The following is a 286,912-nucleotide window of genomic DNA, read 5'->3' as shown; positions in this document are numbered from 1 at the left end:
GTCAGGGAAGGTTTGGGTGGGACACCCAGTACACTCTAGGTCACTATTTTTTCAACTCATAGCCCTTCACAGGGCACTGATCTATGCCAGGCCCTGTGCTTAGTGTGGGGAATACTGATGCGTAAGCTGCTGCCTGCCCTGGGCAAGCTGCCATCCAGGCCCTGAGCCCAAGATTCTTGACTGTTAAACATACCTAGTGGGATCCATGCTAAGCAGTCCCATGGGAAGACAGTAGAGAGCCAGGGCCACACCAGAGGAGAGGAGAAGGCTGACACTGCAAAGGGGAGAAGTCCTGATTTGGCCTGCATCATGAAATCATTTTATCGCCTACAAGTTTCAATATTCAGATTATTTTCTGAGTAGCCAGAGAGGGGCTGAATGGGACAAAGAATTAATGAAAATGATGCCAGCCCAGAGTTCTGGTAAAGACAGACCTTCCCCAAACCTTGGTCAAAACCACCCTGCCACCCAGAGTATAGAACACAGGGTCCCGGGCTATGATGACAATGGTAACAATGGACTTTTTTTGTTTTGTTTTTTTGTTTTCTTGAGATGGAGTCTTGCCCTTTCGCCCAGGCCGGAGTGCAACAGCACGATCTTGGCTCACTGCAACCTCCACCTCCCAGGTTCAAGCAATTCTCCTGCCTCAGCCTCTCAAGTAGCTAGGACTACAGGTGTCTGCCACCACACCTGGCTAATTTTTGTATCTTTAGTAGAGAGGCAGGGGATTTCACCATGTTGGCCAGGCTGGTCTCGAACTCCTGACCTACATGGTCTGCCCACCTCGGACTCCCAAAGTGCTGGGATTACAGGCATGAACCACCACGCCCGGGCTGTTTTTTGTTTTTATGAGACAGGGTCTCACGTTGTCACCGGCGTGATCATGACTCACTGCAGCCTCCAGCCCCCAGATTCAAGTGATCCTCCTGCCTCAGCTTTCCAAGTAGCTGTAACTGCAGGCATACACCACCATACCAGGCTAACATTAAAATTTTTTTTTTCCTAGAGAGGGAATATTGCTATGTTGCTTAGGTAGCTCTTGAATTTGTAGCCTCAAGTGATTCTCCCACCTTGGCCTCCCAAAGCACTGGGATTACAGGCATGAGCCGTCTCATAATGGCTGGTTTTTTAGCACCTACTGTGTGTCAGGGACGGTGCTAGGTATTTTACAGACATCATTTTATTTAATTCTCACAACAACTCTGCAAAGGAGAGGAAACCAAGGTCAGATATTGACACCCAAGGTCATACAGGTGGCTAGAGGCCTGGCATGGCACCAGGGAGCTTTCAGAATGCCAAGTTGAACCTTAAAAGTATCTCTAGTCGATCCTCATCCTTTGCAGATTCCATATTTGTGCATTTGGCTGCTTGCTAAAATATACCTGTGACTCCAAAATCAGTATTCAAAGGGCTTTCACTGTCATTCACATACCTGCATGGAGCAGCAAAAACTCTGGGTCACCTGATGCTACATTCCCAACTGAGGCCGAACAAATGAGGCCATGCCCTCTTCTTTCATTCAGCTCTCACACAAAACAAAAATGTCCCGTCGTGCTCTCTTTAATTCTGCACTTTTCACTTTCTGTGCTTTTTGTTGGTGATTTTGCTGTTTAAAATGGCCCCCAAGGCTGAGTGTGGTGGCTCGAGCCAGTAACTTCCATACCTTGGGAGGCCAAGGTGAGAGGATCGCTTGAGATCAGGAGCTGGAAACCACCCTGGGCTACATAGTGAGACCCTGTCTTTACAAAAATGAAAAAAAATAGCCAGACATGGTGGCACATGCCTGTAGCTCCAGCTACTCAGGAGGCTGAGGCGGGAGGATCACTTAGGCCTGGGAGGTCAAGGCTGCCGTGAGCTGTGATCACACCACTGCACTCCAGCCTGGGCAACACAGACCCTGTCTCAAAATAAATAAATAAATAATAAAGTAGCCCTCAAATGTAGGACTGAAGTGTTGTCTAGTGTTCCTTTGCTGTGATGTACCTTATAGAGAGAAAATACATGTTAGATAAGCTTCATTCACGCATGAGTTATAGTGTGGTCCATGTTAACGAAGCAACTAACAGAATCACACATAAAACAGGGTTACGTATGGCTTGGTTGATGAAGATGTTGTGATCAGTGGCTCACAGGACCTTAACCTTAAATTTCTCCTAGGAGCAATGGTTCTGTATTTGGGGAGTCAGTGTTTGTGGTGACTTTATAGGAGGGGAACTGCTATAAGTAATGAATGTCAACTGTATGGAAAAACACAGAAACTCTTCGATGTACTTCTCTCTCTTACACATGCACAGGCATACATACATACACATTTATACTTTTTTTTTTTTTTTGAGACAGGTTCTCACTCTGGTTTCCAGGCCGAAATGCGGTGGTGTTATCTCTACCCACCTGGCTCAGCCTCCTGAGTAGCTGGGACTACAGGCGTGCACCAGTACACCCGGCTAGGTTGGTTGGTTGGTTGGTTTTTTGAGATGGAGTCTCACTCTCTCATCCAGGCTGGAGTACAGTGGCGTGATCTTGGCTCACTGCAACTTCTGCCTCCTGGGTTCAAGCGATTCTCCTGCCTCAGCCTCTCAAGTAGCTGGGATTACAAGAGTGCACCACCACACCCACCTGGCCCAGCTAATATATATATATATTTTTTCAAGATGGGGTTTCACCATGTTGGCCACGCTGGTCTTGAATTCCCATCTCAAGTGATCCACCTGCCTCAGCCTCCCAAAGTACTGGGATTACAGGCATGCACCACTGCACCTGGCCGGTTTTTAAAAAAAAAAATTTTGTAGAGATGGGGTCTTCCTATGTTGCCCAGGCTGGTCTCAAATTCCTGAGCTCAAACACTCCACCTGCCTCAGCCTCCCAAAGTGCTGGGATGACCGGTGTCTCCACACACACACACACAAATTGGCCAGCTGTGGTGGCATGCACCTGTAGTCTTGGCCACTTGGGAGGCTGAGGTGAGAGGATCACTGGAGCTGGAAAGTTCAAGATTGCCATGAGCTGAGATCGCACCACTGCACTCCAGCCTGGGCAACAGAGTAAGACCCTCTCAAAAAATTATTAAATAAATAAAATAAAATAAAGAAATCTAAATGGGATCCTACCGTGTATATTCTTTTGCAGTTTTCTTTTTTCGCTTCACAGCAGGCTGTGTGTGCTTTCTGTCGTGCTGTGCCCACAGACCAGCCTCACTCTTTCTAAACGTCTGTGTGATATGAATGTTTGTTCTCTCATGTGTTTAACCATTTGCCCCTTTGATTGACATTTAGGTTGTTTCCATTTTTTATTATGACAAACATTTCTTGTTCCTGACAATAGGGATCCATAATGGGCCCTTCCTTTCCTTCATAGACGGTGTTCACTGGGAGACACTGGGGCCAAGATCTCTGGGCAGAGTTAGAGCCAGAGGACCTGGAATCCCAGCAGAGCTCCAGTTACCTGTGAGAGAAACAGGTGCCTTCGAGGGCAGGGAGGGTGGGCGGAGGGTGGTGGGCACGGAGCCCCCACTCCCTGGCAGTGTGTGTGGTCCCATTCCTCAGGCCCTTGTGCAAACACCACTTTGTCCCTGGCTGAATAGGAAAGTCAGCCCCAAATTAGCACTAATGTGAGGGAGTTTAACCCTCTTGTGAGGCCCTTTGAGAAAGCACAAAAGAACTTTTTCAGGGGCTGGGCTGTGCAGCCCAAACAGGTCTGACTTGGAGACACATGCCTGGCAGGAATACCAGCCCTAGGGAGACTCCGCAGCTGTCCTCTCTGGCCACTAACCCAGAAGATGGAATCTGAACACAGCCCCCGGTCCTGGAAGGCCTGCACCCCAAGGGCTATGGCAAGCAGGGGCAGGCCACGGTGCCAGGAGGCAGCATCTCATGGCTGGTTAATTAATGCTTCACATCAAGGAGATCTGGGTTCAAATCCTAGCTCCACTGTTCACAGACTGAAGCCCTCTGAGCATGTCTGTTCCCTGTCTGAGCCTCAGTTCTCTCAGTCATAACATGGAGATGATAATATTGATGACCAGAGGAACTTATTAAGAAGGTGACCTGAGATGATATAGTGCCTCCGGGAGCCTGATCAGGCTGTTTCAAACCACAACATTAGGTGGAGAACATTGGCTCATGCCTATAATTCCAGTACTTTGGGAGGCCAAGGTGAGAGGATCTCTTGAGGTCAGGAGTTTGAGAGCAGTCTGGGCAACATGGTGAAACCCTGTCTTTACAGAAAATACGACAACAAGAAAGAAAGACAGAGAGGGAAAGAAGGAAGGGAGGGAGGGAGGGAGGGAGGGGAGAAAAATAAGAAAGAAAAAAGAAAGAAAGAAAGAGAAAGTAAGAGAGAAAGAAAAAGAAAGAAAGAAAAGAACAGAGAAGAGAAAGCTAGCCAGGCATGGTGATGCATGACTGTAGCTGCAGCTTCTTGGGAAGCTGAGAGGGTGGCTTGAGCCTGGGAGGTCGAGGTTGCAATGAGAGCAGTGATCACACTGCTGTATTTCAGCCTGAGCAACAGAGCAAGACCCAGTCTCAAAATTAAAAACAACAACAAAATAAAACCACGGCATGCCCCGGCCCAACTCCACTTTTCTCTCCTCCTTTCCTACCCGCTTCTAACCTGCTATGTAAGTTATTGATTTGCTTCACTTATGATCTGCTTTCCCAACCATAAGCTACATGAGGGCACAGCCTCCTTTGTTCATCGCTGTATCTCAAGAGCCTTACACCCGGAGCACAGTAGGCCTTGAGCCTGGAGCACAGTAGGCCCTTGATAAATACTGGTCATGTACAGAGGGCTTAGTGCAGAGCCTGGCACATAGAAGTCTTTGATTTTAAAAGGCAGCTTTGGCAGCTGCCGCTATTGGCATTGTTCTTATTCTCAATGTAATTCCCCAGGGCACACAGACAAACAGGTCCCTGTGCCACTGGTCTGTGCCAATCGGGATTCTCACCCTCTTTGACTCATAAACCAAGAGAGAGAAATATTTGGGCCCATGCAAAACCACAGCAGCGGGCTGGGCCTTGCCCAGAAGTTGTCTCCGAGTGGAGTCTGTGTGTGCGTGCGCGAACGTGTATTCGTTGGCCTGCCTGTGTGTTTTCCCATCAGTACGGGTGCCTGCTAGGGCCACACTCTCTGCCACAGCCCCTCTTCTCTCTCAAGATGGAGGTCGGGGTGTAGCTGCTTTTGGGGAGCAGCCGCTGCATTTCCCCAGGCGTGTAGCAGCCTGTGTGTGTGCCAGGGACGGAGTAGCGTGGGTGAGGCTCAGGGTTTGCCTGCTCCAGCGGCCTCTGCTCCAGAATAGGCTTGTCTGGGCCTGCCCACCCCTAATCTGACCACAGAATTAGGAAACCAACTGAACCCCAAGTTCTAAAGGGACACAGCCTGAAAGCCAAAGCTTCTGCCACTGTCTCCATGGCCTTGGGCCAAACCTTTTCCTCAAGAGGCCAAGTTGAGGGGCCTCACATGGGTGCTGGGGGTCCCAGATCCACAGCCCATCTCCTGGGTTCTGAAAAGGTCACTCATGTTTCCCAAGTGTCCACTAAGTGTCAGACCTGCATGAGGAGTGGGATGGAGGGATGAGCAACAGAGACCCGGCGCTCCTCCTTGGAGCTCCCGGGCTGGCCAAGGAGGCTGATGTTAAACAAAGCGTTACTTAAATTACAGCTGTGATGAGGCCGAGAAGGAAAAGTTCAAGGGACTGTGGGTGCTTTGAATTGGGCACCTGAGTTGGGCTGAGGTGCTCTCTGAAGAAATGACATTTATTTATTTATTTATTTAGAGACAGGGTCTTGCTCTGTCACCCATACTGGAGTTCAACGGCATGGTTACAGCTCACAGTAGCCTCAACCTCCCAGGCTCAAGCAATCTTCCCACCTCAGCCTCCTGAGTAGCTGGGACCACAGGCACATGCCACCACACCAGGCTAAGTTTGTTTACTTTTGTAGAGACAGGGTCTATGTTGTCCAGGCTGGTCTCGAACTCCTGGACTCAAGCAATCTGCCCACCTTGGCCTCCAAAAGTGCTGGGATTACAGGCGTGAGCCAGGGCACCCGGCCAGAAATGATATTTAAACCGTGGCTGGAAGGATTGTTGGTGCTAATCAAGTTGATGGGAAGAGAAGAATTATGTCTCAGAAAGAGGGAACGGCATGTGCTATTGAGCACATGCAGGGTTGAGAATGTTGAGGAACCTGGAGATATTTGAAAAATAACTCCAGAAACAAATGAAGCAATTTTTGAAAACAGGGCACAGTGAAGTGAATTAACTTGCCCCAGGTCACACACAGGCCCCAAAGTGAGCCTGATACACGGTGTGATTGTACTGAAACCCACAACGCCCTAAGTGGGAACTTTTAATTTTGCTGATAAGCAGATGAGGCTTGAGGAGGTTGGGCCACTGGTCTGGGACTCTGCGGCTTGCATCCTGAGCCCCTGGCCTTTTCCTGAGGACTCAGCCTGAGTCACCCAGAACTCAGCTGAGTCCAAAAGACCAGCCTCCTTTACCTGTATAAAATACTAAAAAAGTTTCAGGGTTAATGAGGTTTCTTGGGAGGAAACTCATTGTGAAAGAGAAAGCATTAAAAAAAAGAGAGAAGAATCCTGATTCTGAGGTGACTGGGAAGGCAATTCCGGGATTCAAGCATCCTCTCCCAGCCCGGTTCCCCTTGGATGTGGTCCCATCTGATACACCTCTCCCAGAATGAATCACAATGCAAAACTGTCCAGATGCATGTAGATAGGTAAATAAATAAACCCAACAAGTGGCCCAATTCCCTCTTCCTGGAGGAAGTAGCTCAGTAGAGTCTACAGATACAAAACCAAGTGCGTCTTGAGATTTTAATTAATCATATTGGCAATTTTCCCTGGGTTATTGAGTAAGGTCCACTCGGAAATGAAAACACCTGTATGCCTGGGCTCCTGGGTGAGTAAAGAGGAGGCAGCATTTGGCAATGCCTGGTGAAGGCCTAAGTGAGGTGTGGGTCATTCACTGCGATTTACTTCACATTTGTTTACAAACCCAGCAAGCTGTCCCTGCTGTCCCAAGGTGAGCAACCACAGCTTGACTTCCTGGGCTGGAGCAGGTGGTGTCTTTTTTGAGGAGGCCCCAAATGGCATCCCCCATACTCCCAGTGGGGCCTCCAAGTAGTAGGTGAGGCTTGGGCACCCACCTGTCCCCAGGTAACCACACCTACCTGGGTAAGCATTGGATAACTAGGCATGAGGCACCCATCTGAATGTGCAATTTCCCCATGTGCCCAGGTGAATTCACCTTCCCTTGATGCAAAACTGGATGGGAGGAATGTCTGGTCCAAAGGGCTAAGGCATCCCTGGCTCAGTTCCAAGTACAGACTCCAGCAGACTCTCCTGTATCCATTCAGGGTCAAGAATGCTGAGGAACCTGGAGATACTTGAAAATAACTCCAGAAACAAATGAAGAGATTTTTGAAAACGGCACAGTGAGATGAATTAACTTGCCCCAGGTCACACAGTGAATACATGGCAGAAGCAGGACTTGAACCAGGCGCGGGCAGACTCCAGTATCCCCTTCCACTCTTGGGTTAGTATACTTACATCTATTGTTACATATGTATGGAATAGAAGGTCTGGAAGCATGTGCATCAAAGTGATTTTTCTTCAGTGAGATTACTGGGGAGGGAGAGGGGCTTTCATGTTCTATTTTTCACATTCATGTATTATTTCTTCTTTTCACAACTTGCATTAATTTTATATTTAGGAAAAAGTGAAAAGATGTGTTTTCGACCTGGTGCTCCAAATTGATAATGTTTATCAAAGGCTTTAAAAATATCCTATGAGAATAATCACATGTAATCAAGAGGATACAAGGCTATTTCTGAAATCACTGATCTTCAGCCCACTGCTTTATCACCTTACGCAGGTATGACACCTTCCTAATGTGCAGCACCTGTTGCTAGAACATTCCACAGCCTTTAGGAGTAGAACATACAATGACATGAGAAAATGTTAATGACATAGAGTTAAATATAGAAAAGAGAATATGAAATTGTATACAGAGGATGATGCCATTGGTGGTTTAAAACATTCTAGTCTGGGTGCAGTAGCTCACGCCTGTAATCCCAACACTTTGGGAGGCCAAGGTGAGAGGATAGCTTGAGCCCAGGAGTTTCAGACCAGCCTGGGCAACAAACTAAGAACCCATATTCACAAAAAAATCAAAAAATTAGCTGGGCACAGTGGTTTGTGTCTGTGGTCTCAGCTACTCAGGAGTCTGAAGTAGGAGGATTGCTTGAACTCAAGAGATTGAGGCTGCAGTGAGCTGAGATCATGCCACTGCACTCCTGCCTGGGCAACAGAGTGAGACCGTGTCAAAAAAAAATTTTTAATTAAAAAAAATTATATATAGAAATACTATAAAAATGCACCAAATATTAATAACAGTTATCTTTGGGTGTCAGGGTTATGGTAACTTTAAGCTTCTTTTTACTTTTCTTCATTTTCTATAATAATTATGTATAACTTTTCTACTCACATAATAACAATGACAACACAACTAATGGTTACTAGTGTTTTCTGTGCCAGGCACTGTGCTAGGCATGTTACATGTTCCATCTCATTTAATCTTCACCACAAACTTATGAGTAGATGTGAGGGAATGAAGACTTAGAAATAGGAAGTAATGTGTCCACTGTCACATAGCTGGTATGTGGTGAGGCCGGGGTCTGAACCCAGACAGTCTAATGGCAGAGGCCACTCTCAACCACTATAAATGCTATTTTTCTTTAAAATAAAGATAGAACTTCAAGAGCTGGCTCCTGTTCATTGTGCCCAGTAGGCAGGAAGACCTGAAGCACAGCCACGATGGATTCTTGGGCAGGCTGTGCTCTGCATGAGAGAGAATGTACTCTGCTTGCTAAGCTCAAGCCTTGGCAAGGAGCTGTATCTATCCGGAGAAAGAGGTGCCTTTTCATAAAAATGTGAATTAAAACCACAGTGAGATGCTATTACATACCTACCAGAAACATTAAAAAGATGGACAATACCAGCCAGGCATGGTAGCTCATGTCTGTAGTCCCAGCACTTTGGGAGGCCAAGGTGGGGTGGATCATTTGAGCTCAGAAGTTCAAGACCAGCCTGGGCAACATAGTGATACCCTGTCTCTACAAGAAATACAAAAATTTAGCCCAGCATGGCCACACATGCCTGTAGACCCATCTACTTGGGAGGCTGAGGTGGGAGGAGCACTTGAACCTGGGAGGTGGAGGTTGCAGTGAGCTGAGATCATGTCACTGCACTCCAGCCTGGGTGACAAAGTGAGACTCTGTCTCAAAAAAAAAAAAAAAGAAAAGAAAGAAAAGAAAATTAGACAATACCAAATGTTGATGAGGCTGGGGAGCAACTGAAACTCTCATTCATTGTTGGTGGTAAAGTGATACAGTGTTGATGGTGCAACCACCTTGGAAAAAGATCTGGCAGTTTTTTAAAAATAAAACATACACCTACCCTGTGACTCAGCCATTACATTCCTAAGTATTTACTCAAAAGAAATAAAAGCACATGTTCACAAAAAGCCTTGTACAAGAGTGCTCGTAGTACCTTTCTCATAATGGCCCCAAATAGTGAACAGCCCAGGTGTCCGTCAATAGGAAAATGGATAAACAAACTGCAGCATATTTCTACAAAAGAATACTTCCCATTAATAAAAAAGAATGAATTAATGATATGCAGCAACAACATGGATGAATCTCAAAATACTACATTGAATGAAAAAAGCCTTACATGAGAGAGTATACAAGGTATGATTCCATTTATATGAATTTTCAGAACAGGCAAAACCAATCTACTATGGAAAAATATCAGAACAGTGGGTTGCCCAGGGTGCGGGAGGGCAGAGTATTGACTGGGAAAGGGCATAAGGGAACTTCCTGGAGTGATGGGAATGTTCTTTATTTTGTTCTTTATCTTGATATCTTGGCTGGGGTCACAGTTTGGGGTCACAGGTATATGCATTTATCAAAACTCAATAAAAAGCACTTGTGCATTTCATCATACATAAATTTTACATCAAAAGGATAAAAATTGTGAGCAAATAGTTGTGCATGCTGAAGTATTTAAGGAAATTCTATTGATGCCTGCAGTTTACTTTGAAATCCATAATAAAATCAATGCATTAGTAAATGGCTAGAGGGATGACTTTACATGAAAGAGAAGCATGTGCAGTACAACATTCACAGTAGAATTTAAACGGTGAGTTTAAGGGTCTTCACTATTAAATGCTTTCAACTTTTGCTGTGATGTGTGAAAAGTTTCACAATAAAACATTGAAAAACATACTCGCTGTACGCAAACATAATGTACAAAAGAAGCCAGGCACAAAAGGACCCGTGATGTGCGATTTCATTTAGCTAAAGGACAAAATGAACCGATGAGATCAGAAGTTAGGATAATGACCAGGATGGGGATGAGGCTGTGTGTGTGTTACGGGGAAAGTTCTGCTTCTGCACCTAGGTGCCGATGGTGGCATTCCGGCGGTGTTCAGGTTGTGAAAATTCATGACTGGTGCACTTTTCTATAACGTATATTACACTTTTCTGTGCATATGTGTATTGTACTTAATAAAACCGGGTTTTAAGAGACTTGCCATGTTACCAACTCCTTCAATCAATATGTGGCAATAATTCACCATCTGTCCTACTCACAGAGAAATGTGGGTTCAAATTCTAGTTCTGTCACTTACCATCTGTGGGGATTAGGGACAAGTAACCTCCATGGTTCTCAGTTTTCTCCTCTGTTAAAAGGAATAATGGCACCTCTCTCAGAGGAGGTGATGGTGAGATGGAAGGAGACAACACGCACTTGTTGCTTGGCCCTGCGCCTGCCACGTGATATTAGGATGGTGCTAAAGTTATTGGAGTTTTGCCACTAAAAATAATGGCAAGAACCGCAATTACTTTTGCACTAACTTAATAACTGCTTTCAATGAGATGAAATGGTGGCTTTGCTACCCTCAGGCTCCCCTGTTTTCAATACCACAAGGGGTGTCCTGACTGGGCAGCAAGAAAGGCTTTTGGGTTGGCTGGGGACCCTTGGGCCACTTGCTTGACTTCAACCTCTCTGAGTCTCAGTTTCCTCATCTACAAAGTACACGTGATAATTCCTGCTGGGTAGGGTTGCCGTTAGCACTAGAAAAACTTTAGATCCATTAGCTTGAAGACGTCCAGGGTTTTCTGAGGACCTTCTTGTTTTGGGGTTTTCTTTTTTTTTTTTTTTTGACAGGGTCTCACTCTGTTACCCAGATTGGAGTGTAGTGGCGTGATCTCGGCCCACTGCAAGCCCCACCTCCCAGGCTCAAGCAATTCTGCCTCAGCCTCCCAAGTACCTGGGATTACAGGCGAACGCCACTACCGCCAGGCTAATTTTTGTATTTTTTAGTGGAGACAGGGTTTCACCATGTTGGCCAGGCTGGTCTTGAACTCCTGACCTCAAATGATCCACCTGCCTTGGCCTCCCAGAGTGCTGGGATTACAGGCGTGAGCCACCGTGTCCAGCCCCTTCTTGAAGTTTCCAAACCCCACTGTGGGGATAATGGATGTAGCTTGGACATCTTGGAATGGAGGCCCTGAGGTCCTCCCCACGGTACAGTGACAGCCATTGTGGCACCTGCCCCTGGAGGCCAACCTGGTAGCCCCACTGGTGCAGCCCAGCCTCCAGTTATTAAATTAGGGATTGCACTTGGGTGAGTAACCTGCTGCCCGGGAGCAGTTATCCACTGCTGCCACCACACAAAGGACGCTCCATTCAGGCACAAAGCAACTGCTTGGGGTGCTGCGAGACCAGAGCTTCCCTGGCCCTCAGGCCAGGACTCGGGCTGGGCGCCTGGCCCTGAAGGTGGGTCTCAGCTTCCCAAAGATGCCTGCCAAGCTCAGAAGCATCAGGATGTGCTCATTCCTGAGCTTCAAGACAGCTTGTCTTCCACCCACCCACTCTGCCAGAACCCAGGCTGGCTTTCCTGGGGGCAGCTGGTCATTCTAGTGTAGTGTGTATGCCAGTCATGGATCAGATAGTCTACAAGCCTAGGATCCTCAAATAGAGACCCTTGACCCCAGCCCAGGACTCCTCAGATGGAGAATCAGCCCACTCCTGCCCAAGAGGGACAGGTGCTTAGGACAAGTGGCCAGTCAGTAAACATACATCAGAGAGAATAGTAGCTAAGGGCTTAATTGCCAGGCAGCATGCCAAAGCATTACACACATTGTTACATTTGGGCTATTATTATCCCATTTCTCAGATAAGGAAACTAAGGTTTAGAGAGATGATGTAACTTGCCCCAGAATCCATGGTTTGAGCCTAGGCTGGGTGACTTTGAAGAGTCCCGCTTCTTTTTTTTTTTTTTCTGAGACAATGTCTCACTCTCATCACCCAGGCTGAAGTGCAGTGGCCCGATCACAGCTCGCTGCTGCCTCTAACTCCTGGGCTCAATCGATTCCACTGTCTCAGCCCCCTGAATAGTTGGGACTACAGGCACATGCCACCACGTCCAGCTAGATTTTTATACTTTTACAAAATACAAAAAAGATGGGGTCTCATCATGTTGCCCAGGTTGGTCTCAAACTCCTGGATCCACCCATCTCGGCCTCTCAAAGTGCTGGGATTAAAGCATGAGCCACGGTACCTGGCCAAGCCCCCACTTTTCTCCACTTTGTTATACTAGCAGCAAGTGATGACAATGATACCTGACTTTTAAGCACAGATGGTACCTATGCTAAGCACTGTACATTCATTATTGCATTAAATCACTCAAACGACCCTACAAAGTAAGTATGATTATTCCCCATTTTATGGAAGAGGAAATTGAATAAATGAATGACTGGTGGGCTTGGCCTCTCAAGAACTAATTTTTATCACATACCTTCTCAACAGGATTGGGTATTGGGTCAGGCACATTCATACTGATGATCACCTTTCATCTCCACAATCCCCATAAGATGTCAGCGTTAGTTCTTTCGTTTTCTAGATGATATAACAGGCTTGGAGCAGGCTAAAAGTGCTGGAGCTGTGATTCAAACCCTAGTCAGTCTACCCCAAAAATGCACACTCCTACCATTCTATCCTACTGTGCCAAGCCTACAAGCCAGTTGCCTTTAGCTGTGCTTAATTAAAGAATGGTACCTGTTTTCTCATAGAACCAAAAAAAAAAAAACAAAAAGAAAAAAGGAAAAAGAATGGTGCCACATGGAATATGCCTGGCTGGGCTGATTATACCAATCAAGTGTCAAAATATCTGGGTGGGCAGGAAGACAAGTCAGTGTAAGTCAAAAGGAATGTGTAACTGCCCCAGGCCCCTGGTTTTTTGGGGGCAGTATTGCTTACTGGTAAGGAGCCCAGAGTGCTAGAGCCAGCCTGAGTGGGTTCAGATCTCAGCTTTACCATTGACTAGCTGTAGGACCTTGGGCATTTTGCTTAACTTTTCTGTACCTAGTTGACTCATCTGTAAAATGAGTATGATGATAGCAATATAACAGTGCCCATCTCCTAGGGTTAATATGAGAATTAAACCAGTTAATATATATAAAGTACTTAGAACGCAGCCTGGCATGCTGTCAGCATTATATAAGTGCCTGTGATTCCATCCACGAGTTAGGCAATGTATGTAAGCACTTGAGTTTTGCTACATGCAAAAATGTCTTTGCTGAGTCGTGATTTGATGTTATACCCTAGTTTTTATAGAGGGTGGATGTGACAAATAGTTATTGAAGAATGTGTCAGTGTCATTGGCGAAGCTGAGGACATTGTTCACCACGTTGCACAACGCCCTTTATCTCAACATTCCTATGCTCTGTTCCCAGAGCCGAACACCAGGAAAGAACATGTCTCCCCAGACCAGCACGCGTCATGTCTGGGAGCAGCACAAGCCCCCTTTGGCTGTCAGGAATTTGGAAATAAAATAAAATGTGATGTTCATTGGCTTAAGCTCAGGTCCTAGGGCATTCTCCTTTCCCCGTTGGTTGTTTTATCAAAAACATTGTTTTCACTTTGATTGTTTTGAAATGGAAATTGTTTTATAGATTATTTATGATGTTAAAACATATGTATCTTGACTGTAAAGAAAAAAATTAATATTTTGATGTATCCCCTTACAGATGCTTGTATATAAATTTGGGTACGTACAATGTATGTGTGTGTGTTATATATATTATATATATGAGTATGTGTATACATGGATACGTGTGTGCATATGATTTTGGAAACAAAATTTTAGAAAAGGGAAAATGATGTCATACTGTTTTGAAACCCCCCATTTTCTTTTAGCTTACTTCGGACTTTTTTTATTTTTTCTTTTTGAGATGGAGTCTCACTCTGTAGCCCAAGCTAGGGTACGGTGGTGTGATCTTGGCTCACTGCAACCTCTGCCTCTGGGGCTCAAGCAATTCCTGTGCCTCAGCCTCCCGAGTAGCTAGGACTACAGGTACCCACCACCACACCTGGCTACTTTTTTATATTTTTAGTAGAGATGGGGTTTCACCAACCCCCCACCATGCCCAGCTGATTTTTGTATTTTTAGTAGAGATGGGGTTTCACTAACCCCCCACCATGCCCAGCTGATTTTTGTATTTTAGTAGAGATGGGACTTCACCATGTTGCCCAGGGTAGTCTTGAACTCCTGAGCTCAGGCAATCCACCCGCTGCAGCCTCCCAAAGTGCTGGGATTACAGGTGTGAGCCACCACGCCAGGTCACTTACGGCAGACATTTTAAGAAGTTACAATATCTCAGAGTATGCTTGCTGAAAAAGAAAAGAAACTACAATAACCACAGACATAACTTTATTCATTCATTTAGCAAAATATTTATGATACTATAAATATTTTCTAGCACTCTCCCTAGGCCCTGAGAACATAAAACTGAACAAAATAGATAAGTTCTGGCCCTCATGGGAGCTAACAAACCATAAACCACTAAAAACAATCATTTCAAATGTGACTGTGAAGAAAGTGAATGTTGAAGGCAACATTAAAAGGGTAGTCATAAAAGCCTGCTTAGGCTGGGCATGGTGGCTCATGTCTGTAATCCCAGAACTTTGGGAGGCTGAGGAGGGTGGATTACCTGAGGTCAAGAGCTCAAGACCAGCCTGGCCAACTTGGTGAAACACAGTCTTTACTAAAAATACAAAAAGTAGCCAGGCACGGTGGTGGGTGCCTGTAGTCCCAGCTACTCAGGAGGCTGAAGTGAGAGGATCACTTGAACTTGGGAGGAGGAGGTTGCAGTGAGCTGAGACCACACCACTGTACTCCAGCCTAGGTGACAAAGCAGCAGACTCCATCTCAAAAAATAAATATAATAAATAAATAAACATTTTTAGGCCGGGTACAGTGGCTCACACCTGTAATACCAGCACCTTGGGAGGCCGAAGCAGGCAGATCATTCGAGACCAGCCTGACCAACACGGAGAAACCCCATCTCTACTAAAAATACAAAAATCATCTGGGCATGGTGGGGCATGCCTGTAATTCCAGCTACTGCCTCGGGAGGCTGAGGCAGGAGAATCGCTTGAACCCACAGGCGGAGGTTGCGGTGAGCTGAGTGCATGCCATTGCACTCCAGCCTGAGCGATAAGAGCCAAACTCCGTCTCAAAAAATAAATTAATTAATTTAAAAAAATAAAGCCGGCTTTGAGGAAAGGATGTGTGAGCGGAAGTATGAGTCATGAGAATGGGACAGCCCTGACTGCATCCTGGCAGAGGAAATGGTGAGTGTGCAGGCCCTGTAGTGAGAGCAAGCGAGATCTGTTCTAGGTACAGCAAGAAGGCTACTGTGGCTGGAGCTGAGCAACACACAGGTGGAGAGAGCAGAAGGGGCCAGTTCTTGCAGATCCTGGGGAAGGGTTTGGGTTTTGTTCTCAGCGTCATGCTCTGATGTAGCCATCTGAAGAACAAGATCACTGTGGCTGCTTGGTGGGGAAAGCAGGGACCAAGAGTAGAAGCAAGGAGAACAGCTCCAGGAATCTGGGTGGCATGCACTGGAGTTGCAGCAATAGATGTGCCAAGCCCTGGCTGGATTTAGACTTAATTTTGAAGAAAGTCAAAAGAGGTACTTGCAGCGGTAAGGAACAGGGGGTTCAAGGACAGCTCTGAGACTGTGGATAACAGCAATAGTTATTATAGTCAGCCCTCTGTATTCAAGGATTCAGCCAACTGTGGATGGAAAATATTTCTTAAAAATACATTAACAAGTGGGTGGCTGGCAAGATGGCTGAATAGGAACAGCTCCAGTCTGCAGCTCCCGGTGAGATCAATGCAGAAGGCAGGTGATTTCTGCATTTCCAACTGAGGTACCCGGCTCATCTCATTGGCACTGGTTAGACAGTGGGTGCAGCCCACGGAGGGCGAGCCAAAGCAGGATGGGTTGTCTCCTCATCTGGGAAGTGCAAGGGGCCGGGGAGCTCCTTCTCCTAGCCAAGGGAAGCCGTGAGGGACTGTGCATGACGAATGGTGCATTCTGGCCCAGATACTACACTTTTCCCACTGTCTTCACCACCCGCAGACCAGGAGATTCCTTCGGGTGCCTACACCTCCAGGGCCCTGGGTTTCAAGTACAAAACTGGGCAGCTGTTTGTGCAGACACTGAGCCATGGAGCCCAGGAAGCTAAGAACAACTGGCTTGAAATTCTCACTGACAGCACAGCAGTTTGAATCGACCTGAGATGATTGAGCTTGGTAGAGGGAGGGGCGTTCACCATTACTGAGGTTTAAGTAGGTGGTTTTCCCCTCACAGTGTAAACAAAGCAGCAGGGAAGTTTGAACTGGGTGGAGCCCACCGCAGCTCTGCAAAGCTGTTGTAGCCAGACTGCCTCTCTAGATTCCTCCTCTCTGGGCAGGGCATCTCTGAAAGAAAGGCAGCAGCCCCAGTCAGGGGCTTATAGATAAAACTCCCATCTCCCTGGGACAGAGCACCTGGGGGAAGGGGTGGCACAGCTTCAGCAGACTTAAACATTCCTGCCTGTTGGCTCTGAAGAGAGCAGCAGATCTCCCAGCACAGTGCTAGAGCTCTGCTAAGGGACAGACTACCTCCTCAAGTGGGTCCTGGACCCTCATGCCTCCTGATGCGGAGACACCGTCCAGCAGGGGTCAACAGACACTTCATACAGGAGAGCTCTGGCTAGCATCTGGTGGGTACCCCTCTGGGACAAAGCTTCCAGAGGAAGGAACAGGCAGATTCTTTGCTGTTCTGCAGCCTCTGCTGGTGATACTCGGGCAAATAGGGTCTGGAGTGGACCTCTAGCAAACTCCAGCAGAGCTGCAGCAGAGGGGCTTGACTGTTAGAAGGAAAACTAACGAACAGAAAGGAATAGCATCAATATCAACCAAAGGGACATCCACACAAAAACCAAAGGTAGATAAATCCATGAAGATGAGGAAAAACCAGCACAAAAAGGCCAAAAATTCCAAAAATCAGAATGCCTCTTCCCCTCCAAAGGATCACAACTCCTCACCAGCAGGGAACAAAACTGAATGGAGAATGAATTTGATGAATTGACAGAAGTAGGCTTCAAAAGGTGGGTAATAGCAAACTCCTCTGAGCTAAAGGAGCATGTTCTAACCCAATGCCAAGAAAGCTAAGAACCTTGAAAAGTGGTTGGAGGAATTGCTAACTAGAATAACCAGTTTAGAGAAGGACATAAATGACCTGATGGAGCCGAAAAACTTAGCACGAGAACTTCTTGAAGCATACACAAGTATCAACAGCCAAATCAATCAAGCAAAAGAAAGGATATCATAGATTGAAGATCAACTTAATGAAATAAAGCATGAAGACAAGATTAGAGAAAAAACAATGAAAAGGAGTGAACAAAGCCTCTAAGAAGTACGGGACTATGTAAAAAGACCAAACCTACATTTGATTGGCGTACCTGAAAGTGATGGGGAGAATGGAACCAAGTTGGAAAACTCTCTTCAGGATATTATGCAGGAGAACTTCCCCAATCTAGCAAGACAGACCTACATTCAAATTCAGGAAACACAGAGAACACCACAAAGATACTCCTCGAGAAAGCAACCCCAAGACACATAATCATCAGACTCACCAAGGTTGAAATGAAGGAAAATATGTTAAGGGCAGGCAGAGAGAAAGGTCAGGTTACCCACAAAGGGAAGACCATCAGACTCACAGCGGATCTCTCTGTAGAAACCCTACAAGCCAGAAGAGAGTGGGAACCAACATTCTTTTTTTTTTTTTTTCTTTTGAGATGGAGTTTAGCTCTTGTTACCCAGGCTGGAGTGCAATGGCGCGATCTTGGCTCACCGCAACCTCCGCCTCCTGGGTTCAGGCAATTCTCCTGCCTCAGCCTCCTGAGTAGCTGGGATTACAGGCATGTGGATTTTCAACCCAGAATTTCATATCTAGCCAAACTAAGCTTCATAAACAAAGGAGAAATAAAATCCTTACAGGCAAGCAAATGCTAAGAGATTTTGTCACCACCAGGCCTGCTTTACAAGAGCTCCTGAAGGAAGCACTAAATATGGAAAGGAAAAACTGGTACCAGCCACTGCAAAAATACACCAAATTATAAAGACCATCAACACTATGAAGAAACTGCATCAACTAACGGGCAAAATATCAGCCAGCGTCATAATGACGGGATCAAATTCACATATAATAATATTAACTTTTAATGTAAATGGGCTAAATGCCCTAATTAAAAGCCACAGACTGGCAAATTGGTTAAAGAATCAAGACCCATTGGTGTGCTGTATTCGGGAGACCCATCTCATGTGCAAAGACACACGTAGGCTCAAAATAAAGGGATGGAGGATTATTTACCAAGAGAATGGAAAGAAAAAAAAAGCAGGGGTTGCAATCCTAGTCTCTGATAAAACAGATTTTAAATCAACAAAGATCAGAAAAGACAAAGAAGGGCATTACATAATGGTAAAGGAATCAATGCAACAAAAAAGAGCTATCCTAAATATATATGCACCCAATACAGAAACACCCAGGTTCATAAAGCAAGTTCTTAGAGATCTACAAAAAGACCTAGACTCCCACACAATAATAGTGGGAGACCATAATACACCACTGTCAATATTAGACAGATCAACAAACAGAAAATTAACAAGGATATTCAGGACTTGAACTCACCTCTGGACCAAGCAGACCTAATAGACATCTACAGAACTCTCCACCCCAAATCAACAGAATATACATTCTTCTCAGTCCCATTTCTAACTTATTCTAAAATTCACCACATAATGGAAGTAAAATACTCCTCAGCAAATGCAAATTATAACAAACAGTCTCTCAGACCACAGTGCAATCAAATTAGAACTCAAGAAACTCACTCAAAACCTCACAACTACATAGAAACTGAACAACCTGCTCCTGAATGACTACTGGGTAAATAATGAAATAGGAGCAGAAATAAATAAATTATTCGAAACCAATGAGAACAAAGATACAACATACTAGAATCTCTGGGACACAGCTAAAGCAGTGTTTACAGGGAAATTTGTAGAACTAAATGACCACAGAAGAAAGCAGGAAAGATCTAAAATCAGCATCCTACTATCACAATTAAACAAACTAGAGAAGGAAGAGCAAACAAATTCGAAAGCTAGCAGAGGAAAAGAAATAACTAAGAACAGAACTAAAGGAGATAGAGACACAAAAACCCTTCCAAAAAAATCAATGAATCCAGGAGCTAGTTTTTTGAAAAGATTAACAAAACAGACTGCTAGCTGGACTAATAAAGAATAAAAGAGAGAAGAATCAAATAGACACAATAAAGAATGATAAAGGAGATATCACCACTGATCCCACAGAAATACAAACTCACCATCAGAGAATAGTATAAACATCTCTACGCAAATAAACTAGAAAATCTAGAAAAAAAAAAACGGATAAATTCCTGGACGCATACACCCTCCCAAGACTAAACCAGGAAGAAGTCGAATCCCTGAATAGACCAATAACAAGCTCTGAAATTGAGGCAGTAGTTAACAGCCTACCAACCAAAAAATAACCCAGGACCAGACAAATTCACAGCCAAATTCTACCAGAGGTACAAAGAGGAGCTGGTACCATTCCTTCTGAAACTATTCCAAACAGTAGAAAAAGAGAGACTCCTCCCTAACTAATTTTATGAGTCCATCATCATCCTGATACTAAAACCTGACAGAGACACAACAAAAAAGAAAATTTCAGGCCAATATCCCTGATGAGCATCATTGTGAAAATCCTAAATACAATACTAGCAAATAGAATCCAGTAGCACATCAAAAAGCTTATCCACCATGATCAAGTAGGCCTCATCCCTGGGTTGCAAGGCTAGTTCAACATATGCAAATCAATTAACATAATCCATCACATAAACAGAACCAACGACAAAAACCACGATTATCTCAAAAGATGCAAAAAATTCATCACCCCTTTATGCTGAAAACTCTCGATAAACTAGGTATTGATGGAATGTATCTCAAAATAACAAGAGCTATTTATGACAAACCAACAGCCAATATCATACTGAATGGGTAAAAGCTGGAAGCATTTTCTTTGAAAACTGGCACAAGAGAAGGATGCCCTCTCTCACCACTCCTATTCAACATAGTATTGGAAGTTCTGACCAGGGCAATCAGGCAAGAGAAAGAAATAAAGGTATTCATATAGGAAGAGAGGAAGTCAAATTGTCTCTGTATGCAGATGACATGATTGTATATTTAGAAAACCCCCTTGTCTCAGCCCAAAATCTCCTTAAGCTGATATGTAACTTTAGCAAAGTCTCAGGACACAAAATCAATGTGCAAAAATCACAAGCATTCCTATACACCAATAACAGAGAGCTAAATCATGAGTGAACTCCCATTCACAATTGCTACAAAGAGAATAAAATACCTAGGAATACAACTTACAAAGGATGTGAAGGACCTCTTCAAGGAGAACTACAAACCACTGCTCAAAGAAATAAGAAAGGACACAAACAAATGGAAAAACATTCCATGTTCATGGATCAAAAGAATTAATATTGTGAAAATGGCCATACTGCCCAAAGTAATTTAAAGATTCAGTGCTATCCCCATCAAGCTACCATTGACTTTCTTCACAGAAGTAGAAAAAACTACTTTAAATTTCATGTGGAACCAAAAAAGAGCCCACATAGCCAAGACAATCCTAAGCAAAAAGGACAAAGCTGGAAGCATCATGCTATCTGACTTCAAACTATATTACAAGGCTACAGTAACCAAAACAGCATGGTACTGGTACCAAAACAGATATATTGACCAATGGAACAGAACAGAGGCATCAGAAATAATGCCACACATCTACAACCATCTGATCTTTGACAAACCTGACAAAAACAAGCAATGGGGAAAGGATTTTCTAGTTAATAAATGGTGATGGGAAAACTGGCCAGCCTTATGCAGAAAACTGAAACTGGACCCTTTCCTTACACCTTATACAAAAATTAACTCGAGATGGATTAAAGACTTAAATGTAAAACCTAAAACTATAAAAACCCTAGAAGAAAACCTAGGCAATCCCATTCAGGACATAGGAATGGGCAAAGACTTCATGACTAAAATGCCAAAAGCACTGGCAACAAAAGCCAAAATAGACAAATGGGATCTAATTAAACTAAAGAGCCTCTGCACAGCAAAAGAAACTATCATCAGAGTGAACTAGCAACCTATAGAATGGGAGAAAAATTTTGCAATCTCTCCATCTGACAAAGGACTAATATCTAGAATCCATAAGGAACTTAAACAAATTTACAAGAAAAAAACAAACAACCCTATCAAAAAGTGGGGGAAGAATATGAACAGACACTTCTCAAAAGAAGACATCTATGTGACCAACAAACATACAGGCAACAAACAAAATCATCATCACTGGTCATTAGAGAAATGCAAATCAAAACCGCAATGAGATACCATCTCACACCAGTTAGAATGGTGATCGTTAAAAGGTCAGGAAATGGCCGGATGTGGTGGCTCACACCTGTAATCCCAGTACTTTGGGAGGCCCAGGTGGGCCGATCACGAGGTCAGGAGATCAAGAGCATCCTGGACAACATGATGAAACCCCGTCTCTACTAAAATACAAAAAATATCCAGGCCTGGTGGTGAGCGCCTGTAGTCCTAGCTACTTGGGAGGCTGAGGCAGGGGAATTGCCTGGTGAAAGAGTGAGACTCCATCTCAAAAAAAAAAAAAAAGTCAGGAAACAACAGATGTTGGAGAGTATGTGGAGAAATAGGAATGCTTTTTTTTTTTTTTTTTTTTTGAGAAAGAGTCATGCTCTGTTCCCAGACTGGAGTACAGTGGCACGATCTCGGCTCACTGCAACCTCCACCTCCCAGATTCAAGCAATTCTCCTCTCTCAGCCTCCCCAGTAGCTGGGACTACAGGTGTGTGCCACCATGCCCAGTTAATTTTTGTATTTTTAGTAGAGACGGAGTTTTATCATGTTGGCCAAAATGGTCTTGATCTCTTGACCTCGTGATCCACCCGCCTCAGCCTCCCAAAGTGCTGGGATTACAGGTGTGAGCCACTGTGTCTGGACAGAAATGCTTTTACACTGTTGGTGGGAGTGTAAATTAGTTCAACCATTGTGGAAGACAGTGTGGTGAATCTTCAAGGATCTAGAACCAGAAATGCCAAATTGACCCAGCAATCCCATTACTGGGTATACACCCAAAGGATCATAAATCATTCTACTATAAAGACATATGCACACGTATGTTTATTGCAGCACTGTTCACAATAGCAAAGACTTGGAACCAACCCAAATGCCCATCAATGATTGACTGGATTTTAAAAATATGGCACATATACACCATGGATACTATGCAGCCATGAAAAAGGATGAGTTCATGTCTTCTGCAGGGACATGAACGAAGCTGGAAATCATAATCTTAGCAAACTAACACAGGAACAGAAAACCAAACACTGCAGGTTCTCACTTATAAGTGGAGTTGAACAATGAGAACACATGGACACGGGTAAGGGAACATCACATACCGAGGACTGTTGGGTGGTGGGGGGCTCGGGGAGGGATAGCATTAGTAGAAATACCTAATGTAGATGATGGGTTGATGGGTGCAGCAAACCACCATGGCATGTGTATCCTACGTAACAAACCGCACATCCCATACATGTATTCCAGACCTTAAAGTATAATTTTAAAAAACAATAACAAATAACATTACAACAATAAAAACAATACAAATAAAAACCAATACAGTAGAACATCTATTTACACAGTGTTTACAATCAATATTAGGTATCAGTAATCTAAAGATGATTTGAAGTATACAGGAGGGGGCTGGGCACAGTAGCTCATGCCTGTAACCCTAGCACTTTGAGAGGCAGAGGCAGACAGATCACTTGAAGTCAGGAGTTCCAGACTAGCCTGGATAACATGGCAAAACCCCATCTCTACTAAAAATACAAAAAATTAGCCAGGCATGTTGGCACATGCCTATAATCCCAGCTACTCAGGAGGCTGAAGCACAAGAATCACCTGAACCCAAGGCGGAGGTTTCAGTGAGCTGAGATTGTGCCACTCTGGGCAACAGAGTGAGACTCTGTCTTTAAAAAAATAGAGTATACTGGAGGGGACTGAGCACAGTAGCTCATGCCTGAAATCCCAACACTTTGGGAGGCCTAGCGCGGGATGGATGGATTGAGCTCAGGAGTTTGAGACCAGCCTGGCCAACACAGTGAAACCCTGTCTCTACAAAAAATACAAAAAAATTAGCTGGGCATGGTGGCACACACCTATGGTCCTGGCTACTCAGGAGGCCAAGGTGGGAGGATTGCTTTTGCCCAGGAGGTCAAGCGTGCAGTGAGCTGTGATGGCACCACTGTGCTCCAGCCTGGGCAACAGAGCAAGACCCTGTCCCCCGACCCAAAAAGGTATATGGGAGGATGTGCACAGGTTATATGCAAATACTACATCATTTTATATCAGGGACCTGAGCATCCTCAGATTTGGGTATCTCTGAGAAGTCCTGGAACCAATCCTCCTCAGACAGTGAGGAACGACTACATTTACTGAGAGGTTACTAATAGCAAAGACTGCGCTAAGCGCATGTATAGATTGACTCCACAGTTCCCCAAAGTAGGTCTGTGGTCTAAGGTATTAGACCTGCCTGCTGTGGTCCTGAAGACACAGGGATTTGTATTCATATCATTATCCCAGGATCTCATTTGTGGCCAAGCTTGGGGATATCAGTGCTCATTTAATCATTCAACAAGTTCACAGGTAGGACTTTGTATATTAGTTTTACAGAGTGAGAAACTGAGGCTCTGGAAGCATAAGTGACCAGCACTAAGTTGACAGACCCTCTGACTTCACAGCTGGACACTCAGGCACTGCAGTGCAGATACTGGTAATAACTATGGCACCATCCAGAGAGTAAACAGCCATCCGGTTTCTACTTTATGGATTACCTGGCACTAAGTAAACACAGTCTTTCCTTTTTACCTTTTATTTTCATTGCTTTGGGGTGTGACGTGGGCTTGGGTTCCAAACCATGGGCTGAAAATCCTTTCTAGATGTAGCCAGAGTGAAGCACCACTTCAGTGGCAGTTAATTACCTTTAATGATAATTGGTAACACTAATAATTGCAGCTGCCATTTATTGAGCTCTTACTACAGGCCAGGCCCTGCGCAAGGGCTTTGAACACATCATCTCCTTCATCCCGCCCAAGTGAGTGTGGGCTGGGGCTATTCACATCGCCCTTGGCTCCCTCCCTCCCTCCCGGGTATGTGGGGAGACAGTGATACCATCAGTTCAGCCTGGTGATTAAGCATCTCAGGCCTTTGCTACTATTTCGATAATGAGGCTGTGGCTTTTGACCTACTTCCTGGGCCAAAACCCTCTCCGGGGATTTGGTGGCTCTGTGGCAAAATCTATCTCCTGTGGTCAAGAATCAGGTTGGGGCAGTGAGTACTGGTGGAGGGAAAAGGGGAGGAAAGACTGCAGTGGGAATCAGGCCCTGGCCCCACACTTAATGGTCACCAAGAAGTCTGCCCCACCATGGCGGCATTCCAGAGGCCAGAGGCCGGCATGACTACTGCAGCTGGAATCTGACCACTGTGGCGTCCACCATAATGACACCTTGAGAGAGGCTTGGTGGTCACGTGGGGTGTGTTTTCTTCCCTACTCTTCTCCCACAGTTTTTTCCACTCTCAGCCCGGCCCTTGGGCTGTCTGTCCCTGGGGAAGGGAGCAGAGAGCTATTCGAGAAGAATGCTTGCTAGGCAAGCACTTCCTCTGGGGACTCTTGTATTTATGCACTCATTGGTTCCTCTGCGCATCCATCCATCCATCCTTCCATCCATCCATCCTTCCATTTATCCATCCACCCATCCATCCACCCGTCCTTCCATCTGTCCATCCACCCGCCCATTTGTTTAACCATCCAGCAAATGCCTGTGTCTAAGGCACACTTGTGGATACTTGGGGCTATGGAAAATACAGAGGAGTAAGACACAGATCCTGCTTTCAAGGAGCTTGCAGTCTCATGGGAAACAGAAGTAAACCAAGCATGCCATAGACTTTGGGAGTAGTTTCTAGGAGACTTATTAAGCTGTGCTGAACAAGTTCAGTTGACTTACTCAAAGCCAGTTTGGCCTCTGGAGGAACACATCCCTGCTCAGATCTCAGCTCCACCAATTATCATCTGCATGGCCTTGGGTAAGGCACTTCACTTCTCGGAGCCTCAATTCCCTCATCTGTAAAATGGGAGTAATTATAATACCTACTTCATTGAGTTGTTGTGAGAATTAAAAGGAATATGCATGTACAGAACAATGCCTGGCATGTAGTACATGTGTAATCATTGGTTATTTCATTTCTCTTCTCTTCTTTAGGATCTCTGGGGTGTACAGAAATGGATAGGCTCTCCTTCCCATCACAAAGGGACTTAGAATGTAGTAGGGGAGAACGACCATGGGTTTAGCCCTTGCTGTTTGCCAGCTACAGTGAAATGCTTCCTGTTTATTTTCACATTTAGTTTGAACAACACAGTGAAGGCTTTATAATCCCCATTTCACAGATAAGGTAATGGAAGCTCAGAGAGTTCAAAGACTTGCCAAGTTTGCACAGCTAATAAGTGGCAAAGCTGGGATCTGAACCCTGGTTTACTTCACTGCAGAGTCCACATTCAAACACTAGGTTATAGTGTCTGCACACAGCTATGCATGGTAGAAGGTAATAAGCATCCTAATAAAGTGTCAAGCATATTGCCCTGAAAACATGGAGAATGAATTTCTCTGGATTTCTTGGAGGAGATGGTATTTGGGCTTCATTGTGAAGGAGACAAATCGACAATATCAGTCTCATAGAAATCGCAGGTGGCAGCTGTGGTCTTCCAGGCAGAGAGCAGAGCTTGGGTAAAAGCATGAAGGAGGAAGGCGTGCAGTGCTTTGGGGGAGGAATCCTAGGATTACAACAGTTATAAAGCCTGAACATCATGTTAGTCCAATCCCATCATCTCACAGGTGACGAAACTGAGGTCCTGGCCCAGGCCCCATGGTAGCAAGTGGCAATGCTGGGGTCAGCCCAGCATTGTTGGGGTGCAGAGTGTGTGACAGATAAGACTCACCAGAAAAGTAGGGGTCAGATTACAGAAGACCTTGACTCTGGTGTGAGGCGTTTGGAAATGGAGAGCTGCTGAAGGTACCTGAACAAGGTGAGTCCTGATCTATTGATGGCGGAACTGGAGGGACCACAATGTCACGTGATGGGAATCCTGGGTGGGGTCCCGCAAACCCTTGGTCTCCTGGGATTTGAGTCACTTCAACTTGTCTGGAGCTCTCCATCATGGGGACATTCATTTGGTTATCAAAAAAATAAGTTTGCTTGAGGACTGGCAGTTCTAACAAGGTGGTTCAGTTTTTAGATTTAGAGGCCTCCCCTGTTAAAGAAATGCCCTCATAGAAATCTGTATTTTCTCCTTTGAAGCACTTATCACACTGTATCATTAAAGTTAATTGTGTGAAATTAGTGAATGTCCGGTTCCACGGTTGGATCAAAGCTCTGGGGTGGAAGGGACTGCTGTCTGTTTTAATCAACACCATATACCTAGCATCTAGCAAGGGCCTGGCATAGGAGGGCTTAATCAACATTTTTGAATTAATCGAGAACCAAGCAATCAATAAAAACTAAGTTCAGCCCAATCAATTACCAGATAAGAAAACTAAGATCCAGAGAGAAGCAATTCCTTCATTCGACTTGACACGTTTCCTGACCTACTATGCACCAGGCAATATCGTAAATATAGTGAACAAGACAGATGAGGTCCCTATCCTTGTAGGGATTGCAAGTGAATAAACAATACATGAGTAAAGATGAATTGAAAAGGCAGTTCTGTTAGGTGCGTGTCTTGAGAACAAGGTTTCCCTTGGAAACAGGATGGACTGGCCAGAGATGACTCTTCATTTCCCTATCATACACTTCATCCCCTACCTCCTCCAAACGGTTTGAAGGTGTTTGGTTTAAATCGACATGTGGGATTAACTCTCAGGCATTTTCTCCCAAACCAGATTGAACATTTGGAGTTCTGGGGTGATGGGTTTGAAGCCACCAACGGCATTTGTGGAGCACACCATCTGCTTCTAGAAATGTAGGCAGATGGGGCACAGTGACTCACACCTGTAATCCCATCACTTTGGGAGGCTGAGACAGGCAGATCGCTTGAGCTCAGGGGTTCAAGACCAGCATGGGCAACATAGGGAGACCCAGTCTCTACAAAAAAAAAAAAAAAAATTAGCTGAGCTTGGTGGTGTGTACCTGTAGTCCCAGCTACTTGAGAGGCTGAGGTGGGAGGATCTTTTGAGCCCAGGAGGTGGAGGCTGCAGTGAGCCATGATTATGCCACTACATTTCAGTGACAGAATGAGACCCTTTCTCAAAAAAAAAAAAAGAAAAGAAATGTAGGGCAGGGCAGACCAAGAGACAGAGCCCACAGCATGCATCAACCCAAAGGTCAGATTCCACTTGATGAGGCAAAGAGAACCTGGAGGCTCTCATTGTTGTTTGAGTTTGCATTTCCTTGATTATGAGTGAGGTGAAGCACCTTTTCACACACTTCCTGTCCATTTGAGTTTCCTCCTCTGTGAAGTGGTTGTTCGTGGCCTTCTTTTTTTCTATGACCTCCACCTCCTTTTGCACAGGAGGAAACTAAGGTTGACAGTCACGTGACTTGCCTAAAATCAGATAACTCTTTCACAGAAAACTACAGAAAACTGTGTTATCTCTTGTGTGGTGCCTTGCTCAAGGTAGGTACCAGCTTAAAACCTGCGTGTTGAACTGAATTCAAATGAATAGAGAACAACCCTGAATGTGCGACACCATCCTTGGGTGGTGGAAGGAACGCAGGATCTGGAGTCAACCAGCCCTGGAGGACTCTCCACCTGACTGTGCTGTGTGGCCTTGGACAAGTACCAAGCCTCTATTTACTTGTGGAAATGTAAGAATCTCTATCCCCAGGTGGATCAGGGCACCTACCACAGGCTTGCTCAGCGACCATTTATTTTCCCTCTCGCCCCTTCCTGGAGGATGCAGAACAGCCAAGTGCACAGGGTTGTGGAGGCCAGATCAAGTAGGCACAAATAGGAAGGCAGGCTGGATGATGGCCCCCAAAACGTGCGGTCTTAATCTCCAGAGTGTGTAAATATGTTACCTTATCTGCTCAAAGGGACTCTGCAGATGTAATTAAGTTTAGGATTCTGACATGAGAGATGATCTGGGTGGGCCCAATGTAATCACCAGGTTTTATGGTCAGAAAGGTCAGAGATACAGAGAGAGAAGTGAAGACAGAAGGCAGAGGTTAGAGTGATGTTCTCTGAAGATGGAGGAAGGGGCCACAAGCCAAGGGATGGAGGCAATCTCTAGAAATTGATAAAGAGAAGAAAACAGATTCTCTCCTGAAGTCTTGAAGGGAGCATGTCTTCTAACCTGATGACATCTGGATTTGATCCAGCAAAACCCACTTCAGACTTATTTATTTTTATTTATTTTTGTCTCTTTGAGACAAGGTCATGCTCTGGCACCCAGGCTAGAGTGCAGTGGTTCACTACAGCCTCAATCTCCTAGGCTTAAGCAATCCTTCTACTTTAGCCTCCCGACAAGCTGGGACTTCAGGCATGCACCATCACACTTGGTTAATTTTTTTTATTTTTTTGTAGAGATGGGGTCTCACTATGTTGCCCAGGCTAGTCTCAAACTCCTGGCCTCAAATGATCCTCCTCGGAGGTTGCGGTGAGCCGAGATCGCGCCATTGCACTCCAGCCTGGGTAACAAGAGCGAAACTCCGTCTCAAAAAAAAAAAGGGAAAAAAAAAATGATCCTCCCAACACGGCCTCCCAAAGAGCTGGGATTACAGGCAGCAGCCACTTGCACCCAGCCCCATTTCAGACTTCTACTATGTAGAGCTGTTAGAGGATACATCTGTGTTGTTTTAAGCCACTAAGTTTGGGGTAATTCATCACAGTGGCAGTAGGAAACCGATAAAGATGACATCTTGGAAAAACCAAGTTTTCTGAAGGAGGGGAGAGACATGAATGGTGGTGAAGAAACAGTAACAGCGCCTGTGTTGTTGTGTGTTTTTTTAGTGTTTATTTTATACCAAGAAGTGTTCAAAACCCTTGTTTCAAATTATTTCATTTAATCCTCACATCACTAAGTCAGGTAAAAGCTATTATCCCATTTACCAACCAAGAGAACAAAGGCTCAGCAAGGGCAAAGAATTTAGTCCCATTAAATCAGTGGAGGAGCTGGGATTGGAACCCAAGTCCACCCATCACCAAAACACCAGGCTTTTCCCGAAGTGGAAGTCTATGGCATGGCCAGAGGCCAGAGGAAGTCTAGGCTTTAGTTTTAGAGCTGGCAGGTTTCTGCCAAGTTCACTTGTTTGTGCATTTTCTATGTGCCTAGCATTGCACTAGTGCTGGGGAGACCCACATTCCCTGGAGAAGGATGTGGTGGAACAGAGACCCAACATAAATATATAACCACGTTCTAAAATGCCTAATTGTGCTTACATGAAGCGGAGAGGGAAAGAAAAATAGAGATTGAGGCTAGCAGGGTGGGCTTTTGAGAGAAGGTGGAGCCTTAATTGGGCCTTGAAGAATGTACAGGAATTAGGGAGATGGGGAGAGGCCCCCCGGGATGGTGCGTGTGTCATCCCAGGCTGCAACATAGCAGAAACTCAGTCCCGGGAAAACTTATACAATTCCACGAGAAAAACCTTGAAGACGCTGAAAGCTAAGTGGATGAAGGCAAGAAAAGGTTGGAAGACAGGAATAAGCAATTCACAAACACATGGAAAGATGTTCCATCTCGAAGGAATGAAAATTAAAACGAGTTTCAAATGCTTGCTTACCAAATCAGCCCAGATTTGAGAAAGTGACAGTAGCCAGGGTTGCTAAGGGTGTGGTGAACGAGGCGCTCTCATTCATGGCTGGTGGGAGTAGAAATTGGTACAACTGCTTTGGAAAACAATTTGGCGATGTGTCTTCAAAGCCCCGGTGTGTCGATATCCTTTGGTCCTGTACCTCCTCTTCAGGGAAGCTTGCTCAGCTTATCGTGAATGGAGAAACCCTTTGTATGTGACATTCTTGCTGCATCCTTACTTATACAGAGCGATAATAACCACCGTGTCCCAAATGCGACTGTGAAGTAAATGACGGTATCTAAATAATGGCAGTAAAGATCTGGATTTGCTTTAATATTTAACATTAAGTGAATACAGCAGCACACAAAATTTCACATCTAGTAGAGCAGCCACAATACAAAGTATTTTTTGTAATTGTGGTAAAAAACAAACAAACAAACAAACAAAAAACCCACAACACAAATTTACCCCCTTAACTATTTTCAGGCGGATAGTGGTGTTACGTATATGCATGTTGTCACATAACAGAGCTCTACCACTTTTTCATCTTGCCGGACCGAAACTCTGTACCCACCGAACAATTCCTCGTTCCCCTCCGTTGAGTCCTAGGCAACTATCACTCTACTTCCTGTGTCTATGAGTTTGAATTACTTTAGACACCTCATAGAAGTGGAATCGTGCATTACTTGCCTTTTGGCAACTGTAACTTAGCATACAATCAAAGTATTTTTAAAAGGATTCAAATCAAAGATGACAAAACTTGTGGCTGGCTTTGAGTGGTGGGTGTAAATACGGTTTTAAAAATTCTATCTACATTTCCCTTTTTCCAAGTGGTTTAGGCGTGTAGTATCCTTTTAGTAATAAAATAAGACTTTTTTTTTTTTAAGGAAAAAAGACAAAAAAGTGGGTCCCAGAGGCCTAGGAAGCAGTACATTCTTAAATTTGTCACATGCTATGGAGGTGATATCCTGGGACAAAGAAGACCCGAGGCTCAAGAAAAGGCTCCAATACGAGGCTCGAAGCGTCCAAGCTTCCCCCGTCATCTTTTCAGAAAGGCAGTTGCCTTCTGGGTACGGCCTGAGAGCCAGGGACGTGGAGAACACCCTGCCCGAGTCCTCATCTTCAAGAGTCTACCATTCCTGGGCCCAGTATTGATTAGCGACAGGGCCAGTTGACACTCACCGCCCAAGACAACTGTGATTCATTCTTCCCTCGCCCAGGGAATGTTAAATAGCTGTCTGCTCTTGGCTCTCTCTAAACCCACCCAGCCAAGCAGCCCTCAGTGACATAAACCGAGCTCCACCCGCTACGTGCAGAGTTAAAAGGAAGGACTGATGCTGAGTGGGTATAAACTGGGAAGGAGGTGGAGGAGACAGAAATACATCCACCCAGTACTGTTTTCTGGGTCCACTGCTGTGTTGGAAAATCCTCGCGGGCCCAGATCTTTTGTTGTCCAGCATCTCCGCCCTGCAGCCCTGATTACAGGGTTGTAGACCTTGTAGAGACTTCATAAATATTCATTCATTGGATGAACCAAGAGCATCCTATCATTTGGGCAAACAGCTCATTTGAGGTGTGGTGCATTCATCTTGGGAAATCACCAAGACACTGGAAAGTTACAGCAACAGGCAGAGGACAGGTAGGGAGGAGACCTCAGGCAGGGAGCCGGAAAGGACACCAGGCACAGCAGAGGGGCTCCCAGTGACCTTCCATCCCGCCCTGCTTCCATGCTGCTACCTCTGAGTGCTAGACTCCGCCCCCATCTGATGTCTACTCCTATGCCTAAGAAGCATGATATGAACACAGGCAAGCACGCTTCTCCCATCCTATTCAGGTCAGCTGGAATACAATAAGCACTGACTGCTACCATCCCTGAACCGGACCAGGAGAACCGAGTGTGAGTCCCAGCTCTGCTGCTTACGAGCTGAGTGACCTTGGGCAAGTCATGTATCCAAGGGGCAGCAGACTAGATCATAACTATGTAAGGCATACCTATTTTTTTTAATTCATTTTTTGAGTTCTTAGAAACTTTACAAATAGCACCTACGTCCCGCAATGCCCTGTGACAGAGGGACTATTCTTACCTCCATTTTACAGAGAAAGAAAGCCCAGATTCAGAGAGGTTCAGGAAATTTCCTAAAGTCATCAGGCTATGAAGTGGTAGAGCTGAGATCTGGACCAGGTCTGATGACTTTACAACCTGGGCTCTGCCACCAGGTCATGCTGCTTCCCATCCACACCTACCTACAAAGCATTGCTGTAAGGCTCAAAAATCGGGTCATGTATGTGAAAGCATGTTGTGAACTCCAATGTATGATATGATTATTAGGCTGACTGTGGAGACATTCATAGGACAGGAAGAGGGGAAGGGACGGGAAAATCTCCGGACCGACCACCGCACCTGCATCTGTCCCTACATGCTTCTCAATTCTCACGAGGGTTCTCGGGCAGCCCTCCCTCCTAAGGTGGGCAGGAAGAACTTCTCCTTGCTCTGGAACTAAGAGCAGTTTCACAACAAGGGCTGTGTCCCATGAGCTCTCTGCATCACCCAATCGATCCTTCTATCAGCTGACAAGGTGGCCAGAGTGCCTAACATGCATTCAGCACCACGCCAAGCCCTCTGCCTCCGCTGGGAGGCCAGATCAGGCTTCAGGAGGCAGGTTTTTGCCCCAAGAGAGCTGCCTAACTCCAGGGCTCTGGGGAAAGAGAGCCTGACTAGAGAAAGGCCTCTTTCAGGTGTCACTGGAGGTAAGAACACACAGATGACAAAATCACACCCTGTGTAGGTCTAGCTGCCTGCACTGGCTGGTGATTGACTCACTTGTACAATTCATCACCCATTTATCATGGTTACTGAACAACTTCTCAGAAAACCTGGGTGGCACAGTGATTAACCACGTGGGCTCCAGAATCAGAGAGACCTGGGTTGGAACTTGGCACTGTTAATAAAACCACTTCAACTTTCTGATGCTCAGTTGCCACATCTGCAAGATGGGGCTAATATGATCTATTCACAGGATTTCTGTGGGGAGTGGAAGAGATGATGCATGTGGAGGCTTCAGCACAGTGCCTGGCACATAGCAGGTGCTCAGCAAATGTACCTGTGTGTGGCCATAGCTATTCAGTTAAATGGGTAACTAAGAGGAACAAGAAAAAGGCTTGCCTTCAAGGACTATGCATTCAGTAGCAGGGTCAGAAAGCTACAGATCTATACTATAATCATGACTGCACTTAATATTTATATTTAGTTATTTCATGCAATCCTTGCCCAACCAAGATCAGACAACAAAAAAGTTGTAGAGCCACGATTTGAACCCAGGGATGGCTTACTAAAAGTGAGATATTAATTTGGAGAAAAGGGTCAGAGCCAGAGTTAGGAGACCCAGGAATGAGTCCTCTTTTTGGATCAATTTCCCCAGCTGTCATACATATATTTGGACATTTGGAAATGAATGTGTTACGCACTTGTCAAGTTGATGATTATTACACACAGTGGTAGAAACTGTAACCAGACATGGCCCTACAGATAGTAAATTAGAGGCAAGGTCTGAGATCCTTTCTGAGCCTGTGCTCTTTCGCATGTGCTATGTCAATCTGCTAGCCTCAAAGGTCTGATAAGAAATTCACCACAGGTCTGCCAGTGAAGCAATAGGCTTACCAAGCATTCATTGTGCGACTCTCAATCACTAGTTCTGAGGAACTGATGGATTTGTACTAAGGTCTCCTTAGTACAAATTGTGTCTCCTGGGTGACCTAATCATGACACCGGGCAATGAAGCAAGGAGACAAGAGAGTATACTTTCATGGAGGCTGCATGTATCCATGATCTACTGTGTGCTCAGCCCTATGCCAAACCCCAGCCTACAGATGTCACGCCCTCCCTATGCTTCTAGGCTTGTGGTGAGCCAAGCCAAACACCCAGGAAGTATCCAGCCACACAAGACTCTAACCAGAAGTGCAGTTTTACTTTGAACTGTAATTATGAAGACCTTGGAGTCATACAGACCTGGGTGCAAAACTGGGTTCTGATACTCAGTGCCCGTGCAGTTTTGAGCAAGTCACTTCACTTCTCTGAGCCTGTGAAATGGAGATGAGAGGGATCTACTCAGGAATGTTGGCTGAAAAGACTGGATTGGGTTGTGCAAGACACGGTGGCTTCCAAGACCACCTAGGGGAACACTACAGCCTTGTGGTTGCCAACTAAGGAAAATATCCAGCTTTTAAAGAATTATTTTTTATTTTTTGAGATGGAGTCTCTCTCTGTTGCCCAGGCTGGAGTACAGTGGCACGATCTTGGCTCACTGCAACCACTGTCTCCCGGGTTCAAGCAATTCTCCAGCCTCAGCCTCCTGAGTAGCTGGGATTACAGGCATGTGCCACCATGCCCAGCTAATTTTTGTATTTTTAGTAGAAACAGGGTTTCACCATGTTGCCCAGACTGGTCTCAAACTCCTGACCTCAGGTGATCTGCCCACCTTGGGCTCCCCAAGTGCTGGGATTACAAGCGTGAGCCACTGTGTTCGGCCTAAGAATTAGTTTTATTAAAAGGATTGCAACCTGGTAGTCTGTTTCAGAGAGTTTATGTTAGACTGCTCCAAAGCAGTATTTAAGTCCAGTTTATATGAAGGTGGGATGGTTCCACATGTGCTCAGAAGTTACATCAAACCTTCTTAGAAGTTACATTAGAGCAAAGTCTTATGAAAGTTTGGGTGTGAGGGTACATGTGTTTGTAGATTACAGAGGCACAATCATTATTAGTCCTGTCAGTATCTTATGCACTGAAGAGGCAAGGGCCAGGATCACTGAACTTACCATTTCTAAAAATGCTGTGTTTCAGGCAAGAGATGTGGGAACCTATCCTGCTCATCATCTTAAGGGCAGGAGGGCTGCACTGTCACAGAGTCAGGGGCTTTGCGAAATTATTCCTCATCTCTGCTGCATTGTCTTATGTGGTTCAGAGTGGACTTTGTTAACAGACAGACCAGGGACAGAATACTAACTGCTCCATCATTGACTGGGCAATTTATTCAACTTCCCAGGTCTCTGTTTCTTATAGGAACAGAATGCAGTGACAGCAAGCTTTCTGGAGGAGACAGAGACCACATAACAGAAGAGGAACAGCAAAACTCCAGGGGCAAGGCCCCCAAAGAGTGCGCCAATGATATTTGGCTGGACTTAAAAAAGAGAGAGAGAGAGAGTCTACGGGATGCCACCAGCCCTGCAGCAACCCTGCAAGGGCCTCATGTAGCCGACTGTAGGTGCCACTGCCTTTTCCTCCACAGGCAAAGACCGTAGCCCAGAAAACCACTTTTGGCTTAAAGGCCGCCTGTAAATTTCCAGTTCCAGGTTGCACCACGCGGCCGAGCTCCTAGTGGAAGGCCCTGATTGGGTCTGCTTGCCACCGTCCAACGTTGGGATCTCCTATTGGACAGAGCCTCTGCACCAGCATGCCTCTTTGTATCACCATGAGCCAATCAGCTGAGGCAAGGCTGTGAGGTCACCCAGGGGACAGGCCTGGCTCTGGCCATAGCCAGGAAGGTGCCGTTTCCCATAACGTTCAAGACTCCTCTGCAGTTCACAGCTTGACCTGGCTTTCTTCCTTGTGTGCCAGCTCCTCATGGTCATTGATCTGCAGATGGACTTGAGTCTGTCCTTCACGCACACGTTTATGAAGCACTGGTCAGAGTGGTGTCGTCTGTGGCCCTGGGACAGAATTTGTGTGCCTAGCCGCATGGCCTATCCAAGACTAAGATGGTGGAAATTACCCACTCGTTACTTGAAAGCCTGAACAGGACTCGACTGATGGCTGCCGTGATCTAAGCACCAGCAGGAACATCAAGATGATGCAGATGTGTCCGTGTCCACAAAGAGCATCTGCGTCCTTGCAGAAAGAGAAAGGCAGTTGCAGAAATGTAATACAAAGTAGAAAATATCTGTGCCTCAAAAGAGGTGAAGATAGTGTGCAAAAGAGATGAAGATGTGCTCTGGGAAGACTGCTGGAGCTCTGGGGCAAGAGGGATGAGAGCAGATGGCTTTGTAGGTCAATGATACTCTGGCCATCACTGAGTGCTGGCGAGGAACTCACAGTCCTCACAAGATCTCTCTTAGTGGGAGACAGAGGAGCACAGTGGTAAGAAGCACGGGCCTTGGAGTTGGCCTGCTGGTTGCAAATTCCTCTTCTATTTTCTAGCTCTCTGAACTTACCAGTTTTAAATGAGATGAAAGTAGCTCAGTGCCTGGCATATAGATGAATGGTTGTTACCAGTTCTCAAATGAACTATCACATACCCTCAGTTAACACATCACAAACTCCAGGATCCACAACGACAGGACTAGAACTGTGGACTCTTCTGGTTCCCCAGTGATCTGTAATTCATGTTGAATGGTGAGAAGAGAGGATGGAGCAGAGAGACCCACACAAGCCTGTACTCAACTCCACACCTCCTCTCTGGTGGCCTTAGTGAGGCAGAGAAGGCTCACCAGAATCCCTGAGGCCAGCCCTCTATCTCGCCCTGATATCTGCCTGGTCCGTGATGCTGTCCTGGCCTTCCTGCAAGCCTTGGTCTGGGGCTAACCTTTCACCAGAGGAAATGGACCCCTTCAATGATTGAGGAAGAGAGAGGCTGACTCCTGCCTTCTGTGGCCTGTCGTTAGGGGCCAGTCAACAGCCTAGGGACATGCAAAGTTTTACAGCCCTTTAACTCTTGATTCTCCTTCCTTCACCAGCTCTCCCCCAGGTATCTTACGAGCAGGGGAGGCTTCTAGTGTGAAGCTAGCTCCTCCACAACTTAAGACAAAGTTTCATCACTGGTTGGCACTCTCCTTCCAGCGGTTTGCTACCATATTCTCATCTGTAAGAGGTATATTTTAAAGCTCCAGCAAGGAAAGAATTGTTGGGCCTTGCTCTGTGTTTTGCAGTTGCCTTTATTTTAGCACTAATCTCAAAGTAATTATCTGTGGCTGAGGCTGCTTCCGCTGGAGTCCTCAAGGGCTAGATCTATGTCTGATTCATCTCTGTGCTCCCAAAATTGAGTACAAGGCCTGGTATGGGGGGAGGGGGTGCCCCATGAATATTTTGAGGGGTGGATGGATGGATGGCATAGCTCATCCATTTGGGCCTAGACACTTGAGAACTCACATCACAACAGGAAACTGTCCCAATTTCTCATCCTCTGACCTGATCTACGTTATTGCCTAACATTCCCCCATCTGACAGTTCATCTCTTCGAATTTATGATTTATCTTCCTGGCCTCCTGGAATTTGGATTCTCTTTTAAAATCAGCTTGTCAGGGGTTCATGAGTTCCACGAAAGTGTTTGCAGGATTTTCAGAATGTGTGGGTACAGTTTCCTGGTGGTGAGGGTTACCACTAGCTTTCATCAGATTTCCAAAGGGGCTGTGATGAGGAGAGGTGAAGAAATACTGTCAGGATAGAGGGCTGGATGCAGAGACTTTCCGAAGACCCTGGGTCATCAGTCCTCTCATTTGTAGAGAGGAGAGAACAGCACTCAGCGCTGTCAGAATTTGGTGGGTTTTGGAGCTTCTTCAAATTATATTGGGTCTTGTACATCCACCCCTGAGCGCACACTGGAACTTCCTGGAAGGATTTCCATTGCTCTTGAAGCCTTCCCATGGCCCACGTGGCCCTCCATGCCCACTCACAGCTCACTCTCCTGTCTCTCCCCTGGAGCCACAGCTCTTTTTACTTCCTTGAGTGACCTTTGCTTCTTCCTATCATGAGATCTTTGCACTTTCTGCTCCCTCTTCCTGGAATGCTTTCTCAGAGGCGCTGCCCTCATTCCCTCTTTGCCTGAATAACTTGCTTTTCCTTCAGATCTCTGCACACTCACCTCTTCTTCAAGGATGACTTCCCTGACCATCCTGACTAGACCAAAAGCCCCCTTCACAGGCCCTTAGAGCCCTGGAAACGGCTTCAGCACACTACTGAAGTAGTTTTATAATTTTATATTGACTTTTGTGATTCCTTATTTGGTGTCCAGCACCACCACTGCACTGTGGCTCCAGGAAGGCAGGAACCACATCGGGTTTTCCTCTGCATTCTATTTCCAGGACCTGGCACAATATGTATACGTAATAGGTGCTAAATAAACGGGTGTTAGGAGCAACAAAACTCTTATTTTCGTGTACTAGAGCAGCCCTAGCTGGAATAGTTTCTCTAATGCTTTTTTTGTTGTTTCTGCAGAGTTCATGAGGAGGGCTTGTTCTCATGAATAGTGCGTGATGGTCATTCTGGGTGGGGACTCTAGAACCAGACTGCCTGAGTTCAAATTCTGATTGTGCCTCTTACTAACGCAGTAACCCTGAGCAGATTATTTAATCTCTCTGTGCCTTGGTTTTCCTTATCTATAACATAGATATGATGATAGTACCTGTTTCATAGGGTATTTGCGAAGATTTGATGAATTCACACACATAAAGCCCAGAACAGTGCCCAGCATGTAGCTGTCATTATTAGCCTCCTCCTACCTTTGGCATTGACTACTTGAATGCATCTAAACCTTAGGAACCAGCACTTTTTTAGACTTCTTCATTCTCTTTTCATTTGCTTAGCTAGCACAAGTAGGTAACGGCAAAGCCGCTGCTGAGATGCAGATCCTGGGGGCTTTGTTAGGTTCATGAGCCGAATAAACCGTTATCTTTCAAACTCCAGCCTGCCTTGTGAAATTTGAACCTTAGTTTCAGCAAAATGACACCTGACCACATGTCAGGTCTTGGAGTTTGTCTACTAAGAGATGAAACTCCAAATATTATATTAGTATATGCAAGCCAGGATCTTGAAGACAGAATTCACTGATGCCCCTGAATCTTCAGCATGACTAAGGTCCCAGACTTTTCCTTTGAGCCTGGGAAGGAGCTAACACTTGCTGAGCATCTACTATATCCCTGGCACTCTACAGACATTATTTTCTAATTTCATCCTTATGTCAATCTTACATTTTGGAAATTACAAAAGTAACACTCAGAGAGGTTAAACTATGTACCCAAGATCACACAGTGGAAAAAACTAGGATTTGAAAATAATAGGACTGACTCCAAAAAGCTATGCTGTTTTCATTCTAATACTGGGCATTTTTGTTAGAAATAGCTCTGAAAGTTTCTTTGGGGTGATAGAACAATTCTGTATCCTGATTGTGGTGACGGTTATACAAGCCTGTACATGTGATAAAATTTCAGAGAAATACACATGCACACGAGCACACGCACAGAGTGCGTGTAATGTAGAAACTTGTAAAATCCAAAGAAGGTCTATTTTTGAGTTAACAGCATTGTACCTATGTCAGTTTCCTGGTTTTGACAGTGTATTTTGGTTGTGTAAGATGTTATCATTGTGGGAAGCTGGGTGAAGGGTACCCAAGAAGTCTCTAAACTATTTATGCAACTTATTACGAGTCTGAAACTATTTGAAAATAAAGAGTATTATTTGTTAAATGAATTCTGACAGTTAATAAAGGGGGAGCTGAGAGTGGCTAATAAATAATGGACATCACTTTAGTTCTCTTGGGCTGGGGTTCAGGAGACTTGCAGAGACTGAGGAAGAGGTCACCCTGCCCCTGTGCCTACCCACACCCACAGTGCCCACAGCATGTTCAGTGGACACCCCTGGAGTGATGTGATTGACAGTCATGCTCATTGGTAAGACAGATTCTGATTGGTCTGTTCCAGCGTATGCTGAAGCCAGCTTGAACCAGCTCTCCAGAACCATTATGTACAGCTCTTCCCACCTCTGCATGTAGTAAAGTCAGAGCAATAGCTTAAAACTAGCCATGGTGGGAGTCTCTACAGCGTAGAAATCAGCAAACTCAACAGCTCAGAGTTGGTTTTTTTCCTGGACAGCACACCACTCCCCCAATCCACATCATATGCCCACACCAGAAAGATTTATCCTGTGCTTCCCCAAGGATGACAGGGTACCTATTATAGGGGCTGGCTGTAGCACCAGTCCAGTGTCCAGCTGTCTTTAGCAAGCCACAGAGATCTGCCAGCCACACACACGTAAGGCCTTGTGACCGTTTTGGTTACCCTGAGCTATGGCACTAGTTAGTGTCTCAAAATCCACAGATGACAAATCACATGAAGTCTTCACAGCTGTGTTCTGAATCGCCAGAGAGATTGCAATGGGCAGTGCGGCACAATAGACATAATCCTGGACTAGAAGGTCTAGGCTTGGTTCTATGGCACCTGGGGAAAGTCAGTTCTCTCTGGGTCAGTTTCCTGAGGAAGGGAAGGAAGGAACGTTGAGCTAGATGAAGACCTTCTGTAAGAACCATTCACTTTCAAAATGAGAGCTCAGCCCTGATCTGCCATCTACTCCCTGTGGGGCCTCAGACAAGTCCCTTCACCTCTCCAAGGCCTCAGTTTCTGCATCTGCAAAAGAGGATAAGAATCTCTTATTCAAAGAATTGTTTCAAGGCATAAATGAGTTTTAGAAGATGTGTTCTCTGCCCTCAAGGGGTCCCAGTCCTGTTGGAAACATAAAACAAACCCACCCAGATCAGTGAGTGCTGAGTTTCCTGAAGCGTGATCCAGGAGATGATTTCAGTTCGTGTTCAAACTCATGTTTTCTGTTAATACTTGCATATTTATGTATTTGTTTTAAGGTACCTCCGGAAAAAATAATATTAGTGATTCACACCTAAGAGTGCATGGACGTTATTGCTAAGAATAATATTTTTTAACTGAATTGTTTAAAATCCAACTTAGAAATGTTCAATAGCCAGGTGCAGTGGCTTACAGCTGTAATCCAGCACTTTGGGAGACTAAAGTGGGCAGATTGCTTGAGCCCAGGAGTTCGAGACCAGCCTGGACAACATGGAGAGACCCCATAGCTACAAAAACTACAGAAATTAGCCAGGTCTGGTGGCATGCACCTGTAGTTCCAGCTACTTAGGAGGCTGAGATGGGAGGATTGCTTGAGCCTGGGAGGCGGAGGTTGCAGTAAGCTGAGATCACGCCACTGCACCTAGCCTGGGCCACAGAGCAAAACCTTGTCTCAAAACAAAACAAAACAAAATAAGTTTTATAAGGGAAATCTCAAAAGTGAAGCTTTGTAGATGCTGAAATGAAAAGTCCTTTTCAAAATGGAGGCTCCTGGCTCCTCAGTTCTGGGCTAACAGGTGGGAGATGTGGAGAGGCAAACTCAAGAGTCATACATGAAAAACCTTGACAGTGACTCTACCTGTTAACCAGGGAAGGAGGCTGGGCTCTGAGGGGTTCCTGGCCATGGACAAGGTTGTTCTAGAGGCCATCAGATCAGTGAGGGTGCTCTGGCTGGGAGTAACAGAAACTGTGACTCAAAGTGGCCTCAACAAGGAGGGCTCTTACTGGCCTCAGAACTGGAAGTCCAGAGGCTGGGCAGGCCCACAGTGTCTCTTCCTATCTCTCTGCTCTGCAGAGCACAGTGCTGGCCCAGCCTAAAGCAGGCTCCTTCTGCAACCGTTGAAGGATGGCCACCTTCTGGTTTTAATGTTTCATCTGGCCACATGCTTCCTTCTTCACAACTAGAGGAAGAGAGAGTGCCTCTTCCTTAACCGTCAAACAAAAGTTCTTTTCAATCTGACTGGGACAGCTTGGGTCCCCTGCCCATCCCTGAGCCAATAACTGTTGCCCGGGGAATGCCATTCTGTGCTTGGCTTCAGCCTGGCCTGAACCAACCACTAGAGAGGGAATCACTGTGAATGGCTTGGACTAAGCTGGGCTGAGGAGGACTCCTCTACTGGATGAAACAGCAGAGACAACCAGGATGCTCATCATCATCATGATTGCCAGATGGTCACCAAGATCACTTCCTCTTCTTCCTGGGCACATAGCTAGACTACATTTCCCAGACTCCCTTGCAGTCAGGCATGGCCACGTGACAGTTCCAGGCAATGGAATATGGATGGAGGTGATGTGGACCACTCAGCGCCTAGAATAGAAATATTACTGAAGCAGGGGCCAACAAATGTTTTCTGTAAAGAGTCTGATGCTAAATATTTCAGCTTTGCAGGCCACATACAGTCTCCATCATATCTTCTTCTCTTTCTCCTTCCTCTTCCCTTTCCCCTCTCCTATCTCCATCCTCTCTCTCCTCTTCTCTTTCTGTGCCTTAGTCACAACACTTTAACAATGTAAAACCATTCTCAGGTCTAGGGCTATACAAAAACAGGCTGCTGGCTGGATTTGGCCCAGAGGGGATAGTTCGCAACCCCTGCTCTAGGCTGGCACTGGGAGCCACACATTGAAGATGGCAGAGGCATAAGATGCAAAAAAAGTGGGTCCCTAAGTTCCTGCATGGAAGAGAGTCTCCAAACAGAGCACTTCATTTGACTATAACCATTATAAAGAATAAACTGTTTTTTAATCTTCTTTTTTTTGTGGTAATACATAACATAAAATTTATCATTTTAACCATTTTAAGTGTACAATTCATGGTATTCACATTGTTGTGCAACCATCACCATCATCGGTCAGCAAAACTCTTTCTTTGGTAAAGCTGACACTCTGTACCCATTAAATAATCACTCCGATCTCCTCCCACCACAGTCCCTGACATTACCATTCTACTTTTTGTCTCTATGAATTTGATACTCTAAGTACTTCATGTAAATGGAATTATATAATATTTGCCTTTTTAAAATTGGCTTAATTCTGTTAGTATAAAGTCTTCAAGATTCATCCATGTTGTGCTAATTTTCTTTTTTTTTTCCTGAGGTGGAATTTTGTTCTTGTTGCCCAGGCTGGAGTGTAGTGGCGTCATCTCACTCACTGCAACCTCCATCTCCTGGGTTCAAGCGATTTTCCTGTCTCGGCCTCTTGAGTAGCTGGGCTTACAGGGGCCCACCACCAAATCTGGTTAATTTTTTGTGTGTTTTTAGTAGAGATGGGGTTTCATCATGTTGGCCAGGCTGGTCTCAAACTCCTGACCTCAGGTCATCTGCCTGCCTCACCTCCTTTTTTCTTTTGTTTTTTTTTTTGAGACAGAGCCTTGCTCTGTCGTCCAAGCTGGAATGTAGTGGCACGATCTCAGCTCACTGCAACCTCTGCCTCCTGAGTTCAAGAATCTGCCTCCTGGATCAAGTGATTCTCATGCCTCAGGCTCCTGAGTAGCTGGGATTACAGGCTACTTTTTATATTTTCAGTAAGAAGGGATTTTACCATGTTGGCCGGGCTGGTCTTGAACTTCTCACCTCAGGTGATTCACCAGGCTTGGCCTCCCAAAGTGCTTGGGTTACAAGCATGAGCCACCATGCGTGGCCAATTTCCTTCCTTTTTAAGGCTGAATAATATTGCATTGTATGGATAGACCACATTTTGTTTATCCATCTGTCTGTCAATGGACATTTGAGTTGCTCCCACCTTTTGCCTATTGTGAATAATGCTCCTATAAACATTGACTTACAGGTATGTGTTCCTGCTTTTAATTCTTTTGGGCACGTACCCATAAGTGGAATGACATTTATTATTTTAAGCCTCGGTCTTTTATAGCTTATTTGTTACAGCAGCAAGTGTTGAAAGATACAATTGCCATTATCATCATCATCATCATCATCATCATTTTAAACCATTTCTTGAGCACTTATTGTGTGCCAAGGACTAAATCAAGGCCTGTATATGAATTTCCTGGATTATCTCATTTCGTCTATGAAACAACCCCAGTCAGGGAAATGCTTTTTTATCCCCACTTTAGAGGTGTGTAAACTGAGGCTCAGAGAAGTTAAATGGATTATCCAAAATTACACAGGATCTCTGCGCTTGAGTAGCTCACAGGCTACAGAGGAAGACAGACAAGAAACGGACAATTCGAAGGCAGCATGGTGAGTGGTGTGCTAAACAGAAAAAATGTTTTGCAAATCTTTGGCTCGGGGGAAACTGGGTGGGTAGTGGACAGAGAAGGCTCCATAGAGAAAGTGAAGTATAAGCTGAGCCTTAAGAATGGAGGTGTTACTTGACAAGGAGTTGGGGGAGAGGGCTCAGGTGGGCAGGTCAGCAGGTGCAAAGATCCAGAGATGATTCATGTGGACAACTGCCAGGATAGGCAGATTCAAAAACAGGTCTGAGGGCTCTGAAGCCTGTGTTCAGTCACAGTGTTGTCCTGACTCCCCTGAAAGGGGGAGAGGGAAGGGAGTGAGAAAGAGGAGCAATGACCCCTGAGATTCCCTCCAGACCTGAAGCTCTAGTTCTGTGATTGCCTGAACCAAGCTCTGTGCAAATATCAATGCAGGATCCTTCATCATCGTTCTTAGGGAACACAGGCAAGTGGGAATCTGGTCCTTCTGCTGTAAGTGTTCTGTGAGTGCATCTTCAAACACATGAGACCACAAGTGAAATTTAGATTATTCTCCCCAAGTCTTGGGGGATTTGGCCTGCATGAGAGCGACCCACCAGGCCTACTACATTGGTTCGTCAATATTCAACACAGAAAACCTGCCTGGGCTCAGGCTCAGGCCCAGGGAGCGTGTCTGAGTCCGTCATTTTTTCTCACCCTCCAAAGGTCGCAAGGGGCTGGGCGTGGTGGCTCAGGCCTGTAATCCCAACACTTTGGGAGGCAGAGGCGGGCGCATCATTTGAGGTTAGGAGTTCGAGACCAGCCTAGCCAAGATGGCAAAATCTCATCTCTACTAAACATACAAAAATTAGCCGGGTGTGGTAGTGCACACCTGTAATCTCAGCTACTCTGGAGGCTGAGGCAGGAGAATCACTTAAACTCCAGAGGCGGAGGTTGCAGTGAGCCAAGATTGTGCCACTGCATTCCAGTCTAGGCAACAGAGTGAGACTCTGTCTCAAAAACAAACAAACAAACAAAAAAACAAAAAAAAAAACCCATAAAGATCACAAGGAAAGGTCCCCAGGAGGGACAAAGGGTCAGGCCAGGGCTTTATCCTTCTCTGTGGAGTCTGCAGACAGGTGGAGAGCCTCCTGCCTCTTGGCTTCGTTACCCTTCCCCAGGCCCACCTCAGCCCAGTGCTTGGGCTTCTCTGCCTTTCTATGGGCAGGTGTGCAGGGGCAGCCTCCAGAGTGTCCTAGTGTTCTTGTTCCCAAGGAACAACCACTAATACTCACTGAGGACTACTGTGTTCTGCCACTGTTCCGAGGGCATTTCCACATTGGCTTTTAAAATCTCATCACAAGCTGGGTCTGGTGGCTCACACCTGTAATCCCAACATATTCAGAGACTGAGGTGGGCAGATTATTTGAGGTCAGGAGTTCGAGACCAGCCTGACCAACATGGTGAAATCCCATCTCTACTAAAGATACAAAAAATAAATAAAAATTAGGCATGGTGGCACATGCCTGCAGTCTCAGGTACTTGGAAAGCTGAGGCAGGAGTATCACTCAAATCTGGGAGGTGGAGGTTGCGGTGAGCTGAGATTGTGCTGCTGCACTCAAGCCTGGGCCACAGAGCAAGACTCGGTCTCAAAAATAAAAATAAAAAATAAAAAAACCACTCTCATAACAGCCCTATATGTTAGGGATAATTAATATCACTGTTCCCATTTTAGAGATGAGAAGGACTGAGGTGCATAAAGGATGGGCGACTTGCCCAAAGTGAGGTTCGAACCAGGCTGTCTTGCTCCAGAATTCAAGCAGTGACCCACCATGCCATCCTGCCTCTGCAGGGTCCCGACAGATAAGAGCAGGGGCCAGAGAAGAAATATTTGAGACAAAAAGAAGATTTGGGGTTTGACAGCCCTGAATCCGAGCCCCAGCTCCTCCATTGTGCCTGTGCCACTTCTGACAAGTTGCTTAACCTCTCTGGCCCTCTAGGCCTCAGTTTTCTGATCTGCAAAGTGGGCAGCATAATGAATATCCCCTCTCTGCCAGGATTCTTGTGAGCATTAAATGCGATGACAGATACAAAGTGCCTGGCACACAGCAGGCACTCATTAAGTGGTAGCTCTTATGAAGGATTGTGCAGTTCATTGGATCAGGACTTTCACAAGATGGCATTGCAGATCTAGGCCTGTTTCTAGTAATCAGCCTCAGGGACCGGAGCCAGCGTAGTCTTACAGAAAGTGCTCTGGACCAAGAATTGAGAGTCCTGGGATTAAGTTCCAGAGTGCTGCTCAGCCCTAAGCTGAAGAATCTCCCCTTTTAAATGGGGGAAAGGGAGTCAGCCTAGATATTTTTAAGATTAGACCCAGCTCTGGCATTCTGGGATTCCTTGAGGTAGGACAGACACGTTCGGTCATTCAACAAACACCAAGTGCCCAAGTGGGCAAGGCATTGCAGAAAATAAAGCATTTAAAGTAGGACTTGTCTTGAAGAACAGGGAAAAAATTTTGCTGGAAAATGGTTATTTTCACCACTAAAAATGACGTGCAAGTAGATATTCATATGCAAACAAACAAACATAAAATACTTTGATCCATGCCTCACACCGTATCACCATATATACATTATATATATATTACATATATATACATTCAAAATGGATCATAGATCTAAATATAAAATCTGATACCATAAAACTTTTTTTTGAGACAGAGTCTTGCTCTGTCACCCAGGATGGAGTGCAGTGGCACCATCTTGGCTCACTGCAACTTTCTCCGCCTCCCAGTTCAAGCAATTCTCCTGCCTCAGCCTCCCAAGTAGCTGAGATTACAAGTAATTTTTGTATTTTTACAAAATTTACAAAATCCAACTAATTTTTGTATTTTTAGTAGAAATAGGGTTTTGCCATGTTGGCCAGGCTGGTCTCAAACTCCTGACCTCGGGTAATCCACCTGCCTCTGCCTCCCAAAATGCTGAGATTACAGGTGGGAGCCACCACACCTGGCCATGAAACCATAAAACTTCTTGAAGAAAACATTGGCGAAAACCTTTGTGGCCATGGATTAGTGAGAGTTCTTAGGTACAATAAATAAAAGAAAAATTGTTAGGTCAGTTGTCATCAAAATTAAAAACTTCTGCTTTTCGAAAGACACTATTAAAAGAAAGAAAAGACATGCTACACAATTAGATAAAATGTTTCCAAATAACTAACAAAATAGAGGCCAGGCACGGTGGCTCACACCTGTAATCCCAGCACTTTGGGAAGCCGAAGTGAGTGGATCATTTGAGGTCAAGAGTTCGAGACCAGCCTAGCCAACATGGCAGAACCCTGTCTCTACTAAAAATACAAAAATTGGCTGGGTGTGGTGGTGTGTGCGTGTAATGACAGCTACTCAGGAGGCTGAGACAGGAGAATTACTTGAACCCGGGAGACAGACATTGCAGTCAGCTGAGATCGCAGCCTGTGCAACAGAGCAAGACTTCATCTAAAAAAAAAAAAGTAAGATACACAAACATAAAAATAATAAAATAAATACAAAGTAAAACAAAACAAAAATGATAAAATGCAAAAGTAAAATCCAAACAAAATGTTTGCAAATCATATATCTGATAAGGGACTTCCATCTAGAACATATAAGGAACTCTCAAAACTGAATGGTAAGAAAACAGACATCTCAATTAAAAACTGGGCAAAAGATTTGAAGAGACACTTCACCAAATACAATGCTAAGATGGCAAACATATAAAAGATGCTCAACATACAGTTATGAAAAGTAAAAAGACTACAGCTTTTTGTTTGTTTGTTTGTTTGTTTGTTTTGAGACAGGGTCTCGCTCTGTCACCCAGGCTGGAGGGCAGTGGCATGAACACAGCTCACTGCAGCCTCAACCTTCTGGGCTCAAGCCATCTTCCCAGCTCAGCCTGGCTTGAGTAGTAACTGCACCACTACACCCAGTTAATTTTTTAATTATTTTGTAGAAACAGGGTCCCACTATGTTGCCCAAGCTGGTCTTAAACTCCTGGGCTCAAGCAGTCCTCCCACCTCAGCCTCCCAAAGTGCTGGGATTATAGAGGTGAACCACTGCACTCAGCCAGAAAGACTGTATCAAATGTTGGTGAGGATGTGGATCAACCAGAATTCATATACATTGTTTGTAGCAATGTAAAATAGTACAACCACTCTGCAAACCAGTTGGGATTTTCTTAAAAAGCTGAATGTACACCAGTTATATGATCCAGCCATTGCACTCCTGGGATTTACCCAAGAGAAATGAAAGCTTATGTCCATTCAAAGATTTGTACATGAATATTCAGAGCAAATCTGAATAAGAGGATATTATTTGTCATTGCCCTAGATTGGAAACAACCTAAATGTTCATCAACTGGTGAGTTGAATTACAGATGTGAATATACAACAGATTGTGGTATATTCAGACAATGGTGAATATATGGTGAGTTGGATTACAATCTAAATATATAACAGATTGTGGTATATTCAGACAATGATGAATATATGGTGAGTTCAATTACAATCTAAATATATAACAGATTGTGGTATATTCAGACAATGGTGAATATATGGTGAGTTGGATTACAATCTAAATATATAACAGATTGTGGTATATTCAGACAATGATGAATATATGGTGAGTTCAATTACAATCTAAATATATAACAGATTGTGGTATATTCAGACAATGGTGAATATATGGTGAGTTGGATTACAATCTAAATATACGACAGATTGTGGTATATTCAGACAATGAAATACTATTCAGCAATAAAAATTAGTGAGCTATTTATACATGCAACAACATGGGTAAATCTCAAAATAATTATGCTGAGTGAAAGAAACCAGATTAAAAAACGTACATACTGTATGATTCTACTTATACGGAATTCTAGGAAATATGACCAGTTAAACTATTGTGACAGAAAGCAGATGAGTAGTTGCCTAAGGATGGAGAGAGAGGGCCAGTGAGGGAAGGCGAGGTTCTCAGGCGGCCTTTGGTGGCAATGAATATGTTCATTTCTTGATTCTGGTGATGGTTTGTTTCACAATGTATACATATGTCAAAATTTATGAAATTGCACTGTTCAAATAGGTACAGTTTATCATACGCCAATTATACCCCAAAAGCTATTCAGAAAAATCACTGTAAAAAAATCAAATTGGTAGTAACAGGAAAGACAGTCCAAATATGTTAGGATTGAAATACACTTAAAAAGCACCTTCCAAGATAGCAAATATGATAATTTTATAAATACACACACAACTGTAGCAGAATATTTTATGATTAAAAATACACACAGGGCTAGGCGCGGTGGCTCACGCCTGTAATCCCAGTACTTTGGGAGGCCGAGACAGGTGGATCACCTGAGGTCGTTGAGACCAGCCTGGCCAACATGGTAAAACCCTGTCTCTACTAAAAATACAAAAATCAGTTGGGCATAGTGGAGTATGCCTGTAATCCCAGCTACATGGGAGACTGAGGCAGGTGAATCATTTGAACCCAGGAGGCAGAGGTTGCAGTGAGCCAAGATCGCACCACTACACTCCGGCCTGGGCAACAGAGGGAGACTCTGTCCCGCAGACCCTTCATCCTGGCAGTCTAACTTGTGGGTATCCATCCTACAGGGGGAGAGAGAAACAGAGTGTGAAAGGTGAGACTACTGTAAGAGGATGTACAGGTTGTTCACTGCACAAGGAAGGACACCAGACTGATGGGGCATGTAGGGCTGGGATCCAGTCTACACTCTACTTGCCAAGCTGTGTACTTTGTTACAGGCTGGTGTCTATGGGGAGGGGCATTTTTTTTTCTAATTGGTACAAAGCTACTACATAGGTGATACGGTTTGGCTGTGTCCCCAACCAAATCTCATCTTGAATTGTAGTTCCCATAATCCCCATGTGTCATGGGAGGGACTTGGCAGGAGGTAATTTAATCATGGGGGCAGTTGCCCTCGTGCTGCTCTGTTCTCATGATAGTGAGTGAGTTCTCACAAGATCTGATGATTTTTTTCAGGGACTTTCCCCCTTTTTGCTCGGCACGTCTCCTTGCTGCTGCCGTGTGAAAAAGGACATGTTTGCTTCCCCTTCTGCCATGATGGTAAGTTTCCTGAGGCCTCCCAGCCATGCTGAACTGTGAGTCAATTAAACCTCTTTCCCTTATAAATTACCCAGTCTTGGGCATGTCTTTATTAGCAGCGTGAGAACAGACTAGTACAATGGGCTAGCACAGCCCAGTCTTTAGAGACATGTATCTCGGGATGATTACTGCAACATTGTCTGCAATAATCACTGCAGCAAATCAGAAACCACCTGGATGCTCTCAGTAGAAGAAGGGGTGAATCAAGTCACCCAGCCATGTAATGAAAAAGTATGAAATGACTAACAAGAAAGAGGCAGAGTCACAAGTTGACCTAGAGAGAGGTCCAGAGAAAATGTTAAATGAAGGAAGCATACTGTGAGGTGCTGTGCACTGGTGGACGCAAGGTCCCCACACATGCTCCTCGGAAGTCACACAATAATCCCCTTGATTCTCTGCCTGTGTTTTTCTTTTCCCTGGTGTTTCTCTGACCATCTTCCTTGTTGATGGTTGGAGGTAATTAAACCAGCCTTGACAGGAGGCTGAGGCAGGAGAATTGCCTGAACCCAGGAGGCGGAGGTTGCGGTGAGCCGAGATAGCGCCATCGCGCTCCAGCCTGGGTATCAAGAGCGAAACTCCGTCTCAAAAAAAAAAAAAAAAAAAAAAAAAAACCAGCCTTGAATGGCTGTATTAAGCCTTTCAATCAAGAGAAGACATAAATCTTATACATAGAGACTATTCTGTATATATAAAATAAGATTTTGGGGCTCACACCTGTAATGTCAAAACTTTGGGAGGCCAAGATGGGAGGATTTCTTGAGCCCAGAAGTTTGAGACAAGCCTGGGAAACAAAGCAAGACCCCATCTCTACAAAAAAAATTTAAAATTAGCCAGGTGTGGTGGCACCTGCTTGTAGTCCCAGCTACTTGGGAGGCTGAGGCAGGAGGATTGCTTGAGCCCAGGAGTTCGAGGCTGCAGTGACCTGTGATTGAGTCACTGTACTTGGCCTGAGCCACAGAGCAAGACCCTGTCTCAAAAAAAAATTTTTTTAATGGCAAAAGGAACATATTTGTACAAATATATGTTATGTATATATATATATATATGAAGAGACTTAGAGAAGGCTGGCAGTGTGTTGAAAGGTTTACCAAAGTGTATTACTTGTACTTTTGCATTTTATTATGGGAGACTGTTAACTTTGTCCTCACACACTTCAGGATCATTTGATATGTTATAATGGGCACGTATTATAATCATCATTATTAATATTATTTTATAATTAACAAAACAGGGAATACAGGAGTTCCTTGTGCTATTCATGTTACTTTCCTGTAAGTTTAGAATTACATAAAATTAAAAACTTAAACATTTAAAAACAATACAAAATAAAAATAAAGTTTGTTTTTTCAAGAAATTAAATACGAAACCAGTACAGATCCCTTCTTCAACTGCCAGTGAAGCTGAAATGACCCACACAAAAATATTCAGATGAAAAAGGAAGGTCGGGCTTTGGATGTGACCCTCCTCTTCTCCTTGGGGAATCCAAGGCCCCTCTTCACCTGATCATTCACAGAGCATGGAGAGTTTTAAACCATGGTTATGACTCTTATGCAGAGGTTAGAGAGAGTCTGTGGCTCCCTGACATTTTAGGAAGCTGTTTCTCTGTGCATCTTTTGCATGTCTTCAGGTCTTATATGATTCTCAGAGGGTCTCTGACCTAAAATAGGCTGAAGTCCAGAACTTTGCTTTATCTTTAAATTCTGTCACTTGCAGATAAGATTTCAGCAAGTCAGCCTACATCCTGAAAACATTAACAGGCAGGACAAACACAAATTAATATATTTGTTATAGTAAAATCACTATAAAAATGAGAAAATCCTAGAAAGTCATAATATCTGCAATTATAAATTTTTACTTTCTTCTTTTGTTCATTTCTACTTTCTAAATATACTACAGTGAATACATATTATTTTGGCAATAATAAAGTTCTATGAATACATTTATTAGTATAAATATAAACATGATATTGAACAATGCATAGACAAAAGCCTGGAAGAAATCACACCCAAGATACTAACAGTGTTTATGCAAGAGTGACAGGGTTGTGGGTTTTAAACTTTCTTCCTTGGGCTTACTAGAAGTTCCTCAATTTTCTTTCTTGCTTTTGGAATAGGGGAGAAATTATTTTGAAGCAATAAGAAATGACTTCCCTCGGCCAGGCGTGGTTGTTCACCCCCATAATCCCAGCACTTTGGGAGGCCAAGGTGGGCAGATTACTTGAGGTCGGGAGTTTGAGACCAGCCTGGCCAACATGGTGAAACCCCATCTCTACTAAAAATACAAAAAATTAGCTGGACATGGTGGTTGGTGCCTGGAATCCCATCTACTTGGGAGGCTGAGACAGGAGAATTGCTTGAACTTGGGAAGTGGAGGTTGCAGTGAGCCAAGATTGTGCCATTGCACTCCAGCTTGGGCAACAAGAGCAAAATTATGTCTAAAAAAAAAGAAAGAAAAAGAAATCACTTCTCTCCTCTTGATCATTTAAGATCTCTTTGTTCTACCCCTGACAACTGGCACCCCCTCCTGCAACCCCTCTCACTCCACATTCGTAGCCTTGTTTGGGGAAAGCAGGGACAAAGAAGGCTCGCCCAGACATGCTGGGGATGACTTTCTTTGGGGGCTCAGCCCCTGAGTCACATGAGAAACCCTTAAGCACACACTCCTGACATGTCAGTCTCTCTCTCACCGCTGCGTTCTCATGGGAGAGTTAAAAGGTTGAAAGGGCAATCTAGAAGTTGGGGTAGCTGAGGCTCAGATGGGCTGAAGGAAAGAGGCTATCTCAGATTCAGAGATTTTTCTAGACTCAGGGATTTTTCTAGCGCAAGAGAAGCAGGGTAGAAATTGGGAGGTTGGGCCCTGACATCAGGCTGCCTGAGTTCCAATTCCAATTCTACAGGGCTATTGGAGTTCTAATACCAGCTGTGTGACCTCAGCCTCATTCCTTAAATCTCTCTGAGCCTCAGTTTCCTCATCTGCAAAATGGGATAGTAAAAGTACCAAGAAAGAGGTTGTGTGACAGGAAGACACATCAATTAAAACATCCCACAAAATGTGAAATTATGAACATTCTCCCTCCGTAAATAAATAATTTACTGACACCAGCATAATTTCATAGCAGGCAGACCAAGAAAATGGTAACCTCTTCACACCATAGCCATTTGGCAGGTGAACAAACACGTGAGCCACCTTTGTAGATAGTAGGCTCAAAGTATGTGAGCTTGAAATGATGAAAGGTCTTTAGTGAAAGGGCGTTCATATTTTAAGAAATTCATCCTCCCAGGATTGTAAAATTCCAATGACACACTTATGTCCAGTGCCTGGGTTAGCGCCCAGCAAACGTGCTTCACGTGCAAATACATACTCAAAAAGACAGCTTGGCCTCCTGCCCCCTGGGCCTGGCAGCCACCCTGAGACCCCATCCACCACCGCTGGCCTCACCTTCCTTACAGGGGAAGGGGCTGCTGGTATTCTCTCAGTGACAGTTCCATCTGATTCTCGCCCCAGAAACAGAAGGTAAATGAGGGCTTGTAACAGTAATCTTGAACTCCTCCTGGTCTAGGAATTAGTGTTCCAGCAACAAATCAAAAGTGGGAGCAGGGGCATGGGTATGTGACCCCAAGAGGCTATTCCTCCAGCCCAAGATGATCCTCTTCCCCCTTGCTTGGGGGGTCCACTAGCTTATACATCACCTAGCCACTAGCTTATACATCACCTCCTCCAGGAAGCCACCCTTGCTTCCCTCTCTCCATCCTGCATCCAGAGCCACCTCTGGCTTCCTTACATTCTGCTTACCCCATCACAGCACTCGGCACAATCAATTCCAATAGGCTGTCCATTTGCTCAATGCTACATTCCCCACGCCTCCCACCTGGTAGACCGAGAGCTTTGAGGAGGACAGGGAGTGTGTTTCATTGTCTGTATCTCTGGCATCTAGCACAGGGCTCAGAGTGGGCCCTCCATAATCAGGTATGTGAGTAAGCACCTGAGTACATGAGTACATGAGTAATTGGCACAACTTGTAAGGTAGAGGTTAAGAATCTGGGCTTCAGAGCCAGACAAACTTTGATTAAATCCCAGTTCTGCATCTCCCTGACATGGGACATTTGGGGACAGTGTAGGGTTGGGGGAAGCTGGTGGACTTCCTGACCTGGATATACTGCTCCTTTCAGAGACAAAGGTTGAGATCTGGCCTCAGCATGGCTCACCCTTCCTGGGCCTCACAGGCTGGGGCTCCCTCTCTCTTTGTCAAAATTAGCCTATCACATCCTGTGAAACTCAGGTGGGTGACTCAGAGACAGGCGGGCCACCTCGATTGCTGTTCCCAGGGCTGGGCTCATGGGCAAGGCGAGGCGTGGGCCCTCCACACACACCCACACCCCACAGGGACCCTGGGGCAGCAGCAAGCACCCCTTCTTCCTTCTCAGAAGCAGCCAGGGGAGCCCACCTCCCCCAACTTTTCCTCCTCTTTTCTTTTCTTCCCACTCCTCCAGCCTCTTGTTTTCTGCCCCCGAGGTGAAATGTGAGATCTGTCCTTAGAAATTACCATGACTGACTGTCTAGCAGCTGACAGCATTGAAGAGAAGGGAGGGGTGGGGTCTGCGGGGTTGGGTTTTTTTTTCCCCCCAACCCCTCCCCCCACTGCCCTCCCAGGACGGCAGAGCCAGATGTGTTCACACTGAAAACACACTCGTGTTCCTGGAAATCACCTGGGAAGATCTTCCTACAGCTGCAGTTCTCAAAAGGTCATCTGTGGACCCTTGGGCATCCTGAAGTCCCTTTGAATTATTCGCATTTTACCAAAGACACTTAGAGCGGGGCCACAAGATCAAAACCATTATAATTGTCCTGAGATGGTGTCTTTATCACTCTCATTCACTCACAAGTATTTAATGGAGTTTTCTGGGAGTTCTGTGACATGTGACATTGGAACAGATTGAATGCAGAAGTAGATATAGTAATCCAGCACAGTGGCTCACACTTGTAATCCAGGCACGTTGGGAGGCTGAGGCAGCGGATCACTTGAGGCCAGGAGTTCGAGACCAGCCTGGTCAACATGGCGAAACTCCATCTCTACTAAAAATACAAAAACTTAGCCAGGTATCACAGCACACGCCTGTAATCCCGACTACGAAGGAGGCTGAGGCACTAATGGCTTGAACCCAGGAGGCAGAGGTTGCAGTAAGCTGAGATTGTGTCACTGCACTCCAGCCTGGGCAACAGAGTGAGACTCTGTTTCAAAAAAAGAAAAAAGAAAAAAGAATCCAGCTGTCTCCTGTGAAGCCAGTCATTAAAGAGACCTGCAAAAATACAAAATTAATGCCACTCCTTTAATTGGTTTTAATTTGGAAACTTGTGTTATTTCTTATAAAACAATGTTTTGTGTTACCATGTGATGAATTGATTACTCTCACTTTAAATCAGAGTTTCTCAACCTTGGTACTATTGACATTTCAACCAGATAATTGTGTTTATGGAGGCACACCTGTGCGTGGTAGGATGCATCTCGGATACTTAGCAGCAGCTATGGCCTCGCTACACGCTAGATGCCAGTAGCATGCCCCATCCCCAGCTGTGACAAACAAAAATGTCTTCCAGCCTCGTCAAGTGTCCCCTGGAAGATAAAACTGCCTCTGGTTGAGAATTACTACTTTAAATTAATTAATTACCTAGTTAATTAATTAAAATTTCTCAGTTTCACTTTCTAGTATGACAATTAGCAATAAATATAACAAAACTCTCAATGACTTTTCTTTCTTTTTTTTGTTTTTGAGGTAGGATCTCACTCTGTTGCCCAGGCTGGAGTGCTGAGGCACGATCACAGTTCACAGCAGCCTCAACTTCCTGGGCTCAAGCAATCCCTCCTCCTCAGCCTCCTGAGTAGCTAGAGTCCCCCAGCTACTTGCCACCATGCCTGGCTAATTTTTTAATTTTTTGTAGAGATGAGGTCTCACTATGTTGCCCAGACTGATCTCAAACTCTTGGGCTCAAGTGATCCTCTTGCTTCAGCTTCCCAAATTGCTGGGATTGCAGGTTTGAGTCACTATGCCTGGTCACTCAGTGAATGACTTTTAAGAGTGTAAAGTGGTCCAGAGACTAAGAAGTTTGGAAACCTCTGCCTTAAACCACACAGAAGGCAACGTGGGCTTGCAAAGGACTGGCAGCGGTGACATTTTTCACTGGCCTGTTCCTGCAGAGGAGGGCGCACCTTACCATGTGACTGTGGGAGGTGTGAGTCAGCCTCCCACAGAGGCTTTTTTTTTCCTTCTTTTTCTCTTTTTGTCCTTTTAAGTCACATTTATTTTGCTTTTTCAAAGAACAAAACAAAATCAGCACATACTCAGGGTGGCAAACCTACAGAAACACATGGGGGTGAGAAAGAATCTCCAACGATTCTACCCAAGCAATAACTACACTTCACAGTTTAGTGTTTTGGCTTAATAGTTAAGGAACTGAGCAACATGGTTTGGATCTGGTCCGGATTCACACGCGAATTGTAATTCCCAGTGTTGGAGGTGGGGCCTGGTGGGAGGTGATCGCTCACGGGCGTGATTTCTCATGAATGCTTTAGCACCATCCCTCGGTGCTATTCTCGCAGAAGTGTTATCACAAGATCTGGTTGTTTGAAAGTGTGTAGCCCCTCTCCCCCTTGCTCTGTGGTTCCTGCTCTGTCCGTCTGATGTGTGTGCTCCCCGCCACATTCCACCATGATTGTAGGTTTCCTGAGGCCTCCTCAGAAGCCAAGCAGATGCCAGCATTATGCTTCCCGGACAGCCTGGGAAACCTCCTTTCCTTATAAATTATCCAGTCTCAGGAATTTCTTTATAGCAATGCAATAATGGCCTCATACACCGAATCTCTATCAGATTGTGGCACCAACATGGTCACACTGGGCGCTGTGTGACGGCTTTCTCCCCAGCTCAGCTGCGGAAGCTCTTCAGATTTTCTGAGGTGACTTAAGCTGCTCTCTGCTGCATTGGGTGATGGCGGGGATGGACTGAGGACATGGTGAGACTCCCTGAACTGCACAAAGCCAGCTGTGTCTGCAATTCACACCTGCCCCAAGGCCTCCTTGGCCACTGGGTGGTGCCTGAAAGCTCACTATTTCCAGGGTATTTCTTTAACTTGAGATTTTACTCCCTAGTAGGCCTTCTAGGGGTATTTACAATCTCCCTTGAAACCTTCTGGGTGCCCCGTTACCTGCAAGCTGAAGTCCCGACGTGTTTGCACAAGTGAGTAGTTAACAGTTCCCAGTAACTGTGTTTCCTGTGTTCCCGGCCCTGTGCTGAGTGAATCTCCTATTACACTGCGTGTCGTCACATGACCTACCGTAAGGTGAGCATCACAACCTCACTTTTCAGATGAAGACAAGGCATAGACAGGTTAAATGACTTGTCCAAGGTCACACAGCCAATGAGTGGCAGGTCGAACCCAGTTCTGATGGCAGGGAAGCTTGTGTTCCTAGACGCCACACGTTACACACACACGTCCCTTACTGATCCCACCTGCTCCTGCAGCTTCTCCCAGGAATGTCAACAGTAAGGGCTTTGGACATAAATGAATTCCAGCTTTGACTTCATCTGTTTTTTTTTTTTTTTTTTTTTTTTTTTGAGACAGAGTCTCACTCTGTCTCCTGGGCTGGAATACAGTGGTGCAATCCCGGCTCGCTGCAACCTCCATCTCCCAGGTTCAAGCGATTCTCATATCTCAGCTTCCCAAGTAGCTGGGATTACAGGCATGTGCCACCATGCCCGGCTAATTTTTGTACGTTTTAATATACATGGGGTTTTGCCATGTTGGACAGGCTGGTTTCGAATTCCTGGTACCAAGTGATCTGCCCTCCTCTGCCTCCCAAAGTGCTGGAATTACAGGCATGAGCCACCATGCCTGGCTTGACTTCATCTTAAAAAATTACTGTAGGCTGGGTGCGGTGGCTCACGCCTGTAATCCCAGCACTTTTAGAGGCGAGGCGGGTAGATCACCTGAGGTCAAGAGTTTGAGACCAGCCTGGACAACGTAGCAAAACCCCATCTCTATTAAAAATACGAAAATTAGCCAGCCGTTATGGCATACACCCATAGTCTCAGCTACTCAGGAGGCTGAGGCAGGAGAATAACTCGGACCCAGGAGTCGGAGATTGCAGTGAGCCAGGATCATGCCACTGCATTCCACCCTGGGTGACAGAGTGAGATTGTGTCTCCAAACAAAAACAAAAAACAAAAAAAATCCAAAAAACTGTGTAACCTGGAGGAAGTCACTCAGCCTCTCTGAGCCTCAGTTGCCTCATCTGCAAAGTGGAGTGATAATGATACCGCCTTCATAGGGCCATGGAGAGGACTCAGTGATGCAAGCATGCTAGGCCCTTTGTGCTGAACCTGGCCACTAGCAAATGTTCAGTTAGAGAAAAACAATCCTCCAACCAATGACACAGATCCCTCTGCATCCTTGAACCAGCCTGCTTTGCAGGCAGGACTGCCACCACCTGGAATGTCCGCTCCTTCACTTTCAGCTCCTATTCATCTTGCTTCAACTCTTCTTCAAAGTCTTTCTTGCCTTCTTTCCCCAATGTAGTCCCAAACCTACCTGGGTCTCAGAACCGCAGGCTTAATGTTAAACCTCTGTACCGCCACCCTACCAGCTGAATCAGAACATCCAGGGTGGGGCCTGGAGCCCGCCCGTATTGTGACGTGCTTCCCTGCTAATGAGGACGCACAGCTAGTGTATACCCTCTAGGCCTGCAGCACGCCTTCCTATGAGGATTTGTTTCCCAGGATGCTCCACATGGTCTTCCATAGAGGGTGGAGGATGGAGAGGGCCTGGGGAGCAAGAAGGGGTCTCCTTGTTTTTGAATCTCCCATGAACTCTCAACATTTGCTGAGCACTTACTTGCTTTGTGCCGGGCGCTGTTCTAGTGCTATGCTCGTATTATCTCATTTAATCCTCAAATTACCCTAGGAAACAGGCATTGCTATCAGGATGGGTGCCGCGGATTGATTTGCTCAAACTCCGTTCCACCCTTGAGAACCTAGAGGGGCAGCCGTGGGCACTGCCTCGTAAACTTCCTATTACAGCAAGTGGAACTGCCCAGAGTTTCAACGACTGTGCTTTGAAATCTATCCCCAAGGTATGGTCCCATCCATGACTGAGTATACAGGGATACTTAACTAACCAGACCTGTTTCTTGTGGGTGTGGGACTTGCTTTGTGACCAACTTTGGTTCAAGGACTCCCAGATGGCTTTGCAGAATCTTTCCAAGTTTGCACAGCCTAGTGTTTCTTCTACCTAACCCTCACATCTCTCCTTCACTTAGAGTCAGACTTGCTTTGCAATCTGAGGGCTCTCCGGGCCTTACCCGGCTCTCTCCTGTTTTCTGCCCAGGCATTTCCCCTAGTAAAATCCTTGCATGTTGAATTCTTTCTTGGCCTCTGCTTCTCACAGGGCCCAGACTGCGTCACCTTTTATTGACAAGATTGGAAACTAAAAACTGCTTTTCCTAGATTCCCCTGTACCTGGGATTTTGGATATGATTTAGGTTCTGCCAATTAGATGCTCTAGTGTGATTTTTGTAGGTGGAAGAGAGGAAAAGCCTCTTTTCCCTGTCTTTTTTTTTTTAGTTGTTTCTTCTGGCCAGCAAGAAATATGAGATTTTTCTCCAGTAGACTTCAGTGGCCCTTATGCATAGGTGCCAAGGTGCGGTGGCTCATGCCTGTAATCCCAGCACTTTGGGAGGCTGAGGCGGGCGGATAGCTTAAGCCCAGGAATTTGAGACCAACCTGAGCAACATGGTTTGACCTCGTTTCTACAAAACATAAAAAAGAAATAAATAATAGTTGCAAAGGTGGCTTCTAAATCTGCCTTCCCATCTCCTGACTAGCAGTTAAGGGTGTTTGTCTTGAGCAGGGCTCAGAGGTAATAGCTCCCCTGAAGGTCAATTCTAAACGTGGTTTCTGAAGGCCTGACGTAGAGCTTGCTCCTTCAGCCCTTCGAATCATTGTGTAAGCCCCTCATTCCATGTGTTAAATCTTCTTGCTTAACACGCCCTGAATGGCTTCTGCGTCCTGTACTGACACAGTTCTTCTCTTTTTATAGGCGAGAAAATTGAGCCTCAGGTGGTTAAGAAACTTCCCCATGGTGATTGGTGGTCAAGTGGGACCGCAGAACCTGGCTGTCAGGCTTTGGAGCCATGTCCCCAGCCACTGCCCCACTCTCTGAAGCACCCAGCACAGGGCTCAGCAGCTTGTACACTCTGGAAACTTCTACAGTAATTAGATGGGAGGAAAACACACTTTACAAACAAATTCTACCTTGTATTTTTTTTTTTTTTTGAGATGGAGTCTCACCTGTCACCCAGGCTGGAGTGCAGTGGTGCGATCTTGGCTCACTGCAACCTCCACCTCCCAGGTTCAAGCAATTCTCCTGCCTCAGCCTCCTGAGTAGCTGGGATTACAGGTGCCCGCCACCACATGTCCAGTCGATTTTTGTATTTCTAATAGAGAGCGGTTTTGCCCTGTTGGCCTCGAACACCTGGCCTCAAGTGTCTGTCTGCTTTAGCCTCCCCAAGTGCTGGGATTGCAGGCTTGAGCCACTACGCCTGATTTCTACCTTGTATTTTTAATAAGATCATTTTTCACCCTTCACCTCATTTCATAAGACTTCAGGTGGGTTTCACTTACGCAAAAAAAAAAACCTTCTAAAATACAAATCAAATCACATGTTGTGATGTGTTAAAGAATTACTTTAAAATACAGGGCAAAAATGCAAAACTCAGAAAAAATATACACATCTTTCAAATTAAGATGTTTGGTTGTTTTCTAATTCTCAAGGCAATATACATTCACCCCTCAGTATCTGTGGGGGGCTGGTTGCAGGACCCCCTGAAGATACCAAAATCCATGGAAGCTCAGGTTCCTAATTTGCATATAACCTATGCGCCTCCTCCCATATTCAGGCAATTTTATCACATTTTACAGATAGTGTTTTTCACAAATGGAAGGTCTGCGGTAACTCTGTGTCAGGCAAGTCTCCTGGCACCATTTTCCCAACAGCATGATCCCACTTCATGTCTCTCTATCACACTGTGGCAATTCTTGCAGTATTTCAAACTTTTTCATGATCATATATGTTGCGGTGATCTGTGATCAGTGATGTTACTCTTGTAATTGCTTTGAGGTGCCGTGAACCATGCCCATATAATATGGCAAGCTTAATCCATAAGTGTTGTGTGGGTTCTGACTGCTCCACAGACTGGCTGTTCCTCATCTCTCTCTCTCTCCTCAGGCCTCCCTATTCCCTGAGACACAACAATATTGAAATTAGGCTAATGAATAACTCTCCAATGGCCTCGAAATGTTCAAGTCAAAGGAAGAGCTGCATGTCTCTCACTCTAACCCAAAAGCTGGAAACCATTCAGCTTAGTGAGAAGGGCATATGCTGGAAGCTGATATAAGCCAAAAGCTGGGCGTCTTGTGTCAGTTAGCCAAGTTGTGAACCCAAAGGAAAAGTTATTGAAGGAAATTGAAAGTGCTACTCCCGTGAACACACAAATGATAAGAAGGTGAGACAGTCTTATTGCTGATATGGAGAAAGTTTGAGTGGTCTGGATAGAAGATGAAACCAGCCACAACATTCTCTAAAGCCAAAGCCTCATCCAGAGCAAGACCGTAACTTGTTTCAATTCCATGAAGGCTGAGAGAGGTAAACAAGCTGCAGAAGAAGAGTGTGACGCTAGCACAGGCTGGTTATGAGTTTAAGGAAAGACGCTCTCTCCATAACATACGGGTGCAAGGTGAAGCAAGTGCCGACGTGGAGGCTGCAGCACGTTCTCCAGCAGATCCAGCTAAGGTCATTCAGGAAGGCAGCTACACTCAGCAAGAGACTTTCAACATAGACGAAACAGTCTTCTATTGGAAGAAGATGCCATCTAAGATTTTCATAGCTGGAGAGAAGTCAGTGCCTGGCTTCCAAGCTTACAAGAACAGGCTGACTTTCTTACCAGGGACTAATGCATCTGGTGACTTTAGGTTGAAGCCAGTGCTCACCCACCATTCCAAAATTCATGAGGCTCTTTAGAATTCATGGGGCTACATATCTTCTGCCTGTGCTCTATGAATGGAACAAGAAAGCCTGATGACAGCGCATCTGTTTACAGCATGGTCGACTAAGTATTTCGAGTCCATTGTTGAGGCCTATTGCTCAGAAATAAAGATTCCTTTCAAAATATTAATGCTCATTGACAATGCACCTGGTCACCCAAGAGCTCTGATGGAGAGATACCAGATTACTGTTGTTTCCATGCCTGCTAACACAACACCCATTCTGCCACTCACTGATCAAGGAGTAGTTTTGACTTTCAAGTTGAAGAAATATAGCTTGCAAGGCTATAGCTGCTACACACAGTGATTCCTCTCATGGACCTGGGCAAAGTAAATTGAAAACTTATTGGAAAGGAGTCACCATTCTATTAAGAGCATTTGTGATTCATGGGAGGAGGTCAACATATCAACATTAACAGGTGTTTTGAAGAAACTGATTCCAATACTTATGGATAACCTTGAGGGGTTCAAGACTTCAGTAGGGGAATTCACTGCCATTGTGGTAGAAACAGCAAGAGAACTAGAATTAGAAGTGGAGTCTGAAGATGCGACTGAATTGCCACCATCTCATAATGAAGCCTGAATCGATGAGAGGTTGCTTCTTAATAATGGGCAAAGAAAGCGGTTTCTTGAGATGGAATCTATGCCTGGTGTGGATACTGTCAACATGGTTGACATGACAGCGAAGGATTTTGAATATTCCGTAAACTTAGTTGACAGAGCAGCAGTGGGGTTTAAGAAGATGGACCCCAATGTTGAAAGAAGTCCTACCATGGATAAAATGGTAAACAGCATCGCATGCTACAGAGAAATGTTTCACAAAAGGAAAAGTCCATTGATGGAGCAAACTTCATTGTCGTCTTATTTTAAGAAACTGCCACAGTCACCCCAGCCTTCAGCAACCCCCACCCTGATCGGTCAGCAGCCATCAACTTCAAGGCAAGACCCTCCAACAGCAGAAAGATTATGACTCCCTAAAAGCTCAGATGATTGTTAGCATGTTTTAGCCATAAAGTATTACTTGATTGAGATGTGTACATTGTTTTTTAGACATACTGCTATTGCACACTTCATAGACTACAATATAGGCTGGGTGCAGTGGCTCATGCCTCTAATCTCAGCACTTTGGGAGGCCGAGGCAGGCGGATCACCTGAGGTTGGGAGTTCAAGAACAGCCTGATCAACATGGAGAAACTCATCTCTACTAAAAATACAAAATTAGCCAGACGTGGTGGCACATGCTTATAATCCCAGCTACTCCGAGGCTGAGGCAGGAGAATCACTTGAACCTGGGAGGCAGAGGTTGGGGTGAGCCGAGATCACACCATTGCACTCCAGCCTGGGCAACAAGAGCGAAAACTCCATCTCAAAAAAAAAAAAAAAAAAAAAAGACTACAGTACAGAGTGCACATCACTGGGAAGCCAAAAAGTGTGTGTGACTCAAGTGTACTGCGCTATTCCCTTTATTGCGGTGGTCTGGAACTGAATCTGCAGTATCTCCGACGTATGCCTGTACTTTAAGTCATCTCTAGATTACTTATAATACCTAACACAGTATGAATGCCATGTAATTAGTTGCTATTGTGTATTGTTTAGGGAATAATGACAAGGAAAAAAGTCTGCACATGTTCAGTACAGAAGCAACCACCCATCTTTTTTCTGAATATTTCGGCCCATGGCTGGTTGAAGCCACAGATGCAGCACCCATGGATATGGAAGACTGACTCTCCGTTTATTCTATTAGCAGGCAAGTACACACACAACGAAAAAGTAGAGACAAGTTATGCCAAATTCTATTCCCCAGGGAAAACCACTGTTAACAGTGTACGGTGGCCTGGCATGGTGGCTCACACCTGTAATCCCAGCACTTTGGGAGGCCAAGGCGGGCGGACACTTGAGGCCAGGTGTTCGAGGCCTGCCTGGCCAACATGGCAAAGCCTGTCTCTATTAAAAATATAAAAATTAGCCAGGAGTGGTGGCACACACCTGTAATCCCAGCTACTCCGGAGGCTGAGGCATGAGAATCACTTGAACCCGGAGGCAGAGGTTGCAGTGAGCTGAGATGGTGCCACTGCACTCTAGCCTGAGCAACAGAGTGAGATCCTGTCTTAAAAAAAATACAAACTTTCCCAATAGGCTGTTGCATGTGTGTGAAGCCATCCTTCTAGATAATGGTGAAATTGTTTCGGGTGCTTCAATCCCTCCAGGTCAAGATCTGAACCTGCTGCTCACCCTGGGGAGGGTGGTCTCTGTAAGGAATCTTTTGGCCAAAGTCTTCCAGTTCCACGGTTGTCAACACTGGGAGACAGCTCCAAGTCCTGTCCTTAGAGAGTCCGCCTCTTTTTGGGGGCCTCTCACTAATCCCTGCTGTCTTAGGAGGGGAGCACAGAGCTCCCTTTGGTGGTCTGCTTAAAGCACGGTCTTGGAGCTCTTGCCTTCATTCCCCATAGTGCAGCTGAGCTCCTCTAAGAAGAGGTTGTCCAGGAGTGGGGGCTCACACCTGTAATCCCAACACTTTGGGAGGCTGAGGCGAGAGGATCGCTTGAGCCCAGGAGTTTAAGACCAGCCTGGGCAACACAGCAAGGCTCCATCTCTACCACAAATACAAAAACTGTAGCCAGTGTGGTGGTAAGCACTTGTAGTCTTGTCTACTGGGAGGCTGAGGTGGGAAGATCACTTGAACCCAGGAGATCGAGGTTGCAGTGAGCTACAATCATGGCCCTGCACTCCAGCCTGAGTGACAGAGTGAAACTCCGTCTCAATAAAATAAAAACAAACAAGAGGCCGGGCGCAGTGGCTCACGTCTGTAATCCCAGCACTTTGGGAGGCTGAGGCAGGTGGATCACAATGTCAAGAGATCGAGACCATCTTGGCCAACCTGGTGAAACCCCATCTCCACTGAAAATACAAAAAATTAGCTGGTGGTGCGTGCCCTGTAATCCCAGCTACTCAGGAGGCTGGGGAAGGAAGATCACTTGAACCCAGGAGGTGGAAGTTGCAGTGTGCTGAGATCGTGCCACTGCACTCCAGCCTGGCAATAGAGCAAGACTTTGTCTCAAAAAACAAAACAAAACAAAAAAACAAGAGATCACTAAGTCCCTGAGTGGGGAAAGGGAGCAAGGAAGGAAATAAGCCCAGAGGGCAGCATGAGGTGAAGTGACCTGTGTCACCTGCCCCACCTCTCAGCCTCGGTTCAGCAGCCTCAGTAAGCGCCCAGCTCCCCGTCTACCTCCGTGTGCAGGAGGCCCCTCTCCAACCCCGAAAGCGCCCCCCACCAGAACACCCAAGCTTCCCAGGCCCAGATCACAGTGAGTGAGACCCAGAAGGAGGCAGAGACCCCTTCCTCTGCCAAAGCCCTGTCTTCCTCACCCAGGACCTGCCAGAGGATCAACTCCCTCTAACCCCAAGGCAGGGATGGAAACGACCTGCCACTCTCCTCCTCTCACACCCAGGCAGGTGGCCCAGCTCATCACTGAGCCCACATACAGCCTGGGAATCCTCAACACGGACCCCACTGAATTCACTGGGGTCCTTGGATTCCATTCACCCTGTCATCCTTGACTATGGCCTCAGTAGGACAGCCAGCTCAGATGGTAACCCCATAAACCCAGATAGGGGTATTTCTTCCCAAAATTCACCCTTTAAAGGCACCAGTTGCCTAACAAAAATGAGATACCAAGGACCCAGATATGGCCCTTTATTGTTGCTTCCACACTGTGGGAAGGAAACTGGGAGGAACCCTCTGTGGAAATGCAGGAGAGAGTCAGTGAGACCAAGGGTACAGTTCAGGGGAATCTGTCCCCAAGTGCAAAGGTCATCCCCAATGAACCTAGGTTAGCCACTGATGCCTTCATAACAGCCACTTATGACTTCTATTCTGGGATATGGTCCCATTGGAGCCTTCCCATAATCTCTGTGGAGTAACTTAGGCACAACCTTTAGGGCGTCAGAGCTTGTGCTCTGGCACCTGTGGACCTGGGTGTAACCCCAGCCCAGCCACTTGCAAGCTGTGTGACCCTGGACAACTCTTACTCTCTCTCAGCCACAGTTCCCACATTTCTAACATTTTCTCAGCTGGGGCCAATTCTGTGCCAGGGAGATCTGGCAATTTTGGTTGTCATGACTGGGAGGTGGCAGATGCTACTGGCATCTGGTGGGCAAAGGTCAGGGAAGCTGCTGAATTTCCGACAACACACGGGACAGCCCCTCAAACAAGTCAACAGTGCAAAGGATGAGAAGCCATGCCCGATATTAAGAGGGTAATAGTATAATCTCACAGGTTGATTGTAAGATTAAGTGAGGAAGTGTACATAAAACATCTGGAATACACGAAGCCCTCAATAAATGAGAAATAGTGCCATAGTAGAAACCCCACCAGAACACTGAAAATGGGGCCCACGCACTCCAATCATTTCAAATGCGATCTTGCATTATCTTACGTGTGGCACCTGCGTAGCTAGCTAGCCTTGACTTCTGGAGACCTGGAGCCAGTTACCGATGAGTTTACCAGGATTCAGATTATCACGGGGTTTTCTTGAATTTTTGTTATTCCTATTTTATGGATACGAAGCCCAACTTCCTGCTGGAACTGTTTTTTGTCTTTTTTGTTGTTGCTGTTGTTTGAGACAAGGCCATGCTCTGTTGCCCAGACTGAAGTACAGTGGTGCAGTCATGGCTCACCGCATCCCTGACCTCCCGAGCCCAAGCCATCCTCTCACCTCGGCCTCCTGAGTAGTTGGGACTACAGGTTATGCCACCACGCCCAGCTAATTTTTGTATTTTTTTGTGGAGACAGGGTTTCGCCATGTTTCCCAGGCTGGTCTCGAACTTCTAGGCTCAAGCAGTCCTCCCACCTCAGCCTCTCAAAGTGCCGGGATTCCAGGCATGAGCACAGCGCCCAACTTGGAATTGTTTCTGTCCAAGTACTTCTCCATCTCCCAGGATTTCTTCCTCTCTAACTTGCTTCTTCCACTCTAAGATGGGCTAGAAAACCTTAACGGAAGTTGTTTGTAAGCCAAGAGTAACCAGGTTACAAATGAGAATCAGAGCGTATTTCTAGGAAAAAAGTCATCGTATCGGTGCATGAACTTTATACTTTCCTGTGTTCAGAGGTCTTTTCTGCTTGCTTCCTGGTTCACAGATGAGGCTTCCTGATACTAGGTTTAAAGATTTGAGGCATTATCATCACCTGAACAAATTCTATCTACTTTGGAATGCATTGTATGATTCTTGTGTGTGTGTGCCTGAAAACTTCCTTAAGTTGGACTTAGAAGAATTTTTTCAGCAAATACATATTAGGTGACTATTCTGTTCCAGGCATAGTGGGTGCAGAGAGCCAGCCAAACCAGCATGGAATTCAGATCTGCGTATAAAGCTCAGCACATTCAACAGTTATCCACTTGTTCATTCATTCATTCATCAAGAAAGGTTTAATAAGCACCAATGTGTGCTAAGCACTGTTCCAGGAACTTCACTTAATTAAATCCTCTATCTTAAAAATTACCAAGCAAGGGGCCAAGCGTGGTGGCTCACACTTGTAATCCAAGCACTTTGGAGGCCAAAGTGGGTGGATCACCTGAGATCGGGAGTTCAAGACCAGCCTGACCAACATGGTGAAAACTCGTCTTAAAAAAAAAAAAAGAAAGAAAGAAAAAATTACCAAGCAAGGTAGGTCTGATTATCCCCACTTGAATTAGATGAAAAGGCTGAGGGTAAGCACAGTGAAATCACTTATTCAAGATCACATCTCCAGGAAGGGGTAAGCTGGGCCTGAGCTGTCAACGCTGCTCTTCCCTCTTGCCACTCCCTGCCACCCCCACCCCCACCACAAAGCTTGCAACTCCCCCAGGAAAGGTTTTCGTTAATTGCTCTCTAAGAACCCTGCACAGAGCGCTTAGCTTTGCCTGGCTCTGAGAGCTGTGAAACGGGTATTTTGTTAAGCTCTTTACAAACTCACCTGGTTCCACCCTTGAGAGATAGATACCTAAGCTCCAGCCTCCCATGACAGAGGGGAAACCCAGCAGTTCAGGGGTGCTGGTGACGCTGGCCTGCTGCCAGCTGTCGCAGTCCCTGAGTAAAGCCAGACCTGATCACAAGGACTGAGGACTGGTAATGATGGAAGGCATGGGGAGGGATCTGCGATCAGTCAGGAGAGAGGGAGTCTGTGAACCTGCCATAGAGGACAGTTTTGCCTCTGGGAACATCTGTGTTCTTGCCTGGTTTCACAGGAAAAGTATGGATTCTGGGGCCACAGACCCTACTCTGCCTGCCTTTAGCTGAGAGACCTTTTAGCTGGGATGTGCTACATAATCTCTGTGTTCCTTGCTCTCTTCATTTATAAAATGAAGATGATAAGTCCTACCCATGAAGATTAAATAAAATCAGCCAGGCGTATTGGCTCACTTCTGTAATCCCAGCACTTTGGGAGGCCAAGGCGGGTGGATCACTTGAGGTCAGAAGTTCGAGACCAGCCTGGCCAACGTGGTGAAACCCATCTCTACTAAAAATACAAAAATTAGCCAGGTGTGGTGGCGTGCACCTGTAATCCCAGCTACTTGGGAAGCTGAAGCACAAGCGTCACTTGAACCTGGGAGGCGGAGGTTGCAATGAGCTGAGATTGTGCCACCGCACTCCAGCCTGGGTGACAAAGCAAGACTCTGTCTTAAAAAAAAAATTAAATTAAATTCTGCCCTACTGTACTCGACATACAATTTTCCAGGAATATGAAATGTGCAGCACAGCTAACTCCCCATCTCCCGCCCTGTGCTTGGGGCAGACATCCCTAACAGATCACAGAACACTTCTCCACCAAAACAAATCCATCTTAGCTTCAGATGCCCGCTCAAGGGAGCGTCCCAGGCAGCCACCTCCCATAGATCAGAGTTGACATGTGTCCCAATAACCTATTACAAAGTTGGTGGTTTAAGACAGCATTTTATTATATCTTGTGATTTTTCTGGGTTAGGAATTCAAGCAATTCTTTAGCTTCATGTAGCGTTGGCTGAGGTTACTTGGAAATACTCAACTGAGCTCATCTGAAGGGTTCACCAGCTTTTCTCACACCGCTGACAGCTCGGTGGGGGCTGCTGTGAGGCTGGGCTCACCTGGGCCCCTCTTCATCTGCAGCAAGGTGGTCAGCCTTCTCACCTGGCCACTCAAGGCTCCAAATGACAGGCAGTAGATCCACAGTCTCTCAGGGCCTGAGCCAGCACCTGGCCCAGCATCACTTCGGCTGTTTTCTGTTGGTCAAAGCAGCTACAGGCCCCCTAGGTCCACGGGAGGTGTGTCAGAGAACTTGCAGCCGTCTTTAATCTCTGCAGCGTGGGAGACAAAGTGTGTCTGCAGCAAATGCTGGGGCTCTTTGCACTTCTTCCTGGGCACCCGCTGCCCCATCTGTATTTATTCAGAGGCTTCTCCATGGGTATGAGCATGTGCCATGCTCGCTGGGATACAGGAATCAGTGGCCCTGCCCTCCAGGAGCTGACTGTGAGTCTGAGAAAATGCACCATGTTCCATAAAGAACTTACAACAGGGCCACAGGGTTTAGCCTGGGGAGAGAGAGAAAGAGAGACAGAGGCTTTGGTGACCTCTGGGGAAAGGATGGGGGCCGGTGATTGTGCCACTGCACTCCAGCCTAGGTGATAGAGCAAGACTCTGTCTTTAAAAAAAAAGTAATTAAATTCTGCCCTACTGTACTTGACATACAATTTGCCAGGAATATGAAATGTGCAGCACAGCTAACTCCCCATCTCCCCTCCTATGCTCATAGCAGACATCACTAACAGATCACTGAACCCTTCTCCACTAAAGCAAACCTATCTCAGCTTCAGATGCCTGCTCAAGGGAGCATCCCACACAATCACAAGAACTGACAACAGGGCCACAGGGCTTAGCCTAGGGAGAGAGACACAGAGGCTCTGGTGGCTTCCCTCTGGGGAAAGGATGGGGGCAGGTGACATCTGAGCTGCATTTCCAAGATGGGCAACACTCTACAGCTTGAGTCTTGCATTCCACTGAGCACTTATGAGGTGCCTACTGTGTGTGTGCCCGGTAGAGTTCTTGGCTCTGAGGAAGCGGCAGTAGACAGGACAGAGTCCCCTGCATGAGAAGCTGACCGTTCCGGTTGGGGAAGACTATGAAGAGGCAAGGAAGTGAGTAAACAGAGAGCATAGTTTCCCATCACGATAAAGGCTGTGAGAAAATCAAGTGGGACGAAGGATCAGAGCAACTTGCTGGAGGAGAAGGTCGTTGGTGGGGAGTCTGGGGAGGCCCTGAGGAGGTGGTATGGGAGCAGGGACATGATAGGCATGAAGACCCTAGCTAGGTGGCACTGAGACTCCGTGTGCCAGGCAGGTGGCCCCAAGTGCCCAGGCCATTGAGGCAGTGGTTGCAATTTTTTTTTTTTTTTGGACACAGGGTCTCACTCTGTCACCCATGCGGAAGTGCTGTGGTGCAATCGTGGCTCTCTGCAGCCTTGACCTCCCGGGCTCAAGTGATCCTCCAACCTCATCTTTTTAATTTTTTTTAGAGACGGGGTCTTACTATGTTGCCTAGGCTGGTCTTGAATTCCTGGGCTCAAGGGATCCTCCCACCTTAGCCTCCCAAAGTGCTGGGATTACAGGAAATTCTGTCTTAGGAACAGGGTCAGTGAGGATGATGCCCACGGGCCAGCAGAGGAAAGGCAAGCAGGGCTGGATAAGTGAAGACCACCGTAAGGTCTGTGCATTCAACTCCAGTCACATCTGAAAAAGACCCTCCGGCTGCCTGTGGAGAGTGGATTGGAGGGGTGGAGTGGAATCAGGCTTATGTGGAGCTGCTACAGTGTCTGTGGGAGAGAGAGATTTGTGGGGAACAGCTGGATTTTGGATGGTTTTGGAGGCAGTGCCAGAGCTTCTGCTGATGACAGCTGTGGCATATAGAAATCAAAGAAGATAACCGGGCATGATGACTCATGCCTGTAATCCCAACACATTGGGAGGCCAAGGCAGGCAGGTCACTTGAATTCAGGAGTTTAAGACCAGCCTGGGCAACATGGCAAGACCCCATCTCTACAAAAAATACAAAAATTAGCCAGGCATGGTGGCACACACCTGTGGTCCGAGTTACTCAGGAGGCTAAAGTGAGAGGATCGCCTGAACCCCAGGAAGTCAAGGCTGCTGTGAGCTGTGATCACACCACTGCACTCCAGCCGTGGCAACAGAGTGAGATCCTGTCTCACTCTGAAAGAAAGAAATCAAGGAAGATTCCGGGGTGTGGGGCCTGGCTGAACCAGGCTGGGGAGTGGGTGCCATTTCCTGCAATGAGGAAAACTGGGGAAGAAGAATTTAGCCCAAGTCAGATTGCATTGCTGCCATTCGAATTTTAGCTTCAATTTTTCAAGCACCTATTAAAAGTGAGATACGGTACTTTATGACAATCATCCTTTGTCAATGCTACGGTGAGACAGGCTTTCTTATGCCCACTTTGCCGCTGAGGAAGTCGAGGCTCACAGAGCCCCTGTGCAAGTCCCACAGCTGGCAGAAGCAGGGCCAGGTGTGACCCCAGTTCCCCCAGTCCCTTCACCATATACCATACACCAGTGAGTGGTTCTCAGCCAGGGGCCACTGTGACCGCCACCCTCTGGGGACATTTTTGGTTGTCAATCTGGAGAGATGCAGGTGGCTTTTAGTGGGTAGAGGCCAGAGACATGCTAAATACCCTACAATGAGCAGAATGGTCCCCACAATCAAGTATTATCCCGGGCTGGGCGCAGATACCTACTGTGTGCCCGGTAGAGTTCTTGGCTCTGAGGAAGCGGCAGTAGACAGGACAGAGTCCCCTGCATAAGAAGCTGACCGTTCCGGTTGGGGAAGACTATGAAGAGGCAAGGAAGTGAGTAAACAGCGAGCATAGTTTCCCATCACGATAAAGGCTGTGAGAAAATCAAGTGGGACGAAGGATCAGAGCAACTTGCTGGAGGAGAAGGTCGTTGGTGGGGAGTCTGGAGAGGCCCTGACGAGGTGGTGCCTGTAATCCCAGCACTTTGGGAGAACGACAAGGGCAGATCACCTGAGGTCAGGAGTTCGAGACCAGCCCAGTCAACATGGTAAAACCCCATCTCTACTAAAAGTACAAAAATTAGCTGGGTGTGGTGGTGTGTGCCCGTAATCCCAGCTACTCGGGAGGCTGAGGCAAGAGAATTGCTTGAACCCTGGAGGCAGAGGTTGCAGTGAGCTGAGATGGAACCACTGCACTCCCTGGGTGACTGAGAAAGACTCCCTCTCAAAAAAAAAAAATTATCCCCCCCCGCAAATGTTAGGAGTGCCACCGAGACTGAGAGGCCTTGACATAATGCATCCAAGAGAGGCAAAGAACCGCGTAGTGGAGCAGGGGGATGGGATGGAATTTTGATGGCAGGGCTTGAATGACCAAAGGCACCAGGGCCAGAAAGCCTAAGTGAGTGGGAAGGAGAAATCCAGGCTGGCCATGGGAGCATGTGTGCCTGCTGAGAATGTGTACAAGACGTACGTGGTGACCAGACCCCACATGGCTGCAGGCCAGGCTGGGGAGCCTGGACTTCCCTCAGCAGGCAGCAGAAGTCCTGAGGGTCTAAGCAGAGGAGGGGAGGGACTGGAGGGACGGCATGCTTGCCCTTCCCATACCTGCTCTGAGAAAAACAGCTAACAAACTCCTCGACACTAGGGATAAATGACAGAAGACTGGATGGGTGACTCTTTCTTGGGCTCTCTGTATTTTAACCAGGGCAAAGTCCTAAGCCAAAGAAGTGAAGCAATAATGGTGGAATTTCAGGCATCATCATGATGAGTGTGGGTGAAGCCTGACAGTCACTCTCAGGCTGGGCTGAGGTCGGAGACCTGGACTGGATTTAGGGAGCCCAGGTTTTTCTGGGCTGTTTTTCCATCAGTCAACATCCATTGTACACTCCGGCCTCCGTTCCAGGCACAGACCCTGCAGGCCCGGCAAACCTGGGATGGGGATTCCACTAGAGAGGACCTCCCCAAGGCACTTGAGGATTGAGTGGTACGGGGTGGAGCTGGTCCTAGAACTCAGGCGGCATCCCTCTGGGGCTGTGTTACCTTGTCCAAGCCCAGGGCAACCCGAACAACTGTGATAATTTATGGAGCCCTCACTACTTCCCAGGCATCATTTTAAGCCTTGCATTTATCAGCTCATTCATTCGTCAGGCAAACCTATCAGGTAGAACCACTATATCCCCATTTTACAGGGTAGGAAACTGAGGCACAGAGAAGGAAGTAACTCGCCTGAGGTCACATGGCTAGCAGGTGCAGGAGGCAGCTGAGCCAGGACTCCGACAGAGCAAGGCAGTCCCACTCAAGAGCCACCCTCCTCGCCCTCCTGAGCAGCTGGAAGCCCTGGGCTTTGTGGGAGGGAAGAGGAGGACCTGGCATTCCGGGATTTCCCAGCTCAGCCGCTCCGCTCTCACGCTGGCAGATGAGAAGCCCTGGAGATCTCAGACACCAGCGATGTGGTGGGCGCTGGGGAGGGACCAAGGAAGAAAATACAGGACACATTCTTGGCTTGAGGCCAGTGCTGAAAGTTAAAGAAAAGACCAAGAAAATTCTCCTGTGGGGGCCTGGCGCTGTTTTGCGAGGTGTTGCCTTTCTCCTCGACTGTGTTTACTTTGCCAAACTGGAACACTTTTCTGAAATATAGCAGCTCAGGAGGTTCGGGGCTATTTGCCAAGGGAACAGAGCCAGGGCAGGAGTGGAAAGCGGAAGGCAGGACCCTGCATCTCCTCGGGGCCCACCTGGCTGCCTGCTCCTGGAGGATCTGCCTGGAGGGCTGTGGGAGCGAGAGAGAGGGAAGGAGCACTGGGCGGGGGTCAGGAGGCCAATGACCTCCCTGTCCCATTTCTACGCCAATGTAGAAAGGGTGTACCTCTCTGGACCTCTGCCCCAGCCGAGATTTACAGATCCACCTGTCCACTCTACTGGGACACTTGGATGTCCCATTAACATCTCAAACTTAACAAGTCCCCAATCAAAATGTGAGCCCCACCCCCTCGTACCTGCTCACCACCCGCCCCTCAGCCATCGCCTTCCTCTGGAAGCTCAGCTCAAAACCCCAGCAGGCACCCTGGGTTCCTCTTCTTTCCCTCATGCCCCACATCCTGTCCATCAGCAATTCTGATGGGTCCACTGTTTAAGTATTTATTTTGAGACAGAGTTTCGCTCTTGTTGCCCAGGCTGGCGTGCAGTGGCATGATCTCAGCTCACTGCAGCCTCCACCTCCTGGGTTCAATCACACCTGGCTAATTTTGTATTTTTAGCAGAGATGGGGTTTCTCCATGTTGGTCAGGCTTGTCTCGAACTCCTGACCTTAAGTGACCCACCAGCCTCGACCTTCCAAAGTGTCAGGATTACAGGCATGAGCCACCGTGCCAGCCGGGTCCCCTGTTAAAATATGTCCCGAATCGATCTCATTACCTCTACCACCTCCGCCAGCCTGGTCCGTGCCACCAACCACTTCTAACTTGCCTCTTGTTCACCCTTGCCCCTGTACGGTCCTTCTGCACACAGAAGCCAGAGTGGTATTTTAAGAATGCAAATCAGATTGCATGACTCCCCTGCTCAGAACTGTCTACTGACTTCACGTGACACTAGAGGAAAAGCCACTTCTCACCATGACATCCAGATCTTGTCTGCTCTGCCCCCTGCCCTCCTCTCCTTCTGCTTCAGCCCGCACTGTCAACTTTGTTCACTCCGCACGAGGCACCTGGGCCTTCTGGCCGTGCCTCCTGCATTACAGTCTCCTCTCCCTGGAATGCTCTTCCTCTAGAACTTCCCATGGCTCCCTCCTTCCCATCATTCATGTCTCATCTCAAACATCAGCTCCTCAGAGAAGCCCCTTTGACCACTGTGGTCAGTCACTTTCTGTCCCTTTTTCCTTTAAAAAAAAATACATGTACCCCAAAATCTAAAATGCAATAAAATAATAATAATAATAATAATAATAATTCTCCACAGCACACATTATATTCTGAAATTACTGAGTCTCTGTATTGTCTTTCCCCTGTAGAATGTCAGCTCCTTGAGATCAGGGACTGAGTGTCTCTTGTTTGCTGCTGTGTCCTCAGCACTGAGAGCAGAGACCAGCACACAGTAGGTGCACAGCATATTTTGTTCACTAGGTGCATGAACATGCTTTGCGGGGGTCCCCATGAGCTGGTGATGAGCTGCACCCCGGTTCTGTCGTGTGTAAGATGAGGCACGTGAGCCTCACCTGCAAGGGGCCGGCCACCTCTAACATCTCTGTGAGGCTCTTGTTGTTCAGAACCATAAAAGGCCGGATCGAAGATGCAGTAATGGAGGCAAAAGAAAAACTGAAAGAGATGGTGTTTTCTGAAGATGGTAAAGGAAGGAATCGGAGCTCAGGTGAGCTCAGGTGTGAAAGGGTCGGTGGAAGATCTGGAAGCAGGAGAGTTCTGTTTCAGTCCTGTGCCCTGGCCATTTACATGCTGAGTCATCTCAGACGAAGAAGTTTGCCTCTTAATGCCTCAGTTTCCCCCTCTTTAAAATGGCAATGTTACTCCAAGCCCTGCTTCCTTCTCAAGATTGCAGAGAGGGCCAAAAAACAAAAACCTATTTCATGGGTCAAAATGTTATGAATAATTATATGACAAAAAAAATTTTTGGAGAAATCTTTACTGAGTATCTGGAAGCCAGACACTGCTTTGGGGCCTGGGGGTACTGTGGGGAGTGACCCTTTACTTCAAAGAGGAGGACAATCACACAGACAAACGTGTGCTCACCTATAGTGAAAGGTGTGTTGAAGGAGGGGTGGCATCCCCTGAGGGACTAGTCTGGGTAGATCAGGGAGGGCTTCCCTGAGGAGGTGCCCTTGGGGCTGAGAGGTGAAGGATAAGCAGGAGTTAAATAGGCAAAGGGCAGGATGAGGGCTGGAAAGCTGTTCCAGGCAGCAGATACAGCTCAGGCAAAGGAACTGAGGTGGGAAGGAACACAGAGCGCAGGAGACTCGATAACTGGTGTGGCTGCAGAGGTGGAGAGGGAGCCTGCATGAGAGGAGCTGGCCAGGTGAGCAGGGGCCAGGTCCCACGGGGCCTCACAGGGCATGGGAAAGCTCCATGGTCATAAAGGCAGTGTGGCCCCAAAGGCTTGGGTGGGGGAAGTGGGAGGTAATGATGTAATCAGGTTTGGATTTCAGAAAAGCAACTCTGGCGTTGTAAGGACAGAAGCTGGAGGGGAGCGAGGCGCATGGGAGAAGACTCAGGCTCCTGCTCCTGTCCCAGCAAAACTGGATGAAGCCGAAGTAGGATGAAGTATGAACTCGCACATAGCATGTTCAAGAGGGCCATGTCTGAGGGACCAATGTGCAATCTGAGGCAAAATTGCAAATGTGCAGATACTTTAGCCAAGCAATTCTGCTTCTACAACTCAATCCTACAGAAATGCTGGCACAAAAGTCCAAAGACCTCTGTGCAAGATGTTCATTATATCACTGGTTAAAATAGTAAAAACTAGGAATGACTTCAGTGGGCATCAATTGGGGGCTTATCAAATGACTTGACAGAATTATGCAGGGGAATACTATGCAGCTGGTAAAAAGAACAAAACAAATCCATGTATGCTGATGAGGAAAGTAGAAGACATGACGCGTTGCCAGGTAAGAAAACAGGTTACAGAACTGCAGAAATATTGTTAAACCATTTTTTTAAAGTATATATCTTCCTCATGTTTCTGTATACATAAAAAGGCTGGAAGGCCAGATGCGGTGGCTCACACCTGTAATCCCAACATTTTGAGAGGCTGAGGCGGGTGGATTACTTGAGGTTAGGGGTTCAAGACCAGCCTGGCCAATATGGTGAAACTCCACCTCTACTAAAAACACAGAATTAGTCAGGCATGGTGGCAGGCACCTGTAATCCCAGCTACTCTGAGGCTGAGGCAGGAGAATAGCTTGAACCCAGGAGGCGGAGGCTGCGATGTGCCGAGATAGCACCATTGCACTCCAGCCTGGGTAACAAGAGCAAAACTCCATCTCAAAAAAAAAAAAAAAAGACTCTGTCTTTTAAAAAAAATGCTGGAACCCTGCACTGCCTTGTAACTAGTGGCACGGCAATGTCTGAAGTAAAAGAATAAAAGAATACAGGAAAACTTTCACTTTCTCTGTATTGTTTGCATTTTTTTTACAATGGACATGTATTTTTCAGCAAAACATATTTCTTTTAAAATATTAGCTGCTATAATGAGATGTTTTAGTCTGTTGAGGCTGCTATTACAAAATGCCAATAAACTGAGTGGCTTATGAACAACAGGAATATGTACTTGATAGTTCTGGAAGTAGAAGTCCAAGACCAAGGTGCCAGCAGATTCGGCATCTGCTGAGGCCCTGTTTTCTGGTTCATAGATGATGGCTTCTCATAGCATCCCCACCTGGTGGAAAGGGCAAGGGAGTTCTCTGGGGCCTCTTTTATAAGGGCACTAATTCCATTCATGAGGGCTGTGCCTTCATAATCTAATCACCCCCAAATGCCCTCCTCCTAATATCCTCACACTGGTGTTCATGTTTCAACATATAAATTTGGTGGGCAGACAAACATTCAGACCATAGCAACACGGCTTCATCCATCATCCACCTCACTGCCACTAACATCCCACCAACCTCACCATCATCACCACCTCTACCATCTCCTCCATAATCACCTCCATCACTATCACCACCTCTATCACTATCACCACCTCCATCATCATCACCAACTCCAGCACACACCATCGACAGCTCCGTCACCACCTCCATCACCCTCACTACCTCCATCACCACCTCCATCATCATCACCACCTCCATCACTCTCACCATCTCCATAACCACCTCCATCATACTCACCACCTCCATTACTACCTCTCTCACCACCTCCATCACCTCTTCCATCACCCCCTCCATCACCACCTCCATCACCCCCTCCATCACCACCTCCATCATCCCTCCATCACCACACCCATCACCCCCTCCATTACCCCTCCATCACCACCTCCATTACCCCTCCATCACCACCTCCATCACCCCCTCCATCACCACCTCCATCACCCTTCCACCACCACACCCATCACCCCCTCCATCACCCCCTCCATCACCACCTCCATCACCCCCTCCATCACCCCCTCCATCACCCTCTATCACCCCTCCACCACCACACCCATCACCCCCTCCATCACCCTCTATCACCCCTCCATCACCATCTCCATCACCACCTCTATCACCCCTCCACCACCAAGCCCATCGTCCCCTCCATCACCCCCTCCATCACCCTCTATCACCCCTCTACCACCATGCCCATCACCCCTCCACCATAACAAATAAATAATATTTGTTATGATGGAAGGGGTGAGGGAGGTGGTGATGGAGGTAGTGATGGAGGGGTGGTGGAGGTGGTGAGGGAGGTGGTGATGGAGGGGGTGATAGAGAAGGTGAGTGGAGAGGGCTTTGTGGAGGAAGGGAGGGGAGAGGATCAGGAGGATGCCTGTCTGGTTAAGAAAGAGGGTGTTGGTTGAGGAGCTGAGGGAGGATTGGGCATGGCCAGACCAGGGGGATGAGGCCTGAAAGCAAGGACTGAAGGACCCTTGAAATCACGTCCTCCAGCATCCCCATCTGACACATGGGAACACCGAGGCCAGGTAGGGAAAGCTACTTGCCCAAAGAGCCGGCCACACATGCTGCCTCTTGCTTGCTGACCAAACACCCCGTCCGTCGGCACCCCGTCTCTGAAGCCGGATCATGCTGCAAGCCAGCTGAGCTGGGCAGGCATGCTTCTCTGCTGCACAGAAGAAACTCTGTGGCTCCCGAGGCCCCGTACCAGGGTCTAGACACCCCTGGAGAATTTAAGTCTTCCTTGAATTGAACACAAATCCTTCTTGCTGTGGTTGATGGTGAATGCACCTCTTTGCAGGGTGGGCAAAGAAACTGGCCCACAGGCTACAAGGACCCCTGGAACGTTTACAGGCAGGAGCTTATGCCAAGGATTCAGTCGCCGCTGTTCTCTGGTCAGTAATTAACCAGGCCTCATCTGGGCAGTGATAAGAATGCTGGGCTGTTAGCTGGGAGTAGACTGTGTGTACATCTCCTCTGGGGATTACCCCCAACTGTTTGCTCCAGGAAGCAGGTGGCAAGTCTGCACAACCTGGCCCCCATCTCCAGGTGACAGGCCTTGAGGTAGGTGCCGTCCTGGGCAGGGGACCCAAGCCACCCATGGACTGACCTATAGGCAATGGGCAGGCAGCTCATTCACAAATAGCCAAGGCCGTTTCCACTGGGAAGGTCCTGGTTGAGGCCACCCAGGGGTCAGAGGAAGTTGCTGGCGGTAAGGCCCTCTGAAAAGGTCATCCATGAGGACTGTGGGCTGCTTTTGTCATTTGGAATAAACTGTTGCCAATTTTCTCTCCAGTGCGTGTCCTTTCCAGAGACCTTCTCACAATGGACATGGGTCATTTTTAAAAGTGTTTTTGTCAATTAAATAATAAAACAAGACCAGTCACAGTGGCTCACGCTTGTAATCCCAGCACTTTGGGAGGCTGAGGCGGGTGGATCACGAGGTCAGGAGTTTGAGACCAGCCTGGCCAATATGGTGAAACCCCGTCTCTACTAAAAAAAAAAAAATATATACAAAACTCAGCCAGACGTGGTGGCGCACGCTTATAGTCCCAGCTACTCAGGAAACTGAGGTAGAAGAATTGCTTGAACCAGAGAGTCAAAGGTTGCAGTGAACCGAGATTGTGCCACTCCACTCCCGCCCGGGTGACAGAGCAAGATTCCATCTCAAAAATAAATAAATAAAAGTAAATAAATAAATAAATAATATTTGTTATGAACAACACGAGTGATTGTATTATTAAGAATTAATATATTAATTTTTTTTTTAAAGACAGGGTCTCACTGTTGCCCAGGCTGAGTATAGTGGTGCAATCACAGCTCACTGCAGCCTGGAATTCTAGGCTCAAGAGATCTCCCACCTCAGCCTCCCGAGTAGCTGGTACTACAGGTGTGTCCCACCATCCTCAGCTAACTTTTTTATTTTTTGTAGAGACAGGAGTCTCATGTTGCCCAGGCTAGTTTTGAACTCCTGGCCTCAAGCTGTCCTCCTGCTTTGGCCTCCCAAAATGCTGGAATTACAGGTGTGAGCCACCGAGCCCGGCCTTAAAGAGCTTTCTTAATTCATGATAAAAACTCAGCTGTGGCAGAGATCAAACCAGCAGCTCTGTATGTGTGACTGGCCAGCACACAACAGATCCAAGTTCTTAGCCGGCAGCCTGCACAGGATCAGAACATTGCCGAATTCTAATTGGATAAACAGCCAGAGCATCGTTGTACTTTAATTGGATGACCTGTACAGGAACACTTCATTGCTAAATTCGGATTGGCTAAATACTTCTGTCCAAGTTCATGAGGTAGCCTATTGCAGAAGCCAATCTAACAACAACTCTAGGCTATTCAAGGCATATTGCTCATGATATCTTCCAGTTCCATTGCTCTAACTACAATCTAACAATGTCTAGAAAGAAGGATTTGGCGGTTGAAAAGTCCCAAACTTATGCTGTCTTCCTTAAAGAAAGGCTGAGCTGGGCGTGGTGACTCATGCCTGTAATCTCAGCCCTTCGTGAGGCTGAGGAGGGTGGATCACTTAAGGTCAGGAGTTCAAGACTAGAGACCAGTCTGGCCATCATGGTGAAACCCTGTCTCTACTAAAAATAAAAAAAAATTAGTGGGGCATGGTGGTGGGCACCTGTAATCCCAGCAAGTCGGGAGGTTGAGGCAAGAGAATCATTTGAACCCAGGAGGCAGAGGTTGCAGTGAGCTGAGATTTCACCACAGACTGGGTGACAGAGGGAGACTCCATCTCAAAAACACAAAACAACTACAACAACAACAAAAGGCTGAAACAGCTCATAGTTTTGTTGACAATTAATGTCAACAGTCCCTATTGGTGAGAGCTCTCATTTGCAGGGCAATTAACATATGGCAGGTGCTGGGCTTCACACGCAACACCTCATTTAATCCGCACAGCAACCCAATGAGGTGAGAAACATGTTTCCCCATTTTACAGATAAGGAAACTGGGATTCAGAAAGGGCCAGAAGTTGTCCAATGCCAAGCCATGTGCCTAGAAAGAATCTGAGTTGGGATTCACATGCATATCTGCCTCATCTTTACCCTGGGCTGTTTCTCAGTTTGCAAATGAAACCAAACTGTGCTCCTGGACACGAGCCAGCACTCCGCTTCCTCCCAGTGGGCAGGAAGCGTGTTTATGGTGGTCCAGTCCGCGCCTACACTCAGCACCAGTACGTCCACAAAGTTGGCAAAATATTGAAACACTCCCAAACTGGTTGGTAAACAGCTGCTGTCCTGAGTCCCCAAGGGCTCTCTCAGCCTCCTTGATTCTCCAGGGATACCATCCCCTACCCTCAAGCCTTCCAGACCTCCCCACAACCCAGTGACTGAAGGGCTAATGCCCAGCCCACCCGGGGATCTTGGTACATTCCAATCTCCAATACATTGGTCAGTGCCTGTGCTATATGGGTCAATAAATATTTGAAATATCACTCAGGTAATGCAAGATCCATAGCTTAGCAGCTTCTGGTAAATTACCTCACCCAAATGACCTAGATATGCTTCCCTCCTTTCAGAATAATGTTCGTCTCACCAACTGTTTTGAGAATGGCCTGATATCTAGCACATGAAGTCTGACATAGAGTAGGCCCCCAGTCCATGGAAGTATGTTGTGATATTATAACTCATTGCTAAGGTGGGTTTGCACTTTCTGGAATACTCTGTACCCTAGCATTTCTCAAAAGTGCTCAACAGCACTCTAGACCCAAGAGATGCTCTAGTATTTTAAAAAAAAAAAAAAAAAAAAAAACAGGCTGAGCATGGTGGCTCATGCCTATAATCCTAGCACTTTGGGAGGCTGAGGTGGGTGGATCACCTGAGGTCGGGAGTTCCAGACCAGGTGACGTAATCCCAGCACTTGGGAGGCCAAGGTGGGTGGATAACCCGAGGTCGGGAGTTCAAGACCTGGCCGACACGGCGAAACCCCGTTTCTACTAAAAATACAAAATTAGCCAGGCATGGTGGTGCATGCCTGTAATCCCAGCTACTCGGGAGGCTGAGGCAGGAGAATTGCTTGAACCCGGAAGCAGAGGTTGCAGTGAGCCAACATTGTGCCACTGCACTCCAGCCTGGGCAACAAGAGTGAAACTTCTTCTCAAAAAAAAAAAAAAAATTCTGAGGTCAAGTAAATTTGAGAAACTGCAGATACCCAGAGATTTACAATGTGCATTAACTATAAAGGATCTGAGAAGGTCTGCATTAGATAAATTAGATTTCTATCGTTTAATCCTTAAATCCTGTGGTCCCAAATCTATCTGACTGCAGGACTCCCTTGTTCAGGTACAACAGTTCGGTGGGTGAGTAAAAATTGACGGGCATCCTCCACAATTTACTTTGAGTAAATTTACTCCCAAGTAATGACAGGGGCGTGTGTGTGTGTGTGTGTGTGTGTGTGTGTGTGTGTGTGTATTTCATCTGCAAACTGAGGCCGTTTCCAAAGAGGGATCCAGCATTTTGAGCCTGGGTTGGAAGAAGGCGTCTCCAATGCGTAGGCTCACACCTGTGAGTTATCACTGGGTTTGGTCTCAGTCTCACCTCCTTCCTTCCCAGGGGATGCAAAGTGATGCCAGGCAGCGTGGGGTGGGGTCCAACTGAGAAGGCTTCCTGCAGGGAGGGAGTGTGAGCCAGCTAACGAGGAGGGGTGGGGCCCAGATGGGCAGAGAGGAGGGTGGAGGTGAAAACGCCACTTCCTTAGGACACTTGGCACCTTCCAAACCACACAATGCCCTGTCCAAGCCAGCTGTTGGCTTCCTGCCCTGGCCTCTAGCTCTCCTCCTTCCTTCCCCGCCTCCCCTCCCAGGTCTAGAACCATCTCCTGAGTCAGTTCTGGGCTTCCTGCTAGGGGCTCAGACCCCTTCCTGCTCAGGGAAGGTAGGGCTAGTGGAGAGAATCTACTGGAGACTCCCCGAGAGTGCACAGCCCAAAAGGAACAGAGAGTGCAAGGTCAAGTCTGTTTGCTCAGCCCCAGGGTCAACCCTCTCAACCACAACCACTTCCCTTATGGGGAAGGGGTAGGAATCTTTCTGTGTATGGGGCTGGGGAAGGGAGAGGGAGCCCCGGGGATGGGAATCAAACTCAGGCTGGAGGTAGGATTGGCCTTTCTCTGGCCCCCCTCACTGGGAGACCCAGAGCCAGCCTGGGAGTGAGAGGTGAGCCAGGAGCAGCAGGGGGGTGGGAGAGGCTGGGTGAGCCAGGCGCCACTGGGCGGGTTCCTCCGCCCCAGCCCAGGGGAGCGGTCTAGATCCCTCCCTCCCTCTCAGCTGACAGGGCAGGGCCAGGCAAGCATGCAGGGACCTGGAACCGAAACTCAGCAAACAGTGTCACTCCAGGGACCCTCGCCCAGCAAGCCTCAACCACCCTGGAGCCTCTGGAGCCTGCCCTGCCCCAGGGCCGGGCCTCCCAGAAAGGGGGCTAGTGGGAACCGCAGAGCCACGGTAGAAGGAGAAGCCTTTGGGGTCAGACAGACAGACATGTTTCCTGAGCACCTGTTATGTTGCAGGGCCTGAGCTTGATTCTAGAAACACAGAGGGCACCAAAACCAGACGTGGCTTCCTGCAGCCTGTGCGGCCTTGGCTGGGTCACTCCACCTCTCTGAGCCTCGGCTGCCATAACCTAACTCTCTGTCGCCTGGGTTGCTTTGAGGATTAACTGACCTAAGCCTCGTGTGTGACACCCTGCAAAGGGCAGGTGCTCAATAAGGGGTAATTACCAAAACGACAGGGCCTGTTTTGAACAAAGCTCCCTGCGCAGAAGGCCGGCTGTGCCCAGGTTTGCCCTCAGCCTGTTTCTAGATCTTAATTCCAGTGCTCTCTGGGTGACCTCGGCTAGGACCTGCCCTACCCTTCTCTGGGCCTCATTCCCTCCCCTCTGGAATGGAGTCACAGCCCCTAGGCCAGCTACTTCCTAGTCTGTCACTTCTGGGCCCAATAAAGAGGGCCCCCCTAGGGCAGAGAGGGACCCCCAATAAAGAGGGCCCCCCTAGGGCAGAGAGGGACCCCCAATAAAGAGGGCCCCCCTAGGGCAGAGAGGGACCGGCTTAGCACTGATTTTCAAACTACAGGTCACGACCCATTACGAGTCTTGCAAGACATGTAGTAACTGTCGCCAGAGGTTTTTTTTAATTGATTAGAGAGCATCTTGCATAGTAAGGATATGTTTTTACTTTGGGAAGTTTTTATTTCAGGTAAATATCAATATACGTGTTTCCTAAGTCATAACATAAAATGTTTTTCTTCCTGGATGAGAGGAACGCTGCAAAGCAACTGGTAATGGTTAAGAACATCAGCTCTGGGGGCCGAAGCATTTATGTTTGGGACCTCACTATGCCCCTTACTAATGGAGTGATGCTGGGCAAGTTACTTTAGCTCTCTGTGCCTCAGTTTCCTCTTGTGTACAAAGGGGATAGAAATAGCACCTACCAGCCAGGCACAGTGGCTCATGCCTGTAATCCCAGTGCTTTGGGAGGCCAAGGTGAGAGAATCGCTTGAGGCCAGGAGTTTAAGACCAACCTGGGCAACATAGCAAGACTCCATTTCCACAAAAATTTTAAAAACAACGTAGCTGGGGCCGGGCATGGTGGCTCACATCTGTAATCCCAGCACTTTGGGAGGCCAAGGTAGGAAGATTATTTGAGATCAAGAGTTCAAGACCAGCCTGGCCAACATGGTGAAACTCTGCCTCTACTAAAAATACAACAAGTAGCCAGATGTGAGGTGCATGCCTGTAATCTCAGCTACTTGGGAGGCAGGAGAATCCCTTGAACTGGGAGGTGGAGGCTGCAGTGAGCAGAGTTCATGCCACTGCACTCCAGCCTGGGTGACAGAGCAAGACTCTGCCTCAAAAAAAAAAAAAAGCTTAGCCGGGCATGGTGGAGCATGCACATATTTTGAGCTACTCAGGAGGCTGAGGTGGAAGGATCACTTGAGCCCAGGAGGTTGGGGCTGCAGTGAGCTGTGACTGCACCACTGCACTCCATCCTGGGCAACAGAGTAAGACCCTGTCTCTAAAAAAATAAAAAAGAAAGAAAGAATACATACTTCATTAGTACTTAGTACAGTGCTTGGTAGGAGCCTCAGTGGGCATCAGACTCAGAATGAGGAGGAAGGCAGGCCTCAGAGCGGGGTGACCTCTGTAAGTGGGAGTGGGGTCTGCAGCCCCCTCCCCAGTAGAGAAGGCTGTTTTCGCCCAGCCTCTGCCCCCGTTACTTTACAGATGAGAAGCCCGAGGCCCTGAACCAGAGAGCAACTTGTCCAGTCATTGAGAAGCTGGAGCCTCTGCCTCCCAGGCCAGGGCTTCTCCATCTCTTACCACCTCTTGGGCTCGACGGAGTCCTTGACTCTTTGATGTCCTCTCTGTAAAATGGGGGCAGTAAATAGTTGACTTCTTAGGGTTGACTAAGTGACACCCTTGATGTGCAAGCAAAGGGCTTGGCACAGGGCTGACCCACAGTCAGTGTAATGAAATGTTAGCAGTTTTTATTCACAAAATGCTGTTCAACAAAAAAGGCAGGTTATAAAACAATATGCACAGTATGACCTCGTTTTGTATAAGTGGGAAAAACGGCGTGTGGTCTGCGTGCACCTCCCAAGGGCCTCACAGCGGTCATTCCCAGGTGCGTGAGTGGGCGTGTGGGGTGCGGGGGTTACAGGGTCGCCTTTGCTTTTTGTTTGTTGTAGCTAAAGTTTCTAGGTCTAATTATTCTACAGCTAATGTGCATTGTTTTTATGTGGAGGAAAAAGAGAGGTATTTTTATCACTATAAATAAGAGCGACTATCCGCCTCAGCTGACTCATGCCACGTCCCCAGGCCAATGCGTGGGCTGAAGCCATGCCGCCTTGCACCGAAAACCACCAGGTGTGCCATTGTGGTTTGGGGCACCGGCCAGCACACCGAGCAGCAGCCTGCTTTGCATTTTCCTTTTCTTGTTTGTTCACAGTGACAGCTGATGACCTACCGGTGGCATTCCGTGTAACAAACACATGCCAAAGATTGCAGATTTTGTATGCAGGGGGGAGGGTGGCAAAGGCATGCTGGCATTTATCAAGCGATAAGTCCTGGCATCTTCTATATACAAAACCCAGGCTGGGAGTGGACAGTGATAAGGGTTGGGGACAGATATTCTGTAGGCTGTGGATGCCACGCCAAGAGGGAGCATGAAGGGAGGGGTACAATGGAAGGAGGTGGTGGCCGGGGCAAGACGGCACGGGAAAAAGGGGAGGTGGTTCAGAGGCTGCTCCCCACCTGCTGGGCCCTTTCTAGGGCCTTCTCAGGAGTTCACCTGCTGCTAACCGCAAGGGTGTGTGGGAGGTAGGATGTATGCCCTGGGGGAGACGGGGGAACCAGGAAAGAGATTCCATTTGGCCAAGAAAGGGATATTGAGGCTGTAGAGGGCTGGGGAATCATGTTCAACGGTGAATGTGAGGAAAGACGGATCCAAGATGGAGCCTTTTAAAGAGACGTGCGTTAGGGAGGCTGTGGTTTCACGGGTCGCCACAAGCATCCAGAAATCTGTCTGCTGACGGCACTCTGGCTGCCCATCCTCTACCACAGTGCCGGCAGAACTGTCCACCTCCTACGCTCCACACCGGCCATCCCCACGCTGAGCACCGTCTCACCCTTCCGAGTCCCAGCACAGTCTCCCTGCATCTTGGTCGAGCCCAGTGCTGGGCACAGGGCCAAGAGACAGACGATGCCCAGTGAGCACCCAGCGAACGCCTGAGTCTGAAGATGAGTGAGGTCTGAGTGGCGAGTGACTCACCTGTGACTGAGGCTCAGGAGACCCACCTCCCGGTTTCCCCTTTAGCTCGCTGTGATCTGAGCCCGGGAGCATCGTGGAACAGCTCCCTGCCTTTTGTTGCATCTGCACACCAGGGTTAGTCCTGCCTGGCACCATCTCTGAAGAGGAGGAGTCAGAGAAAGGGATTTTACAGAGTTGGGGGGAAGAGAGCAGATGCAGGACACCTATTCCAAGCAGGCACTTCCTGCGAGGCACGTGCCTGCTGGCTTTGGGGAAGCTGGCAGCTGCTGGGAGGCAGGACAAGAAGGAGAGGCTGGCCAGGGCCTGGCTTGCCGGATTCAGTGACTTGGCTGGAGCCTATAAGCAAAAGGAGGCCAGGAACCGGATCTGAGAAGAGAGGAACAGACCCAGGAAGAAAGCTGGGACAGTTGTCTGGGAGGAGTCAAGAGCTTGGTTTACTGTACCAGGAAGAAAAGTCTAGGCCTCTGCCAGGGTAATCATCGGAGGACACTGCTCCAGGGAAAACTGCCTCCCACTTCCTGGACCTCTGTGGGCAATAGAGAAGTACACGTCAGCAGTGCCTCCTGCTGGACAGCCTCAATATTACACTATTTGTCAAAGGTCAGAAACAGAAGGTATCTGGAATGTTGAAGCTAGAGCAACACCATTCAACACCTATTCCTGCTGCTGCTGCCGCTTTTATTGATAAAGAGCTGACTGTGTCCCAGGCACTATGCTAAATAATTTTACTGGATGATCTCATTCAATCTTCACAATAGCCCTATAAGATAGGAACTACTATTCATCCAATTTTTCAGATGAGGAAACCGAAAAACAGTTTTTTCTGAGGTTTCAAGTTAGCTGGTAGCAAGATTAGCTGTCCAGCCTAGGTCTCTCTAACCCAAAAGCCCGTGGTTTTTTTTTTTTAGATGGAGTCTCACTCTGTCACCCAGACTGGAGTGCAGTGGTGCGATCTTGGCTCACTGCAACCTCCACCTCTCAGGTTCAAGCAATTCTCCTGCCTCAGCCTCCCGAGTAGCTGGGATTACAGGCACATGCCACTGTGCCTGGCTAATTTTTTGTATTTTTAGTAGAGACGGGGTTTCACCATGTTGGCCAGGATGGTCTCAACTCCTGACCTCATGATCCACCTGCCTCAGCCTCCCAAAGTGTGGGGATTACAGGCGTTAGCCCTGCACACCAGCCTGTAGGTTTAATCCCATTCTTGGGCCTCTCATCCAGTCCAGGATGATGGAGAGCTTTCATTTTTGTATCATCTCCACTTGGTGGTAGAGGCTGCTTAGAGCTCTGGGTTTAGAGGATTCCTGAGTGCTGTGATGAGTTCGTGGTGGTTGGCAGGGGCACTGGAAGGGATGTGGCCGCATGTATGTAAGTTATGTTCTCATGTCTGATCTAGTCCAATCTATTGTCTACTGTGATCCTTATAGGACCCTGAGAAAAGGAATCAAGGCTTAGTTTTTGGTTTTGTTTTTTTTTTTTTTTTTTTTTTTTTTGAGACAGGGTCTTGCTCTGTTGCCCAGGGTGGAGTGCAGTGATGTGATCACAGTTCATTGCAGCCTCAACCTCCCAGGCCCAAGTGATCCTCCTACCTCAGCCTTGTGAGTAGCTGAGGTGACAGGTGTGTGCCACCACACCTCATTAATTTTTTTATTTTTTGTAGAGATGGGGTCTCCATACGTTGCCCAGGTTGGCCTCAAACTCCTGGGTGATCCTCCCTCCTCAGCCTCCTAAAGTGTTAAGATTACAGGTATGAGCCACCAAGCCCAGCCTAAGGCTCAGTTTTCTGACCTCTGTCTTTCCTCAATCACTCAGTGACTTAAAAGGCATCTCAAATGTATCATGTCCAAATAGGAACTCTTGATTTGTACCTCCAAACCATCCTTCCACCATCTTCCCCACTATGTGAAAGGCATTGCTAGTCTTTGTTGGCTAAAGACAAGATGTCTTAGTATCGCCCTTGACCCTCTTTTTCTCTCACCTCCCACATCAAATCTTTCAATAAATCTCACTGGTTCTCCCCTTGAAATATATCCAGAATCCAACCACGTCTCACCACCTTCATTCACAGCTGCCACCACCGCTGTCTTCCCTGTACTAATATAGTAACCAACCCTGCTCCATGTGCCCGTACCCTCTGTATTAGTCCGTTTGCATGCTGCTAATGAAGACATACTAGAGACTGGGTAATTTACACAGAAAAAGAGGTTTAGTGGACTCAGTTGCACGTGGCTGGGAAGGCCGCATAATCATGGCAGAAGGTGAAAGGTATATCTTACGTGTGGTGTCAGACAAGAGGGAATGAGAACCAAGCAAAAGAGGGAAACCCTTTCTAAAACTATCAGATCTCCACCTGAGGTCAGGAGTTCGAGACCAGCCTGGCCAACAGTGGTGAAACTGTCTCTACTAAAAATACAAAAATTAGCTGGGCATGGTGGCAGGTGCCTGTAATTCCAGCTCCTCGGGAAGCTGAAGGAGGAGAATCGCTTGAACCCAGGAGGCAGAGATTGCAGTGAGCCAAGATTACACCATTGCACTCCAGCCTGGGCAACAGAGCAAGACTCTGTCCACCCCCCAAAAAAAATCAGATCTCATAAGACTTATTTCCACAAGAACAGTATGGGGGAAACTGCTCCCATGATTCAACTGTCTCCCACCAGGTCCCTTCCACAACACGTGGGAATTGTGGGAGCTACAATTCAAGATGAGATTTGGGTGGCGACACAGCCAAACCTATCACCCCCTACTCCCTAGTCTCAACTCAGCAGACATCCTTAGGACTTCTCTGTTTTTCAAAGCACTTTGGCATAAGTTACACACACACAGAGTAAAGCGAGGCAGGAAGTTGCCATTTGACACATGAGAAAAACTGAGGCTTGGAATGATGATGCAACTGACCCAAAGACACAATGGGGAAGCGATTTGCCTCTGGACATGGCCACACTGCCATTTGCCTGTCTGTCTCCCACAGCCTCCTGTGGGCAATTCCGAGAGTCTCCCAAGAGGCTGCAGGACGTCAGGTAAGGAGAATGTCAAGGCAGCCAGGAGAGTTGGTCTTCTCTCTGCCTTGGAGGGCCCCAGTCTAAGGGGAAAAAAAAAAGTTATCTCTTGGTCCAATGCGCGGTCTCACAGTCTGGACCACTTTCCTTTGGTGTGTGGTGTCCCCTGGTGTTCACTCTTAGGAAATGCAGCTGATTATCTAAGCTTTAGGGGAGAGGGGTGAGCTTTCTTGGTGGAGGTGGTGCCTAGGGGCTCTTTTGACCACCCTCTCAAAGGAGCTCCCTCCCAGCATAGTCCTTCCAACCCTTAGAGACCAGAGTGTGTGTCCAGGCTGATGAGGGCCACACCGTTCCTTTAAAAATTCCCCAATCCACATCTTCTAGTGGGAACCCAAATTGATACAGCCTTTTTGAAAACAGTCATTTAAAATAATAATATTAAAATAAAATAGGCTGGATGTGGTGGCTTATGCTGGTAATCCCAGCACTTTGGAAGGCTGAGGTGGGTGGATCGCTTGAGCTCAGGAGTTCAAGACCAGCCTGGGAAACATGGTGAAACTCCATCTCTACAAAAAATATTTTAAAAATAGCCAGTCGTGGTACACACTTATGGTACCAGCTACTCAGGAGACTGAGGTGGGAGGATTGATTGAGCCTGGGAGGTCGAGACTGCAGGGAGCCAAGATTGCATCCCTGCACTGTAGCCCAGAAGATGGAGTGAGATCCCGTCTCAAAAAACAAAAATCAACTGGGAGGCCGAAGTGGGAGGAGACACCCGGAATTTGAGACTCGTCTGGACAACATAGCAAGACCCCACCTCTTAAAAAATTCAAATACTTAGCCAATGTGGAGGTGCATGCCTGCAGTCCCAGCTACTTGGGAGGCTGAGGCAGGAGGATCGCCTGAGCCCAGTTCAAGGCTTCAGGGAGCCACAATGGTGCTGCTGCACTCCAGCCTGGGTGACAGAGCGAGACCCCATCTCTAAAACAAATTATTTTAGTCAAAGCTTTGAAAAATATTTTAAATGACATACTCATGATATAATGTGACATGAAAAACTAGTACTAAACATGCATATAAATACTGTCTGTGCACTAAACTCACAAATGATAGCCATGTGTCTCTCTGCGGAGTGGGATTATATTTTATTTTTATTCTTCATAATTTTCTATGCTTTCTCAATTTTCTGCATTGAGCACGTTTTACTTTTCTAAAGTATAGTTTCATGAAAGAAAAAGTAATAATGAAGTCCTTTCCATCTGGTTTCCGGTCCCAGTCATCTGCTCAATGCTGGTCAGACCATCTCTGGAGCACTATTCAACGAGCAACAGGAGAGCTAAAGGTTTTTCCACCAGTGGGAACACGTGTGCATCGCAGTGGGGGAGCTTCTGAACGCCTTGCTTTACTCAGGGATTTCAGAGTCCCCACAGAAGGAGGAGGAAGAACAGACTTCTAGGGGAGGAAGAAACTTTGACCTCAAAGATAAGGAAACAGAGGACCAAAAGAAAGCTCATGACCAAGATTCTTAGGCAGAGACAGAAATACAAGATGCAGAGAGATCACATAAATGAGCATGCGCTGGACCAGAGAAGTAATTGGATGTGCCCAAGGTCACACAGCAGATGGAGACAGGGTTGGGTCTAGTGTTGGTCACACAGCGGATGGAGATAGGGTTGGGTCTAGTGTTCAGGTTGCCTGACCCCAATTCCTGAGTTTTTCCCCAACATCAGCAACCTGAAACTTCTAGAAAAAGCCCCTGGACATGCAAGTAAACACAACAGTGAGAAACTCTTGGCAAACATTGTAAGTTGACTGAGATCTAAGATTGACTAGGTTATGTTAGGGAAAGGATATTCTCATATATCCTATGGGTAGGAAGTTGGTTCAGCCACCATGGAGAGCAACTTGCAATATCTGTTAAATTTTAAAATGCACACACCCGGCCGGGCGCGGTGGCTCACGCCTGTAATCCCAGCACTTTGGAAGGCGGAGGCGGAGGCGGGGGCGGGGGCGGAGGCGGGGGGAGCAGGGAGAAGGATCATCTGAAGTCAGGAGTTTGAGACCAGCCTGGCCAACGCCGCGAAACCCCGTCTCTTGGGCATGGTGGTGGGTGCCTGTAGTTCCAGCTACTCGGGAGGCTGAGGCAGGAGAATCTCTTGAACCTGGGAGGCGGAGGTTGCAGTGAGCCGAAATCGCACCACTGCACTCCAGGCTGACGACAGAGTGAGACTCTGTCTCAAAATAATAATAATAATAATTAAAATAAAAAAATAATAAAATAAAATGCACACACCCTATGGCCCAGCAGATTCATGTGTCCATATTATCTACGTCATCCGCCCTCCTCCGCCCCCCATAAAGTGCTGGGATTACAGGCGTAAGCCACCGCGCCCGGCCAATTTTTAATTTTTTCTAGAGACAAGGGTCTCACTGTGTTGCCCAGGCTGGCTTCGAATTCATGGACTTAAGCGATCCTCCAGCCTCGGTTTCCCAAAGTATTAGGATTACAGGCGTGACCCAGAAATAATTTTCTAAAGGAAGGAGAATCGCAGGAGGATGTAGCACACAGTAGGCCCGAAACGTCCAGCAGGTAGAACCCAAGACCCCACCGAGGCGCAGAAGAGTCCCGTTGTGAGCCAAGGCTTGGCTCCGAACTGCCGAGCTGCTGGGCAGCAGGTTCGTGCACGCTTTCCCAGCAGAGTCTTGGCGCTCACGCTCGGTGTCTGCTCTGCAAGCCCTGCGGCCAGCGCGCCTGGGAGGCGCCAGGGGCCTTCCCAGGCCTGGAAGGAGCAGATGAAGGCGGGGGTGGAAAGAGCCTGGCTGTTCTTACAGGAAAGGGAGAGGGGTTCTTGGATAAGAATGGCCCCGCCCTCCTCCGCCACTCCTCTTGTGTCTTCGCTCCCGTGGGATCCTTCGAGCAGCGCCACACTTGGAGTCCTCCACGCCAGGGCCTGGAGGGAGTGTCCCACCTCCCACACACACACACACACACACACACACACACACCGCCTCACTGCCGGCTGAGCCACGATCTGAAATCAGGCTTCTTCCCAGGCTGCCACATGGCCTTGGGTTCAAATCCCAGCTCTACCACCCTCAAACTGTGAGTCCCTAGAAACCACCCCTCAACTGAGATATAATTCACATACTATAAAATTCACCATTAAAAATGTGCAGTTTTTAATATATTCACAGAATCATGCAACCATCACTACTTTATAATCTGAGAACGTTTTCATCACCTGGAAAATAAGCCACGCCCCATTTCTCTCCCTTCTCCCAGCCCCTGACAGCAACTGATATACAATTGACCATTGAACATGAGTTTGAACTGTGAGGGTCCACTTATATGTGAATTTTCTTCCACCTCTTCCACCCCTGAGACAGCAAGACCGAACCCTCCTCCTCCACCACCTACTCATTATGAAGAAAATGAGGATGAAGATTTTTATAATGACCCACTTCCACTTAATAAATAGTAGATGTATTTTTTCTTTCTTAGGGTTTCCTTAATAATGTTTTATTTTCTCTAGTTTATTGTAAAAGTACAATATATAATATATATAACATTCAAAATAATTGTTGTTTATGTACTCAGTAAAGCTTCCAATCAACAGCAGACTATTAGTAGTTAAGTTTTGGAGAAGTCAAAAGTTATACTCAAATTTTCAAACTGTTCTCTTCACTTATTTACCTATTTGAATTTCCTTCAACAATTGTTTGAATTAAGTTTACTGTGGAGCAAAATTCTGGCTGCCTGCTCTCTCCTCTGTCTCTTCTCTCTCTCTCTCTCTCTCTCTCTCTCACACACACACACACACACACACACACACACCCCATTTAATACAGGTCTAAGCCCAAACTGGCTTGGCACGGTGGCCCACGCCTGTAATCCCAGCACTTAGGGAGAGTGAGGCAGGTGGATCACCTGAGGTCAGGAGCTCAAGACCAGCTCAGCCTGGCCAACATGGTGAAACCCCATCTCTATTAAAAATGCAAAAAAAAAATCAGCCAGGTGTGGTGGCATGAGCCTGTAATCCCAGCTACTAGGGAGGCTGAGGCACGAGAATCGCTTGAACCCAAGAGGTGGATGTCACAATGAGCCAAGATTGCGTCACTGCACTCCAGGCTGGGCAACAGATCTGTCTCAAAAAATAAATAAATAGTAAAAATAGGGGTCTAAGCCCAAACTAAATGGAAAGGCAAAATTACCCACCACACCACATCATGCATGGTATGTTAGAGCTAGAATCAAATACTACAGTGGTTCTGAAAGTGCGGAACCCAGACTAGCAGCACCATCATCACCAGCATCACCCGGAACTGGTTAAAATGCAAATCCTTAGGCCCTACCTCAGAAAAAAAATGGAACCAGGGACTCTGGAGATGAAGTCCAGCCAGCTGTGTTTTAACAAGCCCTCCAGCGGTGGCTCATGCCTGTAATCCCAGCACTTTGGGAGGCCCAAACGGGTGGATCACTTGAACCCAGAAGTTCAAGACCAGCCTGGGCAACACAGTAAAACCAAGTCTCTACAAAAAAATAAACAAAATTAGCCAGGTGTGGTTGCATGTGCCTGCAGTCCCAGCTATTCAGGAGGCTGAGGCGAGAGGATTGCTTGAGTCCAGGAGATTGAGGTTGCAGTAAGCCGTGATCATGCCACTGCACTCCAGCCAGGTGATTCTTATGCACATTAAAGTTCCCAAATTACAGATGAGAAAACTGAGGCTCAGAGAAAGGATGCAACTTCGTCGAGACCACAGAGTGATAAAAAAAGGAAGCTTTGGAATTGTGTCATCCTGGATATGAGTTCCACCTTCCCCATTTCCAACTGGGTGATCTTGGGCATGTCCCTTACTCTCCCTTTACTTAAGTATCCTTACCTGTGAAATGGGAGCAGTGTATACCTCCCTCCAAGTGAGGCCACTCGCTGCATTAAAGGCAGCATAAGGGCTGGAGGAACTGAGGTCTCCTGGTTCCCACACTGGTGCTCTTACCCCAGGAAACTGGCTGTCATCTGTGCACCATCAACAAGAAGGATCTTGAGACTAAACATCTGAAAGGCTGGCATGGAGAGAAGGGCTTTGTTTTCTTCTGTGAGGCCCCAAAAGGAAGAATTAGATGACTGAGGTAAATTACAAGGAGGTAGGTCAAAGTAAGGGCGATGTTCCTAACTAGAACTGTTCAAAAACAGCATTGGCGGCTAGGGGCGGTGGTTCACGCCTGTAATTCCAGTACTTTGGGAGGCCGAAGTGGACGGATCACAAAGTCAGGAGTTCAAGACCAGCCTGGCCAGTAGTGAAACCTTGTCTCTACTAAAAAAAAAAAAAAAAATTAGCAGGGCATGGTGGTGCACGCCTGTAGTCCCAGCTACTCGGGAGGCTGAGGCAGGTGAATAGCTTGAACCTGGGAAGCAGAGGTTGCAGTGAGCTGAGATCACAACACTGCACTCCAGCCTGGGTGACAGAGCAAGACTCCACCTCAAAAAAGAAAAAAAAAAAAACAGAATTGGCAGCCCCAAAAGAGCAGAATCTTGTCCCCCAATGAGTCCAAGCAGCAGTATCCAGTTGGTCTCTCCAGGATGTTGAAGAGGGTAGACTTTCAGGGTAGGAAGTTGGTGCGGATGACGTCTAAGGTCTCCTCCTCTGCAACCCGGCAATGGGTGTATGCGGTTTATTCCTGCAGCATCCATTCCTTTGGGGAACCAATCTTCCTCCATTCCCTGTAGTTGGAGGAGCTGTCAATCAGAGTGCTCCCTTACCCCCCGCCCCCCCGGGGTGGGCATTCTGCCCAGAGTGGCCAATAACAGTAGCCCTATTCTTCTGACCACAGCAATTGGCTCAGGGAATGGCATGTGATCCAAGCCAGGCCAATCAGAATCTGTTTCTGCTAGAGCCATCCCACAGCCACACCCATCCTTGAACTTCTCAATCTGGGGAGCTTGCAGAATTCCTTTTGCACTTATGTCAGCTTGGAGTGTGTGTCTTTGCAGCTGGTAAAGTCTTAAATTCCACTCCCACATACAAATGGGTCTCCTTGTTCTTATATTGGGCCCTGCCTCCCTCCAGCATCACAGTAAAACAAGAAGAATAGTCAAAACAACAATGGTTTAAAATCTTCAGTTTCTCGGTGGGGAAAAATGTCAAAAGAGGGTTCAGTCCTGACGCAGAACCGAAAGTTTGGAAATCGTTTTCTCCACCTCTCTTTCCATACATCTCATATTCACACTCACATCAGCTCTTAGGGCAGCCGGTCCCTGCGCTTGCTCCTTTTCTCTCCAAATGCCCCCAAAACTCTATTTTAAAACCCAGCCGCAGTTGACTCTCATATTTTTCCTCCTCTCCTGCCTTTTTCCGTGTCCATCAACCCAATCCTCTGGGACACTTTGCCAGCCCACACATAATTATCTTAGTAGACAGGAGAGGGAAAGGCTGTGAACTCTCTCTCTCTCTCTCTGTCAGCCCACACATAATTATCTTAGTAGACAGGAGAGGGAAAGGCTGTGAACTCTCTCTCTCTCTCTCTCTCTCTCTCTCTCACACACACACACACACACGGTAATGTGGTTTTGTTTCCCCTGTTGTACATTATTTCTTCTTTTTTTTTTTTTTTGAGACGGAGTTTCGCTCTTGTTACCCAGGCTGGAGTGCAATTGCGCAATCTCGGCTCACTGCAACCTCTGCCTCCCAGGTTCAAGCAATTCTCCTGCCTCAGCCTCTGGAGTAGCTGGGATTACAGGCTCCTACTACCACGTCCAATTAATTTTTGTATTTTTAGTAGAGATAGGGTTTCACATTAGCCAGTGTGGTCTCGAACTCCTGACCTCAGGAGATCCACCCGCCTTGGGCTCCAAAGTGCTGGGATTATAGCCGTGAGCCACCACGCCCAGCCACATTATTTCTTAAACATTATTCTTGGGGAGAACAGAAGACTGTAAAATCCCAGTTATGGAGGGAAGCACGAGAGTGGAGTAAGACTTTCGAAAGAGGTACTGAGGTCTTCTAACTATGCGCCATATGCCAAGTTCAACTCAGTAAACACTTAATGAGCGGCTAAGGTGTGGCAGATAAGAACCAGGAGTGAGGCTGAGTTGTTTAGGGCATATGAAATTGTGTTTGACTAAGCCCCGTTCAGCAAAGGTTTGCTTACTCACAGTAAGCGTCTACTATATGCCAGGCTCTGAGTGAGTCATTAGAGATGTCTCCAAGAAGATATTCGACACACAAAAATTATGATACTGTGATTAATTTGTATCAAAGAGGCTGCTATGGTTTGAATGTGATCTTCAAAATTCATGTGCTGGAAACTCAATCCTCAATGCAGCAGTGCTGGGAAGTAGGGCCTGATAGGAGGTGTTTAGGTCATGAGGGCTCTGCCACATGAATGGCTTCAGGCTGCCATAAAAAGGGCTTGTGGGAAGCTGGGCATGGTGGCTCACACCTGTAATCCCCAGCACTTTGGGAGGCCGAGGCAGGTGGATCATGAGGTCAGGAGTTCAAGACCGGCCTGGCCAAGATGGTGAAACCCTGTCTCTACTGAAAATACAAAATATTAGCCAGGCACGGTGTGGGGAGCCTGTAATCCCAGCTACTCCGGAGGCTGAGGCAGGAGAATCGATTGAACCCAGGAGGTGGAAGTTGCAGTGACCCGAGATCGTACCACTGCACTCTGGCCTGGGTGACAGAGCAAGACTTTGTCTCAAAAAAAAAAAAAAAAAAAAAACAGTCTTGTGGAGAATGGGTTCTCTCTCTCTCTCTCTCTCTCTCCCCCTCTCTCTTTCTCCTTTTCTGCCATATGAAGACATGGTGTTCCTCCCTTTCAGAGGACGAAACATTCAAGGTGCCATCTTGGAAGCAGAGAAACTGGGTCGTAACCTGAAGGTATCTTGAGCTTGAACTTCCCAGCCTCCATAACTACGAGAAATAAATTTCTCCTTTTGTAAATAACCCAGTCTGCAGTATTTTGTTACAGCAGCACAAAATGGACTAAGTCAAAGATATACATGAGGACTGGGAGCAAATCAAAGACAGTGGTTAAGAAAGGCTCCCTGAGGATGTGGCGTGCAAGGCGAGACTGGAAGCAAGAACGGGAAGCTGCTGGAAGACTAGCAGAAGACAAGCCTGGAAAGGAAATTCCCGCCACAAGGACCAGTGTTTGAAAAGGCCAGGGGGCAAGAGAAAGAGGGAACTGACAGGACTCTGTGGCGGGAACACAGATAACTGGTGTGGAACTTCAAAAGGCGGATGGAGGCCACATTGTAAAACCCTTTGACAGCTGCAGAAGAGATTTCGAGCCTCATTTCATGGACCAGAGACTTTTAACATGAGCCCCATAGGCCCTTGGGGCTTGAGATATGGTTTATTCTAAACAGACAAGCTCAGCTGTGGTGCAGCAGATGTTGGCTCCTCTAATAGTGACGGAAATGGGCTCCTTCCACCCAGTGGTCTGCTGGAGCTGGCTCAGACAGGCTCGGGAGCCAATTGTGTACATTTCTTCTTATCTGTGTGTTCAGTGACCTCACATTTGCTAGCTTGAAGTCAGTCACGGTGGGGATATTCACACCATGAAGGTTGGCAAACACAAGGAAGCAGGACTTCTACCCTTATCCCCAAAACCCCCAAACAGTTGTGAAACATTTATCACACCACTCCTTCTACCTCATATTCCAACCCAAAGAGGAGGCTGGCTCTCTAGCGCCCACAGTTCCACTCATGAGAGTTGAGAGGTCAGCACCATGATCTTTGCAAACCAGGAAGGGATTAAGACTGGGGAAGTGTGTTCTTGTTTGCCCTTAAGCAGACAAGAGACTGGGCAGCAGAAGTTTTAAAACCACAAGCTTTGAGGACAGACAGACTGAGCTCCGAATTGCAGCTCTGTCACTATAATTAGCTGTATGACCTAAGCAAGGAATGTAACCTCTCTGAGTTTCATCTGTTAAAAGGGGATATTAGTAATATCCACCTCATAGGGCTGTTGCGAAGATTGAATGCTATATGCAAACTGCAGTGCCACTATATAGCAAAGACTCAATAAAGACTCGTACAACTAGCTGTTTAGGATAAAGAGATCTCAGTAGAGATATATTCATTTTATTCCAGAATGGATTTATTGTCAGTATTTGAGATGCCTGAAAGAAATTGAAACAGTATACTGAGGATCTAAGTAGAGGTGAGGTCGTGGTAACTGGCTGAGATTTTCTGACCGGCATCTATAGATGACTTTTTTTAAGGTTTTGAGAGATCCAGCTTGGCCAAGCTCATGATCACAAAATGTCCCTTGAAGGACCAAGGCATCTGGATACAGAGTTTCCTAACTTGAAATTATGGGGGCAGGGAGGGAGGAACAAGAGAAGAAACATGTGACAAACGATTGTCAAAAAAAGAGCAGGTGTCAGTTTCAGACGCAGAGCACAGGAGCCCATGGGTGGAGCAGGTGGCAAATGAAGACATTTCTGTGCCCGATGTTGAACCACTCCAAGCGCAGTGAGATTCTGGGTCTGAAAGAGTTTCAGTTCAGTTGCTGGGTGAAAATGAAAGTCAACATTTCAGGGCCGGGTGTGGTGGCTCACGCCTGTAATCCCAGCACTTTGGAAGGCCAAGACAGGTGGATCACCTGAGGTTAGGAGTTCAAGATTAGCCTGGCCAACATGGTGCAACTCGTCTCTACTAAAAATACAAAAATTAGCTGGGCGTGGTGGTGCATGTCTGTAGCCCCAGCTACTTGGGAGGCTGAGGCATGAGAATAGCTTGAACCAGTAGGTAGAGGTTGCAGTGAGCCATGATTGTGCTACTGCACTCCAGCCTGGGTGACAGAGTGAGACTCTGTCTCAAAAAATAAAAAAGAATGAATGAATGAATGAATGAAAAAGAAAATAAAGGAAGGAAGGAGGAAAGAAAAAGAGAGAAAGAGAAAAAAAGAAAAGAGTCAACATTTCAGAGATCGCAAGATACAAACACTGACAGTGCCTGCTGTGGCTCTTCCATCCTCTTCCACCCTGCGCCTTTGAGGTCCGATTGCATCCTCTGTGAGTAGGGCTTTGTTAAGAGGTCCTGATTAAGGCTGAGCGTGGTGGTTCATGCCTGTAATCCCAGCACTTTGGGAGGCTGAGGTGGGTAGATCACCTGATTGAGGGAATGTGTTCTCTTTCTGGGTCCACAAGGGGGCATAGTTTTAAGGGCAAGAAGTTTCTAGTGCCATGCCCCCCTTCCATCTTTCTCTATCCAAGAGATTTTTAACAGTTTATATTTAAATTTTACGGGCCCGGAAAGAAACTAAAAGTTAATCACTCCAGTGGAAGTTTTAAGGAACTCCTTTCATTGGCCAGGGGTCTTAGAAAAGGTGGGGGTTCCTCCCAGGTTAAAAGTCCCCTTCTTCCACACCCCTTCCGACTCCACATTTGGGTCTCCTTCCACGAGCACTCCCTTTGTGGAAGCCGTCTTTCTCTCTCCTGGTTTTCCCCTCTGGCATCCCCTTCCACACTCTCTTGTGGAAGCCTGTCTTCTCCTAAACTCCATCTCTCTCTAGTCCCTAACATTCTCGTGGAAGCTGCTTTTCTCTCCTGGATTCCATCTTTCTGGATTCTCTCACTCAGCGTGAGAGTTAGCTGTCTCTTTCTCTCTCCTTCTCCTGTTTCTCTCTCTCTTTAAATAAATCACTTTCTACAAACACTTTAGAGTCCGGCATTTACTGCGCACTGCGTCGTGTTCCCCTCTCTCACTCTTGAGAGGGCAGGAGGCCAAGAACCTGAAGAAACATCCTCTCAGGGGAGCTGAGGGCACCCTGAACCCCTAAACCCCAATATTACGAGATCAGGGGTTCAAGACCAGCTTGGCTAACATGGTGAAACCCAGCTCTACAAAAACATAAAAATTAGCCAAGCATGATGGTGGGTGCCTGTAATCCCAGCTACTTGGGGGGTTGAGGCAGGAAAATCTCTTGAACCCGGGAGGCAGTGTTGCAGTGAGCCAAGATCGTGCCATTGCACTCCAGCCTGGGTGACAGAGCTTCCATCTCAAAAAATAAAAATAAAAAAATTGATGCTAGTCCCAGAAGCATCTTGAAATTTCCAAAAGAAATTTCCCCTGCGGCAAAACTCAGAGCAACTTTTGTATCCACCAAGCTCTGTGAAAATCACTTTCTCTCCTAAAAACTGGTGGGATCAAACCTGATCCCAGTTTTAAATAATTATCAAAAAACTGGAAACTAAATTTGATCAGAAAAGAAGAAACTTGAAAAAGAAAATCCTGATCACCCAAAGACAACAACCATTAATATTTTGGTAGTTATTATTCCAAATCTATGTCTATGCACACACACACACACACACACACACACACACACACTCTCTCTCTCTAATGGGCCCATGTTTTAGCACTAGATTTTCTGTTTCTCAGTGTGTTGCAAACACCTCGGTGTGGATACACACCATTCGGCAACAGCCTCCTAAAAGGCCGCAGAATATTGCGCGTCCTGGCGTGTGCCTTGTTTGGAAGCTACTACCGTCCCGGTGAACACCACAGGCTTCGGCGTCGGAAAGACAGCTTTCCCGGGAGCCAGCACCTTAGGCTCAGGGGCCTGCCGCTCCCCGGGAGAGAAGGCCGTGGGGAGGCGCAGCACCGACCCGCGGGGATTCCCGGGGGCATTAGAGGAGATCCCGTGTGTAAGGCGCTCGGCTCAGCACCCGGCGCAGAAACGCGCTCGGATCCCGCCGACGGCATCTGACACCACGTGGCCAAACCGGCCTTGAACGCTCCCTAGCCCATCCTGGAGCACTGGATTGACCGTGGGTTATTGATCATCAGCCCGTTTTCTCCCTCCCCTCCCCCCCGCCCTTCCGCCATGCACAGATTTACAGATTTTTTTTTTTTCCAGGAATTGAGTAAAACAAAACTAAGTGCAGACGAAGCGGAGGTACCGACGGGTTTCGAACGCGGGGGCCGCCGCGCTCCCTCCCCGCGGCGGGGCTGTCCCCGGGGACCCCCCTAGTGAATCCCGGGCGGCGGGGACGGGCCCGCGGCTCTACCAGTCATTGGCTGCCGGCCGCGTCACCTGCCCGCGGTGGGCTAGGAGGCGGGAGGCGGGAGGCGGGAGGCGGGACCTGGGCCCGGGCGGGGACGCCGCGGCGGGGAGGCCATGGCGGGGCCCGGGCGCTGGGGCCCCCTGCTCCTGTGCCTGCTGCAGGCCGCTCCAGGTAAGGGCGCGGGGCCGCGAGCGGGAGGGGGAAGCGGGGCCCCGCGGGCCGGGCCGGGCCGCACGTCGCCCACCCTCGGACCCGGAGCTCCCGGGACAGGGACAGGGTCCGCAGCCGCCGGAGCCGGCTGCTAATCGGCCCTGCCCACGGGCTACCAGTGTGCTTCTTCCCGGCACTGAACGGAGCCGGGTCTTTGAAATTCCTTTCCCGCAGGAAACTAATCCAGTTTCCTAATTCTTCCAGCTTCAGGAGAACTGGAAAAAAGACAGCGGCAGTTTTAAAATCAACTGCATTTTTTTTAAAACGAAGTGCTTTTAAGGCTTCCTAAAGAAAGTACTGATCCCTGCGTGAAAACCACACTCGGTCCTAAAGTGCGGGCAGTAGGGAAAGGGGGGCGGATTGAGGTCCCCTCCGATTCCCGCCAGGCCTTCGGGTGGACGGAGCTCTGGTTTCGCCTGTGCCCTGCTTTCTAACAAGACACTTTCTCTTTTTCTTTCTTTCTTATTTTTTTTCCTCTACTGGTAAGGTAGGTGTCGGGTACAAAATACCTCGCCCTAGTACCCAACCACCAAACCTCACCTCCCACCACACCAACCAAAGCAGGGAGGAGGAGGTCCAGAAATTGCCCCCAGGATATTTTCCTAGCCTTGGACTCAACAGTTTAAAGATCTGGTAACATCCCTGGATGTAATCTAATTATCATAAAAGCCAGTATTTATTGAGCAACTTCATTGTGCTCCAATTTGCACCACATTATTCTAGAAGCTCACAACCCAGCTATCCTAGGAGGTAGATATTATCCTCTCTTTTCCAATGGGAAAACTGAAGCTCGGAGCAATCCAGGGAATTGCCCAAGGAGGACGGCAGAGGTGAGGCACGCAGAAGAGAGAAGACGGGCTGAAGCGAGCCTGGCTAGCTTTGGTCTCCGGGATGGGCACCAAGGACAGGCTGTCCTTCCGCCAGGTCACTAGGCCAGCCAGGGATGCAGCAGCCCCCAGTGCCCACAGCAGTGTTCTCTGTGGCTGATGACAGACAGAGTACTTGTGTGTGGAGGGAGGGTGGGCCTTCTGTCCCCACTTCACTGTCAAACCCAGTAGTTTCCTGCCTAGACCTGGTTGTACTTTCACCTGATAAATACTTAAAAGACACAACAGTAACTCTGGTGAGATGATTAGGGGAAGTACAGCCAGATCTAGGTTTCAATACTGGCTCCCACACAAACTGGCCCCGCAGCCTTGGGCAAGTTAGTTAGCATCTGTCTCTGAGCCTAGCGCCCCTTCCATGGAAGGGGAATGAATGACACCTACTCATAGGGTGGTCTGTCCCGAGGATGATTGAGGTTTTGCATGTAAAGAACCAAACCAGTGCCTGGCATCCTTTCAAGGCTTCACAGAGGAAAGCTGCTGTAGCTGCTGTTTTTCTGGTGTGACCTAGCTCAAATTTGTGGACTGTCTTGCCCATAGGGTACCTTACAAGTGGCTTGCAGATAGCCTGGCCTGCGGGGCACGCATCAGGAAGTCTACAAGCTGGGAGTATTAACAGCACTAGCATCGTGGTGATACAGTCCCAGCTAGAGGACACAGGATAAGGTGGAAGCAGGCACCCACTTTTGGGTCTAAAAGGTCAGGGGTACACAGCCCAAGCTGGGGAGAGTGGGCGGTAGAACTGGGCCCTCCCTGACGCTCTTTCTGCAACCTGTATGGATTTCCATCATGGCCCATGGGACACTTCAGGGCCCTGAATTCTCCATGAGACCGTGAGCTCCTATAGGGCAGGAACGGAGCTGTGTTCCTCTGTGAAGTCCCTGGCACACCGTGGTCAACAGATCTTGTTTGACTAGTAGTGATCAATAGATGGATTCGTTGGAATCATAAAGTTGAACCCATGAGAACCTAGAGGACAAACTACTGTCAAGAGCTCGGTCTCTGGAGTTGGCTAGGCCTGGATTGAATCTGATTCTACAATTTAATAGCTGAGAGGGCCTTGGTTTTCCCATCTGTAGTGATTATAATTGTTATAATGAACACCTACCTCCCAGGGATGTGGTGAGGATTAAAAGAGAAAGTGCAGGTAAAGTGTTTAGCACAGAACCCAGCTCATAGAACACAGTGCACATTAGTTGCTATTATTTATTTGTTTATTTGTTTGTTTTGAGACAGAGTCTCGCTTTGTGACCCAGGCTGGAGTGTAGTGGCATGATATTGGCTCACTGCAACCTCTGCCTCCCGGGTTCAAGCTATTCTTGTGTCTCAGCCTCCCAAGCTGAGATTACAGGCGTGCACCACCGCGCCCAACTAATTTTTGTGTTTTTAGAAGAGACGGGGTTTCACCATCACCATTTTGGCCAGGCTGGTCTCGAACTCCTGACCTCAGGTGATCCGCCTGTCTCTGCCTCTCAATGTGCTGGGATTACAGGCACGAGCTACCATGCCCGGCCTTAGCTGCTATTATTATCATCCTCATTGTTATCATCATCATCACCACCTCACAGATATGTCAAGGAAGATTCCCTGGAGGAAGTGACATTTGAATCAAGTCTTTCTTTTTTGTTTTTTTGAGACGGAGTTTCACTCTTGTTACCCAGTCTGTAGTGCAATGGCATGATCTCAGCTCACCACCTCCTGGGTTCAAGTGATTCTCCTGCCTCAGCCTCCTGAGTAGCTGGGATTACAGGCATGCACTACCACACCCAGCTAATTTTGTATATTTAGTAGAGATGGAGTTTCTCCATGTTGGTCACCCTGGTCTCAAACTCCCAACGCTGGTGATCTGCCCGCCTCGGCCTCCCAGAGTGCTGGGATTACAGACGTGAGCCACTGCGCCCAGCCTGAATCAAGTCTTTCAAAGATTAGATGGTGAACACCAGGAAGTCAAAGACACATGGGTTTAAAAACATCCAGAAGGATGCAGTGGCTTGGCAACTTCCAGAAGGAAGATAGCTTGGCGAGCCTGTAGGGTAGCTGTCAGGGAGAGAGCAGCGAAATGGCCTGGCCAGGCCAGGCCACGTCAGGCAGGGCCTCACACACCTCAATAAGGAGTGTGGACTTTATTCTGAGGCCAAGGAAAGGGCATGAAACTGGGGAGTGGTGTAATCAGATGCATATTTCAGAAGACGAGGATTGACAGTGAGAAGGAAAATGTGCCACAAAGGGGAGTAGAGGTCAGTTAAAGGTGGTCAGGGAAAGTATCCTCGAGACAGTGACACCAAAGGAGGGTGAAAACAGCAAAGGAGTGAGCCAGGTGGGTATCCAGGGGCACAACTATTAAGGCAGAGGGAACAGCATGAGGGAACAGTGTGTGCAAAGGCCTGGAGTCGGGAGTGTGGCTGGGGTACTCCAGGAAGGGGAAAAAGGCCTGTGTGGTGGTGATGGTAAAGACTTTGGAGTTTAGACCTGGTGCAGTGACTCAGGCCTGTAATCCCAGCACTTTGGGAGGCCAAGGTGGGTGGATCACCTGGGGTCAGAAGTTCAAGACCAGCCTGGCCAACATGATGAAACCCTGTCTCTACTAAAGATAAAAAAATTAGCCAGGTGTGGTGGCACATGCCTGTAATCCCAGCTACTCTGGAGGCTGAGGCAGGAGAACCAATCGCTTGAACCCGGAAGGTGGAGGTTGCAGTGAGCCAAGATCGCACCACTGCACTCCAGCCTGGGCAGCAGAGTGAGACTCTGTCTCAAAATAAAATACAATAAAAAGACTTTGGAGTTTACCTGGAGTGAGATGGAAGCCTTTAGAGGGTGTAAGCAGAAGAGGAACATGATCTGATTTTCATTTTAACCCTTCCTGCTATGTAGAGAATGGACTGAAGGCAAGGTGTTTTGTAAATTTGGTTTTTTTGAGACAGAGTCTTGCTCTGTTGGCCAGACTGAAGTGCAGTGGCGCAATCACGGCAGCCTTGAACTCCTGGGCTCAGTCGATACTCCCACCTCAGCCTCCTGAGTCTCACCATTATGCCCTGCTAATTTTTTTAAAAATGTATTTTGTAGAGATGGGGTCTCCTATGTTGCCCAGGCAAGTCTTTTTTTTTTTTTTTTTTTTTTTTTTTTTTTTTTTTTGAAAGAGAGAGAGAGAATAGGAAGGAGGAAAAAGGAAGAGAAAGAGAGAGAGAGAATGGGGAGGAGGGAGAAGGAAAAGAAAGAGGGAGAGAGAATGGGAGTATTGCTTTCTTGCCCAGGCTAGAATGCAATTTAGTAATGGGTATTGAAAACCTCTTTTATACTGATAATTATACTTAATGATGTAGTCAGGAAGGAATAAGGGAAGAAGATAACAAACAAACAGCCAACCAATATTTAATTTAAACCTATGAAATGCTATGCGATTACTGAGGAGTGATTTACTTCCAATTATATAGTCACCTTTGGAATAGGTGTGAGGTGGTAATGTATGTTTTGTGTATTTGAAGTGGAGAGTTCTATAAATGTTTATTAAGTTTACTTGTTCCGGGTCTGAGTTCAAGTTCTGAATATCCTTGTTAATTTTCTATCTCGTTGATCTATAGAATCGTTAGCTCTTCTTGTTACATTGATCCTTTTGCCATTATGTAATGTCATTCCTCGCCTCTTTTGATCTTTGTTGCTTTAAAGTCTACTTTATCAGAGGCGAGAATTGCATCTCCTGCTTTTTGTTTATTAGTTTATTTTTACTCTCTGTTTGATTGGTAAATCTTCCTCCTTCTCTCTGAGTCTTTGTATATTGTTGCATGTAAGATGGGCCCGGATGCAGCATACCGATGGGTTTTGGCTTTTTATCCAATTAAAATATATATAGGTTTAATACCGGCATTTGATGCTAGCTGGCTGTTTTGCCCATTAGTTGATGTAAATTTTTTATTGTGTTAAAGTTCTTTGCTTTTTGATATATTTTTGGAAAGGCTGATATTGGTTGTTCCTTTATATGTATAGTGCTTCTTTCAGAAGCTCTTGTAAAGCAGGCCTGGTGGTGGTGAACTCTCTAAGTACTTGTTTGTTCGCAAAAGATTTAATTTTTCCTTCACTCATAAAGTTTAGTTTGGCTGGATAGGAAATTCTGGGTTGAAAGTTCTTTTCTTTAAGGATGTTAAATATTGGTCCCCACTCTTTTCTGGCTTGTAGGGTTTCTGCTGAGAGATCTGCCGTAAGTCTGATAGGTTTCCCTTTATGGGTAACCTGACCTTTCTCTCTGGCTGCCCTTAGTATTTTCTCCTTCATTTCAACCCTAATAAATCTGGCGATTATATGCCTTGGGGTTGGTCTTCTTGAAGAATATCTTTGTGGTGTTCTCTGTATTACCTGGAGTTGAATATTACCCTGCCTTGCCAGGTTGGGAAAATTTTCCTGAATGATATCCTGAAGAGTATTTTCCAACTTGGATTCATTCTCTTCATCACATTCAGGTACACCTATCAAACGTAAATTAGGTCTTTTCACATAGTCCCATATTTCCTGGAGACTTTGCTCATTCCTTTTCATCCTTTTTTCTGCATTCTTGTCTTGTTTCATTTCACTGAGCTGGTCCTCGACTTCTGATATCCTTCCTTCTGCTTGATCAATTCGACTGTTTAAACTTGTGCATGCTTCGCGAAGTTCTCGTGTTGTGTTTTTCAGCTCCATCAATTCACTTATATTCTTCTCTAAATTGTCCATTGTCGTTAACAGTTCGTCAAACCTTTTTTCAAGGTTCTTAGTTTCTTTGCATTGGGTTAGAACAAGTTCTTTTAATTCACAGAAGTTTCTTATCACCCACGTTTTGAAACCTGCTTCTGTTATTGGAACGCACGTGTAATCTATTAAGCCTTGTTCCGTTACTGATGAGGAATTGCATTCCCCTGTAGAGGGAGAGGCATTCTGATTTTGAGTATTCTCTACCTTTTTACGCTGGTTTCTTCCCTTCATTATATATTTGTCCGTCTGTCGTCTTTATAATTACTGGCTTTCTAACTGGGTCTCTGACGTCCAACTTGTTGATTCCCTGCGCCGAGATCTGAGCAATCCACTGAGCCGGCCAAAACAGTGGTGTTAAGATTGATGGTGCTTTTCTGCTCGGGAATCTCCGGACTCCGCACCAAGAACTGGCGTGCTAAGGCACCAGCAAAACCACCACGCCGGCCACAAGAGTCGCCCTGGCGACCCGTGGGGCTCCTCCACTGGGAATCTCCTGGTCCGTGAGCAACAAATATTCGTCTGAAAGTGTGGCGTCCTCTCGTTCTTTGCGCTTTCACTGGGAGGTACGTGCCCGAGCTGCTAATCATCAGCCATCTTGGATCTCTCTCCGCAAGTCTTAAATTCCTGGTCTCAAGTGATTCTCCCACGTCAATCTCCCAGAGTGCCGGGATTACAGGTGTGAGCCACCATGCCCGACCTGTTTTTCTGAAAAGGAGAAAAAGCCTTTTAATAGTATGAGATGTTTTCTGGTGTTTCTACCATAAAGCTCGTCTGTAAATCAAAATGAGAACATAATTATCGATAGGGCAGTGATCTTGGACTACGGTGCAGACTTTCATCTTACATTTGGGCTCATGAATTTTAGTGTAACTGATTGTGACAGTGTTTTTTACACAGTTGTGATCTAGAGCAGAACTGAAAACAAAATCACACATACTCCACGTCAGTACACTCTTTCACCAATATATGGGCTTGGATGAACCTTCTGAAGTAGGTAAAAAATCTGTCAGATATTTTCTTAAGCCAACAGAAAAAAAATGTATATGGCAGATATTGTATGTGTGTGTGTATGTATGTACGTATTTATTTATTTTTGAGACGGAGTCTCGCTCTGTCACCCAGGCTGGAGTGCAGTGAGACGATCTCTGCTCACTATAACCGCCACCTCCCGGGTTTAAGTGATTCTCCTGCCTCAGTCTTCTGAGTAGCTAGGATTACAGGCATGTGCCGCCATGCCCGACTAAATTTGTATTTTTAGTAGGGACAGGATTTCACCATGTTGTTCAGGCTGGTCTCGACCTCCTGACCTCATGATCCGCCTGCCTCAGCTTCCCAAAGGGCTGGGATTACAGACATGAGCCACTGTGCCCGGCCTGTATTTATTTTTTTACCACCATGGAGTCCAATGTGGAATTCTCATAACTATGCAAATACATTATTAACATGTAAGCACACTTAGGTATAAATATGCACATAGTCCATTAATTAAATCGAGGGAATTAAAAACATACTTTTAAGTTAAAATGAATTTTCAGGGAAAAAAGCCATTCACAAATCTGAAAGTTAAATACAAAACTGAAATTGTGAAATAAATAGTGAATATAGGTGTCACCTAAACTTCCATAGCAACGTGCCTGCAAATGTGGATGCAGTGATCATCCACCTGGAGACAAGGGCTTTTGAGAGCCGCCAGCTAAATTAAGGCTCCAGTAGCAGAGCGGATGGCAAGCCTGCCCTAATGTACAATGCCAGGGAGCTGGGCAGGGTATTTACAGTATGCCCTTCAGGGAATACTTTGATTTTGGGTTTGTTTTTTTATATATATATAGAGTCTCGCTCTGTCGCACAGGCTGGAGTACAGTGGCGCAATTTCAGCTCACTGCAACCTCTGCCTCTTGGGTTCAAGCAATTCTCATGCCTCAGCTTCCTGAGCAGCCGAGATTACAGGCCTCTGCCACCACGTCTGGGTAATTTTTGCATTTTTAGTAGAGACGGGGTTTCACCATGTTGCCCAGGTTGGTCTCGAACTCCTGACCTCAGGTGATCCACCAGCCTCGGCCTCCCAAAGTGCTGGGATTACAGGCGTGAGCCACCTCGCCCAGCCCATGAAATACTTCTTACCTGGCAGACAGCCTAATGCCTAGCTGTCTAACTCATAGCTGGGGGTCCTTCACACTTGTTTATACTGGCAGACGTCCCTGTGGCTCTTGTCTGATCCGTGTCCAGGTTTGTGCCTGTCTGACCATTGCTCTGGGCTAGGAGCCAGCCTGTGTTCCCAGCAACCCAGGGAAAACCAGGCCCAAGCTGGGCCCAGGTTCTTGAGATGGAAGGTACAAATTCAGTACACCACCTCAATGGGAAACAAGTTCAAAGGCTTATTACTTACAGATCCTGAGCAAGGAGGGTGCAATGAGTGGGGAGGGCCATCCTCCATCCTGGGCTACGTGAAGCAGGAATGAAGAGTCAGGCAAAAAGAAAGTGAGAGCTTGCGGCAGTGAGAAGTGCATTATATAAGGGACAAGGCTGTGGGTCAGGTTAAGTTCGAGGGCAGATGCCTGAATGGCCCCTTTAAAGGAATGGGTGGAAAATAGGGAGCCCAGTTTGCCAGGAGGGAGAGACGCCTCTAAGTTCTTATCTCTGGACACTGGCTTGGGCCATCTGAGCGTGGCATCTACTTCGAATGCCTAGGCAGCCACCTTTGCTGCGTTGGAAAGGTTGGAAGCAGGGAGACTGGTTAGGAAGACTTGGTGTAACCCATGTTATTGTAATATTCATTCATTCACTCAACAGATATTTATTATGCACCTAATACGTGCTGCAGCCATGACAGGCAGGCGCTGGGAACATAGCTGAGAACAGGACAGAGCCCCTGGTCCTTGATACCCACAGGGTCACTCCCTCCTGAAGGCCATTAGCTTCCCGTTCCATGGTATTCTGCTGGAACCCTCAGGTCCCAGCGTGTCCAGGAGCCTCCCCTCCTGGCACAGGGGCTTCTCTCAGGTCCAAGGGCAGCGGTGCAGCCAGTCAATGGCTCCTGGTTCCACAAACTCAGTGAGCACCTGCCTGCCCTTCGCGCTGCCCCTCAGCTTGGGGTGGCCCAAGTCAAGACCAGCCAGGAGCGCCAGGCTTCATGACCCCTCTCTTTCCCCCAGGGAGACCCGGTCTGGCCCCTCCCCAGAATGTGACACTGCTCTCCCAGAACTTCAGCGTGTACCTGACGTGGCTCCCAGGGCTTGGCAACCCCCAGGATGTGACCTATGTTGTGGCCTATCAGAGGTAGAGGGGACTCTCCTGGCTGGTGGATGGGGAGACTGAGGGGGCGGGTGGGGGCCGGAGGGGCTTCTCTGGGACAGCTGCACCCAGTGTGGGCAGCATTGGCTGGCGCGCTGGGCCCCATGGGAGACAGCGTGTGGCAGGCATTTGGAGAAGGGCTTTTGATAAAGGTCTGGAGGCGGGGAAGATGTTGAATGAAGAGCAGCATACAGGTGACCAGCCTGCCAGGGGCGGGGTGGGTCTTTGAGGATGGTGTGGAGCACAGATAGAACCATGAGGCCAGAGGATGAAATTCTCAAGTGGCTGGATGAAGTGCTTGGAGCTGTCCCAGCTGATCGGTGAGGCAACTAGATACACAGCAGAGGAGCTGTTACCTGGGCAATTAGACATCCTTGAATGATCACACTTTTTTTTTTTGAGACAGAGTCTTGCTCTGTCGCCCAGGCTGGAGTGCAGTGGTGCAATCTCGGCTCATGCAACCTCTGCCTTCTGGGTGGAAGCGACTCTCCTGCGTGCAAGGGATTCTCCTGCCTCAGCCCCCTGAGTAGCTGGGATTATAGGCATGCACCACCACGCCTGCCTAATTTTTGTATTTTTAGTAGAGATGGGGTTTTGCCATGTTGGCCAGGCTGGTCTCGAACCCCTGACCTCAGGTGACCCACCCGCCTCAGCCTCCCAGAGTGCTGGGATTATAGGCGTGAGCCACCGCGACTGGCCGAATGATCATACTTCCCCATGGGATCCTTCTCAATTTGGAAGCCTAGGCAGCCACTGCAAATCCAGAAACTCTGACAGTGGAAGCAGATCCACCATCTTTGAACATAGATGGGAGTCGTTTGAAGTTCTTTAGCAGGACAGTGAGATGACAGAAACAGAAACGCAGGAGGATTCACCTGGAATTGGCAAGGACAGGAGAGCAGGAAGGAGAGGGAACCACCGTGTCCTCAGGACCCATCCTGTGCCAGGCCAAGGGCTAAGGGCCCTATGAGAATATTTCACTTCCTTTGCCAATGTCACCAGGCAGGCTCTGTGTTTTCTCCATTGTAGAGGTGAGGGGATGGAACTCAGGGGGATGCTGTGTCTTGTCTGAGGAAGGATGCCATGGAGCCAGAAGGGGAACTCCAGTCTGACTCCAAAACTTGTGCCCTTCCTGTTCCATCACATCTTCCCTCCATCTGTGGGATCCACATGTGAGTGATGGGGGCCTGGCTTGGGCAGGGACAGACTGCAAGAGAGCTTTCAAAAGCAAGAGCTCTATCAGGCAGCAGAAAACACCTACTATTTACAGTGTGACTGGCACTGTGTCAACACATGAAATGAATTTGAGCTCCCAACAGCTCTGTGAGGACAAGTTCAGTACGCCTCTTTACAGACGAGGAGACTGAAGTGCCAAGGGTGTGTTTTGCTCAAAGTCACACAGCTGGGTGTAGTGTGGCTGGAATAAATTTATTAAGGAGTTGAAAGTCTGTCCTCTGGGACCAAGCATGGTGGCTTACGCCTGTAATCCCAGCACTTTGGAAGGGCGAGGTGGGCAGATTGCTTGAGTCCAAGAGTTCAAGACCATCCTGGGCAACACAGTGAAACCTGGTCTCTACAAAACACACACACACACACACATACAATTAATGAGGCATAGTGGTGTGTGCCTGTGTTCCCAGCTACTTGGGAGGCTGGGGTGGGGAGATCGCTTGAGCCCAGGAAGTAGAGGTTGCAGTGAGCTGAGATCACACCACTACACTCCAACCTGAGTAACAAAGCAAGATCCTCAAAAGAACGAAAATCTGTCTTCTAAACTTCTATGATATTTTTCATCTCTTTTATATTTTAAATACCTGTGGGGGTTGTAAAATGGTGATATTCTAATTCTATAATTTTTTCATTTGTTAGTTGGAATTATTTTATAAAGAGATGTGTCCTCTCATTTGGTATTTGATATCCAGTCACACTATTCAAATAGGCAGGAGAGGATAAATGCTTGATTTTTCCTTTATCAATTTTCAAAATAATGAATTGGTTCCCTATCATCTCCCGAAGGTGATCGCTAGTTTATTATTATCGTATGAACTCAAGCACTTAAACGTATTTGATGGTTTCAGTCTATTGCAACGCACTCTACTCATTGAAGCTTGAATTGCCCTGTCTCTGTCCAGTGGGAGTGTCATCGAGCTTGCTCCCGAGTCCTTTTAACCTGACTCTAGTGGTCTTTGATACCTTGCCAGCTGTCTGTTACAACAAGATGTTCCAGGCCCCTCTGGTACAATTCCTGACCTAAAACCTGCAGTCGGCCATTTCTCCATTTAGTAAGCAATGGTTGTAAAGACCCTAATATGCGTGCTAGCTATGGTGCTCACCACTTAGCCACTGCTTTTGGTCTTTTCAGTGAACAGACTGATGTGTGCATGCCACATAGACACACACATGCACATAAGTTGTTGTTTTTGTTTTTTTTTTGAGACAGAGTCTCACCCTGTCACGCAGGCTAGAGTGCAGTGTCATGATCTCGGCTCACTGCAACCTCTGCCTCCTGAGTTCAAGAGATTCTTCTGCCTCAGCCTCCCAAGTAGCTGGGATTACAGGCATTTGCCACCACGCCTGGCTAATTTTTTGTATTTTTAGTAGAGATGGGGTTTCACCGTGTTGGCCAGGCTGGTGGTCTTCAACTCCTGACCTCAAGTGATCTGCCCCCCTCAGCATCCCAAAATGCTGGGATTACAGTCATGAGCCATCGTACCCGGCCTACATGTACATAATTTTTAAGATAAAATGCCTAATGAGTTTATACTGGTGCTTCCAATGTAAATTTAGTTTCTTAGGATTTTTACTTGACTTCTTCTATATTACATCTGTATTTTCTTTCTTTCACATTGAGAATCCTGGCTCTCAAGGACAGGGGAGATGATAGAACTAGAATGACCCGTCTTTACTTATTTTCTTTATCTTAAAACATACATTCTTGCGTCTTAACAGTTTCTTGCTCTTTTTGCCCAAAGGGTTTGTGATGGTTAATAATACTAGGTGTCAACTTAATTGGATTGAAGGATGCCTAGACGGCTGTTAAAGTTTTGTTTCTGCGTGTGTCTGTGAGGGTGTTGCCAGAGGAGACCGATATTTGAGTCAGGGGACTGGGAGAGGAAGACCCACGCTCACTCACTGTGGGTGGGCACAACCCAGTTGGCTGTCAGCGTGGCTGGAAAGCAGGTGGAAGCCGGTGGGATAGCCTTGCTTGCTGGGTCGTCTAGCTTCCTTCTTTCTCCCGTGCTGGATGCTTCTTTCTGCTCCTCCTGCCCTTGAACAGCACACTCCGGGTTCTTCGGCCTTTGGACTCAAATCAGTGGTTTGCTGGGGCTTTCTGAAGGCTGCACTCCTGGCTTCCCTGGTTTTGAGGATTTCGGATTCGGACTGAGCCACTACTGGCTTCTTTCTTTCCGCCTTGCTGACAGCCTATGTGTGTTGACTGTGTGTTGGTAATGCTCATTCATTCTGAGTTGATATTTTCAGATACTCAATATTCCCATTTAATACATAGTTCCAAGTCATTTTTATTTCAAGAAAGTTTTCTTAAATTATAGTTTTAGAATTTGTTTGACTTTCTTGCTTTGGTTTAGGGACTCATATCATTTGTATGTTGAATCTTCTTTTTCTGTTTTCCATATTTTGTCTTTCCATTGAGCACAGTGACTCACACCTGTAATTCCAAGACTTTGTGAGGCAGAGGTGGGAGGATCGCTTGAGCCCAGGAGTTTGAGACCAGCCTGGGCAACATAGTGAGACCCTGTCTCAAATTAAAGAAAAAGGAGAGAATATTTGTCTTTTGCTTTCAAATGCCTTTTATCTGTCTATCTAGCTACTATTCTGTTCTCTAAATGAATTAGATTTCACTCTTTATTTTATTTTTTATTTTTTGAGATGGAGTCACGCTCCCATCATGCAGGCTGGAGTATAGTGGCGTGATCTCGGCTCACTGCAAGCTCCACCTCCTGGTTTCAAGCGATTCTCCTTCCTCAGCCTCCTGAGTAGTTGGGATTATAGGCACATGCCACCACACCCAGCTAATTTTTGTATTTTTAGTAGAGACGGTGTTTCACCACATTGGCCAGGCTGGTCGCGAACTCCTGACCTCAGGTGATCCACCCGCCTCGGCCTCCCAAAGTGCTAGGATTACAGGCGTGAGCCACTGCCCCCAATCTCACTCTTGATTTTTTAAAAAACTGTGTGCTTTCATGTTTGAGATTATTCAACATCTCATTTATAATCTTTCTCTTGGTTACATTTATTTTTCCTAAAACTCTAGTCTGCTTTTAGCTGACATGTTCACAACTAAGAATGCACATTTCTTATTATAGCCTACCTTGTGGAATTCATTCCAATTTTCTTTTAAAACCATTATGGAGTGAAAATATATATAGAATAAAATGTTCCCATTTTAAAGTATACAGTTTGGTGGGTTTTGGCAAAAGCATGTGCCCATGTAACCACCACCACAATCAAGATGGAAGACATCTCTATCACCCCAGAAAGTTTCCTCATCCACTTTGCATTCGGGCCTCCTAGATGGAGCAACTACGGATCTGCTCTCTGACACTGTGGATTAAACTTTGCATGTTCCAGAATTTCATATAAATGGATGTGGATAGTACGTGCCCTTCTGTGTCTGGCTCTTTTCACTCAGCATAATGTTTCTGAAATCACCCACATTGTTACGCGTATTCGTAATTAATTCCTTTTTATTGCTGAGTAGTAATGCCATTTTATGACTATGTATGACATTTGTTAATCCATTTCCCCTCAGTGAATATGAGGATTGTTTCCAGTTCTGGACAGATATTCATTTGCTGGGGCTGCCATATGCTTGCCCTCCAGACTTCCCAAATTTCGTGTCCTTCTCATGCGCAAAATACATTGACTCCATCCCAACAGCCCCAAAACTCTTAGCCCATTTCAGCATCTACTCTAAGTTCAAAGTCTTACCTAAATCAGGTCTGAGTGTGACTGGAGGTGTTACTCATCCTGAGACCAAATTCCTCTCCACCTACGAACCTGTGAAACCAGGCTGGTTTTGTGCTTTGAAAATAAAGTGGTGGGACAGGTGTGGGATAGACTTTCCCGTTCCAAAAGAGAAAAATAGGAAAGAAGGAAAGAGTGACAGGTCCCAAGCAAGTCTAAAACCTGGCAGGCCAAATTCCATTAGAATTTAAGTCTCAAGAATAGCCCTCTCGCTCAGTGCTCTGCCCTCTGGATCCACTGGGGTGGCAGCCCCACCCCTTTGCCCTGGGTGGTGACCCTACTCTTGAGGCCCTGGTTAGCAGCAGCCTAGCCTGCTGAAACTGAGGAGGGGACAGCCTTGCCTCTAGGTCTTTGGTGGCAGTGACAATCCTACTGAGCTCTGAATCATCTTCCAGGTAATTTTTCTCTGTTCTTGAAGGATAATGCATGTTCACAGCCAAATAACTCCAGCTCTTGTGCTTTTCTTTAGACTCCTAGAAGTCTGATAGCCTTCCTTCATTCTGCCCCATCTCCGTCCCCTTTAGTCAAAGCTGGCAGTGCCTCTGCTGGTATAATCCCATCAGTATTTCTATGGGTTGCACCTCTGATCTCCTTATCAAATGATTTTCTAGCCACAACCTTGATGTCCTCCTCAGAACACGCTTTCTCTCTCTCTCTCTTTTTTTTTTTTTTTTTTTTTTTTTTTTTTTTTTTTGCAATGTGGATTGGCTGAAAATTTTCCGTCTTCAAGTTCTAGTTCCTTTTTGCTTACCAATTCCTTTCATGTATCTCTTCTCTCACATTTTACTATAAGAAGTAAGAAGAAACCAGGTCATACCTTCAGCACTTTGCTTAGAAATCTCTTCAGCTAAGTGTCCAAGTTTATCTCTTTCAAGTTCTCTCTTTTTTCTTTGTTTACTTTATGTCATAATTTTTGAGATGCTAGCCAATGGTCTTTGAACTTCTAATTTCTGCAAAACACTAGAAGACAATTCAGCCAGTTCTTTGCTACTTTATAACAAGGGTCATTTTTCCTCCAGTTTCCAATAACACGTTCCTCTTTTCCATCTGAGACCTCACCAGAATCACCTTTAATGTCTATATTCCTACCAGTAGTCCCCTTAAGGCAATATAGGCTTTCTGTAACATGCACTTCAAACCTCTTTTAGATTCTACCCATTACGCAGTTCCAAAACCACTTCCACATTTTTAGGTATTTGTTACATCAGCACCTCACTTCTGGTGCCCAAATCTGCATTAGTTTGCTAGGGCTGCCATAACAAATTACCACAGTCTGGGTAAACCACAGAATTTATTTTCTCACAGTTCTGAAGGTTGGAAGTCCAAGGTCAAGGCGTTGCTAGGTTTAGTTTCTCCTGAAGCCTCTCTCCTTGGCTAGCAGATGGCGCCTTCTTGCTGTGGTCTCATGTGGCTTTCTCTCTGTGTGTGTTCACTCTGGTGTCTCTTCCTCTTCTTATAAGGACATCAGTCCTACTGGATTAGGGCCCCAGCCTTATTACTTCATTTAATCACAATTATCTCCAAGTATAGTACCACTGGGGATGAGGGCTTCAACATATTAATTTTGGGGCAACTCGATTCAGTCCATAATAGGCGTATTATGAATTAAGCTGTTGTGAACATTCATATGTAAGTATTTGTGTGAATATGTTTTCATTTCTCATAGATAAAGATCTAGGAGTATCAGCCTGTGAGACCACATAGTGAGACCCCATCTCCACAAAAGTTTTCAAAATTAGCCGGGCGTGGTGGCACACACCTGTAGCCCTGGCATCTCAGGAGGCTGAGGTGGGAGGATCCCTTGAGCGCAAGAGTTTTAGGCTGCAGTGAGCTATGATTGCACCACTGCACCCCAGCCTGGGTGACAGAGTGAGACTCTGTTTCTAAAAAAAAAAAAGAGAGAGAAGGGAGGAAGGAAAGAAGAAAGGGAGGGAGGGACAGAGGGAGAAGGAAAATGGATCTAGGAGTAGAATCTAGGAGATTAGGTAATGAATGTATACAGGAAACTGTTGAACTGTTTCCAAAGTGACTGTACCATTGTTCATTGCCACCAACAATATGTGATGAGAGTTCTAGTTACTCCGTGTGCTTGCTAACACTTAGTATTATCAGTCTTTTTCATTTTAACCATTCTAGTGAGTATGTAGTAGTATCTTATTATGGCTTTAATCTGCAGTTCCCTAATGATGAATGACGCTGCACATCTTTTCATGTGCTTATTGGCCATTCATACATCTTTTGTAAAGTGACTATTCAAATATTTTGTCCACTTTTTCCTAGGTCATTTGTTTTCTTTTTTATTTTCTTGTTTTTTCTTTACCCAAAATCGCATCCTGAACTGTAAGGTCATTTGTTTTCTTAGTATTGAGTTATCGATGAATACGAGTCCTTTATCAGTGTAGGTATTGTGATTTTTTTGTGTTCCCAGTGGCTGGCCTTTTCATTTTCTTTAGGCTTTTTGGTGGGGTTTTTTTTTTTAAGAGAATTTTTTTTTAATTTGATAAAATCCAGTTTATCAAGTGTTAGAGACTGAATTATACCCTCCCCCACAAACTCATATGTTGAAGCCCTAATCTCAGAGTGACTATTTGGAGATGAGCCTTTAAGGAGGTAAAGTTAAATGAGATCATAAGTGTCAGCCCTAATCTAGTAGGACTGGTGTCTTTACAACAAGAGGAAGACGTCGTGAGTGCACGCACACAGAAGAACAGCCATGTGGACAGAGCAAGAAGACGTCTGTCTGCAAGCCAAGGACAGAGGCCTCAGTAGAAACCAAACCTGCTGATGTCTTGATCTTGGACTTCCAACCTCCAGATTTCTGTTGCTGAAGCCACCCAGCCTGTGGTGTTTTACTATGGCAACCCTCAAAGACTAATATATCAGATTTTTTTCCTTCAATGGTTAACGCTTTTGATGTCCTAAGAAATATTCGCCTAACCCAGGGTCATGAAGATTGTTCTTCTATGCTTTCTTCTAGAAGTTTTAGAATTTCAGCTTTTATATATTTTTTAAAATTTCCTTCATCTTGCCTTCTGTTTCTTTTAAGGTATTATTTATTGTGTTAATTTGTTCTTATATTCCTTCTGATTTATTCTTCACTTCTGAAATGAGTTTTGCTTTTTTGAAATATATATAATTCTTTTCTGTGTCTGAGCTTTTCTAATTAGGTTTTATGTTGTTCTTTCATGTCTTGCGTCACTTTTTACTGTCTTTTAGTCCATTTTGAAGTATCAGGTTTCATTTTTGATGTGTTCATGGATATGTTTTAGTGGCATGTTTTTTCTGGCTTCTTACCGTTTATTGCTTAACTTACTAATTTCTATTCTTTTTTATTTTGTTATAAGTATTTGAAGTTATATGTTTTCCTCTAAGTATTACTGAGCTGTATTACATGTTTTTATTTGTATTGTTTGGTGATCATTCACTTTCAGATATTTATTAATTTGCATTATAATTATTTCTTTCATCTATGAGTTGTTTTAAAAAATATTTTTAAGGCCAGGTGTGGTGATTCACACCTATAATCCCAGCACTTTGGGAGGCAGAAGTGGGAGGATTGCTTGAGGCCAGAAGTTTGAGACCAGCCTAGGCAACAAAGTGAGACCCTGTATCTACAAAACATTTTTTAAAAATTAGCTGGGCCAGGCATGATGGCTCACACCTGTAATCCCACTACTTTGGGACACCGAGGCAGATGTACCACCTGAGGTCAGGAGTTCAAGACCAGCCTGGGCAACGTGGTAAAACCCCAGCTCTACTAAAATACAAAAATTAGCTGTGGTGATAGGTGACTGTAATCCCAGCTACCTGGGAGGCTGAGGCAGGAGAATTGCATGAACCCCAGAGGAGGAATCTGCAGTGAGCTGAGATTGCACCACTGCACTTTAGCCTGGGTGACAGAGCAAGACTCTGTCTCAAAAAAAAAAAAAATGTGGTGGCATGTGCCTGTGGTCCCAGTGACTTGGGAGACTGAGGCAGGAGGATCACCTGAGCCCAGGAGGTAGAGGCTACAGTGAGGTATATTTGTGCCATTGCACTCCATCCTGTGCAACAGAGCAAGACCCTGTCTCAAAAAAGTAAAATAGGTTTTTAAATTTTCAAACTTCCTTTAGTTCTCACTTTGTTATTAACTTCTAACTGGATTTTTTGCAGTCAGAGGAGATACTTTATGAGATACCTATTCTTCGAAATTTCTTGAGAACTGCTTTGTGTTAATATTTGTTAATAGTTCACATGTGGTTCAACCAATTTGTTTAGTTGGTTCTGTACATGTTCATTAGACCAACTTGATAACTGTGTTGCTCCTTATTTATTTATGTATTTCTTTTTCTTTTTCTATTCATCAATTACTGGGTCAGAGGTATTAAAATGTCTTGTTATAAGTGTGGCTGTCTACTCTCTACCTGTCTGTGTCTGCTTTATAGAGGGTGAAGTTGCGTAAGTAGGCACACATAGAATTTTTCCATCTTCTTGGTGAATGGAATCATTTATCATTATCTAATGATTCTTTTCATCTTTAGTATTGCTTTGGACTTTGAAGTCTGTATTTTGTCTCCTGTTAATATAACCACACTGGTTCCTTTGGTGTGAATATTTGCATAGCATAACATTTTCCATGAAGAAACAAAACAGGAATTGATTCTTCCCCAAAGTCTGTTCTTCATGCCAACCCCCTTCTCAGCCTTTTCCGTTCACCCTTGGTTGCTCCCCAAACCCAGGAGCAGTCCATGATTCTCCTTTTCCTCACATTCTACATCCAATCCATGAGCAAGTTCTATTAGTTCTATTATTACCTCCAAAACAGATCCTGAAGCCGACCCTTTCTCACTGTCTGCACCATCATCCTGTTTCACGAATACTAAGTGTTTTGTTAACACTTAGTATTAACAATCTTTTTCATTTTAACCATTCTAGTGAGTATGTAGTCGTATTTTCTGCTGTGGCTTCCTTGCTGGTTGACCAGAGTGAGCTTGTAAAAACATGTCAGGCTGGGCACAGTGGCTCAAACCTGTAATCCCAGTGCTTTGAGAGGCCGAAGCGGGTCGATCACCTGAGGTCAGGAGTTGGAGACCAGCCTGGCCAACATGGTGAAACTCCGTCTCTACTACAAATACAAAATCAGCCAGGCATGGTGGCATGCACTTGTAATCCCAGCTACTCGGGAGGCTGAGGCAGAAGAATCTCTTGAACCCGGGAGGTGGAGGTCGCAGTGAGCCAAGATCATGCCACTGTACTCCAGCCTGGGCAACAGAGTGAGACTCCATCTCAAAAAACAAAACAAAAGCATGTTAGAGTTAGACCCCCTGTGTCTCGGCTTAGTCCATTTGTGCTGCTTTAACAAAATACCTCAGAATGGGGTAATTCTAGTAATTGCTATTAATAAATAATAGCAATTTACTTCTCACAGTTCCAGAGGCTGGGAAGTCCAAGATCAAGGTGGCACCTGATTCTCTTCTGGTAAGGGCTGCTCTCTGCTTCCCAGATGGTGCCTTCTCTCTGCATCTTCACATAGTGGAAGGGCAAACACTGTGTCCTCACATGGCAGAAGAGACGGAAGGGCCAGGCAGCTCTCTGAAGCCTCCAGGTTGGAGTCATGGACCTGCATGTTCCCCTCTGACATCCACAGAGTACCCATCATGGTGCTTGACATGCAGCAGGTGACCCATTAAAGCCTGAATGAACAAACTTAGAGTAATGATCACTAGTACTAGGAATAGCAGCAACCCCAACAGCCCTGTGAGGGAGGCATTACAGATGAGGAAACTGAGGCTTAGGAGCAGGGACCTGCCCATAGTCCCAAAGCTAGGGAGGGACAGGGCTGGGATTCCCACTCCCATCCATCTGGCTCCAGAACCTGAGCTCCTGACCAGACTGCTCTTATCCTGTCTCAGCCAGTGTCTGCCTATCTGGACAGATGGACCTATGGGCAGTCCAGCCAAATGGAGGGACACGTGATCACCTGTTCTCTAAGTTCCCAACCCTGAGAGGCTGAGTCCATGGCCCAAGCTCTCCTGTCTCCTTCCCCAGCTCTCCCACCCCTGGACGGTGGCGCAAAGTTGAAAAGTGTGCAGGAACCAAGGAGCTGGTGTGTCCTCTGATGTGCCTGAAGAAACAGGACCTGTACAACAAGTTCAAAGGGCGCGTGCGGACGGTTTCTCCCAGCTCCAAGTCCCCCTGGGTGGAGTCCGAATACCTGGATTACCTTTTTGAAGGTAGGTCTGTTTGTAAGGGACTGAGTGGGAGGCTCTTCATCCCATCCAGGAGCTGTGCTTAGTGGTGCTGCGCTCCTGACCATCTGTCTCTCACTTCCCCAAAGCAGAGGGGAGCTCCCTGGGGCCAGCCCCTTTGAGATGGGGCGTGGGACCAGCAACAGCCCAGGGCCCTGTCTGGCAGCCTGTCAGGGAGTCAGGGGAGCTCCAGCCAGCGCCAGCAATCTCACATGCACCCTCTGCTAACACTGCTCATTATCTGCAGCCGAGCACCATTTGGGTCACGGACTACACAAGGCACTTGATATGCTTATTCCTATTTTTTACGTTCAACTTCTCTCCTTAAAATCAATGCTTCAAACAAATTCTGGGGCAGGCACAGTGGCTCATGCCTGTAATCCCAGCATTTTGGGAGGCCGAGGTGGGCGGATCACCTGAGGTCAGGAGTTTGAGACCAGCCTGGACAACATGGTGAAACCTCGTCTTTACTGAAAATACAAAAATTAGCAGGACATGGTGGTGGGTGCCTATAATCCCAGCTACTCGGGAGGCTGAGACAGGAGACTCACTTGAACTCAGGAGGCGGAGGTTGCAGTGAACCGAGATCATGCCACTGCACTCCAGCCTGGGCAACAGAATGAGATTCCGTTTTTAAATAAATAAATAAATTCTGGATGCTAAAGTATTTTCTGTAGGCTGCAGAAATCTGGGCGGGGGGTGGTAAAGAAGGTAGAAAAAAATGTCCCATTCTTACTGCCAGAAATCACAAGTGTTGACATTGGGTGAGGAGAGCCCTTTTTTTTCAGTCTGTTTTTAATCTTCACAGCAGCCTTGTGAGGTTCATTTCCATCAACCCAAGACTCATAGAAGCTAAGAAACTTGGCAGAATACACCGCTAGTAACCGGTGGACATAGATATAAATTAGATCTTTCTGACCTTGGGCAGGCCCGGGTAACAAGGGGAGGATAAATGCCCAGACAGTGCCCTCAGAGAGCTGAGAGCTGTAACTTGCTGCCCAGGCTTTTCACAATGTTCAAGGACAAAATAAGGCTTTGAGAGAGAAGAGGGAGGGGCTGATTGCAGGGCAGCAGGAAAGGATGGTAGAGAAGGAAGAAGAGATGATTCGTGTGGAAAGAAGCTGGCTCAGCGGATGGATAAAAGGAGGGAAGGACAGATGGGTAAGAAGAAAGGGAGGATGGAGAGGATGGAGGAGGCAGTGATGGAAAATGGGAAAGAAGGAGGCTGGATGGAAGGATGGATGCCTATTAGGAAGGAAATACATGTGGATGGAGAGATGGAGGATAGGAAGTCTATTAGTTAAGGTTCTCCAGAGAAACCAAACCAATGGGATATGTATGAATATTATAGTAAGAGGAGGCCAGGTGTGGTGGCTCACACCTGTAATCCAAGCACTTTGGGAGGCCAAGGCAGATGGATCACTTGAGATCAGGAGTTCGAGACCAGCCTGGCCAACATGGTGAAACCCTGTCTCTACTAAAAATACAAAAATTAGCCGGGCGTGGTGGCGCACACATGTAGTCCCAGCTCCTCAGGAGGCTGAGGCAGGAGAATCACTTGAACCTGGGAGGTGGAGGTTGCAGTGAGCCAAGATCATGCCACTGCACTCCAGCCTGGGTGACAGAGCAAGACTCCGTCTCAAAAAAACAAAAAAAAGAGATATAATAAGAAGAGATGTATTATGGGAAATGGCTCATGCAATTATAGACACAAAAACATTCACAATATGCGGTCATATGCTGGAGAACCAGGAAAGCTTGTGGTGTGATTCCATCTGAGTCTGAAGGCCCAAGACCAGGGGAGCAGTGGCGTCCGAGGCCACAGGCCCAACAATCAGAAGGGCCACTGGTATAAGTCCCAGAGTCCAAATGCCTGAGAACAGGAAGCTCTGACATCCAAGAGCAGGCAAGTTGATGTGCCAGCTCAGGAAGAGGCAGCACGAATGTGCCATTCCTCCATCTGTTGTTCTCTTTGGGCCCTCAGTGGACTGGATGATGCCTGCCCACACTGGTCAGGACACATCTTCACCCAGTCTACAGATTCAAATGTTAATATCTTCCGGAAAAATCCTCACAAATGGGCCCAGAAATAATGTTTTACCAACTAACTGGGTATTCCTTAGCCCAGTCAAATTGACACATAAAATCAACCATCACCGGCCAGGCACTGTGGTTCACACCCGTAATCCAGCACTTTGGGAGGTCAAGGTGGGAGGATCCCTTGAGGCCAAGGTAGGCAGATCACTTGAGCCCAGGCGTTCAAGACCAGCCTGGGCAACATAAGTAAAACTTATCTCTACAAAAAAAAAAAAAAAAGAATAAATTCTCTGGTTGTGGTGGTGTGCACCTGTGGTCCCAGCTATTTGGGAGGCCAAGGTGGGAGGATGATTTGAGCCTGGGAGGTCAGGGCTGCAGTGAGCCATGATTGTTCTGTTGCACTCCAGCCTGGGTGACAGAGCAACACCGTGTCTTAAAGAAAAAAAATTTAACTATCACAGAAGGCAGAAGGAAAGACAGATGGGTGTGTGAGATGGGTGGGTCGATAAGATAGAAGAAAAGGGGGACATCCAGGAAGGGAAGGAAGGGCTGGAGTGGAGGAGAAGCAAGGAAGGAAGGAGAAACAAGAAGGAAGGATGTGTAGAAAGATAAAAAGGAAGAATGGATGGATGGGAAGAATGGAGAGTAGCTAAGAAGGCTGACCTGCTAGATAAAAGGGAAGAAGTATAGATGAATAATTAGAAAGGAGGCATAGGAAGGAAAAAATATTGGTTAGAAAGGGTGATTGAGGGGAAAGGAAGGGAGGCTGAGATGGATGGATGGATGGGAAGGAAAGGAAGAATGAGAAGGCAGACAGGAAGGCTGTCTGGCTAGAAGGATGGTGGACAAACCACAATGACTGGATGGATAGGAATAAGACATTCGAAGAATAAAGGGAAAAACACGAGATTTAAATTGTTTTAATTGTTCGTCCCCTCCCTGAAATTCTCCTGATTCTTCAGCCCCATATCCCAAGCCAGGGTGACTCTTCCTGCCTTTGCACTTCCTCTACACTTTTCTTGCTCCCATCTGTGGCCTTGGTCACTTTCTTATGGTAGTTTGCATATTTCATTTACCCCAAAGCTTATCCTGACCTGGAGGTCAGGATACAAGGAGGCCTCATCTCCTCATTCCCGTCAGCTCCCTTCCCAAAGCTTGATACCTAGTCAGTACCCAGCAGATGTTACCTAAACATGTAAGTAATGGCATCGTGAGGAAGCCACATGTTTACCTTGACCACAAACACAGGGCAGAGGTGACTAGTGTGGTCAGAGATCCCTGCTGGCTGGGAATCAGGGAAGGCTGCATGGAAGAAGTGGTATTTTAGTTAGAACTTGAAGGATGGTGTATTAGTTTTCTCTGGCTGTCATATCCCTTGTCACATTGCCCTCTCCATCTTCAAACCATTGGGCAAGGCTAGAGGGCTCTCAACAGACTGTCAGTAGGAATATGGAAGTTAAAGACTCAGAGTGCAGAAAGAAACAAGCAGCATTATAGAGAAAAGCTAAATCCCCTCCGAGATTACCTCAACCATCATGAAGAGCCTGTTAGTAGACACACCGATACTCTAGGCACTGCTTCACAAGGTAAGGAACACGTTATTGAAAACTCGAGAAAGGGAGACACTTGTTCTGTATTGGCAGAAAGCTTAGCAGAACTGTGTCCTGCAGTTATGTGGGAAGCAGAGCTCGTAAATGATGAACTTGAGTGCTTATCGGAGGAGGTTTCCAAATAAAATGTGGAAGGCACAGCCTGGTTTCTTCCTGCCACTTATAGTAAAATGCAAGAGGAAAGAAAGAAAATGAGGGAAGAATTTAAACAGAAAGGAACTAGGACTTGAGGATTTCTGAAGTTCTCAATGTATGCAAAAAACAATAAAATTAAGAGACTGTAGCCAGGCACGGTGGCTTATGCTTGTAATCCCAGCAATTTGGGAGGCCAAATTGGGCAGATCACCTGAGGTCAGGAGTTTGAGACCAGCCTGGCCAATGTGGTGAAACCTGTCTCTACTAAAAATACAAAAATTAGCTGGGTGTGGTGGTGGGCACCCATAATCCCAGCTTCTCGGGAGGCTGAGGCAGGAGGATCACTTGAACCCAACAGGTGGAGGTTGCAGTGAGCCAAGATCACGCCACTACACTCCAGCCTGGGTGACAGAGCAAGACTCCATCTCAAAAAAAACAAAAATTGCTCCCAAAAGTGTGACATAGAGAAACATCCAAGTGTATGATTGTACCAAACCTCAGGAAGATAAAAGATCAAAGTACTCAGTCACTTAAAAAGCTCTTTGAAGAGATTAAGTGTATAACTCACAGTGCCCTTAAATCAAACCAGGGGACTTCTAGGAAGCTGAAGAGCATTGTCCCTCAGCCATGTCAGCTGGAGCCAAAGTAGAGAAGGTTTATCTGAAAAAAAAGATTTGTGGACCTGGATTTATCTAATAATGCAGTGGATTCCCCCATGACATTCATAGGAGACCCATAAGTTCCTGAGAACTTTACATCCACAGAAACACTGTTAGCTTGGGCTACATGGAACACAGAGCGTATGAAATCAAAGGCTGTTGGACTGTCCGGTTTCTACTGGTGAGATGCACACTAGTAAAACTACTTAGCTGCAGATACCTGCTACCTTTAGCAAAAAGAAAGTATGACTCAGACAGTGAAACCAGAAGTTCAAAGGGCAGTGCTAAGAGTCAAAGAGAATTTTTCCCAGGCCTTGAAACCTAATGGAGTTTTCGTGGCTGGATTTTCAAGCTGCGTTGGAACATGACTGCGTTGTCCCTTCCATTTCCCCATGCTTGAACCAGATTATCCGGAACTCCTATCCTGTGCCTGTCCCACATTTTATGGTTGGGAGCAGATAACTGTAGTTTTACTGGCCCACAGATGGAGAGAAACTGTGCCCCGGGAGTTGTACTGTTGGACCCAGGGTCTATTTGACTCTGATTTAAATACTGTTGATTTGGGAATTTGAGTTGATACGATAAGAAGATGAGATCGTGGGGGACATTGGGATGGAGGGAATGGGTTTTGCATTTGAAAGAGATATGGATTAGGTGGGAGGCGGAGGAGGACCATGGTAGGCAGAATGAGCTTCTAAAGGTGCTCTGCCCTAGCCCCCGGCAGCTGAGAATATGTCAGATGTCGGTATTGCCTGGCAATAGGGAATCTTAATTAAGGTTATAGACTGCTATGGTTTGAATGTCCCCTTAAAACTCATGTTGACATTTAATTATCATTGTGATTGCCTTAAGAAGCGGCACTATTAAAAGGCGACTTAGTCCTTAAGAGCTCTGCCCTCATGAATAGATTAACGTCAGTCTTGCGGGAGTGTGTTTATCAAGAATGGATTGTTAGAAAAGTGAATTCTGGCCAGGTGCAGTGGCTCACGCCCATAATCCTAGCATGTTGGGGGGCCGAGGCTGGTGGGTCTCTTGAAGTCAGCAGTTTGAGACCAACCTGGCCAATGTGGTGAAACCCTGTCTATACTAAAAAACACAAAAATTATCCGCAAGTGGTGGTGCATGCCTGTGATCCCAGCTACTCGGGAGGCTGAAGCAGAAGGATCTCCTGAATCCAGGAGGCAGAGGTTGCAGTGAGCCAGTATTGCCCCATTGCACTCCAGCCTGGGTGACAGAGCAAGACTCTGTCCCAAAAAAAAAAAAAAAGAAAAGTGAGTTCTGCCCTCTCTTCCTGGCTCACTCTCCCCGTCTCTTGCCCTCCACCTTCCACCTTGGGAAGGCCAGCACAAAGGCCCTCATCAGATGCCAGTGCCATGTTTTTGGACTTCCAAGTCTCCAGAGCCATGAGCCAAATACATTTCTATTCATTATAAGTTACCCAGTGTGTGATAGTCTGTAATAGCAACACAAAATGGACTGAGACACAGATCTTCAAATAGTGAGGTTATCCTGGATAATCCAGATGGGCCCAGTCTAATCCCATGAGCCCTTGAAACTTTCTCCAGCTGGAAGCAGAAGAAAAGTGGCAGGCCGTGGTGCCGTTTCTGGTTTGACGATGGAAGGGCAATGTGATGAGAAATGCAGGTGCCTTCCGGAGCTGAGAGGCTCCCACTAACAACCGGCCAGGAAACAGGGACCACAGCCCTACAGCCACAAAGAACTAAGCTTTGCTGATAACCCAAGGGAGCTTGGAAGTGTCTTCTCCCCCAGTGGTTCCAGATGTGAGACCCAGAGCAGAGGAACCAGCCGAGCCCCCCTGGACTTCTGACCTAGAGAACTGTGAGATCTTAAGTCTGTATGGTTTTAAGCCACTGTGTGTGTGGTAATTTGTCATGGCAGCAAAAGGAAATGCACCCAGATGGGCAGGATCTACCAGGCCAGTGACATGTGGAGGACATCCAGGTGGAAGGGATGGCATGAGTGAAGCCAGGTCAGTGATGAGCCTGCCCGGATCACCTCTCCTCTCTAAGCCTCAGTTTTCCCCTCTATGAAATGAGAATAGTGATACCTTCCTCCCAGGGTCAGTGCAAGGCCGAAATAACAGGTTATAAGGTGCTAGGTGCACAGGAAGTGTTTGAAACATGCTGGTTGCTTTTCCATTTCCAAGACAGCTCTCTGGTCTGGGGTGATGGAGGCAGCGTGGCCCCTTGGGATTACTGACGGGCCCTGCTCTGTTTCTGCAGTGGAGCCAGCCCCTCCTCTCCTGGTGCTCACCCAGACGGAGGAGATCCTGAGTGTCAATGCCACCTACCAGCTGCCCCCCTGCATGCCCCCACTGGATCTGAAGTATGAGGTGGCATTCTGGAAGGAGGAGGCCGGAAACAAGGTAGGAAGCTCCTTTCCTGCCCCCAGGCTAGGCCCCCTCCTCCACCGCTTCACATTCAGATTCTCCTCACCCTCCCAGCCTGCTCCTGCACGCCTCCTCCAGGAAGCCTTCCCTGTACACCCCTGACTCCTGGCAGTCAGCCCTTGACTTGTACACAGTGTGACTGGCCTGTGGCTCACCCTGCCCTCGTCCCCTGAAGAAACTAAGAACAGGGAGAGCATCCTGCCCCGGCACAGTACAGAGGCCAAGAACACAGCAGTTTGCTACTTAATATTTTTAAAAATTATTATTATTGTTATCATTTTGAAATGGAGTTTCACTGTCACCCAGGCTAGAGTACAGGGGCACGATCTCAGCTCACTGCAACCTCCGCCTCCCGGGTTCAAGTGATTCTCGTGCCTCAGCCTCCTGAGTAGCTGGGATTACAGGTGCGCACCACCATGCCAGGCTAATTTTTGTATTTTTAGTAGAAACAGGGTTTCACCATGTTAGCCAGGCTGGTCTTGAATGGCTGACCTCAAGTGATCTGCCCTCCTTGGCCTCCCAAAGTGCTGGGATTACAGGTATGAGCCACCGCACCTAGCCATTTTTAAAAATTATTAACCTTTCCTTTTTTTCTTCTAATAAAATCTGATCAAAGTATGATGACCTACAAGAGGCCTGCTTGCCAAGTCAACAGTAGAGAAAATCTAAAAAATACAGATAAGCTCTAAGAAGCAAACCAAAAGTACCCAGAGATGACCACACATCACTCTGGTGCTTATCCAGTTTCAGATTTGTTTTCTGTGTATGCATGCGTGTATATCTGCATTTATTTATGGCAAGGGCTGGCAGACTTGCCCGAGGAAGGCCAGATAGTGGATATTTTTGGCTTTGGGGGCCTTCTGTTCTCTCAGGATGACTCAATGCTGCAGTTATAGCACAAACGGAGCTGTAGCCAATCTGTAAATGGATGGACATCGCTGGGTTCCAGTAAAACTGTTTATAGGCCAGGTGCGGTGGCTCACGCCTGCAATCACAGTACTTGGGAGACTGCAGTGGGAGGATTACCTTAGTCCAGGAGTTCAAGAGCAGCCCGGGCAACATGGTGAAACAGCATCTCTAAAAAAAACTTGAAAAAAAAAAAAAAAAAGCCAAGTATGGTGAAGAATGCTTGTGGTCCCAGCTACTTGGGATGCTGAGGCAGGAAGATCTCCTGAGCCCAGGAAGTAGAGGCTACAGTGAGCCATAATCACGCCTCTGCACTTCAGTTCAGCCTGGGCAGCAGAGTGAGACCTTGTCTCAAAAAAATAAAAAATAAACCTTTTTACATAAACAAACGGCCAGCCAGATTTGGTCCACAGCCCCTTGCTCCAGTTTGTTCTTGCTTCCACTAAGGCAGCGTTCACACTCCTGATCCCCTGCATCCTCCGGATTCCAGGGAATATAGATCTCAATCCAGTGTGGTTCCCGCCTTCAAGAACCTCACAAATATTGCAGACCAACACTGACCAATAGAAAGAAATACAATGCAAGCCACATGTGCAGTTTTAAGTGTTCCATGTTAAATTAAGTAAAAAGAGACAGGTAAATCAAATTTTAATAACAGATTTTACTTCATCCAATAGAATGGCATCATTTCAATGTGCAATCCTGATAAAAATGATTGAGATCTTTTACATTCTTTTTCCCTGCTTCTTTGAAATCTGATGTGTGTTTTGTATTTGGAACACCTCTCAGTGTGGACCAGATGCATTTCACATGCTCAGCAGCCACACGTGGCCAGAGCCTTCTGTACCAGGCGGTGCAGCATTTGTAGAGGTTTCCTCCGCTCCCGATAGACTGGGAGACCCCAAGATGAGAAACCCAAGGAATGTGCTTCGCAAAGTAGGGACCCACAGGCAGACCCTAATTGGGTGCACGCCAGGGTGACCCCAAGTGGCAGGCTGCTTTTGAACCATGGCTATCCCTACCTGGAGACTCAGCTGAAAAGAACTCAGGTAGTGTTGGGGAAGTGCTCCCTCGATGCTTAAACCTTAATGCAGGAAAAGAATAAGAGGTTCAGGCAAGGAGGGAGGATCACTTAAGGCCAGGAGTTCGAGACCAGCCTGGGCAACAGCAAGACCTTGCCTGTACCAAAAATAATTTTAAAAAATTATCCAGGCACAGTGGCTCACGCCTGTAATCCCAACACTTTGGGAGGCCAAGGCAGGTGGATCACCTGAGGTCAAGAGACCAGCCTGACCAACATGGAGAAACCCTATCTCTACTAAAAATACAAAATTAGCTGGGCATAGTGGCATATGCCTGTAATCCCAGCTACTCAGGAGTCTGAGGCAGGAGAATCACTCAAACCCAGGAGGCAGAGATTGTGGTTAGCCAAGATTGCACCATCGTACTCCAGACTGGGCAACAAGAGCGAAACTCTATCTCAAAAAAAACTAATTAAATAAAAATTACCCAGGTATGGTGGTGTGAACCTGTAGTCCCTAGCTACTTGGAGAGCTGAGGTGGGAGGATCGCTTGAGCCCAGGAGTTTGAGGCTGCAGTGAGCTGTGATCACACCACTGCACTTTGGCCTGGGTGACAGAGCCAGACCCTATTGCCTAAAAAAAAAAAAAAAGAAAGAAAGAAACACTACCATGTCTGCCAACCCCACTCTCTCCTGGCTGTGAAACAAATCCCCACAGCAGTTCTGCCACTCTCTGCTTCTTTTCCAAACAGACCCTATTTCCAGTCACTCCCCACGGCCAGCCAGTCCAGATCACCCTCCAACCAACCACCAGCGAACGCCACTGCCTAAGTGCCAGAACCATCTACACCTTCAGTGTCCCGAAATACAGCGAGTTCTCCCAGCCCGCCTGCTTCTTGCTGGAGGTCCCAGGTGGGTACTAAGTGGTGCAGAAGCGGGAACTTTCCCTCTGGACCTTGGGAGCTTCGTGACACCATGCTTACAAGCATGAGCCTAGAGATAGACTCACCTGGATTAAAACCACACTCATTGTGTGTCTTTGGGCGGCTTACATAATGCCCCGAGCCTTTGTTTGCACAGTCTGTAGAATGGGTTTATTCTTGTGAGGATTAAATAGGGTAATGAAGGTGAAGCACTCAGCACATGTGCAGTTGTAGGCAAGAGCCATTGTTGTTTCTCTCATTATTATTTTTCCTTCCTTAGAAACCAACTGGGTTTTCCTGGTGCTGCCATCACTTCTGCTACTGCTGTTAGCAATTGCCACAGGGGGTGTGATCTGGAAGAGCCTCATGGGGAATCCCTGGTTTCAGCGGGCAAAGATGCCACACGCCCTGGTATAGCAAATCTGGGGCTGTGTAGCAGGTGGGGAGGGGTTGAGAGTAAGGGGCTGGGGCTGGAGCTATGAGTTATTCAGATAGAATATCGAAATGGTCCAGACTCTTGGACCAAAATATCTATCTTTGTGTCTGAATTTCCACCATTAGTAATGCATGCATTTAGTCCTGAATAAAATAGCAAATAGGCCCAGGAGGGAGGAGTGCCTTAAGTTCCTTTAAGATAAATAACTTCACCTCTGCTGGGATGTGTCAGGTGCTGGGAGCACAGCCCCCAGCCTCGGGCCTCAGAAGAGATAACCAGAGGGGAGGAGGAGAGGGGGCACCAAAGGGATGTCTTAAAAGGGTCCCAATTTTTAGTTCACAGTTTATCCCAGGATGAGCTGTGCCTGGCTGACCTTGGCGCTTCCTCCCTGCTCCACTGTGTCTCTCCCTTAGAATCTAGGGGCCTGCTGGGGCAGGGGAAGCCCAGGAGGTGATATGGGTTGGCCCTGTTCAGATAAGGGCTGGCAGGTGCAGTTTGGGCATAGGCGAGGCTCTGATGGACATGGGGGCTTTGAGGATGGGTTCTGAGTGTCCCTGCATCATGGCAGGGTGGCAAGGGGAGCATTTCCACATTCCCCGGCTCCAGGGCCTGTGGGAGAACCCCACTAACTGTCGAGATGACGGGTAGACATATCTGTGCCCTGCCCCGTGCCCTCAGCCTTCCTGTCAAGAGCACACCCACTGGACTGGCAGCTCCCAGCACCTGCACCCAGTGGGCTTTCTCTGGCCTCTGGAGCCCACACTGCCCCTGCGCATGGCAGGCATTAAGTGGCAGAGAATTAACACTGCCACCCGCTCTTCCATCCCTCAGCAATGACGGACAGGGGCTGTGGGTAAATAGCACAGGAGCATCCCCGTCGTGGGATCGCTCTGAGGTGCGTGTGCCCCCGTGGCTCCCTGAGTCCCCAGCAGGGTTAAGTGCCAGGAGCCCTAGGGCTGCCCCCCCCACACACACACTCCCATCTGGTGCATCCTGGGATCACGTCTCAAAGAAACTACTTACACTTGAATCCTTTTCTCAGGTCTGTTTCTAGGGGAATTTAAATGAAGATAATCGTGCTTCAGGAAGGAAAGCCTAAATTTTCTGCTCTTCTCTCCCCTCCCCAAATCAGGACTTTTCTGGACACACACACCCTGTGGCAGCCTTTCAGCCCAGCAGACCAGAATCCCTGAATGACTTGCTCCTCTGTCCCCAAAAGGAACTGACCAGAGGGGTCAGGCCCACGCCTAGGGTCAGGGCCCCAGCCACCCAGCAGGCAGGACGGACGAAGGCACTTGCGGAGGATGAGGAAGAAGAGGAGGAGGACATGGAAGATGGCGTCAGCTTCCAGCCCTACATTGAACCACCCTCTTTCCTGGGGCAACAGCACCAGGTTCCAGAGCACTCAGAGGCAGGTGAGGTGGACTCAGGGAGACCCAGGGCTCCTCTGGACCCAGCTGAAGGCTCTTCTGCTTGGGATTCTTCAGATAGAAGCTGGGCCAGCACTATGGACTCCTCCTGGGACAGGGCTGGGTCCTCTGGCTATTTGTCTGAGAAGGGGCCAGGCCAAGGGTCAGGTGGGGATGGGCACCAAGCACCTCTCCCATCACTTGAATTCTCCAAGGACTCGGGTTTCCTGGAAGAGCTCCCAAAAGATGACCTCTCCTCCTGGGCCACCTGGGGCACCTTACCACCAGCGCCGAATCTGGTCTCTGGGGAGCTCCCAGTTTCTCTTCAGACACTGACCATCTGCTGGGACAGCAGCCCTGAGGAGGAAGAGGAAGAAGAGGAGGCGAGGGAATCAGAAATTGAGGACAGTGGTCCGGGCAGCTGGGGGGCTGAGAGCACCCAGAGGACTGAGGAGAGGACACTGGGGCATTACATGGCCAGGTGAGCTGTCCCCCGGCTTCCACTGACTCTGATGCCGCTGCCTTTGCGAGGACTACCGGACTTCCCAAGAAACCATACCTCCCCTAGAGGGCGGAGGGGCATTGCACTTCCAGGACGTCCACCTAGTGGCGGTTTGTCTGCCAGGCTCAGCAATAACAGGCCCCTCCCTCCTGGGACCCACCGCTTTAGGCTGAGCTCCAAGAGGGGTGGACACAGGGTGGGCTGAGGTCAGAGGTTGGTGGGTTGACAGGCCAGGGGGAAAAATTATCCCAGGACAGCACGAAACAGGTGAGGTCAGGTCACAGCAGACATCGAGGGCAGACACCAGCAAGGGGCCCTCTGGAGCTTGGGACCTCTGGAAGCACACCCGCTCTACCTCATGCCTTTCCCGGCAGCCGCTGAGCTCCCCCACCCCAGGGCTCAGCCTCTTGATTCATTGGTCCCCTAGGTTAGGCCCACATTAAAATCCAGTTGGCCGAGGGTTTTGGATGGGAAGTGAAAGGTGGCTGTCCTCAAATCCTGGTCTTTGGAGTCATGGCACTGTGTGGTTTTCAGTGTCGGACCGGGGTTCAAATCCCAGCTCTGCTGTTCACTGTTTGTGTGATCTTGGGGAAGCTACCTTCCTTCTCTACGTCGGCTTCCTCATCTGCAGCTACACCTGGGTGTGGTGAGGGTTCTAGGGATCTCAGACGTGCGTAGCACAGGGCCCTCTGTGTCCTTGGTGCTCTCTATGTGGTGGCTGGTAGAATTCTCCATCCATCCAGGCTCCAGGAGACCCCTGGGCATCTCCCACCTGTGGCCCCTAAACCCAGAGTGACTGAGAGCACTCACCATTCAGCTTGTCTCATCCTTCATCTACCTCCTTCCTTCTACCCTCACTGCCTCCCTGTCAGGAGATCAAGCTCTCAGAAGCCAGAGCCCCACCCAAGGGGACCCTGGTCTCTCCGCCATTACCCAGCAATGGAAACCCTGCTTCCCGGGGAAGGAACCAAGTGCTCCACCTTCTAGGGGCCCAGTTTGTTGGAGCAGGACAGTAACACGGCAGGAATCGGACTTCTAGGTCCATAAGCCCTGTTTGGACAGCACTTTAGACGCTTGGTTGACTATCGCGATCCTAAGAAGTCTCATTCTCCTTATAAGAAATCAATGCCTTCTGCTGGTTGCATCACCACCCTCAGGTGACTATCCTTACCTGAGCATCCTCAGCTAACCTACACCCACCTGAATACAAATGAGCGTGGCTCAGGTTTCACCCTTAGGACCAAAGTGTTTTGTGGTGGGAAATCTGAACGACCTTGGCTCTGTGGCCATTCAACCTGCCAGGACTGACGTCTCTGGATTTGTGAAGAAGGGATCTTTAAAGCCACTGAAGCCGCAGAGCTGTGTCGTATTAAAGCCGCCACAAGAGTACAGCATTAAATGGCAGAACTGGAAAAGCTTCTTAGGGCATCTTATCCAGGAGTTCTCAAACCATGTCCCCCAAAGGCCTTGGTGGCAGTTGCAGGGCGTGCTACGGGGTTCTAGGAGCCTCGCCACTTTCACCAGAGCAGCCTCACTGTGCCCTGATTTACATACCGTAGCTTTCTACGTGAGGTTTTGTTTAGAGAGGTTCCACTGCCCAAAAAAGAGTTAGCAAACCAGTTTTTGAATCAAACACCTATCTTGTTTCAAAGGAGCTGAGGTCAAGAGTGGCAAAGGCACTTACCCAAGGTCACCCAGCAGTGCTGCTCTGATGACTTATTGTGCACATCTCCAAGGGAGAGAGCGTCGATCTCTGCACAGCCAGGCCAACCTCCGATCCCTTGGCCATGTCAATAAAATATGAAGGTCACAGCCACGATTTCTAAGGGTCAGGAGGCCTTCATCACTGCTGGGACGGACGGATGGACACACACACACACCTGTGTCTCCCCAGGGGTTTTCCCTGCAGTGAGGCTTGTCCACATCATTGAGCCCAGGAGAGGAAAAACAAACAAACCACAGAGCTGGTGATGGCTGTGGCTCAGGGCCAGCTCCCAGGGAAATTCCCAGACCTGTACCGATGTTCTCTCTGGAACCCAGCCAAGCCTCTTCGTGGAGGTAATTTCAAAAAAGTAAAAGCTATCATCAGCATCACCTTGTATGAAATAACCACTCTGTTTCTATTCTTAAACCTTACTATTTGTTTGGTTTTTTGAGTCAGAGTTTTGTTCTTGTTACCCAGGCTAGAGTGCAGTGGCATGGTCTCTGCTCACTGCAACCTCCGCTTCCTGGATTCAAGTGATTCTCCTATCTCAGCCTCCCAAGTAGCTGTGATTACAGGTGCCCATCATCACACCTGGCTAATTTTTTTTGTATTTTTAGTGGAGACAGGGTTTTACCACGTTGGCCAGGCTGGTCTCGAACTCCTGACCTCAGGCTATCCGCCCACCTCGGCCTCCCAAAGTGCTGGGATTACAGGTGTGAGCCACTGCGCCCGACCAAACCTTACTTTTTTTTTAAAGAATTATTTCCAGAATTTAATTTCTGACATAGCTTGAGCTTTCTAGTAACTGTCAGCTCCATCTCCTTTATCGTCATTAAGTCATTCACAAAAAGCCATGAGGAGCATTAGGAAAGGGCATGAGAATCAGTATAACACTTTGCCTTGAGTGCTCAGCACGTAACTGTTACAAAGCTCTCTCACGTGCACAGCGGGTTGCAGCTGCGTGGTGTGGGCTGGGCCTGCACTGGAGGGACATCCGGTGAAAATTTAGGACTAGCAGCGTAGATTGTTCTTACGTATCTGTATTTATTTCTATTTTTCTATGTTTATATCCTATTTAAATGATATCCTAATGCTTGTTGGAATTACCCTAAACTGTTTAAATAAAGAGCTCTATTTTTAGAGAAAAAGGGATAATTGAATGGAAAAGTGTATGTGCTTATCTTTTTTTGAGACAGGATCTCACTCTGTTGTGCATGCATTTTCCACCAGGCCTGGTTAATTTTTTTTATTTCTGTAGAGATGGAAATCTCCCTATGTTGCCCAGGCTGGTCTCAAACTCCTGGGCTCAAGCAATCCTTCCCGCCGTGGCCTCCCAAAGTGTTGGTTGGGATTACAGGTGTGAGTGACCGTGCCTGGCCTATGCTCTTGTCTCTCAAAAGCTCCTCACCTCTCCTCTGGGAAACCTAGCTGTTAAGATGACAAGGGTCTTGAGTTGAGTCCCAGAGAAAAGGCAGAAAGCTGGAAAGCAGTGCAGTGATCCAGGTAACACCAGGAGGGCACTATGGAGGCAAGATGGGGCGGGGGGTTGGGGGCGGCAGCCCAGGCAAAGGGTGTCATCAACAGGTCCCTGGTATGGGCGGCTGGACCTCAGTGCCCCTGGAGAGCTCTGGAAGTCCATGTAGGATGCACCTCAGGTTTGGTCCCCCTGCGAGGGGCAGAGGCCAGGGACTCTAGCTACTCCCTCTCATCACTCCAGTGTGGAGGCTGTTCCCTGAAGCAGAGTTGCAGGTACTTGCAGCTGGAATCCATCAAGCTGAGTGCACAAGAAAGGGGAATGCCATGGGGCTGAGGGCAGGGTCTCCAACCAATATCCCTTGTTGCAGTGAGGCTGGAGCTGACAGGTCACCCAACTGCAACTGTGGTCCATGGAAGGGTATAGAAACAGCCCGTGTGCCTAGCCTTGCACACCCTAACTCATTCCAGTGGCTCTGTGTTAGCAAGGGTCTCCCAGTTTCCAGCGATTCTCTCAAGGACACCTGGTGACTGTCTAGCATTGTCCCCGCAGTTGTCACCACTTACTGGTGCCAGGGCAGGTGCTAGACCCAAGCCTAGCGGATCCACCAAGTCCCCCTCCCTGGAATTCAGCAGTCTCCCTGGCTGGCTCGGCCTGGAGCAGGTACCTTCCAACCTGCTATGGCCCATTTCCCAGTCTGAGGAACAGGAAAGTCCTAGGACAAGACAAGAAGCAGCTACTGCCACGTGGGCTGCCGAGACGGAAAACGATAACCCCTGCTCCTGGCCCCTCCTCCAGGTGCAGCTGCACCCCCAGCCTCAGCTTCATCCCACTTTTAAAATTCTTTTTTGCTAGATAGAGTCTCCTTCTCTGTCACCCAGGCTAGAGTGCAGTGGCGTGATCTCAGCTCACTGCAACCTCCACTTCCCAGGCCAAGTGATTCTCGTGCCTCAGCCACCCAAGAAGCTGGACTGTGAGTCACCATGCCCTGCTAACTTTGTTGTCGTTGTTGTTTTGAGATGAAGTCTTGCTCTGTCACCCAGGCTGGAGAGTGCAACGGCATGATCTTGGCTCAGGGCAACCTCCGCCTCCCAGGTTCAAGCAATTCTCCTGCCTCAGCCTCCCAAGTAGCTGCACACCCCGCTAATTTTTGTATTTTTAGAAGAGACGGGGTTTCACCATGTTGGTCAGGGTGGTCTCAAACTCCTGACCAAGTGATCTGCCCGCCTCGGCCTAAGTGCTGAGATTACAGAATTACAGACGTGAGTCACCGCACCTGGCCTAAAATTTGTTGTTCTTTATTGAAGATGCCCTCTAAGCCAGAGTTCTAAGCCACTGCACCATCAGCTTTCTTTAAGGTTTCTCCCTCATGATCTGCGCCGTGCATGTTATAGACTTGCTTGTTTTTCTCTTGCTAATCTGTCTTTTGTTACAGGGGGATCTGTCCCTACTATGAACAGTTGAGGGTTGAGAAATTATATTTCCTCCCCCAGGATTTAAGCCAGGGCCTTCTATTACTTGTAACCAAATGTCCTTGATAATTCACAAAGACAAGGGGACAGTGAATCTACCTCCCAGGTTCAAATGATTCTCCTGCCTCAGCCTCCCAAGTAGCTGGAATTACAAGCGCCCACCATCACTTCGGGTATCTGGTCCTTTCCAGGAAACAGGGAAGGACGTCCTTTGCAGGTAACTTGCCCGCCCTCCTCCTCCCACTGCTGGGTTGTCAACCCTTGAGCTTCTCTGGACCTGTCTGCTGCCACCTCCTGGACAGTGGTGGTATGGCAGAGCTGCTGGGCTTGGTCTTACCTGAACTGGGCTCAGGGAGCCTGGAAAGGGGAGGGCTGGGGTGATGGACGTGACATCCTGAAAACTTCCTTTAGGACAGGAGTTGTTTTTCCTCTTGGCACCAGCACCTGGCACAGAGTGGAAGCTTGGGATTGAATAAGTGAATGAAAGGATAAGTGAGTGAATTGGTGTATGAACTTGAGTCAGTAAGTGGACGGCTGTGGCTGACTTACATATAAGGTTGCAGCAGATCTCGAATGCGATGGTACAATCCCAATCCCAAATTCCTGTTGCCCGTGGGTGCCTGTCCTCCCTCGCCCAGCATCTTGCTCTGAGGGGCACTGGTGCTGCTCAGGCTGGGACTCATTATTCTCTAATTTACTGTTTCCCATGTGATTTGGGTTTGATCAATGGCTGCCTGTGACATCTTCCCTGAGCTCATTCCTGTGTGCACAAAGTAGGGCTGAAGTAATGAGGGTTGGGAGTGTTTTTTCTAAAAAAACAGACTAGAAGTTATATCTAAATGCATGAGTCAGCTCCGTGAGTCAACTCCTCAAGAGATACTGTCTGGGTTCCAGCGCCGGGAGCCACACCCTTGGCGTGTGACAATACACGACACAGAGGTGTGATGGCTTTATACAAGCTGAGTCTTTTTTTCTTTTCTGACCCCTAACTGCTTCCTTAAGTGGATGAAGAGCAGAAGGCGGGGGTCCTGAGGAGTGGGCAAACACATCAGCATGTGGCTGGAGGCCCCTCTCTAGGCGGCGGTGCCTCCAGGGTGAGGCGTATCCCCACTCTGAGCCTGTTTCTCCGGGTGCTCAATGGACCACCTGGGAAGCCAGAATCCAGCAGGAGCCTGGAGCCCTCCACACCCCCATCTCTGAGCTCCAGGCCCTTTCATGAAAGCCCCTTCTTCTAAGTAACTCTAACCCAGCCTGGACGCCTAACCTGCAGGATGCAACACCGTTACTTTCTCCAACCCTAGAACTGCGCCTCAGCAATAACGGTCAACTCAAACTTTTTTTTTTTTTTTGAGACAGTCCCGCTCTGTCACCAAGTGCCAGGCTGGAGTGCAGTGGCGCGACCTTGGCTCACTGCAACTTCCGCCTCCTGGGTTCAAACAATTCTCCTGCCTCAGCCACCAGAGTAGCTAGAATTACAGGCACCCACCCCCAAGCCCTGCTAATTTTTGTATTTTTAGTACAGACGGGGTTTCGCCATGTTGGCGAGACTAGTCTTAAACTCTTGACACCCGCCTCAGCCTCCCAAAGTGCTGGGATTACAGGCGTGAGCCACTGCACCCAGCCTCAAACTTCTAAAGGAATGTTAGCATTGCCCTCATGGCCCACACCTGCATACCAGTAGTCTAGGTTTTTGCAAAGGTTTTTAAGGGACCTCATTGGTCCTTGGGTTCCTTATTTTGTAACAGAGGATGCTTGCTGCATGAGACCTCCTTCTCAGAAACTTTTCAGAGAAAGCAACCCAGCAACGCCAAAGAATACACACTTATTTTCATTTCTAGATGAGGAAGCTGAGGACGAGAAGTTAAGGGACCCTCACACAGCAGGGAAGTGGCAGAGCTAGAATTCAGACCAGGTCTGTCTACTCGAAGTCCATGTTCCATTCACTTCTCCTGACTTTTTCTCATAGGGAGCCTGTGAAAGTGTTCCCCCATCCTGGTTGGAGGCGCGTGATCTTCTTAATGATTTTATGAAGAAGCATGGCCTTGTACATGCCTTATAAGCTTCTGGAACTTCAAGCTCCCAAGAGAGAGCTGAAGTTATAAGTAGAGTCAGGAAATTCTACAATGAATTTATGTTCATGTGAATGAAAGGAGTCATGAAGGGAATTCTGGGATGTCAGGGGAGGTTTCCAACCCCAAAGTGACATAGAAGCAGAGGCCACACAAGCTGCAGAGGCCCTTAGGAGGCTTCTAGACCAAGCCTCCTTTACAGACTGGGAAACTGAGGCCTCAAGAGGGGACAAGAGCTATTCATAGTCACTTGGAGTCAGTGCAAGGTTGGGACCAGACCCAGGCTCCTGACCTGGACCATGTAGTCAATGTCCCTGATTGACACAGCCCAGGCCTTGGAGTGAGATGGGCTCTCCGGCTCCTGCTCTCCAGGAATGATCGATCTCCCCCTGCTGAGTCGTCAACCATGAAGACAGCACTCCACACTCCCCGAAGACTTCCGGGAAACAGCCCACTGCCTTTTGATGTTCCTGCTTCTGGCATTCCTGGGTGTTGAGAGAAGCGACAGGAACAGGTCACATTCCTGAGTATTTCATTATAAAATGGGCTTTTTCTACAGCTTGGGGATGTTCCCTACAGTCTTAAAGCCCTGGCCAGCTTTCTCTGGCACACTCGTTCATTCAGCAAATCTTACCAAGTACCTGCTCTGTGCCAGCTCCCACTAGACACTAAGACACCCAGGAGAGCGAGCTCCAGGCCTTGTCCCTGTACTCAGTTCCATGGGGAGCAATGTCCCTGCAGTCAGTTCCATGGGGAACAATGTCCCTGTAGTCAGTTCCATGGGGAACAATGTCCCTGCAGTCAGTTCCATGGGGAACAATGTCCCTGTACTCAGTTCCATGGGGAGCAATGTCCCTCTAGTCAGTTCCATGGGGAATGGGAAAGCACCATGCAATACACGCCAGGAGCTGGGAACACAGAGCTGGTATTCCCAACCCCACCAAGGGAGGGGCTCACACAGGGAGGGCTTCGTGGTGGAAGTGAATTTGAGAAGAGGTCTAAAGAATGCATCGGAGTGAGACAGGAAAGTGGAGGTGGAAAGGGATTCTCGGAGGCAGGACAGCACATGCGTGCACTGGGGAAATTTGTCAGACAGAAAGCAAGTGCTTTTCCTGGGTCTGAGAATCAGCAAGGCGAACCTGCTGCTCTGAAGGTCAACGCTGTAAGTGGATGTTGGATCCGTGCTCTATGTTCAGCCATGTGGAGGGTACAGAGGAGTAGCAGGGAGCTCTTTGCACTCAGAATGCTTGACGAGCACCGTCCAGTTGTAGAGCCTAGAGAACGAGGTTACCTGCGGAACCTCTAACACTGGAGGCAGCTTCGTTGTGAATACCTCCAGCAGCCAAGAACTTTCTGCCTCTCAAGGCAGCCACACCATCATAGCAAGAGCGATGTCCTTAAATTTAAAAAACGGCCTCCCTAATGTCTCCCATGAACACCCCAGTTTTCCTTTCCAAGGCAGTTACACAAAAAGGGTCTAGAGCCTTCTCCATGCAATAGCCCCGCAAATATTTGAAGACGGTGCTCATGTCTCACCTCCACTCCAACCCAAATCTCTCCTTCCCATTACTTTGTTTGTTTGTTTAGAGACATAGTCTTGCTCTGTTGTCCAGGCTGAAGTGCAGTGGCTCAATCTCAGCTCACTGCAACCTCCGCCTCCCGGGTTCAAGCCATTGCTGTGCCTCAGCCTCCTGAGTAACTGGGATTACAGGTGCTCACCACCACACCCGGTTATTTTTATTTTTATTTTTATTTTCAGTAGAGAAGGGGTTTTGCCACGTCACCCAGGCTGGTCTTGAACTCCTGGGCTCTGGCAATCCACCCGCCTCAGCCTCCCAAAGGGCTAGGATTACAGGCATGAGCCACAGCACCCGGCCTCCTTTCCATTCTTGAACACGTAACGCAACTGAAGTATCATAGTGGATAATACCAAAATGCGGGCCAGGCAGCATGTTCTGGAAGGACTTGGTTTCCTTGTTTGTTTTCTGAGATAGAGCTCACTCTCTTGCCCAGGCTGAGTGCTGTGGTGCAGTCACGGCTCACCGCAGCCTCCAGCTCCTGGGCTCAAGCAATTCTCCTCCCTCAAGCTCCTGAGTACCTGGGACTACAGGCACAGGCCACCACACCTGGCTAATTTTTTATTATTTATGGAGACAGTGTCTCACTATGTTGTCCAGGCTGGTTTTAAACTCCTGGACTCAGACGATACTCCCTTCTTGGCCTCCCAAAGTGCTGGGATTATAGGCATAAGCCACCATGCCTGGCCTCTGGAAGGACTTTCAAAGTGAGATGTTATGGGCTGCAGTTATGAGGAGGGGCCACACTGCGGAAGAAGAAACTGTCTTGGTGAGCTTCGAGGAGAAGGGAGTTGGCTAAGGGAGTGGAAATGGCATTCCAGGAGGAGGGCAGAGCCCAGACAAAGGCCTGTCTTTAGTGCCTATTTGTTACGTTTAGTAACCTTGCTTTCCCTTAATATAAATTAGTGTATTTCCCATATAAACTTTAGGAAATGCAGATAAGCAAAGGGAAGAAAGAAGAATCACCTACAATTCCACTACCGCCCGGAGATAACTCCCGTGGTGTGTTCATCTATGTCCATCAAGACGCTTGCTCTGCATGTGCAGGTATGCGTTTCAGCCAGGGTGGTACTATACAGTTTACGATACGCTTCTAGTCGCTTGAAAAAATACAGTGAATCTTTACCAGGTCACAAAACATTTTTCTCCAGCATTATTTTGGAAGCTGCATTTGTCTTGCTTTGGGTGGACATATTATTCTTTTAACCAAACTTCTATTGTCAGACATGGAGGTTGTTTTCATTTTTTTCTTTTTTCTTTTCTTTTCCTTTTTTTTTTATTTTGAGATGGCATCTACGTCTGTCTCCCAGGCTGGAGTACAATGGCATGATCTCAGCTCACTTCAACCTCCGCCTCCTGGGCACAAGTGATTCTCCTGCCTCAGCCTCCCAAGCAGCTGGGATTACAGGTGCCTGCCACCACACCTGGCTAATTTTTGTATTTTTAGTAGAGACAGGGTTTCGCCATGTTGGCCAGGCTGGTCTCGAACTCCTCACCTCAGGTGATCCACCCACCTCGGCCTCCCAAAGTGCTGGGATTACAGGCGTGAGCCACCACGCCTGGCCTATTTTTTTTCTTAAACTGCTAGAAATGAAGTCTGGGTGTTCCCACATTCCTTAGCAATCCAGGTGTCTTCCTTCCCGTTAATTCCTACATAACCACAGACCCTCATAATTACAGGACGTCCAGTTCTTCCATCAAGTTCCTTCCTCCAGGGCTTCTGAGAGACCCCAAGGAAGGCTTTCATGTTCCACAGACCTGCAGGGCTGTCTTGTCCTCCTGCCCAGTCACTTGAGTCCAAAGCCTGCTCTTCTCCCTAAGGGTTCCTTGTAACCTGTTTCTCTGGTTGTAGTCTCCCCACATCGCCTTGTCATCAAAGTCATCAAAAGCCCTATATCCATCATGGTTCATTCAGCAGCACAGAAACCAGTCTTTCAGACCAAGGGACTTGAATGTAAAGGAGCTTGTCACCCAGATGATGGAGGAGCTGGGACTCTAATCAGGACACGGAGACAGTTCAGAGATTTTCCCACAGCAGGAAGCTGTGCCATTCTACCAACTGAAGGGAAAGATGCAGGGAGAAGGTGTTGCCAGAGCCAGGAGCTGGCCTCCAGACAGGACCAAGAGAGACAGAGGGGGCTGCCTGGCTGGTGGACTGCCCAGAGGGAGGGGGAGCTGCAGAGGAGACATGGCCATTGCTGGGGAAGCCACTCAAAGCAGAAAAGATGGGGAGAAATGCTCTGATCTCTGCCTCCCCAGTCTTCCTCCAGGTTTAACCCCTAGGGGAAGACTGAGGAGGCAGAGATCAGAGCATTTGATAAAGGAGTCTGGGAAATGTAGTTTCCTGCAAATACAGAAAATGACTGGCATGGGCCCTATCTTCATTTCTTCAAAGCACAACTTAGATTTGTCAAACAAACTTTAGCAAAGGCTCGGGGCTGACAACAAACAAATGACAATTCAGGAAAGAAAAACTTAAACAGGGATCCCAGGATATCACAACCCATTATAGCCAACACCTTGGCAGGAACCCTGCTAAAATCTCAGCTTGTCATTGTGGCCTGGGGCCAGGCAAACTCTTCCCAGAGGCAGGACCCTCTGATCATGTCCACCCTGACCAGAGTCCAGGCCCCAGACCCCAGTCCCCTTCAACCTTCTCCGGGGCCCTGCAGGGAGGAGAAAACCATTTCCTATACACCCGTCCCTTCATTCATGCAAAGCTCGTGTTCATCTCTGTAGATCCTGCCCCACGTGGCAGAATGACAGCATGGGAGAGCAGCCTGAATCTTCATTGTCCCGAACCAAAGGCCCATTCATGAATTTCATCCCCATGTCTAGCACAGCAAAAAGTATCACCGAAGTTCAAGTTCCATTTTTTTTCTAACCTTTTGCAGATCCTAGACCCAAAGGCTCACGGTAAGAGTGTCTGGGCTTCCTCACCCCCAACGGCCTCTCTAGGGGAGAGTCGTTCCCAAGCCCACCCCAAGCGTGGGAACCTGCCTTGATACGGAGGATCAAGGAGGAGCATCAGGCACCCTCTATCTCCTCCCGTCAGACAAAACACAGGAGTCACAGCTTTTCCTTTGCTGCAAGAAACATTCTGGGACTTTTTTTTTTCCTCTCTTGTCCAGTTATTTTCCTCAGGGTAAATCCCCTAGGAATAGAATTATTAAAGCAAAAGATAGGCATGTGGTGTAGGCTTTTGATCCACAGTGCCAAATTGCTTTGTGATAAGGCTGCATATTGTGGATTATTCCTGCCTTTTCTGCACCTCAGCTCCCTGATAAACCACTTGGGATGAATCAGCCACCAGACCAGATAAACAAGCCAGCCTGTTACTGTTGCTGTTTTCTGCAAGACGGAAGAGAACTCCCTTGGATCCCGCCCAGAACCTGGAATTCCAGAGCACTCAGTCCAGGACACCTTTGTACCCCTGCTCCCCACCAGCTCAGGTTCCGCCCGCCCCCTTCTCCCCGCCCCATGCTTGAGTGGAGCGGGTGGAGCCAGCTGCCAAGGCGCCAAGACTCCCAGCCCTCCCTCTGTGCACTGCAGAGTGGAGGCCAAGGGAGGGCTCTGTGCCGGCCCCGATGAGGACGCTGCTGACCATCCTGGCTGTGGGATCCCTGGCCGGTGAGTGCCCATTCACCCTGTGGTCAGACCTCCCCCATCTCAGGGGCCAATGATCAGGGTCATCTCCCCAGCACCCTCCCCAGCCCCAGCATAGTCAGTTTCGTTTCTTCCCTGCTAGGGCTGAGCGGGGTGCCGGGTGTTCATGGAGAAGCAAATGCCCAGCTTGGGTTGCTGGGGGCATGAGAGGGTGCCTCAGACCCTGGGTTCTTCCAGGGACCCAACTGACCCTCAGGTCTTGGGGGATATAGCCAGCTGTCTGAACTGGGGTGCTGGATCGCTGTATCTGAGTGAATGGAAAATTGGCCTGGAGGAGGCAGACATCCTTCGGTCCCTCAAATGGTGCTGACACAGGTTGTACCATCCCTTCCTCTGCCTCTCACCTGGCACTGGCCTGACAGGGGAGACGGAGGAAGGACGGTGGGAATGGAGCTTGAGTTCCGCCATTGCCGCCCTCCATGCCCCTGCAGGGCCTCTTTGGCCCCTTTTGTTATTAAGGATCTGAAAGCATTTTCTCCTAGAGTGGCCAGGTCTGCTACATTAATAGGTCTTAAGACACAGGACCCGTCTGGAAACGGGGCTTAAGGTCATAGTGTTCAAAGCCAATCAAGTGGGCTAGGGGCTCCTCATGATGGAGAATGTTACAGGAGCCCCTAGACTCTGTCTCTGCTCAATTCAGGGAACTTCCTTAGGAAGTCAATGCACAGTCCTGATGGAGGATGGTGAGGAGGTATGGCCTAAGCCAGGCCCTCCTTGCTCCAGGGCAGGAAGAGGCCCACAAAGCTGCAGAGCTTACCGGTCCCTCTGCCGCTGCCCCCCAGGGCTTCCAGCTCTGCGGGGTTCCTTCAGTCCGTGCTCCCCAGAATCAGGCTGGGCATCCCAGGAAGATGTGAGGCACCCCCTCGAGGCCCCAAGACACGTTCCTTTAGACTCCAGCCATACTGATTGGAAATCCTAGAGGCTCCTGGCCCTTTGAGATGGAGGACCCACAAGAAACAGCCCTTAGGAGATTGTTGAGGGTCAGCCGTCTCACGCTGCACACCCAGCGCCTCACACCCCCAATCGTAGGCTGACTCCAGAGCATGTGGAATTGTTTCTTGTTTGTGTGTTTTTCCTTAGCTTCCCAGCTGGTGGACAGAACGTTATTTTCCACAAGAATGTGAAAAAACATGTTGCCTTTTATAAATCCGCCAGCCTGCCAGGCTCCACACAACACATGCCTCCCCCGGTTTCACAATACAGACTTTCAACCGGGAAGGGCCGAAGCAGCACAGGCTGAGGCATGGATGACGGATTTGAGGAGAAGGAGCGAGTAGGGCAGGAGAAGAGGGGAGATCTTGTTAGTTCCCTGACACCCCTAAAAGAGAGGGGTGGGCCAAAGTCCACTCACCCCACTTCAGGAAGCCAACTGCAGTTCCTGACTGAAAAGTGGTGCCAACCTCCCCGGAGCTCAGGGTCCTTTGCCTTGGCAACATGCCCTGCCTCAGCCACCAGCCTTCAACCCAGATGGGCCCTCTGTTTCCCACCCAGAACACTGACCTCAACCAGCAACCGTTCTCACTGCAGACTCTACCCCAACCCTTGATGGAGCCTCTCAAATGCCACCCTCACCCTCCTGCCCTGACGCACCACCCCACCAGAGCCACTATTCAGGTCTGACTTGACTGGACTCCTTTCCCCAACTTTAGACTCAACCCTGAATCCATCACCACCCCCTCAGAACTAACCCCAGTTCCTCCCAGTCTCACATCTAAACAGGACGTCAGTTGCAGCCTGAGGCTCTGCGGCACAGCCGTCATCTTGGGTAGAGGCGGTAGACACCTCTCAATGCTGCCCCCAAGGCCCCATTCTGGGGACTCCAGGAAGCCTGAAGACATTTTGCAGCTGCTGGGCCAGAACCCAGATTCAGAAAGGAGGGCAGCCTTCGAGGTTAGCCAGAGGATGTGCAGCGGGGTCGGACCATGCTTCCCCATCCCACCGGTCCTTGCCAAGCCTGAGCACCCCTCTTGTGTGTAGACTTGGAGTGCAGGAATCAATAACTGTCCGTTCCCTCACACCTTGGGCCTGCTGGCAGTCATGGGCACGTCTGGGGAAGGAGAGGCATAGATGTATCAAAGACACACACCCAGGCCTCAAGGCCTTGACCCAGTTGGGGTGCTGAACATTTTCCCACCTGTTTATTTCCCAGGCCGGCCAGCAGGGGCCTCCAAGCTTGGAGCCAGCTGCCAGCTTGGGCCGCCATTTTCCCCCCAGCGGCCAGCTTGGGCCACCATTTTCCCCCCAGCGGCCAGCTTGGGCCACCATTTTCCCCCCAGCAGCCAGCTTGGGCCGCCATTTTGCCACAGGCCCTTGCTCTCCACAGCCCAAGCCTGGGGGGCTGAGGAAAGGGTTTTATGAGGAAAGGGCTCTTTGCTTACAGTGCAGATTGTGTCGGCAGCTACGGCCCCTCTCCAGCTCCTTCTTTGAGGCTGAGGCCGTGGCTTCTCTTGGCTTACCTTAAGCAGAACTGGGCTGCACAAAGACCTAAGCTGGAAGAGAGGGCTGTGCACTCTTAAAGGGCCAGCTTCTCTCCTCCTCTCTCCTCTCTAAATTCATCCATTTATCAGGTGCTCAGGTCCCTGAAGCCCCCCCACAACCTTCATATAAAAGGATGAACAAGACAGCCCCCTCCCTACACAGCGAACATCTGGCCTTCCCAGGCCTCCTCCCTTCGGACTCCACACATGTACTTAGGGGCCTGTTAGGCACTAAACGCATTCACAGACACTGCCCCGCTCTATCCACCCCACAACCAGTCTAGCACGGGATGAATACTGTAGGCTCTTCACATGCTGACTGTGAAGCTGGGCAACAGCTCTCTCTGAGCCTCAGTTTTCCTCATTCATCAAATGGGGATAGTGACAGTGAGCACATTGTCGTGAGGATTTAATGAAGAAAGGGACTTGCCTGCAAGAGGTCGGGCACTTCACAAACGCCAGCAGCTGCCGTTGTCATTATTGTCTGTCTTTAGGTAAATCAAACTCTTTCCATTTTAGAGATGAAGCAGTTGAAGTTCTCGTCGCTTAAACAACTTTCCTAAGGTCACCCTGCTCATGGGTAGGCTCAGTCAGGAGTCCTGCCCCCTAAAAATTTTGTGCAAGATAACTCTGCCTTCGAGAAGCCAGCCTGATGAGTGGGCAGGGATGGGCTCAGCTAGTGGAGAGACCGGAATTCACAAGCGCCTCCTCCGCCATTGCTTCAAATGACTGACTTGGGGCAAGTTACTTCTTACATATTTTAGTTACATATCTGTAAAATAAGAGTGAGGACACCAACTTCGGGTTGTGTTAAAAAGTGAATGAGAGACAATACCAAGCATTGATGGGGATGTGGAGAAACTGAACCCTTCGAACAGTGCTGGTGGGAATTTAAGATGGTGCAGCCATAACAGCCTGGACAGCATAGTGAGACCCCATCTCTATGAAAAAATTAAAAAATAAATTAGCCAGGTGTGGTGGTGCACAGCTGTAGTCCCAGCTACTTGGGAGGCTGAGATGCAAGGATTGCTTGAGCCCAGGAAGTTGAGGCTGCAGTGAGCCATGATCACACCACTGCACCCCAGCCTAGGGGAATGGGCAAGACCCTGTCTCAAAGATGGTGCAGTCACTTTAGAAAATAGTTTGACAGTTCTTCAAAAGGTTAAAGATAGAGCTACCATGTAACCTACCAAATTCTACTCTTAGATATATAACCAAGACAACTGAAAACATGTGTCCACTTGTAAAATTGCAGGGTTCACAGCAGCATTATTCATGGTGGCCAAAACGTAAAAACTACCCAAATGTCCTGATGAGTGGATAAACAAAATGTGGTGTATCACACAATGGAATAATATTCAGCCCTAAAAAGGAAGTACTAATCCATGCAACCACATGTGCGAAACTCGGAAACATTATGCTAAGTGAAAGAAGCCAAGGCTCTATTTATATAAAAAGTCTAAGCGAATGCACAGACCCAGGAAGTAGATTCATGGTTGTCAGGGGTTAGGGGAGGAGAAGAATGGGGAGTGAGTGCTAACGAGCATGCAGTTTTTTTGGGGTGGTGCTGAAAATGTTATGTTCTGGAATTAGATAGTAGTGATGATTGCACAACATTGTGAAAATACTAAGAAACCATTGAACTGAACACTTAAGGTGCTGACATGTATGGAATGTGAATCACAGCTCAATGCAAAGCAAAATGACTGAGAGTGGATGGTTGCTTAGAGCAGTGTGGGGAGTGGCCCCTCTCGCTGGCCTGTTTATAGAAGGCTGGAGGCTGGGGTCTGCCTGCTCGCCCACCAGGCTGGCATCTTGAAAGCAAAGGCACTTTGCAAGAAATTTATATGGAGCAGGACTCTGAGTCCACACGTGGGCAGGGTGACCCTGGGAAAGCCCCTGCTCACCCTCCTCCCACCCTCTTGCAGTTCATGCTCCTGAGGACTTCTCAGATCTGCTCCAGAACGTGAAATTCCAGTCCAGCAACTTTGAAAACATCCTGACTTGGGAGAGCGGGCCAGAGGGTACCCCAGACACAGTCTACAGCATCGAGTATAAGACGTATGCTTCTCTGCTGACCCCTCCTCCTTTGCTCTGAAGCCAGCCCCTCTCCAAGGAATCCCCTCCTCTCTGTATGTCCCCATGTCCCCAGGACTGGTGTCACACAGCCCCTCCCAGATAAAGCTTTGTTCCTTTATGTTTCTTTTGCAGAAGGAGAATAAAATAAGAGTGAAAAGTACAGGCGATAGGGTCAGGCTGTCTGGGCTTAAATGCCAGCTCTTGCCTGTATAACCTTGGGCAGGCAGGTAACCACATCAAGCCTCGGTTTCTCTGCCCACAAAGTGAGGAGAATGACAGCACCTTCATCACAGGGTTGTTGGGTGGATTAAACGAGATAAAGTCATTAACACTTGTGCCTGGAAAATTATAAGCTACCAATAATTGTCTTATTATTAGTAGTGAGATCAGGTCAACCAAAGATGCACCCAGCCCCTCTAGCCCACGCTCCTGTTTCTGTTCCTCTCCCTCCTACGCAGGTGAGGAGGGGTGGCCTGGACTCAGGAGTCCTCAAACCTGGCTTCCACTCCTGGTCATGCCACGCTGTCCTGTGGCAAGTTACTTCCCCCTCTCTGAGCCTCATTTCTCTCATCTGTAATATGGGAATAACAGGGCTCACATCAAAGAATTATGGTGATGATGAGCCCAGAATGTGGACTCAGACTGGCTGGGTTCAAATCCTGGCTCCCCGCATGCAGGCTTCAAACGCGTGGGCTCTTTGTACTTCTTTGAGCTTCATCATCTTTATTTGAAAAGTAAAGAGAATAGTCTGGGCACAGTGGCTCACCCCTGTAATCTCAGCACCTTCGGAGGCTGAGGCAGGTGGATCAGTTGAGGTCAGGAGTTCGAGACCAGCCTGACCAACAGGCTGGTCATACTGTCTCTACTAAAAACACCAAAATTAGCCGGGCGTGGTGGTGCACTCCTGTAATGCCAGCTATTCTCAAGGCTGAGGCAGGGGAATCATTTGAACCCAGGAAGCACAGGTTGCAGTGAGCCAATATTGCACAACTGTACTCCAGCCTGGGTGACAGAGCGAGACCCTGTCTCAACGAGAGAGAGAAAGAGAGAGAGAGGGAGAGGGCGAGAAGGAGAGAGCGATAGAGGAGGAGAGGGAGAGGGAGGGGAAAGGGGAGGGAGAGAAAAAGAGAAAGAAAGAGAAAGAAAAAGAAAGAGAAGGAAAGAAAGAAAAAAAGAAAACGCCTCAGAGGATCATTGTGAGAACAAAATGAGATATTCATATAAAGGGCCTGGGCCACTGAATGTGCTAAGTAAATTAGATCTCCTTGACATTATTAATAAGCCACAGGCCTAGGGCCAGCCTTTCCATCACCTCGGTGACCCGGCCTCTTCCTGGCCCGCAGGTACGGAGAGAAGGACTGGGTGGCAAAGGAGGGCTGCCAGCAGATCACCCGGAAGTCCTGCAACTTGACGGTGGAGACGGGCAACTTCACGGAACTCTACTATGCCAGGGTCACCGCCTTCAGCGCGGGAGGCCGGACAGTCACCAAGATGACCGACAGGTTCAGCGCTCTGCAACACAGTGAGTTGAAGCCCCTGTGGGCTTCAGGGGAGGGGAGAGGAAAGCGCAGGTGTTTTGGGGTGGGATGGCTCTTCCCCTCTGGAGTGGTGGAGGGCCCAGAAGGGGCTTTCTGCAAGGGGAGGGGGACAGTTGGGGGTGTGACTTTGAGGGAAAGCACCGCCCCCACCTCCACCAATTACAGTGTGTCCCTAGCAGATTAGTTCATTATTCTCCACCTCCACCCCAACCTCCCTAGTTCAGGCTACGCTTATCTCACCCCTCGACTGTGGTCAAAGCCACCTAACTTGTTTCCCCAACTCCCCCCTTTACCACCTCCTCCAGCCCATTCTCCACAGAGCATTTAGAGAGATCTCCTCAACACATAAATCCCACCTTCTCTTCTCAGCTTAAAACCCTCTGGGAGCTTCTCATGACTCTTAAAATAAGATCCAACTCCTTGCCATGGCCCTCGAGGCGCTGCCTATCCTGGTCCTAATCTTGAACATGTCTTCCGGGGCAGCCAGGCCTCTGACAGTTCCTGCCTCGGGGTCCTTGCTGCCCCCACCGTCTGGGGGCACTTCTGGGCTCTTCACATGACTGGCTCTTTTCCAGTCGGCAGGGCTCAGCTTCAACATCACCTCCGAAGTCAGTGTCCCCACCTCCAGCCCTGACAACCTGATTTTGGTAGGCTGCTGCCTGTGATTCTCTATTGCAATACAGAGTTTATTGTCTTCATCACTCACACTGCAATTACTGTGTTTGCTGACACGTGTTATCTGCCTCCCCCTCTAAAATGTGAGCTCAAGAACGGCACATATGGGTGGCAGAATCCACCGCATTCCCAGCCCTCAGCATAGTGCCTGGCACATAGAAGATGCTTAATAGCTGGGCATGGTGGCTCACACCCGTAATCCCAGCACTTTGGGAGGCTGAGCCAAGAGGATCATTTGAGCCCAGGAGTTCAAAACTAGCCTGGGGAACACAGTGAGACTCTATCTCTACAAAAAATTTAGAAATTAGCCAGATACAGTGGCATGCACTTGTAGTCCCAGCTACTTAGGAGATTGAAGTGAGAGGGTAGCTTGAATCTGGGACATCAAGACTGCAGTAAGCTGGGATTGCACCACTGCACTCCAGCTTAGATGACACAATGAAATCCTGTCTCTAAAAAAAAAAAAAAAAAAAACAAAGATACTCAGTAAATGAATGAAGGAGTGGATAGCAGTTGCTGATATGATTTGGCCGTGTCCCCACCCAAATCTTATCTTGAATTCTAGTTCCTGTAATCCTGTCTCTTGGGAAGGACCCATGAGAGGTAACTGAATCATGGGGACAGTTTCCCCCATGCTATTCTCATGATAATAAGTTCTCACGAGATCTGATGGTTTTATAAAGGGTCTCTGGTTTTGCTCGGTTCTCATTTTCCTTCCTGCCACCATGTGAAGAAGGACATGTTTGCCTCTTGTTCCCCCATGATTGTAAGTTTCCTGAGGCCTCCCCAGCCATGTGGAACTATGAGTCAATTAAACCTCTTTCCTTTATAAATTACCCAGTCTCGGGTGTGTCTTTATGAGCAGTGTGAGAACGGACTAATACAGTTGCCAGATTGCTCACCCAAGCTAAGCATGTGATGATGTTCACCAACTGACTTTACAGTCACACATAGCTTTTTAAGAAAATACAAAATAAAATTAAGTATTGTATTTTTAACCTGGCTTGTTCAATGCATTCACGCTTATTGTAGAGAATTTGTGAAATATAGAAATACATAAAGAAAAATAAAAGTCACCCAAAATGACCTTAACATTCAAACATAACTGCAGTTACTAGTAGCTGTGTCTATTTTGCAATCTGGCATTGCTTTTTTGTCCTTTTCTCCATCTATTTGTATTGTGAACGTTTGCTCATATCATTAAACATTTTTGCACAACATGATATTTCACAGTGCAAAATGATCCATTCTAGGGAGGTACTCTAATTTACTTATCTATTTCCCTTTTTGAGAACATACAGCTCAGATTTTCAATTTTATTAGCACCACTGAAGTAAACATTGTTCTGACTCAGCTATCTTCAATCTTGAAGGCCAGTGGATCATTGAGGTATTTTTACGACTTAGATTCAGGGGAAGTGAGGTCTATGAATCCCTGAAGTTGGATGCAAGATTTTTGTATGTGTACATTTTGGCAGGGAGAAGAGCCACAGCTTTCATCACATTCTCAAGGGAGTAAAACCAGGAAAGGTCATTTGGTGATTTGGAAAATTCCATCTTGAGAGAGACGGAAGTCTTCAGCCTGACCTTTGAGGCTGCATCATAGTATTAGGCCCCAGATATTATTTAGGATGTGTAGTTGATGTCATTGACATCCCCAAAGCTGTCATACTCAATAGATGAGCAGGGAAGGGTGTTCCAGGCTGACTTAAAGTGGGGACACAGGGGGCTGGGATGTGTGGGGGCAAGCCAAAGGCGTGACTAAGCGAAGGGGCTGGTGCCCTTCACCCTGGGTTCTTCTCATCCATCCTTGGTCATCCCTTCACCAGCCTGAAACCCAAACACCAGGGCTTGCAGAAACATCTCTCTTTTCACAGTTTGTTTAGCTGGCATTGGAGTGGAAGGAGAGAGAGTCCAGTCATTTTCCACTGTCCAGGGTAGCCTCAGACACTACGCACCAATTCTGACTTTTTCTTTTCTCTCTCCCTATCCCCAGCTACCCTCAAACCACCTGATGTGACCTGTATCCCCAAAGTGAGATCAATCCAGATGATTGTTCATCCTACCCCCACGCCCATCCATGCAGGAGATGGCCACCAGCTAACCCTGGAAGAAATCTTCCAAGACCTGTCCTACCGTTTAGAGCTCCAAGTCAACCACACCTACCAAATGGTAAGTGTATGTTGCACCCTGGTCTTTCTCTGCCTAGGAAGCCTCTCCCTTCTCAATTAGATGTGAGCTGCTTTAAGAAAAAAGGGGACATGCAGCACTTTGGGAGGCCGAGGCGGGTGGATCACGAGGTCAAGAGATCGAGACCATCCTGGTCAACATGGTGAAACCCCGTCTCTACTAATACAAAAAAAAACTAGCTGGGCACGGTGGCGCGTGCCTGTAATCCCAGCTACTCAGGAGGCTAAGGCAGGAGAATTGCCTGAACCCAGGAGGCGGAGGTTGCTGTGAGCCGAGATCGCGCCATTGAACTCCAGCCTGGGTAACAAGAGCGAAACTCCGTCTCAAAAAAAAAAGAAAGAAAGAAAAAAGGGGACCTGTTATGTAAATCAACATTTCCCAAAACACGTCCCTTGAGAGGCTCCTCGAAGCCTGGAGATCATCACAAATGACAACCTCTCTCTTGTAGATTCACACACACAATAGCCAGCCGAAAGCTCTGACAAGTCCTGCAGAGCCAAGACTCACTATCAATTTGTTTAATACAACTTCTCCCTAATTTATTTGACCAGAGAAACTTTTTTATTTGTTTGGTTGGTTGCGTTTTTTTTTTTTTAGACGGAATTTTGCTCTTGTTGCCCAGGTTGGAGTGCAATGGTGCGACTTCCACTTACTGCAACCTCCGCCTTCGGGCTTCAAGTGATTCTCCTGCCTCAGCCTCCTGAGTAACTGGGATTACAGGTGCCCGCCACCACGCCCGTCTAATTTTGTATTTTTAGTAGAGACGGGGTTTCTCCATGTTGCTGAGGCTGGTCTCGAACTCCCAACCTCAGGTGATCTGCCTGCCTCAGCTTACCAATATGCTGGGATTACAGGCGTGAGCCACCGCGCCCGGCTACATTATTTTTTGTTTAATACCTTCTCACATCCTGGGGAACAACCTCTATTAATATTTTCCGATGTTCACTTTAGAAAATGCTAAGATCAATTTCTACTGCTGCAGGTCTTTTTACTAGCTCTCCACTATTTGCAGGAACTATATACAGGTCAGTGTGGTAAGATGAGTAATAATAAGAGGTAGAAGGCAAGGGCATAAATTGTCAAATAATATAGAAGTTCTTTCTTTTTGTATTCAGAAAATATTTGGTACCCCCTACCCCTAACACGTGCCACCAGTCCACAATTCAGTTAAACGAATATTTATTTCCTACTTTGTGGTTCCTGCTTGCAAGGAGCTTATAATCTAGGGGGTGAAGAGGGAGTTAAAGCAAGAATGCAATAGCTATCGGTAGGGAAAATACGGGTACTGGGAGGTGGGGCAGGATGTCAGCGCAGCAAGATTTGGAAGACTTCCAGAAAACTTCTGGGAAGCCGAAAATGACATAATATGCATCTATGACCTGACATGCCTCAGAAATTGGTATCGGCTTCCAGAAAGACAATACCAGAAGTCATTCTTTTAAAGCACACAATTTAGATGTTGTTTATTCATAAAGTTTTGAAACCATCACCACTACCTAATTCTATCTAATTGGCTTCCAGAAAGCCAACACCAATTTCTGTGGCAAGCCTGGTAATATATTAATATTAATATTAATATTAATGACATCTCGGTAATGTATGCATAAGATGCATGCCAGGTAGTATATGCATATTACATCATTTAATCTTCATCAAAGCCTTGTGAGAAAGATTCTATCATCTCCATTTTCTAGATGAGGGAACCAAGAGAAGTTAAGTCACTTGCTCAAGATTGTTCAGCAAATAATAGTGTAGACAGAATTCAAATCCAGTTCTGTTTAGCCCACATTCCTTCCACCACTGGCTGCCTATACTGCTCCACCATAATCAGAGAGAAAAATAGGAAAACTTAAGCCATTTTTTTAAAAAAGAGACAAGGCCTCACTATGTTGCCCAAGCTAGTCTTGAATTCCTGGGCTCAAGAGATACTCCCACCTTGGCCTCCCAAAGTGTTGGGATGACACACGTGAGCCACCGCACCCGGCCATCTTAGGACATTTTTGAAAAGCACGGAACTGCCCAACATGGTCCCACAGAAACAGCATCAGAATCTCCTGCAGCACTTGTTTAAAATGCAGATCCTTGGGTCCCTTTCCAGTCAACTTAATTAACATTTTGCACTTGCATCCCTGGGATCTGGATTTTAGTGAGCAACCCAGGTGCTTCTTCCCCAACGCAAAGCTTGAGAACCTCTGGTGTAGAGGGACCCTGGGAGATAAACCTCAGAAGACTGGATGGGACTATGCTGTAGAAGGGGAGGGTGATGGAGGGGATTTCTTTCAGTAGTTGGGGGAGCCACTAGAGATTACTGTGCAGGGAGAGTCCCTATCAGGTCTATTATTTGGTAAGTATTTGGGTTCTTATTAAATATTTTATTGTTACTGATTTCTAACTTACTCAGTTTGTGAACACAGCTGTATGATTTCAGTCCTTTTAAATTTATTGGTGCTTGTGTTATTTCTGGCCCAGCCTATGGCCTGTCTTGGTGAATGCTCCTTGTGCATCTGAAAAGAATGTGTATTTTGCAGTTGTTTGGTGGAGTGTGCTATAAATATAAATTAGGTAAAAGTGGTTACTTGTGATATTCAGATCTTCTGTGTCTTTCCTGATTTAGGTGAGAGGTCAATTGCTCGTTTAATTGCTGAAAATAGTAACTCTCCAACTATAAGTGTGTCTGTTTATACGCCTGACACGCCTGTCATCCCAGCACTCTGGGAGGCTAAGGTGGGAGGATCTCTTGAGCCCAGGAGTTCTATTTCCCCTTTAATTCTGTGCATTTTTGCTTCATGCATTTTGAAACTCAGTTATTAAATACATATACATTTATGATTGTTGTATCTTCCTGATAGACTGACCCTTTTGTCATATGAATTGTTCCTTTTTATTTGTAGTCATACCTTTGCATGGAAGTCTACTTTATCTACTTTAGATTAATATGGCCACTCCAGCCTTCCAATGTTTTGCATTGTGTATCTTTTTACATTCATTTTCAGTCTGTCTCTGTTATTATATTTAAAATGTATCTCTTTAGCTCTGAGAGGCTTTACCTTTTTTTGAGTTATAATTTACACGTCATGGAATTCACTGTTTTAAAGCATACAATTCTGATGTTATTTGCATATTCACAAGTTGTGAAACCATCACGGCTATCTAATTCTATCTTACCAATCTTTCTTCAAGTTCTCTATTTTTTTCTGTCATTTCCAAAATGTTGTTGAGATAATTCAGTGGATTTTTAAATTTCAGATAATAATATCTAGAATTTTTCCAATTCTAAAGTTCCCAGTTTTTGCAGTTTCCATATTCTACTGAGATTTTCTATTCATTCATTCAATATGAGCATATTTTTGCTTCAGTATGGCTCATGCCTATAATCCCAGCACTTTGAGAAGCCAAGGTGGGCAGATCACTTGAGGCCAGGAGTTCGAGACCAGCCTGGTCAACGTGGTAAAACCCCATCTCTACTAAAAATACAAAAATTAGCCAGGTATGGTGGCAGGCTCCTGTAATCCTAGCTACTCAGGAGGCTGAGGCAGGAGAATCACTTGAATCTGGGAAGCAGAGGTTGCAGTGAGCTGATATCGCACCACTGCACTCCAACCTGGGTATCGAGCAAGACTCTGTCTTAAAAAAATAAATAAATAAAATCATTGTCTGCTAATTCAACATTTTGATCATCAGGGTCAGTTACTGTTGATTGTCTTTTCTCTTGAATATGGGTCACATATTCTTTCTTTGTATGTCTAACAATTTTGAAATGTATCCTGGACATTATGTTGAAATTACTGTAGATTCTGTTATATTCCTCCAAGAGTATTGGTTTGGTTTCATTTGGTTTTAGCAGGCAATTAATTTGGCTGAACTCCAAACTCTGAAATCTCTGTTCTTTTTTTGTTGTTTTTAACTTTACCTGGGCTGCTTGGCGTCTACCCCATTCATGCTTGCTTTAGGGGCCAGTCAGGGATTTGAACAGAGTTTATACACAGAGTTTGGGCCTTCTCTGTGGATCTCTCCTGTCTGTGGTTTATTCTCTCATTTTCCAGGAGCTATGATTATTCCAAACCCTGCCTTTTGGGTATTCAAGCCAGTAAGAACACAGGGTTCTATCTAGGCTTTAGCCATCCTACAAGGTATAGACTGGGGTCTGCCTTCAGGCTAAAAGACAGTAAAAATGGGAAATTTACCCATTGCCCTTCCTCCTCTCTCCAGTGTGTGCCTGCTTTTATTTTCTCTCTACTGCCTTTAAGTAACTGTTTTTCATTTTGCTCAGCATTTATAGTTGTTATTTTGGGGATGTTTGGTCCAATAGAAGCTATAAATTACTGGGATCAGAATGAAGAAAGGTCAAATATGGAAACAGAAGAGATATCAGAGTAGAAAGTTAGAAGACTATTGCAGTGGTATAAGCTTGAAATAAGGGCTGAACCAGGATGGAGGGAGTGAAAAACTTGGGGAAGGAGGAATCAGGGCCTTGGCAAATCTCCTGGGGTTCTATCTCATGGTATAGAATGTGTCCAGTTTCAACCATATGAGTTCCACAGTACAATAAGTTAAAAAATTCATTTATGTACTTCTTTACCCACTGTCGCCACCACCCCCATTCACACACACAAAAGAAAACAATAAATTACCCTCAACCTTGGCCGCCATGTGTCTGAAAACAGAAGGCAGAGCTGAAATACAAAGACCCAAAGAAGAAAATGCTCAGTTTTTGAACTCCCAAGAACACAGGTTCTGGTCCTTTAAAGGAAGCTTTTTGGGTCCTTTAAGGGCAATTAGCTACCTAAGATATGAGAGGGGATTCGTCCAAAATGGCTTCAAGGTTTAGGTCCTGGATATTAGAAGAAGAATGATGCTATTAGCAAAATTAGAGAATTAAAAACAGATGTGGGTTTGGGGTTTGGGATGAAGCAGCAGGCCCCAGAGAGAGGAGGGCAGCATGTTTGGACATGTTGACTTAGAGACGCCCATGTGGTACTACCCATCAGGGAGCTGCCAGGGCCCATCAGAGACTCAGCAGCTCTTCCTGAGGTAAGTTTGGGAGTTATCCACACATTGGTGCTCACAGCACCATGGGTTCAGATAAGATCACTAAGTGGCGAGAGAGTATGTGAAAGAGAAGGAAACGGTTGAACAGCAAACCTTGCAGAACAACATAGAGGGGCTAAAACCAGTGAAAGACCAATCAGAGAGGCAGGGGGAGAGCCAGACAGGATGACATGTGGCATCCGTGGGAACGGAGTTCAGTGTCAAAGAGGTGAGAGATACACAGAGGAATGAGAATCAGCACAGTTCCAGCAGAAGGACGGGCAGATGCAAAGAAACAAGGGCTTTCTTATGCAAGGCAGCTGTTTACCTGAGCGACAGGTATCCAGCATTGAAGAGCCTGCAGAACCAGGTGGGCTGCAGAGACAAATGAGTCTGGACTGGAAGCCAGGCACCAGGACTCTATTCTGTAAATATGGGTGAGGCCATCAAAGGCTTTTGAATAGAAGAGCATTATAATCAGGTTATCTTTTAGAAAGATCCCTGTGACACCAAGATGAATATGGAAGTGAACAGGGGCAAACCCAGAGATGAGTGAGCTTGAAAGAGGCTACTGCTAGAGTCCAGGCTGAAGGCTTGAGGCCCAATTAAGGCAGAAGCAATGAGGAAAGAAAGAAAGGATGAGTATTCAGAGAGTTTTTGATGTTTAATAAAGAAGTTGAGGGACGAGAAGAATTGGAAGGAGAAGGGATGGTGGGAGGGTGGGAGGGTGGTGGAAGTCATAACGGCAGCAGCTAGAGTGTATAACCACTTCCTATGGGCCGGATACTGTTGCAAGTGAAAGGCACACAAGTTTGGAGACTCATTGATTGGATTTGGGGATAAAGCAGAAGAAAGGGGAATGGGAACAGAGGGCCAAAGACAGACCCATCAGCTTCTGGTTTGAGCTTTCTTGGGATCCATGTGGAGATTGGTGTGTAACAGGAATCACGCTGGGTTCTCTGTCCCATTCAGCGCCTTGAAGGGAAGCAGAGAGAATATGAGTTCTTCGGCCTGACGCCTGACACAGAGTTCCTGGGCACCATCATGGTTTTTGTTACCACCTGGTTCAAGGAGAGTGCCCCCTACGTGTGCCGAGTGAAGACGCTCCCAGGTGAGTTCAGCTGAAGCCAGAGGGAAGTGTGGCTCCTGAATCCAAGTCTTGACTCTCCTCTTTCCTCACTGTAACCAAGGTGAGTCTTAGCAGCACTCTAAAAAACCATGGAAGGGTTATCAGTGTGTTATTGAAGTCAGTCTTTGTTTATCCATAAAAGAGGTGGCTGATGAGTTATCAAAGCAAATGTTTGATTCTCACCCTCCAGCCTATGTCTGGATTTCCCCTCTCTGACAGGCCTTGTGTGTGTACCTTGGCAAAGCAAACTCACCTTAATATTAACCCAGGTGAGATATACCGGAGGGAAAATCTGCAGGGGGGAAGCAGAGAAGATAAAAAGATCCCTCAATATCTTCCAAAGTCAAACAATAATAATGGTATCCAGATAACCAGCATTTCCGCAGTGCTAACAGGGACCAGGCACGACCAAGTGCAACCCACGTGAACGGTCTATGGGGTAGGTATTGTTTTCATCCTCGTTTTACAGATGAAGAACCTGAGGTTCAGAGTGGTTAGGTAACTTGCCCATGGCTGGGCACAGTGGCTCACACCTGTAAATTAAGAACTTTGGGAGGCCAAGGCAGGAGGATCACTTGAGCCCAGAAGTTTGAGACCAGCGTGGGCAACATGGCAAAACCCCATCTCCACAAAAAAATCAAAAAATGAGCTAGATATGGTGGTGTGCACCTGTGGTCTCAGCTACACAGGAGGCTGAGGCAGGAGGATCACTTGAGCCCAGGAGGTTGAGGCTGCAGAGAGCTGTGTTTGTACATCTGCATTCCAGCCTGGATGACAGAGCAAGATCATGTCTCAAAAAAAAAAGCTATTTGCCCAAGGTCACACAGGTGCTGAGGGATGGAATAAGGCCTAATTCTGAAGGCCATATTTTTACCACAGAGCTACTATAGACACAGTTGGGGTTTTTTGTAGTTTTTTTTGTTTTTTGTTTTTTGAGACAGAGTCTCACTCTGTTGCTCAGGCTGGAGTGCAGTGGCACAGTCTCGGCTCACTATAGCCTCCACTCGCTACAACCTCCGTTTCCTGACTTCAAGCGATTCTCCCACCTCAGCCTCCCAAGTATCTGGGATCACAGATGTGTGCCACCACCACGTCTGACTAATTTTTTTTTTTGGTTAAAAAAAGAAATGTAAATTTTTTGTGTGAAAAAAAACAAAGCAGGGTTTTGCCCTGTTGCCCAGGCTGGTCTTGATCTCCTGGCCTCAAGTGATCCACCTGCCTCAGCCTCCCAAAGTGCTTCGAATGCAGGCATGAGCCACCACCCTGGCCTAGATATAGTTTTGAGTCATCTGCTCAATGAGGTGGTTCCTTCCTCTGGCACATTGAAACTTGATTCTCATCACAAGCATCATGATATTTTTATTAGTGTTTATTTTCATAGACAGATGGAAATGTTGCATTGCTCAGACTGCAGGTTTAGAGGATGGATAGCAGTGGATGAGATAGATTTGGTAAAACAGTCTCCACTTCATCCTCATGTTCAGATTCATGATGTCAGTAAGTGATCTCAGTTCTAACCACACCAACATTCAGAACAGAGTTGAGTCTGCAAGCTGGACACCGTGTGTGGCCCAGCAGAAAGAGGAGTACTGCACGAGGAATGAGAAGGCACAGTGTTAGTCAGACGCCAGCCAGCCACGTGCCTGGGAGAGTCACAGACTCTGGGAGCCTCATCCCTCATCTGACAGATAGGGTTGCTGATGCCTGGGCTGAGGCCATAATCAGAGGCCAGGCAGCTGCCAGAGCTGGGCCCTAGAAAATGACGGTCTGGTCCTCAGGTTTGTTTGGTAACTCATCAGTTTTCCAAAGAGCCCACAAGAGATGGATTTCTCCACCTGAGAATCCCAGTGCATTAATTGGCAGGGGAACTGTGTCTCATGGCACAGCCAGCACTGGCCACTTGCATGGGGTGTACCCTTCCTGGGGTGAGGGCTGCTAGGGAGCCCAGAATAGAACTTAGCAAGAGGAGAACTAGAAAAAGGAAACTGACTTTCTGGGGCTAAGCTGAGAGCATTTGTGTGACCCTCTTCCCTGGACTGTCCTAGACAAATCTCACCTGCTCCTGGCCCACCAGCTTTTTGACGACGTGCAGACCACTCCACCCTTATCCACAACGCCTTTCTGTTGCCTTGTCCTTACGTGGTCTTTTTTTTTTTTTTTTTCCGAGATGGAGTTTTGCTCTTGCTGCCCAGGCTAGAGTGCAATGGGGCGATCTCAGCTCACCACAACCTCCGCCTCCCAGGTTCAAAGGGATTCTCCTGGCTTAGCCTCCTGACTAGCCGAGATTACAGACATGTGCCACCACACCCAGCTAATTTTGTATTTTTAGTAGAGACGAGGTTTCTACATGTTGGTCAGGCTGGTCACCAACTCCCAACCTTAGGTGATCCACCCACCTTGGTCTCTCAAAGTGCTGGGATTATAGGCATGAGCCACCGTGCCCGGCCCCATGGTCTTGCTCATAATGGGATACGATTTTTTCCTAAGACCGTAGCTACTTTTATATAAATCACACTTCTTGGTGGCTACTTCTTGCTGACATATAGAAGGCACCTTATTCTTTAAAATATATTAAAAACAATTCCCGCATTTATTAGGTTCTACTATATTGCCAAGCAAATATTTGTGCCAAATGCTTCACATATATGATTTAATCTTTATTATTAAATGTGACATATATTATTTAATCTTTAGAACAACCCTGCAAGTTGGGTAGCATCATCCCATTTTACAGAGGAGGAACTCTGGCTCAGAGAGGTTAAGCAACTTGCCCATGACCACACAGCTGCTCGGGGAGCCTGGTTGATTCATCTGGTTCTGAAGCCTGGGCTCTACCCACCACTTTGCAGTTTTGCTTACAGTGAGCCTCCTCTACTGCATACTTCTTCCTCCTTCTTCCATTTCAGAGTGATGCATCCTGCCCTTGACCGTGTATCCTGATGTCTGCGTTACCCCCAGAATCCCCTTTATCTACCTCTCAGTAGATAAACAAGGAGGGCCACAGAGCATTGCCCCAGCATCTTGATGATGGAAAAGGCTCTAAGGGCCATTTCACCTCATATCCTAATCTTACAGATGAGGAAACTGAGGCTTCCTTACAGAGTGGCAGGGAGGATAAGTTTTGGAGTTACACATGTAACTCCGCTGAGTAGCTGTGTGACCTTGGTCAGGTCACTTAACCTCTCTGGGACTCAGCTTTGTTATCTGTGGGAAGGGAGCATGCCTATCATTCTGTGTTGCGTTTTCATGATGTAGTGAGATAACATAGGTAGAGCACCCAGCACAGCCCGTCGCCCATAGTAGGAGCACAGCCACCGCTGGCTACTGTTATTATTAAAGGGTAGACCAGAGAGGGTCATGCAGGCAGGAAGGATGCTCAGTGTCCAGGTGTGACAGAGCCAGACCTGGAACACTCCATATTCCTTACTCCCAGGCAGATGCTGTTCTTATTATTCCATCCAGCCTTCCTATGGGTGAAATGGCAATGTATCAAATACACACAATGTAAAAGGGAACGGTGTCAAGCCAGGGACCATTCCATGTCCCTATCCTGTCCTGGGACAAGGAGCAGTGGTTTTCCAGGAATGTTATAGCTATTCAAACATCCAGCTCATGTCTTTTTCCTGGAGTCGGGATGGGGTAACATGTGACAGGGGACAGGGTCTCATCAAAGTGGGAAGCTGACCCAGAGAGGTTCAAGCTCGTGGGCTAGGGGAGGAGCGAGGAGTGGGTCAGAAGTAGAGGATCCAGCAGTTCCCAGGATTCACAGTGATCGCCGAGGTCATCGAAGCTATTGAATAACTCTCCAAGCTGAGGCCACACAGGGGCCAGGAACAGAGGGAGGGTGATTAGCGAACCCTGGACTGCAGGGGTCTTGACTCTTTAAGTCGCCTTCCTTCTGTGGCAAACTGTCAGTTTTACCAAAGACTCCAATGACCTCTTCCTCCCCAAGCCCTTCACAATCCCACTTGGGCAAGTGACAGGAAGTGTGTCATGCCTGGAACCGGCTGCACCCATCCCAAAGATGCTGGAACACCGGGCGGAGGCTCGGGCACTAGAGTCCTAGTCATCCCCTCCCCTCTGTTTCGGACAGGACAGTGCCTTTCCAGGCTCCCTCCTGACCGAGATCTTCCCTGATGCCCAGCCCCTTACCTTGGTAGGGAGGTAGAAGGGACAGGCCTCCCTGTTGTCCCTTCTCCCCTCCCTCTGCCTCTACCCTGCCAGGGAGGCAGGACTGCCCTTAGACTCAGGCAAGAGGGGCCCTTCCTGCACCAGCACTTTAGAAGGCCCTTCTGGCCCTGCCCTGGCCGTATTCCCCCTTGCAAGATGAAGACTCCATACAGTAAAGGGGACAGGTCCATCTAGATCCTGTGGCCTTTTTTCTAGACCACATTGTGAGTAGCTGAGCCCCTGAAACTCTCTATCCATACGGCTCAGAGCCTGTCATCTGTCTAGGCAGTCCTCTTTTGGGGGTCCTTCCTCATGAGGACAGACACTGCTGACATGCAGTGCAGACCCTTGACCCAAAGGACAATCAACAGGTGGCTATTTGTGGGAGGCACTGATGAGGTCAACCGTGAGGGCTGGGGCATCTATACACATGTGCATGAGGGCCCTGGCAGTGTGGGATGGAGTGGGGCCGGGCTGGGCTGGGGGCCTGCAGTGCGCTGCGGGCTTTCCCTGCCCCGCCTCACCACTTCAGCACCGTACCTAGAGAAGTCCAAGAACTCCGAATTAAAATATGGCATCCCAGGTAGTTGTGAAAAGTCTTTTTGTCAAGGTGGAAACATAGACCATTTTATTTAACAGTGTAAACATATAATTTGTAAATTCTGACTATTTAGACGTACCGTATATGGACTTCCATTTGTGATCTTGCATTCTGAGTATAGAAGAGGCCTCCCAGCCTAGCCGGAGAGGCGGGCCCAGGCAGAGCCTGGCCTCACACTTCCTCCTCTGGCCCCTTTGCTTTCCCAGACCGGACATGGACCTACTCCTTCTCCGGAGCCTTCCTGTTCTCCATGGGCTTCCTTGTCGCAGTGCTCTGCTACCTGAGCTACAGATATGTCACCAAGCCACCTGCACCTCCCAACTCCCTGGTGAGCCATCCTCCTGGGGCGGGAGAGAGAGGTCCAGGGGAGGGCCTGGGCTCTGAGGTCCCCGGTTCTCCCCAAAATGCAGAGATCCACAGACAAAGCAGGAGATGGGCCTGCTGTCTCCCTTCATGGAGCTCACAGTCCCACCTAAAGTCAGCAGCCGTGTGGCCCAGCAGGTCTCAGGACTCAGTGAAGAGGGGTGGGTGATCAGGAAGGGTGGACATGGAATAGAAAAGCGACATGGCTTGGAAGTGGCCAGCACCAGGAGGGTGCCGTGGGACTTCAGTGAGCAGCAAGGCAACGAGGGCGGAGTGGTGGGTGCCTGGAGAGCCGTGGCACTCATGCCCTGTCTAAACAGGCAGCAGGGTACCACCATGTGGGAACTCAGGCCCAGCACTGGCTGATCTTCATGTTTTTCAAGAGAAGTCAGAGTTTCTGATTATGTTATGAAATCTCCAAATTTTCAAGTATTCAGAACTAATTTTTTTAACTTTTTTTTTTTGAGATGGAGTCTCACTCTGTCACCCAGGCTGGAGTGCAGTGGTGCGATCTCAGCTCACCGCAACCTCTGCCTCCCGGGTTCAAGCGATTCTTCCGCCTCAGCCTCCCATGTAGCTGGGATTACAAGCATGTGCCACCACACCCAGCTAATTTTTGTATTTTTAGTAGAGATGGTGTTTCACCATGTTGGACAGGCTGGTCTCAAACTCCTGACCTCGGGTGATCCGCCCACCTCGGCCTCCTAAAGTGCTAAGATTACAGGCGTGAGCCACTGTGTCCAGCCATTTTAAACAGAAAATTTTTAAATGGCAAAACTGATTTTTAAATGGAAAGCCCTTTGTTACAGCTCTTTTAGAATTTGTCTAGCATGTGAAGACCAGAACCCCCCACCCAAAAAAAAAAATGGAAAGCCCTACACCAGTCACACAAATCACATCAGCAGCCCCCACCTGATGGCAGTGCCGCCTCTGCTAGAGCAGCCAGGCCCAAGGCAGAGGCCATGAGTGGAGCCCCCTGGGGCACCGGGAGCCTGCTCTCACCCATCCACGGGACAGAAGAGCTCTGAGGGAGTTTTGCTCAACGTGCAAGTCCAGATGAAGCATTTTCTGTAAAGCTCTCCTGACCTCTCCTGGCTCCTTCCTTTCCTACCCTGACCCTGTATTAGGCCCTCAGGGACCCGTGGGCCAGGCAACCATGCAGGCCACCACCTTGAGAGCGTGCCCCAGTAACCCCAATCCCCGTTATCCATTCCCTGGATTATCTGCCTCCTGGAGAAACCAGAGCCTGGGTCTCTCTTCCTGAGATAACCCAGACTTTAGAACCAAAGAGCTGAGAGACCCTGTCCCTTCGCTGGCACCTAGAGTCGTCTCTGGGAAGCAGAGGGGATATGGGACAGACGAATCTTGAAAAAGCCCCAGATGCCTCCCCATGGAGGACCTCACCCACCCACATGACCAGCAGGGAGCGTGGCACATACCCTAACTGAGGGGTGGCACTGTTGTCTTCCCTGCAGAATGTCCAGCGAGTCCTGACTTTCCAGCCGCTGCACTTCATCCAGGAGCACGTCCTGATCCCTGTCTTCGACCTCAGTGGCCCCAGCAGTCTGGCCCGGCCTGTCCAGTACTCCCAGATCAGGGTGTCTGGGCCCAGGGAGCCCGCGGGAGCTCCACAACGGCACAGCCTGCCTGAGACCACCTACTTAGGACAGCCGGACGTCATCCTCCAGCCCTCCAACATGCCACCTCCCCAGATCTTCTCCCCACTTCCCTATGCCCCGAACACTGCCCCTGAGGTCGGGCCTCCATCCTATGCACCTCAGGTGACCCCTGAAGCTCAAACCCCCTTCTACACCCCACAGGCCATCTCTAAGGTCCAGCCTCCCTCCTATGCCCCTCAGGCCACTCCGGACAGCTGGCCTCCCTCCTATGGGGTATGCATGGAAGGTTCTGGCAAAGACTCCCCCACTGTGACACTTTCTAGTCCTAAACACCTTAGGCCTAAAGGTCAGCTGCAGAAAGAGACACCAGCTGGAAGCTGCCTGCCAGGCGGCCTTTCTCTGCAGGAGGTGACCTCCCTGGCTATGGAGGAATCCCAAGAAGCAAAATCATTGCGCCAGCCCCTGGGGGTTTGCACAGACAGAACATCTGACCCAGATGTGCTACACAGTGGGGAGGAAGGGACACCACAGTACCTAAAGGGCCAGCTCCCCCTCCTCTCCTCAGTCCAGATTGAGGGCCACCCCATGTCCCTCCCTTTGCATCCTCCTTCCCGCCCCTGTTCCCCCTCCGACCAGGGTCCAAGTCCCTGGGGCCTGCTGGAGTCCCTTGTGTGTCCCAGGGATGAAGCCAAGAGCCCAGCCCCTGAGACTGCAGACCTGGAGCAGCCCACGGAGCTGGATGCTCTTTTCAGAGGCCTGGCCCTCACCGTGCAGTGGGAGCCCTGAGGGGAACGGGAAAGGCCTGGGGCTTCCTCCTTGTCCCTACCCAGCGTCACATCCTTGGCTGTCAATCCCATGCCTAATCACGCTGCATACTTTGCGTCCCAGCCCCAGACAGGTACCCTTGAGAGAAGCAGAGGGCATGGCCTGCAGGGCCCCTGCCATGGGTGAGCCCCCCACTGGAGCAAAGCAGCCTGATGATAAGGACTGCAGTGGAGAAGCTCTGGGGAGCAGTCTGTGTAGACAAGCGTGTGCTGGCTGAGCCCTGCTGGGCAGAAACGACAGAGACCAAGGAGGAAATGCAGGGAAACCCCCAAGGTCTGGGGCCCCACCTTCTAACATCCTGGATTCAGAGTTCTCAGGGAATCTGCCTCTCCTCGCCCCATTCCTGACCAGTTTCACAATCTAGCTTGACAGAGCGTGAGGCCCCTGCCTCTTCTGTGATTGCTCAAAGGTGAGAAGAGAGCCTGGAAAAGGATGCCTTGCAGGAGGCTGGGCAGAACCAGAACAACCTGCACTTCTGCCAAGGCCAGAGCCAGCAGGACGGCAAGACTCTAGGGAGGGGTGCAGCCTGGGGCTCATTCCCAGCCAGGGCAGCTGCCTGATGTGGCACTATTTCAGCTTCATTCCTCTGCTAGAAAGAGGCAAAATGAAGGTCCGCCAGGGAGGGAGACACACAAGACTTTTCTGCAGGCAGGAGTTTCAGACCCTATCCTGATGACGGGGTTTAAAAGGAAGGTGAGGACTGTGTCCCCTGAACGGGTACAGTAACACACTGTACTAATATCACAACTTTGGAAACTGCCTGGATTCAGCCCATCTGGGCTCAAATTCCAGCCTCACCACTTACAAGCGGTGTGACTTCAAACAAATGAATCAGTGCCCAGAACCTTGGTTTTCTCATCTGTAACATGGGGATCATAACACCTACCTCACCGGGTTGTGGCGAAGATGAAATTAAGTCGTCGTTAAAGTGCTTAATAGTGAGTGCCTGGTACATGGGCAGTGCCCAATAAATGGTAGCTATTTCCTGTTGTGATTTTTTTTTAAACCACGTCACACAAGGAGTGACCCCCTCCCCCAACCTGGATTGGCTTCAGACACACCTGGCATTTTCTCATGGGCTTAAATGACCTGGATTTCCTCAGGACAGGCAAAGCCAGAGGGGTTGGGTGGGAAAGAGGAGGGACTGCAGGGCCTTCTACAGACAGAGTCCAGAGATAAATGATATGGAACCTTCTCCCTGAGCTTGTAGGCAGAAGCCATTGTGCGTGGCAGTGGTGATCTCAGATGGCTTCTGTCCATCCGGCCTCCCTGACCCCCCACAGAGGCAGCGCTGGGCACACCGTCCCCCTCCCCGGGTAGGGAGAGTGCCCTGCGCTCTCTGCTCCCAGAGTGCTGCCTTCCCTCTGTATCATTGCATCTCAGACAACCCCTAGCACCATGAGGAAGCCAAGGCCCTGAGGGAGAGGGGACCCACCCAAGGCCCCACTACTGAGGCTGTGACAGAGTTGGGGCGCAAACCTAGGGCTGTTTGTCCTCATTGAGAGAGGAAGCTTTCCACACCTGTTTGGATTCTCGGAGGATGAGACTAGTGGAGGCTAAGGAGGGGAGGCCTCCTAATGGGGTCCCCAAGAGGCAAGTGCCCCCGGTCACCTTGCTCCAAAGCCTTTTTTGGGGGGTCTCACTCTGTGGCCTAGGCTGGAGTGCAGTAGCATGAACACAGCTCACTGCAGCCTTCACCTCCCAGACTCAAGTGATCCTCCTACTTCAGCCTCCCAAGTAGCTGGGACTACATGTGCCTGCCACCATGCCCAGAAAATGTTTGGTATTTTTCATAGAGACAGGGTTTTGCCGTGTTGCCCAGGCTGGTCTTGAACTCATGGGCTCAAGTGATCCTCCTGCCTCAGCCTCCTAAGGAGCTGGGATTACAGGCGTGAGCCACCACACCCGGCCTCCAAAGACTTTTCTGAACATTTCTAAGACAGAGGATGGAACACCAGTTGCCTCAGAGGGACCCTTCCCAGAGCGGACAGTGTACTTTCTCTTCCCAGTTACGTCTCTCCTACTCTTCCCCACCCTTCCCTGTTCCCGGGACACAGTGACAGGTGGTGGTGTTCTTATCTGCTGGTAATTAATGTTTAACATCTCCTCGGAGTTACTGGTTTAGACCCAACACCTCTGTGCAGAGGCATGGGTCTCCCTGGACAGCACCCCCAGCCGGTTCACCCCAACACGCAGCCAAGTCAGCCGGATGACTGCTACCCTCTCCCCACCCACTGCAAATAAATCCACTTCCTGTCGCTTGGGTCACACTTGGCCAAAGGTTAACTGTGTTCACCTTGTTTATTAGTAAAAAACAACCTAACAGGTGGATTATTCTCACCAAGTAAGTGAGACCCCAGAGCTACAGAAGTATTTATTAAGACCAGGCACCATGGCTCATGCCTCTAATCTCAGCACTTTGAGAGGCCGAGGAAGGTGGATCACCTGAGGTCAGGAGTTCGAGACCAGAGATGAAACCCCATCTCTACTAAAAATACAAAATGAGCCAGGTATGGTGGCAGGCACCTGTAATCCCAGCTACTCGGGAGGCTGAGGCAGGAGGATCACTTGAACCCAGGAGGTGGAGGTTGCAGTGAGTCAAGGTTGAGCCATTGCACTCCAGCCTGAGCAACAAGAGTGAAACTCCACCTCATAAAAAAAAAAAAAAAAAAAAAAAAGCTTTTTATTAAGAGCCATAAATATCTCTTTCAACTCACAGGACCACGAAGCTCTCTGCCCTTCTCCAGGTGGCATTTCAAAAATGATACTGGGAGGGTGGAGTCTGAGTGTCTGAAGAGAGGGGTGGATGGCTCCGAGTCTGTGACTCACCCCTCCTCAGTGGGGGCAGGGACCAGGCTGCATTGACCCCAGAGGTCCCCTGCCTCCCAGGCAGCCCAGGCCTGCAGATAGAGCTGAAACCAGCCAGAGGGCAGAGTGTCCACATACCCCAGAGCTGGCTGGGGTCCTCATCATTCCAGAGAGTCCTTGGTCCCATTTCCAGGAATCTCCACAGCCCTACCCTGCCCAGTGAGAGAGGTGATTCTCCAAGCTGTCACTTGCCTACAAGGGATGGCAGAGTCAAGCCCGGGAATAAATGACTAGTAATATAATAGTAGCAGTAGTCAAAGTCATAAGAAAGAGAAGGAAGAAGTCAACCGTGTTGCTTGGCAGTTTATGTATTAATCACTCATCCTGCTGGTAACCTTCTCTCCATGGTAGGTTGTATTACTGACATTTCGCAAAGGAGGAAAATGTGGCTCAGAGAGATTACTTGCCCTAGTTCATGAAAATCCCCGGGGAAGCTTACTAAAAATACAGCTTCCCCAACCCCACCCCAGACCTGCTAAACTCATAGTTTCTAGGAATCTGGTTTTTTGTTTGTTTTTGAGGCAGAGTCTCACTTTGTTACCCAGGCTGGATTGCAGTGGCATGATCACAGCTCACTGAAGCCTCCGCTTCCACTGGCTCAGGTGATCCTCCCACCTCAGCACCCCCAAGTAGCTGGGACTCCCAGCATGCACCACCATGCCTGACAAACTTTTGTATCGTTTGTAGGGACGGGGTTTCACCATGTCGCCCAGGCTGGCCTCAAACTCCTGGGCTCAAGTGATCCTCTGCCTTGACCTCCCAAAGTGCTGGGTGGAATCTGTATTTTTCATTAACTTCTTTGGTGATTCCTCTCAAGCAAGCTGAGGGAACAGTGCCCTTACACAGTCACTTTCTCTATCCATAGCCTCAAATCAGCTACCTAGAGGGACCCCCGTTACATCTGCTGTTGCAATGGAGTTGAGGGTGGGGGCACTGCATGGCTGTGATGCCTGCAAACCTCTGACCTCCCAAGCGCCCAACTTCAGGAACATACAGGGCTTGCTACAGAGCTTATAGCTTGCAGTGAATGCCAGGAACGAAGTACTCAGACAATTCCAGCTGACCGGGGCTAGGGTGTAGCTCTTCTGAGAGAGTCCGCCCCAGCATCCATCCACCAAGCATTTATTGAAAGGGCTTGGGCCAGGCACGGTGGCTCACATCTGTAATCCCAGCACTTTGGGAGGCAGAGGCGGACGGATCAGGAAGTCAGGAGCTCGAGACCAGCCTGGCCAACATGGTGAAACCTCATCTCTACTAAAGATACTAAAAATTAGCTGGGTGTGGTGGCATGCACCTGTAATCCCAGCTACTCAGGTGGCTGAGGCAGGAGAATCACTTGAACCCAGGAGGCGGAGGTTGCGGTGAGCTGAGATCACACCATTGCACTCCAGCCTGGGTGACAGGGCAAGACTGTCTCAGAAAAAAAAAAAAAAAAGTCTTGCATTAACCGCGGACATCCACTAGATGGTCATTTGAGGTGAGTTGCTGAAGCACCTGTGACCTTGCACAACATCCAAGCTGCCTTCTCAGGAAGCTGTTTGCAGCGTTCCTTATCACACCACACACTCCACTCCCTGTCCTGTTTTCAGGGTCCAGGAGTTTCAATCCCATGCACAAATAACATACACACAGTGCTTCAGTATTTTTCCATGCCCGACCTCAAATGCCATGTACCTAAGCTTGAATACATTGCCATGCACTCCCCCAAACCCCAACACTTGTCTGAGTTTCCACCCAGAGAATTGGGCCAGTGAGATTGGAGTTCCTCCAGATTCCCAGACAGCCAGAGCCTCTGTGTCCCTCCCAAATCTGAGTGTCAACCTGGACGAGGAGGCTGTGGCCTGATGTCACCAATGCTTGTCTCCTGTTGCTGTCCCCACCTGCATTCCAGACTGCGGGACAGAAACAATACGCTGAAGCAGGCACAGCCAGGGAGACGAATGCAGCACCCCGTTCCCCTGCTGGCGCTGGTGCTGGCGCTGGTGGGACAACTCTGAGACCCCAGCCTTCTGCTCAGCCCCTTGGCTGATGGAGCCCATTTTCCCTTCCACTCTACGGAGGAAGGGGGCATGGCATAAGGAAGGTAAGTCTTGGCCAGTCTGTATGAGAGGAACAGCAGTTGGAATTAACTGGAGTGCAAGAGCAACAGAGGGAAGGAAGAGAGACTGAAGCGGGCACAGTGTTACCACAGGCAGGGAGAAAGCCTCGGGCTTGGCTGCTATCAGAGAAACGGCGTGGAGGAGGTTCAGAACAGAATAGTCAGTTTGTTCCCTTTTTTTTTGAGATGGAGTCTCACTCTGTCACTCAGGCTGGAGTATGCAATGGCGCGATCTTGGCTCACTGAAACCTCTGCCTGCCGGGTTCACCCGATTTGCCTACCTCAGACTCCTGCATAGCTGAAATTATAGGTGCTTGCCACCATGCCTGGCTAATCTTTTGTGTTTTTAGTAGAGATGGGGTTTCACCATATTGGCCAGGCTGGTCCTGAACTCCTGACCTCAGGTCATCCACCCACCTCAGCCTCCCAAAGTGCTGAGATTACAGGTGTGAGCCGCCACACCCAGCCAGTTTATTCTTAATGGTCACAAGTCCAGGGAAGGAAATAAAAGAGATAAGGAGAGAGGAGGAAGAAGAAAGATAAGCCAGGTACAATAGCAGGTATTTTATACATTTAACCTCATCTGAGTCTCCCAACCATTCTGCAAGACAGGCAATTGCTATAGTCTGAATGTTGGAGTCCCTACAATTTTAGATGTAGAAACTTCATGTAATAGTAGTAAGAGGTGGGGCTTTTGGAAGGTCATGAAGGCTATGCCCTCGACAATGGGATGAAGAGGCCTAGCATGGTGATTCACGCCAGTAATCCCAGCACCTTGGGAGGCCAAAGTGGGAGGATACCTGAGGCTAGGAGTTTGAGACCAGCCTGAGCCACATAGTGAGACCCTGTCTCTACAAAAATTGCAAAAGTTAGCCTGGTGGGGTGGTGCGTGCCTGTAGTCCCAACTACTCAGGAGGCTGAGGCAGAAGCATCACTTAAGCCCAAGAGGTTGAGGCTGCGGTGAGCCGTGATAGTGCTACTGCACTCTAGTCTGGGCAACAGAGCAAGATCCTGTCTCAAAAAAAAAAAAAAAAATGAATGGGATTAATGCCCTTATAAAGGAGGTTGAAGGGGGCTGGGTGTGGTGGCTCTCACCTGTAATCCCAGCACTTTGGGAGGCCAAGGCCGGCAGATCACCTGAGGTCGGGAGTTCAAGACCAGCCTGACCAACATGGAGAAACCCTGTCTCTACTAAAAATACAAAAAAATTAGCTAGGCATGGTGGCACATGCTTGTAATCCTAGCTACTTAGGAGGCTGAGACAGGAGAATTGCTTAAACCCAGGAGGCGGAGGTTGCAGTGAGCCGAGATTGTGCCACTGCACTCCAGCCTGGCAACAGAGCAAGACTCCATCTCAAAAAAAAAAGTTGAAGGGAGTGCCCTCGCCCCTTCCACCACATGAGGACTCCATAAGAGGTGCCATCTGTGAAGCAGAGAGCAAGTCCTCACCAGACACTGAATCTGCTATCACCTTGATCTTGAACTTCTTAGTCTTCAGAACTGTAAGAAATAAACGTCTATTATTTATAAATGACCCAGTCTAATGTATTTTTTTGTAGCAGCCCAAACGAACTAAGACAGTAACCATTCACTGATTCATTTTTAAACCAAGGTGGCCACTCTGGCAGCCTGAGCAGTTTGGACGGTGAAGCGGTAGGTGGCTCCCCAGCTCCTCCCCACACCACACACACACACACACACACACACACACACACACACGACTGTGGTCGGAGTGAGGACTGTGTAGTAACTACTGGGGTGGTGGAGGGACCAGAAGCCACATGTTGCTGTTTTAGCTGGTGACAACTTCCGAGCACTAAACACCCACTTTTAGGTCATATTCCTTCCACTGCCTTTGTGAAGTCCAGGTGCCCAGTCCCACTGTCTCCGTTTTTCAGAAGGCAGTCAGTTCAGGGAAGCTGAGCACCTTCCCCAGGGCACCCAGTCAGCCGGGGCAGAATTCAGATCAGAACTCCCGACAGCTGGGAACGCCGCAGGGGCTCTGCCCTCCATACTCCCAACAGCTGGGAGCGCCGCACGGGATCTGCCCTCCGTACAACCAGGCCTGAGCTGTTACCTCCTTCCCACTGTAACAGGAGCTCGGGTTGGGTAGAAAGGACCCAGCTGAGAGGAGGAGCAGTGTGGGGGGACGCGGGGGACAGCTCCACCTGTCGCTGCTGCCCAGCAGGCTGGAGACACAGAATGGCCCCTCCCCTTGGCCCCCCATCCCCCATGCCATAGTTCTCATCCATTGTCATCGTACTGTCTCGGCGCTGCTATATTTAAGGAGTGCAGGCTCTGAGATCGCATTCTTCTCCCGGTGCCCACTGAGCAGAGAACGAGAATAGAACAAGGACCCTCTCAACCTCTGGAGTTTCTCCCCAGAGACCCTTAAGTGGACACGCTGCTTCTGTGAGTCACCCCCAGAAATCAGGGCTGGGGAGGGATGCCTCCTGAGAGTGAGCCACTGGGGAGTGATTTCTACGGGTGCATGTGTGTGTTTGTGTGTATTTGGTTGTGTGTTGTGAAAGGGGCCCGGGAAATGCGTGCTGAGGCAGCCCCCGAGTAAAAGTGGGAGGGGATTCCAGAAACCCCTGCTTCCTCCCGCTGTTCTGTGTGGTCCTGGGTCTTCAGAGAGCTGAGTTCTCTGTGATGTGAAAGCTGCAAAAAAAAAAAGATTGGGGGCTGCCCTGGGAACTGGAGTGCTTCCTGCGATGGAGCAGTGATCGGTGGGAGCCCGACTGAGCTGGCAAGTTCCACGAACTTAGGACGGAACTGGCTGAGCCCTGCTTGGCCAACCCCACAGGCATGGAAAGAGAGCGGGCCCTCGGATCCCAAATCTTAGAGCCGAAAGGGATCTCATCCAGCACCTGGCAGGAAAGTTGTCTCAGCTCATGACTGGCAAGGGCAGGATTCAGCCTCACGGAAGCTAGTGCAGCCACTAGCTGAGAACACGTCCTGGCCTGTGCCACCTGCCCCCCGAAGGATGTGTCTCTGCTCCCAGCCACCCACCCAATGCAGCTCCCCTGCCAGCAGTTCACAGAGGGTCTTCTACTATGCATTTCTCTTTCCCTCCTGAAGTAGGAGAGAGGCCTCCTCAGCAGATGGAGGCTTGGGAGGAAAGCAGAGGGGATTTGGGAAGGCCACACAGTGGGACCTCTGGGCCAGATTTTTGCACCCCAGGAGAGGGAAAGGGGAGCGGTTTCCCCTCCACTCAGGCACACACAGTGTTCTGGGAAGAGGCACCCGGTCCTTCGGAAAAGGGCAGGGAGGCTGCAAACTTGTCCCTGCTTAATCCCACGTATCAGTCAGTGCTTTAAAAAGAATTGGTGGCTCATCCGCTAAATCCAGGGGTCCGGTTGCGGGAGGCCCTGAGGTCAGGGACGAGCGCCAGCCCCCTGCCCGCTGTGCTAATCAGGAACAGAGCATCCAGGGGAAGGGAGCCAGTGGCTGGTGCCAGGGAATGTGAACCCTCAGCCACTGGAGCCAGGGCCACTGTGTCCCAGGAAAGCTGGGGGTTGGGGGTGGGTCCTTGCTCCACCTAGGGTGGTACCCAGCAGCTCTCCTCCTGGGCCATGAGGAGGAAAGAGCAGAATGGGCAGGGCTGGCCACTTTGGGTGCAGGGAGAACTTCTTCCATTAGGAAGGGGTGATACGAAGCCAAAGAGCTTGACCGTCCCATTATTTCAGTTGAGATTATCAGCAGGAACCCAGGGAGCTTTAGGGACAGCCCTTGGTCCCAGCTAACCCTGCAGCCACCATTCTTTTCTGATGCCCACAACTGCAGACACCCAAAAGGAGCAAACGTCTAGGAAGTAGGTGTAAAAGCCCGTTAAGACTGACCCTCCCCAGCCCGAGCCCCGACACCCCCACCACATGCCTCTTCCAGGCCAAGGGCTCTCCGATGAAGCCAGTGGGCTCACCTCCCATGTCATGGACTTAGAGAAATGATCACATGGGTGCTGTGTTCACATCCAGGCAGAAGACAGTCTACACACACACACACACACACACACACACACACACACACAGAGCCACCTCCAGCAGGCACCTCTGGAGGGGCAGGGGCCTGACAGAGCCAACCCCACAGAAGCAGACAGGAGCAGGCCAAGGCAGGCAGTTGTCCCTCTTCTGTTTCCGTCCCCACGCCTGGGCAGGAAACCTTCCATGTCAGAAGCCTGCCGACCAGCATTCCCACCTGAGGAGGTGTGAAAGCCATTCCAGAGATTCCAGTTTTAGCATCAGAGGGGCCCTTAGAGACCCAGCAGTGACTGAAGCCCAGATCTGAGAAAGAACTTAGTGCAAAAACCCATAGCCAGTGGGCACACGAGCCTCCCACATCCCTCGCTTGCCTCTCCACGTCCAGGAATTTGCTTCCTGAGCCTCCCTGAGAGCAATGTGATCCAGCCCCAGTGGATGCCATCAGGGGCCTAGAGCTGAGCCTCGGGAATGCAAAGGAGATGTGTACATTGCAAGCCCCATACGAGGAGAAAGGCCCTGTGGCCCACTGTGGCCCCAGCCTCGGCCACGGCCTGGCCTCGAGAGGACATAGGCCGTAGAGGTCAAAAGGGCTAGGGGCTGGGCTAGGGATTGGCTGCCAATCATGGCCCCACCACCATGCTGGGTGACCTCGGGCAAGTACTGCCCCTATTCATCAGCAAAACGGGATAATAATGGTGCTGTTATTATTTGGGTGATTGCAAAGACTGGGGACGATGCATTTGAAAACTAACATGGGACTGGCACATAGTAAGTTCTCACTATTGTTACTTTTAATTCACTTACAATCTTGCTGAAGAGTCAAGATGCACAGATACAAAATAATTCCATTGAGAAGGCATTGTCTGAATCAGCACTAAGTTGTGGAGTGTGAGAAAATAAGTACAAAAGAAATTAGAAGAGGGAAAATTCCAGGTGGCCTATAGAAGCCTTCAGCAAGGCTTCTTAGAAAAATAGTGCTGATGTCGAATACCTGTGTTGTACTTACTAAGCCCCAAGCACTCATCTAACCTTCACAACTACCCTGGGAGGTTGGTAGACCCATTTTACAGATGAGGAAACCAAGTCATTGAATCTTTCCCAAGGTCACACACTTGTAAGCTGGGATGAGGAGCTGGGATCACACCCTGTGGGCTGGACCCAGAGTTTTTGTGCTCTCCCCGATCGTGAGCCGCTACCTCCTTTCCACTTTAACAGGGGCTCAGTTTGGGAAGAAAGGACCCAGCTGAGAGGAGGGGCAGTGTGTGGGGACGTGGGGGACAGCCCCACCTGCGCCCTTAGTTGGGGTTTGAAGCATGACTAGAGCTAAGCGGGCCAGGCAGAAGGGAAGGGGGAGTCTGGAGAGGAAACCAGCGCCGGCAAAGGCTCAGAGGTAGGACTGAGCGTGGCCGATGCAGGAACAACGGGGACACCTGCCCATCCTGGGTCATAGACACAGCCATGGACATCACAGTTTCAATCCCTCACTGTTTAGGAAGCTGATGCCCAGAGAAGGGAGAGCCAGCTCCCACTTAACACAGGCTTTCTCAGTGTCGTGTCTTTACAGCGAGACAAGGGCGGGGCTGCGGCTGGAAGCAGCTGGAAGCCAGAGGCCTACTCCCTAACGTGCGGCTCTGCTCACTCAGTCAGGGAGCGCATGGGGTGGAGAAGCCAGGCTCAGAGCCTGAAGCCGGCCTCTGTCACCTTAGGCAGGTCCCTCTCCCTGTCAGACCTCAGTTTCCGTGTCTGCCCTCCAGAGAGAGGACACCCCCCATCCTGCCAGCCTTCCAGAGATGTTGGGAAGCCTGCATGGGAGGGCATGGGTGGAAGCCTGGTGAAATGACCATGGACCTTTCCTTGACAGGTTGTTGCTCTCGGAGCCATGACTCTGCCGCATAGCTTGGGAAGTGCGGGGGACCCCCGCCCCCCTCAAACAGTGGAGGTCCACAGGCTGGAGCACCGGCAGGAGGAGGAGCGGAAGGAGGAGCGGCAGCACAGCCTGCACATGGGCTCCTCAGTGCGCAGGAGGACCTTCCGCAGCAGGTGGGAGCCGCTGGGCCCAGGGTCCCCCCCAGCTGCTGCCCTGCCCCCGGGGCCCCCAGGCTGAGGAGGGAGGCCCAGCCTAGCCCTCTGGAGGCTCCAGTCTGAGGGGGGAGGGACATTCCTGCTTTCTGAGCCCCCTGTCTGAGGGGGGAGACACAATTGGCTCTTTGGAGAACCCTGTGTGATGGAAGAGGCCCAGCCCTGTCCTCTGGAAACCCTGTCTGAGGAGGGAAGCACATTCTCGTCCTCCGAAGACCCTGTCAGCATTGGGGGGATGCAGCCTTGCTTTCTGAGACCACAGTCTAAGGAGGGAGGCACAGCCCTGCCTGCCAGTCCCTGAGGCTGAGGTGGGCAGATGCAGCCCTAATCTCAGGGAGCCCCCAGCCCAGTCCGGCAGGAGCCATTCACTCCCCTCCTCCTGGGAGCAGCGAGGAAGAGCAGGAGTTCAGCGCGGCGGACTACGCCCTGGCAGCAGCCCTGGCTCTCACGGCCTCCTCTGAGCTGTCCTGGTGAGTCAGAGGAGCTTCCCAGGGAGCCTTGGCTGAGGGGGGCCTCCTGTGCAGCCCCCGTCCTCCCTGCTGGGCTTTCACCCTGATTTAAAGAACCTGCCAAAAATCCCACTTCTAGAATAAGGGTCTAGACAGGAATTTAAGCCCAGGGCTACCTGCCCGCAAAGCCCCCATGCCACCCTCGGGAAGGGAGATAGCGAGCGACCATCCCCAAGGGAGAGGGTGGGGGCCACCTCAGTGACAGGCTTCCAGGCTTCACGTGGTGGGGGAGGGGGAATGGGACAGAAGGAGCAAGTGAACCAGGTCCCAATTTCCCACGAGACCTCTGAGCGTGATGCCGTCGAGAGGCAGCGTCCAGCTTGGGGCGGGACCCTGGGCTAGGAGGCTTGGGTCATGGTCCTGGCTGACCTGAAGCAAGTCACTGAGCCTCAGTCCCTGCCCTGTAAACCTGTTAAACAGGGACACTAAGGCCTGGCCACTTGGCTATCATGAAAACGAGATGAACAAAGGTTTCTGAAAGAGCCTCAAAAACGATGAAAACAGTCAAGTGTTTATTAAGCACCGACTGTAAGCAGGGCCCTTCCAGGCTGTTTTGGAGGCAAGGGAAGAGGCAAAGTCACGCATGTCCTCCAAGGCTTTAAAGCACCCTGCACTGCTCGGCATGGGGCATGGAACTGGCCAGGATGCCCCAGGCCCCCCATCCCTGCCTGAGCTCCAACGGCCTCTGTCACGGCAGGGAAGCCCAGCTGAGACGCCAGATCTCCGCGGTGGAGCTGGAGGAGCGAGGGCAGAAGCGGGTGGGCTTCGGCAACGACTGGGAGAGGACGGAGGTCGCCTTCCTGCGGACCCACCGGCTGCTGCGCCAGAGGCGGGACTGGAAGATGCTGAGGCGGCGGGTAAGGGGGTGGGCTGTGGAGCCCCCAGGGCCTGGGACCTGTAACACACTGCTTGCTGCCATCCTCACCCACTTCCCAAGAGGCAGGACGTCCAGGGCAGAGTCTAGGCTTTGGGTTTGCATCTATGCTCCTACACCCTCCGTGGTGTGACCCTATAGGGTCCAGGCACTAGGAAAGTCACTTTCCAAACCCAGTCTCACCTCAGCACTGAGAATTGTTACAATAAAGTCTATTTTATTTTATTTATTTTGAGATAGGTCTCACTCTGTCACCCGGGCTGAAGTACAGTGGCGTGATCTTGGCTCACTGCAACCTCTGCCTCCCAGGTTCAAGTGATTCTCCTGCCTCAGCCTCCTGAGTAGCTGGAATTACAGGCATGTGTCACCACGCATATCCCTGTTCCTGAGCTTCAGTGCTCTCATCTGTAAAATAGGGCGAGCTCCGGTGGCTCACGCCTGTAATCCCAGCACTTTGGGAGGCTGAGGTGGGTGGATCACCTGAGGTCAGGAGTTCGAGACCAGCCTAGCCGACATGGTGAAATCCTGTCTCTACAAAAAATACAAAAATTAGTCAGGCGTGGTGACGCATGCCTGTAATCCCAGTTACTTAGGAGGCTGAGACAGAAGAATCACTTGAACCTGGGAGGCAAAGGTTGCAGTGAGCCAAGATCACGCCACTGTACTTCAGCCCGGGTGACAGAGTGAGACCTGTCTCAAAATAAATAAAATAAAGTAGACGTTATTATAACAATTCTCAGTGCTGAGGTGGGATTTAAATGAGACGGGTTTGGAAAGTGGCTTTCCCAGTGCCTAGAACACAGAAGACCCTCAGGAAACGCTAGACCTGATGAGTCTCAGGATTTGAGCCCCTCTCCACACCCCATCCCCAGCTCCCACTTACACAGGCTTTCTCAGTGTCGTGTCTTTCACCCCAACACCCCCACAGTGGGCGGGGGTTTTGTTATCATCCGCATTTTACAGATAAGGACACTGAGGACCTGCCTATGGTCCCGCAGCTAGTCAATACCTTGACCCCAGGCCAGCTGGCTCCAAAGCCCATGCCCTGCCCACCGTGCCACACAGCTCAGCTGGTGAGGGGGCCGAGAACTCCAGCCCACATGGGTCTGACTGCAGACACTGGGTATCAGGGGGGAGGTAATGCAAAGATGGCAGAGAGGTGGTCCCTGGCTCACAGCGTCATCCTCCCGCCTCCAGACAGAGGAGAAGGTCCAGGAGGCCAGGGAGCTGAGGGAGCTGTGCTCTGGCCGCGGGCCCTGGTTCTGGATCCCTCTTCGCTCCCATGCCGTCTGGGAGCACACTACAGTCCTGCTGACCTGCACCGTCCAGGCCTCGCCACCACCCCAGGTCACCTGGTAAGCCGCTGGGGCAGGAGTGGGGTCTGGGCCTCTGGGGTCACAAGCGAGTTCCGTACGTCCCATACCTCCACCAGGACTTCTTGTTGTAGACTCATGAACCCGGAGCTCGGCCCATCCACCGGATAGAGCAGCTGCTGGGGAACCAGGCCTGGGTTAGTTTTTTAGAGACAAGGTCTCACTCAGTGCAGTGGAGTGATCATCGCTCACTGTGGTCTTCACTCCTGGGCTCAAGTGATCCTCCCACCTCAGCCTCCCAATAGCTGAGACCACAGGCACAAGCCACCACGCCCAGCTTAGGCCTGGGTTATTATTAGCTGCACCCCAGCCAGCCTGGGGCTGGAAGACTGGGCCCCTGGGGAGCCAGCCCTTGTAAAAATATGATTCTGGTCTCATGAGAAGGCAGGTGCTGCAAGCTGGGCGTCTCCAGGGTTAAGGATGATGGTGAGAAGAAGGACAGGGGCCAAGGGGCGGGGAGGAGGTGGGCGGGGCAGAGCCTGTGGAGAAGGAGCTCAGGCCTGGGCAGGAGCCTTGTGCTCCCAGCCTTGCTTTCTCTCTCTCCCAACTCATGTGAGGTCTCAGCCATGCCCTTAAACTACCTGGTCCTGCCTCCATTTCCTATTCTGAAGCCTGGATTGAAGACCTCCCGTCCAGCTTGTGTATGATGAGGATTTAATCCTACAACATGGAAACCTCAGAACTTGAAAAGGGCTGGGAGGCCAGGCACAGTGGCTCACGCCTGTAATCCCAGCACTTGGGAGGCCAAGGCGGCCGGATCACAAGGTCAGGAGATCGAGACCATCCTGGCCAACATAGTGAAACCCCATCTCTACTAAAGATACAAAAAATTATCTGGGTGTGGTGGCGGATGCCTGTAGTCCCAGCTACTTGGGAGGCTATGGCAGGAGAATCTCTTGAACCCAGGAGATAGAGGTTGCAGTGAACCGAGATTGTGCCACTGCACTCTGGGCGACAGAGGGAAACTCCATCTAAAAAAAAAAAAAGAAATAACTGAACACAATCTCACCCTCAAGGAACTAACTCTTAGCCCAGAAAAGAAACATCAACATATACAGAAGTATATTCATGGGTGATATTTGAGATCAGAGTCTGGGTGAAAAGGAAGAGGTGGCTGCCTCAGCCTGTAGAATCCAGGAAGGCTTCTCAGAAGAGGTTGCATATGAGTCAGATCTTGATGGCGAACAGCTCATGGTCTAGCAGGAGAGAGAACAGAGGCACAAATAATGGAAAACAGCAGCCTCTTATACTTGAATCCACATTACACTGACCCAGAATTTCACTCTCATTTGAGGCATCAGGGCCATTCATGACGTAGGAACGACTATGCCCATTTCACAGGTAAGGCTGTCGAGGCTCAGAGAGGTAGTGTGACTTATTTAAGGTCACACAGCCAATGTGAGCCAGGATTCAAACTCAGGTCTTCTGCCTCTAAGCCCATAACGCTTCCCACTGGCTTAGAGAGTAGGGGAGTGATTATTACAAGTGTTACTTTCCTAAAGCACATATAATGCTTCAGAAAGCAGAGAAATAGAAATCACTCAGGCCAGGAGCAATCAAGAAAGGCATCTTCGGGGAGCTGGCATCAGGGCTGGTCATTGCCAGCTGGCATTTATTCCAAAAAGTATGCCAAGTACCTTGCTGGGCCCTGGGATTCTGTGGGCACTGGGCGGTCCCTGAGTGCAGGTTGCTGGTTCCACTAGGAGGACTGCTCCCAGTGCTGTCTGGGCTAAGTAGAGGTCAGCATCTCAGCTGTCCAGGCCCTGCAGCCAAGCTCTGCTCGGCCCTGGCACTGAGCCCCACATGGAAGGCATTCTTGGAAGCCTCTTGGGAGGGGACCTTGTTTCTACCCCTGCCAACGAGGTTGCCACAACAGGGAGCTGAGCATTCTTGACAAGTGGCATAAGCCAAGCCCAGGCCTACCTCCAGCCCGGGCAGCTCAGGTGGCCCCTGGCACTCCTGGCTTGAAGGATCTGGTTTTCCATCATCAATCACATCAGGCAGGACCACAAGTTGCCCCAGGACTGACCTCCAGAGATTCTGTCCAGCCCCAGGACTGGAGGAATATTCCAGCTCACCTGGCATGTTAAGGTAGGCAAGTCTATTCATTCAACAATTATCATTATTACTTAGAGGTAAGGTCTCACTCTGTAGCCCAGGCTAGAGTGCAGTGGTGCAATCACAGCTCACTGCAGCCTCAACTTCCTGGGCTCAAGTGATCCTCCCACCTGAGCCTCCAGGTAGCTGGGACCACAGGCATGTGCCACCACACCGGCTAACTTTTTAATTTTTTTGTAGAGACAGAGTCTCATTATGTTGCCCAGGTTGATCTCAAACTCCTGTCCTCAAGTATTCCACCCATCTCAGTCACCCAAAGCTCTGGGAATACAGGCATGAGCCACCATGCCTGGCCTTATTTTCTTTAAAAAAAAAAATTTTTTTTAAGATGGAGTCTCATTCTGTTGCCCAGGCTGGAGTGCAGTGGCATAATCTCGGCTCACTGCAGCCTCCGCCTCCTGGGTTCAAATGATTCTCCTGCCTCAGCCTCCCAAGTAGCTGGGATTACAGGTGCCCACCAACACCCCCAGCTAATTTTTTTGGTGTATTTTTAGTAGAGATAGGGTTTCACCATTTTGGACAGGCTAGTTTGGAACTCCTGACTTCAAGTGATCCGCCTGCCTCGGCCTCCCTAAAGCATTCTCAAAAACTAAAATCTAACACTGAAATATGTGAGGCCAAAAAAAAGATTTAGATAAATAACAGAAATCTCACTCCTTTCTGAGGTCCTTGCTGAGCCAGGCCCTGGGCAGGCCCCTCACCTCCCCTGTCTCAGTCAAGCTTGTTTTGTCACTGGCTGTCGCTTCAGTGGTCCTCTGCCTGTGCCGTCAAGAGCCTGACTGCACAGGCGGAGACTGAGGCCCAGAGAGAGGGAAGGGTGAGCGGTGAGGTCTCCAGCTGTCTTGGCCATGCCAGAGCCACAGCAGCTGCTTTTTCCAGGAAAAGCAAAGCTGGCCAGGCTGAGGTGTCTGGAATGTTCCTGACAGGTGTGTGGTGGGGGGCCGAACTCTGGCCCCCAGGCCTGGGAGAGCTGAAGAGATTGGGCACCGAGATTAGGCAGCACCCTCCCTGTGGGAGGTTCAGGCTCCTTTCGGGAGGGGGCCAGGCTGGGGGCTGCGTGGTGGGGTGTGGGTATGGCTATGTTTGGTTGCCCTGGAGACAAACAGGGCGTGGCTGAGGCCAGGACCAGAAGTAAGCAGGCTGAGGCTGGGGTGCCCTCTCTCTGGGAGGCCTCCTCCTCAGCCTCAGCCACTGCCCCCCAAGACAGAGAGAAGCATTCACCCTGTGAGACTCTGGACACAGAGCCCAGAGAGGGGTACTGAGTTGCCCAAGGTCACACAGCAAGCTGTGTCAAAACCCAGGCATCCTAAGTGGCACTCACCCTCACTCCTCAGCCCCTACTCCTTAGGCCTCCAGGCCCCCAGGCCACCCCACTGCCCTGTCCACACAGCAGGGGGAACAACACCTGAGTTCTCAGAAAACGAGGGCAGCATCCAGCGCAGGGTGATCTGCTTGACTACCCTTGGGGATCACCAAAGGACATTAAGAAAAACAATATATATATATATATATATTTTTTTTTTTTTTTTTGAGACAGGATTTTGCTCTATCACCCAGGCTAGAGTGCAGTGGCACAATCATAGTTCACTGCAGCCTCAAACTCCTGGCCTCAAGCAATCCTCCTGCCGCAGCCTCCTGAGTAGTTAAGATGACAGGCAACCCCACCATGCCCAGCTAATTATTTTAAAGAATATTTTGTAAAGATGGGGTCTTGCTGTGTTGCCCAGGCCAGTCTTGAATCCCTGGCCTCAAGCAATCCTCCAGCCTCGGCCTCCCAAAGTGTTGGGATTACAGGCATGTTACCGCACCCAGCCCCATGAGGGGATTTTCAAAATACTGATCCCCAGGGTCTCACCTGCAGAAATTCTGATTTCATTGGTCTGGGATGCAGCCTGGAGTTTTGTTTTGTTTTTAACAGCTTAAATAAGCTAGAAGCTTATTTTCTTCCTTCTGAATGTCTGGATGCAGACGGCACAGGCTGCTGCACAGATTCCCCAGGGACCCAGCTTCTCTGCATCACTGCTGGAGAGGCAGCTCTGAGCTTCGGGGTGTGAGACAGCCGCCAGCACCACCCTGTTCCTGCCAAGGACAGAGGGAACAATGACATGAAAGACGTAAAAGGGGCAAAGGGTGTCATCAGGAGCAGCCACATGACTCTCGTCCTGGCTTGATGTTGACAATGCCAAGTCATACGGCCACACCTAGCAGAAAGAGAGGCAAGGAGACATGTCACATATTGGGTGGCTCATGAGTAAATTCCATATTCAGTAGCCTGAAAATGCCTATTGGAGAACAATTGGCAGTTTCCGATGCAAATTTCCACAGGTTTATGTTCAAAAACTGGGCATGAAGATTTTTGAAAGCTCCTCCAGCTCCCGTAATGAGAGCCAAAATAAAGAACAGTCAACCTGGGGGATTGGGAAGAGAGGCAGGGGTCCGGGGTTCTTTCCCTGGCAAGCCCCTTCAGAGGGAAGGGATTAGCTGGGGCCTGGTCCTAGGGTACCCCTGGGGATGGCTTGGCAGGGGGAGGGGCAGCTGCTCCTAATTAAAGGCTCCCTCTTCTCTGCCCCTAGAAGGGAAACAAACCCTTGAGCACCCGCAGTGTGTGGGCACGGGCAAAGGCTTTACATGCTCATCCCATTTAATTGTCACAGCAGCCCTGTGAGGCCGGTGCTCTTGTACCCCCATTTCACAGGTCAGGACAACTGAGGCTCAGAGTGGCATAAGTGCTGCTCCTATCACACAGGCAAGTGAGCAACACAAACTGCAACTGGAGGCCAGGTGCAGAGGTTCACACCTATAATCGAGCACTTTGGGAGGCTGAAGCGGGTGGATCACCTGAGATCAGAAGTTCAAGACCAGCCCAAACAACACGGGAAACTCCATCTCTACTCAAAATATAAAAATTAGCTGGGTGTGGTGGCGGGCGCCTGTAATCCCAGCTATTTGAGAGGCAAAGGCTGGGAGAATTGCCTGAACCCAGGAGGCGGAGGTTGCAGTGAGCTGAGATCACAGCACTGCACTGGGCAATAGAGCAAGACTCCATCACAAAAAAAAAAAAAACCTGTGGCTGGAATCCCAGTTCAAGAGGCCCCAGATCTCTCCCGCTTGGACCCACACCTCCTGCCACAGACCGCTATGTGTCCACAGGTACAAAAATGACACACGGATTGATCCCCGCCTCTTTCCTGCTGGAAAGTACCGAATCACCAACAACTACGGGCTGCTGTCCCTGGAGATTAGAAGGTGAGACTGGGGACCTGCGGAGACCCATGACCCCGGGCCCTGCCACCACCAAGGCCAGAACGGGATCCCAAACCTATCCTCGGAGCTTCGGCCCAAGTTCTCTTCTTCAGAAGTCTCTGGGGTGCTGGTCAAAATACCGATTCCTGGGACAGGACAGACGCCCCTGACCCCTGGCCCCCAAAGATTCAGATTCCAGGAATCGATCTTTAACACACACATCCACTGTGTGATTCCAATGCCTTGGGATACACGGTGAGAAATTCGAACTCAGAGGCTAGCCGTGAGGACTGGATGCTGAGCTAGGCATGCTGGGAAGGCTCCTTGTGGGGGAGAGAAAACACCGTAACACGCACACATGTGCACCTGTCCACGCACATATGCACACATGCCTATACACATGTGCACATACATGTGCTTGTATACAGTCGTACACATGTAAGGCGAAGCAGTTACCTGGGAGAGAGTTCAGCCTTTCAGGAGATGGTGAGTCCTAAGTGTGATTTTGAGGGAAGAGGCAGGGCGCATGGGGGGAGGTCACGTGGGACCTTAAGAGTGCAATCCTCCCCCGGGCCTGTGTCATCCACCATTCATATCAGCTGCCGCACGCTGACCTCCTCCCAGGTGCCAAGCCCCGTGCTAGGTGCTTTTCATAGACGATCCATAATCCCTGCTGCCGTGCTTGAGGGACACACTGGCACCCCATGTTACAGGTGATGAAACAGGCTCAGAAAGTTAAGGGTCTCGGCCGGGCACGGTGGCTCATGCCTGTAATCTCAGCACTTCGGGAGGCCAAGGCAAGTGGATCACCTGAGGTCAGGAGTTCGAGACCAGCCTGACCAACAATGGTGAAACCTCATCTCTGCTAAAAATGCAAAAGTTAGCCGGGTGTGGTGGTGCATGCGTGTAATCCCAGCTCCTCCGGAGGCTGAGGCAGGAGAATCGCCTGAACCCCGAAGGCAGAGGTTGCAGTGAGCTGGGATCACGCCACTGCACTCCAGCCTGGGCAACAAGAGCGAAACTCCGTCTCAAAAAAAAAAAAAAAGAAAGAAAGAAAGTTAAGGGTCTCACCTAGTTTGAGCCATTTCTCTCTATGTGGGTTGTTTCCCAAACACCAAACCCTACACCTCAACCGACTCAGGCCTCAGAGGCACAAAGAGAAGCAGAACACTGATCTTACCCTCCAGAAGTGGGGAGACCTACATACCTGACCACACGAGACTGCAGTAGGGAAGGGCCGCGTGGACAGCACAGTCAGGGAGGGTGTGCAGGCCCAGGGTGGGGTCTTCAGGGCCAGGTGGGACTGGCCTTGAAAGCAACAGGGATTCCTGCCCTGAGTGACCAGAGGCAAAAAGAAGGCACCAAGGGGCCTCTGCTTGCTGATGGGGCCAGAGGTGCCACAGCCTACCATCTCCCCTTTGTCACCAAGGTGCCCCGGGATGGAGCTGGCCCAGGCTCCCACTGGGGACATGACTGGGTTGTCCTGGTTGGTGGTGAGACCCATGCCTGAGGAACACCTGGGCGTCTGGCCCAGTTCTACCCAGATTGCAGTCTGCCTTGACCAAGTTTGTCTGCTGCTCTCTGAGAAAGGAAGAGGCTCCAGCTTCAGAATTCTTGTTTGAAGCAGAGTTGACTTCCATTTGCTGTGTGACTCTGGGAAAGTCACTTAACCTCTCTGATCCTCCAGAGTCAGCAATAACTGCAATGTGGCATATTATATTTTCAAAGCACTTTCTCCTGAGATGGTTTAGGTGGTGTTGTGTCCCCAGTTTTTCAGAGGACACCAAAGCATGGAAAGGTGCAGTGGCCGACCTGAAAACACACAGCTTTTCGGAGATGGTGGCCAAAGTCTCTTCCTGGCACCATGAGGCTTCCCTTAGTTCCAGCCTTTCCCACCCATATATGGGGACTTGTGTTTCCCATGGAGCCAGCAGCCTTGGAAGGGACTTCTCCCTGTCTCCTTTTCAGATGCACCATTGAGGACTCAGCCACTTACACCGTGCGAGTGAAGAATGCCTACGGCCAGGCCTCCTCCTTCGCCAAAGTCCTCGTCCGCAGTGAGTCCTCCCATCCACAACAGGCAGGCCGGGCCACAACAAACCCAAGCTGAACAGACAAGGGCATGGGTCTGCGTGAGACCCGAGGAGGGCCCTTGGCACAGGGCTGTTTGGCCTGGCCTTGGGTGATCAGGGCAGCCCTAGAGATGCCCACTTCCCTGGGGGCCTTTGCAGCAAGTGGTAATCTCCTCCATCAGCCTGGTAGGGGCTGGTGGTGGAAGGTGAGAGAGGCAGGATCACCTGTCCCTATGGATTGGTGTCAAGAGCAACCAGGAGAGGGGAAGGGAACTGACCTTTCCTGAGTCCTCACTGTGTGCCAGACACTATTGATGGTACCTGATTCTATCCTCAGCCAGCCAGCGGCAGGGCTGGGACTTTAATTCAGCTCTCTCTGCAGGGTCATCACTGGCATGGTGGACACCTTTGTGTGAATTGAGTGGATGAATTAGCAAAATTAGCTGCGCCTGAATTCTGCAGGCAGGTGCAGCTCCCACTCCAGGGCACATGGCTTGGCAAATGAAAAACAGACTGAATTTTAGCCCCCAACTTACCCTCTCAGGGATACATTTGCACAGTGCACAACCTATATAACTGTTCAAGGTGAACCCACCTGCCTGCCATGCCAAAGAGCATGCTTGACCCAACAGATTGCACTCAGGTCAGGATCCATCTCAGGGCCTCTGGAAGGGTGGTCTGGCCCTGCCAACCCTGCTGAGGGGTCCTCAGGGCAAAGGCCAAACCCCAGCAACTCCCCACGTGACCCCCACTGCCCCACGTGGATTCTGGTGCACATTTCCCAGCTGGGCTTGGGACCCTCCTGGAGGTCACCCCATGGGCATCTGAAATCACAGCATAAAGCAGGAAGACACTCAGGAGTCAGCCAGACCCAGGTTCACATCCTGCCCCTGCCGCTGACTGGCTGTGTAATCCTGGGAAGCCACCTCACTTCTCTGAGCCTCTATTTCCTCATCTGTGAAATGGAGAATCCAACAATCCTACCACCTCTTTCAGATGCTCACATTAATTAAATGAGATGATACATATAAGCCTTGGCACATGGTACCCACTACCATGACCAGGGCAGGTCACTGCCCAAGGGGATCACACCTTTGTGCCCAGAAGAATGTCGTGCCCTGAGCTCCAGGACCCCCAGGAAAGAGAAGCCCACACGTGCACACACATACACACACACTCGTGCACTCATAGACGTATGTGCACTCATACACACACTCCTAGGGCAGCTGTCTTGGGCAGTAGACAGGTGGAGTGCAGCCCACCCTCCCTGCCTCTCATCAGACCTCGTTAAACTGTCCTGCACAGCCCTCTCCACCCACTGCCCTGTTCCCTAAATAGCTCTTAGGAGACAGATCTGCTGCCAGGCCAAGCTCTTGTGCGGAAATTTGAGTTGTCTCCATAGACCGTGCCCAGAGTCAAGCCCAAGGTCAGGCACTGGGGCCCTGCCTCCCTCTGCCCACCCATCCTTCCCACCACTTCTTCACGAACCCCGTCCCTCCCTCCATCAAGGCTGGCAACTCCAGGGTCCACCGGGCTTGCTCTTGGCCCCAGTCTCCAGCCAAACCCCTGCTCCTCCTACTCCACTCACCGCCGCTACCACCCTCTGCTCTCATCTCTGTAGTAACTTGGGTGGTTTTAGCGGCCTGGGAGGCAGGAGTCCTGGGTTCCAATCCTGACTCTTCCACTGACCTGCGTGGTCTCGGGCAGCCTCCTGCCCTTCTCTGGACCTTGCTAAGGAAGAGCCTTTCCAGGTACAAGTCAAAGCTTCCCACTGCTGGGGTGTTGTCTGGGTGACTGTGCCTCAGTTTCCCCATCTGTTTGAGAGGATGATAATAGTACCGACTGACAGGGCTGTTGTGAAGATTAAATGAATCCATGTGTTTATGTGTTTAATTGGCTCATTTAATCCTCACAGCACAGGGCAAGCACTGTGTGAGCCAGAGCTGCTGTTACTATTCTCCGGTGGTCTGTGGCAACAGTACCTTGGATTTCACCCTTCAGCCCCTGGACGCCTCTCAGTGCTGCCCCTCCCCCTCCGCTCTCCCTGATCCCACCAGAAATCCCGGCGTCTCTGACCAGGCTTGACCACTGTGAAGACAGTGCGTGATCCTGGGGGCAAGTTTGTGTAGGGAAAGAAAACCAGCACTTATCGAGAAGCTTCCATGTGTCAGGCTATGGCTGGGGGTTTGATTCATGTGAACCTGCTCGTTCCTAGCCCCACCACCATCAGGTAGGAATTACTGTACCATTTTACTGCCGAAGAAACTGAGGCACAGAGAGGTGAAAGAACTTTCCCAAAGCCACAAGGGGGAGCCACTGACAGATCAGGTCTCAAACTCATATCCAAAGCCCATGTCCCCAAAATAGCATAGGAATGTGGAGGCTGAACCTTCTCCAACTCCGTTTGCCTTTGGTTTTCAGCTTACCTGGGGAAGGATGCCGGCTTCGATTCAGAGATCTTCAAAAGTAAGTCGGCTGGGGGAGAAGACGACCTGGACTCTTTGTTCAGGCTTTGCTCCTCTACCCCCATGGTCCCTGTTTAGAATATAGCCACCTCCTGCCTATGAAAGGATGTCCACTGGGCTTTATCTATGAGCTGGTAACACTTTCACCTGACTTCTAAGGGCCCTAGGGTACCCCAGAGGTGTCCCTCAGCTACTGAGCTGTCCTCTGACCAAACTGGGCCTGAGAGGCAAAGCCGGAGGTGTCGGGTGCGGTGGCTCACACCTGTAATCCCAGCACTTTGGGAGGCCAAGGTGGGCAGATCGCCTGAGATCAGGAGTTCAAGACTAGCTTGGCCAACATGGAGAAACCCCATCTCTATTAAATATACAACAATTAGCCTGGCATGGTGGCGGGCACCCTCACCCAGGTGCCTTCACCCTTCAGACCCCGGGAACAGAGCACCTATGTGCTTGTGAGAGGTGAGAACATGGGTGAGTGCAGGGTGGCATCTGTAATCCCGGCTACTCAGGAAGCTGAGACAGGAGAATCACTTGAACCCAGGAGGCAGAGGTTGCAGTGAGCCAAGATTGCGCCATTGCACTCCAGCCTGGGTGACAAGAGTCAAGCTCCATCTCAAAAAAAAAAAGAAAGGCAAAGCCAGAAGCCAGAAAAACCAATGGTCTTGGCCTTCAGATGTTTGCCCTTAGGCTTCCCTGGCCCCTACCTACATAAGTCTCTTCACCTCCTGCCCCAAGGCCAGGTCCCCTTCTCCCCATCAAGACCCAGAAGAGAGGGGATGCCCCATAAAGTCCTCACCCCCATCTAAGACCCAGGCCAGGCTGGCTGCCTCAAAAACTTCTGCCCCAAATTTCATCCCACCCCAGGATCAATGTTTGGCCCCAACGTGGAATTCACATCGGTGCTGAAGCCAGTCTTTGCTCGTGAGAAGGAACCCTTCTCCCTGTCATGCTTGTTTTCGGAAGATGTGTTAGATGCTGAGAGCATCCAGTGGTTCCGAGACGGTGAGGACCCCCAGTTGTGGCCCCCAGCCTCTAGAGTTAGCCCTTCCGAAGCTCAACTCAGAGCCAGAGAGGACCCCTAGCAGACAGAGACCTTCCCCAACCAGTACCAGCTGAGCTAAAGGGCTGAAGAGGCAGAGGACAGCGGGAGTGCAGCCGGGTGTGGGCAGACCATGCCACCCACAAATGGCCACCAAGCATCTGTGAGGTGCCAGGCTCTGGGTTGGGGCTAGGGTGAAGGGTAGATGCAGACATGCGTGAGCCCTGAGGGCTGTGTCCACCTGGGAAGAGGGGACAATTATAGCCGCTGGCAGTGACCAGGCACCTGCTCAACCATTTACATGCATCATTACCTCCTTAAGAGGGAGGAGGGAGGTGGGCGTGTTGACTCACACCTGTAATCCCAGCACTCTGGGAGGCTGAGGCGGGTGGATCACCTGAGGTCAAGAGTTCAAGACCAGCCTGGCCAACATGGCGAAACCCCATCTCTACTAAAAATACAAAAAATCAGCTGGGCGTGGTGGTGGGCACCTGTAATCCTAGTTACTTGGGAGGAGGTGCATGTTGTGGTGAGCTGAGATCACTCCACTGCGTTACAGCCTGGGCAACAAGAGTGAAACTTCATCTCAAAAAAAAAAAAAAAAAAGAGCAGTGAGTGAGGGCACCCGAGGCAATGGGGAGAGAGCCCAAGGCCGGGAGGCAGGAGGGAACCATGAGCGCTCGGAGAGGGCTGCTTTTCAGAGGCAGGTGGAGGTGCAGAGAAACGGTTGCTGACCCGTGGGCTGGGAGGCCTCTGGGGATGCCTCAGGTGGGGCCTGGAGAGGCCTGGTCAGAGCCAAGGCAGGAAGACGTGGCCTAGTGATGGAGGAGGAGGATGGCTGAACCTCCCACCCCATCCGTGACCAGGCCTGTAGCGTAAGGACCCAGCGGACAGCACCCCTCCGGCACCCCCAGCTCTGAGCCCAGGGAGGCTGCCCCTGCTGGGAGCAGGGAGTGGGGGAGTCATCAGGATCCCTGACTGCTGCAGTAACAAGGCTGAGACATTTTCCCAAACCTCTAGATCTTCCAGAAAGGAGGTGCTGACCAGAGGGCGAGGCCTCCGCATGGGGAAAAGAGAAGAGCTGGCCCCACAGTGTGGCCACAGGGCAGGGCCTGCCCCTGAGCCCTGGACTCCCCTTCTGAGTCCTCATCCACCTCCTAAGCTCCCATCCCGTGAGCCCTCACTCCCCTCCCTGACCCCAACCCCTCGACAAGTCCTCCGCCTGCCTCACCGAGGCCCCAGCTCTCTCAATGAGACCCAGGCCCCTTCCTGAGCTCCCACCCACCCAACCAGGCCCCTTCTTCGAGTCCCCTGACCGCACACAGAGACCCATCTCTCTTGCTCCTACTTCCTCAGAGAACCTACAACCCCTCACCTTGTCCCCGGCTATGTCCCTAAACCTTCACTTCCTCATTGAGCCCCAGCCCCACACTGGCCCTTCCCTACTCCCCAAGCCCTCTGCAGAGGATCGTTCCCTGACACCTTGGCAAAGTCCTGGAAGCCACCACCCCCACCCCAGGCCCAAGCTGAGCCTCAGGCTGTAGCCTCACCAGCCTCTCCCTCTGCCTGGCCAGGGTCTCCAGACACTTTGAGTTTCCATGGTTCCCAGGTGAGACTGGGCCCCCTACAAATTCACAATGGCCTCCCCCACTTTCCCTCCACAGGGAGGCTACTGAGGTCCTCGAGACGTCGGAAGATCCTCTACGCAGACCGCCAGGCGTCCCTGAAGGTGTCCTGCACCTACAAGGAGGATGAGGGGCTCTACGTGGTCCAAGTGCCCTCACCCTTTGGACCCCGGGAACAGAGCACCTACGTGCTCGTGAGAGGTGAAGGCATGGGTGGGCGCAGGGTGGCAGTGGGAGCCCAGAGACCAGGGCTCTGTCCCGCGTTGCTGTGGAACATTAGGCAAGGGCCCTGCTCTCTTGGGGCCTCAATTTCTCTACCATAAAATCAGGGCTTCGGGTCGGTGTCTCCAAGAATCCTCATGGCATCCTATGACCCTCCAAAGATACATGGCCTGAGAGTTAGCCCGGCTGGAGCCAGAGGGGTGGGGAGCTGAGTGTGGGGCTGGAGTGATTCCAGCCACCACTTAGGGTCTGGGTTCGAATGCTGGCTTTGTCACTCCACCAGCTGGGTGACCTTGGGCAGGTCACTCACTTCTGTGAGACTCAGTTTCCCCATCCACAGAGTGGAAGGCTGCTCTGGGGCTGGAATTAACTATTCCACTTGTTCAGGTACTTGGTGTAAAATGGTTTCCCAAGAAAATAATACTGTCATCTCTCCCTCAGATACTGTTATGAGGGTGGGGGGGCTAATATTTAGACCCCAGTCCTCAAGATCAAAACTGAGCCTCTGGAGGATGAATGAGAAGAGGATGCTGGGTGGGAGTGGGAAGGGCTTGTCACCAAATGGCCACTGACTAGAAGGACCTCCCCTCTCACCCCCGGGTTTCAGATGCCGAGGCCGAGAACCCCGGGGCCCCAGGCTCCCCGCTGAACGTCCGATGCCTGGATGTGAACAGAGACTGCCTCATCCTGACCTGGGCCCCGCCCAGCGACACCCGAGGCCACCCCATCACCGCCTACTCCATCGAGCGGTGAGTCGGCCTCTTGTGGGGTGGAGGCCCTAGGGGTAGAATTCTGTCTGGTTGTGAGAGCCACAGCAAAGAGCAGGCCCCATACCTGGCCTCAGGGAACCCCCAAACCTCTACTCCTCAGAACAGGACAGGGGGCAGGCTGTGCTGTGTAATTTAAGGGTAACAGAGGGACATCCATGCCTCCAAGTCATGCCGATACCTGGAATTCTATGCTGGAGTCGGCCCCTGCCCTGTGGACCCTTTATGGTATAAGCTGACCCGGAGGGGCAAAACGGAGTGCTTGACCCCTGAACACAGTGAATTCCTGGGCTGTTTTCCTTCCTGAATGACAGAGAGAGAGATGAAATAGCACTGACCCCAAGGGAGGAGGCACACAGGACAGAAGAACAGGTAGAGGGCCCAGAACCTCCGGCCTCCTTCCCGTGCTGCCCGCTCTGAAGGCCCAGCCTGAGAAAGTAGCTAATGCTGCCACAGACGGGCCCAGAACCGTGCTAACGGCATGCCTCATCTCTAAATGGAGGGGTACTATCTAACGCCCCCTTCTACGGATGGGGAAACCGAGGTATGCGGGGAGATGACTTTGCCCAAAGTCACATTTGTCATTAGTGGTAGAGACAAGATTTGGACCCACATGTGACGACTGCCCCAATCAGCCAGTGACAATAAGGATAATGTGCACTGTCATACTGCCTGGGACATCAGTACCAAGAGGGCACAGTGAGCCCAGGCTTGGAGGGTCAACCTAGAATGCACGCCAACTTAGGGAGGGGACAATCTCAGGTGATTCCTAACACTGTGTGGCCTTGGGCAGGTCTTGTCACTCTCTGAGCCACAGATCCTCCATGTGTACAATGAAGGTGGCCACACGTGCCCCCAGGGCTGGCAGGGAGATGAAGTGAGGGCTGGGTGTGGAGGGCACAGCACAGATGAAACAAGGGCTGGGTGTGCAGGCTCACCACAATGCCCCGGGAAAGGCGCTGCTGCTGGGCGCGTCAGGGATGGTGTGAAGACCTCCCGGGTGCCCGAGGTTGGAGCCAGGTTCTTCCATAGGAAAGAAAGACATTTTTTTTTTTTGAGACAGGGCCGCCTGGGTTGGAGTGCAGTGGCTCAATCTCGGCTCACTGCAACCTCCAACTTCTGAGTTCAAGTGATTCCCTGCCTCAGCCTCCTGAGTAGCTGAGATTACAGGCACCCGCCACCACACCCAGCTAATTTTTTGTATTTTTAGTAGAGATAGGGTTTCACCATGTTGGCCAGGCTGGTCTCGAACTCCTGACCTCATTATTAGCACACCTTGTCCTCCCAAAGTGCTGGGATTGCAGGCATGAGCCACTGCGCCAGGCAAGAGAGAAGGACTTTTATTGGCAGAGATGAACTGGGCAGGCTCCCCCGGGTCAGAGAATGGCCCTCGTAGAGGCTCACACTGGGAAGGTGTGAGATGTAGGCAGGGGCTGAAGGCTAAAAGGGGGACCTGTCTCCCACAGGTGCCAGGGTGACTCTGGGGAATGGGTCCCCTGCCATGAGGCCCCCGGAGGGACTTGTCGGTGCCCAATCCAAGGCCTCGTCGAAGGTCAGAGGTATCGGTTCCGGGTGAGAGCCATCAGCAGGGCAGGCAGCAGCCTTCCCTCCAAAGCCTCAGAGGTAGTTGTCATGGGCGACCACGACGCAGCCCGGAGGCAGACAGGTGGGTACCGAGGTCCTAGGCGACTTTCTAGAACATCAGTCCGGGAACCCTCAGGACTACCTCACACAGGAGACAACCCAGTCCTCAGGAACCCCAAGTCTGATGAAGGAGGCACAGCCCAGCCCTCAGTAAACACTAGTCTGATGAAGGAGACAAAGGCCAGACCCCGAGAACCCCCAGTCTGATGGAGGAGGCACAATCCGGTCCTTAGGAACCCCTAGCTTGAGAAGGAAGATACAGCTAATCTAATGGAAGAAACCAAAGCTGTCCATGGGAGAGAGCAGCCTGAGGGAGCACCCCAGCACCTCTCAGATGTCCTTAAGCTTGAGTGTGGGGACATGGCCTCTCAGCCCTCTGGAGCCATGCTGACTTGGGTGTGCCAGAAGCTCCACCATGCCAGGGTACCTGGCCCCAGGCACCTCCTCTCTGTCTCCAAGGTCCCAAGAGACAGAGCATCTCCCAGGGCCTGAGAGCAGCAGGGCTCCACTTGGGACTCCTGAGAGAGCCGAGGCCAGAGGGCACCTGCCTTCAGTCACACAGCGAGGGCTGCCAGGCCAGGACCGGGATGGGGCAGGATGCAGAGCCTGATGTGGGGTAGGCCCTGGCCCGACTCCTCCTGTCCCCATGCTCCCTTCTCATCCTAGAGATCCCGTTTGATCTGGGAAACAAGATCACCATCAGCACAGATGATTTTGAAGGTACTCGGGACCCTCCCACACACTGGGCCTCCTATACAGTTCTGGAAACTCTGGGACTCAAACTGGCAAGGGGGCAGAAGCTGTCCCTGTGCAGGGTGTGGGGGGTGAGGGCAGGTGGGGTCTAGTCAGAGGTAGCCAAAGTGCTGGGGTCACGGTGGCCCATCTGGCTGTGGACCTCCTGAAGGAGGGAACACGTTGGGAAAAGTCCTGGGTGACCCGGAGCCAATTACCGCCCATCTCTCAGGGATGGGTGGGGGTGCAGTTCCCTCCTCCATGGAATGAGGCACTGAGATTAGGGGGTCTCTGAGGGCCCAGCCATCTCAGCCCCAGGTGACTCTGATTCCAGAAACTGTGACCATCCCCTCACCACCGACCAATGTCCATGCCAGCGAGATCCGAGAGGGCTACGTGGTTCTGGCCTGGGAGGAGCCGAGACCCCGGGGCAGAGCTCCGCTGACATACTCCCTGGAGAAGGTAGGGGACCCTGAGGCCCCAGCCCCAGGCCAGCCTGAGAAACAGATGTGTGGTGGGACCCTGGGCAGTGTCCCCTGGGGAGGCTGTTGGAGAATAAAAGAGAATTCCCAGCCTGGAAGGGCCCAGGCATGGCCCTACACAGAAGCATGGGGATGGATTGAGCAGCCTTTTGAGGCTACCTCTAGCCCTGGGAGGCCAGTCACTGCTGGTGGTTCCTGAGGCTGAAATGCACAGACAACAATGACAATACGATCCACCATCCCCTGGGTATGGTCTTGGAGCTAGACTCCAAGACTCTGTCTAAAAAAAAAAAACACAGCCCACAGCCAGGACCAGCAACCCTCAATATCTGTCAGTACTTCCCAAGGAGGTGTCTGTCCTTGGCTGATCTCCCTGAAGCCAGAGACTCAGTTTATCTTCTCATTACTTTCTGTGCCCAGCACAATGCCTGACACAAACTAGGTAGACAGAGAAGGTTTAGGGAATAAATGAATTTAAAATTTCTAGGGAGGAATTTCTGTCTCCGGTTATCCTGATGCAAGTCCACTGGCATCAGGCCACACACTGGGGCCAAGCACTTCTTGGTGGGACTATATTGGGAGGGAAGTGAGGCTGGTACCCTCCAGCCAGGGACAAGCACCAGCAGCACTGCAGGGCCTACGGAGTGATTAGCACGAGGAGGTGGTTCTCACTGGGGACTGAGTGGGGGCAGGGGAGGCCCCGCTGGGGATGAGGCAGGTCTTGTGGAGTGGACTTCACAGTGAGGGAAGGCGGCACGGCGGAGCAGAAGACAGCATGGATGTCACAATCTATTCAAATCCTGGTTTTGCTGTGTGATCCTGAGTGAGTGTCCTAACTTCTCTGAGCCTCAGTTTCCTTCAGCATAAAATGAAGATCCTGCCCTGTGAATATGAAATAAAGCACAGCCTCCAGGCCAGGCAGGGTGGCTCGTGCCTGTAATCCCAGCACTTTGGGAGGCCGAGGTGGGCGGATCATGAGGTCAGGAGTTCAAGACCAGCCTGACCAACATGGTGAAACCCCATCTCTCTACTAAAAATACAAAAATTAGTTCGGTATGGTGGTGTGTGCCTGTAATCCCAGCTACTCAGGAGGCTGAGGCAGGAGAATCACTTGAACCCAGGAGGCAGAGGTTGCAGTGAGCCAAGATTGTGCAATTGTACTCCAGCCTGGGCAACAGAGCTAGACTCCAAGACTCTGTCTAAAAAAAAAAACACAGCCCACAGCCAGGACCAGCAACCCTCAATATCTGTCAGTACTTCCCAAGGAGGTGTCTGTCCTTGGCTGATCTCCCTGAAGCCAGAGACTCAGTTTATCTTCTCATTACTTTCTGTGCCCAGCACAATGCCTGACACAAACTAGGTAGACAGAGAACGTTTAGGGAATAAATGAATTTAAAATTTCTAGGGAGGAATCTCTGTCTCCAGTTATCCAAACAAGACTCTCTTTTCACATTCACGGGTAATCCTTTATCTCCGACGTAGGAAAGCTACAGCTAATTGAGGACTGGGTTTGCGAGGTAGTAGAGTATCACAGTGAAGATGTTGGCGTCAGACAGCTTGGGTTCAAATCCCATCTCTGCTATTTACCAGCAGTGTGACCTTAGGCAAGTTACTTAGTCTCTCTGTGCCTCTGTTTCTTCTTCCATAAAATGATGATAATAATCATACACCACTTGTAGGGTTAATCTGAGGATCAAATTAATTAGAGCACATAAAGACTTAGAATAGAACCTGGCACATAGTAGGTGCTCAGCAGTGTTCATGGTTCCTTATGGCAATTTCTTGACCTACCTGGGTTCTACGCCACTGACAGCCAGATGGGTTTGGGAGGGGGAAGACCACAGAGGATGGAATCAGTGGGTCCCCCGGTGCTTCTAGGTCTTAGCTCTCTCACCCAGACTCAGCAGAAAGTTGCTGAGTGCCTCACTCATCTCTATCACCCTGGGCTCTTCACCCTCCATCTGCCCAGAGACTTGGGGTTTCTGGCTGCCTTCTGGGTCCCTGACGCTGTGGAGAGTAAACAGGTTTGCAGTCACCCACACCTGAGTGAAGTTAAATACCATATCCACCAGTTATAGATGCAGGACTTTTGGCCAAGTCACCGACACTCTCTGAATGTGAGTTTCCTCATCGGCAGGGAAATTAACACCTTCCCTGCAGGGTTATTGTGAGCATTCATTCATCTGTTCATTCATTTGTCCCAGAAACATAGATGGAGCACCCGCCACGTGCCAGTCCTGTTCTTGCTCCTGGGGACACAGCAGTCAGGGAGGAGGGGGTGCCAATAATAAATGGAATAAATCAGTAAAATATTAAGCACAGTAGTGAGTGGTAGGCACTAAGGAGAAAGACATCGAGTGGGGAGGAGAACTTGAAGTGTGGGGTGAGGGGCTGCTGACGTTTTTAGATGGAGTGGCTGGGAGGGCCTCCCCACTCCCCAGGAAGGTGGGTTTAAATAAAGGCCTACAGTAAGCCAGTCAAGAGATTTCGGGGGGAAGAACATTCCAGGCTGAGGGACTGGCAAGTACAAAGGCCCGGCGGTGGGACTTGGGCCCTCAGGGAGCAGCAGAGAGGCACAGAGACAAAGGGCAGAAGGAACGGTGGCCAGACAGGCCGAGGGGTCAGGCCATGGGGAAGCTTTTGCTCTGAGGGAGATGCGGGGCTTGGGAGTGTTCCTGGGCAGACAGGGACCTGGTCTGACCCATGCTATAAAAGCATCCCCCTGACGGCCATTTGAGACAAGACGGAAGGGGGTTATGGGTAGAAAAGGGGAGACCAGTCAGATCATTCGGGCTCGAGGCACTGGCGGCACACGTCGAGGTTATGGTGGGGAGCAGGAGGGCAGTAAGGCACGGCTGGGTTCTGGGTACATTTTGAAGAGTGAGCCATCTGGGTTCATTGATGGAGCACATTTAGGGCGTGAGAGAAAGAGAGGAAGAGTCAAGGGTGGCTCCAGGGGTTTCATGTGACGGACTGGAAGGATGGCAGCCACCAATGCGACATAGGTACGGGAAGCTCAGGAGCTGCATTGTGGACAGGCTGGACGTGAGGTCTCGGTAGGCGTCCAGGTGGACAGGTGGGGAGGCAGATGGGACACAGCCCCATGCTCAGGGCAGCCTAGGCTGAATGCAGAGGATCATGAGAGCACATGGGCTGGGGACAGAGATCGTGGGAGGTGACCAGCACAGAGCCGGTCAGCGCGACCTCTTAGCCAATGCGATCTCCTCTTTTTCTTCAGTCAGTCATAGGTAGCGGCACCTGGGAGGCCATCACCTCAGAAAGCCCGGTGAAATCCCCGAGATTCGCCCTTCTGGACCTGGAGAAAGGGAAGTCGTATGTCTTCAGAGTGCGAGCAATGAACCGGTACGGCCTGAGTGACCCCTCAGAGCCCAGCGAGCCCATCGCCTTGCGGGGCAAGCCAGGTACCCTCGTGATGTGGGGGTCGGGGAGGAGGCAGGCCAGGTCAGGCTCAGGACCTGAAGCTACAGGGACAAAGCCCTGCCCATTTCCCTGTCCCTGCTCCCTTCTACCCATCATGAAGCTGAAAAGCAATTCAATCTCAGGCCTGGGGAGTTTTAAGACATCAAAAATCACATTTCTCTGGGTAGGAGGCTCATGGAGGGAGACAGCCTTCTGCCTTTTTTTTTTTTTTTTTTTTTTGACATGGAGTCTTGCTCTGTCGCCCAGGCTCAAGTGCAGTGGTGTGATCTCAGCTCACTGCAACCTCCACCTCCCAGGTTCAAGCGATTCTCCTGCCTCAGCCTCCCAAGTAGCTGGGATTATAGGCACACACCACCATGTCCTGATAATTTTTGTATTTTTATTAGAGATGGGATTTCACCACGCTGACCAGGCTAGTCTCAAACTCCTGACCTCATGATTCACCTGCCTCAGCCTCCCAAAGTGCTGGGATTACAGGTGTGAGCCACTGTGCCTGGCCAGAGCCTTCTGCCTTTTTCCAGATCAGCAATGCATGGGTTACAGAGTGGAGCTGGGTCCCGCACAGTGGCTGTGCAAGCAAGTGGTCTCTCCGTTCTGCAGGCCTCTGGCCTGCCCCTAGATCGTGCACCTCACTCCCGAGCAGGCCCCTGCTCCCTGCCTGGTGGAGGCTGAGCTGTCCCACCTGAGCCCTGGCTTACCAGGCAGGACACCACTCATCTGCAGCATAACGGGGACCTAGGAGAGTCATTTCCAAGCTGCACACTTTGCTGTCCTCAGTGGCCAAACCCATTGTTCGAAAGACCCTTGTTACTACTCCCCCCGTGGCTCCTTCCTGAGTCTCCCAATTACAACTCCATTCTGACCCCAGTTTCCCAGGGCCCCCACCTCTGAGGCCTCTGGACTCTGAGGTTCTTTACCCTGCCATCAGATTAGAAGGTTCCCTGTAGCTGCCATCACCAACCAGCCCTTTAAGGAACTTTGCTACAGTGCCACCTATGCAAGAAAAGCCTGGTTTGCTGCTGGTCCCATTTGGGGAAGATTTCAAAGTTCTAGATTTGTTCTACTTCAGTAATTTAGAGGGGAAAAACTACACACACACACACACACACACGGCACATATGAACAAGTTGGTGAGTCGGTGGTGTTATTCTTTAATTCTGGTTGGCATTTGAATCTGATTTGGGGCTGGCCAGTGAGCAGTTTGTCATTAGATGTGGGCAGTCTCTAGACCATAAACCAGACTTAAATTGCACCAGGCAAGGCTCTGGTATAATACAGAAAGGAAGGGAGAGCAGAGCTACAGGCAAAGCCTTCAGAGAGCTGAGGGGTGAAGACCTGGGATAGGCAGGACCTTAGGAAAAAGAAGAGAGGAAGAAAAACGGAGCAGGTCAAGGAACAGAAGCTTGGAGGAGTCCAACTTTTGGGGGCCTAAAGAAAATAGAGAACCACCAAAGGACGCATAAGGAGTTTGAGAAGTAAAAAGAGAACTAGGAAGATCATGTACCTGCCATCCATCAGTCCATCTAGCCATCTATTCATCCATCCATCTACCTATCCATCCATTTATTCATCCATGTATCCACCTGTTATCCATCCATTCATCTATCCATCCATCCAGCCAGCCAGCCAGCCAGCCATTCATCCAACCAACCAACCATCCATCCATTCATCCAACCAACCATCCATCCATCCACCCAACCAACCATCCATCCATCCATCCAACCAACCAACCATCCATCCATCCATCCATCCAACCATCCATTCATCCATCCACCCATCCATCCATCCAACCAACCAACCATCCATCCATCCATCCATCCATCCAACCATCCATTCATCCATCCACCCATCCATCCAACCAACCAACCAACCATCCATCTATTCATTTAACCAACTATCCATCTATCCATTGAACAAGTTACAGCAGCCCCTACCTCAAGGAGCTTAGTTTCAGGGAGAAAGAAGTTTCAAAAAAGAAAACTGAGATTAAAGATAAGGACTGAGGGAAGCTGTCAGATTCGGTGACTTTCAAGTGAGAGAGAGAGTGTGTGTGTAAGGATGAATGAGTGAGAATGCTTTTGTGCTTTAGTGGGAAAGCAGAGATGCTCAGAGGTAAGGGGAGAGAGGACTTTTAGGATACACTTCTGGGCCTAGGAATGCGCTGCCCAAAGTCCCTGACAGGTCAGGAATTCATGCACCTTGATTGCTACGGGAGCTCCTCCTAGCCTCCCCCCATGCTCCTCCCCTTCCCTAGCCTGAGAGCCACATAACTCAGCCTTCTAATTCAGCCCATGTTTCTATTTTTTAGCTACCCTCCCTCCTCCAGCTCAAGTTCAAGCTTTCCGAGACACACAGACCTCTGTCTCCCTGACATGGGATCCCGTGAAAGACCCAGAGCTCCTGGGTTATTACATCTACTCCCGGGAGGTGGGGTCATCTGAGTGGCAAACAGTTAACAACAAACCCATCCAAGACACCAGGTACGTCTGTTCACCTGTATCAGTCTGTCCTCACACTGCTATAAAGACATACCTGAGACTGGGTAATTTCTTTTATGAAGAAAAGAGGTTTAATCAGTTCACAGTTCTGCGGGCTGTACAGGCTTCTGCTTCTAGGGAAGCTTCAAGAAGCTTACGATTATAGCGGAGGTGAGGGGGAAGGAAGCATGTCTTACATGGTGGAAGCAGGAGAGGGAGAAAGAGCAAAGCAGGAAGTGCTACACACTTCCAAACAACCAGGTCTCATGAGAACTTGCTCCCTGTCTTGAGAGCGGCAAAGGGGAAATCCGCCCCCATGATCCAATCTCCTCCCACAACATCCCTCCCCCGACACTAGGGATTACAATTCCACGTGAGATTTGGCTGGGGACACAGAGCCAAAGCAGATCACCCTGCTTTCTGCACCAGAGCATCCTTGAAGTGCGGGGCGCCAGAATGATAATGAAGCCCCACATTTCACAGGATTTCCCCTGCACCAGGTACTGTTCTAGTGTTTTTCATATGGGAGGTCACTTGGTTCTACCTGCAAGCCTATATGTGTAGGGTTATTATTTTTATAGTCATTTTACAGATGAAGAAACTGAGGCACGGAGAGTTTGAGTCACTTGCCAAAGCTCCTGCAGCTTAGTAAGTGGCAGGACTGGGACTTGAACCCAGATGGTCTTTGTCAACAAACGCTTGCTGAGAATGTGCTATTTGTAGGACTCCGTGAACAGAGATGACCATGCCTTGATCTCATCCCTCTAGGAGCTTAGAGCCAGAGAGAGGTGGGGAGAGCAGAGCAGCGGAGGGCTTTGGAGCCAGGGAGGCATGGTTCAGGCTCCACACCGCCCCTCACCCTTTCTATATTAGTCAGGGATCTCTAGAGGGACAGACTAATAGGATAGATGTATATATGAAAGGGAGTTTATTAAGGAGTCCTGACTCACACGATCGCAAGGTAAAGTTCTACAACCGTCTGTCTGCTAGCTGAGGAGCAACGAAGCTAGTCTGAATCCCAAAACCTCAAAAGTAGGGAGGCCAACATGCAGCCTTCAGCCTGTGGCCGAAGCTTGAGAGCTCCTGGCAAACCACTGGTTAAGTCCGCGTACAAAAGCTGAAGAACTTGGAGTCCAATGTTCAAGGGCAGGAAGCAGCCAACGTGGCAGAAAGATGAAGGCCTGAAGACTCATCCAGTCTCGTCCTTCCATATTCTTCTACCTGCTTTATCCGAGCCACTCTGGCAGCCGATTAGATGGTACCCACCCAGATTGAGGGCAGGTCTGCCTCTCCCGGTCCGCTGACTCAACTCCTTTAAATCTCCTTTAGCAACACCCTCACAGGCGCACCCAGGAATAGCACTTTGCATCCTTAAACCAATCAAGTCGACACTCAATATTAACCATCACCCTCTGAGCCTCAGTTCCCTCCTCTGTAAACCGGGAGGGTGGGGGCGCATTCCTGGCCTCTTGACATTCCAACTCGCACTCCGCTCTGAGGTTCCCTCCTCATTCCTGGGACGGAATGACCCTTGCCCTAGCAGGCACAGTGAGTCTTGGGGCTTCTGGGCTGGTTACTGCCCTTGATGTAGGAGCTCCGTGGGAGAGGGACCTTAAGTGATGGTGCCTCTTCCTTCCCTTTCCATCAGACCACTGGCCAAGCCTTAAGCACACCTGGCTGGGCTGCCCTCACCCTGGGCCATGAGCCAAGGTCATCTGGCCGAGAAAAAGGAACAGGCCCGGTGCCCCACTGGTCTTTGGTGCCTCACAGTCAGCTGCAAGGAGTCCCTCGTACTTTGTTACCGGAAACAGTTAAAATTCCCAAGTTGGAGAATAATCAGGTTTTTTACTAATTAGCTCAGAGTCAACCTTATCCCTAGAAGAAGACCTCTCTCCCTACTTGCATTCAGCTGTGCTTCCCCGAAGGGGAGGCCCAGGGTTGAAGGAGGGTTGGCATGAATGGAGCGGCATGACCAGGGGAGGTAGCACACGGAGGTGAAGGTGGCATGCTGCTCTGGCATGTCCAGAGAACTTGTCCCATGGGTGCCTGTCATCTGTTCCATGTGTCATGGCTGGAAAGAGGCTACACCCTGCTGCCCGGGAGTTGGAGCCTGGGCGACAACAGAAAGAGAGCTCAGTTGGGCTGTGGTGGTCCAGGTCACTGTGGAATCATCAGGCGCCACAGAGCCTGGCTCACAAAAATGTCTGAATGAGTGAAGGAATGAGTGCTGAGTGGGCAGGTGCTGCACTGGCGCTCGGGAGACCTGGCTACCCTCTGGGCTGAGCCCCTAATTGGCTGTGTACTCCTGGCCATCTCTCCTGCTGTGGGAGTGCTTCCCTACACGAAAACATGAAAAGACTGGATAGTTTCATCCCTAAGGGCCCCTCCAACACCCAAGACTGTCCTCATCTCCAAAAGAAGGATACGTAGCAGCATCTTCCCCAGAGGGTGTTGTGAGGAGTACCTGGTGGATAGACATAAAGTGAGTTCTAGACAAGGGCACGCTGCCATTGTCATCATCATCGTTGTCATCTGTTGTCAACAGGGTCTGGTCTGGGAGTCATCCCAGCCTCCCCTGTTCAGGTGCTCCCTGACCTTCACCCCCTTCAGTGCTCCCTTCATCCCATAAAGGCATGTTCCCCGATTAGATGCACTCGTCCCCAAGCAGAGAGCTTGCTGCTCTGTCAGCTGTCCACAGTGATTTAAGTCCTGGGGACTGCTCGGGGACCACTGGCTGAGAGGAGCTCCGAGTACAGATTTGCTCTCGGAGAATGTTGATAGGTGAAGAGAGAGAAAGAGGTCCACAATTTGGGTTTTATCAAAAAAGGGACAGGATGAGAAGGACATTTTTCTCTAGGCCAGAGCACCCCTGCGTGTCTCTGGATGACAGCTCTCTCTGAGGCGCTCTGAAAGGACTCTACGTTTTCGCATCACTGCATGAGTGCAGGTATTAACAGTCACTTCTTTTTCAAGGACAAAGCCCAAAGTCCTGAAGATGTACCACGTGGCGCTGGGTCAGGAGTTGGCTGCCTTTGCTTTAAATTAGTACCTTTCCTAGCGCATTTGCATTTTAATGGTGGATCTGGAAAAGCAAACGTCCTTTAAAACCCTTAGGACTACCTCCTCCACAGTGCCATTTCAGGCATTGCCATGGGATCCAGGGCAAGACTTTTAGGAAGAATTGACCTGGAACCTTCAAATTCTACCGCGCTGGGGACCTCTTATTCCACAAAGTTGTTCTAGAAAGTTTGGGAATGTCTCCAGGCTGTTTGTACATCCATGAAAGCTGCCCATTTCTCTCCCAGGTTTACAGTTCCCGGGCTGCGGACGGGGAAGGAGTACGAGTTTTGTGTCAGGTCAGTCAGCGAGGCTGGGGTAGGCGAGAGCTCAGCTGCCACCGAGCCCATCAGGGTCAAACAGGCTCTGGGTGAGTGCAAGGGCAGGTCCAGCCTGCAAACCTCCCTGGGCTGGGCAGGGAGCTGGGGCTCATAGACCACATCCTGGAGGGCCCAGTCCTGGTGGCCAGTGGCGCATATGCCCTCTGAGGGGAACTGGAGCTGGCACTGGCCACCCTTTCCTTTGGGGAGGAAGTAACCCTGGCTTGAGGCCATGGAATGAGGCCTTAGTAGCTTCAGGGGGTGGGGAAGCACTCAGGCCCAGAAACCTGAGGCTCCAATGCCCTCCCTGGGCACAGACACTGCTGGCTCAGGGAAAACCCTCTGGAGTAGGGTGGGCACCCACTAGGGGAGGCTCATTGGCTCCCTCAGGCCCCACTGTCCAATCCAGCCACTCCCAGGGAGCAGCTGTCCTCATCTCCTTACCTCCCTGTAGCTACCCCGTCTGCCCCATATGGCTTTGTCCTCCTGAACTGCGGGAAGAATGAAATGGTCATTGGGTGGAAACCCCCCAAGCGTCGCGGAGGTGGCAAGATCCTGGGCTACTTCCTGGACCAGCACGACTCGGAGGAGCTGAACTGGCACGCGGTCAATCAGCAGCCCATCCCCACCCGGGTCTGCAAGGTGAGGCTGGAAGGTGGCTGCAGCCTGTGTCATGACTTGTTCAGCAGAGATCAGAGGCCACTATTTGAGTCTTGGAGTCTGACATAGACTGACAGAGTTCTCAAGTTCCCCTGCCTCAGCCATCCAGCTCATTTTCCAGTGCAGACCCACCTTGAACAGAACTGTTTAGAGCCCCCAAGAATCCCAACACTTTGCTGGGAGCAGTGGCTCACACCTGTAATCATAGCACTTCGGGAGGCCAAGGTGGGAGGATCACCTGAGGTTGGGAGTTCGAGACCAGCCTGACCAACATGAAGAAACCCCATCTCTCCTGAAAATACAAAATTAGCCAGGCGTGGTGACACATGCCTATATTCCCAGCTACTCAGGAGGCTGAGGCAGGAGAATTGCTTGAACCCAGAAGGCAGAAGTTGCGGTGAGCTAAGATTGCACCATTGCACTCCAGCCTGGGCAGCAAGAACAAAACTCTTGTCTCAAAAAAAAAAGAATCCCAGCACTTTGGGAGGTTGAGGCAGGTGGATTGTTTGAGCTCAAAAGTCTAAGACCAGCCAGCAACATGTTCGAAACCCTAACTCTACAAAAAATACAAAAATTAGCTGAGTGTGGTGGCGTGTACCTGCAGTCCTGGCTACTCAAGAGGCTGAGATGGGAGGATTGCATGAGCTCAGAAGGCTGAGGCTGCAGTGAGCCATGTTCATGCCATGGCACTCCAGCCTGGGGGACAAAATGAGACCAAGTCTCAAAAAATAGAAATAAAAGCAGAGTCCCCATGGACCTCTTGCTCTGAGTCGCTCCCCACCCACCACCACTTCCCCTGCTCCCCATCCCTCCCCCGGCCTCAGCCTTACAGTCTGTGTTTCTGCTTCTCAAGGTTAGTGACCTTCATGAAGGCCACTTCTATGAGTTCCGTGCCCGGGCTGCCAACTGGGCAGGTGTTGGCGAGCTGTCAGCACCCAGCAGCCTGTTTGAGTGCAAAGAGTGGACGATGCCCCAGCCAGGTGAGAGGCCTGAAGTTCTGAAGTCCGGTGCCCGCCCTTCCCTCCCTCCCCAAACCTACCTGATGAGATGAAGGCCGCTGCACTCCTCTGTACATTCAGGCTTGCACTGTTTCACCCCAGCCCAGGCCCCTGGCCCTTCCACACACTGACTCTGTAATTCCTGACACAGATAGAGTCCTAAGCCTGTGTTAAAAGACCCCTGATTGGCTGAGCGCAGTGGCTCACACCTGTAATCCTAGCATTTTGGGAGACTGAGATCACCTGAGGTCAGGAGTTCTAGACCAGCCTGGCCAACATGGTGAAACCCCATCTCTACTAATAGTACAAAATTAGCCAGACATGGTGGCACATGCCTGTAATCCCAGCTATTTGGGTGGTCAAGGCACGAGAATTGCTTGAACCCTGGAGATGGAGTTTGCAGTGAGCCAAGATTGCGCCACTGCACTCCAGTCTGGGTGACAGAGTAAGTCCCCATCTCAAAAAAAAAAAAAGGACCCCTGACCTGAGCCATCAACTGGCCCTGTACCCCCAGCACAAGCTATTCCCTAACTCGAGACACTGCCTGAGCTTTGCTTCTGACCATAGACCATGGCCATAGTGCGCTGCTAGGGTGAGCAACTAGTCCTGGTTTGCCTGAGACTTTCAGTTTACTACTGAAAATCCCATGTCCCAGGAACCCTCTTAGTCTTAGACAGATGGACAGTTGGCCACCCTACCCACTGCTACCATAACCCTGTCAGCCTTCTCACGGATGAGCCCCTCACCTCCCACTGAGGAAGGAGAACCACACCGTTCCATCACTTTGTTCAGCTCAGTTCTGTTTTCTACACAAAGCCTCTACCTGAGTGGCAGATAATTACAACGTATGATGCTTTCAACAGCAACAATTATAAACAACTAATAATTATTGGGTACTTACTAGGTACCAGACACTTTTCATAAATATTCTCCCTAATGCTACAGAGGCACTGTATTATAAGAGCTCTTATTATCCCCATTTTACAGATGAGGGGACAGGAGCATAGAGGCTAAGTAACTCGCCCAGAGCCCCCATATCTTGAAAGGGTGGAGCTGCGACACGAACCCCAGAGGTCTGACTCTGGAAGTCACACCCTTGGCCCCGACACTAAACACTGAAGCACTTTAGAAGGACTAATGCTGTCTGGGATGGGGACAGGGAAGGTCAGGGAAGGTTCCGGGAGGAGGGGAGGCTGAGCACATTTTGAAACGTTAACCCCGTTTCAGGCCAAGAGCCAAGCTTTGTCATGATGCCAAGGCTGACCAGGGCTCGGTGACACCCAGAGCAGGCCCTTCCAGGCTTGATTGTGACTGATGGATTGACAAGCTTGCTGACTCACACGGGGCTTGCTGCCCACCTGGCTGCCTGGCTGCCCAACTCATACCTGTCTGCCCATCTCTCATTTCTCACAGGCCCTCCGTATGATGTCCGGGCTTCCGAGGTGCGGGCCACATCCCTGTTGCTGCAGTGGGAACCCCCACTGTACACAGGGGCTGGGCCTGTCACAGGTTACCACATCAGTGTCCAGGAGGAAGGCTCTGAGCAGTGGAAGCCAGTCACCCCGGGCCCCATCTCTGGCACCCACCTGAGGGTAAGTTCTTGTGCCTTTGTGCCCTGCCACTAGAGCATCAGAGATGGAATGACCACCAAACGTCACTGCCCTCACTTAATGGCAGCAGAGGACCAGAGAGGGGGAGCGATTTACCTAGGGTCACACAGCAAGTTGGTAGTAGGTCTGGCTAGCTGGTGCCCATATCCTGCTCCATGCTAGGCAGATGCCTCCCTAAAGATTCACTTGCTGCCAGGTGCAGTGGCTCACGCCTGTAATCCTAGCACTTTGGGAGGCCGAGGCAGGCAGATCACAAGATCAGGAGATCGAGACCATCCCCGTCAACATGGTGAAACCCCGTCTGTACTAAAAATACAAAAATTAGCTGGGCATGGTGGTGTGCACCTGTAGTCCCACCTACTTGGGAGGCTGAGGCAGGAGAATTGCTTGAACCCAGAAGGCGGAGGTTGTGGTATGCTGAGATTGTGCCACTGCACTCCAGCCTGGGCAACAAGAGCAAAACTCTGTCTCAAAAAAAAAAAAGACTCACTTGCTATCAGCCAGGTATATCAGGGCTTGGGGGCTCATTCCTTTAATCTCAACACTCTGAGAAGGCCAAGATGGGAGGATTGCTCAAGCTCAGGAGTTCGAGACCAGCCTGGGAAACATGGAGAAACCTTATCTCTACAAAAAAAAGTTAAAAAATTAGCCAAGTATGGTGGTATATGCCTGTAATCCAAGCTACTTGGGAGACTGAAGTGGGAGGATCACCTGAGCCCAGAAAGGTCCAGGCTTCAGAGAGCCATGATCATACCACGACACTCCAACCTGGGGGACAGAGCAAGACCCTCTCTCAAAAAAAAAAATGAATGAGGTGGACCTACATGTATTGTGCATGTACTGACACAAAAAGATATCCATCCTATGTGGCTAAGAAAAACAAAGCAGAATACAGAGTAGGATATTTACGTATTAATAGTATGTGATCTATATAACGTGTTGTATATCATATAGATAACTAAACATGTATGCAGATACATGTTCCTTAATTTAAATGTGAAACAAACTCTAGAGTCTTTGGCTAAATGAGGGTCTAGCAGAATCACTGATTTTGTTCTCCTGGAGTGGTGGTTGTTTTAACTTCCACACATACAGGAGGGAAGGAAATCACAAATAGTGTTCTGGCCTCACCAAGACAACTCACAAAGACTCATACATGTCAATAAACAAAGACGTCATTTGAAGCATTATTAGCAGACACAAATGACCAACTTAGACAGCCAGTCAGAGTTAGACCTCCAAGTGACTGAAGGCCATTTTCACAGGCCATAGTGTCTACACCTAAGGCCAGTGTGTCTTAGAGACCTCTTTTATTTGAGGAACATTTGTAAGAATGTAATGTGGATTAGGTTCCATTTTCTGCAGCCCTAGGGAAAGGGAAAGTATTTCTCCAGCCTGTTTTCCTGGGTGCTTATCCCAGCAGGCAGGAGGATATGCAGTTTTCAAGCTCATTGGTCAACATTTCATTAGGGAGCACCCAGAGGAAAGAAGGCTGGCTCAAGAAGCCCAAAACAATAGGAAAGAATAAGACATTCACAAATAGGATACGGTGCATATCCTGTTTCTAGGCGGATTATGATATGGTAAAAGTCTAAAAAGATTTTGGCCGGGCACAGGGGCCTCATGTCTGTAATCCTAGCACTCTAGGAGGTTGAGACAGGCGGATCTCCTGAGGTCAGGAGTTCAAGACCAGCCTGGCCAATATCGTGAAACCTCATCTCTACAAAAAACAAAATACCAAAATTAGCCACGTGTGGTGGCACATACCTGTAATCCCAGCTACACGGGAGGCTGAGGCAGGAGAATCACTTGAACCCGGGAGGCAGAGGTTGCAGTGAACCAAGATCCCACCACTGCACTTCAGCCTGGGTGACAGAGCAAGACTCCATCTAAAAAAAAAAAAGAAGTCTATGAAGATTTTTACCAAGTTGTTCATTCTGGTCATCTCTGGGGGAAGGCCTGCCAGGGGAGCTTTAGTACTTCATTTCATGTTCTACTCTATTACTTAAAAATTTTCCCAACTAGTGTGTATTTCTTTTATAATCAGAAAAAGTTAAAATATTTTCATTTTACAAAACGATGAAATAAGGTCACCTCAGACAGAATCAGGGAAGACGAGTCTCAGCCAGGGGACTCTGTTGAGACCTTGAGGTCTTCACCTGTATGAGTGGTCTCGCCCCGTCCGCATGTAGGTTGGCCCAGGCCGGGGCTGGACAGCCTAGGTGACCTGACACCGGCTTCTGCATGTGGACAGTTGGCCGCCATTCAGTCGGGAAGTTATTGGCTAAACACTTCTTCACACTGCTTTAATGCCAGGCCTGGACCAATTCCTAGGCATGAGAAGCTAAATAAGTCACAGTTGTTGGTAGCAGGCGCCGACGATACTGTGTGACAAATGCTGCAATGGAGGGGGTCTCAGGAATTCTGGATGCTCAAAGGAGAAGGTGCGAGTGGCTTCCTGGAATCCATGCATCTGCCCAAACTGGGTGGTGAAGCACGGGCTACTCTGGAGTGAGTCAGAGAGGGAGGCGGGAGGGCATTCCAGCCAGCGCGCTCAGCAAGGGCAAAGGCAGGGAGGGAGGTGTGAAATGACGTGATGGATGTGGGGACACTGAGAGAGCTGTGGAGTGAAGGGGACAGATGGAGGGGCAAGAGGACAGCAGGCGAAAGCCAGGCTAGGAAGACTAGGGGTACTCGACCTTGAAATTTGAACTTGACCGTGAAGGCCACTAAAAGATGTAAGCATCATCAGATAGGCAGAGGGAAAGGTAGATGGGGGAGCAGCAGCCCAGGGCAGAAATGCCCTTTAGGAAACTGTTGGATTACCCCAGGTGAGGAGAAATGAAGCCTCCATCACAGCCGTGGCTGGGACCTGGAGGGAAGTGGCCACATTTAAGAAACATTAGGAAGACCAGGTGCAGTGGCTCACGCCTGTGATCACAGCACTTTGGGTGGCTAAGGCAGGTGGATCACCTGAGGTGAGGAGTTTAAGACAGCCTGGCCAACATGGGGAAACTCTGTCTCTACTAAAAATACAAAAATTAGCCTGGGGTGGTGGCGGGCGCCTGTAATCCCAGCTACTTAGGAGGCTGAGGCAGGAGAATCCCTTGAACCCGAGAAGTGGAGGTTGCAGTGGGCAGAGATTGCACCACTGCACTTCCTGGGAGACAAGAGCGAAACTCCATCTCAGAAAAAAGAAAAAGAAACGTTAGGGAAATAAAACAGATAGAACCTGGTGATTGGTAGAGAAAGCCCGAGAAAAGGACGGCAAAGACAGTCCCCGGACGTTGAACGGACGTCTGTGTCACATGGAAAGACGAGAGACACAGGAAGAGAGAGGGTTTTCTTGCTGAGAGCGGCTCCCTGAGTGGTTCCCTGCACCCCGGGTCCCGGGTTTCAGGAAGAGTCACTGGTGTCCTCACTGCTGGCTCTTGCCCTCTGCTCCCAGGTTTCTGACTTGCAGCCAGGAAAGAGTTATGTGTTCCAGGTACAGGCCATGAATTCAGCTGGTCTGGGGCAACCATCCATGCCCACTGATCCCGTGCTTCTGGAGGACAAGCCAGGTAGGGGTGGCCGGAGAGGCCAGAGCTCTGCCACTGGGCTGTGCCATCAGGATGGGTGGGGTTCAAGGGAAGTTGGGAGAAGCCTGATGCTGTGCTAGGCCCTCACACTTCTCTGGCCCTCCAACAAACCCCTGAGGGAGGGGTCATCATCCCACATTGGCACTGATCTTATTATAGGTCGGAGAAGTGTAACCAGGTCACATGCTGGTATATGACAGAATAACTCAGCTCTCCCAACTATATAAAGCATGTTCTCTTTCCACTCTTTTAATTATTCATTCATTTAACAAATATTTAGTGACCCCACATTGCATTGGGAATACAGGAGTGAATGAGAAAGTGTAGGGGTCGGGGGGAGCAGAGGACAGTAAACAAGTAAACTATTGCATGAGGAAAGCGATTTAAGACAGGAATAAGTGCTTTATTATAAAAGAAATAAAACAGGGTGATAGAAAGGGGCAAGGTTGCTTAGCGAAGCAGTCAAGGAGGGCCTCTCTGAGGAGGTGACATTTGAGCTGAGAAGGAGCCAGATCATGCAAGGCCTTGGCAGCCGCAGGAAAGAGTCAAGTTTATTGTTATTAAGTGCAATGGGCAGTCCCTGGAGGTTTAAGCATGGGAGGGGTGTGACCTGGTTTATTATGCATAAACATCCACTGCCCTCTGTTGGATCTTGCCCTTAGGTGCCCATGAGATCGAGGTTGGTGTGGATGAAGAGGGCTTTATCTATCTGGCTTTCGAAGCCCCTGAAGCCCCAGATTCCTCAGAGTTTCAGTGGTCCAAAGACTACAAGGGTCCACTGGACCTCCAGAGGGTCAAGATCAAGGATGAAGTTAACAAGTAAGTGAGGGGAGAGGAGAAACAACTGCTCAATGAGACCCAAATGCTGTCAGAGGAGCTGGCAGAGGCTCCTGGCTGAGGCCACAGGGCAGGATTCATTGGTGATGGTTGGAAGGCTCTGCTTGGTCTTTCACTGAGGATGCTGAGTGCCACCTTAGTGAGAGTGGAGCGTGTATTTAAGGGGCTGCAATGGTGCTATTTTTTCTTTTCTTTCTTCTTTTTTTTTTTTTTTTTTTGGTTCGAGACAGGGTCTTGCTCTGTTGCCCAGGCTGTGCAATGGCATGATCTCGGCTCACTGCAGCCTTGACCTCCCAAGCTCAAGCAATCCTCCTGCCTCAGCCTCCTGAGTAGCTAAGCCTATATGCACATGTCATCATGTCCAGCTAATTTTTGTATTTTTTGTAGAGATGGGGGTCTCACTATGTTGTCCAGGCTGGTCTCTAACTCCTGAGCTCAACCAATCCTCCCCTTAGCCTCCCAAAGTGCTGGGATTACAGGCGTGAGCCACTGCACTCAGCCTATGGCACCATTCTTTTGGAGATTCCTTTTCTGTAGGAAACTATATGTGCCTCTAACTCTGGACCTTCAAGGAGACCTTCAAGGAGGACTTGGTTTCTAGCCTGGGTGCCAGGGACTTGCTCTTGCAAGTTGTCAGTACTCAGGTTCCTCATCTATAACATGAAGAGTTGGACCAGATGACCACAAGGGCCCCTGTCAAATGCCCCATGTCTCACTCCTCCCCCAGCACCTCATGGCCTCAGCTGTGTCCAGCAAGGCAGAAATCCTACGCCTCAAGCCCTGGAGGAGGTCAGGGTGGTGTGGCCAGTGCAGACCCAGTGCCAGGGAGCCCAGATTATGGCACCATTGAAGGTGCCAGGCCAGAGGGGACTCTGAGAAGGTGGAAGGAGTCAGCTGCCCCTGCTTCCTGACTTGGCCAGTGTCTGCATGGGGTACAGGCTCACCAGAGGCAACCTGGACTCCATGGCTCCCAGGCCTCAGAAGCTCCTCTCAGAGCCTCCGCGCACCTCTCTCTGCCAGGTCCAAGGTCATCCTGAAAGAACCTGGCCTCGAGGATTTGGGCACCTACTCAGTCATAGTCACTGATGCCGATGAAGACATCTCAGCAAGCCATACGCTGACCGAGGAAGGTAATGCACCTGCCCCTATCCCTGCCACCTCCCCAGAGAGAGAGTCTCAAACACAAATGCCCACAAAGGTCAGAAAGAAGCAACTAAAATGAGTAAAGTGGAAATTTCCACAGAGAAGTCGGCCCTTGCCCGCCCATTTTTCCATCAATAAATACCTATTGAGCCCTGGAGATTACATCAGTGAACTCAACAGACAAAAATCCCTACCCAGTGAAATTCACATTTTTTTGGTCTCTCTTTTGTTTTCCATTTTTTTTTGCTTTTTTTTTTGAGACAGAGTCTCGCTCTGTCACCCAGGCTGGAGTGCAATGGCACAATCTCAGCTCACTGCAACCTCCGCCTCTTGGGTTCAAGCAATTCTCCTGCCTCAGCCTCCTGAGTAACTGGGATTACAAGCACGTGCCACCAGTCCTAGATAATTTTTGTATTTTTAGTAGAGACAAGGTTTCACCATGTTGGCCAGGCTGGTCTCGAACTCCTGACCTCAACTGATCTGCCCGCCTTGCCTCCCAAAGTGCTGGGATTACAGGAGTGAGCCACCACACCTAGCCTGTTTTCCCACTTTTAGTAAAAGCAAAGGTACTAGAATTATTTTTGCTTCCTTCTATAGCCTCAAAAAACAACAGTGCAAGTGTGATGATAAATTGCAAACAGCAGTTGGTCTGAGAAATGGGGTGACAATAGGGAGTGTTGGGGACTGTGGGTAACCAGAGAGTGAATAGCACGTCCAAAGGACCATTCATATTTGATAAATTAAACTGAACCAAAGCCTGTGCTCATGACCAATGAGACTCACGCTCTGCTACCTCCATAGCAACCCTTGTCCATTGTCTGCCCTGCTCGTGGCACATGAGGCCTTTTGATTTTAAGAATCAGAAGCCAGAGAGACCCGGGTTCCAATTCCAGTTCCATAATTTGCTGGCTCATTTTAGACAGGTCATGCCACCTTCCTGGGCCTCATCCGTGAAGAGGGATTATAATCCTTGGCTGCCCCCACCTGAAGCAATATTGTTCTGCAGATACAATCAGATCATCCTATCTAAACTAAAGCCATCCACAAAAATGATGGCCTTTTTTTGGTTTTGTTTGCTGTGTGCTTGCCATGAATCTAGACTCATTGTGTTAAGGATTCTGGGGCTTACTAGGGAAAATGAGGAACGGGCTTTGCCCCTGCCAATTCATTCAGAAGGTCCATATTGACTGGGCACCTACTGTGTACAAGACACTCATTAGGTTCAGAGCTCGCCTTAGCAGGAGAGGCAACACAAAGAAGCAGTCAGCAGGCCGGGCGCAGTGGCTCACGCCTGTAATCCCAGCACTTTGGGAGGCTGAGGGGGGTGGATCACCTGAAGCCAGGAGTTCAAGACCAGCCTGGCCAACATAGTGAAACCCTGTCTCTACTAAAAATACAAAAATTAGCCGGGTGCAGTGGCATATGGTCTGTAATCCCAGCTACTTGGGAGACTGAGGCAGGAAACTCGCTTGAACCAGGGAGGCAGAGGTTACAGTGAGCCCAGATCACACCATTGCACTCCAGCCTGGGCAAGAAGAGCAAAACTCCGTCTCAAAAAAAAAAAGAAGAAAAAGAAGAAGCAGTCAGCAAATGAGACAGCATTCTACAACAGTCCGACACTTCTGGGCTGCAGTGCTTGGTGTGCAGTCCAGACCCTGGGACCCTGGGACAGCATATGACAGGGGTGAGCAATGAGGCCCTGGCACCAGTGGTCCTAGAGTGACTAGAAGTGGACGGTAGCGCTCAGCCCGCAGCACTGCAGAGGACTGATGAGGTGTGCAGAACCAGGCACATGCCAGGTGCTCCTCCAGGGAGGTGGGACTTGATCTACGCCTTAAAGGACAGAAAGAAGACACAATCTCAGAGTGACCAGCAGTAGCACTGGCATCACCCTCAGTGCCCCAGGGCAAAGGCCCACAGAGCTCATCATGGCCCCTAAGAAGCCAAGGGACCCCATGTTGGGGGGAGGTGTCTCTTGGAACTTTGACCCAGCACAGGATCCTAGGATGGCTCCCATGGGCCCCCCACTCCCCACCATGATACTTCATTCTCTCTGGTTTCTTCCTTACTCCCCGCATCCCAGAGCTGGAGAGGCTAAAGAAGCTGAGTCATGAGATCAGAAACCCAGGTAAGCAGTCCACTCTGCCAGCCCTGCTTGTGCAGCTCCCACTGGGCCCATTGGCATGTTCTGAGCAGAGCAGAGTCAGGCCAAGGACCAGGAAACAATCCCAGAAGGATGGAGGGGTGGGGAGCCACGGGGCTAGAAGGTCAGAGACCACCCAGGAAGCTCACGGAAGGAAAAGAGCATCAGGAAAGGGAAGGGATTTGAGGCAGGGAAATGTGGGTGTTTTCCTCTTTTTATAATTACTATCACTGGCTCTTTAGTCATTAGGATTTGGGATCATCTAAACCTCTGCTTCCCTCTGTTGGCTAGGGACAGTGTGTACAGTCCCTAGAGCAGGGGACGTCACAAACTTGGCCGCACAGCAGAAACATGCTGACACCTGTCCAAATCCCAATACCTAGGCCAGGCGCCAGACAAATCAGAATCTCTAAGGGTGGAGCCCAGGGTTTTTGAAAGTCCTTGGGGATCCAATGCCCTGCCAGCGTGAGAACTTCAGCCCCAGAGCCCTTAGAAGAGGAAACGCTTTGCTGAGATTAATTAAATCTAGAGTGGGCATTCGGAAAAACCCTCCTCTGAGCCCCACCCAGTGGCGTCTCCTTCAGGTTTTCTAAGTGTTTTGCGTGTCAGATGCGAAGGGTGCACTCGAGGTGGGGCTGAAGGGAGGGGGAAAGGGAGAAGGGGGCTCAACCCACCCCCTTCCCGTCCTGTGCCTCCCACAGTGATCAAACTGATCTCGGGCTGGAACATTGACCTCCTGGAGCGAGGGGAGGTGCGGCTTTGGCTGGAAGTAGAAAAGTTATCTCCCGCCGCTGAGCTACATCTAATCTTCAACAAGAAGGAGATCTTCAGCTCTCCGGTAATTGGGTGCTCACAACCCCTAAAGTGAGGCTCCCCTGCCTGGGAGGTGGCCTCTCGGGGCAGTGATTCTGCACGGGCTGGTACTTCCCCCTAGTGGGCATTTCAGAAATGACAGTGTGCTTTTGCTGTCCAGTGATGGGGAAGGGATGGGGACGTTTGGTTTTTAGTATTAGTGCTGGTGTTGGGGGTGGGGGTTGGCAGGGACATAAGAGGCTGGCCCAATGCAAGGGACATTCCCACAACCAAAGAATTTCCACACCCCTTATTTTTGATTACCCCACCAGACATTCTTAAGATGAAAAGCCTGTATTCATGCCTATAAATATCCAAGCCTAGACCCTAACTCTGTTTTAGATATAAATACAAAGTATTTTTGTACAATTTTTTTCTTTTTTTTAAGATAGAGTCTCACTCTGTTGCCCAGGCTGGAGAGCAGTGGCACCAACTCAGCTCACTGCAACCTCCACCTCCTGGGTTCAAGCGATTCTCCTGCCTCAGCCTCCCAAGTAGCTGGGATTACAGGTGCCCACCACCACACCCAGCTAATTTTTGTAATTTTAGTAGAGAGAGGGTTTCACCATGTTGGCCAGGCTGGTCTCGAACTCCTGACCTTGTGATCTGCCTGCCTCAGCCTCCCAAAGTGCTGGGATTACAGGTGTGAGTCATTGCACCAAGCCAGACTATTCAGGTTTTCTATTTCTTCTTTAGTTTCAGCAGGTTGAAATTTTTGTTTCTTTCTTTTTTTTTTTTTTTAAAGATGGAGTTTCACCATGGTGGCCAGGCTGGTCTTGAACTCCTGACCTCAGGTGATCCACCCACCTCAGCCTCCCAAAGTGCTAGGATTACAGGCATGAGCCACCACACCCAGCCCTTTCTTTCTTTCTTTTCCTTTTTTTCTGAGACAGTATTGCTCTGTTGCCCAGGCTGTCATGCAATGGTGCGATCTCAGCTCACTGCAACCTCCGTCCACTGCCCCCACCTCCCAAAGTGCTGGGAATACAGTCATGAGCCACCATGGCCAGCCAATTTTTTTTGTTGTTTTTTAAAAATCTTTTAAATTAGAGATGGGGGCTCACTATGTTGACCAGGTTGGTCTTGAACTCCTGGCCTCAAGTAATCCTTCTGCCTCAGCCTCCAAACAATTTTACTTTTTGTTTTCTGTTTTTGTTTGTTTTTGAGACAGAATCTCGCTTTGTCACCCAGGCTAGAGTGCAGTGGCACAATCTCAGCTCACTGCAGTCTCAACATCCCGGACTCAAGCAATCCTCTCACCTCAGCCTCCCAAGTAGTTGGGACCACAGTCACACACCACCACGCCCAGCTAATTTTTGTAATTTTTTGTAGAGACAGGGTTTTGCCTTGTTGCCCAGGCTGGTCTCAAACTCCTGAGCTCAGGCGTTCCTCCTGCCTCAGCCTCCCAAAGTGTGCAATGTTACTATACATTGAATGGAGAATTTGTATTCTGCTGGCCACTTTCCCTATGCTCATTCATTTTCCTGCTTTTGTACAGAATAGCTTCTGATTTTTTGCTTTTCTTCTCTTAAAGTCAAACCAATTCATTATATATCAGTGCAGCATGACTGAGGTCATATCCAAGCATCTGTATATTGAAATATTTTTATTTTATTTTAAATGACTTATTTTTTCTTTATATTACAGTTTTTATTATTTTGTAAATATTTTATAAGTATTACAGTTGATATTATTTTGTAAATCATATCTATAAATATGTTGTATTAGATTGAACCACATGATTTGTTGATATTCAACTGTTTACCTGCTGATGTGACAATTTCAATCTCATGAGAGATTCAAATTCATGATTCAATCTCATATTACTTGTGAATTTCATCTCCAGATGGCAAAGCAGCCATTAGAAAATATGTGTTGTGGCCAGGTGAGGTGGCTCACACCTATAATCCCAGCACTTTGGGAGGCCGAGGCAGGTGGATCACCTGAGGTCAGGAGTTCAAGACCAACCTGGCCAACATGATGAAACTCCATCCCTACTAAAAGTACAAAAAAGGCGGTATGCACCTGTGGTCCCAGCTACTTAGGAGGCTGAGGCAGGAGAATCACTTGAACCTGGAAGGCAGAGGTTACAGTGAGCCGAGATCATGCCATTGCACTCCAGCCTGGGCGACAGGGTGAGACTGTCACAAAAAGAAAAGAAAAGAAAATATGTGTTATATATATCAAAGGTCCAATGACAAAAAACAATAATAATATATGCATTATAGAAAGGGGGCGCTAGTTCAGACAGGAGACTCATGTCCACCCGCTGTGGGTTATATGATCATGGCAGGTCTCTTCACCTGTCTTGTGCCTCTGTTTCTGCATCTGTGCAGTGGGGCTGGTTGTCCCAGGATCAAAAGGTGCAAGTCAGAAAACTGATTTGAAAGTTCTGCATAAAGATTATGCAGTGACCTTACCACATGGTATGGGAAGTGTTACAAAGTCTGGACTCGTTAGTATTCAGTGGTGGAACCATCAGTTGTCCCTATAAGAAAACAAAATTAGATCATTCCCCCAAATCATACATACAAATAAAGCCAGAGGGAGAAAGGACCTAGATGAGGATAATGAAACTTTAATAACTGTTAGAATATGGTAAAATGTAAATGAGTGTTAATTCTGGGTAACAAGTACAGGGGTATTTTTTCCATTATCCTTTACACATGTTGATGGGGTTTTTTCCTATTTGAAAAAAAGCAGAAAATAAGTAGCTGGGCACGGTGGCTCACGCCTGTAATCCCAGCACTTTGGGAGGCCAAGGCAGGCAGATCACTTGAGGCCAGGAGTTCAAGACCAGCCTGGCCAACATGGTGAAACTCTGTCTCTACTAAAAATACAAAACTTAGCCGGGCGTGTTGGCATGTGCTTGTAGTAGCAGCTACTCGGGAAACTGAGACAGGAGAAGTGCTTGAACCCAGGAGGCAGAGGCTGTAGTGAACCAAGATTGCGCCACTGCACTCCAGCCTGGGCAATGGAGTGAGACTTCAAGATGGAGCGAGACTCCATCTCAAAAAAAGAAAAAAGAAAATGAGCAAAATCATGGCACAGCAGGAGTTGGGGGCTTATTATTAAAGGGGATTGCGCTACTGTACCCCAGCCTGAGCAACAGAGTGAGACTGTCTCAAAACAAACAAACAAACAAAATTGTAACTGATTCAAGCATCCAGGGACTGGGTGTTGGGGGAGCCGCAGAGGGTTATCCAGCGCCCCGCCCTAGTCTCTGAAGGCTGACAGCTCTGCACTTGCCACCCCAAGCCCACTACACCCTGATGTGTGCCCCACAACAAAGTTCCCAAACAGGGAAAGTGCAAAAAGGACTTTGGAGGTTGTCCTTTTCAGAACCGCAAAATCAATTTTGAGCGAGAGAAGGGCCTGGTGGAAGTGATCATCCAGAACCTGTCTGAGGAGGACAAAGGGTCGTACACCGCTCAACTCCAAGACGGAAAAGCCAAAAACCAGATTACCTTGACACTGGTGGACGACGGTCAGCCCCGCCCCACCCCGCCCCGCACACCCGGCCTGCCCTGTGGCCCTGAACCCTCAGCTCCGCAGCCTGCTGAGCACACCCCTCGCCTTCTGTCCATGCCATGTTCCCTCTCTGGACTCACACTCCTCTCGGCTCATGCCGGTTCCTCCCTTTGTGTTCACAGATTTTGACAAACTTCTGAGGAAGGCAGATGCTAAGAGAAGGGACTGGAAGAGAAAACAGGGTAAGAGCTGCTGGAGTGAAGTTCAAAATCCCTGGCCACTGGTTCGTGCTAGAGATGCTGGACTAGGAGTTAATGGGACCCCCAGCCCTGCTGGGCCCCCAGGGGAGGTGCACCGCCATTCAGTCCAGTTCTGTCCCAGTGCCAGATCAAAACAGCTCTTGGCTAACCTGAGGGTGAGAGCCAAGCCCTCTTAAATATTGCACCCTGAGGCCAGGTGCGGTGGCCTGTAATCCCAGTACTTTGGGAGGCCGAGGTGGGCAGGTCACTTGAGGCCAGGAGTTTAAGACCAGCCTGGCCAACATGGTGAAACCCCCTCTCTACAAAAAATTCAAAAATTAGCCGGGCATGATGGCACATCCCTGTAATCCCAGCTACACAAGAGGCTGAGGCACGAGAATCCTTGAGCCCAGGAGGCGGAGGCTGCAATAAGCTGAGACTGTGCCATTACACTCCAGTCTCAGCAACAGAGCAAGACTGTGTCTCAAAAAAAAAAAGAAATTTGCACCCTGAGCACCCCACTTGCCTCACCCCTGTCCCAGCCCTGGCGGAGCCCATGGCCATTAGCTGCCCGCTCCCCCCACCACCACCTGGACACGAGTGGCACCCTGGCTCTCTGACGATGGGCACATTTGTTTTGCACACTCAGGTCCCTATTTTGAGCAGCCGTTACAATGGAAGATCACGGAGGACTGCCAAGTGCAGCTGACATGCAAGGCAAGTCCTGCCCTTCCTCCTGCCCTGCCCCTAGACCCAGTGTGGGGCGTGGCGGGGGGGGACCTGTGGCTTGTCCCCAAGTCCAGTGGCTGTCCCTACTCACCCCTACCCCTAAATTCCATACTCTGCGCTTGGCTGATCCCACACACAGGAAGTACCCCCAAGGAGACTACATTTAACCCCAAAAACAAACCCACCTTCCCAGCACCCACGGGGTAGGATTAGTGTGAGATGGGCCAGCCTTGAACTAGATCCTAGTGGCTCCAAAAGGGGTTCCGAGGGGTCGTGGGATCCGGGAGACTGCAAGGGTTTATATGTTGAAGGGTATCCCTGTCCTTTTATTATCAGCCTTTGCTCAGAGACTCACAGTATGATTTCATCGCCTCACAATCATCTGTGAGATAGGCATTATTATCCCCACTTTATAGATGAGAAAACAAACGGGGAAATAGCTCAAGACCACACAGTAAGAGGTAGAGCCCAGGTTTGATCCAAGTCTATCTGACCCCAAAGGCTAAGGTCCTTCTTGGCACCCTCCGATCTCTTTAGTTAACTGGGGAAGGGGAGGGTGGGTGCTCTCCCAGAGCGTATTCATTCAGTAAACTCAGAGCATCTGTTACGTGCCACCCTGCAAGGTACTGAACATACAAAGATGAAGAAGTGGTTGGTCTCTGTGGGTCAAGGAAGGATCCTTGGGAAACAGCATGCCTCCTGCGTGATCCAGAGAGGGGCAGGAAATTGATTAATCGTGATGGGGGGTGACTATGGGGTGCTTCAAAAAAGGCTTCCTGGAGATGACATTTAACTGAGTCAGTAAGAAGCGTATGGACATTTACAAGCAAAATAGAGTAGGCCAGGCATCAAGAGGCAAAGAGAAAATTCTTAGCAAGAATCCAGCAGAGGAGACACACGGTATGTGAGAAGAATCGGCTGAGATGCCCGAAAGGATACACAGGTGTGTTTTTACTCAAAAAGAGAGCAAGCCTGACAGAGTCTCCTCATTCCCCACCTTCCCCAGGTGACCAACACCAAGAAGGAGACTCGCTTTCAGTGGTTCTTCCAGAGAGCAGAGATGCCAGATGGTCAGTATGACCCAGAGACGGGAACAGGACTTCTCTGCATCGAAGAGGCAAGTGTGGCTCCAGCTTCAGGGCTCACCTTCTCCTTTGGCTGCGAGCCAGGGAGGGCCAAGAGCTCTGGGCTGGGAGTCAGAAGCAGGGCCGAGGTTTGGTTGATGCAAGTGAAGCCCTGAGCACAAAATTTAAGGGGCACCAAAAAACTCAGTGATCAAGGTAAATAATATTGTATGCAACATTCTTTTTTTTTTTTTTGAGACGGAGTTTCGCTCTTGTTACCCAGGCTGGTGTGCAATGGCGCGATCTCGGCTCACTGCAACCTCTGCCTCCTGAGTTCAGGCAATTCTCCTGCCTCAGCATCCTGAGTAGCTGGGATTACAGGCACGCACCACCATGCCCAGCTAATTTTTTGTATTTTTTTTAGTAGAGACGGGGTTTCACCATGTTGACCAGGATGGTCTCGATCTCTTGACCTGGTGATCCACCCGCCTTGGCCTCCCAAAGTGCTGGGACTACAGGCGTGAGCCACCGCGCCCGGCCAGTGCAACATTCTTTTTAAAAAATCAAAATTAATGCAAAAACCTATTTAAAAACTTCAGATTTTTTTTTTTTTTTTTGAGACAGAGTCTTGCTCTGTTGCCCAGGCTGGAGTGCAGTGGCACGATCTCAGCTCACTGCAACCTCCGTCTCCCAGGTTCAAGCAATTCTCCTGCCTCAGCCTCCTGAGTAGCAGGCGCATGCCACCACGTCCAGCTAATTTTTGTATTTTTAGTAGAGACAGGTTTTCACCTTGTTGGCCAGGACAATCTCCATCTGTTGGCCTCATGATCCGCCCGGCTCGGCCTCCCGAAGCGCTGGGATTTCAGGTGTGAGCCACCGCGCCCGGCCAAAAAACATAAATTTTCAATAGAGACAGAATCAGTATTACTGATTTTTTTCTTTAGCTCCATTACTGGCCCTGCCAATGACTGTGCAGGCTTGGGCTAGCCCCTGTCCCTCTCTGACCTCAGCTTCCATCTGCAACATGAGCCAGTTGGAAGGGATGCTCTCTCAATGCCTCCTTCCTGCTCCAACAGTCTAGGATTCAGGACAGGAAAGGAGTCTCCATGTGAGGCAGATCTGGGCAGCATAAAGCAGGCCTAAGCTGAATTCTCCCTCCAAGTCCCCTCCACCACCCCGCCCAATGGCCTTTGGTGGACTGTGGCCTGATTAAAAGAGAAACATAAGGCTTGCTCTTAAACATCAACCTTTTTCCACCCTGCTGCTGATGTCTGTGGCCTCACTGGGTGCCCAGGAGGACTGAACAGAGGTTTGCTGCTTAGGAAGAAAACAATGATTTCCAGGTCTTCTCCCAAATCCTTCCCAGGCTGATGCCAAGTCAGCCTTTGCCACCACTGTGCAAGCTCCTCAAACAGAGTGTGGCACCAAGTAAGTGCTTGATAGTTATGGAGTAATCATGAGTCCCATTGGTGCAAACTTTCTGGCCTCCTAAGAGTTACCTTCCTTGATCTCCCACAGCAGCTGCAGCACAAAGTCAGGGCAAGGATGGTGCTGTAATTTTACAGATGAGTAAACTGAGGCTTAGAGGATTTCAGTACAAAGACACAAGTCTAGAGGGTGGGGTCAGAAGCCACTCCAGTCACCCACCCTGGATTTGGCTGAGACCTTGGAGCCTTCATGGGATGGCGAGACATAAGAGAGTACTTTGGGGCTCAGCACCTCAATCCTCAGGTTAAAAGCTGCCTCTGTCTTGGACCCTGCCCCAATCCCACTGCATAGAGATGGTCCCGGTGGGAAGTATTGAGAGATGAGAGGCCGGGCACGGTGGCTCACACCTGTAATCCCAGCACTTTGGGAGGCTGAGGTGGGTAGATCACGAGGTCAGGAGTTCAAGACCAGCCTGGCCAATATGGTGAAACCCTGTCTCTACTAAAAATACAAAAAAAAAAAAAAAAAAAAAATTAGCCAGGTGTGGTGGCATGCACCTGTAGTCCCAGCTACTCGGGAGGCTGAGGCAGTGAATCTGGGAGGCAGAGGTTGCAGTGAGTTGAGATCATGCCACTCCACTCCAGCCTGGGTGACAGAACAAGACTCCATCTCAAAAAAAAAAAAAAAGAGAGAGAGAGAGAAATGAGGGTCTGGGAAGACAAATATTACTCCCAGGCCTCAAGGAAGCTGCTGTGTAATGAGAGGTCACTTCTGATCTCTGGACCTTGCCTTGAAAGCACAACTCAAGTTCTTGCTTTGCTGAGATTCAGACTTAATTTGGGGCTGACAAACACGGGTCAAAAGGACCCCCTTGTCCTAGGCAAGAGAAAACATGCTTCCTCCTGGGGAGCTGCAGGTGGTGGGGGTCCATCCATCCGGGAGCCACCAGAGAGTGAAAGCTGTGCCAGGTCAGACAAGCTCACAAAGTGAGGCTCACTGTAGTGCTCAGAGCAGCTGCCTGTGAAAGCACATGAAGGTGTCTAGTTCGACCCTCAGCTCCTCCTACTCCACCCCTTCCCCAGGCCCAGACAAGCCCCGAGCTAGGAATCCAAGGGCTCTGGAGCTGAAAGGAGCCTTAGAGATCACCCAGCCCAGATGAGTAAACAGAGGTCCCGGGAGGAGAAGGGTCTTACCTGAGGTCATGCAGAGAGCTAGGGGCAGACCTGGAGCCCAGGCCTCCTGATTTGGTATCTATCTCTCCTTCTGGAGCCCATGCTGACAGCACCATCGCTCATCCTTCTTTCCAGTTGTCCAAAAAGGACAAGGGGATTTACAGAGCGATGGTTTCTGACGATCGAGGGGAGGACGACACCGTATTGGACCTCACGGGTGACGGTAGGAGCTGGTGCTGGATCAGGGGGCTGCAGAGGGAGTGCAGTGGAGCAGACTGTGATGTGATCTGTGCAGTAAGATTTATGGGATCCCCATGTCACTTGGGGAAATTGAGGCACAAAGAGATTAAGTGGCTTGCCCAAGTTTTCACAGCTAGTCAGTGGCAGGAACCAGGTCTGTGTAACTCTGATGCCTGTGTTCACCACAGTACATCACAGTGAGACCAGGCTTGGCGACCTGAAGCCTGAGTTCACTCCTCTGTCCCACAGCAGGCCCAGGCTCCTCATCAGGCTGATCAGCTCAGCCTGCAAAAATCTGTCAGGTTTGCATGTTTGTTCTCCACACCTAGTGCCCTTCTCCCCACCCTACTTCTGAGTACCCTGAACCTTCCTATCCCCAAGCCATGACAGTCGTCCTGCAGAACTCCCTGTCCACCCCTAGAGCAGCTCACGGGCTCCACCAGCCTTTTCCAAGGATGTCCCCACTCTTAGCACATCCCTAGGGGAGCCCTCTGCCAACTAACCCTTCTGTCTGTCTCCCTCCAGCTCTGGATGCCATCTTCACCGAGCTGGGCAGGATTGGTGGTAAGCAGCCTACCTCTTTGCCCAGCCCTGCCCTGATGCCCAGCAGCCTCCAAGCAGCCTAACACCAGCCTTGGCTATCGGGAGTGGGTTTCGTTTCCAACCTCAAACATTGAAGAGAAAATCCTGCCTCTTCACAGCCCTACATTCCCCCCAGAGCACCTGCCCCCTCTGCAAGAGCAGAAGCAGACAAGCTGGTCCCAAAATGTGACGCCCATGGACTCAGGGAAGACTCACCCTTCTCCTCTGTCTCCCCAGCCCTCTCTGCAACGCCACTGAAAATCCAGGGGACCGAGGAAGGGATCCGGATCTTCAGCAAGGTCAAGTACTACAACGTGGAGTACATGAAAACCACCTGGTTCCACAAGTAAGTCCGCCTTGCCCCAGAGCCCCAGCCGGGCTGGAAAGGTTTCGGCACCTGCCACACAGGGTTCCCATCCCTTCTCCCTGCCCAGTCCTCCAAGCAAAGCCCAGTCCGGGGGGTTGGCAGACAGGGTCTCTCACTGGTCCTGCTATCTACAGAGGAGTTGAGGATAGAGATTAGCAGTGGGAGGAGGAAAAAGGCTTTGCCGAGAACCCCCAGGGAAGATGGGAACCTTGGTGGGACAACATGTTTCTGGAAACTCTATGGCCACAGCAGGGTCAGTCTCCGAGCAGCATCTGGGGGAGAAAGGACGAAGGGACAAAGAAGAGCCAAGTGGTCAGGCGGGTCAGGGCGCCTTTGTGGGCCTCTGCAGCCTTAGCAAACTTGGTCAGCCAGGCTTAGGAGAAACATGCAGAAGGGTGCATGGGGCTGATCACTCGCTGAGGGCCAGGGCTTGAAGGCAGGATAGACGAGGTGCCTACCGAGACTCAGCGACTCTCTGAGAGACCCCAGATAATTCGACAGCGGAGTTTTCCTGGTGCTTTTTATCATGTGCATGCCTCAGCCTTGTGGAGCAGACATTACTACACCCATTCTCTGGAGAAGGCGAGACTGATTCGGTCAAGGTTGTCAAATGAGTGAGAGCCAAGGACAGATGGAATTTCAGGACAATAGGTTCCTTCCCCTGCCAGAGTTTCGGAGCCCTGGGACTAAGCACAGAGGTGTTACCTCTGCAACACAACACTGGGGACAGAGGACAGTGTCTCTAGGAAGGAAATTTAAGTAAAGAAGGGGAGAAGTTTAACCTTATATGGTTTCTAAAGGTTAGAGGAGAGTGCTTGTGGGAGGAAAGCCTGGGAGGGTTTAAAAGGAGGAGAATAAAGAGGTGAGGAAGCTGGCTCCTGAGAGTGAGGGAAGTGGCAGCCACTTACCCTGAAGCATCATTTCCTTAGGGTCTCTGCCTGCAGCACACATCACAAATGCAGACTCAGCACCAACACATGATTGTCATGCCACAAGAACTGACGAATGAATGAATGAAGTATTGAATGATGAATGGAGGGTTGAATAATGAGTTAGAAAGTGAGTAGATATTTATCCAGTGCCTCATTAATGGCCACCACCCACAGCCCATGGATCTCGAAACAAAACCACAGGCAAAGATTTTGGGGCGGGGGTATCTGTTGACCTGCAGACAGGCAGCCTTAACTATTGCTCTGCCCTCACATTCAGAGACAAACGCCTGGAGAGTGGTGATCGCATAAGGGTGGGCACCACCCTGGATGAGATCTGGCTTCACATCCTGGACCCCAAAGACTCAGACAAGGGCAAATACACTCTGGAAATAGCTGCAGGGAAGGAAGCCCGGCAGCTCTCGACGGATCTCTCAGGGCAAGGTGAGCCATCCATCTATGTCTGCAGAGAAACCTGCTTAGAAAATCCCGAGGCTAGGCCGGGCACAGTGGCTCACACCTGTAATCCCAGCACTTTGGGAGGCTGAAGTGGGAGGATCGCTTGAGCTCTGGAGTTTGAGACAAGCCGGGGCAACATCTCTACAAAAAATAAAAATAAGTTATCATGGTGACACGTGCCTATATATTCCAAGCTACTCAGGAGGCTGAAGTGGGAGGATTGCTTGAGCCCAGGAGATAGCGGCTCCAATGAGCTGTGATCACCCACTGCACTCCAGTCTGGGCAACAGAGTGAGGCCCTGTCTCAAAAAATAAAAGAACAATAATAAAGATTACTCTGGGATGGGTGTTAAGGAAAGAAAGCTTTTTTTTTTTAACTGAATAAAAAGAAAAAAGAAAATCCCATGGTCTTTCGAGGTGATGACTACCTTCCCACCCAATCCCGGCAGTCACCCAAAGGAACATCAGAATGAGGAGGAGAGTGGAAGACAGTCAGGGATAAGCTCTGCTCCCAGGGTCACCCTGTCCCCACCATCGGACAGCAGAGGCCCTGATGCCCCCCTTTCTCCTCTGTCCTTCTTACAGCTTTTGATGACGCCATGGCTGAACACCAGAGACTGAAGTAAGTTTCCTCTACATTTCTCAGTGTGAATTACAGGACCCTCCAGGGTGTGGCATGAACTAGGCTCAGGACCCCTTCCTGGGAGCCCCAGCCAGCTCCACCTTTCCCTCGTCACCCCTCACCTCCACGTGGGCAGGACTGTCCTTTAGCAAGTGGAATTTCACATCTTGTTCTCATTTCTGTTTTTCAGAGCCTTGGCCATCATCGAGAAGAGTAAGTCTGCCGATATTTCTGTTGTTTTTGTTTCTGAATTTGGGGCTCTCGGTGGGGCTGCTGAAGGCCTCATTCCGCAGTGGGGTCTATGGGGCTCTAGGGTCTTACAGAGCTGCAGGGGAGACCTGGGCAGGACAGATACAGAGTCCGAGGACACCTGGGATTGTGTTGTGGAAGCGCCCAGCGTGAGCCTGGTCCTTGCAGGCACATGGACTACATTGGGGGGACCTGAAAGGAGGGGACAGACAGGAATGAGGCTGGGTAGGCCTTCCCGAGTGATCTGTGGGGACAGGGTGACTTTAAAGCTGAAGAGTCATAGCTTTCTGCCCACAACTGCATCATACTTCATAGCTGAAGATCTATGGCTCTCAAGGCATGGGAACCTCATTGAATCCAGGATGAAGCCCCAAACCCAGAGGCACATGGCACCACCAAACCCAGAGCCTCGGGGCCACCAGGGGAGCCACCACCAAGTCCACGAGCTCAAGCTTGTCCCATTCATCAGCCCCTACAACCCAAGCCGGTTCTAAGTGGCCCAGTGGTAGGAGCGTGGCTGTCTGTTCTCACTTCCCAGCAGATGAAGAGAAGGGATTCCAGTGAGAGAAAGACCCGGGCAGGCAGCAGAGCACAGGTGCGGCCGTAGAAGGAGAGAGACCACATAGCTCTAAGAACAGACAAGAAAACTCGCACCGCCAGCTTGAGGCCACTTGTGGGAGGGAGTAATTTGCTCTGCATGGCATCATTGTGCCCGAGTGTCTCCACTTGACAGCAAGTGCAGGCCTCAGGCTCATAGCTGTTATCGGGAAGGGGCAGTTGAGGGGTGTAAGTGGCCATGGAGTGAGAAGCTCCTGCAGGGGACTGGGGGCGCCTTGGTGGAGGCAGCACAGCCCAAGACCAGCTCAGCCTCAGGCCAGGAGGAGGCTCTTGTACCATAAATCTAATCATTTACCCAGCGACAATATCCCTGTTCCTCCTGGAAAGCCACATCCTGAACAGGAGCCCCATCCAGGACCCTAACAGAGGAAAGCTGAATTCACCAATACTGGGTTGCTGGGGGGTGTGGAATCGGAGCGGAGGGAAATGATCATTTCACCCAGCTGTGGAGGGCTGGTGACACTTTCTGCCCAACACTGCATCCATCGGTGGGGCCTTCCCCACCCCATCCGGGGTCCCACTCCCCTTTCAACAACTGGAGAGGCGCCACCTGCGGCGGGCTGTTTGCACATCCCTGATCCCTGGTCTAGGCCATACTGACCACTCCTCCTATTCCCACAGCTTCCCCTAAGTAGACTGGCTTTCTGCTTAGTGACTGACAGCCACACTCTTCCTGCCCACCCACAATGGCCACCAGGTCCTTTGCCTGATCGGATTCAAAGTGTTCCAAAAGCTTCTGTCTGGCTTTCTCTGACCCCTCTTGGTTCGCTCCCTAAGCTTGTTGGTCACGCCCGTTGTGTGGATTTGCCAGTTGAAGTCCCAGAGCAGTCCCATTTACCTTCTTCCTGGTTCTTGAGGGCAGGGGTATCACCAATCACAGCAAAGGACCTCAGATCAGTAACAAACACTTTATGTCCCGTATCTTCTACTTATGAATACGAGGAAGTGTGTGATATAGTTCCAGAGGTTTCCACCCAAGGCCAGGTGTGGCGGCTCATGCCTGTAATCCTAGCATTTTGGGAGGCCAAGGCAGAAGGATTGCTTGAGCCAGGAGTTCAAGACCAGCCTGGGCAACATGGCAAAACCCCATCTCTACAAAAAATACAAAAATTAGCCGGCATGTGGCACATGCCTGTAGTGTCAGCTGCTCAGGAGGCTGAGGGAGGAGGATCGCTTGAGCCCAGAAGGCGGAGTTTGCAGTGAGCTGAGCTTGTACTGCTGCACTCCACCCTGAGCAACAGAGTGAGACCCTGCCTCAAAAAATTAATTTTGAGAAAATAAAATTTAAAAAAATTTCTATCCAAAATGATGAAACTAGAAAAAAGAAAAAGAAATTTAAAAAGCCTTGCTTAAAAATAAACTCTCAACTCTATGAAACTTCTGGGAAGCAGCTGGCAGAAAAAGATTCATTGCTGGGGTCTCTCATTTCCCTTTCAGACCGTGCCAAAGTGGTGAGGGGTCTGCCAGATGTGGCCACAATCATGGAAGATAAGGTACTGACCCTTCCCTGCCCACAACCAGCAGCCCCCCGCTGTATTGCCTCCTGCGCCCATCACAGACCACGAAACAATGCAGTGTTATGGATTTGAAGCCAAAGCGTGGCTAAGTGACCACACCTCGTTGATTACATGTGGTACAAAGGAAAGCCATTGGGCCTGGTGTCTGCCTTCAGTGGATGCTTGACCCAGTTCTATCTCCATCAGTCTAGACAGCCCTCGGCATCATAGACTTTTGCCTGTGAGCATCAGCATCCACAGGAAATGTCTACTGGGTGATCCCTAAAAGCCTGTCTAGGACCGAACTTATATGTGCAAAACTAGGGTTTCTGAAAACAATTGCTGACATTTTTATGGTGCTTCCTTTGTGCCAGGCACAATTCCATATATGTTACCTATTTTAGCTTATTTACCATCAAGGCAATCACATGAAATAGGGTTTTATGTCAGCAGGGCGCAGTGGCTCATGCCTGTAATCCCAACATTTTGGGAGGCTGAGGCAGTCAGATCACCTGAGGTCAAGAGTTCGAGACCAGCCTGATCAATATGATGCAACCCTTTCTCTACTAAAAACACAAAAATTAGCCAGGCGTGGTGGCATGCCCCTGTAATCCCAGCTACTCAGGAGGCTGAGACAGGTGAGTTCTCCTGAACCCAGAAGATGGAGGTTGCAATAAGCCAAGATCACGCCATTGCGCTCCAGCCTGGGCAATAAGAGCGAAATTCCATCTAAAAAAAAAATGAAAGAAATAGGGTTTTATTTATTACTAATCATACTTTATAGCTGAGGAAACCCAGAGTCCCTTAACCCAGGTTAAGGAACATAAGGTCACACAGCTTGAAGGGGCAGAGCTGAGATTCACACCCAGGCAGCTGAACTCCAGAGCCTATGTGTTTAATTATTATATTACAGTGCTCTGCATTAGAGCTTGTTTGTTCAATAATTTTCTATTTTAATTATAAGTCTATGTACTAAAGCAATATAATCTTACTTGCACAGTAAAATCATAGTGACATATATATTTAAAAAAGCAATAAAACAAAGTGAAGGCCATTCTAGGGTTGATAATTGCTAGAGTAATCATGGTCTGAGATTCTAACTATTAAGTATTCCTGTAGAAAGGTTGAGGATGGCTAGGAGCAGTGGCTTACACCTGTAATCCCAAAACTTTGGAAGGCCAAGGCAGGCAGATCACCTGAGGTCAGGAGTTCAAGACCAGCCTGGCCAACATGGTGAAACCCCGTCTCTACTAAGAATACAAAAATTAGCCAGGCACAGTGGCATGCGTCTCTAATCTCAGCTACTCGGGAGGATAAGGCCCAAGAATCTCCTGATCCTGAGAGGTGGAGGTTGCAGTGAGCTGAGATCGCGCCACTGCACTCCAGCCTGGGTGACCGAGCAAGACTCCATTTCAAAAAAATAAAATATAATAAAAGGTTGAGGATGCAGGATGTGGGGTTAAAATAAAATCTCTCCCCTTTATAAATTACAATAAAACACATGTATTAAATTATCACAGGGACCAACCCGAACTGGGAGCTCTCTAGGAGCATGAAAGTGAATGCCAAGTTCAAGTTACAAGGAAGTGAGACTATTCTCTTCCTGTCTTTTCAAACAGACCCTGTGCTTGACTTGCGTCATCTCAGGAGACCCCACCCCTGAAATCTCTTGGCTGAAGAATGACCAGCCTGTCACCTTCCTTGACCGATACCACATGGAAGTGAGGGGCACGGAGGTCACCATCACCATTGAGAAGGTCAGCAGTGATGACAGCGGCCGCTACGGTGTCTTCGTCAAGAACAAGTATGGCTCCGAGACGGGCCAGGTCACCATCAGTGTGTTCAAGCACGGAGATGAGCCCGTGGAGCTGAAGAGCATGTGAAGCGTGTGTCTGGGCACAGTCTCAGTCTAGTCTGCATGGACCAGTAGGGACAACCAGTGGGTCACAGCCTGGCATAGGCTACAGGGGTGGGGCAGAAGGAAAAGGGACAAGATAGAACCCAGGATGTGAGTGTGGGGGTGGAGCAGATGCACCAAAGTGGTGAAGCAAAAATCCTTCTGGGGTCCTGAGAGGCCTCTAGGAGAGCTGGATGAACCCTGGACCCGGAATAGAAGACCTGGCTGCACTAGCACTATCTACCGGTATTGGCATCTAAGTAGAGATCAGGGCCGGGCGTGGTGGTGCACGCCTGTAATCCCAGCACTTTGGGAGGCCGAGGCAGTGGATCATGAGGTCGGGAGTTCAAGACCAGCCTGGCCAACATGGTGAAACCCCACCTCTATTAAAAAAATTTTTTTTAATTTTAAAAAGTAGAGATCAGGTACTAAACACTAAAGATTAATCAGATACTAAACACGGCTCACTGCAACCTCTACCTCAAACACTAAACTCTAAACACTGTAGCTCCCACCACATAGAATTATCCCAAACCAGATGTCAAAAGTGCCAAGGGTCATGAGCCCTGCCACATACTGATACATCACACCCCTCTTTTAGGATACCATAGTTTCAATTCACATAAGTTCAAGAGACATTTATCTGAAGTCTAGCATGTGGCAGGCTGAGGATGGAGCTGGGAATACAAAGGTAACTGATAAGCAGGCTCTACTTGCAAAGAGGCCTTAGTCCAGTAGGAGAAACAGACCTGGGTGCAAACAATTCCAGGACAAGGCAGGACATGATAAAGATGATAAAGTACGTTCAAGGAAAGTGTTGCCAGTGGTCCAAGGAGGGAGACAGAGGGTCGTCCCAACAGGGAGAGGTAGGGCTTTTAAAATACCTTCATCGAGGCCAGGCAAGGTGGCTCACATGTGTAATCTCAGCACTTTGGGAGGCTGAGACAGTGAATCACCAGAGATCAGGAGTTCAAGACTAGCCTGGCCAACATGGCAAAACCCCGTCTCTACTGAAAATACAAAAATTAGCTGGGGGTGGTGGCAGGCTCCTATAATCCCAGCTATTCAGGAGGCCAAGGTAGGAGAATCCCTTGAACCTGGGAGGCAGAGGTTGCAGTGAATGAAGATTGTGTCACTGCATTCCAGCCTGGATGATAAAGTGAGACTCCATCTCAAAAAGAAAAAAAAAGAAAAAACCACACACCTTCAACTAATTAGCAAAATTGCTGTTGGGCCCTGAAAAATTAGTCCAATTTTGTGGTGGTAATGGGAAAAGGACATCTCAGGAGCAGAGTCTGGTGGGAGCAAAGGGAAGGAGGAGGCTGAGGCTGCCCAGGTGGCCTTGGATACCAGGCTTGGAGCTGGTAACCTCCAGGGCTTCCAGCGCGGGGCCTCTGCCTGGTATGACAGACACTGGCTGGCCTCACTTGATGGATCTCAGTAGTGAGTTGGGCATTTCTCTGCCTCTCAACTTCTTTTTAAAAATTAGATGGGGAGGGTTCATAAAATTATAGACGTTTGTTGTAAAATTTTGGAAAACCCTGGAAATTGCAGATGAGAAAATAAACATAACCTATACTCCCAACACCAGGAAGTAACACCTCCTCTCATTTCTGAAATGGCTTCTGAACTGAAGGATAAGTGAATCACCCCTACAGTCCCCACCTCTGCACATATCAAGGCGTGGTGGGTAACATACTCCCCAGCAGCTCACCTTCCAGGCTGCGTGGTGCAGGCAGGCCATGTGTTTGATGAGCCCTCTGCAGGGAGCGGCGGGGATCAGGGTGACCTGACAGGAGTTGGGGCATCACGCAGATCATGGAGGCAAATGCTGCTGGTTCCAAGCACCCCTCTAGCACCCACTGGCTGTGTGACCTTGCACAATACTTTTGCTTTTCTGGGTCTCAGTTTCCCATCTGTAAAATCAGCAGGCTGGAAGGTCATTTTGAGGGCCCTTCCAATGGACACAAAGTTTTTGTTTTGTTTTGTTTTGTTTTGTTTTTTGACACAAGGCCTGGCTCAATTGCCCAGCCTGGAGTGCAGTGGCACCATCCTCGCTCACTGCAACCTCTGCCTCCCAGGCTCAAGCGGACCTCCCACCTCAACCTCCTGAGTATCGGAGACTACACGCCACCACGCCTGGCTATGCTTTGTATTTTTTATAGATACGGAGTTTCACCGTTACCCAGGCTGGTCTCGAACTCATGAGCTCAAGCAATCCACCTGCCTTGGCCTCCCAAAGTGCTGGGATTACAGGCATGAGCTACCCTGCCCAGCCAGATTATTTTATTACTTCCCAGAACTCCATCCTCTTTTGCTTTTCTCTTCCTATGAATATGTAGTAAACAAAAAGACACCATCCTAGTCCATCCTCCCACTCTTATACTCCCAACATCAGAGGAAGGTCTTGGCTGCTTTGGCGTGTCAGTGAAAAAAATGTCACAAATTTCAATGAAATAGGACGGCCTGTTGGCCTTGGTGGAACATGACGTGAGCGTCCCTGTTGGTACAAGTTGCACTTACACTCTAAGAAGCTGCAAACTGCACTTCATGGGGCTGGAGATGCCGTGAGCTTTGTGATTGCTGATGAGCCAGTTTGCGGGCAGAAGCAGGTCCCTGGTCTGGTGCATCAGAGTCCTTAACATGTGAATCACAATTTTATTTATTTATTTTTTTGAGACGCAGTCTCATTCTGTCGCCAGGATGGAGTGCAGTGGCGTGATCTCAGCTCACTACAACCTCCCCCTCAAACGATCCTCCTGCCTCAGCCTCCTGAGTGGCTGGGACCGCAGGTGTGTGCCACCACACTCAGCTATTTTTTTTTTTTTTGTATTTTTTGTAGAGACGGGGTTTCACCATGTTGGCCAGGATGGTCTCGATCTGTTGACCTCATGATCCACCCACCTCGGCCTCCCACACCCTGCCGAATCATGACTTTTTAAAATTCTTGCCCTGGCTGGGCCTGATGGCTCATGCCTGTAATCCCAGAGCTTTGGGAGGCCGAGGCGAGAGGATCACTTTAGCCTAGGAGTTCAAGACCAGCTTGGGCAGCATGGTAAGACCCTGTCTCTACAAATAGTAAAGAAAAACTAGCCAGGCCTGGTGGCATGTGCCTGTGGTCCCAGACACATGGGAGACTGAGGCGGGAGAATTGCTTGAGCCCAGGAGGTCGAGGCTGCAGTGAGTCGTGATGGCACCACTGAAATTCCAGCCTGGGCAGCAGAGTGAGACTCCATCTCACAAATGTAAATCAATCAATCAATCAATCAATCAATCCTGGCCTAATAATTCCAGGATGCTTGGCATATCTCAGTCTAGTTTTAATGTTTGATCTTTCTCTTCTGTGTGTTTTACCTTTTAGCATGCCTTGTAATTCCTTGTTAAAAGGCAGGCACAGCATAAAAAGGAAATGCTGTAAATGGGCTTTAGTGGCGTGGCAGTGAGGTGTGCGGGAGAAGCATTCTAGAGTCTATGACTAGGTCTCGGCAAACACTCCATGTGAATGTGTCCCCCAAAGTTCATGTATTAGAACTGAATCCCCAGTGCAACAGTGTTGAGAGGTGGGGCCTTATAAGACGTGATGAAGTCATGAGGGCTCTGCCTTCAAGATTGAATTTTTCTTTTTTTGTTGTTTTGTCTTGCTCTGTCGCCCAGGCTGGAATGCAGTGGCACCATCTCGGCTCACCGCAACCTCCACCTCCTGGGTTCAAGCGATTCTCCAGCTTCAGCCTTCCAAGTAGCTGGGATTACAGGCACCTGCCACCATACCTCAATAATATTTGTATTTTTAGTAGAGGTGGGGTTTCACCATGTTGGCCAGGCTGGTCTTGAACTCCTGACCTCAAGTGATCCATCCTCCTCGGCCTCCCAAAGTGCTAGAATTATAGGCATGAGCCACCATGCCCGGCCATGAATTAATTACTGATCCATAATGGATTATTATCATGGGAGTGAGTTAGTGATCTTGGGAATGGGTAAGTCATCATAGATCCTTGATAAAAGGATGAGTTTTTCCCCCTTCCCCCACACTCTGTCACCATGTGATGCCCTCTGCCACGTGATGATGCAGCACAAAGACCCTTGCCAGATATGTTCCCTTAACCTTGGACTTCCCAGCCTCCAGAACTGTAAGAATTAAATTTATTTACAAACATCCAGTCTGGGCCAGTTGTGGCAGCTCACACCTGTAATCCCAGCACTTTGGGAGGCTGAGGTGGGCAGGTCACTTGAGGTCAAGAGTTTGAGACTAGCCTGGCCAACATGGTGAAACCGAGTCTCCACTGAAAATACAAAAATTAGCTGGGCATGTAGGTGAGCACCTGTAATCCCACCTACTCGGGAGCCTAAGGCAAGAGAATTGCTTGAGGCTGGGAGGCAGAGAGGTTGCAGTGAGCCAAGATTGCACCATTGCACTCTGCACTCCAGCCTGGGTGACAGATTGAGAAGCGGTCTCAAAATAAATCACAGTCTGTGGTATTCTGTTATAGCAACACAACATGGATTAAGAGACACATATAGGCTGGGCATGGTGGCTCATGCCTGTAATCCCAGACTTTGGGAGGCCAAGGAAGGCAGATCACCTGAGGTCGGGAGTTTGAGACCAGCCTGACTAACATGGAGAAATCCTGTCTCTACTAAAAATACAAAATTAGCCAAGCATGGTGGCACATATCTGTAACCCCAGCTACTTGGGAGACTGAGGCAGGAGAATTGCTTAAATCCGGGAAGTGGAGGTTGCAGTGAGCTGAGATCATGCCATTGTACTCCAGCCTGGGCAAAAAAAAAAAAAAAAGACACATATAATCCCAGCATTCTCAGAAACTCTCCATGGACCTCCCAGCATGCTGGACTCACAGCTGGAGTCTAGGCAGGACACACAGCTGGAAGGAAGGCTGGCCAGCCAGGCAGCTTCCCCTACACTCCTCCTCGACACCTGCTGGGTCACCTTTCACATTCTAACCAGGAAGCAGTCTTTGGCTGTTGGAAATAGATGCTTGGTGCGGCAACGGAAAATTAGTACTGGGACAAAAGATCTTTCAGCAACACAATTTTTATTTCCTGGACTGCAGGAAGGGTACTCTCACTAGCCATCTTGCCACGAGAGTACAAAGAACAAAGAGAATACACACAAATTTATTTCTTACGCATTTGGGGTCGTCCTTACTGCTGTGTCTGATCTCCGTTGGCTGGAGCCAGACCTCACAATCTCAACTAAAACTCGACTGGCAACAACTTAAAACTTTTCTAAACAGGTAAAAGCAATGGAGAGCTGGGACATGCCTGTGAGCACGTCCAGCACAGGTATCTTGGTTTAAGGACAAGGACCTAGAAATGTACTACGTGCCTGTAAGCACAGCATGTCTAACAGCTACATAGGATAGGGCTTAACTAAGTTTTTAGCACACTTATGATTTAACAAGAAAGGAAACTTTAAAAAGGAACTTTTCTACTTCCCACATTGGCCTAAAGCATTAAAACCATTAAACAGAAGGGCACAGAAAGCAAGAAGCTGGATGGGAAATGACAGCCTGTGTAATAACTTACCCACTCAGCCTCAACCACAGCTCTAGTGAGATGCTTTCCATACTTTAAAAATTCCAAATAACTTCAAGCAACTTGAGTGATATTTTCATGCCGAAAATAGTCTCAAAAGCAGCACTCCCCAGAAATCTCTAGCTGGAAGAGGCCAGATATTTGATTTTCGGCAGTTGAGAAAAGTATTACTGCTGGAGCCGGAGTTTCAGTTAAGGGCAAAACAAATTGCATAGCCTGTGAGGAATGTGCCTCTTTTCACCTGGGCCTCCAGAAATCCACGTGTGCTGGCATGATTTTTACATCATCACTTCCTGCACTAGCAGATCTAAGGAAAGAAAAACGCAGGGCCACACAAAATCCCTTTTATTCCGATAATAGAAGTGTTCACGGTGAAATGAGTCTTTGGGTTTGGTCTAAAATACTTTAGTCTACAAAAAAGTGCGAGGAGGGGAGATAAATGGAAAAGTTAGCAAAATAGTGATGCTCTCGAAGCTGGGTGATGGGTGCCTTGGAGTTCACTCTGCCATTCTATGTATGAATATGTTTGGAATTTTTTCATAGTATAAAAATTTTAGAGACCCCATGGGAAACAAATCTCCAGCAGTCTTTTCATACAGGAGTCATGCTTGTTATTTATATCCGGCAATTAGTCAAAGATATTAGATACAGGAGAGTGTGCACAGAGTTCCTCTCCTGCAGGCAATTTACATAACCTGTTATTTTTCAGTTGTGCAAGTTAAAATGAATGGGTGCTCTACAAGAAATAATTATCAGGCAATGGCTGCAGTTTTCTTTCAGAAACTTAACCATCCAAGGCATTCACTGACTCCACATTCATTCAACGCAGACTTTCTAGAGATTACCATGTCTCCAGAACCTACAAAATTAAAGCCTGGTGCTGTATTGTGAGATCCAGCTTCCTTTTACCCAATGTATGACTTGATTAACTTATTTAGCCTGTCTGCTTCTCATCTGTAAAAGCAAGGCTGCTATGAGAATTAGATGATCCAAGATGAGACTGTCTTGGGCTTATGGAAAAAAAAAAGAGAGAGAGAGAGAATTAGATGAGAGGATGCTTGCTTGCCAAGTAACCAGCAGGGTACCTGACAGGAGCTAAACAAATGATAGATTTGCCCACCCACCCATTCCCTGGGGATGTCACAGTCAACTGGGAAAGAGGTGTCAATCCAACCCCCACAGAATTCAACAGTTCCTTCCTTCTGCACAATTTTGACTGATGATAGTATGAACGCTTCCAGAAATGAAAGCCCACAACCTCACAAGGGATTTTTAAAGTAGTATCTGTCATAGTTTTTCATCAACAGAAATTAGAAATGCTTGTTGTAGAAAAATTAGGTGAGACAGAAAAGAAGAAAAAACACCCAGAAACCCACGAGCCAGAAGGTAGTACAGTGGAAATGAACTCGCTTATCAACTAACCTAACAGATATTCCCAATTCCCCATTGCTACCTCCACTCTAGAGACTGGGACATTAAATACGCACTTTCCCAGGTTCTCTTGTGGCTGGGGGTAGCCATGGGACACAATTCTGATCAAAGAGAAATAAGCCAACATCTGCTGGGGCACCTTGGTAGGTTCTTGGTGTTCCTGATCAAAGGGACAGACACTGCAGGCACCATACAACTCCCTTCCCCCTTCCTGACCCAAGTGTGGTCATCCTGGGGCTGCGGCAGCCCTCGATTTTCTTTATGGCAACCCAACCATAAAGAAAAGAAAATCACACGCCAGGCACGGTGGCTCACACCTGTAATCCCAGCACTTTGGGAGGCCAAGGCAGGTGGATCACGAGGTCAGGAGATCGAGACCAGCCTGTCCAGCATGGTGAAACCCTGTCTCTACTTGAAATACAAAAATCATCCAGGCATGGTGGCACATGCCTGTAATCCTAGCTACTCAGGAGACTGAGGCAGAAGAACTGCTCGAACCAGGAGGTGGAAGTTGCAGTGAGCAGAGAGATCACACCATTGCACTACAGCCTGGGCGACAGAGCAAGACTCTATCTCAAGAAGAAGAAAAAAAGAATCACAGCAATCCAGCCCTGACATCTCCACACTGCTGCCATCAGACTCTCAACCACCCACCTCCAGGGTACAGGTTACACATGAGAGAAAACTTTTTTTTTTAAATGAAGTTTCACTCTTGTCACCCAGGTTGGAGCGCAATGGTGTGATCTTGGCTCACTGCAACCTCCACCTCCTGGGGTCAAGGATTCTCCTGCCTCAGCCTCCCAAATAGCTGGAATTACAAGCATCTGCCACCATGCCTGGCTATTTTTAGTAGAGATGGGATTTCACCATGTGAGTCAGGCTGGTCTTGAACCCCTGGCCTCAAGTCATCCACCCGCCTCAGCATCCTAAAGTGCTGGGATTACAGCGTGAGCCACTGCACCCGGCCAATGAGAGAAAACTTAACCCCTCTATGTTAAGCCACTGTGAGTTAGGTTTTCTGTTCCTTGGTGCTGAAATCATTCCCAACTCACACACCACGTGTTAGCATGTTTGGTGTATTTCCTGCTAAGTTTAACAGAGTTGAAAAATCCTACGAACAATTTAACACTCTGGTTCTGTATACGCCATGACATCATAAGAACTTTCTTCCATCATTAAAACATTCCAAAACCCCATGTTAGTGTTTGTGTTATAATTATGTATTATTTTCATATCACTAGAAATTATTTCAGATTTTTCCCTTGTAAAACTGGGATGATCATCCTTATATATAAATTTTGCCTGCAGCTCTGAAAACTTCTTTAGGATAGATTCTAGAAGGGGAATTACTAGGTCAAAGAGCATGAATTACTAAATTAAAAGCTCTTCAACAGACTTACAGAGGCCAGCAACCAGTGATGGTATCTTGAGCCTTCCCCTTAAACACAGGTCACAAGTTAGTCAAACAAATATGATCAATTTATGTTAGTCAACACAAATTTTATTTATTATTTATTTATTTATTTAGACAGAGTTTTGCTCTCGTTGCCCAGGTGAAGTGCAATGGCACGATAAAGATATCTCGGCTCACTGCAACCTCCACCTTCCCCCTTCAAGTGATTCTCCTAACTCAGCCTCCTGAGAAGCTGCGATTACAGGTGCCCGCCACCAAGCCTGGCTAATTTTTGTAATTTTTTTTAGTAGATACGGGGTTTCACCACGTTGGCCAGGCTGGTCTCGAACTCCTGACCTCAGGTGATCTGCCTTCCTCAGCCTCCCAAAGTGTTTGGATTACAGGCATGAGCCACCACACCCAGACTATTTATTTATTTTTTCAGACAGAGTCTTCACTCTGTCCCCCAGGCTAGAGTGTAGTGGTGCAATCTTGGCTCACTGCAGCTACCACCTCTTGGGACTCAGGCAATACTCCCATCTCAGCCTCCTGGGAAGCTGGGACTACAGATTGTGTACCACCACACCCAGTTTAATTTTTGTATTTTTTATAGACATGGGGTTTTGCCATGTTGTTCAGGCTGGTCTGACTCCTGGGCTCAAGCGATCCACCTCCTGCCTCGGCCTTCCAAATGCTGGGTTGAGCCACTGCACTTGACCACAAATTTTGTGAGTAGTTCTTTTGCTCCAGGTACTATGCTAGGCACTGGCAATGCAGTGGTAAACAAAAAAAGACATGGATCCTGCCCACATCAGAAATGCCATTTATCAGATGTTTACCCAGAGAGATGGGGGTTGGGTTTTATTGGACCACAGCCAACTGATGAAAGGACAGGCTCACCATAAAGTTGAAAAGTGGAAACCAACCAAGAAAAATGCTTGTGGTTCATGTGGAAAATATAAGACTAACACACTTAATAATCAATTACAATCTAATCATATGGTGACTGGTATACAGTCACCAACAAGGATATTGCATGGCTGGGCATGGAGGCTCACACCTGTAATCCCAGCACTCTGGGAGGTGAGCCCAGGAGTTCAAGACCAGCCTGCACAACACAGTGAGCCCCTGTCTCTACAAAAAAATTTTAAAAATTAGCGAGGTGTGGTGGTGCATGTCTGTAGTTCCAGCTACTCAGGAGGCTGAGGTGAGAGGATCGCTGGAGCCCAGGAGGTTGAGGCTGCAGTGAGCCTTGATCACACCACTGCACTCCAGCCTGGGCAGCAGAGTGAGGTCCTGTCTAAAACATATATATATATATATGGTTTTTGAGACAGAGTTTCCCTCTTGTCACCCAGGCTGGAGTGCAATTCGTGATAAAGATATCTCAGTTCTTTATCGTGGCTACAGTGAGCCATGATTGCACCACTGCACTCCAGGCTAGGCGACAGAACAAAATCCTGTCTCAAAAAAGCTATACATATATGTACATATATATACATATATATATACACACACACACACACACACATATGTATTTGCTATATTAGCAAAAAAAGTTTAGAAGCATCGGGGACAAAATGGCTGGGCTCAGTGGCTCACACTTATAATCCCAGCACTTTGGGAGGTCAAGGTGGGCAGATCACTTGAAGCCAGGAGTTCAAGACCAGCTTGACCAACCTGATGAAACTCCAACTCTACTAAAAATACAAAAATTAACCAGTTGTGGTGGTGTATGCCTGTAATCCCAGCTACTCAGGAGGCTGAGGCAGGAAAATTGCTTGAACTTAGGAGGCGGAGTTTGTAGTGAGCCAAGATTGTGTCATTGCATTCCAGCCTGAGTGACAGAGAGGTGGAAAAAAAAAAAAAGAAGCACAGAAAAATTTTCAGGATAGGTTTTAAAACTGAAAAGACAGGTCAAGCACGGTGGCTGGCATCTGCAATCCTAGTACCTTGAGAGGCTGAGGCAGCAGATCGCTTGAGCCCAAGAGTCTGAGACCAGCCTGGGCAACATAGCGAGACCCCATCTTAATTTTTAAAAAGTAAATAAATACTTTTTAAAAAGAAAAGAAAAAAATTAAATTAAAAAATGAGAAATTCATCCTGTGCCATTTCCTTCTTCCAAGTGTTGACTCCTCTTCGGAATCTGCCTGCTTTTATTTAATCTCCAGAGCTTCTGATTTTTTTTTCCCAGACTTAACAGTTGGAACCTGCAGGGAGCTCAGTCTAGTTGGATCTTACTGTCACACCATGAGTGGAACTCCTCATTGGGACTTACTGTTCTGGATTCTGTCTTCGGATGTTCCCTCTAGGTGAGAAGTTCACAGAGGCAAGAGGACATGTCACTCAGAGCAACCCTCCTCCTGGGAATTGCCCCATGGACTGTTGGCGTCTGCCTTCTGACTCATAACACGAATTTTGGATAGGGCGGGGCACCCCTTACCTCGGCACTCTAGAGAAAGCCCAGCAGGCGGGACCTTTAAGTGACATCCACGACTGAACAGTTAGAACTCAAGGTTCATTCTCTTCAACCATCTCAGCAGTAGCAAATTTCTGAACTATGAGTGTGAGTTTATTTTCAAAGGCTGGGATTACAGGCGTGAGCCACCATACTCGGCCCAAACCTGCTTTTAGAGGTGTGGGGTAACCACTGAAAGAATTAAAAATAGAATCATTGAAGCTACTTGAGAGGCTGAGGAGGGAGGATTGCTTGAGCTCAGGAGGTGGAGGCTACAGTGAGCCATGATTGTACCACTGCACTCCAGCCTGGGCAACAGAACAAGATCCTGTCTCAAAAAAAAGAGAGAGAGAGATTCTCAATGGCGTTTTTCATCTGCAGAATGAAGTGATAAAAATAAATAAATAAATAAAGTGATTGAGTCAGCTTTGTTTTCTGGGGGTAGGAAGGCAACTAAATGCACTTAGTTTATTTAGTATTTGCCTAATAACATAATTTCCGGTCCCTAAGGCAGCCTCAGGGCTAACAGCACCAGGCCCAGGGTCAGGTTCCATGGGTTCCACTAATTGCTTGCTTATCCAGACCTAATCACTTAACCTCTGCAAATAATACTTTCATCTGCCAAGGAGTGATAACAAATGGACCTCCCTGTTTAGGTGAGGTGCGGAGGAGCCCATAAACGCTCTCATTACTATTCAAAGGATTGGCTGGCTTTGAGGCAAGTCAGCTTCCAGCAGCGCCTTTCCCTTTCATTCTGAGTCAGAGATGGAAGTGAATACAGTCACATAGAAGATTACAAAAGCCTGCCGCTGGCCAAAAAAACTCAACTCTCCCAAGCAGCAGTAACCCCTGCACTGGCTGTCAGCTGGGGTCTAGCCAAGTGGGCAAATGGGCTGGTGGCTCAGAGGGATTGGCTCCTCCTGACTTTGACCAGATGAGCCGGCTTTCCTAGCTCTCACATCTTGTGGCATCTCCAGTTGCTTCCCACTTGCTTTTGTCACTGATTACACAGTTTAAGATGTTTAATAAACTTGTCTAATTATCCATCTGGTGCTGACATGACATTTTTTTCAAATCACTTGCTTATTTCTAGAAAAATTAAAATAACACTTTGACTATCAGATGTGGCACTAGCAAATCATTTTCATGTATATCTTTCCTATATGCTACCTCATCTGATCTTTACAATTGCCCTTTGGTAGATATTCTACCCAAGAGGGAATGGAAGATTAAGAAGGTTAAATAACTTGTCAGTGATTTGCAGGGCCTCTTTTTATTTTTTTTAATATGGCTATTAGAAAATTCAGCTGGGCACAGTGCCTCATGCTTGTAATCCCAGCACTTTGGAAGGCCAAGGAGGGAGGACTGCTAAAGCCTAGGAGTTTGAGATCAGCCCTGGCAACATGGCGAGATCCCTGTCTCTACAAATAAAAACAGCTGGGTGCAGTGGCATGTGTCTGTAGTTCTAGCTATCAGGAGGCTGAGGCGGGAAGATCACTTGAGCCCAGGAGTTCAAGGCTGCAGTGAGCTGTGACCATGCCACTGCACTCCAGCCTGGGTGACAGAGGAAGACTCTGTCTCCAAAAGAACAACAACAACAAAATTTAAAATTCTCTATATGGCTCTTGTTATATTTCTGTGGGACAGAACCAAGTTAAACTGTTCAATTAACAGACACATCTGGCTGGGCTTGGTGACTCACACCTGTAATCCCAGAACTTTGGGAAGCCAAGAAGGGCAGATCACCTGAGGTCAGGAGTTCGAGACCAGCCTGGCCAACATGGTGACACCCTGTCTCTACTAAAAATACAAAATTAGCTGGGTGTGGTAGCACACACCTATAGTCCCAGCTACTCAAGAGGCGAGGCAAGAGAACTGCTTGAACCCGGGAGGCGGAGGTTGCAGTGAGCCAAGATTGCACCATATACTCCAGCCTGGGCGACAGAGTGAGACTCCATCTCAAACAAAAACAAAAAACAAAGACGTCTGCCGAGTGCTGTGGCTCACACCTATAATCCTAACACTTTGGGAGGCTGAAGCGAGTGGATAACCTGAGGTCAGGAGTTTGAGACCAGCCTGGCCAACATGGTGAAACCTCACCTCAACTAAAACTACAAAAATTAGCCAGGCATAGTGGTACATGCCTGTAATTCCAGCTACTTGGGAGGCCAAGGCAGAATTGCATGAACCCAGGAGGTGGAGGCTGCAGTGAGCCAAGATTGCGCCACTGCACTCCAGCCTGGGCAACAGAGCAAGACTCCATCCACCTCAAAAAAAAAAAAAAAAACCCAGAGACATCTGTGGTTCAGTAGAAAAATGGTGGTGAAAAAGTCAAGGGACCCTAGTTCAAGTCCTAGCTTTGACAATATCTGGCAGTGTGCCCTTAAACAAACCACTTAATGTCTCTGAGCCTTGGTTTCCCACCTCTAAAATGAGCAGCTGGATCACATTATTTCACTGAGCCCCTCCACCCTGACAGTCTGTTCGTACCAGCAACTTCCTCAGTCCATCTTGGTCTTGGGGTAGTTTCTCCTCTGGGAATCCTATCTGCCCTTTCCTAATAATAAACTCCTGGATAGAAAGATAGTAAATTACTGCCCCTCTCGCCCCGGGTCCCGGTCTCACTGCATGTACTGTACCAAGAGCAATGCTGGCACCTAATGATAACTGGCTGGTGGTTTGACACTTGTTTGAAGCATATTGTTAATAGCTCCTGCTTCCTTTTCCTTCGGCTCTCCATTCCTCCTTCCCAGGATTTCCCCAGAGAGTCACGTATTACAATTCCAAGGAGTGTGAAAGCATTGTGCAGTTTTGTAAAATCTAAATAACTTCTTACCACCAGATTATGCAACAGGCGAAGTGAAAAGCTGCAGAACGGATGTCATCTTCCAGCCCAGGACTTCGGATCCTACGTGTGACCATCAGAAGGAGCAGAAGAAAAGAAACAAGTGGACAAGCTTTTGTTCTGGGTCTGTTTTCATTTATTTTCCACAGGCATCCCAGGTCACATTGTCAATTATGAAACTAATTTGATTGCAAATAAAACACAAGTTAATTCACTCCATGAACAATTTCTTAAATTTCTGCTTTTAAAACAGCATTCTGGCTGGGCGCGGTGGCTCACACCTGTAATCCCAGCACTTTGGGAGGCTGAGGCGGCCAGATCATGAGGTCAAGAGATTGAGACCAGCCTAGCCAACATGATGAAACCCCATCTCTACTAAAAATACAAAAAAATTAGCTGGGCATGGTGGCACACGCCTGTAGTCCCAGCTACTTGGGAGGCTGAGGCAGGAGAATTGCTTGAACCTGGGAGGCGGAGGTTTCAGTGAGCCAAGATCGCGCCACTGCACTCTAGCCTGGTGACAGACAGAGACTCTGTCTCAAAAATAAATAAATAAATAAATAAATAAATAAATAAATAAATAAAACAGCATTCTAAATTTAATGTAATTAGGAATTGCCTAAAGGATAGGTGAAGGGTCCCAACCATTTTTGACATTTGGTGGCCTCTCAGCATTGGGCAAATTCCAAAATGTCAAAAAAATATTTTCTGACAGCAGAGAGTTCCATAGAAGCCACAAAAGCAGTCATCAACTTTAGGAACTTGGGCTAGATGAAAGATTCACTTAGAGATAACGTAAATGGAACTCTTACTTGGTGCTACAGCTCTGTGCTGGGACATGAGTGATTGCATTTAATCATAGAGCTCTTTTTTTTAAAATTATTATTATTATTTTTTTAAAGACGGGGTTTCACCATGTTGGTCAGGCTGGTCTTGAACTCCCAACCTCAGGTGATCCACCCGTCTTGGCCTCCAAAGGGCTTGGATTACAGGCGTGAGCCACCACGCCCAGCCAATCATAGAGCTCTTAACAGCTCTATGAGGTAGGCTATGAAATCTGTAATATGCATACTATCCCTCGATAGAAAAAAGAAGGAAGGAAGTGGGAGAGGGATCCTTTCTTAGGAAGCATCCTAAAAAATCAAATAGTCTGCATGCCTGTAATCCCAGCACTTTGGGAGGCCAAGGCAGGAGGATCGCCTGAGCCCAGGAGTTCAAGACCAGCCTGGAAAACACAGGGAGAACCCCCGCTCTCTACAAAATAAAAAAGAAATCAAATGGTCTGTAATTATCTGCTGACTGCTCAAAAAGAAGTATGTGCTTAAATCTGTCAAACATGATGCATCTTTATAAATCAAGATAAACATATTATAAAGAACCAATTATAAACAAAATCCAAGTTGCCGTAAAATTTCTAAAGTTAATACTATTCTTCGTCACACTCTGGATAACTCTTTCTGATCATAAGCCCTTGACAGACACTAAGAAGGAAAATCCTTAAAGCAAAAAAGTCTGTCCTGTTGGTTTCATGCCTGTATTTCCTCTTTCTAACAAATAGTGATACCCTAGGTCTTCCTATGAACAAATAAAACAGCCCCTGACCAAAAAGACATTTATCCAATATATGCATAAATCAGAAAAAGAAACAAACAAAACAGTTTTGATATAATGTTTATCCAACTATAGTTTGATTATTACAGTGGGAGGCCGAGGCGGGTGGACCACCTGAGGTCAAGAGTTCAAGACCAGCCTGGCCAACATGATAAAACCCCATCTCTGGCCGGGCACGGTGGCTCATGTCTGTAATCCCAGCACTTTGGGAGGCCAAGGCGGGCAGATCACGAGGTCAGGAGATCGAGACCATCCTGGCCAACATGGTGAAACCTCGTCTCTACTAAAAAATACAAAAAGTAGCTGGGCGTGGTGGTGCGCACCTGTAGTCCCAGCTACTTGGGAGACTGAGGAAGGAGAATTGCTTGAACCTGGGAGGCGGAGGAGGTTGCAGTGAGCCGAGATTGCGCCACTGCACTCCAGCCAGGCGCCTGACAACAGAGCGAGACTCTGTCTCAAAAAAAAAAAAAAACTATCTCTACTAAAAACATAAAAATTAGCTGGGCGTAGTGGTGGGTGCCTGTAATCCCTACTCTACTACTGCTACTACTAATCCTCTCAGCTACTCAGGAGGCTGAGGCAGAAGAATTGCTTGAACCCAGGAGGTGGAGGTTGCAGTGAGCCTAGTGTCTGCCACTGCACTCCAGCCTGGGCAACAAAAGCAAAACTCTGTCTCAAATAAAAAAAAAACTCATGAATGGTTTTCTGATATTCTGATATTTTTCATTTCATATCTTCAGACCATGGTTGACTGTGGGTAACTGAAACCAAAGAAAGTGAAACCGCAGATAAGGGGGAACTACCGCATTCTTTAGAGTAGTACTCCCTAGAATAATAGAGGAAAGTGTGGAAGTTTGGCTGGCACTCAGCATCTGGACAAACATTTCAAAAATTATGCTTCTCTGTCTCCACAATAAAATATAAATATCTGAAACCACCTAACCAAATTGATGACAAAAGCCAGCTCATGAGTTGTAAGATATTTTTCAAACAGCTGGTCAGCTAAACAAGTTTCCCCACCTTCATTTAATCAGAGAAGGCTTATGTCATGAATCTTGAAGCCATTGTGATCAATGATGTTATAAAACTAGAAGTGGCTGGTGATTATAGAAAACTGTTGGCCAGGGCACAGTGGCTCACACCTGTAATCCTAGCACTTTGGAAGGCCGAGGAGGGCAGATCACTGGAGATTAGGAGTTTGAGACCAGCCTGGCTAACATAATAAAACTCCATCTTTACTAAAATAATTTGAAAAAATTAGCCAGGCATGGTGGCAGGCACCTGTAATCCCAGCTACTTGGGAGGCTGAGGCAGGGAGAATTGCCTGAACCCAGGAGGCGGAGGTTGCAGTGAGCCAAGATCACACCATTGCATTCCAGTATGGGCGACAGAGCCAGACTTCATCTCAAAAATAAATAAATAAATAAATAAACAAACAAACAAACTAGCTCTATTTATGTATTTACAGGGAAAAGTATCCCCTATATACAATGGATTATTTTTAAAGCCACAGAATAATATGTATAGACAAGCTTTTTCCCTTCCATTTCAATGTCTACATAGAAAACGAGAATGTCAATTCTTCCCTCCACCAACAGATGGCATTAGCTATAATGAATGGTCATGGTAAACTATACACAATTCAACAATGTTGCTGTTCTTGTGTCCAAGTAATTTTTCACATATTATCAACCCCATAGTAGCCAAGAAGAATAAAGCCTGGGAGAATTCTGAACATGCTAATAAAAGGCAAGCAATTATAAAAGAAACAGACACAGAAATATTTACTTTGAAAGTGGTAAGAAAACAAGAAACATAATCATGTCTCACTATACCCTTAAACTCCTAGATTCAAGCAATCCTCCCACCTCAGCCTCCTGAAGAAGTTAGGACTATAAGCAGGTACCATCACACCCGGCTAATTTTATTATTATTATTAATTTTGTAAAGACAGAGTCTCACTATGTTGCCCAAGCTGGTCTTGAATTCCTGTGATCCTCTCACTTCAGCTTCCCAAAGCACTGGGATTACAGGCATGGCTACTATGCTGGCCAGGAACCGTTTTAAACGACAAAAAATAAGGCATGCAGTAAAGGAAAAGTGAGAACGATGAAATGGAAAAAATTTCAGTTCATGACTAAATAATCAGAATCAAATGAGGTATCTATCAGCTAATTTGTCTGGAAGTAAGTAGTGAGGAAGAGTCAATGTTTAGGCCTGAATTTAGATCAACCCTCATGAATTCAAGGAAACAGAGGGAGACGAGCCCCAGGACCAAAAGCCCCCTTCACCCCAGATCACCACAGGAACTGTGGCTGGTTCCCTTTGCCTGCTACCCCTCCGAGCCCCTCCACTGCCTAAGGTCCCACCTCAACCCCTTAGAAAGAAGAGACCCGGAGATCAGGGAGTCTCGCTACACTGATTCCACAGCCTGGGGGTTGGAGAAGAAGGAAGAGTGACAGATGTTCCTGCTTGCTTCACCCTTGCAGGACTTTTGTATTGCCAATGTCACTGCACAGATACCTGCCTCTGAAGAAAGTGAAGGTTTGTCCTAAAAGGACTCCAGCAAAAGGCAAGGCAGAGCCAAACCAAACCAAACCAAACAGGTCCTAGTCAAACAGGCAGTTATCCAAATATATCCAAAAAATTTAAATATATCAATATATTTTAAAAAAGGAAAACCGGCCGGGTGCGGTGGCTCATGCCTATAATCCCAGCACTTTGGGAGGCCGAGGCAGGTGGATCATGAGGTCAAGAGATCGAGACCATCCTGGTCAACATGGTGAAACCCCGTCTCTACTAAAAAAAAAAAATACAAAAATTAGCTGGGCATGGTGGTGCACACCTGTAATCCCAGTTACTTGGGAGGCTGAGGCAGGAGAATTGCTTGAACCCAGGAGGCGGAGGTTGCGGTGAGCCGAGATCGTGCCATTGCACTCCAGCCTGGGTAATAAGAGCGAAACTCTGCCTCAAAAAAAAAAAAAAAAAAAGGAAAACCACTTTCTTCTAGACTGTCCACCATCCCCACCACAGCCCTCTACCCCAGGCCATGACTACCTACCTCCCAGACACAGGTTTAAGACAGCCTCAGCCGGGCACAATGGCTCACGCCTGTAATCCCAGCACTTTGGGAGGCTGAGGCAGGTGGATCACCTGAGGTTGGGAGTTCAAGACCAGCCTGACCAACATGGAGAAACTCTGTCTCTACTAAAAATACAAAATTAGCCGAGCGTGGTGGCACATGCCTGTAATCCCAGCTACTCAGGAGGCTGAGGCAGGAGAATCACTTGAACCTGGGAGGCGGAGGTTGCAGTGAGCCAAGATCGAGCCATTCCACTTCAGCCTGGGCAACAAGAGCAAAACTCTGTCTCAGAAAAAAAAAAAAGTTTCAATCTGGCTGAGTGCATTGACTCACATCTACAATCCCAGCATTTTGGGAAGCCATAGCAGGAGGATCACTTGAGCCCAGGAGTTCAAGACTAGCCTGGGCAAACATAAGGAGACCCTGTCTCTACAAATAATTAAAAAATACATTTAATAGCCGGTGGCTGGGCGCAGTGGCTCACACCTGTAATCCTAGCACTTTGGGATGCCGAGGCAGGCGGATTGCCAGAGCTCAGGAGTTCAAAACCAGCCTGGGCAACACGGTGAAACCCCCTCTCTATTAAAAATACACAAAATTAGCCAGGCATGGTAGTGTGAGCCTGTAGTCCCAGCTACTCGGGAGGCTGAGGCATGAGAATCGCTTGAACTCGGGAGATGGAGGTTGAAGTGAGCCAAGATCATGCCACTTCACTCCAGTCTGGGCGACAGAGTGAGATTCTGTCTCCCCACCCACCCCCCACCAAAAAAATAGCCAGGCATGGTTGTGCACACCTGTAATTCCAGCTACTCAGGAGGTTGAGGGAAGAAGGATTGCTTAAGCCCGGAGGTCAAGGCTACAGTGAGCCGTGACTGTGCCACTGCACTCTAGCCTGGGCAACAGAGTGAGACTTGTCTCTAAAAAGAAAAAGATCCACATAGATGCACTCTGCATAGATGTCAAAGAAGAAAGAAAGAAAGAAAAGTAGAGGCAAAGAGGAGAAGAATGGCCTCATTTTTATTTTCTGTTGGTTCTGGAATCTATGTTTCCCTCTGGCTTCCACAGTATCTCCAGGGTTGACTTTAAGGAAAGGAGGTAGCAATGCAAGCCAGTTCATCATCTAAAATTCAGGGTTCACTGCTTCTTTTAAAATTATGATTGAAGTGGGCCGGGCGTGGTGGCTCACGCCTGTAATCCCAGCACTTTGGGAGGCCTAGGCGGGTGGATCACGAGGTCAAGAGATCGAGACCATCCTGGTCAACATGGTGAAACCCCGTCTCTACTAAAAAAAATACAAAAAATTAGCTGGGCACGGTGGTGCGTGCCTGTAATCCCAGCTACTCAGGAGGCTGAGGCAGGAGAATTGCCTGAACCCAGGAGGCGGAGGTTGCGGTGAGCCGAGATCGCGCCATTGCACTCCAGCCTGGGTAACAAGAGCGAAACTCCGTCTCAAAAAAAAAAAAAAAAAAAAAAAAATTATGATTGAAGTAAAATTTACACGCAGAAAAATGGACAGGTCTTGAGTGTACAGTTTGATTAATTTTGACAAACATATTCCACAGTAAAACCAGTATCCCCAACAAGATTTAGGGCATTCTTTTTTTTTTTTTTTTTTTTTTTTTGAGACGGACTTTCGCTCTTGTTACCCAGGCTGGAGTGCAGTGGCGCGATCTCGGCTCACCGCAACCTCCGCCTCCTGGGCTCAGGCAATTCTCCTGCCTCAGCCTCCTGAGTAGCTGGGATTACAGGCACGCGCCACTATGCCCAGCTAATTTTTTTGTATTTTTAGTAGAGAAGGGGTTTCACCATGTTGACCGGGATGGTCTCGATCTCTTGACCTCGTGATCCACCCACCTCGGCCTCCCAAAGTGCTGGGATTACAGGCGTGAGCCACCGCGCCCGGCCGATTTAGGGCATTTTAATCAACCCAGACGTTTCCGCCACGCCACACACCAGTCAATCCCCTTCAGAGGCAACCATTGTCCTAATTTTCACAACCACAAATTAGTTTCTACCTGTCCTCCTGTTCCATATGAAGAGAATCACTCAGTATTGCTCTCTTGTATCTTGCTCCGTTCACTCAATCTGTTTGTTTTTACACAGGGTCTCACTCCAATGCCCAGGCTGGAGTGCAAGGGTGCTATCTCGGCTCACTGCAACCTTCGCCTCCCAGGTTCGAGCAATTCCCCTGCCTCAGCCTCCCAAGCAGCTATGACTACAGGCACACACCACCATGCCTGGCTAGATTTTTGTATTTTAGTAGAGACGAGGGTTTCACCATGTTGGCCAGGATGGTCTCGATCTCCTGATGTTGTGATTCACCCACCGTCAGCCTCCCAAAGTGCTGGGATTACAGGCATGAGCCACCTCACCCGGCCTAGGTGACAGCATTTTAAAGGGAGAAATGGGGGTGAGAGTGGGTGGAGGCGAGAAGGGGCTAAAGGGAAAAATTATCAAGTATAAATGCTGTCAGTCAGCTGTGTCTGCTAGCTGGTGATCAGCAAGGTGGGGATTCTGTCTTCCCACAGAGACTGGGAGACAGAGGCCTTCCTGATAATCACATTTCAAAGGAATTGCTTTCAGGCCTTTGAGAAAGGAAAGTTGTAGGAGGTACCCACACATCTCAAAGGGGCAGAGGAAGGAGACTCAATAGGAAGCCCTTTTCATGAATGCTTTGTGAAAGGGAGGTCAGGGGTCTATGTTAGGTGCTGGCTGCAACAAACAGTGAAGACTTTTGATAGTCCAGAGATTTTATAGACAGGAACTTAAAAAGGGGCTGGATGGTCCCAGAGATGCCACCATAGGCTTCTAGAAGCCATGATAGGACTGGTCAAATCTCTTAGCACAGGGGTTTGGACAGAGTCATTAGGTGACAGGAGTTCCTGGCAGTTCTAACTACCATCATCCCAGACCCCAGTCAGGGACACTGACCTTGCCCTTGCTACTTGCCTGCCTTCCAGCAACCTCTAATCTTGCCCATGAGCTGCCAACAGCCTCATCAATAATTGCTACTTACATCATATTTGACTTGGAGGCTCACAGCCTGCTGCTGGCAGAGGAAGCACTCAGCTTTCTCTGCGGCTTGGGCTCCTGGTGTTACAGTTCCATTTGTTATTGTTGTCGCCCACGTTGGAGCACAATGGCATGATCTTGGCTCACCACAGCCTTCACCTCGAGGGTTCAAGTGATTCTCCTGCCTCAGCCTCCCAAGTAGCTGAGATTACAGGCATACACCACCACACCCGGCTAATTTTGTATTTTTAGTAGAGACGGGGTTTCTCCATGTTTGCCAGGCTGGTCTCGAACTCCCGACCTCAGGTGATCCACCTGCCTCAGCCTCCCGAAGTGCTGGGATTACAGACATGAGCCACTGCGCCTGGCTTCATTAGCTTTTATACCCAAATTATTTTTCTTCCCCAGTGCAACCATGAGCCACCACCCATAAGTCCCAGCTACAGCCACACCCTGTGCAAAGAGCAACTGCCTACATCCCATCCAAGGCCCCACGTCTGAGCCTGCATGGCATATTCCTTCTTCTCCATTGTGGCTTCTCTCTCTGGAACACAATTCCACCTATGGTGTGGCTCCATCCCCCATCAAACATGCCCAGGTAAATTTGACCCCCAAGTGAGGGCAAAGCTCACATTTTTTTACCTGGTGCTCCTAGACCTGCGTAAATAAACAGTTGTAACCATGCAGCCAGATGCTATTTTATACTGTTATCTAATGTGGGTTTTGTTTGTGAATCTTTCCACCCATTTCAGAAGCAGGTAGGACATTTGAAGCTCATTCCCTCAGGAAGTGATGGGGGATACGGCAGAACAAAGAGTCCATTCTTAGCTTTTGAGTTTCAAATAGACCTTTGAAATTTATACCAGAGAGCATATTTGTGGGGGGAAATAGGGGCAGGAGTTGAATTTTTAAATCTAAAACCTGGGCCAGGCGCAGCGGCTCACACCTGTAATCCCAGAGCTTTGGGAAGCCAAGGAGAGGATTGCTTAAATCCAGGAGTTTGAGACCAGCCTGGACGATATAGTGAGACTCGGTTTCTACAAAAAATAAACAAAAATTCACCAGGCATTGTGGAGCATGTGTAGTCCTAGCTATTTGGGAGGCTACAGTGTGAGGATCACTTAAACTGGGAAGTTTGAGGCTGCATGAGCCATGATCACGCCACTGCACTCCAGCCTGGGCAGCAGAGTAAGATCCTGACTCATAAAATAAAATAAAATCTGGCAGGGTGCAGTTGCTCATGCCTGTATCCTAGCACTTTGGGAGGCCGAAGCAGGAGGATCACCTGAGGTCAGGAGTTCGAGACCAGCCTGGCCAACATGGTGAAACCCTGTCTCTACTAAAAATACAAAAATTAGCCAGGCATGGTGGCACATATCTGAAATTCCGGCTACTCAGGAGGCTGAGGTGGGAGAATCGGTTGAACCCGGGAAGTGGAGGTTGCAGTAAGCCGAGATGACACCACTGCACTCCAGCCTGGGTGACAGATTGAGGATTCGTCTCAACAAAAAATAAAATAAAATAAAAGCTAAAGCCTGAAAAAAATTTATATCTCAATAAATTCAGTGTGATGAAGTAAGTACAGCAATTGCAGCTTCAAGACTGAGAGGACAGAGGCAAGTTGCGGGGGGGCACTTAGGTGTTGTGTCACTGAGAAGGGGCCCTGTTCCATGTTGTGCTGGTTCCCTGGCCCATTCGCAAGGGTAAGAATGATGTCAGACCCCATCAAGACTCATTGAGGATCCAAGAGCGGTGAAGACCAAAGGCAGATGTTCTGGGAGGCTCCCACAGCTCAAGCTTTGGCCCCTTTACTTGCATTGGCCTCTCCCAAGGCCCTGGACCTAATTTCATATTAATGGTTTCATTGTCTTTTTTTTTTTGTCTGAAACAGAGTCTTGCTCTGATGCCCAGGCTGGAGTGCATTAGCATGATCTCGGCTCACTGCAACCTCTGACTCCCGGTTTCAAGCGATTCTTCTACCTCAGCCTCCCGAGTAGCTGGGATTACAGGTGCACACCATCACACCCGGCTAATGTTTGTAGTTTTAGTAGAGCCAGGGTTTCACCATGTTGGTCAGGCTGGTCTCAAACTCCTGACCTCATGATCCACCCGCCTCAGCCACCCAAACTGCTAGGATTATAGGTGTGAGCCACTGCACCTTGCTAATGGTTTCCATTTTCTTTAAAGAAGACCCCTAGAACCGCATAAGCTTCAGGATCTGCCCCTGAAGAGGCCCTAAACCTCACTTCCTCAGAAAGAAGCCCGGGACACTAGCCTGTTGGACGTAGACCACAAAGAGCAAAGACACCCTGGCTGAAACCCCAGATCAAACAGCTCGCAGCCAAAGCCCCAGCTGACTGCAGTTGCAAGTGATCTCGGAGAAGACCAGCGGAAGAACCATCCATCAAATAGCTGACCCACACAGTCCTAAGCAAATAAGACGGTTGTTGTCATAAGCCACTAAATCCAAGAGTGTTTTGTTATACAGAAATAGATAACTGATGCAGTGAATTTGGACAAGTCATCAAAAAATAAAGAATTTTTGGACGAGTCACTTTATTCACTCAAAATAATATTTACTGGGAAAAAGAAGTGAAGGGCGACAGAATACGCCACCACAAAATATGCCATTTTGGCTTAAGAATTATTTTGAGTTAAAGGCGTGAACACTGACGCTTTTTCTTTCTGAAAGCAAATCCCCAGTGAAAGTTGTTCTTTCAGACCAGTCCAGTGGTTCACACCTATAATCCCAGCACTTTGGGAGGTCAAGGCAGGAGGATCATTTGAGTCCAGGAGTTCAAGACCAGCCTTGGCAACATGGTGAAACCCTGTCTCTATTAAAAATACAGAAATTAGCCGGGCGTGGTAGCACATGCCTATCATCCCAGCCACAAGGGAGTCTGAGGCACAAAACTGCTTGAACCCAGGAGGCAGAGCTTGCAGTGAGCCAAGATCACACCACTGCACTCCAGCCTGGGCCACACAGCAAGACTTCGTCTCAAAAAAAAAAAAGATAGGCTGGATACAGTGTCTCACGCCTATAATCCCAGCACTTTGGGAGGCTGAGGCGGGTGGATCACTTGAGGTCAGGAGTTTGAGACCAACCTGGCCAACATAATGAAACCCCCCCACTACTAAAAAAATACAAAAATTAGCCAGGCATGGTGGCAGGCACCTGTAATCCCAGCTACTTGGGAGGCTGAGGCAGGAGCATCGCTTGAACTCCGCAAGTGGAGGTTGCGGTGAGCCGAGATCATGCCACTGCACTCCAGTCTGGGTGATGAGAGTGAGACTCCATCCCCCACCAACCCCACCACAAAAAAGAAAAATGTCCTGTGTTAGCAGGACTCTCAAAGGCAAGCTCTGAATATATCAACTGGAATGGCAAAACTGAAAGATGCTCTCCCAGTACCTAAGCAAAGCTATCCTCAGTCCTAAAGCTGGGGAGCCCTGGAGTACCCTCCCCAGAAGTCTTTCTTACCCAGGATTCAGTGTGCACAAATTCAAAGGCTGAGGGAATGAGTAGGTTTCCTAACTCAGTTCTCCATGCCAAAGTTCATCCTCCTACGGGCCGAGAGCAGGCTAGAACTATTTCGGGCCCAACGTCAACATCCTTGAGAAGTTCTTATCTGGAAAGAGTGGGGAGGTTGCCATGGCAACCTTTCCCAGGCCCAGCCCTGGCAGCACTCCAAGGCACACAAATAAAGCCATTAGAATGTGGTGCAGGGCTCAGGGCGGGATAACTAGAAAGTTGCCAAGTTTCCATGAAAACCAACAACATGAGGCCTCAGCTCCTGGAAGATGTCAGTAGGGAAGCTTGGGTTCTCACAGTGTCTACCCATGGAAATATAACACATTCCTCAATAGCACATACGTGCGTGCACACAGGATCACATGCACACAGCCTGCTTGGAGGACAGCGACACTGCTTCTTGAAAAAGAGGCTTGTTGAAAGGAGAGCACTGACCTTAGAGCCAGACAGAGATTCCAGTGCCCACCCTGACAATTCCTGGGAACCCCAGGCCAGTTTCGGAACAAATCCTCATGGCCACCTCCCTTGCCTTCTCCATGTGTTTGCTCCAGGGTCATCTTTACAAGACATTCCCAGGTCTCTCTCTCTCTCTTTCTTTCTTTCTCTTTCTCTTTTTTTCTTTCTTTTTCTTTTTCTTTCTTTCTCTTTTCTTTCTTTTTCTTTCTTCCTCTTCCTTCCCTTTCCTATCTTTCTTCCCTCCCTCCCTCCCTTTCTCTTCCTCCCTCCCTCCCTTCCTTCCTTCCTTCTTTCTTTCTCTTTCCTTCCTTCCTTCCTTCCTTCCTTCCTTTCTTTCCTGGACAAAGAGTCTTGCTCTGTTGCCCAGGCTGGAGTACAATGGTGCGATCTCAGCTCACTGTGACCTCCACATCCCAGGTTCAAGCGATTCTCCTGCCTCAGCCTCCCAAGTAGCTGGGATTACGGGCATGTGTTAGTTTTGTATTTTTAGTAGAAACGGGGTTTCACCATGTTGGTCAGGCTGGTTTTCAACTCCTGACCTCAGGTGATCCATCCACCTCAACCTCCCAAAGTGCTGGGATTACAGGTGTGAGCCACCTAGCCCAGCCACCCTGGTCACTTTAAATAAAATTGCAGTCTGGGCACAGTGGCTCATGCCTGTAATCCCAGCATTATGGGAGGCCAAGATGGGTAGACTGCTTGAGGACAGGAGTTCAAGACCAGCCTGACCAACAAGATGAAACCTCATCTCTACTAAAAATACAAAAGTTAGCCAAGTGTGGTAATGCATGCCTATAATTCCAGCTACTTGGGAGGCTGAGGCAGGGGAATTGCTTGAACTCATGAGGCCGAGGTAGCAGTGAGCCGAGATCGTGCCACTATACTCCAGCAAGACTTTGTCCCAAAAAAAAAAAAAAAAAAAATCAGGCCGGGCACAGTGGCTCACACCTGTAATCCCAGCACTTTGGGAGACCAAGGCAGGTGGATCACAAGGTCAGGAGTTCGAGACCAGCCTGACTAGCATGGTGAAATCCTGTCTCTACTAAAAATACAAAAATCAGCTAGGCATGGTGGCATATGTCCATAGTTCCAGCTACTCAGGAGACTGAGGCAGGAGAATTGCTTGAACCCAGAAGGCAGAAGTTGCAGTGAGCTGAGATCGCACCATTGCACTCCAGCCTGGGCAACAGAGCGAGACTACGTCTCAACAAAAAAAAAAAATCAAGTTGCGGCCTCCCCCATCCCCCACGCTCCCACTCTTCTTTATTTTTCTCCATGCTCTTAGCACCATCTCACATACTCTGTATTTTACTTCCTTATCTTATTTATTGCCTTGTTAATGTCAGTTCCACAAGGACAGGGATTTTTGTCCATTTTGCCCATGCTCTACCTCCGGCACCTAGAACAGTGCCTGGCATGTAGTAGATGCATGAGGAACATTGTCAAGTAAATGCATGGACTTCTGTGAATATTAGTTTTGTCATTAGCCAAATGGGAATCATTCTACCACTAAAGGATTAATGTGAGGGTTGAAGGAGACGCTATGCCATAAGTGCCCAGTCCTTAGGAGGGTACTAGCGTCACTTCTGATTACATCCTCCATGTGGTCAGGCCTCCTCATCACCTTCCTTTAGTACATAGATTGCATTTAAGAACAATTTTCATGGAATCTTACTTTCTGCCTAGGTAGGGGTATACCTGACCCCTGAGCCCAAGAGCTTATCTGTGTCCTAGTCCTGCAAAGCTACTAGACATTAAGCCAAGTGTGGTGGCTCACGACTGTAATTCCAGCACTTTGGGAGCCCAAGACAGGTGAATCACGAGGTCAGGAGTTCGACACCAGCCTGGCCAACATGGGGAAACCCCTTTACTAAAAATACAAAAATTAGCCGGGCATGGTGGTGGACACCTGTAATCCCGGCTACTCGAGAGGCTGAGGCAGGAGGATTGCTTGAACTTGGGAGGCAGAAGTTGCAGTGAGCCAAGATCGTGCCATTGCAATCCAGTCTGGGTGACAGAGTGAGACCCCGCCTCAAACAAACAAACAAACAAACAAACAAACAAAAACCACTAGACATTAAAGACAGTGGAATCAGAGATTCAGTCCACAGAGAATTTTGCCCTAAATATTTGTTAGAGACTGTGTAAATGAACTAATTCCATAATAGGAAAGCACATCTCCAAAAATATAAAGAAGATTTCAACAAGCAGGAAATGTTTCACCTGTAAAAGGAGAGAACAGGTTATTTTTTGCATCCTTAACATATAACAGGTGGTGTGTTAGGCACCTGACATGTCTTGTCATTTCCTTCTGTGTCAACCTTGTAAGTAAGATATTTAAAAATTAAGAGACTGGCCAGGTGCGGTGGCTCACACCTGTAACCCTAGCACTTTGGGAGGCCGAGGCAGGCAGATCACTTGAGGTCAGGAGTTCAAAACCAGCCTGGCCAACATGATGAAACTCCATCTCTACTAACAATACAAAAAAATTAGCCAGGCGTGGTGGCAGGCGCCTGTAATCCCAGCTACTTGGGAGGCTGAGGCAGCGGAATTGCTTTAACCTGGGAGACAGAGGTTGCAGTAAGCCAAGATTGTGCCACTGCACTCCAGCTTGGGTGACAGAGCAAGACTCTGTCTCAAAAACAGAAAAAGAATGAAGAAACTGAGGTGTAGAGGTTACGAAAGTGACCTGAAGTTTCACAGCGGTAAGCGGTGCAGCAGGAGTTGAACCCAGAATCAATCAAGTCCTGAAGCCTGTGTTCTTCCTATTGTCCCACCCACCTTCTATGAAAACTCATTTAGTAAGAGGCCTCTGCCAAACCAGGGAGTTTGGATGTATTCTGTAAAATACATGCTAAATGCAATGCAATTCTAAAAATAAAAAAGCAACTGAGTGTAAGTATTTAGGATCTACTAAGGAAGCAGAAATTATTCCTGCCAGAGATAAATCAGAAAAGCTACAGAGAGGAGATGGCACTTCCTCCCGGCCTAAATGCTTTAGAGACTCATGTTCCATTAACTCATCTTCACAGAGTTTATTGCTGGCTTTTGGTTCTGACACATGACTGTGAACAGCAGTCTCTACTTATATGAGTTTTCCATCTTGTCATATTTTCAGCAGGTCATTCCTTTGGGATCCTTTATTTTTATTTATAGCCTTTTGCATCATGTGATTGCAAGACTTTAGCATGTTCTGGCAACAGGCAATGTCTGGGGGATGGGAGTCTCTAAGCACTACAAATCTTTAAGAAAGAGGATATGGGGCCAGGCAAGGTGGCTCATGACTGTAATCCCAGCACTTTGGGACTCCAAGGCAGGTGGATCACGAGTTTCGGAGTTCAAGACCAGCCTGACCAACATGATGAAACCCCGTCTCTACTAAAAATACAAAAAATTAGCCACATGTGGTGGCACGCAACTGTAGTCCCAGCTACTCAGGAGGCTGAGGCAGGAAAATCGCTTGAACCTGGGAAGTGTAGGTTGCAGTGAGCCGAGATCACGCCACTGCATTCCAGCCTGGGCAACAGAGCGAGACTCCATCTAAAAAAAGGGAAAAAGAAAGAGGGTATGGAATTTTCTCCAGCACAGAAACCTGCAAAGTCTAACAAAGTCTAAAATCAGGGGCTATATCTAGTAGTGTGCCGGAGCCAGCTTGAACCAACTCTTATGTTCAGTTACTTCAGGTAGCTTGAAATTAGATAAGGTAGAATTATTTATACCACAGAAATTGACAAATGTTATAAATCAAGAACTTTTTTTGTTTTCCTCCTAAGGAGCCAGTTGTTAAACATTTACCAGCACATAACTGGCTATACCAGGTCTCCTGAAGCCCTGTCTATTATAAAAGAGCAGAAAGAATCCTGGATTCAAAGTCAGAAAACTTGAGTTTTAGCCTGGCACCATTATTAATTCACTGTAAACCTTAGACAAGTCATTTCGTCTCTCTTGGCCTCAGTTTCTTTACCTGGGGGAATTGGCTGAATTCAAAACCCAGGATCACCAGGTCATAAGTGATTTCCCAAAAAAGAAAACAGCTTGGAGATTCTTCAAGCTGTTTTCAATGTTTTAAAAAGAAAAAAAAGTAAACCAAGCATTAATCCTCTGGTAAGTCCACATAGGTTAACTTAATAAATAAATTGTGTTTGATGCTTAAAATCTTTCAAAATATGAAACTCATGGAGAAAAAGATAGTAGGAGGAGTCAGCCCTCTGTTCCCCTAAATCCAATGAATTGACCACCTGAAATGAGACAGTCATTGCTCGTTACTGATGTTTCAGTGCTGAAGAAAACACTGCCCTGCCCTTGGGAAATTTACAGATTAGGGAGGCAGATAGACAGGCAAGTGTGCATCATAATAAAGAGAATCCGTGCTCTACTGGGGGGTAAGAACTGGGCTTGAAGAGAGCATATAGCAGGGGCACTAACTGTTTGGAGGGGGCTTCTTGGCAGAAGGGACATCAAATGGGAATTAAAGCCTAGAGGTCAGACTGGGTGTGGTGGCTCATGCCTGTAATCCCAGCACTTTGGGAGGCTGAGGCGGGCAGATCACTTGAGCTCAGGAGGTTAAGACCAGCCTGGACAACATGGTGAAACCCGTCTCTACTAAAAATACAAAAATTAGCCAGGTGTGATGGCAGGCACCTGTGGTCTCAGCTACTATGGAGGTTGAGTCAGGAGAATCTCTTGAACCCGGGAGGCAGAGGTTGCAGTGAGCTGAGATCGCACTACTACACTCCAGCCTGAGCAACAGAGCCAGGCTCCATCTCAAAAAATAAAATAAAAAAGCCCAGTGGTCAGACAGTAGGAACACTGGGGGAGTTGCAGTCATTGAGAGCAACAAAAAAAGTCTGGCACAAGTTGATGCTGGGAAGGCATATAGGGCCTTGTGTATCACGTAAGGGAATTCAAAATTTATCCTTAGCGTCCTGGGAAGCCACTGAAAGGTGTGTGAACAGGTGAGTAATTTGAGCTTTAGAAAACTCATTCAGGCTGTTGTGTGGAGCATAAATGGAAAGGAAGCTTCCACTGGAAGCTCAGAGACCAGTTTTAGAGGCTCTTGCAGCAAAATGAGAGCCTGGTAACCTGGAGAGTGGATGGATGAGAGGGTACACTAGGGCTGCAGGAAAAAAGTGCCACACACTGGGTGGCTGAAAACAACAGAAATGTATTGTCTCACAGTTCTAGAGGCTAGACAGTCAAAATCAAGGTGTCAGCAGGGCCTCCACCCCCTCGAGACTCCAGGTGGAATCCTTCCTCCCCTCTTCTTAGCCATCTCAGACCACTTTCTACCTGGGCCATCACATAGGACATTCTCCACCTGTGTCTTCATGTCATCTTTTGATAAAGACATGAGCATATTGGATTAATTGAGAGGGCAGACCCCCTCGCCTCCTTCAATTTCACCTCCTCCCTCCCCCTCTTCCAGATGGGAAGGAGGGTGGAGAAGGGAAAAAAAATAAAATAAAATACCAAAGAGCTGGGAAAATGACTCCCTTTTTAGTTCCCAGCGTCTCTGCTATCTGTTAACCTTGAAAGAGCTGCAAATGAATGTTATTCCTACCAGCTGAAGCCCGGCACTGGGTCACACCCCCACATCTCCACGGACCATGCTCCCTCCTGGAAACCCCTCTGCCAACAAACAACTTGTTACTTTTGTCTTGTCTCTATAAGCCCCCTCCCCTGCTCATGCTGCATACGAATTAGCAAATCAATAAAGCCAAAAGATTATAAGGTCGGACGTCCAGCAATTGGACAATGATGTAGTTCTGCCTTAGTTTCCCCTCTAGCATTGTAAGCCTATAAAAGGGGAGAGAAGCTACAGCTCAGGGAGCTCAGTGGATGAGGCTGTAGCCCCCCACAGCTCCTGGCCAAATAAAACGCCACTTCCGTCCTAGTTCGTTGTTTGAGAGGTTTGCTCCCCACCGCTCCTGCTACACAATGACCCACTCTACTCCATTATTACTGTTTTAGACTATTAGGGCTTCCATAACAAAATGCCATAAACTGGGTGGCTTATAAACAACAGAAATTTTTTTCTACAGTTCTGGAGTCTGAGAAGTTCAAGATCACGGTGCCAGGGTTGGGCATGGTGGCTCACACCTGTAGTTCCAGTACTTTGGGAGGCCAAGGCAGGGGGATCATTTGAGATCAGGAATTCAAGACCAGTCTGGCCCACATGGTGAAACTGTCTCTACTAAAAATACAAAAATTAGCAGTGTGTGGTGGTGCACACTTGTAGTATCAGCTACTCAGGAGGCTGAGGCAGGACCCAGGAGGTGGAAGTTGCAGTGAGCCAAGATCACGCCATGGCACTCCAGCCTGGGCAACAGAGCAAGACTCTGTCTCAGAAGAAAAAGAAAAAAAAAAAAAAAGATCAAGGTGCTAGCAGATATAGTGTCTGGTAAAAGTCTAATTTCTCATAGAGCCTTCTCACTGTGTCCTCACATGTTGGAAGGGGTCTATTTCATCAGTACACTAATCCCATTCTTGAGGGCTCCACCCTCATGATCCTATCACCTCCCAAAAGCCCTCCCACCTCCTAATGCCATCACCTTGGGCATCAGGCTCTCAACATATGCATGATGGGAGGGTGAATATTCATTCAGACTATAGCAACGACTTCATCTTTACTAATTATGTCTGCAACAATCCCATTTCCAAATACAATCACATTGTGTGATGCTGGGGGTTAGGATGCAAACATAACTTTTTAGAGCCAGGCGTGGTGGCTCACGCTTGTAATTTCAGCACTTTGGGAGGCTGAGGCGGGTGGATCACCTAAGGTCAGGAGTTCAAGACCAGCCTGGCCAACTTGGCAAAAACCCATCTCTACTAAAAATATATAAATTAGCCAGGCATGGTGGCAAGCACCTGTAGTCCCAGCTACTCGGGGAGACTGAAGCAGGATAATCACTTGAACCCAGAAGGCGGAGGTTGCAGTGAGCTGAGATCGTGCCACTCCAGCTCAACAGAGCAAGACTCCGTCAAAAAGAAAGAAAAAAAAACATAACCTCATAACCTTTTAGGTGACACACTTACCCTGTAATAGAAAGAGATTTCAATCCACAAAAGTTAGAAATTGGTTTGTAACCTCAACACTTTGAGAAGCCAAGGTGTGAGGATCACTTGAGCCCAGGAGTTTGAAGATATCCTGGACCATATAAAGAGATCCCGTCTCTAAAAAATAAAAAATTAAAAAATTGCCAGGTGCTGTGGCTCATGCCTATAATCCCAGCTCTTAGGGAGGCAGGGGCGGGAGGAGAGCTTGTGCCCAGGAGTTTGAGACCTGCCTGGGCAATATAGCAAGATCCCGTTCTCCACAAAAAGGAAAAAAACAAAAAGAAAAAAGAAAAAAATTAGCAGGACATGGTAGTGTATACCTGTAGTCCCAGCTACTTGGGAGGCTGAGGTGGGAGGATCACTTGAGCCCAGGAATTTGAGGCTGCAGTGAGCTGTGATCATGCCACTAACTCCAGTCTGGACAAGAGAACAAGTCCCTGTGCTTAAAAAAAAAAAAATAGACAGAAGTCAACATTCCCTGAAGCCTTAAGTTCATGTGTCCCATGGCCATGTCCTCAAGGAGGCTGAGGAAGACATTATTTTTAAGCAGCACATTGCTACCCCACACAAAATCAGGGCTCTCTATTAAAAAGAAAGAAAAGCAGAGGTTGCAGTGAGCTGAGATCGTGCCATTGCACTCCAACCTCGGCAACAGAGCATGACTCTGTCTCAGAAAAAACAAAAACAAAAAGAAACAGAGTGAGTGGCTTTGAGACAGGAAATCAGCAGTTTCTGCCATGGTCCACCCTTTGGCTAGCCAACATTCAAACACATCATCTTCCCATGAAGAAAATACATTTGGTGGCAGGGCATGGTGGCTTACACCTGTAATTCCAGCACTTTGGGAGGCCGAGGCGAGTGGATCACTGGAGGTCAGGAGTTCAAGACCAGCCTGGCCAACATGGTGAAACCCCATCTCTACTAAAAATACAAAAATTAGCCGGGCATGGTGGCGCCTGCCTATAATCCCAGCTATTCAGGAGGCTGAGGCAGGAGAAATGCTTGAACCCAGGAGGTGGAGGTTGTAGTGAGCCAAGATCGCACCACTGCACCCCAGGCTGGGAGACATAGCAAGATTCCATCTCAAAATAGAAAAAAGAAAAAGGAAATGCATTTGCGCCCTGCCCCCTCGCCACTCCCACCAAGGGATACAGCAACAAAGTTACAACCAGTTACTAAATCCAGCTCAAAGTCCAGGATCTCTAGAGGATTAGGGTCAAGATATGGTTTCTCATGACTAGGGATCTGTAAGCTTAGGCACAATTTCTCTCTCCCTAACAGGATAAGTGCAACAAAAACTCCCTTTGGGAAAAAGAGAACATGGCAAACGCTCAGCTGTCTCCAGTCCATATCACTTGTACAGTCCTGCAGGGCAGGAATAGCAGAGACTTGCTATCCCTGCAGTAGAGTTCCTTGGCTGGCCAATCTATAGCCCTTAGTTCTGGTCTCTGGAAGGATTCACCTGGCTTGCTATTCCCCATGGCTGCATCTGGGGAGCGCACTGCGTGGAAGGCCATTCCTGGAGGCTGACGAGCTTTATCAGACCTCTCCTGCCCATATAGATCAGGCCCCATCAATTGCCTTGGGACTGAACAGTCACAGCCTGTGCTGGATGGGGCAGGATCAACTCAGCTTGCAATTACTGCAGCTTTGAAAGCCATTTATCTCTGCCACCATCCTTACCAGGACAACGATTTCCACTAACACTGAGTTCACTGTGGGCCAGTGCTGTGCCAAGTGGGTCCATATGCCTTATTTCATTTCATTCTCCCTCTCTTCCTTTAGGTCTCAGTTCAAATGGCACCTCCCCTCTGAACCTTCTCCTTAGTGGACTGCCCCCTTTATTCTCTATCCTAAACCCTTCACAGAACATATATCAATGTGTAATTATTTTATTCCACCTACTTTTAGTTGAATGAGTGTTGAACGCTGGTAACCACTCTCCAAGGTGGTTACCATTATTATCTTATTTTATATCTAAGAAAATTTAAACTCAAAGCCTAAGTACTCTAATTTGCCAAAGATTGTAGAGTTAGTAAGTGGCACACCTGGCACTGGAACCCAGACATACCTGACTCTAAAGCCCGTGCTCTTAATAATACCACTTCTGAAAACCTTCAACACATGAGAGGAATGGCCAGGAATTAGGGAGAGGCAGAACAGAGAGGAGTATATCTGGGTCATAGCAGAGTGGAAAGACCAAGGGACTTTCTACTAAAAATGGTTCAGAAGTAGCCCCGAAAAGGAAAGAGGAATCCTTACCCACTTCCTGATCCCAGGTATTTGAGAAGTGGACAAGGAGTGGCATCCTTCTGAGAGAGCTACAGAGAAATCTCAGATGATGTCTGCGTTTCCATCAGGCACAGAGAGAGGTAGGGACAAGAGTTTCCATGAAGAGCTCACATTCTAGAAGGGTTTGCATAGCGTGAGATGAGCCTTCAGCAGGTGCAGGGGGAAGCTTTGGAGGAGCAAAGCAATGGGAAGAGGCAACACAGAGTAGAATGGAGAGGAGGCTATAAAAGAAGAGGTTCATGCTTGTAATCCCAGCACTTTGGGAGGTTGAGGCGGGCAGATCACCTGAGGTCAGGAGTTCCAGACCAGTCTGGCTAACATAGTGAAACCCCATTTCTACTAAAAATACAAAAAACTAGCCAGGTGTGGTGGTGTGCGCCTGTAATTCCAGCTATTCCGGAGGCTGAGACAGGAGAATCGCTTGAACCTGAGAGGTGGAGGTCACAATGAGCTGAGATCACCATTGCACTGCAGCCTGGACAACAAGAGTGAAACCCATCTCAGCAACGACAACAAATATAAGGGTCCCAGTTCAAGCAATTCATAGAGGGCAATAAAGGGTATTATAGATTACAGGGATGCTTATATTTGGAGCACTAAATCAAGGATTAGAGGATTGCGAGGGAGGGTAAGTCCAACTGGCCACAACATTTGCAAAGAATCTGTCCTGGCAGTCTGTTAATGGGCAGGGGAAATTCAGAGCATTCTGGAAGAAATCAGTCTGTCCTAAGTTGGTAATGCTTTTGAAGACACTCTCATCCAGGTAAACTGATCAGTGATTGTTCTATTGAGTCCTAAGGACTCTATCAACAGTTGAACAAGAAGAGGGAGGGTAAGTGACAGAGCGAGTCTCCCATCTCAAAAAAAAAAAAAAAAAGAATGCTATCACTTAAAAAATGTGGCTCTTGGTCAGGCGCAGTGGCTCACACCTGTAATCCCAGAACTTTGGGAGGCTGAGGCAGGAGGATCACGAGGTCACACTGGCCAACATGGCGAAACCCCGTCTCTACTGAAAAATACAAAAATTAGCTGGGCATGGTGGCTCATGTCTGTAATCCCAGCTACTTGGGAGGCTGAGGTAGGAGAATTGCTTGAACTGGGACCCTGGAGGCGGAGGTTGCAGTGAGCTGAGATCACACCACTGCACTCCAGCCTGGGCTACAGAGTGAGACCCCATCTCAAAAAAAAAAAAAATGTGGCTCTTTATTTTTTTTATTTATTTATTTTTATTGCATTTTAGGTTTTGGGGTACATGTGAAGAACATACAAGATTGTTGCATAGGTACACACATGGCAGTGTGATTTGCTGCCTTCCTCCCCATCACCTATATCTGGCATTTCTCCCCATGCTATCTCTCCCCAACTCCCCACCCCGCACTGTCCCTCCCCTATTTCCCCCCGACAGACACCAGTGTGTGATGCTTCCCTCCCTGTGTCCATGTGTTCTCATTGTTCAACACCCACCTATGAGTGAGAATATGCGGTGTTTGTTTTTCTGTTCTTGTGTCAGTTTGCTGAGAATGATGGTTTCCAGGTTCATCCATGTCCCTACAAAGGACAGGAACTCATCGTTTTTGATAGCTGCATAACATTCCATGGTATATAGGTGAAATATGGCTCTTTAAAAGAAGAGTGAGTGGGCATGACTCAGGCCTCCAGGAATGTGTCAGCAATGGCCTGTGCATTGATTTCTTTTTTCTTTTTTTTTTTTTTAAGACGGGGTTTCACCATGTTGGTCAGGCTGGTCTTGAACTCCTGACCTCAGGTGATCTGCCCACCTTGGCCTCCAAAGTGCTTGGATTACAGGCATGAGCCACCACGCCCAGCCTGCATTGATTTATTTCTAAAGTGATCATATAGCACAACAGAGATAAGCCTGAAAGTTCCTGGACAAGAAATACTATGTTTATTCAGCTCTGAAACTCCAGAATATAGCAGATTCCCACTGCATATACTAGAAGGTGGCTCACTAAATGCTTGATGAAGAAATAAATGAACAGGTTATATATACTGTTTATACTACTTGTGATGGCATTTAGCACAGCCATATAGCAGTATAGAGTACTATAGAGCATTCAAATTCCAGATTAGATCAATAGGCCCCTCTCCCCACAAGAATAATCCCTGAAATAGACTGGGTGCAGTGGCTCATGCCTGTAATCTCAGCACTTTGGGAGGTTGAGGTGGGTGGATCACCTGAGGTTGGGAGTTCGAGACCAGCCTGACCAACATGGAAAAATCTCTTCTCTACTGAAAATACAAAAAATTAGTCAGGTGTGGTGGCGCATGCCTGTAATCCCAGCTATTCAGTAGGCTGAGGTAGGAGAATTGCTTGAACCCGGAAGAAGGAAGTTGCGGTGAGCCAAGATCATGCCATTGCATTCCAGCCTGGGCAACAAGAGCAAAAAGTCAGCCTCAAAAAAAAAAAAAGAAAGAAAGAAAAGAAAATCCCTGAAATACAACAAACTTTTATCATAATGAAAGTAGCTCAGAGATCACAAATGAATACATTTAATATAAGGAAGAAAATGAAGATTACTTACATGACCGGGAAAATATTCAAGGTAAACTGATATTTTCACTGAAAACCCTCTTTATTTGAAATGTTGGTTTTGGGACTGAGCCTGCAATTTCTCTAGACTACATTTCCCACAGCACTCAGTGCAACACTAGACCTTCTGTTTAACACAGCAAAGCTGATGCTATAAAACAAAGTGCAGCCATCACCATTAAGTAAAAGTGTTAAGCAAAACTAGTAATATTTGTGGTTTAAAAGTTGCCACCTGAATTATGCCTCCATTGCCAATGTTAATAAACCCCTTTAAAGACATGGTAAAGGCTGGGCGTGGTGGCTCATGCCTGTAATCCCAGCACTTTGGGAGGCCAAGGCGAGTGAATAACCTGAGATCAGGAGTTCAACACTAGCCTGGCCAATATGACAAAACCCCATCTCTACTGAAAAGACAAAAATTAGCTGGGTGTGGTGGCACGTACCTGTAATCCCAGCTACTTGGGAGGCTGAGGTGGGAGAATCTCTTGAACCAGGGAGGCGGAGGCTGCAGTGAGCCAAGATTGTGCCACTGCACTCTAGCCTGGGTAAGGATGCATATCTGTACCAATAGGAAGCAGGACGGGCTAAGCAACGTCCTGGCTGCCAATGAGGAAAGTCGCTGCCAAGAAAGACTGAACCCCTTCCCCTGTCCTCTACCTGAAATAAATAACAGCTTGACGGGGGGAAAAAAAAAAAGGCTGAACACAAAATGGTATAAAAAGTATATTCTTTTTTACTTATTTTATTTTTATTTTTTTGAGATAGGGTGTGGCTCTGTCACCCAGGCTGGCATGCAACAGTGTGATTATAGTCCACTGCAGCCTTGAATGTCTGGGCTCAAGCAAGTCTCCTGCCTCGGCCTCCAAAGTAGCTGGGACTACAGGTGCATGTGACCACACCCAGCTAATTTATTTTTTATTTTTTTGTGGAGATGGATCTCACTTTGATGCCCAGGCTGGTCTCAAACTCCTGGCCTCAAGTGATCCTCCCATTTTCATTTCCCCAAAGTACTGGTTTTATAGGCATGACCCAGCACATCCAGCCCCCAAAAAGTACATTCTTAAATTTGATGAAACATGTGCAAAACTTCAATCCTGAACACTCTGGCAGAACATCACTAAGAGAAATTAAAGAAGACCTAAATAAATGGAGAGATATACCATATTCATGGATTGGAACACTCAATACTGTTAGAATGTTTTAGTTACCTTAAGACCACAAATGCCCATCATCAATAATTCATTGTTCAGAATGGTTGCTTACATTTTACATTATTATTATTTTTTTTTTTTAAGATGGGGTTTCACCATGTTGGCCAGGCTGGTCTTGAACTCCTGACCTCAGGTGATCCACCCACCTCAGCCTCCCAAAGTGCTAGGATTACAGGCGTGAGCCACCGCGCCCGGCCACATTTTACATTATTAACATCTGAAAAGTATAACCATTTGTATTAAACTTAGTTTGTTTCTGGGTAAGCTTAACAAAAAATTAGTTTCTAAACCCATGAAGGAGATGACCAGAGCTAAGACTGTAGGTTTACTGAGGGAATATCCTAGAAATGAGCAAATCTCTTTGACTCTTTTTTAACTTTAATAGTCTGATATTAAGCCTCAGCCTCAGAGGTAGAAGTCATATGTGAAATAATTTCTCAAGATGATATTCCTGAAATAGTCCTTAGGGCAAGAAATCTTCCATTTTCTCACATGTAAAATGAGATGAATTCCTATGTTGAGCAATAGCGCTATATTACAGATAAAGTCAGATCTTCAGAACAATGGAAAGAAAATCACTGTTAATAATTTTTATGTGAAAATCATTCCCAACATTAAGAGTCAGGTTTAAAAGGAAAAATGAGCAAGGAAGACTGAAAAGGAATGTCTGGTAGAATGGGAGGAAAAACCTATGTGGTATCCTAGAAGCCAAGTGAAGAAAGATGATTAGGTCCTGTATTAATCAGGGTCTAATAAAAAAAATCAGACTAGGTATTTCAAAAAGAATAAATTAATAATGAAACTGGCTACAAGAGTGTCAAAAGAGGGGAGATAAGATTATTCAAAGATCAGTAACTTCAGGAAACCATTACTATCTTGGGACAGAGGAACAAAAACGTTACCCAAAACTCAGAGACAGAATCCTGTTGGCTGTGGGATCCCAGTTGTCTAAACAGGAACCCAAGAGTCTACTTTTTTTTTTTGGTGGAGGGGACAGAGTCTTGCTCTGTTGCCCAGGTTGAAGTGCAATGGGGTGATCTCGGCTCACTGCAACCTCTGCCCCTAGAGTTCTATCGATTCTCCTACCTCAGCCTCCCAAGTAGCTGGGATTATGGGTGCCTGCCACCATGCCTGGCTAATTTCTTTGTATTTTTAGTAGAGACAGCGTTTTGCCATGTTGGCCAGGCTGATCTTGAACTCCTGACCTCAGGTGATCCGCCCACCTCCACCTCCAAAAGTGCTAGGACTACAGGCGTGAGCCACTGCACCTGGCAAGAGTCTGTACGTCTAAGTCATTGCTCCTGTCCCTGCAGCCACCTCCCAGATCCATTACTACCATTTTCACTGGAGCCCGTGTCATTACCATCAGTTACCTCTGCTGGCCAAAGATGCCACCAGAATCCAAAAGCAGGAAGAGAGTCTATTCTCTCCTCCTTCCATCCTCCAGTATCACACCGATGTCTTTCATTGGCAGAACATAAACAGAAGCCAGCAAGGAAGCCTAGAAAATACAGTTTGTCTCTCTCTGAAATGTCTACCAGAGTGCAGAAGAGCAGGTGAGAGCAACAGCACAATCTACCCCATTGGTTACCCAGAATGTTTTGTCACTCTACCTACATTTAACTTTTTTTTTCTTTTTTTTTCAGATAGGGTCTCACTCTGTTGCCCAGGCTAGAGTGCATGGCAGTGGTGCCATCACGGTTCACTGAAGGCTTGACTTCTCAGGCTCAGGTGATCCTCCTACCTCAGCCTCCTGAGTAGCTGAGACTACAGGTCACTCACTATGTTGCCAAGGCTGGTCTTGAACTCCCAAGCTCAAGGGATCTGCCTGCCTTGGCCTCCTAAAGTGCCAGGATTACAGGCATGAGCCACTGCTTCCAGCCTATATTTCACATTCATACAACAATTAAAACTACTGTATGCTTTCCTCCTTAAGAATATGCATATAGGGCCAGGCGCGGTGGCTCACGCCTGTAATCCTAGCACTTTGCGAGGCTGAGGTGGGTGGATCACCTGAGGTCAAGAGTTCAAGACCAGCCTGGCCAACATGGTGAAACCCCATCTTAAAAAAATAAAAATAAAAAATAATCTCTCCCACAGACACATTCTCTTCCTCAAAAATGTGAGATATAAAATCCACTTCTGAATGAGTGTGGTGGCTCACACCTGTAATCCCAACACTTTGGGAGGCTAAGGCGGGTGGATCACCTGAGATCAGGAGTTTGAGACCAGCCTGGCCAACAAAGTGAAACCCTGTCTCTATTAAAAATACAAAAAAAAAAAAAAAAAAAAAATTAGCCAGGCATCATGGCAGGTGCCTATAATCCCAGCTATTCAGAAGGCTGAGGCAGGAGAATTGCTTGAACCTGGCAGGCCAAGATTGCAGTGAGCTGAGATGGTGCCACTGCACTTCAGCCTGGGTGACAAAATAAATAAGTTAATCAATTAATTTAATTAAATCAAATCCACCTCTGAATTTATCTCTGGCTGAAGCCAAGTCATCTTTTAGCCCAATCACAATCCCATCTGGATATTCAATAACTTAAAGACTAAGTTGAAGTTAGTTATCAACATTGCCTCATCTTATAATGTCGTTGTACATAAACCTTTGGAGGCTCCCTGTTTATCTTCAGATTATATATAGTCAAAATCCATCTGGCTGCGGTAGCTCATGCCTGTAATCCCAGCATTTTGGGAGGCCAAGGTGAAAGGGTTGCTTGAGCCCAGGAATTCAAGACCAGCCTGGGCAACTGGTGTTATAAGGAAAATTTTGATACCACAAAAGAAATAGCACTCGAAGATAAATCCTCTCAGCAAGGCAGTTTACTTCTATAGAAGGGTGCAGCGTACAGATGGAGCAATGGCAACCACACGCTTGGACAAGGGGGAAGGGGTTCTTATGCCTGATGGGGGTCATCCCCAATGCTGTATTGTTCCCCTGTTGGCTAGGGTTACAGGCACAAGCTAGACTGATCCCGATTGGCTATATTAAAGAGAGCAGGGGTCCGAGCTGCAGTGGCAGGGTGGGCGTTTTGGCGAGAAGGATGGTTACAGGTGGGTAACAGCAGGTAGCCAGGGGTGACCTAGGTCAAAGAAGGTGACCGGAGCAGGTGACTGGAGCAGGTGACCAGGATGAATCAGGATGGAGCCAGGGGCCAGGGGAACAGATGTGAACTACTGATTAGAACCAGTGGAGAAGGTTGTTTACTGGAATTACAAGGAAGTTGAACTTTAAAATAGAGAATTTAAGAATAAGAGAGCCGAACATACTGACATACTGATTCTTTGAAGAGAAACTTGGGGTTCACTATAACAATAGGGAAACTCCATCTCCGCAAAAAATTATTCTAATCCTAGCTGGGCATAGTGGCATACCTGTAGTCCCAGCTGTAAGGTTTAAATGAGAGGCAACGGAGGCCAGTTATTGGAATGAAGAAATTTAATCAGCTCCTGGGCAAGGTTCTGCTGTCCAACAGGAGGGGCCAGAGAAGTTGCGCTGACTCCTCTGAGAAGTGGGGTTTTATAGGGAGTGGAGGCGTTCCGATTGGCTGTGGGAGAGCAGGACGTGGGTGTGGCAAGCTGCCATTGGCAGGTAAGCCGGATGCACAATGCTATTGGGCAGGTTTTGGCGGGGCTTCTTTTAAATTTTGGCGGGATTCTTCAACGGCTGACTAGGTGCTGAGTGCAAAGCCTAGTGCCGAGAGCAGAAGTGGGCATGAGATGATGACGTAGTTTCTAGGAGAGAGGGGGTGGTGGGCGTGTCCGAGCTCCCGGTGTGGGAGTCTGGGGGGGGGTGTCCGAGCTCCTGGCTAGGCGACCGGCCTTACACCAGCTACTCAGGAGGCTGAAGCAGAAGGATAATTTGAACCCAGAAGTTCAAGGCTGCAGTGAGTTGTAATTGCACCACTGCACTCCAGCCTCGGCAACAGGGCGAGATCCCATCTCAAATAAATAAATAAATAAGGTCTCCCACATTTGGGGTTTAAGGATCTACCAAGCTAAACCAAAGTCCTTTCTTTCCTTTATGTTTTTTTTCCCTTCAATTAGCAACAATCGAGCCTCGGATAAACCTCATTGGCTACAATATTGCCACTGCACAAAGCTCAATCTTCCTTTCATAACTTCTCACTACTGGTTAGATTGATCTATATTTCATTTACCAAACACCCCTTGTAAATTTCTCCCTCTAAGCTTTTGAGCTTGTCCTTACTCCCACCCAAAATGCTTTCCCCATTCTCTTTTTCTTTTCTACCTCCTCTGCTCTAAACCTACCCATTTTTCAAAGCATAGCTCAGGTTCAATTTCTGCACACAGCTCTCTCCCAAAGGCACCAGTCCTCTGGGATAAACTTACCCCCTTGAATTTGATTCTTCCTGGCTTTCCCACAGCACTTAGTGGCACAGTGCCTCCCACATATCCATTTACTGACAAATACCTGGCTGTGCAGGATAGGGAAAAGGAATTGGCAATGCATAGCTGGCTATTAATTTAAAACCCAAGGCACTTAATGCCCAACATCAGCTTCCTGTAGTCTCCCATCATCCTTACTCAGGCTCTGTTTGATTCCGAATTAATATCTGAAGCAGTACACCAATTCACCACAGCAAACTTCGAAGGAGTTCAGCTGGTCTCCAGAGACACTGTTCTCAGATTACTACCAAGCCAGCAACCTGGTTGAGGTTATTAGCAAACCACACCACTTGCCAGCTAACATCAAGTCAAAGACAGAGCAAACAAAATGCTTTCAAAGGGGCATTTCTCAACAGGAATTGTTCACCCTGAGGAAACATGCAGGACACTGAAGAGCAAAGACCCAGAACTCAACAAATTCCTGCTTAGCCGTCCTGGGTTTGTTCCCCACAAAGCCTAGAAAATGCAAAGCAGTTGCAAGTCTTCCTTCTCTCTAGGGGTTTTAAGATGTGATTTGGAATGCTAACTCCTGCCAACAATGAAATTTTCGTAAACACAAAGGGCAATAGCAAAGAGCCTCGACGCACAGTTCTTGTCCCAGTTCTGCCCTGGATGAACCTTATACTTTCCCCTCCCTGGATCTTAGTTTTCCCATCTGAAATATGAGGGGGTTGAACTAGATCATCTCCAAGGACCCTTCCAATCATGAAATCCAAAAACATCTTTAATTGCTTTCTGCTTTCCTTGTCACAAGATGCCCAGTTGTTCATTGAAGACCATTACTGTCTATTATCTTGGAGGCTACTAGCTATTATCTTGGAAGCTACCATGTATGACTGTTAGAGTTGTGCACTGAACAAATCCAGAGAGTGCCATTCGCATTACAGTCTATGCAAACTATATTACTGTGTTGAGCAGTGTGCAACCGGAATATCCATCTGTAACAGCCCTCATTATGCTCTTCAACTTTGTAAATAGTTAAGATTTTACTTTTATTTTCCTTTTTTTTTTTTTTGGAGACAGCGTCTCACTCTGCCACCCAGACTGGAGTGCTGTGGTGTGATACATGGCTCACTGCAGCCTCAACCACCCAGGCTCAAGCGATCTTCCTGCCTCAGCCTCCCAAGTACATGGGACTACAGGCATGTGCCACCATTAAAATTAAATACAACTAATTTTAATTTTTTTATATTTTTTGTAAAGATGAGATTTCACCATGTTGCCCAGGCTGGTCTTGAACTCCTTGCCTCAAGCAATCTCCCCACCTCCGCCCCCCAAAGTGCTGGGATTACAGGCATGAGCTACCACATCCAGCCTCTTTTATCTTCTTTGAGACTGTCTCAAAAAAAAAAAAGAAGATAAAAGAGGTGCCAGGCTAGAGTGCAGTTGCGCGATCTCAGCTCACTGCAACCTCCACCTCCAGGGTTCAAGCAATTCTCCTGCCTCAGCCTCCCGAGTAGCTGGGACTACAGACGCATGCCACCATGCCCAGCTAATTTTTATATTTTAGTGGAGACGGGGTTTCACTATGTTGGCCAGGATGGTCTCGATCTCTTGACATGATCCACCCGCCTCGGCCTCCCAAAGTGCTGGGATTACAGGCGTGAGCCATCGTGCCCGGCCCCTCTTTTATCTTCTTAATATCCATTATTTCCTGACCTTAGTTCCTGCTGGCAGAGCTGAAATTATATTAATATGTAGTACTGACTAACGCAAGTACTCTCTTGATAACTAACTCCTAATTATGTACATTAAATGAGAATAATAATAATGTTAATATTTATTGACATTTGTAAATATGTATCAATCACCTACCACGTGCAAGATGCTTGACATGTATTACTACATTTGTTCCTTATGAAATCCTATTAGGGGCTGGGCGCGGTGGCTCAAGCCTGTAATCCCAGCACTTTGGGAGGCCGAGGCGGGTGGATCACGAGGTCAAGAGATCAAGACCATCCTGGCCAACATGGTGAAATCCCGTCTCTACTAAAAATTCAAAAATTAGCTGGGCATGGTGGCACGTGCTTGTAGCCCCAGCTACTCGGGAGGCTGAGGCAGGAGAATTGCTTGAACCCCGGAGGTGGAGGTTGCAGTGAGCCGAGGTCTCGCCACTGCATCCCAGCCCGGCTCCCTGCGATGGAGCGAGACTCTGTCTCAAAAAAAAAAAAAAAAGAAAGAAAAAAGAAATCTTATTAGGTATAAATTACTATCCTTATCTTTGGATCTTTGGATGATGACATAGTTTGGATGTGTGTTCCCTCCAAATCTCATGTTGAAATGTGACCTCCAATGTTGGAGGTGGGCCTGGTGAATGGCGTGGTGCCATCCCCATGGTAATGAGTGAGTTCTTGTTCTGGTAGTTCACACAAGGTCTGGCTTTTGAAAAGAGCCTAGCATCTCTCTTGCTCTTTTTTATCTCACCATGTGACATGCTAGCCTCCCTTTGCATTCCACCATGATTGGAAGCTGCCTGAGACCCTCACCAGAAGCAGATTTCGGCACCACACTTCCTGTACAGCCTGTAGAACTATAAGCCAAAACAAACCTCTTTTCTCTATAAATTACCCAGCTTCGGGTATTCCTTTATAACAACGTGAATGGACTAACAGATTAGAAAGCTGATGCTCAGGGACTAAGCAAATGGCCAAGCATCCATAGCTACAGCTAGAAAGTGGCCGAGACAAGGACTCAAACCCATCTCTGACTGCAAAGCTCATCCTCCTTCCACTCCACTATCCATTAGAGAAACTTCTCTGTGCTCCGTGATCCCCCTACAAGCTTGACACCCTTGTGACATCGGTAAACAAGTGCAAGTAACTAGATCATTCCGTTAACTGGAAACAAGAGTAACGTCGCATAAACACAGTAAAAAGAAAGTCATGACTCTCCAATTTCCATTCTGATGTTGTCACTAACTAAATAATATGCTTACCTCTCTGTAGGTCTCGGTGTTTTCATCTGTCAAATGGGGTGGTGTCTTGGGACCATGTTAGAATATTTAAATATCAGTAATTCCTATAGCAATAAGCACTTAATTATTTGCATTCTCTTTTTTCAGTTTATTAGTCTTGTTGTCACAGCTGGACTCTTGTATCACTCTTGTGACCACTTTAGGAGAGTTCCCTGTGGCCCCTGCTTCTTCGTGGTCCAGCTCTACTAAGTTAGGAAAAGGGGCATGGGATTTGTGATGCTTCACTCAGGCCCACATCTTAGCTGCAAGGGAGGCTGGGAATACAAGCATCTGCTCTATGGCATCTATGCCTAAAGGAATTCTCCATACTGGGCATAGGGTTTAGTTGGGCAGGAAAAAGAACTACAAATGTTTATATAGCTATTACCTGTGGATATTGGGGAAACCCCTCATCCTCTGTTAGCTTTAGCTGCTCAGCTAAAAGAAAAACAATAACACCTGCTTCATAGGATGAAAGCCCAGGAGGCAAACGCAAACCCAGATCCAGCCTCCCTGTCTCTCCAGGTGTGGCAGGATGCGGAATGCAGATACTGGTCTCCCAGGAGAGGACAGAGATGGTCGTAAGGAGTATGAGCAAAGGTGATAATATTTTGATCCTCAAGGCAAAGACCTAAGCTGATACGCCCGTTTGAAGTGAGAATAATACAGAAGCCATTTCTTCCCAGCAGTTACACTGAGCAAAGAGGAAGAGTCAGACTTAAATAAAGAAAAAACACATCAGCTGGGCGCGGTGGCTCACGCCTGTAATCCCAGCACTTTGGGAGGCCGAGATGGGTGGATCACGAAGTCAAGAGTTCAAGACCAGTCTGGCCAACATGGTGAAACCCCATCTTTAAAAAAAAAGAAAGAAAGAAAAAACACAGAAAAAGATGCTCTGAAGTGAAACACTCTGTGTACAGAGTCCAGAGAGGGAGGAAAGTCAAAATCTAGGACAGTCCTTGTCGGGAGCAGCCACTCATGCCTGTAATCCCAGCACTTTGGGAGGCTGAGGTGAGGGAATTACCTGAGGTCAGGAGTTCAAGATCAGCCTGGCCAACATGGTGAAACTCCATCTCTACTTAAAAAAAAAAAATTAGCCAGGTGTGTAATCTCAGCACTTTGGGAGGCCGAGGCTGGTGGATCACCTGAGGTCAGGAGTTCAAGACCAGCCTGGCTAACATGGCAAAACTCCATCTTTACTAAAAATACAAAAATTAACTGGGCATGGTGGTGGGTGCCTGTAGTCCCAGCTACTCGGGAGGCTGAGGCAGGAGAAGCACTTGAACCTGGGAGGCAGAGGTTGTAGTGAACCAAGATCACGCCACTGCACTCCAGCCTGGACAACGAGATCGAAACTCTATCTAAAAAAATAAATAAATAAAATAAACATGCTTTTAAGATGTAAAGGTTTAATCTATAAAAAATAGCAACTTTTTTTAAGGTAACACCCAGAATAGGTGAAGATGGCTGACACAGGCTGAGAAAACAGCTTGGTGTCCTTAGATATCACCTCCCTTACTAAACAAGAGTAAATCAGGGCCAGGCACTGTGGCTCCCGCCTGTAATCCCAGTGCTTTGGGAGGCCAAGGCAGGTGGATCAGTTGAGTTCAGGGGTTTGAGACCAGCCTGGCCAACGTGGTGAAACCCTGTCTCTACTAAAAATACACAAATTAGCCGGGCATGGTGGTGCATGCCTTCAGTTCCAGCTACTCGGGAGGCCAAGGCAGGAGAATCACTTGAACCAAGGAGGCAGAGGTTGCAGTGAGCTGGGATACTGCCACTGCACTCCAGACTGGACGACAGAAGAAGACTCCATCTTGGGGGGGGGGAAAAAGAGTAAATTGAGACCTTTTCCTTTGGGTTTCCACTGTCACCTTAAATTTACATCGTACCTTATTGTTGCTGGCTATTTACATGCCTATATCACCCAGTTAAATTTCAAACCTCTGAGAACTGTGGCTTATTCTTCCATATATACCTGGCACAGAGTATAAACTCTACACATGCTCACTGTGTGTTTATTGAATGAGTAATGAGAGTGAAACCGATGCAGCCTTCCCAAAGGGTATTTTGATCTTGTTTATCAAGTTCTTAAAATTGTTCATGTTCTTTAACTCAGCCATTCAACACTTCAGAATTTGTCCTTAAAATTTTGTAATTCTGAGACAACAATGATGGTTATCTCAAGGTTAATGTATTAGTCCATTTTCATATTGCTATAAAGAACTGCCCAAGACTGGGTAATTTATAAAGGATAGACGTTTAATTGACTCACAGTTCTGCATGGCTGGGAAGGCTTCAGGAAACTTACAACCATGGTGGAAGGTGAAGGGGAAGCAAGGTACCTTATTCACAAGGCATCAGGAAGGAAAAGTGCCAAGCAAAGGGGGAAGAGCCCCTTTTAAAACCATCAGATCTCATAAGAACTCACTCAGTATTATGAGAACAGCATAAGTGAAACCACGGCCTTCCCCCTCCACCCTACTGTGATTTAATTACCTCCACCTGGTCTCTCTTGACATGTGGAGATTATGGGGATTACAATTCAAAATGAGATTTTGGGTGGGGCACAGCCAAACCATATCAGTTAGTTGTTTTGTTTTGTTTTTTTTTTAAAAAAGACAGGGTTTCACCATGTTGGTCAGGCTGGTTTTGAACTCCTGACCTCAGGTGATCCGCCCACCTTGGCCTCCAAAGTGCTTGGATTACAGGCGTGAGCCACCACACCCAGCCAATCAGTTAGTTTTAACAATAAAAAAATGGGCCTGGGCCAGGCACAGTGGCTCACGCCTGTAATCCCATCACTTTGGGAGGCCAAGGTGGGCGGATCACCTGAGGTTGGGAGTTGGATACCAGCCTGACCAACATAAGAAACCCATCTCTACTAAAAATACAAAATTTGCCAGGTGTGGTGGCACGTGCCTGTAATCCCAGCTACTTGGGAGGCTGAAGCAGGAGAATCACTTGAACCTAGGAGGCAAAGGTTGTGGTGAGCCAAGATCGCGCCATTGCATTCACTCCAGCCTGGGCAACAAGAGCAAAACTCCGTCTCAAAATGATAATAATAATAAATGAGGTCGGGCCAGGTGGCTCATCCCTGTAATCTCAGTGCTTTGGAGGCCAAGACGGGCAGATCACAAGGTCAGGAGTTCGAGACCAGCCTGGCCAATATGGTGAAACCTCGTCTCTACTAAAATTACAAAAATTAGTGGGGCATGGTGGCAGGTGCCTGTAGTCCCAGCTCCTCAGGAGGCAGAGAAAGGAGAATCACTTGAACCCAGGAGTCAGAGGTTGCGGTGAGCCAAGATCATGCCACTGTACTCCAGCCTGGGAGACAGAGTGAGACTCCATCTCAAAAATTAAAAAAATAATAATAATTTTTTAAAAATGGGAAATAGGGCCAGGTGCAATGGCTCATACCTGTAATCCCAACACTTTGGGAGACTAAGGCAGGCAGATTGCTTGAGCCCAGGAGTTTGAGACCAGCCTGGGCAATGTGGCAAAACCCCATCTCTATAAAAACAATGCAAAAATCAGCCAACTGTGATGGTGCACTCCTGTAGTTCTAGCTAATCGGGAGGCTGAGATAGGAGGATTACCTGAGCCTGGAGAGGTCAAAGCTGTAGTGAGCCATGATTGTGCCAGTACACTCCAGCCTGGGTGACTGTCTCAAAAAAAAAAGAGAGAGAGAGGGAAATTGTCTCAAAAAAATAAAAAAGAAAGAAAAGACTGGGTGTGGCCGGGCTTGGTGGCTCACGCCTGTAATCCCAGCACTTTGGGAGGCGGAGGCAGGAGCAGCACGAGGTCAAGAGATCGAGACCATTCTGGCTAACACTGTGAAACCCTGTCTCTTTTAAAAATAAAAAAAAAAATTAGCTGGGCATGGTGGCACGTGCTTGTGGTCCCAGCTACTCCGGAGGCTGAGGCAGAAGAATAGCTTGAACCGAGGAGGCGGAGGTTGCAGTGAGCTGAGATTGTGGCACTGCACTCCAGCCTGGTGACAGAGCAAGACTCTGTCGCAAAAAAAAAAAAAGAAAAGAAAAGGCTGGGTGTGGTGGCTCTCGCCTATAATCCAAGCACATTGGGAGGCCAAGGCAGGTGGATCACAAGGTCAGGAGTTCAAGGCCAGCCTGGCCAACATGGTGAAACACAGTTTCTATTTATTTAAAAAAGAAATTATATTTTTTTTAAAAAGAAAACTAGGAAATAATGCAAATGTAACAGATCAGTTTTTTTTCTATTTTTATAGCCTATTTTTAAAATTGTTGTAAAATACACATAAGATACATTTACTATTTTAACCATTCTGAAGTGCACAGTTGCGTGACATTTAGTACATTCACAATGATGTGCAATCATCACCACTATCTAGTTCCAGAATTTTTTCATCACTCCAAAATGAAACTTCACACCTATTGAGCAGTTTACTCTCCTTAGCCCCTGGGAACCACTAATCTGCTTTTTTTTTTTTTTTCCCCAGATATCTTGCATTGGAATCTACTTCTTGTCTCTATGGATTTTCCCTATTCTGAATATTTCATATAACTGGAGGCATACATTATGTGGCCATTTGTGTCTGGCTTTCCCTTAGCATAATGTTTTCAAGGTTCATCTATGGTGTAGCATGTCACAGTACTTCATTTTTTTTATAGCTGAATAATATCCATTGTATTAATACACCATTATTTATTTATTTATTTTTCTAGATGGAGTTTCACTCTTGTTACCCAGACTGGAGTGCAATGATGCAATCTCGGCTCACCGCAACCTCCGCCTCCTGGGTTCAGGCAATTCTCCCGCCTCAGCCTCCCAAGTAGCTGGGATTACAGGCACATGCCACCATGCCCAGCTAATTTTTTGTATTTTTAGTAGAGACGGGGTTTCACCATGTTGA

General features: G+C 48.3%; 3 protein-coding genes and 1 pseudogene across 6 annotated transcripts; 3 read left to right on the top strand and 1 right to left on the bottom strand.

The window, feature by feature from the left end:
• The first annotated feature begins 102,390 nt into the window (after positions 1 to 102,390).
• Positions 102,391 to 136,734, top strand: IFNLR1 (interferon lambda receptor 1). Of its 3 annotated transcripts, XM_064363467.1 has the most exons (8): positions 102,391 to 102,448; positions 111,243 to 111,366; positions 122,395 to 122,579; positions 129,279 to 129,421; positions 132,125 to 132,284; positions 132,576 to 132,706; positions 133,864 to 134,146; positions 134,356 to 134,485. In XM_064363467.1, the coding sequence occupies exons 1-8, from the start codon at positions 102,391 to 102,393 to the stop codon at positions 134,388 to 134,390; spliced, it is 1,119 nt and encodes a 372-aa protein (XP_064219537.1). In that variant the 3' UTR covers positions 134,391 to 134,485. The 3 variants fall into 3 exon arrangements, with proteins under 3 accessions (XP_064219537.1, XP_064219536.1, XP_064219538.1); XM_064363466.1 differs by having other exon boundaries at positions 133,864 to 136,734; XM_064363468.1 differs by lacking the exons at positions 132,576 to 132,706; positions 134,356 to 134,485 and having other exon boundaries at positions 133,864 to 134,011.
• Positions 136,735 to 146,468: 9,734 nt separating this feature from the next.
• Positions 146,469 to 170,299, top strand: IL22RA1 (interleukin 22 receptor subunit alpha 1). 2 transcript variants are annotated; one of them, XM_012440253.2, is made up of 7 exons: positions 146,469 to 146,569; positions 151,011 to 151,143; positions 152,505 to 152,683; positions 155,370 to 155,545; positions 161,564 to 161,702; positions 166,698 to 166,819; positions 168,330 to 170,299. In XM_012440253.2, the coding sequence occupies exons 1-7, from the start codon at positions 146,527 to 146,529 to the stop codon at positions 169,257 to 169,259; spliced, it is 1,722 nt and encodes a 573-aa protein (XP_012295676.2). In that variant the 5' UTR covers positions 146,469 to 146,526; the 3' UTR covers positions 169,260 to 170,299. The 2 variants fall into 2 exon arrangements, with proteins under 2 accessions (XP_012295676.2, XP_064219811.1); XM_064363741.1 differs by lacking the exons at positions 146,469 to 146,569; positions 151,011 to 151,143 and adding an exon at positions 151,155 to 151,214.
• Positions 170,300 to 176,529: 6,230 nt separating this feature from the next.
• On the top strand, positions 176,530 to 237,754 carry MYOM3 (myomesin 3). Its single transcript, XM_064363465.1, has 37 exons — positions 176,530 to 176,676; positions 180,106 to 180,284; positions 180,713 to 180,793; positions 181,530 to 181,689; positions 182,904 to 183,061; positions 188,348 to 188,443; positions 190,409 to 190,497; positions 192,934 to 192,978; positions 193,842 to 193,979; positions 195,681 to 195,842; positions 196,471 to 196,612; positions 198,097 to 198,296; positions 198,941 to 198,994; positions 199,341 to 199,468; positions 202,727 to 202,910; positions 205,238 to 205,409; positions 208,712 to 208,833; positions 209,238 to 209,425; positions 210,297 to 210,423; positions 211,855 to 212,033; positions 215,500 to 215,614; positions 216,295 to 216,451; positions 217,490 to 217,599; positions 219,696 to 219,740; positions 220,457 to 220,593; positions 223,950 to 224,094; positions 224,261 to 224,320; positions 224,967 to 225,034; positions 226,053 to 226,163; positions 228,846 to 228,933; positions 229,476 to 229,514; positions 229,770 to 229,878; positions 231,109 to 231,272; positions 231,873 to 231,909; positions 232,100 to 232,122; positions 234,214 to 234,269; positions 235,892 to 237,754. Exons 2-37 carry the CDS (start codon positions 180,124 to 180,126, stop codon positions 236,153 to 236,155), a joined length of 4,314 nt encoding a protein of 1,437 aa, XP_064219535.1. The 5' UTR covers positions 176,530 to 176,676; positions 180,106 to 180,123; the 3' UTR covers positions 236,156 to 237,754.
• Positions 237,755 to 278,692: 40,938 nt separating this feature from the next.
• On the bottom strand, positions 278,693 to 278,759 carry LOC135269601 (U4 spliceosomal RNA; annotated as a pseudogene).
• Between the last annotated feature and the right edge of the window lie 8,153 nt (positions 278,760 to 286,912).

This window comes from Aotus nancymaae, unplaced genomic scaffold (assembly GCF_030222135.1).
Source record: "Aotus nancymaae isolate 86718 unplaced genomic scaffold, 86718_ANA_hifiasm-v0.15.2.pri h1tg000053l, whole genome shotgun sequence".
NCBI lineage: Eukaryota > Metazoa > Chordata > Mammalia > Primates > Aotidae > Aotus > Aotus nancymaae.
Note: the sequence above shows the minus strand (reverse complement) of the source record. Positions and strands in the feature narration are given on the sequence as shown.

What these genes read in the sequence shown, in the direction of transcription:
- IL22RA1 (XM_012440253.2), top strand. Translation starts at nt 146,527, where the DNA reads ATGAGGACGCTGCTGACCATCCTGGCTGTGGGATCCCTGGCCG. An exon ending in TACAGCATCGAGTATAAGAC is followed by an intron (nt 151,144 to 152,504) that starts GTATGCTTCTCT and finishes CCTGGCCCGCAG; the next exon opens with GTACGGAGAGAAGGACTGGG. An exon ending in CTGCACCTCCCAACTCCCTG is followed by an intron (nt 166,820 to 168,329) that starts GTGAGCCATCCT and finishes TCTTCCCTGCAG; the next exon opens with AATGTCCAGCGAGTCCTGAC.
- IFNLR1 (XM_064363466.1), top strand. Translation starts at nt 102,391, where the DNA reads ATGGCGGGGCCCGGGCGCTGGGGCCCCCTGCTCCTGTGCCTGCTGCAG. An exon ending in TATGTTGTGGCCTATCAGAG is followed by an intron (nt 111,367 to 122,394) that starts GTAGAGGGGACT and finishes CTCCTTCCCCAG; the next exon opens with CTCTCCCACCCCTGGACGGT. An exon ending in CAAAGATGCCACACGCCCTG is followed by an intron (nt 132,707 to 133,863) that starts GTATAGCAAATC and finishes TCCCCAAATCAG; the next exon opens with GACTTTTCTGGACACACACA.
- MYOM3 (XM_064363465.1), top strand. Translation starts at nt 180,124, where the DNA reads ATGACTCTGCCGCATAGCTTGGGAAGTGCGGGGGACCCCCGCCCCCCT. An exon ending in CGCAGCCCGGAGGCAGACAG is followed by an intron (nt 198,297 to 198,940) that starts GTGGGTACCGAG and finishes TTCTCATCCTAG; the next exon opens with AGATCCCGTTTGATCTGGGA. An exon ending in AAACCCATCCAAGACACCAG is followed by an intron (nt 205,410 to 208,711) that starts GTACGTCTGTTC and finishes TTTCTCTCCCAG; the next exon opens with GTTTACAGTTCCCGGGCTGC.